Source organism: Cnephaeus nilssonii (assembly GCF_951640355.1).
Source record: "Cnephaeus nilssonii genome assembly, chromosome: X".
Taxonomy (NCBI): Eukaryota; Metazoa; Chordata; class Mammalia; order Chiroptera; family Vespertilionidae; genus Cnephaeus; species Cnephaeus nilssonii.
In genome coordinates, this window is record NC_137071.1 from 90,178,118 (window position 1) to 90,422,374 (window position 244,257).

Genomic DNA, 244,257 nt, shown 5'->3' on the forward strand with positions numbered 1-244,257 from the left:
GCTGTCTCAGGGATTGTACAGGGAAGGCCAATGCATGGGTTCAGAGGCCACACAGCCTTGCAGTTGACCAACCAACAATAGGAAGTCTAAAGAGGATGGGACAGTGGCTTATACTCACCTGAGCACTAGTACTCAAAGTAACCCCAGGAGTAACCAGGCCAATGAATTTCACAGAGGAGGAAAATGAGATCCAAAGTGGGTAAGTGACTTGATCACGGTCACACCAATGGCCAAGTCCAGACTGCCAGCTCAGCACTCTTTTCATTTCTTCACATATACTAGTACATATCCCAAAAGGACTCACCTAGGACATACACATGCCTCTCCACAGTGTGGGGACTGGCTTGCAAATGGCCAAGGTGATTCATGGCAGTCACTCTATAGTATTTCCCATCAGCATCACCATCATCATGGCTGGTCCAGCAGAAAGAAGCCAGGAAGTACCTAGAAAACATCCATGTGACACGGCAGTGTTGCAGCCACCCATTCCTTCCTTTCTTGGGCACTCCAGAGCAGCACTGAGGCCAAAGGCTATATGTAGGAGGGGAGTGAAAGCGGTGGGCAGGGAGGTATAAACAGGGCCCTACCTGGAATTTCACCCCTATGCACCTCTTCCACCCCACAGCTGACACCAGGCTTCCTGAGGCTGAAACAGGCAACTCCTCCCTGCCACTACCTACCCCCACCACATTCTCCCCTCCCCTCTCCCCCTAAGAAAGACTGAAGACTAAGGTCCAGCCTCTTCCTCTAACTGGGCAGGGCCAGGAGTAGAGAAGGGAAGGGAAGGAAAATAAAAAGAAATGGAGGGTATATATTTTTGTCTGTTTGCATTGTATAACTTTAACGAGTGAGTTTAAAATTATTTAATTTTCTTAGAAAAAAAATAGCACCATTCAGAAAATAACCTGGTGTTATGAAGAACGTAAATGCACTGTTTTTGTTTTTATTTTATATAATTTAAATCGACCTTCCCACTGTTTTTAAGTTGAAACTGTTAAGCTGAATAAACTTAAACTGAAAATTGATAACTTCGCTACTAGTACATAACAAGGAAAATATAAATGTTTACAAACGACTTGAAGATTTGCATGTGCAGTGTGCATTTATAACAAACTTCTGATTGCACAAAACTCATGCCAGCTCGAAGTTTAGGTGTACACATTTATACCCAGTTGAGCATCTTTAGAATAACTACTGCACAAATTGACAATAAGTCATTCTTTTTTTTTTTTTTTTTGCTCCCCCTTTCTTTTTCTCCCCTTCTTCCTTACCCGCTCTCCCTATCCCACCTCCCACCCCCTCCCCCGACTCATGAAAAGATTCTATGGACTGAAAAAGCCCCAGGCTGAAAGGTCTGGACTGCCTTGATTGACATGGGGAAGGGGGTTAGTAGACTATGTGGATCTCGGCAGAGGCTGCAGCCCAGCATGCAGTGTGGTGAGCAGCACACGGGGCAAGAGCATTTTGCACAGTGTTTGTTTTCCTGTCTTGCACTTAGAAATACGGTCTATGGGAGTAGCATGGAAAACGTTTTTTGTTTTTCCCCTTTTTAAAAATTGCTTTTGTTTAAAATTTTATCACCTTAACTACTGTAAACATAGTCTATTTTTTGTGCTTAAGATACTGAATGGAAAACGCCATTGTGTGTTGCTGGACTGTTTTGGAAATATTTGGTCAAATGTGTGTTAATTTGGCTGTAATGGCATTTAAAGCAATCAAGCAAACAAACAAACAAACAAACAAAAAAAGCTGTGAAAATGGCCTTGGAGCATTATCTTTAGTTACTAGAAGAGTTTCTACTTTTTTTTTTAAATACAGTTTATGTTAAAATAATTTTTTTTTAATTTAGAGAAGATAATGTCTGTAAGAAAACGGACTTGCTTTTGAATTTTCTTTTTGTGGTCATTGTGAGTGATTGCTGTTTCCTCTTACTTTCACATTCTCCCCTCTCCCCTCTCCCCTCTCCCCTCTCCTCTCTCCCCTCTCCCCTCTCCCCTCTCTCTTCTCCCCTCTTCTCTCTCTCTCTCTCTCTCTCTCTCTCTCTCTCTCCTTTTCATTCATTCCAGCACATTTGTTGAGTCCCAACCATTTGGGGCTTTCTTCCCCATAGAGACAGGGACCTGTCATTTCAATGGTGGTGATGGTTCCAGTGTCTTCTCTGGCTTCCCTAGAGCTGCTTCAGCCAGATTTTCTGCTGGCTGGCTCCAGACGGTTCCTCTTCCAACAAACTGTCAGGCCAGCAGGGCCTCTGGGCCCTCAGAACATGATCCAAACCCCCAACAATAATGGAGAGCACTGCCAGCACAGGAGCCAGCTCACATTACATCATGCAAGTCCCAGGGCCCTGACCAAAGCTCTCGCTTGAACCCCAAAATCCCATTCCCCCCACCACACCCATGACCACCCCCTCCCAGCTCAGCAGCTGTGTCTCCACTTCCTCAAACTCCTGCCACACCTCTATCCCCTGCCCACCCTCCCCCACCCCCCCATCTTACCCCACCCCTATCCTGGCCCTTAAGAAGCCCTGTAACCAGTTTTCCCCAGTCTTATGGCTCTGTCACTATCCTGCTAGGATGAGCACTGGCTGTATCCTGAAATCTAGCCTCTCAGGCTACTGGGACACTGTGCTGCCTTGGTTTTCCTCCTCTCTTCCCTGCCACTCCTCTTCGTTCTAATCAGATTGCTTCTCCTTAACCTGAACAATTATAAATTCACATCCAAATAACATGGGTGGGGCCCTAACCAGTTTGGCTCAGTAGATAGAGCATTGGCCAGCGGACTAAAGGGTTCCTGCTTTCAATTCGAGTCAAGGGCACGATCCAGGCCGGGTCAGGGAACGTGAAGGAGGCAACCAATTGATGTGTTTTTCTGACATTGATATTTCTCTGTCTTTCACTCTCTCTAAAAATTAATGGAAAAATATCCTCAAGTGAGGATAAAAAAAAACACACCCACAACACAGGTGGGCAAGGATGTGAAGAAATTGGGCCCCTCATTTACTGCTGATGGGAATGTAAAATGGTTCTGTCACTGTTGAAAAGTCTTACAGTTCCCCAACAATTTAAACATATGACCCAGCAACTTCACTCCCAGGCATAGACCCAAAGACCAGCAGTAACAGTGGAAGAAATGCAAATGTTCATGCCCCACCCCAGAACTTCGGACTCAGAAGCTTTAGGCTGGGTTCCAGGAATCTGTGTTGTAACAAGTCCTCCAGGGGCTGCCGATGTGCCATGGAGCTTGTTTATTTGTGTTTTCCTAGGACTATTGCTACCTGGTCACCCTGGTCAGGGGAGAGGTCTGTCCTCAGTGCACCCACAGAGCACCTCTGTCCCAGCACCCTTGGGCTATACTGTCATCCTCTGCTCATATGTCTTTCCACCAAACTGTGAATACAGTGTGCATTACAGGGGCTGTGTCTTTTTGTTCAAGGTTCTATTCTTTTTATTATTCTTTTTAAATTTTTTATTGATTTCAGAAAGGAAAGGAGAAATAGATAGAAATATCAATGATGAGAGAGAATTATTGATTGGCTACCTCATGCACGCCCCACACTGGGAATCGAGCTCCCAACTCTGGCATGTGCCCTGACCAGGAATCGAACCATGGCATCCTACTTTGTAGGTTGACACTCAACCATCTGAGCCATGCCAGCCGGGCTGTATTTTTGACATTTGGGTGTTTAGTAGGCGAGTATCTGACTGGCTGAATGACTGACTAAATGAATGTGCTCCTCTGATGCTTGAGACACATGGTGCCTACCCCCTGTATTTCCTGTCACCTGGCAGTGAGGTCTAGAGGCTTAGTGAAGGAATGTGTATTTTTTAAAATATATTTTGTTGGTTTTTTACAGAGAGGAAGAGAGAGGGATAGAGAGTTAGAAACATCAATGAGAGCAAAACACCGATCAGCTGCCTCCTGCACCCCCCCTCCCCCGCACTGGGGATGTGCCCACAACCAAGGTACGTGCCTCCCGACCGGAATCGAACCTGGGACCCTTCAGTCCACAGGCTGACGCTCTATCCACTGAGCCAAACCAGTTTCGGCAGGAACGTGTATTTTTGAAAAGCACTCCAGGTGTTCAAATAAAGTAAAAAGAACTCTTTCCTGTTTCCCTTTCAACTTAGGGACCAACCTTCCCTTTTCATGCCTATGTGAAAACCACACTCTACCCAGAGATCTATGAATCTGCTCGCTTCCTCAGCTCACAAAGACATACAGAGGGCCTGGCAAGGACTGCCATAAGTGACTGGAATAAGTGTATTGGAAGGTGTATGGCAGAATACGTGTGAGGGAGTACATGGAGGTGTGCGTGTATGCGGTTGTGAGCATGTGTGAGCAAGTGTGTGTGTGAGGGCATATGTATGAGAATGAGAGTCTGTAAGTGTGTGTAGTTGTGTGAGAGTGTGTGAGAATGAGAATGCGGCTGTGTGGGTGTATGTGGGTGTGTGTATATGGGGGATTTATGTGTGTGAGAGGTATGAATGTATGTGGGTTTGTATGTGCAGCATGAGTGTATGTATGTAAGGACACATGTATAAGTGTGAGAGTATGTTGGTGTAGGAGTGTGTGTATGTGAGTGAGGCGGTATACTGAGGGAGTGTGTGCATATGTGAGTGAGGGTGTGAGTGAGGTAAGTGCTGAGAGAGAAGGATTCATAGTGACAGCAGGTGTCCAGCCTCTGCTACGCAGTAGTATGACTTTCAAACACATGCAAAGTATGCCTGTGCCATACAGTGGACCTGTGAGCTTTAAGCCCCAGGTTGGGTGCCCTACTTGGCCCCTTGCAAACCTGAGCAAACTGAGGTCAGCAGCCAGAGCTGCTGCTTTACCTTGTATTCCCTCAATGCTTGCCCGGGGCCTCTCACAGGAGGCCAGCCAGGACATGTGGATTGAATTGAATTGGCAGTAATTATGACTGGCTTTAGGACAGGCACAGTGAGTGTTTGCTCTGTCTGCCCAGCCCCCTCCTGCTTCTTTCCCAAGGCCTAGGATCACTCTGAGCTCCACTCCTGTGGATCAATGAATGGACTGCCCTGAGTCAGCTAAGTGGAATATGGTATGGCTTTCGAAGTCAGCAACAAACAATAACTGACCGCTGACAGTCCATAAAGCACACACTTGTGTGGAAGCCAGATTACTCCAACAGGGCCTAAGGTAGCTTGTTGCTTACAGGAAGCCACACTGCAAGGCTGGCCTGTGAGCTCTGTTGGGTTGGTCACTTGCTGGGCGGGAAAGGCCTGTCACCTGCTTGCTGGAAGACATGTTTGTGTGCTTCTGATGAGTAATAGGAAACAGTTTCACACAAGTGGCAGCAAGAGAACTGGGCTCTGTGGTCCTCGCCCTCCAGCCTGCTCTCACCTCTGCTTCTCATGAGCAGCCCAGGGAAGTGACCTCTAAGTGAGTTTTGGACCTTTTTGGAGGGTGAAGATAGAGGAGGAGTTAGTGGTGGGCTCCAGGCTTTAGACAGGGCAAGAGATGGGTGGGAAGAATATACCAAGGTGCCAAGGAGTACCAGGCTGGGTCAGGGCCTATCACAGGGTATCACTTGTGCTACTGGGTGACATGACTTTGTTGTCCACTTTGTTGTCCATCTATACTATTACATCACTTTTGGGCTTGGCCTTGTCTCCTTGTCTCTGCCTGGGCAAGAATTAGGGCAAAGCAGTGTCATCGATAATCAATTCTAGGGAAAACTAGAGTATGCAAACAGTCACCACTAGGATTTTCCCCCCACAACAGGAGGATGTCAGCCGATCTGGCTCTGCCAGCAGCTCCATGGGGTAGTTCAGAGGTGCATGTAAAGAGACCATTTTTCTCCCCAACAAAGAGGCAGGAGATCAGAGAAGCTTAAAGCTAAGGTGTTGAGTGCTACTGGGGCCTGAGTGATGCTAAAGGAAGATAACCCCCTCTAAAACTGTCAATGAGGGAAATGGGTTTAAGACTGGATTTACATGCAAATCTTCAGGGATGTCTGAATCTTCAGATCCTCCTGCAAATCATGGTGGCCTGCCTGGAGGAGACGGAGCTTAAAAAAGTAGAATCCACAGGCTTGAATGTGGCCCATATGGAAGAGCCTTCCTTCAGGTAGGAGTGGGCAGGGATCTTCGTGCTGGACAGTCTCAAGGGTGATTAGAATGTTTGTTGGAGTTTAAGGACAAGGGCCACTCGAGAAGGACTCAGACAAACTCCTTCCTTCTTAGGAGATTTCTGGTCTGGGCTCCAACAGAGAATCCAGTTCAGCCATGGTGAGCCCCTGAATGACATATTCTCTCCTGTCTCCCCTCCTTCCCTACCCTGGTTTTCTTTGTTTGCCCCGTGCTCCTGCAATTCCAACCATCCCAATACTCAGGCCTTGGCCTTGGGCCCCATACTTCTCTGAAAGAGCTCACTCCTTATGTGGCCTTGAAGAGTTATCCTTGTAGAGTGCCTCCTCTGCCATCTCTGCCTTCATCTGCCTGGTACAGAGGCTTCACTTTGAGATCTCACTGTCCCCTCCCAATCAAAAGAAACCCTCCCTTCCCCTCCTCCTCCCTCTGCCTCCCTTCTCCTTCCTCAGCCTTCCCTCTCCTCCCTGAATCATTCCTTCCCAATCTCCCAGTCTTTGCTTGAGGCCTTTACCATTTAGATCACCAAGACAGAACAGAGAGGGTATCCTTAAACTTAGCCATCCCTATTGTTTGTCTCCTCTTGTGGCACTGGCACTGGCACTGCCACTGTGACTGCCTTCATTCCTACTTCCATTACCCCTCCCTGGCCTCCTGCAAGAGCTTCCTAACTGGTCTCTGCCTCCAATCTTATCCCGCTTCCTATCTGCTCAACGCTTCTCTCACCTACTCATAGGACAGCAAGAGCCTCTAAAGAAAATGCAAATTTGATCTGCTCACTCCAGCTCACACTTTTTATTGCCCCATGTAGGCCACAGGACCCAGTCCCCATCCAAGTTCCTTAATCCTACGGAGCTGTCCACCTTTCATTCCCTACTCCTGCCCCCTATGTATCCCCCAACCCTTACAGTCAGCAGCTGCCCCTGGGGTTCTTTGAGCCCCATTTTGAGAAGACCTGCCCCATGTCTCATGCCTCCAGCCTATTCTTAAGCTCTAGCTTCTCACAGTGCTCTGCACATTTCTCAAAGAGGCACAGATTTCTACCTGCCGCTCCAATTGCCTGAGTGAGAGGAAGAGAGTGAAGGGAGGAGGCAGGTTGGTTGCAGAGCAGGTGGATGTCAAGTTGAGCGGTAGTGTTGTAGTGTTGCGCAGTGCAGGGCACTGTACTTCCGCAGGTACAACAGGCAGGGTCAGTGGAGCCACAGCTGAGATGGTCTTTGTGACCAGAAGATTAGTACCACATGGGGGAATTGGGCAAATAAGTAAATATGTTGAGGGTAATAAAGACCAGTTTTCTTGCTATTGGAAGAAGGAAGTGCAAATATACTAGTAGCATAGTGGAGAGTAATAATAAACTCTGGGTTGTTGGATTTGAATGGCAGGAATTGGTGTATCACAGTTTTTGATACATAGACACAGATGTGTGTACTGGTACATGTGGGCATATGTGCATGTGATTATACACACATATATTCCCTTGCTCTGTCCACTGAGAGGGCCTAGAAGCAATGAAATCCAAGTAGCAATGAGCACACCTGGTCTCCAGACCTTGGTTTCTAAATAAATGAACCAGGGTTCCTTGGAGAAATGGTTAATTTCCTGGGACAGTGAAGTTGACAGATGAGTCTTGAACATTTTGTACTTCCAAGAGGGGAGGATGTGCTCAGAGAATGATGGGAACATGCTGAAAGGACCCAGAAGCCAGTTTGAAAGGACTCTCACACACCAAGTCTGGGACAATATGAGTATCAAAATAAAAAAATGATAGTAATGAATTATAGTAAGAATTCAACTGAGGCCTTGTAGGTGGAACATAATATTGTCTCCCAATGATGTTTGTGTCTTAATTCCAGAAACCTTTGGATATCTTATCTTACATGGAAACAGAAACTTAAGGATTCAGTGATTAAGTTAAGGATTTTAAAATATATATATATTTATCTATATAAGAGAGGAAGAGAGAGGGGGAGAGAGAGAGAAACATCAATAATGAGAGAGAATCATCAATTGGCTGCCTCCTGCACGCCCCTCACTGGGGATGGAGCCCGCAGCTCAGGCATGTACCCTAACAGGGAATTGAACGATGACTTCCTGGTTCATAGGCTGACACTCAACCACTGAGCCAAACTGGGGGGCAAGTTAAGGATCTTGAGATGGGAAAATTATCCTGGACAATTTCGGTGAGCCCAATGTAATGACAAGGGTCCTTACAAGAGGAAGGCAGGAAGGTCAGAATCAGAGAAGGAGATGTGAGGATTAAAGCAGAGGTTGGAGTGATGCAGCCATAAGACAAGGAATGAATGTGGGCATCTTTAGAGGCTGAAAAAGGCAAAGGTATGGATTCTCCTCTAGAGGTTCCAAAACGAATGCAGCCATACTGACACCTTGACTTTAGTCCAGTGAAATCCATTTTGGACATCTGACCTCCAGAACTGTAAGATACTAAACATGTTCTGTTTTAAGCCATTAGCCTGTGTCTATTGATTACAAAAGCCATAGAAAACATGTCTACCCCATCTCCTCTACTGTGGACAGTGTGGGGTTCTCCAAGGCCTGAATTATCTTGCTCACATCCACATCCCTGTAGGGTCTCATCACCTGAACCCTAGTAGATACTCAGGAAATATTTGTTTGAATTCACTCATCCAGGACAGTGTAGGCTGGAGGAGCATGCCAAATGTATGAGGCCTCCTGAGGGACCTTCTGAGGCAGTGATGACGAACCTATGACACACGTGTCAGCACTGACACGCATAGCCATTTCTGATGACACGCGGCCGCTGAGGCTGCCGCATGCCGAGGATGAAACATTTGCTGCTCCTGAGGATGAAACATTTGCGAAATAATGTTTTTTCCTCAAAGTGACACACTACCCGAGTTATGCTCAGTTTTTTGGCGAAGTTTGACACACCAAGCTCAAAAGGTTGCCCATCACTGTGAGGGAATCAGGGTACCTATGGATGTTTATATCCCATTCTGTTTGCTCAAGATTGGTCACAGTTCCAACTGCAGGGATGGTATACTTTCCTGAGGGGGCAGGGTGGGATGATTTTAATGCCTGAGAAAGGAGTCCCAGACCCAAGCACTTTGTCCAAGAAGCATCTGAAGCCTTCCACACCCCTGTTCCCACTTGTGCCGGTGCCAGCTGGTCCAGTGATAGGCTGTACACCTGCATGGTCTCAGAGCTCCCCATCCCGTGGATCTTCGCCATGCCCTCCTGCTAGGGTAGAGATACTCACACAGTGCCAGAGCTGGAAGGCCTCAACAAAACAGGTGGGTCCCCTCCCCAGTCCCAACTCTGGCACTTTACAGGAGAGAAAAGCATATCTGGAGAGGGGGAGAGCCTTGCTCAAGTTCTCATAACTGCACAGTGGCAGAGCTAGGCTGAGAACCCAGGTGGCTGGCCCTCAGGTCACAGAGCTTTCACTTCCCAGGGCCAGGAAGGGGAATAAAGGGACATTTTACAACTCTGAGTGCATCAGAATAGCGGGGGGGGGGGCAATGGACATTTTACAACTCTGAGTGCATCAGAATAGCGGGGGGGGGGGGCAATGCAGGGTTTAAAAGACATATGTAGTGATGGAAATGTTCTAAAAAGTGATTATGGTGATGTTTGCACAACTCTACAAATTTCCTAAAAATCACTGAATTGTACAGCTACAATTTATAGTATCTATATTAAACCTCGATACATCTGTAAAAAAATCCTCAAAGGCATTATACCATCTCTTCGTAAAACCCACAAAGAAAACTATATTTTCCCAGCACAGACTACTGGAATGAAGGCTTGCATTATTATTTTTGTCCACTGAGGAGTGTTGTTTTTTGTTTGTTTTTTCTGAGGAGTGGGTTTAAAAAGGTGGGGCCCCTGGCAGCCTACCAGGGCCTCCCTAGGCAGATGCTATGGTGGACCCCACAATTTGTCATTTGTCTAAAACTTCCCCCTCTCTGCCCATAAGGAGCTTGCAGTAGGGAGGAAGATAAGGTGCAAACAGAAGTGTCTGGGCTGCCAACCATATCTGGGGTGACAGGGATCAGTGTTGCCAGAAAGAATGGACCAGGTACCAGTGACTCCAGAGTGGGGAGAAGAATGAGCATGAGTCCCCAACCCCAACCAAGCACAGAGAGTGCCAGCCACCACATCAGCCCCCTCCAGCTAGCTGCCTTGGGTGCTGTGCGGCTGGGCCATCCCCCTGCAGCCTTCCCTCTATTCCTCCTTTAACTTGATCTATTACCTTATGTTTACAGCCTCTTCAGAGAGTATTCCTTGGCTTGATGCCAAGCCAATTTGATTTAATTTTCCAAGCATGACCCGGTGAGTCACTATATTAAATGCCTTCCAGATAGTTCTCATTGCTGCATACACACAGTGCATTTGGCCAGCCATCTGCAATCACAATGAGGTGCCCAGCCCAAAGATGCAGCACCCAGAACCAGTAACAATAGGTCCAATAATGATGCTGATACAGGCTGGGTGCAGACAGACCCACAGCACATGCTCTTCTGGCTTGTTTGTTTGTTTGTTTTTGGAAATTTAAAAGAGATAGGTCAGCTAAATGAAGGACTGCCCAATGATTGCCTTTATTAAAAAAAAACTTTGTTGACATATAAGTCACATACCATACAACTCACCCATTTAAGGTGTACAATTAAATGATGTAATATATATATATTATTGATTTTGGAGAGGAAGGGAGAGGGAGAGAGAGATAGAAACATCAATGATGAGAGAGAATCATTGATCAGCTGCTTCCTGCATTCCCCCTACTGGGGATTGAGCCTGCAACCTGGGGCATCAGTCCACAGGTCAACACTCTATCCACTGAGCCAAACCAGCTAGGGACAATTAAATGATTTTTTTTTTTTTGTATATTCACAAGGTTGCGCAACCATCACCACACTTATTTTTAGAACATTCTGTCACCCCAAAAAGAAACCCTGTACCCTTTAGCTATTGTTCCTATACCTCTTCAGCCAGCCAGCCCCTGGCAAGCACTCATCTACTTTTTGTCTTTATAGATTTCCCTAGTCTGAATTTTCATATGAATGAAATATGTGGGTTTTAATCATCAGCCTTTCAAAAGGAAAATTGCCCACGGGCTGAAGATCAGGATTTGAGGGTACGGAGAGGAGGGTTGCCAAAAAAGGAAGAGGTCATAACCCTATTGTTTTAGGAGCATTAAAAGATAGGGTGTGGAAAAAAAAAAGGTGCGGTGTGAAAGGGATTGCCCTCCTCCATTCAGTGTGGAATAGTCCCACACTCTCCCCCTGTCTCCATAGATACTCACCCTTCTTTGACACTTCATTCCCCCCACCCTTCTCACTCCCACCCCACTATCCTTCCCTGGGGCTGCTGCCCCAAAAAGAGAGAAGGAAGCTGGAGGGTGCCCTGTTTTGTTTGTACCCCAGAGAAGAGGTGCACTTGTATATTTGCTCATGCATAGCATCTATCTCCTTACAGAGCCCCTTTCTTTTTTTAAATTTCTTTATTGATTAAGGTGTTACATATGTGTTCTTATCTCCCCATTACCTCCCCATCCCCCCCACTCATGCCCTCACCCCCCTGTTGTCTGTGTCCATTGGTTAGGCCTATATGCATGCATACAAGTCCTTTGGTTGATCTCTCTCCCTTACCCCCACTGTTCCCTACCTTCCCTCTGAGGTTTGGCGGTCTGAAAGATGCTTCTAAGTCTCTGGATCTGTTTTTGTTCGTTAGTTTATGTTGTTCATTATATTCCACAAATGAGTGAGATCATGTGATATTTATCTTTCTCTGACTGGCTTATTTCACTTAGCATAATGCTCTCCAGTTCCATCCATGCTGTTGCAAATGGTAAGAACTCCTTTTTTACCACAGCATAGTATTCCATTGTGTAGAGGTACCACAGTTTTCTAATCCACTCATCTGCTGATGGGCACTTAGGCTGTTTCCAAATCTTAGCTATGGTGAATTGTGCTGCTATGAACATAATGGTGCATATATCCTTTCTAATTGGTGTTTCTAGTTTCTTGGGATATATTCCTAGAAGTGGGATCACTGGGTCAAATGCGAGTTCCATTTTTAGTTTTTTGAGGAAACTCCATACTGTTCTCCACAGTGGCTGCATCAGTCTGCATTCCCACCAGCAGTGCATGAGGGTTCCTTTTTCTCCGCATCCTCGCCAGCACTTGTTGTTTGTTGATTTGTTGATGATAGCCATTCTGACAGGTGTGAGATGGTACCGCATTGTCCTTTTGATTTGCATCTCTCGGATGATTAGTGACTTTGAGCATATTTTCATATGTCTCTTGGTCTTCCTTCTGTCTTCTTTGGAAAAGCATCTATTTAGGTCTGTTGCCCAGTTTTTGATTGGGTTGTTTATCTTCCTTTTGTTAAGTTGTATGAGTTCCCTGTACATATTGGAGATTAAACCCTTATTGGTGATAACATTGGCAAATATGTTTTCCCATGCAGTGGGCTTTCTTGTTGTTTTGTTGATGGTTTCTTTTGCTGTGCAGAAGCTTTTCATTTTGATGTAGTCCCATTTGTTTATTTTCTCTTTAGTTTCCATTGCCCTAGGAGCAGTATCAGTGAAGAAATTGCTTCAGCATATGTCTGAGATTTTGCTGCCTGTGGATTCCTCTAGTATTTTTTATGGTTTCCCGTCTTATGTTTAAGTCCTTGATCCATTTTGAGTTTATTTTTGTGTATGGTATAAGTTGGTGGTCTAGTTTCATTTTTTTTTTTTTTTGCATGTATCTGTCCAATTTTCCCAGCACCATTTGTTGAAGAGACTTTCTTGACTCCATTGTATGTTCATGCCTCCTTTGTCGAATATTAATTGAGCATAGTGGTTTGGGTCGATTTCTGGGTTCTCTATTATATTCCTTTGATCTATATGTCTGTTCTTGTGCCAGTACCAGGCTGTTTTGAGAACAGTGGCTTTGTAAATACAGCTTGATATCTGGTATTGAGATCCCACCTACTTTGTTCTTCTTTCTCAGGATTGTAGAGTCCCTTTATTGAAGGGACTGCCATTATGTTAATTTATTGCTAATTTCCTGCGTTCTCCTCCTTTCCAGAGCCAATTGGCCTTTCTCTAGCTCTGGAGAGTACCACGGAGGACGTTGGCAGCCTCCTCACAGTCATCACTTGACTCACTGGGTAATCTATAAAACCCAAGCTTCTCAAGGTTGGAGGCTTAGACCCCTGTGTGTGGCTCAAACTCTGTCAGAGACTCATCTGCTTACACACCTGTAGAGACCCTCTCCTCACTACCTACCAAAGCAGTCCTGGATAAAATCCTGTAGAAAATTCTTCCCAATATCTTCTTATGGCTCCTATTTTTACTGCTTATGTCTCAGGGAGAAAGTCTAACTCCTTTCTCCTTTATAGCCCTGAAGAGATTTGAAGACAGGTACCAGCTCCTCTTGAGTCTCTTCTTGTTCAGGATGAGAAAAAAGAATGACCACCACAACCACAATTAGAACAACAATACCTATATTTAAGTTATATCTGCAATCCTCACAACAGCCCAAGGAGGCTATGATCAGATTCACTTGACCAATAAGGTAACCAAGGTACAGAGAGGCTCAGCAAACAGCCAAAGAATGTTCAGCTAGGAAGGAAGGGATTTGAGACTTGAACCCAAGTCCCCCGACTCTAAAGCCCATGCTCTTGACCTCTTCACCCACCACACACATTCAGTGCTGCTTGTGCGATTTACTTTTACTGAGCTAGAATTCACATACCAAGACATTCACATGTCCCTTTTAAAGTGGACAATTCATTGTTTTTTAGTGTATTCATAGGGTTGTGCAACCATCACCAATTTGTAATTCCAGAACATTTTCATCACACCCAAATGGACTTCCATACCAGTAAGCAGTCACTCCTCATTTCCCACTTCCCCAGATACTGACAATCACTTATCTAATTTCTATTCTAAATCTGCTTATTCTGGACATTGTATATAAATAGAATCATGGAATACATGGTCTTTTGTGATTGGTTTCTTTCATTTAGCATGATATTTTCACAATTCATCTGTGCTGTAGCATTAATCACTACTTCATTCCTTTTGATGGCTGAAAAATATTTCATTGAATGGCTATAACACAATTTGTTTATTCATTCATCTGTTGGATGGATCTTTAAGTTGTTTCCATCTTTTGGCTATTGTGAATAGTGTTATAATGAACATTCATGTACAAGGTATTTGTTTGAACACCAGTTTTCAATTCTCTTAGATATAAAAAATGTAGAATTATTGGGTCATATGTTAATTACTTTTAATAAATATTTATTGATTTCAGACAGGAAGGGAGAGGAAGAGAAAGATAGAAACATCAGTGATGGGAGATAATCATTGATCAGCTGTCTCCTGCACGCCTCACACTGGGAATTGAACCCGCAACCCGGGCATGTGCCCTGACAGGGAATCAAACTGTGACCTCCTGGTTCATAGGTTGACGCTTAACCACTGAGCCACACCAGCCCAGCAGGTCATATGTTAATTCTATGTTTAATTATTTTTTAGAAAGTGCCAATCTGTTTTCCACCATGGCTGCATCATTCTACATTCCCATCAGCAACATAGGAGGGGTCCAATCTGTCAATTTCTTGATAGTGTCTTTAGAAGCACAATGATTTTAAATTTTGATTGAGTCCAATTTATCTACTTTTTCTTTGATCACTTGTGCTTCAGGTGTCATATCTAAGAAACCATTGCCTAATCCAAGGTCATACAGATTGACAAGTATGTCTTATTCTAAGAGTTTTCCATTTTGAGTTAATTTTCGTATATGCTGAGAAGTAGGAGTGCAAATTCAGTCTTTTGCATGTGAATATTCAGATTCCCCAGCACCATTTATTGAAAATACTATTCCTTGCCCGACTGAATTGTTGGGGCACAATTGTAGAAAGTCAATTTGTCATAAAGTGAGTTTATTTCTGAACTCTCAACTCTATTGCATTTATCTATTGTCGATTCTTATGCCAGTACCACACCCATGGATTTTTTTCTCTCTTTTTTTAAATCCTTACCCAAGGATATTTTTTCCATTTATTTTTTTTTAGAGAGAGTGGAAGGGAGGGAGAGATGGAGAGAGTTGGGGCAGGATCGAACCTGCAAGGTACATGCCCTTGACCGGGAATGGAACCCATGACCCTTCAGTGCACAGGCTGATGCTGTAATCATTGAGCAACCTGTTAGATGCCCATGCCATTTTTATTCAGGGGTATCAAAACAATATTACAGCAAGGAAGTATCCTCACCAGGATATATCCTTGCCAGGATGTATTTTTTGAAAAGAACTATTTAATTTTAATGCAGTTCCATTTACCTATTTTTTTCTTTGTTAGCTTGTGCTTTTGGTGTCATGTCTAGAAAACCATTGCCAAGGTCATGACAATTTACCTCTATGTTTTCTGCTAAAGATTTTATACTTTTATAGTTGTAGCTCTCATATTTAAGTCTTTTATCCATTTTAAGTTAATGGCAAAAATGACAGGTTTGATTTATATTCTGTCTGGCTCAAAGTCTCATTTGCTAAGGTTGCTATTTCATTTTTAGTTTCTGAAGGTGAAGTGCAGTCAATGCTTGTTCTGCTATAACTTGATCAAGAGGCTTTGCAGGGGAAAGAGTAAGACTCTTTCAGCAGGGTCTGGGGAGCCTGCCACCAGACCTCACCCTCTGGAGGGAGGAGCTGAGCACAGGAATTTTAAACCATCTCCCATTTACAAACAAAGAGACTTTCTCTGGAAGGGAGGTGGCTGGCTGAAGGTCACACAGTCAACAGGTCCACTCTATGAACTCCAGTTCATGTCTTTTGACTCAAATCCTATGTTATTTATATTCTGTCTTGATGCCTGCCTTAAAATGAAACAAATAAGAATCAGCAGAGGCCCTGGATAGTGTGGCTAAGTTGGTTGAATGTCTTCCCATGCACCAAGGGGTCGCCGGTTCGATTCCCAGTCAGGGCACATGTCCAGGTTTTGTGTCCCCAGTAGGTGTGCAGGAGGTAGGCAATCAATGATTCTCTCTCATCATTGATGTTTCTATCTCTCTCTCCCTCTCCCTTCCTTTCTCTGAAATCAATAAAACTATAATAAACAAACAAACAAATAATCTACATACCGGTATATAAAAGGCTAATGTGCTAAGTGTCCTACCTTCAGACTGGTTGCTATAATGCACACTGACCACCAGGGGGCAGATGCTCAACCTAGGAGCTGCTGAGCTGTAGTGACTTGGCAGCAGTGGTTCTCGGGTGATGACCCCCGAAACCAGAGAGGAGGGAGCCTGATTCCTCATGGGGCCACACAATTCCACCTTCCGCTGTGGGTTATGTTGTTGCTGGGACACTGTAGGCCCCGAATCTGGTGTACTGCACACTTGCGTTTGCATTCCACACCCTGTACGACAGCAACTTTACAGAATGCCCTCTTGCACTCCAGGACCCCTCGGGGGATGTCAGAGAGCTGGTTTTGGCCCAATCCCCACAGGCCAGGCCAAGGGACTCCACTCACTTTGCAGATGCCCATTGAGCCACAGCACCACCCCAGATGTGGCTGGCAGGCCCACCTCGCCATGTCCCACCCCACCAGCCACCTTTTAATTAATTTTCTTTCAATGTGCACGAATCTGTGCACTGGGTCACTAGTAAACAAATAAAAAAAGACTGAGAGGTAGACTGCCTTTAAAACTAAACGAATCAGCAGGGGACAGAAGACCAGTGGGGAGAGAAGGAAAGAAGGTGAGTTCACAGCAGATCACTCAATGGGTATCTTTTAGCAGTGACAGTTTGGACATAGGAGAATTTCTGGGTCTTGTAAAAAAGGTGGAATAAAGTTTATTGCAGTGTGGGTAATTCCTAAGAAAGATTAAAGGAGTTGAAATGATTTCACCTAATCAAAAGGCCTAAGTAAAGCAATGGTGCTTTTCTGGCCTATGAATGCTCTGTTTAGAAGCTATTGTACACTTACCCTGAGAACTGAACAAGAGCAAACAAAATGGGTTTCCATAATGGTAGGAAAGATTTAAAATAGCCCCAATGAAGAGCTCCTAGCAGTGGAGATGTTAATTGAGAAGAAGCCTTAGCAATGACCTTGAAATGGTCCAATCACGTGGAACCCCTTTACATTGACTTTCATGCTCTCTGGGGCAAAGACCCAGTCAGCCTTGAGCACCTAGCATGTGCAAAGCAGTATGCCTGGGACTGAAGGCACCAATCACTTTCGATACCATTGGTGGAGAGCCTGTACATAGGGAGGTAGGAGATTTTACCTCATGGCATTTCCAAGTGGGAGAGTCTTCTACAGAAGACACAGAATGACTAGGATACAAAATATCCTCCGTTTCTCTCTCACAGTAATCCTCTGAGAGAGACTGCATCAAATGATCAATCTAAAAAGGAACTTCATGGGGACAAACTGTAGTCTATTTTCGTACTTTTGCATGTAGCTTTCCAATTTTCCCAGCCTCTTTATTGAAGAGGCTTTCTTTTCTCCATTGTATGTTTTTGGCTCCTTTGTCAAAAATTATTTTTCCATATACATGTGGTTTTATTTCTGAGCTCTCAGTTGTTCCATTGGTCTGTGTGTCTGTTTTCTTGCCAATACCATGCTGTTTTGATTATCTTTGCTCTGTAGTAAGATTTGAATTCAGGTAGTGTGATATCTCTGATTTTGTTCTTTTTTTCTATATATTCAACCCAATGTTTATTGTGGCATTATTCACAGTGGCCAAGACATGGAAACAACCAAAGTGTTCTTGGATAGATAATTGGATAGAGAAGATGTGGTACATATATACAATGGAATACTATTCAGTCATAAGATGAAATACTTGCGACAACATGGATGGGCCATGATAAGCAAAATAAGTCAGTCAGAAAAAGCTAAGAACCATATGATTTCATTCACATGTGGGATACAAAACTGAAACTGGGAGACACAGACAACAGTATGGTAGTTACCAGAGGGAAGGGGTCAGGGGGGTAGTAAAGGGGAAAGGAGGCCAAATATATGGTGACAGAAGATGATTTGACTTTGGGTGGTGGACATACAATGCAATCCTATCTAATAAAAGAGTAATATGAAAATTAACCCTCACTCTGCTACACCCATAAGCCATGCTCACAAGCCATGCCCACAAGCCAATCAGGGTGAATATGCAAATAAACCCAACCAAGATGGCTACAGCCACAGAGAGCAGGAGGGAGGCTTGGGTTTCCCAGGCAATGGAGGAAGCCAAGCTTCCTGCCTGCTCTTACCGGCCTAAGCCTCCACTCAAGGCTACAAAGTTTCAATTATAGTAGGTAAACAAATCCAAACAGAAATGGCGGCAGCCACAGAGCTGAAAAGAGCAGGAGGCTAGGGTTGCCCCCGGCAATGGAGGAAGCCAAGCTTTCTGCACACCCTGGCTGGCCCAGGCCTCTGCTTAAGGCTACAAAGTTTCAATTATAGAAGATACATACCCCAACAGAAATGGCTGCTGCCACGGAGCAAGCAGAAGGCTTGGCTCCACTCCAGGCTACAAAGTTTCAATTGTAGAAGATAAATAAACCCCAGATACCAGGGCCTCCACTTGGGTGGCCGGGGGGCGTGGCCAACTTGCAAACCACCACAGGCCCCTCGCCCAGGCCGCCCCATGCCCCAAGGGAACCCCCATGCTAATCCGGGACACCCTTCAGGGCAAACCAGCTGGTCCCCACCCGTGCACCAGGCCTCTATCCTATCTAATAAGAGAATAATATGCAGATTGACCATCACTCCAACACACAAGATGGCTGTCCCCATGTGGTCAAAGATCCTGCCCCCATGTGGACACAAGATAGCCACCATCAGATGGCCATCAGGGGAGGGCAGTTAGGAGGGACCAGGCCGGCAGAGAAGGGAAGTTGGGGGTGACCGGGCATGCAGGGAAGGGCAGTTGCGGGGAGAACCAGGCCTGCAGTGGAGAGCAGTTGGGGGGCACCAGGCCTGCAGGGGAGGGCAGTTAGGGGTCACCAGGATGGCAGAGGAGGGAAGTTGGGGGTGACTGGGCCTGCAGGGAAGGGCAGTTGGGGGGGACCCAGGCCTGCAGTGGAGAGCAGTTATGGGGGACCAGGCCTGCAGGGGAGGGCAGTTAGGGGTGACCAGAGAAAGAGAGAGGAGATTGAAATATGCTATGTTTCTGGTATTGAAGATGGAGGAAGGGGGCATGAGCCAAGGAATGCAGGTGGTCTCTAAAAGTGAGAATAGGCAAGGGAACTGATTCTCCTCTAGAGCTTTCAGAAGAAATGCAGCCTGCCCACACTTTGATTGGAAAACTTCTGATACCCATAACTATAAGTTAACACATTTGTCTCATTTGAAATCACTAAGTTTGTAGTAAGGTGCTACAGTAGCAATAGGAAACTAAAACATTCACCAAGCTGCAGGCTAGCCTTAATACTATAGAACAGAACAGAGTGGGGGTAAACATCAATTATCTTCAAAAACTAAGTATAGGTTATTCAGCAAACATAGATTTCCTTGTTGCATGTCAACTGAACCCAAGTGATAATTTTAAAATGTGGGTGGGGTACAGCAGAGTAGTATTCCCTTGTATAAATGAGACATAACTTTTTTTAAATGGCCTGTCCAGTAGCCAGTGTCACCTGTGGCTTTTTATTTTATTTTATTTTTTTAAATCTTTATTGTTGAAAGTATTACAGTTGTCCCCCTTCTTTCCCCATTGACCCCTTCTAGGCCGCACCCACCTCCTGCCCCAGGCCTTCACTGTATTATTGTCTGTGTCCATGGTTATGAATATCCTATATAATAAAAGGCTAATATGCAAATTGTCCCCTTGGGAGTTCGACCAGGAGACCAGGAGTTCGATCGCTCGCTATGACATGCACTTACCACCAAGGGCAGCGCAGAACATGGCAGCCGACCAGCAGCTGTGGTGGCAGGGCGCTGAGGGAGTGAGGGAAGGAGGGGGCAGGGAGGCTGAGAGGCGGGGAACCTGATCAGCCCTGATCGCTGGCCAGCCTAGGGACCCTACCCATGCACGAATTTCATGCACCGAGCCTCTAGTATGCATACAAGTTCTTTGGTTAATCTCTTCCCACCCACCCACCCCTGCCTTCTGTCTGAGATTCAACAGTTTGTTCTATGCTTCTATGTCTCTGGATCTCTTTTGTTCATCAGTTTATTTTGTTCATTAGAATCCACATATGAATGAGATAATGTGATACTTGTCTTTCTGGCTTATTTCACTTAGCATAATGCTTTCCAAGTCCCTCCAGGCTGTCTCAAAGGGTAAGAGATCCTTCATTTTTACTGCTGCATGGTATTCCATGGTGTAAATGTACCACAGCTTTTTTATCCACTCATCTACTGATGGGCATTTGGGCTGTTTCCAGATCTTAGCTATTGCAAATAAGGCTGCAATTAATATAGAGGAACATATATTCTTTTGAATCAGTGTTTCGGGTCTCTGGATATATTCCCAGAAGTGGGATCACTGAGTCAAAAGGCAGTTTCATTTTTAATTTTTTTGAGGAAATTTTATATTATTTTTTACAGTGGCTGCACCAGTCTGCATTCCCACCAACAGTGCACCAGGGTTTCCTTTTCTCTGCATCCTCACCAGCACTTGTTTGTTGATTTATTGACGGTAGCCATTCTGACAGGTGTGAGGTGATATCACATTGTGGTTTTAATTTGTATCTCTCTGATGATAAGTGACATTGAGCATCTTTTCATTTGTCTATTGGCCATCTGTGTGTCCTCTTTGGAGAAGTGTCTATTGAGGTTCTTTGCCCATTTTTTATTTTTATTTTTAAAATATATTTTATTGATTTTTCACAGAGAGGAAGAGAGAGGGATAGAGAGTCAGAAACATCGATGAGAGAGAAACATCAATCAGCTGCCTCCCACACCCCCCCCCCCCCCACTGGGGATGTGCCTGCAACCAAGGTACATGCCCTTGACCGGAATCGAACCTGGGACCCTTCAGTCCGCAGGCCGATGCTCTATCCACTGAGCCAAACCGGTTTTGGCTCTTTGCCCATTTTTTAATGGGATTGTTTGTTTGGTGTTGAGTTTTATAATTTCTTTATAAAGTTTGGATATTAAGTTCTTATCAGATGAATCATTGGCAAGTATGTTCTCCTATCCAGTGGGTTGTCTTTTCATTTTGTTGATGGTTTCCTTTGCTGTGCAGAAACTCTTTAGTTTGATATAGTCCCATTTGTTTATTTTTCTTTTGTTTATATGCCTGTGGAGATATATCAGAAAAAAACATTGCTATGAGAAATGGCCAGAAAAAAAACACACCTCGTAGACACAGACAATAGTATGGTGATTGCCAGAGGGAAAGGGGAGGTAGGAAAGGTAGAAGAGGGTAAAAGGGGGGTGGTGAACACACAATACAATATACAGATGATGTACTATAGAACTGTACACTTGACACCTACATAATTTTATTAACAAATGTCACCCCCTAAATAAATCCAATAAAAATATAAAAATAAATAAAATAAATATATTTCTTAAAAATTATGGGTGGGGTAAACCCAAATTAATTAAATAAAACAACCATGTAATGCCAAGGTAGTTGAGTGTGAGACTTTAATATAAGCATAGCTGGATGGGAAATATATATATATATATATATATATATATATATATATATATCACACATACATAGGTAACAAGAAATTATAGCATGATTTTAAGTAGCTCTATGGGGATATAATTCACATATCACATAATTGACCTATTTAAAATGTAAACTGCAAAAGTTTTTAGTATATGCAATGATCACCATAGTTAATTTTAGAGCATTTTCATCAATTCAAAAAAGAAACCCTGTCTGTACCTTTTAGCTGTGACAGCCCTTTACCTCCACCCCACCTCCCCATCTCTAAGCACTGACTGATCTGCTTTCTGTCTCTATAGATTTTCCTGTTATGGACTTTCATATGAATAGCATCACACTATATGTATGTGGTCTTTTATGTCTGGCTTCTTTCACTTAGCATGAAGTTTTCAAGGTTCATTCATTTTATGGTATGTATCAGTACTTCATTCCTTTTTTTGCCAAATAATATTTCTACCATATGGATAGAACACAGTTTGCTTATCCATTCATCTGTTGATGAGCATTTAGGTTGTTTCTGCCTTCTGGCTATTATAAATAATACTGCTATAAACATTAGTGTACAGGTTTCACTTGATCCAAGTTTGGGGCAGAGGAATACCCACCATTGCTGATAGCCCCTCGCAGCTAGGCCAGATTGACTGAAGTGAGTCAGGAGAGTAATTATTCTATGATGTCTGGAACTATACGCATTTATTCATTGAGCCTGCTTGCTGATCTTGAATACCCAGGCCCTGGAGGTGGCTGCTTCTTATCCCAATGTTCTAGATAGCAGAAAAATAAAAAGGAACACGGTGGACACTGAATGGGAGGAACAGTCAGCTTTGCCTCAAAGTAGCAAGAAATTGCAAGACTAGAAGATATTATGGGTTGAATCATGTCCCCAAAAGGATATGTTGAAGTCCTAATCCCTGGTACCTGTGAATGTGACCTGATTTGGAAACAGGGTCTTTGCAGATGTAATCATGTTAAGATGAGTCCACACTGGATTAGGGTGGGGCTTAAATCCAACAACTGGTATCCTTGTAAGAAGGACATATGAAAACAGAGGCAGAGATTGGAGTGATGCTTCTATAAATCAAGGAACACTAGAAACTAGGAGAGAGGCCTGCTACAGATGCTTTCTGAAAGCACTCAGAGGGAGCATGGCCCCTGGTGAATGTTTGGTGAATGAATAAGCAAATATAGATCAGACTTTAAGCCAAACATAGTTGAAAGCACAACGTAGAAACTCATAAAAGTCTGATGATTGCTAAAATAAGCCAAGAGATCGTTTCTTGAAGTAGACCCTAAAGAGGAGGTTTGTTAAGACAGTGGAAGAATAATACTCCTGCCAAGCCAGCATGGCTCAGTGGTTGAACATCAACCTAGGAGCCAGGAGGTCACAGTTGGATTCCTGGTTAGGGCACAAGCCCAGGTTGCAGACTCAGTCCCCAGTAGGGGGCCTGCAGGAGGCAGCTGATCAATGATTCTCTATCATTGATGTTCTCTCTCTCTCTCTCTCTCTCTCTCTCTCTCTCTCTCTCTCTCCCTTCCTTCCTCTCTGAAATCAATAAAAAATACATTTTTAAAAAATTAAGAATAATACTTCTTTGACCACATTCTGCCCTGACAGGTAGGGCAGATGGCACTGTCAGATAGCTGGGCAGAGTTGGGCAGGAATGGCTTCACCCAGAATCCCTGGCTAAAGGAATCTGATCCTGTGCACTAGGAAGCTGCTCTGCTAAGATTGAAGAGTGTGGCCCTCCACTATGTCTCCTGTTATTCTATGGAATATGCCAGCAAGTGCCAGAACAGCTGGGGCAATACACATAAAGGAACTTAGTTAGGCCAGTTTAAACTGTCCTTGGCAAGGAGCAAATGCACACTGAATGCCCTGTTCTTGAGCCCAAACTTCTGTGACTACAGTAACTTCTCACAAGCATATCACATCAGGGGAGTTGTATCCATTTCCTTGGGCTGCTATAACAAGTTACCACCATATCGGAGGCTTCAAACAACATATCTTTATTCTCTTAATTTCTGCAAGTCAGAGATCCAAAATCAGTTTCACTGGGCTAAAGCCAACATGTGGGCTGGGCTACCCTCCCTGAGGAAGCTTTAGGAGAAAATTTGTTTGCTTGTCTTTTACAGCATCTATAACTGCATTCCTTGTGTTTCTTGGTTTATGGGCCCTACTTCCATCTTCAAAGCCAGCAGCAAAGCATCTTGATTCAGTGGTCACATTGCCTCTGTGGGCAATGATCCTCTGTCTCCCTCTTATGAGGACATTTGTGATTATATTTAGAGCTCAGCTGGATAATCCAAGATAATCTTCCCCCCAAAAAAAGAAAGAAAAGAAAAACAAGATAATCTCCCCATCTCAGGATCCTTAACTAAATCACATCTGCAACATCTGTTTTGCCATATAAGGTAACATTCACGGGTTCTCAGAATTAGGATTCAGATATCTTTGTAGGTCAGCCTCCCATAGGAATGGAGGTGGCAAATGTCTGCCTGTGGATTTGAAATTTCCATTGACCAACCCAAACCTTCCCCCTTAAATGGCAATGAGAAAGGCTCCAGATCCCCTAAGAGGTTCTCTTTCTGCTGGTCTGTGTCACAATGACCCCAATTCCCATGCTCTCAGGTGGAGGGGAAGCAGCCACCTGGTGGATCTAGAGTTGACTATAGATCCACATTCCCTGATTCTTGTTTGTAGACCACCTGCTTTTCTTTGTTGATATATCATGGCACTTTCCAGCCTTCATATATGCAATTGGTGTGGCTTAGTGGTTGAGCGTTGACCTATGAATTAGGAGGTCATGGTTCAATTCACGATCACAGCACATGTCCAGGTTGCAGGCTCAATCCCCTATGGGGGGTGTGCAGGAGGCAGCCAATAAATGATTCTCTCTCATCATTGATCTCTCTCTCTCTGAAATCAATAAAAAATATATTTTTTTAAATTTACAATTTGAATTTCAGCTCCCCTCCTGAACCATGAAATGACCTCCTAAACAGATTTCTGATGTATGTAGGGTTTTTTTTTTTAATCTTCTAATCATCACTTTAGACTAGAGGTTTTTGCCTTCAGAACTCTTAGGCCAAAATCTAAAATCAATGTGTGAAAGTGCTGCTCCATAGATGTCCTATATGGTGAGAATGTGTCCACATGTAATGCACGAACAGCTATTTTATTAATGCCTGGTCCTCAACTTAAATCCATTCAAGTGAATCTCTTTGAAGACATGCCACCTACAGGTCAGGGTAGTTCGACATCAGTTGAATTCTTTTCAAGTACACTCTGTGACAATTTTTTCATTTGTACAATATTTGCCTTTGAGACAGGCCTTGAGCTTATGCGTTTAAAGGGGGGAGTGGGATTGAGAGACTGTCAAGCAAGCTAAATGATTTGGGTTGGTTTGTTCTGTTCTGTGCCCATGAATAGCACTTGATTCATGGACTGCAAATGGAACACTGCACAGGATAGGCTCGTCAATGGGCACAGCAGAATTAGTCTCGGAACACTCTCCAAACCTCTCTTCTTCTCTTACCAGATGGCAAGCCAAACAGAAAACAAGCACAAATCCTCTAGTAAGGGTAATATTGTTTGCACTTCCAAAGAGCCCACAAGAAATGGCACTAAGAGAAGCAGCATCACCTGTAAATTAATGCTTGCAAATTACAAACATTAACTTACTAACATTTAAATCAACAATTATCACCCCTTCAAATGCTGGGCTCCATTGGAGAAAGTCAAGTTATCCCTGTGTTGGGTCAGTAGCTGGTCCCTCCTGCGGTTTACAAGTGAAAACCCTGCTGGTGGTTAAAAACCACTCTGCTTGATTCGAACTTGGCAGAAGAATCTGAGGCAAATGAAAGGCCTTCTTAGAGGACCAGGCAGCAGGAGTGGCCCCCAGGGAGCCACTAAACAGCCACGGTCTAGGAAACTGCACCAACAACAACTCCACAGAAAGGCAGGAGGCCTGTTTTACATAATTGATGCTGTGTGACCTTGGACAAGTGGCTTTCCCTCTTTGGGCCTTAGTTTCTTCATATTTATATTAGGGGCTGCTGAACCAGATAATATTGAAGGAAGGAGCCTTCTGCACTATTGGGCTGAGCTGGGAAAGCCTCCCATGTACCACCTTTCATCATCCATCTCAATGAAGAACTCTGTAAAGGCATGGATCACACTTAAACGTCAGAATTTCATTTTTAAGAGATGAAAGGGCATTGTGTACTTTAGAAAGGATGTGCTGGGCCCCAATTCAGCAGCTAGACCCTGGCCTTGATCTAGATAGAATCCCAAGACTTTTTTTCCCCAGTATGTTTGCTTTTCCTATTCATCCATTCATCTTGCTTCTAAATACAAAAGCTCCTGGCAGAAGCTCTCTCACAGCCTCACTTTCTCAGCTCAGCATCACAGGGTAAGAATGGAAAGGTAGGCAGAAAAATCTGTGTCCATTCAACTTGGCCACAGGCAGGATGTGGCAAAGCCTCAAAGGTGTGTCTCAAATTGAGCTTAGACTAAACAGAGGACCTGCCAAACCCTCTGTTTGCTTTGCTCTAACAGTTTTGGAAACCAGCCTTTCACTATTGTCCTGGCCAAAACCTGGGGGGGGGGGTCAGTGTGTCATAAGGTCTCCAAGATGAAAGGAACATCAAAGAAGGACTAGAGAACCAGGCCTAAGCATCCCTAAGAGACCAGCCAGCTCTTCCATCTTGAGGTTGTTCTGCCTCTTAGAAAGTTCCATCATCCCATAACTTGTCCCATTTATCTTTGTTTTCACAAATTGAGGCCACTCACAACAGTTCAAATCCCCCATAAATACCCTACAGGATTCTCCTTCATCACTCTTCCCCCTTTAACCCTTTAAAGTCATCTTTTTCTCTTGCCTAAACACTTCCCAAGATTATTCCTTGTATGAAAATCCTGAGTTCCCTTTGGCATCCTGATCGCTTGTTCCTAGAACAAGTCCAGCTTGTTAATTAATGCTTCTCAGAGAGGTTACTGGTAGCCAGAACAGAGTATGCATCCTGAAACTGTGGGCTGACCAGGAGACAGGAGGACTGTCACCTCCCTCCTTGTACAGCAGAACAAGGCTTTTTGAGAGGGTATAAGGAAAAAATATGTAAAAATATTTCTGTTGTGATTCAGGAAGTATACATAACCCAGATGATTTCCCTATTGTGCCTCCTTCCCTTCCCACCTACTATTTTGTGTACTTTCCATGTGTGTTAATGTATTTTTTAAAATATATATTTTTATTGATTTCAGAGAGGAAGGAAGAGGGAGAGAGAGATAGAACATCCATGATGAGAGAGAATCATGGATTGGCTGCCTCCTGCAAGTCCCCCACTGGGGATTGAGCCCACAACCTGGGCATGTGCCCTTGACTGGAATCTAACCTGGGACCTTTCAGTTCACAGGCCAATGCTCTATCCACTGAACCAAACCGGCTAGGGCATGTGTTAATGTATTTTTGCAAGCCACCCAGTCTATGGCACTGTTATAGCAGGTCGAACAAAGACAACGTTCCCAGCTGCAATCTTTGAGGGTTTAAATTCATCCATATCCCCACCAACACTTTATCTGCCTTTTTTATTATAGCCTCCCTAGTGGGAATGAAGTGGGATCTCATTGTGGCCTATTGCTTTCTTTAGAGACTATTTATTGGCTTCATATTGGGAAAAAGCTCCCAGATGGGAGGAGTGCTGAGGAGACAGTGCTTGCAGAGGAGGTGAATCTTTCAGGATTGGTTGTGAGTGTTCAGACATTCCAGGAAAGGGGATGGCCTGGACTGAACCCAGAGACATCCATATTCCCACTTCATTTTATAAATAAACAAAGTGTGCCAGTCCTAGCCAGTTTGGCTCAGTGGATAGAGTGTTGGCCTGTGGACTAAAAGGTCCTGGGTTTGATTCTAGTCAAGGGTATGTACCTCACTTGCAGGCTCCTCCCCAGCCTAGGTCCTGGTCGGGGCTCGTGCAGGAGGCAACCAATCAATGTGTTTCTCTCACATCAATGTTTCTTTCATTCTAAAAATCAATGGAAAAATACCCTTGGGTGAGGATTAAAAAACAAACAAAACAAAACAAAATGTGCCATAGTGCAGTATCAGAGTCATAGGAGTTATGACAGGGTCTGAGCCTCAGGGTCAGATGGTGGGGGTGCCTGGAATCCCACATTCAGGAGCTAGGAGACAAGTTGCCATTTGTAAGCTCAGAAGTCAAAGGAGGAAATCTGTTTCAGGAGAGCCACCCAACTGCCTATAGAGCATGGGTTCGTGGGTGCAGTGCTGGAGGCAATGGGACCAGGGAGCAGCTGGTCCAATTATCCTGATGTGAGATGGGGACAACTGGAACCAGGGAAAAGACAGTGGTGACAGCATGAAGAAAGTCTCAGAAGACACAGTGAGGAGATCCCTTAGTGAGGTACTTTAATTCAGTTCTTTTTAAAAAAAAACATTTTTATTGATTTCAGAGAGGAAGGGAGAGGGAGAGATAGAAACATCAGTGATGAGAGAGAATCATGGATTGGCTGCCTCCTGCACGCCCCTCACTGGGGATCGAGCCCACAACCCAGGCATGTGCCCTGACCAGGAATCTAACAGTGACCTCCTGGTTCAGAGGTCGCCGCACAACCACTGAGCCAGGTCGACCAGGCTCACTCAGTTCTTTCACAATTTTTCACCACAGAAAGATAGTCTCGGAAAAATTCAAAGGTCAAAGTTTCCAAAGGAAAATTCCCACAGATGACAAAGGGAAGGTTACTGACCTCCCTATACTCTATGCCCAATGCCGTCTCCCCTCTCCCTGAGAGTCTGACGGAAAGAACGAAGGTGCAGAGGAAGGAGGGACTCAATATTTAGATGTGCCCCTCCTTTTCACCCAACCAACTTGACCAAAATTCATTTCATATCCATTACATGCACTGTGGAGAGAAACACAAAGTAAGAGGTGTCCCTGGCTTCCAGAAACTTTCCATCTAGATAAAATCAACATCAGGGTATATGTGAAAAATAGTAAAAGATGGGAAATGCCCACCCAAGATAGTAACAGAGGATACCTCATTAAATAGATAAATAATATCTGACTTCCAAAGGTTTAGAGAAAGAGGTACATGTTGACCTTGGGCTTAGGGTCATTAGCATTTGGATACCAGGATACCCATTGTGCTAATGGGTAGCAGAAAGGAAAAGATATGTTCACACAAACACTTTTACATGCATGTTCATAGCAGCATTAATCATAATAGCCCCAAACTGGAAACAACCCAAATGTCCATCTATTAATGAATGGATAAAATGTGGTCTATCCATACAATGGAATATTATTTAGCCATAAAAAGCAACCAGGATCATGCTACAACATGGATAAGCCTTGAAAACATTATGCTAAGTGGAAGAAGCCAGACACAAAATGGCACATAGTATATGATTTATTTGTATGACATGTCTAGAATAGGCAAATCCATAGAGACATAAAGCAGATTTGTGGTTGCCAGGGGCTGGGGAGGAGAAATAGGGAGTGCCTACTAATGGATATGGGGTGATGGAAATAATCTGGAAGTAAGTAGAGGTGATGGTTATGTAATGCTGAATGTATTGAATACCACTAAATTGTACACTATATTTATTTATTTATTTATTTATTTATTTATTTATTTATTTATTTATTTATTTAAAACTAGGGGCCCACTGCACAAATTCATGCACCTTGAAAGGAACTGTGGCCTGCGAGTCTGCAGTAGGCACAAGGGCTGGTCTCAGCCCATCCTCTGTGCCCCCTCGGTCCCTAGTCCCCTGTCTGTCGGCAGCCCCGCTCCTGCCTGCTGCGCTGCTCCCACCCGCTGATGGTGTGGAGCGATTGGGGCCAGCGCCAGTAGTGGGTGTGAGAGGTGGCTGCCAGCTCCAATTGCCCCTCAGGAGCAGGGAGAGGTGGAGAAGCCCTGAGGGGCGATCGGCGCCAGCAGCAGGTGCGAGTGCCGGGGCGGACAGTGGAATATAGGAGCAAAGAATTTTCAGTAACCATCAGAGGCTCGCCCTGATGACAGCAACTGGCACCCCGCCTTGGTCTGGTGCCCCCGCTCACCTACTCCACCATCCTGCCGTGGCCGATGCCCACCATGTTCTGTCCTCTGCTGCCTGCTGCCAAAGCTGGCCATGTTCTACACGCACCCCCTGGTGGTCAGTGCACATCATAGCGACCAATTGTTCCACCGTTTGGTCTATTTGCATATTAGCCTTTTATTGTATAGGATTATAGTCTCAGTGGATAGGGCATCAGACTATGGACTGAAGGGTTGTGGGTTCAATTCTAGTCAAGGGCATGTATCTTGCCAACCAATCGATATGTCTCTCTCACATTGATGTTTTTCTCTCTCTGTCTCTCCCCTCCCTTCTACTCTCTCTGAAAAAAAAAGGGGGTGAGTTTTATGTTATGTGAATTTTACCTCAATTTATAACAATTAAAAAAAAAAAGCTTCTATCATGTCACCATGGCTGAGAACCAGGGGATCAGTGAGAGGAGACAACAATTTTCAAAGTAGCAGGCCCAGTTCTAAGGGAGAGTCAAGCACAGAGATCATAGGAGTAGAAAGAATGGGCCCCTCACCCTTCTGTGGCTGTGGGGGGCGGGATAGGGAGGGCAGTGTGTTCTAGTAAGGCCTGGGGGATAAAACAAAGCCAGCCAGGTGGAAAAGAGAAGGAAGGTCATTTAGTCAGGCATTTGGATTTGCTCTAAGTGAGATGAAGAGTCTTTAACATGAGATTTATGGATTTTAAGCAAGGGAACAACATGATCTGATTTATTTTTAAGAGGCTCCCTCTGGCTGCTGGGTGGAGAATGGGCTGGAGGCAGCGACACAGTTATTGAGGGCAGAGATGGGTGCCTATATCCAAGGCTGTTTAAAAATATGTTTTTATTGATGAGAGAGAGAGAGAGAGAGAGAGAGAGAGAGAGAAAAGAGAAACATTCATCAGCTGCCTCCCATATGTATCCCCAGACTGGGGGTGGATCGAGCCTGCAATCTGGGCATGTGCCCTGACCGGTCTCAGTCTTTCAGTGCACATGACAACACTCAACCAACTGAGCCAAACCAGCCAGAGCCATCCAAGGCTGTTTAGAAGGCAGAGTTTTTTGACTTGATAATGGAGTGGATTAGACCAGGAGAGGAGTCAAGGCTGTCTCCTAGGTTTGTGGCCCCAGCAACTGGGAAATCCGTGGTGCCATTTACTTGTGGGGACCATGTGGGGGAGTGGCAGAGTGACAAGGATGGATAGTTCTGTTTTGGACATTGCAATGCCTCTGAAAAATCCATTAGACAATGCAGAACATCCATTTGAATGTAGATATCTAGTTTCACAGAATAAGCATGGCTGGAGAGGTAAAGGTGGGTGTGATCTGCATGTGGGTATGAATGAGATGGCTCAGGGAGAGAGAGTGAGAAGAAAGAACCTGGCAGAAGGTACAGCGTGAGCAAAAACACAGTGAAAGCAAGAAGCACAGAGGTTTTTGGCCCAGCAAGTGCTCCAGTGAGGATGGATGCTGGGGCCAGGAGTGGTGGGAGGAAGATGGTTGAAGATGTCATCTGAGGCCAAGTCCTGCAAGGTCTTGGATGCTGAGCTCAGGAGTTTACACCAGGTCCCAGGAACAATGGGAAGAAGTTTGAGCAGGGCAAGGCTGTGATCTGACTGAACACTTTCAGATCCCTCTAGTGTGAAGAGTAGACAGAGAAAGGGAAGTAAGGATCCCAGTTAAGATGCTCCATTTTCTTGCAGTAGTCTCGGGTGGTCACTTGTGTTGGGGTGTCCTTAGTGGGGATGGAAAGAGGGGAGTGCTTTGAGAAGTCTTGAAGGAGTTGAATTGCTAAGTATTTAATACATGGTAATTAAGTTTTGTTCAAATTTACAAAATCAGTTAGTGGCAGATCCATACTGCTCCAATTTTTCTCTCCCTCAGGTTACCCATGCCTGGGGATAAAAGTCTGCAGTCAAACAGAGGTTTGACATTTGCATAGGAGTTAATGGAATAGATTGGTCTTGTTGGATGGACTGGTATTTGGCTACTATAATATCCAAATTCATGTCCACCAGTACCGTGTGTGTGTGTGTGTGTGTGTGTGTGCACACGTGCATGTGTCTGTCTGTGTGTAGAAGGGTGTTTGATGTATTTGGTGCCCCAAAGAAGTGGCAATGCCCATTGAAAAACAGCAGGAGATAATCTGAACACAATATTGTTACTATTAATCGGATGCTGCTTTCCACATTTGTGTCCTGTAACTTCTTCTGAGGGGTTTCTTGGACTGCTTCCATTATAGGAAAAGACATAAAGAGGCCAAATATTGGTTTCTGTGGGTTGTGTCTCCCAAGTGCTTCAGGTAGACTTCACTACGTAAGTTAAATAAGTTCCTACATCTTCACATTTGGTAGGCAAATGTTAAGTCCTGTTCCTGCAGAGGTCAGGATTCAGAGTGGAAAATGCTGCCTCGGAAGTATTACAGAGACATAAATTATTTCTTGCCAAGTGCTTATGCAAATTTCATATTAATTCGACTGAGCACTAGAAAGAAATGTACAGAACAGTCTCTTGCATTAGGAAAACATGCAGGTATGAGGTTTTGCCCTGCTTGACTTGGCACACAGGGTTCCAGAAGATGGGTGGGTGTTCTGCATTTAGATTTCCAGCGAAGAGGACTCCTCATGATAATGAGCCTTGAAACCAAGTCCTGACCCATTGGCATTTTGTACCCGTCTTCTTTTCCTCAGTATTCTTGTCACCATGACCACCATTGCCATTATCATCACTGTTGTATGGTCCTTGGTGTATTAAGAAAAAACTCATGGGGGGGCGGGAGCAGCTGGGGAGAGGTCAATGGGGGAAAAAAGGAGACATATGTAATACTTTCAACAATATAGAATTTAAATTAAAAAATAAAATAAAATGAAGAGAAAAGAACTGAAACCCCCAAACGGGAATTCTAACAGAATTAAAAAGGATGAGATGATTAGTATCTAATGGGAATCTGTGACACTGGATTACAAAATGCTCTGGTCAAAGGATCCCTTTGGGGGGGGGGGGCGGGCGTTGAGCAATTTTATGACATGAAGTTGCAACAGGTGTGATTGGGGAGGAAGGATTCTGAAGAGGTGACTTCCAGAGAGATCGAAGTCACCTCTTTCTGTGAAGCTTCAGCTCCTGACCAGCCACACTGGATTGTCTCCAGGCATCCAGCAGAGCCTGAGAGTCTACATCCCAGCTCCCTGCTCTGCCCAAGCCTGGCTAAGCACTCCTGGAACTCTTGTCCCAACCTCCTCACTCTTCTCCCTGCCTCTATGCCCCATCAAGATCCCCTCTCTACTTTCCCCAGCTTTTTATTCTTCAATGGCTCTGTCACCTAGAGCAGCATTTTCTAAGGGAGATGCTGGATTTTGTACAAGAGACCCTTGAGTCTCAGTAAAGAAATGGTCCATGAGCCCGGCTGGCGTGGCTCAGTGCTTGAGTGTTGATCTATGAACAAGGAGGTCATGGTTCGATTCCCAGTCAGGGCATATGCCCGGGTTGTGGGCTCGATCCCCAGTAAGGGATGTGCAGGAGGCAGCCAATCAATGATTCTCTCTCATCATTGATGTTTCTATCTCTCTCTCCCCTTCCCTTCCTCTCTGAAATCAATAAAAAAATATATTTTTAAAAAAGAAATGGATCCATGAAATATCAATCTGATCTTGTCACTCTGCAGTCTCACCCCGGCCCCACTGAAAACTCTTCGAGGTTCCCATTTGCCTTTGGATAGAGTCCAAACTTCACTTGCTCAGTGAGTCCTACAGGACCCGGATACAGCATACAGCTGACTCATATTCCATATGTTTTGAGCTTTCTCATTTCTGGGCCTTTGCTTCATGGGTTTTCCACCCCCCCCCCCCCCCGCCCCCGCCACACACACCTATCTGCATGGTGAATTATTACTTTTCCTTAAATCAGCTCAACCCTTGTCATCCAAATGGGATGGGCCCCACAGTGCCCTGTGCTCCCCTCTCTAATTGCCTGTATCACATGGATTATAATTGCTTGTCATCTGTCTTCTCCCCACAGGGCACCTGGGACTAGCTTTCCTCCCTGTCCTGAAAACTGGTCCAGACCCACATACCTATCCCCTTCTTTCATGGACACTGCTTCTCTACCACATATGTACTCTGAATCTAAATAAACTTTTCTCTTCAGCCCCACAGATCCCAGCCTCTCCCCGCTAGATGATGCCAGTAGCCACTCCTATAGCCACTCTGCTGTTTAATGGTTAAAACCCTGTAGTGGCTTCCCTTTGTTCTCAGAATCAAATCTTTGCTCATTAGCATGGCATTCAAGGCTCTGCCTGACCTTGCCTTATCATAAAATCCAAGAACTCTGTGGAGAGGCGTAGAAGACTGAGAGATAATTTGCTTACAATTAAAAACTATGAAAGGGAATATTGTTTTAGAATCCATTTTCAGGGCTTTTGTTTACATATGGGGTGTGGTGTGTTTAAAAAAAAAAAAGTCCTTTTTCAGGGTCCTGGGTGGGCTGAATATGCTGGTGATTCCCAGACTTGTGAATTTTACTAGCAAGTAGATCTTTCTTTTCTTTTCTTTTCTTTTCTTTTCTTTTCTTTTCTTTTCTTTTCTTTTCTTTTCTTTTCTTTTCTTTTCTTTTCTTTTCTTTTCTTTTCTTTTCTTTCTTTCTTTCTTTCTTTCTTTCTTTCTTTCTTTCTTTCTTTCTTTCCTTCTTTCTTTTTTAAATTTGGGGATGGGTAGGGTTGCCAACTTCCTATTTTGCAAAGTAAGCACATTAAACAAAACACTGCCATCTTTTCATGAAATAAAGGACTTTTGTATACTAAAAAGCCTATGATTTCAGAATAAAGGTCAGTACTCTAGCTTTATGGGGAAAAACTTGCAACAACAACCTCATTTTTCTTCTTTCGCCTGGGACTGGTAAAGACCTGATGTGTGATGTCAGGCATTTGGGGAACTGTTGTAGCCCTTGGTGCTCCTCCTCCCCTCTGCTAGCTGGCCTCTGTAATTCCCATTGAAATGCACGAAGTCTTTGTCTCTTAATTGGCCTGCACAGTGGGGAGTTCAGGGGGTAGGGGAGGTGTTGCTCCCTTTCCCACCCCTATGGTGCAGGGCCCCACAAACTAGTTTGGTTAAGAGGGATTAACTAAAGGCTGTGCCAGAAAAGAGGAAGCAGATGGAAGGGCTGTTGAAACCATGAGCACAAGCTGAGCTGCCTTGGGTCCCATCAGCCTTTGTCGCTGCCCTCCTTCTCCATTCTGGCCCCCCAAGGATCAATGGGAGTGGAGGTTAGCAGGAAATGGCACTCCTGTCACGGACAGTGGTGCTCTCTAGTGGCCCCTTCCACTCCACAGTGGTGGTGGCAGAGGCAGCGGTGGCAAGGCCTTTCCAGTGGCCTGGTGGGCAGATGCTACTAGTGATTTTGTTTTTATTTTACTTTTAAATCTTTATTATTGAAAGTATTACATATGTCCCCCCCCCTTTTTCCCCATCAACCCCCTCCACTCACCCCCATACCCCGCCCCAGGCCCTCACCACTGGTGGGAGTGATTTTGGCCATGGGTGAAGGAGGTCCCCTTGGGGGACTTTGCAAGGAAGGGTCTGTGGCACTTGTGATCGAGACTGGAACTCTGCACTAGTGATAGTGAGATATAGCTGTTTTGGAATTTAGAGCACTTTTCCCAAGACTATGGTGTGTAATAAGGGTGGGGGCAGAGGTTGGGAAATGGTGGAATACCAGGCTAGCCCTCAGAAGTCCTCCCAGCTCCATCTTTGCCTCTCTTGTACTCTCAGACTCAACTCCCCTGATGGCCATTTGTCTATTGCATACTTCTCTGTCAGCGCTGAGGAAAATAGGGCCTTTTAGGAGAGGAGCTTGTCAGACCAAATGGTTTTCCAATTGGTGACAATTTTCAGGATGTGAGAAGTTCAGGAAGGTGTAAGGAGTTACAAGAGGGTGGGGACAAGGCCGGCTGGGCCAGGAGTTGGCCTCAGTTCCCATGTTCAGGGGCAGTGGGGAGTGTGTGTGTGTGTGTGTGTGTGTGTGTGTGTGTCCAGAGGCAGGCACAGAATCAGAGTTTCTAAGTGTAGAATTTCCTGTTTGTAAATCAACTCCACGTTCTATTTCAATTCAGCAGGATAACCACTATCTGACTGACAGGATTACCAAGTTCTAGGCTGGTCCTCAGCCTGGCAGACTCAGGACCTAGATGTCATCAGCCTTTTCAGACTCACACTAACCTAATTTACGTGAGACTTAGAGACTAGCCTGGGCCCAGATGAGTCATTTTACTAAGTACATAGGGAGAGTTATCTGGTAGGATAACTGAACTCAGACATTTTCAATGTTTGAAAATTGATTAATTACAATAAATTGTAATCAATTTGTAATTGATTAATTACATTTTTTTTGAGTGGGTGTCTTTTGGCACATGGTAAACATTACCCTTTCCTTTTTTTAAAAAATATTTTTATTGACTTCAGAGAGGAGAGGAGAGGGAGAGAGATAGAAACATCAATGATAAGAGAGAATTATTGATTGGCTACCTCCTTCACACCTCACACTGGGGATTGAGCCTGCAATCCAGGCATGTGCCCCAAACCCGAATCGTGACCTCTGGTTCATAGGTCAACACTCAACTACTGACCTACGCCAGCTGGGCAACATTACCCTTTTCTGTTGGTTCTTATTTCTGTGTCATCCTGTGTTCTGGTGGAGCACACTGTTTAGGTCTAGCACCATCACCTGTTAATATTCATCCTTGTCACCCCTGGCTGGTGTGGCTAAATGGTTGGGCATTCTCCTTGTGCACCAGAAGGTTGCCGGTTTGATTCCCAGCCAGGGCACATGTCCGGGTTGTAGGCTTGATACCCTGCAGAGGGTGTGCAGGAGACAACCAATTGATCACATCCATGTTTCTCTTTTCCTCTCCTCTCCTCTCCCTCTAAAGCATTCAATAAAAAATATTTTAAAAATATTCATCCTTGTCAGAGTTCAAGCTGCTAGAACAGAGGCCAGCAAACTTCTCTGTAAAAGGCTAGGTAGTAACTATTTTAGGCTTTGTGGGCTCCATGATCCCCATCACAATAACTGAACTCTGCTGTGCCAGCACAGAGACAGCCATCAACAATACAGAAATTAATGGGTGTGGCTATGTGCCCACAAACTTCATGGGCCCTGACATTTGAATTTCATATAACTAACTCTCCCATGTCACAAAATAATCTTTTGATTTTTTTAAAGCATTTAAAAATACAAAAACACTCTTAGACTGCAGGCCATGCAGAGACAGGTGGGCTGGATTTGGCCAGTGGGCTAATTACCCCTGAGCTAGAAGACAGTTTTACTGTGTATTACACCATAACCAGTGTTCTGCTGGTGGGATTTAGGTGTCTGCATTACACATGTACCAGTTAGAGCTCCTGGTGGGTGTGACTGTCCAGGGCATGTTGACTGAGATGGCCTCAACTCAGAGGCTGCATTTTCCTCACCTCCTCAGTGTAGGCCACCGACTTTCCACTATGTCAATTAATCCTTAACACAACCTTACTGAGTCCAGCCAGGATTTCATCTCTGCCTGACTCTAAAGCACATGTTCTTAGCCATTCACCCACTGGGCTTCCTACTGATCCCCTTGTGCCTATGGACACTAAGGAACTGGAGTTGATTTACTCCTCAACCTCAAGGAACCTCCATTTTGCTTCTTTCCCCTCATTAATCATTGAGGTGTTACATGAAGTTGTGAGGAATAAAAAATAAGGGCAAAATACCTAGAATATACCATGCATGTAGTTTGTGTTCAATAACTAGCTATTTCTGCTGGTAGTGACACAGAATAAGTAAACACTGCCCTGAAAATCGAAACAGCCACTTACTCCTTACGTTTTATTTTTCAAGCCCCAGGATTCAGGGCAATGGATGGAAGTCACAGGCTCCATTTCAAGGAGACCCTTACCCGCCACCATGGCTCAGAGAGTGATTGATGGAAGACACTGGTGTGTGTGTGTGTGTGTGTGTGTGTGTGTGTGGAGGGTGTCTTTGGAGGGGTGGGCCCGGCGGTGTGGGGCACAGGAAGTCTGCGAAGGGACACTGGGTGGACGTGGTAGTAGCTGCCCTTTAAGGACGATGTGGCCAAACGCAGCCCATGTCGAATAATGGTAGGGACAGGCTCGACGCCCTACTCTGCCATTCAGGACAGCAGCGGTGCTTTCTCTTTGTCCTCGAAAGCTGGCTGCAGCTGGAGCCCTTCTTGAGGGCGTTCACGTCAAAGGCTGGAATGGGCATTTGGCTCTTCAGGGCAGTGCCAGAGTCTGATTTTGCCCGGTCCAGGACAAGGACTTCGTTTGCGGGGGTTCATGGGAAAGGACTGCAGCGCGTTTGTCTATTAGTGAGCACGTTTACAGAGCGACTCTGCAGATATGAACTTGCGCTTTCGGCGCATTCATCAAAGTCTCCGGAGAGCTAACCCTTTGCCTACCCCCTAGTCCCAGGGGCCCGCGGCGCTCCAGTTTAGTCCACTCCCACCCCTTCCCTCTGGCCTGCCCGGGCGCCCTGACCTCGGGCTAGTTTCCTCCAGACGTATCGCTGTTTGCCAACCGCCGCCAGACACGAAAACAGCCCTTTTTGTTAATCTCTGGACGGGGTTCCACTACAGTTTCCTGCAGGCATCAGCGAGTGGGCGGGCAGCCAGCGCCTCTGAAAAACTAAGGTCGGCCACAACGACTGAGGCAAAAGCGCGGGTGCCATCCTGGAGCAGCAGCCGGAGGGGCCTCTAGGGAAGAGCCTTTTACCCTGAGGACACCAAGGTCAGAAGGGGTAGAGCTCTGTCCAAGGGTCACCAGTCTAGCAGACCGCACCGGGCAAGTGCGCCGCCCTAGGTCCCGCTAGGGCCCGGAGTCTGGCGGCGCACTGCGTGTAATTCACCTCACACTCGACTCCCGCGCCTCTGGCTCCTTCACTACTGTTGACTCACTGCTCAGGGCCCGCAGGGTCCACCTTGGAGACTTCCATCTCCAGGACCCGGGTGGGAAGGGCCTGCAGGCAGCTCGCTGATGCTGGCCCCTCACCCAACCCAGACAACCTCACCGGCGGGGTGTCCTCTGGATCCGCCCCTGGCGCACCAGCCCCGCCCCCGAAACTGCAGGCTCCCCCAGCCGCTCGCGCCTCAGTCGCAAACCCTACCCCGCCCCCCGTCACCCAAGCAGGGCGCGCACCTGGCGTCAGCGCTCGTGCGCGCCCCTTTCGGCACTCCCGGAGCGCGCTGCACGCTCCGGCTCTGGGCGGGTCCTGCGGTGGTGGCAAGGCTCCTCCTCCCGCTGCTCCGCCCCTTTCCCCACTCCATCTGGACCTACTCCTCGGGTGCTCTCGCGCAAACTGTTCTCCTCTGGGTCCCCTCTGTCCGCTCCCAGCAATGGTGGCCTGGCGCTCGGCGTTCCTCATCTGCCTCGCTTTCTCCTTGGACACTCTGGTCCAGAGAGGTAAGGCGAGCGGGGTGCACGCGGGGACCACCCCCCTGGGGCCCGTGGGGCGGGGGCTCGACGCCCTTGAGGCCCAGTGGTGCGCATGAGCGGCCCGGTGCCCGCCCCTAGGGCCTGCGCCGGACACAGTTGGCGGGCGGTGGGGCGGGGGTGCGAGCCCCATGCCCACTGGGGGCTGACCCTGCTGCGATCCACGTGGCCGGAAAGGAGGCAGCGGGACCCCTTCTGGTGCTGGGCTGGAAACAGCAGGATAGTACTCCTTAAAATCCTGAACAAGGTGTCACCACCGGTGACAACAGCTGTCCCCAGGAGATTACCTTTGGGAAACCTTGAAGAGAGCACCCATTCCCTCCAGCGGGGCTTCCCGAAATGTGTTTCTAGGCCACCTGCGACAGAAACACCTGGCGAGCTTCTTGGGCGCATTCCTACCCCACTTTTCAGGATCTCTGCAGAGACTGGGACGTGTAGGTCTAACCAGCTCCCCAGGTGCCTCTGGTGACCTCCCCAGTTTTTGAACCATTAATGATATTTTGCCAAAGATGGGGAGAGAGAAATTCTGCCTAATCAAGGCAGTAAGTTTCTTAGATCCTGGCTATTCAAAGTGTGGTCCAGGGCCCGCGCTCCATCACCTGGGACTTGTTAGGAATGCAGTATCTGGAGACCCCTGCCTCTGATCTATGAGTCAGATTCTTTATTTTATCTGGGTCCCCGCGTAATTTGCACTCAAGTTTGAGAAGCATTTTAGAATAAGTTGTCTGTGGTTAAAAATAGGGTCTCACACTTGTACTGGCAGAATCTTCTCACAATTATTTATATCCCATCCCCACATCAAAAAAGGGGTTTTAAAAAAACACTGCAGTTGAGTACAGAATTGTGCTCTGAGCTTCCTGACAACCAAGGCAAATTCAACTAATGAAAAACAAATGAGCTGAGCAAAAATAAGTTTGTCCTAGTACTGACTTCTTGTGGGATTTATGTTACATACTAGAGGCCCGATGCACAAAATTTGTGCCAGGGGCTTGGCCCCCGGAGCCACCACAGCTGCCTCTGCCTCGGCCCTTGCAGCTCCCACTTCGTCCAAAAGGTTATCCTGTCTGGAAGGAACTCCCGTCTAATTAGCATATTATGCTTTTATTATATAGGATAAGGAGCACTGGAAAGCACTAGACAGTGCTAGACAAAATAATTTTGCAAAAGATGCAGAAATGTTTCTCATCTGGGCAATTCTCCTGGAGTTGGTACAACGTGGGACAAAGGTGCCAGATTCTGTTCTAGACACTGGTAGTGAGGTGAACAGAACTGGACTGTCCTCATGGAGCTGATACTCTGGTGGGGGGTGAAAACAAATACAAACATGACAGTCTATATCAGGGGTCCTCAAACTTTTTAAACAGGGGGCCAGTTCACTGTCCCTCAGACCATTGGAGGGCCGGACTATAGTTTAAAAAAAAAACTATGAACAAATTCCTGTGCACACTGCACATATCTTATTTTGAAGTAAAAAAACAAAATGGCAAAAACACCCGCATGTGGCCCGCGGGCGGTAGTTTGAGGACGCCTGGTCTATATGGCATATTGTTAGTGCCTTGAAGAAAAACAAAGTTACAGGGTTGTGGAGTTTTCTATTTCTTTTTGAGGTTAAAAATTTAATTTTGTGTATAATGCATTTGTGGGAAAAAGTATAATCATTTAATTGACTTACATCTAATGATGTGGAAAATTTGAGTGTGGACGCACAAAAAAGTTAGGAAAATGATACTCTTTAAAGGCTCTCTTCTGAAAGTTTTCAACAGACTATGTACATTGAGAAGGTGAGGAATGTAAATGATCAAGTCTCAGTTTTTCACCATCACGTGTTACACTAGGTGATTTAGGAGGTGGTGGAGGAAACTGCAAACTGGTAAAACCATTAAGAAAATTTTTTGTGGCCCAGCCAGCATGGCTCAGTGGTTGAGCATCAATCCATGAATCAGGAGGGAATTCGATTCCCAGTCAGGGCACATGCCCAGGTTGTGGACTCGATCCCCAATAAGGGATGTGCAGGAGGCAGACGATCAATGATTCTCATCATTGATGTTTCTATCTCTCTCCCTCTCCCTTCCTCTCTGAAATTAATAAAATTTTTAAAAAATTTTTAAATGAGCAAATATTTTTTGGTTTAATTCTCACTTGAGGATATATTTTTAAATAATTCTTTATTGTTGAAAGTATTACAACAATACTTTCAACAATAAAGTATGTCCCCCTCTCCCCCCCATTGACCCCCTCCAGCCCGCCCCTACCCCAGGCCTTCAGCACCCTATTGTCTGTGTCCATGGGATATATATATATATATATATATATATATATATATGGTCTTTGGTTGATTACCTCCCACCCACTCCCCCTCCCCCTTGTTCCCTCTGAGATTCTGCACTATGTTCCATGCTTCGAGTCTCTGGATCTACTCCGTTCAGCAGTCGAGGATATTTTTTCCATGTTTTTTTCAGAGAGAGTGGAAAGGAGGGAGGGAGGGGGAGAGAGAGGAGAGAGAGAGAGAGAGAAAGAAACATCGATGTGATGTTAGAGACACATCAGTTGGTTACCTCCTGCATGCTCCCTGACTGGGGCTGGGGATCGAACTTGCAACCCAGGTACGTATCCTTGACCAGTAATGAACCCGAGACACTTCAGTGCATGGGCCGACACTCTACTGGGCCACGCCAGCCAGGGCCGGTGAAACCATTTTACAGATAAGTAAATGGAGGTGAATAACTTCCCTCATGTGGCAAAGCTAAGATTTCATCCAGGCTTGTCTGATTCCTGATTCCACAGTCCTTGCTTTCAAGCACTATATACACTGAGTGGCCAGATTATTATGATCTCTGAATGCATAATAATCTGGCCTCTCTCTCTCTCTCTCTCTCTCTCTCTCTCTCTCTCTCTCTATATATATATATATATATATATAGATATAGATATAGATATAGATATAGATATAGATATAGATATAGATATAGATATAGATATATAGATATATCCCATGTCCCCTCCCCCTGGCCAGACTGCCAGACCCCACCCATGCATGAATTTGTGCATGGGTGGGGTCTGGCCAGTCTGGCCAGGGGGAGGGGACATGGGCGGTTGGCCAGCCTGCCTGCTGGTCGAACTCCTGGTCGAGGGGACAATTTGAATATTAGCCTTTTATTATATAGGATATACACTGAGTGGCCAGGTTATTATGCGTTCAGAGATCATAATAATCTGGCCACTCAGTGTATATGCCCTTACTCCTGGAGGCTGCCCTCCTTCTACAACTTACTGGCCAAGTGGCCTTGGTAAAGTACTCTGAACCTTGGCCAGTTTGCTTATCTGGATAGTGCCTAACAACTCAAAGATTTGTGGAGGGGACCAGGCATGTGTCACTCAGATCTGCAGCACTGTCACCAGCTGCCATCTCCAGGGTGCTTGCTGTGTGCTAGGCACTTCACGTTTATTGTTTTTAATTGCCCCAACAATTTTGCTGGTCCTTCCAATTGAGGGACACCTGGTCAAATAGCTTAAAAGAGAGAGAGCCAGGATACCATAAAGCTGCTACCCAGTGAGCTTTTAAAATTTTATTTATTTTTAAAATATATTTTAATTGATTTTTAGAGAGAGAGGAATGAGTGGAGAGACACAGAGAGAGAGAGAGACAAAGAGAGACAAAGAGAGACACAGAGAGAGATTGATTGGCTGCCTCCTGCACACCCCTTATCAGGGATTGAGCTGGTAATCTGGGCATGTGCCCTGACCGAGAATCGAACCTGCAACCTTTTTGTGCAAGGACCATGCCCAACCAACTGAGCCACACTGGCCAAGGCCCTTTTTATTTTAAGTAAGAAAGCTGAACCAGAAGAAGCTTTTTTTTTTTTTTTCAGAAGAAGCTTTTGCTTCAAGGTAGGGACCCAGGTTTCTGGATCTTTTGTGCAAAATACAGTGATAATTATGGGTTTTGCATTGTTGTTTTTTTTCGAGGTATGTGGGCAGTTACAGTTTTAGAGTGGCTGTGTCTCCTGGAGACCCAGAGTGGTAGATTGGGTGGGCCTGCCCAAGAGCCACTTTATTCTGGTCCTCATCTTCAGCAGTGAGGTATGACTGAGAAAGCCTGGTTGGCCTCAGAAAGCGCACACAATCTTGAAGCATGGTTTTTAAAAAATATATATTTTATTGACTTTTTACAGAGAGGAAGGGCGAGGGATAGAGAGCTAGAAACATCGATGAGAGAGAAACATCGATCAGCTGCCTCCTGCACGCCCCCCACTGGGGATGTGCCCACAACCAAGGTACAGGCCCTTGACCGGAATCGAACCTGGGACCTTTCAGTCTGCAGGCCGACGCTCTGTCCACTGAGCCAAACTGGCTAGGGCTTGAAGCATGATTTGTGAAATCCCTCCAGATGCTGGCAAGTTGAGACAGACTTTAGGATCCAAGGAGTTTAAAACAGTGGTTAAGAAATCATCCCTGTTCTAATTACAGATGGGTTTTTAGTGCACTGTGTATTTTACTAGTTCAGAGAGCTCTGAGGACAGGTCTGTAGCCTGTGTGCACCTACAGAAATGGGAAGCTGTTCTTTTGAGCAGTGGGGAGAAGCAGCTCAGTGGTACAGGTGGGTAGTAATCATAAGGAGGGCTCCGTTTCCCCAATGTCTTCCACACTCCAGGCCCTCAGTGCCTCACACACATCTCCTCATCATAACTGCCCAGAAAGGTTGGCATGGTGACTCCTCTTGTCTCCTGAGGTCTATAAGGAACGTTTGCTTATAGCCTTGAAAGTAACTGAGTGGTAACCCATATCTCAGATGAAAAATATGTGGTCCAGTGAGGTTTAGGACTTGAATGCAGATTTATCCTGAATAACCAAAGCAGTGGGCGTGAATGTAGACACTTCCAGGATTGAGGTAGGTCATAGAAATGTGAGAAATGGCTGAGAATAAGTGTGGTGAGAGAGCCTGCTCCTTTAAAGAGAGGTAGCCCAGCTGACAGGGAGAGTGCAGGCTTTGGAGCAATCCTGTCCAGTGCTACTACACCCTGGGGCAAGTCACTTAACTGCTCGGTACTTTGGTTTTCTCATCTGAAAAATGGGGATAACCACACCATCTATCTCATGGGATTGCTATTAGTATTACATGAGTGCAGTGCTTAGCAGAGCACCTGGCTCCAAGTGAACTTTATGTTAGTAATTATTTTCATTGCCTAACACCTTCCAAGCCACATTTGAAAAATACACAATGCCAACCTTGAAGTAATTATGCTAAGTGAAAGAAACCAGACACAAAACCCCACATATTGTATGATCCCACTTATATAAAACTAGAGGCCCAGTGCATAAAATTTGTGCATGGGTGCGGTCCCTAGGCCTGGCCGGTGATCGAAGTGTGAGCGTCTGGCATGGAATGGCAGGTCCCAGCTGACCTCTGGACCCTGGGCAGCACCTGGGCCACTGGGACCCTGTGTGCCCACCTCCGCCTGAGTCACAGCACCTGAGTCCCCACACAGAGATGTGGTGAGTGCGGCCAGACGCCACAGGCCAGGGCACAACGTGGGCCTCTGGGCTGCCCAGCAGCACTGCACAGAAGCCAGGCAGGCAGTGCTCTCTCCTGGCTGGCCTAGCAGACTGGCTCCTGCGCGAACCCACGGGGAGACTGACCGGCCCCGCGGTCCCAGCAGCTGTGGCCTGGCTCACGCAGAAGAGGCTGCGCGGGTGCAAGGTGGTCTCCTCACGGGCGCCTGGCACCTGAGTGATGGGGCTTCCCCGGCATACAAGCCCTGGCATCTGGGGGGGGCGGGGCGGGTAGCAGGAGGAGTGAGAGTGAGCAGCGGACACCCTGCATTCTCACCGCACCTCTGTCCCATCACCCCCGCCCCCACATAGCCGGTGAGAGGTCGCAGCGCATTGCCAATGCCTGCCATGCTCTGTGCCACTCCCTGGTGGTCAGTGCACGTCATAGCCAGTGGTCGAACTCCTGGTCTCCCAGTCGAATGACTACCTGAGGGGACAATTTGCATATTAGGCTCTTATTATATAGGACTAGAAGCCCGGTGCACGAAATTCGTGCACGGCGGGGGGTTGTCCCTCAGCCCAGCCTGTACCCTCTCCAATCTGGGACTCCTGGAGGGATGTCCGACTGCCCGTTTAGGCCCGATCCTGGTGGGATCGGGCCTAAACGGGCAGTCGGACATCCCTCTCACAATCCAGGACTGCTGGCTCCCAACTGCTTGCCTGCCTGCCTTCCTGATTGCCCCTAACCGCTTCTGCTGCTAGCCTGGTTGATGCTTAACTGCTCCCCTGCCTGCCTGTTTGCCCCCAACTTCCCTCCTCTGCCAGCCTGGTCACCCCTAACTGCCCTCTCCTGCAGGGTTGATCACCTCCAACTGCCCTCCTCTGCCGGCCTGGTCACCCCTAACTACCCTCTCCTGCAGGGTTGATCACCTCCAACTGCCCTCCCTTGCAAGCCTGGTCCCTCTCAACTGCCCTCCCTTGCAGGCCGGGTGCCTCCCATCTGCCCTCCCCTGCTGGCCATCTTGTAGTGGCCATCTTGTGTCCACATGGGGGCAGGATCTTTGACCACATGGGGGCAGCTATATTGTGTGTTGCAGTGATGATCAATCTGTATATTACTCTTTTATTAGATAAGATAGAGGCCTGGTGCACGGGTGGGGGCCAGCTGGTTTGCTCTGAAGGGTGTCCCGGATCAGGGTGGGGTTCCCTTGGGGCGTGGGGCGGCCTGAGCGAGGGGCCTGTGGTGGTTTGCAGGCTGGCCACGCCCCCTGGCAACCCAAGCGGAGGCACTGGTATCTGGAATTTATTTTCCTACTACAATTGAAACTTTGTAGCCTGGAGCGGAGCCAAGCCTCCTGCTGATCCCTCCGGGCAGCAGCCATTTCTGTGGCAGTTAATTCACCTTCTACAATTGAAACTTTGTAGCCTTAAGCGGGTGGGCCTGGCCAGGGTGTGCGGAAAGCTTTGCTTCCCCTGTTGCCGCCGGCAACCCTGGCCTGCTCTCTCAAGCTCCATTCTGCCGCCATTTGTTTGAATTTGTTTACCTTCTATAATTGAAACTTTGTAGCTTGAGTGGAGGCTTAGGCCTGCAACGGCTATGGAAAGCTTGGCTTGCTCTGTTACCTGGGAAACCTTGCTCTCTGTGGCTGTAGCCATCTTGGTTTGGGTTAATTTGCATACTCGCCCTGATTGGCTGGGGGCTTGGCTTGGCTGGTGGGCGTGGCTTATGTAGCGGAGTGATGGTTAATTTGCATATTACCATTTTATTAGAGAGGATGTCCAGAGTTGGCAAATCCATAGTGATAGAAAGTAGATCACTGGTTGGCAGGTACGGAGGGAAATGGGGAGTAACTGTTAACAGGTACAGGGTTTCCTGATGGAGTGATGGAAATATTCTGGAACTGGAAAGAGGTGATGGTTGCACAACCTCGTGAATGTACTAAGAACCACTGAATTATACACTTTGAAAGTGTGAGTTGTATGGAATGTGAATTACATTTCCATTAAAACATTAATTAATCCATTAGAACAAATGAAGGAGGTAGAGCATGTGACCCCTGAGTTTGAATTGGTCTTCAAGAGCCCTTGGATTTGGTTGGGCAGGGGAGAAAGCAGAGCAGAGTGGGCCCCAAGGGCCGGTTACATTGAGATGCCAGGCTAGAATTGAGGCAGAAACTCTCTGGGATGACTTGAGCTGTTGGGTACGAGCCATATGGGCCATAGGGTTGGAGAGAAATGCTTAACCCACTTGTCTGAGTTCTGGAATTGCCCCTGGAAAGGAACATCCTGGGCAGAGGAGGAGAACCTTCCCTTTTCTGGGTGGCTCAGCGTTACCATTATGCACCCCAGATAGTCATTGTATTAGACTGAAACGGTCTGGGGACTGTTTGCCTTGAAGTCTCATTTGTTTTGGTTTTTGGCTTCTTCCTCACTGTCACAGGTCACACCCCTATCCCCTCATCATTTTTTTAAAAATTTCTTTGTTGATTAAGGTCTTACATATGTGTCCTTATTCCCCCATTACCCCCCTACCCCCCTACTCATGCCCTCAACCCCTGTTATCTGTGTCTGTTGGTTAGGCCAGTGGTCAGCAAACTGCAGCTCGCAAGCCACATGCGGCTCTTTGGCCCCTTGAGTGTGGCTCTTCCACAAAATACCACGTGCGGGCGCGCACATACAGTGTGATTGAAACTTCATGGCCCATGTGCAGAAGTCGGTTTTTGGCTCTCAAAAGAAATTTCAATCATTGTACTGTTGATATTTGGCTCTGTTGACTAATGAGTTTGCCGACCACTGGGTTAGACTTATATGCATGCATACAAGTCCTTTGGTTGATCTCTCCCTCTTACCCCCACCCTCCCCTACCTTCCCTCTGAGGTTTGGCGGTCTGCAAGATGCTTCTCTGTCTCTGGATCTGTTTTTGTTCATCAGTTTATGTTGTTCATTATATTCCACAAATGAGTGAGATCATGTGATATTAATCTTTCTCTGACTGGCTTATTTCACTTAGCATAATGCTCTCCAGTTCCATCCATGCTGTTGCAAATGGTAAGAACTCCTTTTTTACCTCAGCGTAGTATTCCATTGTGTAGATATACCACAGTTTTTAATCCACTCATCTGCTGATGGGCACTTAGGCTGTTTCCAAATCTTAGCTATGGTGAATTGTGCTGCTATGAACATAGGGGTTCATATATCCTTTCTAATTGGTGTTTCTAGTTTCTTGGGATATATTTCCTCGCCAGCACTTGTCATTTGTTGATTTGTTGATGATAGCCATTCTGACAGGTGTGAGATGTACCGCATTGTCCTTTTGATTTACATCTCTCAGATGATTAGTGACTTTGAGCATGTTTTCATATGCCTCTTGGCCTTCCTTCTGTCTTCTTTCGAAAAGTATCTATTTAGATCCATTGCCCATTTTTTTGGTTGGGTTGTTTATCTTCTTTTTGTTAAGTTGTATGAGTTCCATGTACATATTGGAGATTAAACCCTTATTGGTGGTAACACTGGCAAATATGTTCTCCCATGCAGTGGGCTTCCTTGTTGTTTTGTTGATGGTTTCTTTTGCTGTGCAAAAGCTTTTTATTTTTTATGTAGTCCCATTTGTTTATTTTCTCTTTAGTTTCCATTGCCCTAGGAGCTGTATCGGTAAAGATATTGCTATGACATATGTCTGCTATTTTGCTGCCTATGGAATCTTCTAAGATTCTTATGATTTCCCATCTTACAAATTATTAAGTACTTGATCCATTTTGAGTTTATTTTTATGTATGGTGTAAGTTGGTGTTCTAGTTTCATTTTTTTTTACATGTACCTGTCCAATGTTCCCAACACCATTTATTGAAGAGACTGTCTTGACTCCATTGTATGTTCATACCTCCTTTGTCAAATATTAATTGAGCATAGTGGCTTGGGTCGATTTCTGGGTTCTCTATTCTATTCCATTGATGTATATGTCTGTTCTTGTACCAGTACCAGGCTGTTTTGAGAACAGTGGCTTTATAATACAGCTTGAAATCTGGTATTGAGATCCAACCTACTTTGTTCTTCTTTCTCAGGATTGTTGCAGCTATTCGGGGTCTTTTTTTATTCCAGATGAATTTTTACAGAGTTCATTCTAGGTCTGTGAAATATGCCGTTGGTATTTTAATGGGAAGTGCATTGAATCTATAGATTGCTTTGGGTGTATAGACATTTTGATGATGTTGATTCTACCAATCCATGAACACGGTATGTTCTTCCATCTGTTTATGTCTTCCTCTATCTCTTTTTTCAGTGTCCTGTAGTTTTTTGCGTATAGGTCTTTTACCTCCGTAGTTAAGTTTATTCCTAGGCATCTTAATTTTTTTGGTGCAATGGTAAATAGGATTGCTTTTTTAGTCTCTCTTTCTGTAAGTTCATTATTGGTGTATAGAAATGCCATAGATTTCTTGGCATTAATTTTGTATCCTGCTACATTGCTGAATTCATTTATTAAGTCTAATAATTTTTTGATGGAGTCTTTAGGGTTTTCTTTGTACAGTATCATGTCATCTGCGAATAAGGACAGTTTTACTTCTTCTTTCCCAATTTGGATGCCTTTTATTTCTTCTTCTTGTCTGATCACAATGGCTAGTACTTCCAGTACTATGTCGAACAGGAGTGGTGAGAGTGGGCATCCCTGTCTTGTTCCTGTTCTTAGGGGAAATGGTTTTAGTTTTTGCCCATTGAGTATGATGTTGGCTGTGGGTTTGTCATATATGGCATTTATTATGTTGAGGTATGATCCTTCTATTCCAACCATGCTGAGAGTTTTTATCAAGAAAGAGTGTTGGATTTTGTCAAATGCTTTTTCTGCATCAATTGATATGACTGTGATTTTTATCTCTGAATTTGTTTATGTGATGTATCACGTTTATTGATTTGCGGATATTGTACCATCCTTGCATCCCAGGGATAAATCCTACTTGGTCATGGTGTACGATCTTTCTGATGTACTGCTGTATCTGATTTGCTTGAATTTTGTTGAGGATTTTGGCATCTATGTTCATGAGGGATATTGGCCTACAATTCTCTTTCATTGTGTTGTCTTTATCTGGTTTTGGTATTAGGGTGATGTTGGCTTCATAGAATGAGCTTGGAAGTGTTCCTTCCTCTTGAATTTTTTGGAATAGTCTGAGGAGGATAGGTTTTAGTTCTTCCTTGACTGTTTGGTAAGACTCCCCTGTGAAGCCATCTGGGCCTGGGCTTTTGTTTGCTGGAAGCTTTTTGATGACTGCTTAAATTTCTTCCATAGTTATCAGCCTATTGAGCTGTTTAGATTCTTCTTGATTGAGTTTTGGAAGGTTGTATTTTTCTAGGAATACGTCCATTTTCTCCAGGTTTTCTAGTTTGTTGGAATAGAGTTGTTCATAGTATTTTTTTTAAACAATCCTTTGTATTTCTGTGGGGTCTGTTGTTATTTCTCCTCTTCATTTCTGATTTTGTTTATTTGGATCCTCTCTCTGTGCTTCTTGGTGAGCCTTGCTAGAGGTTCATCAATCTTGTTTATCCTTTCAAAGAACCAGCTCTTGGTTTCATTGATGTTTTTTTTTTTTTTGTCTCTATGTCATTTATTTCTGCTCTGATCTTTATTATCTCCTTCCTTCTACTCACTCTGGGCTTTGCTTGTTGCTCTCTTTCTAATTCTTCGAGTTGTAGAGTTAGATGATTTATTACCATTTTTTCTTGTTTTTTGAGGTAGGCCTGTAGAGCTATAAACTTCCCTCTCAGGACTGCTTTCATTGTGTCCCATAGATTTTGGATGGTTGTGTTTTTATTATCATTAGTTTCCAGGATGTTTATAATTTCTTCTTTGATCTCTTTGATAACCCAATCACTGTTTAATAGCATGCTATTCAGCTTCCAAGTGTTTGAATTTTCTGGGCTGTTTTCATTGTAGTTTATTTCTAATATTATGCCATTGTGGTCTGAGAAAATGCTTGATATGATTTCAATCTTCTTGAATTTGGAGAGACTTTGCTTGCAACCCAATATATTGTCTATTTTTGAAAATGTGCCATGTGCACTTGAGAAGAATGTATATTCCATGGCTTTGGGGTGAAATGTTCTGAAGATGTCAATTAAGTCCATCTGATCTAGTGAGTCATTTAGGATTGCTGTTTCTTTGCTGATTTTTTGTCTAGAGGATTTATCCAGTGATGTCAGTGGTGTATTAAAGTCCCCTACTATGATTGTATTGTTGTCGATCTCTCCTTTGATATCTTCCTGGAATTTTTTTTCCCCATATTTGGGTGCCCCTGCATTGGGTGCATATATGTTTATCAGGGTTATATCCTCTTGTTGTATCAATCCTTTTAGTATTATGAAATGGCCTTTCGTACCTCTTGTTATGGCCTTCACTTTGAGGTCTATTTTGTCAGATATAAGTATAGGTACCCCAGCTTTTTTTTCATTTCCATTTGCCTGAAAGATATATTTCCATCCCTTCCCTTTCAGTCTGTGTGAGTCCCTTGTTCTGAGATGGGTCTCTTGTAGGCAGCACATATATGGGTCATTTTTTTTTATCCATTCACTCACTCGATGTCTTTTGATTGGAGCATTTAGTCTGTTTACATTTAAAGTTATTACTGAAAGGTAATTGTTTGTGGCCATTTTTATTTTTTGTGCCTGCGTTCTTTCTTACCTTTTTATTTCTTTTTACACCAGTCCCTTTAGCATTTCTTGCATTGCTGGCTTGGTAGTGATAAATCCCCTTAGCCTTTTTTTTTGTCAGTGAAGCTCCTTATTTCCCCTTCAATTTTGAATGATATGCTTGCTGGATAGAGTATTCTTGTATTCAGTCCCTTGCTTTGCATCACTTTGTAAATTTTCTTCCATTCTTTTCTGGCCTGATGTGTTTCTGTTTGGAAATCATTTGATAATCTAATGGGAGCTCCCTTGTATGTAACTTTCTGTCTCTCTCTTGTAGCCTTTAAGATTCTGTCTTTTTCCTGAATATTTGCCATCATAATTATGATGTGTCTTGGTGTGGTTATTTTCGGGTTCATCTTGTTTGGGACTCTCTGTGCTTGTGTGACTTTTTTCTTCCCCACATCAGGGAAGTTTTCTGACATTATTTCTTCAAATAGGTTTTCTAACCCTTGTTCCTCTTCCTGTTGTTCTGGCACCCCTATTATTCGTGTGTTGCTTCGTTTCATGTTGTCCCATAGCTCCCTTGGGCTCTCCTCCTGTCTTTTATTTTTTTCTCCAATTGCAGTTCAGTTTGGGTGTGTTTTGCTTCCCTGTCTTCTAATTCGCTAATTCGGTCCTCCGCTTCTCCTAGTCTACTGTTGAAACTTTCCGTGGTGTTTTTTATTGCAGCTATATTACTCTTCATTTCTTCTTGATTCTTACATAAGTTATTGATTTTTTCATCCAATTCTTCCTGGTTCTTTCATAAATTTTGATTTTTCCCCCCATTCAGTTTATGACCTGTATGACTCTTTTTCTGACATATATCTTGCCTCTGTTTCACTTAGCTGCTTTTCTGGTGATTCCTCCTTTTCTTTTCTTTGGGGGTTTCTTTATCTACCCATTTTTGGTCTCACTGACTGATCTAGATGTCAAGTCGTGCAGGGGCTGCTCCTTGGATGGCAGTGGCTCCTCGGGCTGTGGTTGCTCCTCAGGCTGTCGCTGAAGTGGCTGCTCCTCAGTTGGCAGCTACTCCTCTGGTGGGTGCTGTTCGCAGCAGTGGTGTCTCCTCTGGCTGGTGGGGGAGGCTGCTTGCAGATATGCTGTTCCTTGACGGGGGTGGGCTACTCACGTGGCTGCTGCTCCTCAGACAGGAGCGGACTGCTCACGGGGATGCTGCTCCTTGGATTGGGGCTGGCTGCACACTGCTGCTGTTCCTCAGATGGGGCGGGCTGCTCGTGAGGCTGCTGCTTCTTGGACAGGGGCCGTTTGCTTGTAGGGATTCTGCTCCTAGTACAGGTGCGGGCTCCTCGTGCAGCTGCTGCTCCTTGGACAGGGGACGGGCTGCTTGTGTGGCTGCTGCTGCTCAGGCAGGAATGAGCTGCATGTGCGGCTACTGCTCCTCAGATGGGGGTGGGCCACTCACCCAGCTGCTGCTCGTTGGACAGGTGCAGGCTGCATGTGGCTGCTACTCTTCGGACCAGTGCAGGGAGCGCAGGACTATTGCTCCTCAGGCGTGGGCGGTTTGCTCGTGTGGCTGCTGCTCCTTGGTCCAGGGTGGGCTGCTTTGGTGGCTGCTGCTCCTCAAATGGGGGCAGACTGCTTGTGGCACTGCTATTCCTCGTACGGGGGCAGGCTGCTCCCACAGCTGCTGCTCCTCAGATGGGGGCAGGCTGCTCGTGCAGCTGCTGCTCCTCGGACGGGGGCAGGTTGCTTGCACATCTGCTGCTCCTTGGACTGGTGCAGGGTGCGAGCTGCATGCAGCTGCTGCTCCTCGGATGGGGGTGGGCTGCGCGGTGCTACCGTTCCTCAATCATTGGTGGGCTGCTCTTGCAGCTGCTCCTTCTCAGATGGGGCGGGCTGCTCACATTGTTGCTGCTCCTCGGACGAGGGAGTGGGCCACTTATACAGCGGCTGCTCCTTGGACAGAGGCAGGCCACGTGAGGCTGCTGCTCTTAGGCCTGGGCGGGCTTCTTACGGAGCTGCTGCTCTGGACAAGAGCGGGCTGCTCACGTGTCTGCTGCTCACGTGGTTGCAGTGCCCTGGACTAAAGTGTTGGGCCGATCAGAGGGGAGCGTGCTTCAGAACTCACAGGAGCCTGCGCACAGGGTGGCTGGATACTCGTTGACCGTGGGACTACAGCCGAGGTAGCAGGTCCCTGGCAGGGGTGGCTGTAGAGTCCCAGCCACCAGGGTTCTCTGAGGGCACCCTGGGTGGAGGTGAGGCTGGGCTCCCAGTTACAGCAGCTCTCCCCTTCAAAAAGGCTAGGCCTCTGAGGACAAGCTGGCCTCCCAGTTCTATTTGCAATGGTAGCAGAGGCTGCCTATTTAGGCGAGCCCAGTTAGCCTGCCCCCGAAGTCCTGTGGGATCTAAATGTCACACACACACACACACACACACACACACACACCCCACATGACCACACACTCCTCTTTTGCTCCCTCCATCACTCACACTCTCACCCTCACTGCCGTCTTCTTCCTGCCTCTGTAGTTGCATCTGGGGTGTTATTGACCCGTTCGTGAATGGAGTTTCCTCTCTAGATGTCTGGTTATGTGGCTCGCTCTCTAGCTCCTGGCCGGACAGGATAAAATTCACCTCGACAAGACCAAACACAAAGGGAACAAACACGAATATACTCACAACACCAATGACCCCACTATAAGTAACCACCTTTCTCCAGGGATCCTATGTCCTTCCCGGCTGCAAACTGTCTCACCCGCTGAGTCTCCTTTGCCAATTCGGGTTGGATGTTATTCGTTTCAGCTGTTCATTCTATCTGCTCCGGGACAAGGCTCGGGACACGTCTGTCTATTCTGCCGCCATTTTGTCTCCCGAGCTACTTTTCCCCTCATCATTTTGGACACCAGGTAACCAAAACATTTTTTAAAATCCTCTTCTGAGGATATGTTTATTGATTTTTATAGAGAGGGGAAGAGGGGGGAGAGAGAGAGAGAGTGAGAGAGAAAGAGAAAGGGAGGGAGGGAAAGAGAGAGAGAGAGAGAGAGAGAGAGAGAGAGAGAGAGAAACATTAATCAATGTGAGAGAAACATCCATCGGTTGCCTCATGTACACTCCCCGACTGGGGATCAAACCTGCAACCTAGGTATGTGCCCTGACCAGGAACGGAACTCTCAACCTTTTGGTATGCGAGATGACACTCCAACCAACTGACCCATATCGGCCAGGGCAAACGTGTTTTTTGAAACAGCAATGCAGAAATAATCCACGAGTCAGCACCAGCAGGCACTGAGGAAGGGCCTGAAGCTGCCTCCAGTAGAGATGACAGTAATGAGGACAATGAGGCTTTTTGGCCACTTAGAGGGTAGTGTGGAGACAGCTGGTTTTGGTTCTTGTGAGTTCCAGGAAAGGTACCTTCCAGGTGCACTGACTCTCCTGTTCTGGGTTCTTCCCCCACCTGCTGTTGGCGCTTCCCCTGCTGCAAGTCCACTTCTGCTCTGCCTTTGGCTTGTATTCCTTCGTTGCTCTTGATGTGCTTGGGAGGACTGGCTGCAGGGGTTCCAGTCCCCCCAGCCCAGATTTTGCCCTCCTTGAGGCTTGGTCACAAGTTCACTGACTAGCCAGTCTTGGTTTGCATGTAAAAGCTTAAAGTCATACTAAACACGTAACAAATGGGCAGGAAAACCTTTCTTGCAGGTGCCAATGGAGGCAGGTGGTAATAATAATAATAATGACCCCCAGAGATGTCCATGCCCTCATCTCTGGAACCTGTAACTATGTTAAGTTACATGGTAAAGGGGAATTAAGGTAGCAGATGGAATTAAGGTAGTTCATCCTGGGTTATCCTGGCCATTTAAAAAACAGGGTCCTTTAAATATGGAAGAGGGAGGAAGTAGAGTCAGGATCAGAGTGATGCTATGCAAGAAAGATTCAGCTGGCCTTTGCTGGCTCTGAAAATGGAAGAGTCCTTGTGGTAAGGAAATCACATACAGCCTCTAGAAGCTGGAAGAGGCAAGGGAACAGACTCCTAGAGCTTCCAGAAGAAATGCAGCCCTGCACACACCTTGAATTTAGCCCAGTGAGACCTTATTGGACTTCTGACCTCCAAAACTGTAAGATAAAAATGTGTTTCAAACCCCTAAGTGTGTTGTATTTTGTTATAGCAGCAAGAGGAAACTAACAGAGAAGCTGAGGGGTAGATATTAGTGTCCTCTTCATTCTTTGAAAAAAAAACAAAAAACAACCACTAGCTTGTGATGTTTCTTTATATTGTTTTAATTTTGCCAATTCGAATCCATCACCAATTCTCTCTGAGTTTAGGATTTTAAGATAAATGTGCATAAAATTGGGTGGCAGTGATTATTTTGGTGCAGCAATAAGCCTCAAAGGGCTCTGGAAGGCAGCCTGATTTCTTTAGCTTGGCTTTGATTTTTTAAAAAAAAATTTAAATTGATTTCAGAGAGGAAGGGGGAGAGAGAGAGAGAGAGAGAGAGAGAGAGAGAGAGAGAGAGAGAAACATCAATGATGAGAGAGAATCACTGATCAGCTGCCTCCTCACACCCTCCACTGGGGATCGAACCCAAAACCCGGGCATGTGCCCTGACTGGGAATTGAACCATGACCCCCTGGTTTATAGGTTGATGTTCAACCACTGAGCAACACCGGCTGCACAAGCTTGGCTTTGATTTTAAACTACTTCACAAGGAGATTGGGGCCTGCCCCTGTTTCAGAGTGCATCCCGTTTTGTAGGCCTGCAGTGGGGGCCACCGGCTGTCTTCCCAAGAGGCCCTTCTCCCATACCCAGTCCTCATGGCTGCTCATGAAGCAGGAAACAGTCTAGGGCCAGCAGACAGAGGGTGTTTTTGAACAATTTTGGGGAGGAACATTACTTGTAACCTTGGTGTATCAGGACAATGCTCTAACCCACTGAGCTGCCAACTGGCTAGGGCAGACAGGGTTTCTTATTTGTTGAGGCTAGGCCTGCCCCTTTGCTGCTAGATGACTGCTCTCTGGAGACAGGTTGGGGTAGAGGAACAGAGCAAGGGTCAATAGCCTGGACCTCCACTCCAGCTTCAACCAGTTTTGAGCTCTGTTTTTATTAGTTTTCTTCCTAGGGCTGCTCAGAAGATGTCAGAGGGTTCTTCAGCTTTAAAACAAACAGTTGCCCTAGCTGGTTTTTCTCAGTGGTTAGAGCATTGGCCCACGGACTGAAGGGTGTAAGGTTCTATTCCAGTCAAGGGCATGCACCACAGTTGGAGGCTTGATCCCTGGTAAGGGCATGTGTGGGAGGCAACCAATGGATGTCTTTCTCACATCGATGTTTCTCTCTATATATCTCCCCTGCCCCCTCTCTAAAAATCAAAGGAAAAAAATCTTCAGGTGAGGATCAATAACCACCACAAAAAAACACAAACCAAACAAAAATAAAATAAAACAAACAAAATCACTTTGAAAACTAAAGTAGAAGAATGCTTTAGTTGACTCCCAATGAGAGGAATGCCCCTGCTCAGTGAACATCTGTTTAAAGGAGAAGCTCGACATCTGGCTGGCATCATGAGGTGGCTTTATTTGGGATTATTCTATTTGGGATTATTTTCTAAATTAGAGGCGGTATCCTCAGCAGGAAGCATTGTTGCAGTGCAGAACTCATTACGACCGACCAAAACAGTGCCAAGGCACAGACGGGGCTCATTTTGGCATTCTTCTTTTTATTCATTTTTTGCTGCCTCAGCTAGCCTAGGGTGAGGGAATTAACACAGGGCCTGCATTCCAGTGTGGCCCCACCATTTGCTGTCAACAGTGGTCTTATCTGATCTCTGCTTTGTTGGCCTCACAGAATTGTCCAAGTAGGCAATTAATTACTAATGCAAACAGACTGTGTGTTGTCAAGGTATTACCCAAGTTAGGCTCCCTAGAGGGGACTGGAATGCAAAAGGGGCCACCTGCTTCTTTGGTTCTAATGAGAATCCAGGGGCTGATGTTTACAGCGTTTGCTTGGCCAGAACCAAAGTGCCAGCTAAATTAGTGAGCTGGGCTCAGAGTTTGAATGAGCTCAGGAGGAATTGCCCCAAGAGCAACTCTAATTGAGTGGCTTACATATCCTCTTGGCTTCCTGCAGAGTTTTTTACAGTTCATTTGGCTATCCAGCTAAAAAAAAAACAAAACAAAACAAAAAAAACAGCCAAGAATCCAAAGTAGTACATAAAAAGAAACCAACAAAAACCATGTTTTCATCTTTTATTTGTCAAATACAATATACCATGTGGAGTTGTAGTTTGGGGCTCTCATTAATTCCCACCCAACACTTTGCTTCCTACATCTCCCATGAAACTGCTCCTTGCCATGGTCAGTGATGTCTTCTGTGTTGCTAAATCAGGTCATCTGACACCTCTGATCACACCCTCCCCCTCGAAGCATTTTCTTTCTTTAGCTTCTGGGAAGCCACACTTTACTAGTCATTCTTGCCTTTCTTACCTCCCTGACCTCAGGACTGGTGGCAGTGCCTGGCGATTAGTTTTTGGTCAGCTTCTTCCTCAACAGGCTTCTTTCCCTGCACTTGCTTTCCAGATGGCTTCCACCAGCCTCATGGCTTTAAATGCCTGTGAGTCTTCAGTTTCTATCCCCAGGCCTGCTCTCTCTTGACCTCCAGGCACCTACACCCAACATCTCCACTTGGTTGTCTCATGCCCTGCTGGGGTAGGTTATTGAAATCCTTCAGGTTCACTTATTCCCACCCAACATCCGAATCCTGGCTCTTACCCCAGGGTCCCCGGACCTCCCCGAAGCCCAGCAACCAAAGGGTTCATGCCCTGCACGACATGCTAAATTATTTTGATTATTACTCCTGCTAATAGGCATCTCGAAAGGACTCTGTGCAAACCTGAGTTTCTGCTGGCTCCCTTCAAACCCCCTCCTCCCACCTGAGTAACTGGAAGCCCCATTCTGCTGGTGGTTCTGGCCACTCCTCCAGGGTTGCCTTTTCTTTTTGCCCCACAACTGATCTCTCACTAGATCACATGTGAGTACCCTCAGAATCATCCAAACTCCCACCTCTTTTCACCTCCTGTCTGGCTCCCTCCCTTATCTGGACCACCATTCCCTCTCATTGGAACCCTTGCAGTGTCCTCCCCACGAGTGTCTCAGAGTCCACTCCTGCCCCTACAGTTATCTCCATATAGCAGCCAGACAATCTTAGAGACATAAGTCACATTGTGTCCCTCTGCTTAGAACCCTCCAGTGGCTTCCAGCTGTAATGAAAATAAAACCCAAACCCTTACCATGGCCTACAAGTCCCAACAGAATGGACCTCTGCTGGTGCTCTGACCTCAGCTTCCACCCCTGCCCAGGGCTGGCTTGCCAGTCTTCCAATGTGCTAAGTGCTCCTCCACTTTGGGACCTTGTGTTTGCTCTCTCCTCTGGCTAGTTCTTCTCCTAGGGAAGTGTCTGTCCTTACTCTTACTTCTTCCCAAATACCCCCACCTTGGAGAGGCCATCCCTGAGCACTGTACCTGAAATTGTACTGTAAATACCCTTCTATCACCAGCTTGCCCTTATCTGCTGATATTATCTTCCCACCTGTTTGTTTACTGTCTGTCTCCAGCACTTGACTTTGGGCTCCATGAGGGCAGGGATTTTGTTTTTGTCTGCTTTGTTACCAGTATCTAGAACAAAACCTGGCGCAGTCAGGGACTCGACAGGAAATGGATGGCATCCTCAAACCTAGGCTATTTACAAGATATGGGCAGGGTTAAGGGAGACCAACAAGGGGTGGTGAAGCCCCTTGGGTGATGAAGAAGCATCTGGAGGGTTTACCACCCTGGGCTTTGTGGAGTAAATCAGATCATAGCCAGTCTTTGTGGATTGGTAGCAGCTCCCTTTGACTCTAGGACAGTGGTTCTCAACCTTTCTAATGCCGCGACTAGTCATTCTTGCCTTTCTTACCTCCCTGACCTCAGGACTGGTGAGGTCAGGGAGGTAAGAAATTTTGCTACTGTTAATGAATTGTAATGTAAATATCTGTGTTTTCCGATGGTCTTAGGCTCTACAGCAGGGTCACCTAAGACCATCGGAAAACACAGATATTTACATTACGATTCATAACAGTAGCAAAATTACAGTTATGAAGTAGCAACGAAAATAATTTTATGGTTGGGGGTCACCACAACATGAGTAACTGTATTAAAGGGTCGCGGCATTACAAAGGTTGAGAACCATTGCTCTAGGAGTATACCCTAGGCTCCTTGGTGAGCTTTGAGCTCATCCTAGTTAGATCAGGCACATCACTAATCTCTTTAGAGAGTTATGTTCTGCCTAAATTTCCAGAGATGGCTACCCCGTTTATTTTGTGTTGATCCTTATTAGTCTCAATTTTAGATGGTGGCCTTGTCTTTTTAAATATGTTTTATGATTTTCTGAGAACTGGTGGAAAAGAATAAACAGAAAACTGAGCCGAGGACTTGACCAGGCAATTCATACAAGAAGAAATCAAATTGGACAACAAACATGAAAAGATTCTCAGCTTCATTAGTAATTGGAGAGATTCAAATTAAACGATAAGATAAAATTACATACCCTCCAGTAGGCTATAATTATAATAAAATCTGACAGTACCATGTGTTTACATGGCCAGAAGAGTAATATGTGCTCTTGGTAGTAAACTTGCAAATATAGAAAAGTGTAGAGAAAATGCAAACCCCATAACCCAGGGTTAGCCATTGTTAACATATTGGAATACAGTATTTCAATACTTTATTTCTCTGCAGAAATATATATTTTACATTATTGGTATCAACCTGTATATATAGCTTTTCCCCTTTTTGTGAAATATAAATACAGAAAAGTGTGCAAGGCCTTTAATGAATAAGTGTAAAGTGAAAATCTGTGTTATCACCAATCAGGGTGCGAAATAGAATGTTGACAAAACACCCAAGTAGAACTAGTTTGCCCCTCCTTATCACAGCCTCCTATCCCCTCAGAGGTGACTACTAGTTTCACTTCTATGCAGTCATTTTCTTGCTTTACCACCTATAGTTTAGTGTGGCCTGTCTTAGAAATCAAATTACACTGTATACAGGCTTTTGTGTTTTGTCTCCTCCCCCATCCCGCCCCCCAAAAAACCCCATAAGATTATGATTTGTTGTGTGTGTTTGTGCTTCATTAATTTTGATTGCTATGCATTATTCCACTGTTGAAATAAACACACTTTTTTTTCTTAATTCATTCTTTTATTGATGGGCATTTGGGTAGTTTTCTCCTTTTGACTGTTTCAGGCAATGCTGCCATGAATATGGTTATACAGATATGCATAAGTTTCTCTAGGGTACTGGTTCTTAAACTGTGATTTGGGGACCCTTGAAGGGCCTCTGAGACTTCAAGGCTTAACTATTTTCATAATGACACTAAGATGTCAATTGCCTTTTGCAGTGTTCTCAAGAGTGTACAGTGTTTTCCAAAGTTGATGTGACATGTAATATCATTGTTCTGATGCCTAATAGAATGCGTACTGTGTCTTCCTGTCTTTAAAATTTTGTCGGTTTTAATTTCTTTTAAAAAATATTTTTATTGATTTCAGAGAGGAACAGAGAGGGAGAGAGAGAGAGAAACATTAATGATGAGAAAGAATCATTGATCTGCTGCTTCCTGCACACCTCCTACTGGGGATTGAGCCCACAATCTGGGCATGTGCCCTGACTGGGAATTGAACTGTGACCTCCTGGTTCATAGGTCGATGCTCAACCACTGAGCTATGCCAGCTGGGCCTCAGTTTTAATTTCTAATGTGAGAAATATAATGGATATAACCCACATAACAAAAGCTCTTTTGAGATTCTTAAATTTTTGAGTGATAGAGTCCTAATACCAAAAAGTTTGAAAATTGTGGTTCTATCTAGGGTTCTACCTAGGAGTGGAGTTTATGGATTATGTAGTTTGTAACTTCAATCTTGCCAGGTGATGCCACACTGTATTCTAAAGTGGCTGTACCACTTTATACTCCTATCAAGATTGTATAAAACTTTCTGTTGTGCCAAAGCCTCACCAACACTTGGTATTATTAGACTTTACTATAATTTTAGCTGTTGATAAGTGTGTAATTTTATATTATTACTAGAGGCCCAGTGCATGTGCACTTGGGGGGGTGCGTCCCTCAGTCCGGCCTGCGCCCTCTTGCAGTCCGGGACCCCTTGAGGGATGTCAGACTGACAGTTTAGGCTCACTCCCTGGGGGATTGGGCCTAAGCTGGCAGTCAGACATCCCTCTGGCAGCCTGGGAGCGGTCCTACGCCATTAGTTGGACATCCTTAGTGCTGCCGCAGAGCCAGGAGAGGCTCCCGCCACTGCCGCTGCGCTGGCCAACCATGAGCCAGCTTCTGGCTGAGTGGCACTCCCCCTGTGGAAGCTGACCACCGGGGGCAGCTCCGGCATTTAGCGTCTGCCCCCTGGTGGTCAGTGCACGTCATAGCAACCTGTCGTTCTGCCATTAGGGTCAATTTGCATATTACTCTTATTATATAGGATGGTTTCATTTGCATGTCTTTTGTTACTAATGAGGTTGAGCATCTTTCCATATGTTTATTTTCCAAATTGATTTCTTCATTTATGAATTGCCTGGTCAAGTTTTAGCTCATTTTCCTGTTATTTTTCTATGGTTCTCACTCTTGATGTTTTATTTCCTCTTGTGCTTGGTTATTTTTGGCTGTGTACTGCTCATTGTTCTTAAAATATACTTGTAGGGCTTCTTTGAAGTCTAGGGTATGTGTGCCTTCTTCCAGGGGAGATTTGTCTTTGATTTTTGTCAGGTGCCTTGGGATGTTATTAGCCTGGGACCATCTGAAATAAGTTCCCAACCTTTTCCCCTTGTTTCCCCAGCACTAAGAAGCCTTCCTTGATCTGCTCTGGAGGTTGAATTAGGGAGAAGCAAGTTTGTTTCTGAGTCACCGTTACATCATGGGTGTAGCCCTTTGGAGTCCCAGTTTAATATGGGAAGGCATTCTATTAAACTCTTCAATTTAGGTGGTCATAGGCCTAACTTCAGTCCCTTTGCCTGCCTTGGAAGGGGGCTGAAATGAAAGGCCAAGTTTGTCCAGCTTGGCAAATGCCTTCAGATTTGTTGGCTTCTACATTTGTAGACTTTATGCTGTCTCAGGTTTTGTTTTGTTTTTCCATGATCAGTTTTATACCATCTTGTCAGTTCTTCCATCCTTTTAATTGGATATTTTTAAAATCAAACATTTTAGTTGTTTTTAATTGGAAGGTTGGTCCATATAATCTATTCTGCCATTACTAGAAACACAAATTGATATATATCTTTATCCTATTTAGGTATTTAATCTTATTTGAGTATTTTCTTATATAATTAAGATGATTTTGAATATATGATTTTTGATGGATATTGTGTGGACTCCAGGTCTTTGCTGTTATAAAGTATATTTCAGTAAGTATCTTTGTACATAATATTTAGCTGAGGATAATGTTACCTAATTACAGAGTGGCTGGGAGAGGTGGGAGAGAGAAGTTCTGAATCTTACTTAATAGGTATTAGATGCATGCCAACTATTGTTACTGTTATTATCACATATGCACATGGAGTGGTCCTGTCTGATGGCCTCCGTCTTTTCTATGGATGGGGAGGCAGGTCTTGTGCTGAGAGTGCTGGGAGCTGGCTAGAGAGTTAAGGTTGGAAGGAGTAATGCCAGGGAACAAAGGGAGCTGATTATGGAAATGTGGATTGCCAAGGTACCCTGAAGGCCTGTCTCAAGTCAAACATTTTGAACTGGCAGTTGTTATAATGCTAGTCAGCACAGGGATGTGAGACCTGCTACTGCCAAGTGACGCCACCCCAGAATGCAGCAGGTCAGGTGGCGGGATCACTTGGCATAGTCAGTTTATTTCAAGCAGTAATTAAATGCTGCTTGAGTGCCAGGCACCCTGCATAGTGCTGAGCCAAAGGAAATGACTCAGACACTGGCCTTGTTTCAAAGAGCTCTCAGTCTAGTGTGGCTAGAGAGTGGGTTCTCCTGTCAAAGTTGGGGATTGGTGGGAGAGGGCAGAATGTTGTGACAGGGATTGTCGATGCTGGCTTGAGTCTCTGCCATGACTGACTAGGGACTGTTCCAGGTGGGAAAAGAGGAGGAGTCAGTTAAATATCCCTAAGGAAAATAGGAAGGGATGGCAAAGGGCTGTCTGGCAGGTTCTGCAGATTTGCTGGGGCAGGAGGTCTGGCCAGAATTGGGAAGATAGTGCCAGGCCAGAGAGTGAGATTTCCAACGTGGCACAGTTTCTTGTCCAGAGTGGGGATGGAGTTGCCTTTAGCTAAGTGAGGTGAGTGAAGGATGTCGGAGATGAGGAAGGAGGTGAAGGGTCCAAGGGCAGGATTTGAAGTAGATCCAGGCCATAGATGCCAGCATAGGACAGGCAGACTTAGGGTAGTGAGAGAGAGAGAGAGAACCCAGCCACTGCCAAGCATCTTTACCTCATTCCATGACTAGGAGGCATTGTGCTAGAAGTCATAAGATTATGGTCTCAAGGAAAGGGGCTGCAGCCTTAAAAGTGTAGGGAGGGTTCTTTGACAGTGAAGGTGAGTTGCTTAGAGGGCCCCAATATTTTCTCTAGAGGAGGAAAGGGACTTGCCCATGGTCACAGATGGGACCTTTATATCTGCTACCTCTGAACTACAGAAGCCTTTGTATAGCAGGTTGATTTCATTTCCCCTCCCATATGTCAAAAGAGTTCCATTTTCATAAGTTATACAATTCACCTACTTAAAGTGTACAATTCATTGGTTTTTAGTATATTCAGAGTTGAATGACCATTTCCTCCACTGAATTTTGGCACATTTTTTTCAACCCCAAAAGAAACCCTTTAACCCTTTAGCAGACCCCTCCCCCAGGAACAACTTTTCTGCTATTTATATAAATGGAGTCATAAAATATGTGGTCTTTTGTCCCTGGCATCTTTTAGTGGCATAATGTTTTCTTTGTTGTTTTTTAAATTAAAATTAAAAAAAATCTTTATTGTTGAAGGTATTACATGTGTCTCCTTTTCCCCCCAATTGACCCCATCTAGCCTGTCCTCCCTCCCCCTGCCCCAGGCCTTCAACACCCTTTTGTCTGTATCCATGGGTTATGCAAATATGCATACAAGTTCTTTGGTTGATCTCCCCCACCTTCCCTCTGAGGTTCCACAGTCTGTACCATGCTTCTATGTCTCTGGATCAGTTTATGTCTTGTTCATCAGTTTATTTTGTTCATTAGATTCCACATATGAGTGTGATCATGTGATACCTTTCTTTGACTGGCTTATTTTGCTTAGCATAATACTCTCCAAGTCCATCCATGCTGTTGTACATGATAAGATTTCATTTTTTACAGCTGTATAGTATTCCATTGTGTACATGTACCACAGCTTTTAAAAAAAATTTTATTGTTTAAAGTATTACAAATAATAGTACATATATCTCCTTTTCTTCCCCCATTGACCTTCCTCCGGCCTCCCCTACCCTACCCCCCGGCACATGCCCTCACCCCACCGCCCCAGTGTCTTGTGTCCATTGGTTATGCTTATATGCATGCATACAAGTCCTTCGGTTGATCTCTTAACCCCCACCCCCAACACTCCCCAGCCTTTCCACTGTAATTTGACAGTCTTTTTGATGCTTCTCTGCCTCTGTATCAATCTTTTTATTCATCAGGTTATAATGTTCTTTATTATCCATAAATGAATGAGATCATGTGGTATTTTCCTTTCACTGCCTGGCATATTTCACTTAGCATAATGCTGTCCAGGTCCATCCATGCTGCTGCAAATGGTAAGAATTCCTTCTTTTTTATAGCAGCATAGTATTCCATTGTGTAGATGTACCATAGTTTTCTAATCCATTCATCTGCTGATGGGCACTTAGGCTGTTTCCAAATCTTAGCTATTGTAAATTGTGTTGCTATGAACATAGGGGTGCATATATCCTTTCTGATTGGTGTTTCTGTTTTCTTGGGATATATTCCTTAGAAGTTGGATCACTGGGTCAAATGGCAGTTCCATTTTTAAATTTTTGAGGAAACGCCATACTTTTCTCCACAGTGGCTGCACCAGTCTGCATTCCCACCAGCAGTGAACGAGGGTTCCTTTTTCTCCGCATCCTCTCCAGCACTTGTCATTTGTTGATTTGTTGATGATAGCCATTCTGACAGGTGTGAGGTGGTACCTCATTGTTGTTTTGATTTGCATCTCTCGGATGATTAGTGACTTTGAGCATGTTTTCATGTCTCTTGACTTTCTGAATGTCCTCTTTCGCAAAGTGTCTATTTAGGTCCTTAGCCCATTTTTTGGTTGGGTTGTTTATCTTCCTTTTGTTAAGTTGTATGAGTTCCCTGTAAATGTTGGAGATTAAACCCTTATCGGAAATAACATTGGCAAATATATTCTCCCATGCAATGGGCTTTCTTATTGTTTTGTTGATGGATTCTTTTGCTGTGCAGAAGCTTTTTATTTTGATGTAGTCCCATTTGTTTATTTTCTCCTTAGTCTCTCTTGCCCTAGGATCTGTGTCTGTAAAGATATTGCTACGACATATGTCTGCAATTTTGCTGCCTATGGAGTATTGTAGGATTTTTATGGTTTCCCTTTACATTCAAGTCCTTTAGCCATTTTGAGTTTGTTTTTGTATATGGTGTAAGTTGGTGATCTAATTTCATTTTTTTGAATATAGTCTGACCAAATTTTCCAGCACCATTTATTAAAGAAGCTGTTTTGGCTCCATTGTATGCCCTTGTCCCCGTTGTCAAATATTACTTGAGTATAATGGCTTGGGTCAATTTCTGGGTCCTCTATTCTGTTTCATTGGTCTATATGTCTGTTCTTGTGCCAGTACCAGGCAGTTTTGAGAACCATGGCTTGGTAATATAGTTTGATGTCTGGTATTGTGATCCCTCCAACTTTGTTCTTCTTTCTCAGGATAGCTGTGGCAATTCGGGGTCTTTTTTTTTTATTCCAGATGAATTTTTGGAGAGTTTGTTCTAGATCTTTGAAATATGCCATTGGTATTTTAATAGGTATTGCATTGAATCTATAGGTTGCTTTAGATAGTATGGACATTTTAATCATGTTGATTCTACCAATCCATGAGCTTGGTATGTTCTTCCATTTGTTTGTGTCTTCCTCTATCTCTTTTTTCAATGTCCTGTAGTTTTCCGAGTACAGGTCTTTTACGATCTTGGTTAAGTTTATTCCGAGGTATCTGAACTTTTTTGGTGCAATGGTAAATGGGATTGTTTTTTTCATTTTTCTTTCTGTGAGTTCATTATTGGTGTATAAAAAGGCCATAGATTTCTGGGTGTTAATTTTATATCCTGCTAAATTGCCAAATTCATTTATTAGGTCTAGTAGTTTTTTGATGGAGTCTTTGGGGTTTTCTATGTATAGTATCATGTCATCTGTAAATAAGGACAGTTTTACTTCTTCTTTTCCAATTTGGATGCCTTTTATTTCTTCTTGTCTGATCGCTATGGCTAGTACTTCTAATATTATATCGAACAGGAGTGGTGAAAGTGGGCATCCTTGTCTTGTTCCTGTTCTTAGGGGAAATGGTTTAGTTTTTTCCCATTGAGTATGATGTTGGCTGTAGGTTTGTCATATAGGGCTTTTATTATGTTGAGGTATGATCCCTCTATTCCCACTTCGCTGAGTTTTTATCAAGAAAGTGTGTTGGATTTTGTCAAATGCTTTTTCTGCATTGATTGATATGATTATACGATTTTTGTCTCTCAGTTTATGTGATGTATCACATTTATTGATTTGTGGATATTGTACCAGCCTTGCATCCCCAGGATAAATTCTACTTGGTCATGGTGTATGATCTTTCTAATATAATGCTGAATCCCATTTGCTAGAATTTTGTTCAGGATTTTAGCATCTATGTTCATCAAGATTATTGGCCTATAGTTCTCTTTTTTTGTGGTGTCTTTATCTGGTTTTGGGATTAGGGTAATGCTGGCTTCATAGAAAGAGCTTGGAAATATGCCTTCCTCTTGAATTTTTTGTAATAGTCTGAGGAGGATAGGTTTTAGTTCTTCTTTGAATGCTTGGTAGAATTACCCTGTAAAGCCATCCGGACCAGGGCTTTTGTTTGCTGGAAGATTTTTGATGGCTGTTTCAATTTCTTCAGTAGTTATTGGCCTATTCAGGTTTTTTTTATTTTTATTGGTTGAGTTTTGGGAGCTTGTGTTTTTCTAGGAATATGCCCATTTCATCTAGGGTGTCCATTTTGTTGGAATAGAGTTGTTCATAGTATTTTTTTCATAATCGTTTGTATTTCTGTGGGATCTGTTGTTATCTCACCTCTTTCATTTCTGATTTTGTTTATTTGGATCCTCTCTCTTTGCTTCTTTGGTGAGCCTGGCAGGAGGTTCATCAATCTTGTTTATCCTTTCAAAGAACCAGCTCTTGGTTTTGTTGATGTTTTGTTTTTTTTGTCTCTATGTCATTGATCTCCAATCTGATCTTTATTATTTCCTTCCTTCTGCTTACACTGCGCTTTTCTTGTTGCTCTCTTTTTAACTCTTTGAGTTGTAGGGTTAGATAATTTATTACCATTGTTTCTTATTTTTTGAGGTAGGCTTGTAGAGCTATGAACTTCTCTCTCAAGACTGCTTTCACTGTGTCCCATAGATTTTGGATTGTTGTGTTTTCATTGTTTTGTTACCATGATGCGTTTTATTTCTTCTTTGATCTCTCTGGTAACCCAGTCATTGTTTAATATCATGCTATTTAGCCTCCAGATGTTTGATTTTTTTTATTGTTTTTATTGTAGTTGATTTCTAGTTTTATGCCATTGTGATCTGAGAAGATGCTTGCTATGATTTCTATCTTCTTGAATTTGAATAGACTTTGCCTGTGACCCAATATATGGTCTATCTTTGAAAATGACCCATGTGCACTTGAGAAGAATGCATATTCTGTAGCTTTTGGGTGAAATGTTCTGAAGATGTCAATTATTTCCATCTGGTCTAATGAGTCATTCAGGATTGATGTTTCTTTGCTGATTTTTTGTTTATAGGATTTGTCCAATGGTGATAGTGGGGTATTAAAGTCTCCTACTATGATTGTATTGCTGTCAATCTCTCCCTTGATATCCTCCAGGAGTTTTTTTTTAATGTATTTCGGTGCTCTTATATTGGTTGCGTATATGTTTACCAGAATTACATCTTCTTGTTGGATTGCTCCCTTTAGTATTATGAAGTGGCCTTCCTTATCTCTTTTTATGTCCTTCACTTTGAGACCTAATTTGTCAGATATAAGTATTGCTACCCCAGCTTTTTTTTCCATTTCCATTTGCCTGAAAATCCTTTTTCCATCCCTTCACCATGAGTCTGTGTGAGTCCTTTTTTCTGAGGTGGGTTTCCTGTAGACAGCAGATATATGAGTCATGTTTTCTTATCCACTCAGCTACCCTAAGTCTTTTGATTGGGGCATTTAATCCATTTACATTTAAAGTTATTATTGATAGGTATTTGTTTGTTGCCATTTTTATTCTTTATGCCTGTGTTCCTTCTTCGCTTCCTATTTCTTCTTTTTACAGCAGACCCTTTAGCATTTCTTGCATTGCTGGTTTGGTGGTAATAAACTCCCTTAGTCCTTTTTTGTCTGTGAAGCTCCTGATTTCACCCTCAATTTTGATTGATAGCCTTGCTAGGTACAGTATTCTTGGATTCAGACCCTTCCATTGCATGACTTTGTATATTTCATTCCATTCCCTTCTGGCCTGATGTGTTTCTGTTGAGCAATCAGTCGCTAGTCTGAGGGGGGATCCTTTGTAGGTAATTTTCTGTCTCTCTCTGGCCGCTTTTAAGATTCTTACTTTGCTGTTGGTGTTTGCCAATTTAATTATAATGTGCCTTGGTGTCGGTCTTTTGGGTTTCATTTTGTTTGGGACTCTGTGAGCTTCTTGGATTTGTGTGAGTTTTTTCTTTCCTATATGAGGGAAATTTTCTGTCACTATTTCTTCAAACAGGTTTTCTGTTTCTTGCTCAGTTACCTCTTCTTCTGGCATCCCTATTATGTGGCTTTTGTTTCATTTCCTCTTGTCCCAAAGTTCCCTTAGGCTCTCTTCCTGTTCTTTAAGTTTTTTTCTAGATGCTGCTCTGCTTGGGTATTTTTTCCTAACTTGTCTTCTAGCTCACTGATGTGGTCCTCTGCTTCTTCTAGTCTACTGTTGATGCTTCCTATTGAGTTCTTTATAGCAGCGATGTCATTTTTCATTTCTTCTTGGTTCTTCTTCATTTCCTCTTGGCTCTTACACATATTGTTGAATTTGTCTTCCATTCTTTTCAGCAACCTTATGACCATTTCTCTGAATTCTTTTTCTGACATCTTGCTTGCCTCCATTTAGTTTACTTCCTTTTCTTTCATATGCGGGCTGTTTCTTTGTCTCCCCATGATGTTTCTTCTCAGGTGTCTGGTTATGTAGCTCTCTCTCCTTTCCCTAGGCGAAATCTGACCTTTCGGTGAGAAGGTGCAGAGCTCGCCTGAGTCCGCGTATTTGCGCTGCTTGAGATCTGGTGTTCCTGGGTTCGCAACTGGTCCCTGGGTGTTGTGGTTGTAGCGTCCCGGGATGTATAGGCTTCTGATCACAGCCACTCTCCCCTTCAAGATGGCATGGTCTCCGTGGCAGAGCCAGTCGCCCTGGGAGAGATTTCAGCAGCAATAGAGGCTGCCCAGTCAGGGAAGCCCGGTCCAGCAGTCCCCAACAGTCCCTTGGAGTATAGCTGTCCCTCACCCACAAATATACACTCCCCGTACGTCCACACACTCTCCTTTCATTCTCTCACTCACGTTGGCAGCCATCTTCAGTCCTCCTGTACCACAGCTTTTTTTATCCACTCATCTGTTGATAGGCAATTGTGTTATTTCTAGTTCTTATCTATTGTAAATTGTGCTTCTATGAACATAGGGGTGCATATGTTCTGATTGGTGCTTCTGATTTCTTATGATATATCGGTATTTCTAGAAGTGGGATCACTGGGGCCCATGAAACATTTTTAATGCTTTATATGGTTTAAGGGAAGTAACTTTGGAAGCTTGTCAGGGGTGGGCCTGCAAAGGAGCAGAATGGAAGCAAAAAGACCAAGGCAGGAGTCAGTAAAACAGTGAACTGGGGGAAGAGCCAAAAGTCACCTTCTAGAATCATCTAGTTCAATCTAATTGGTGACCAATGGTTGCAGGAGGAGCAGGCAATTAGGCATTCCAGGAACATTATCAAATCATTCAAAAGCTCCATTCTGTTTCATTTAGCACCAAGGATGGGAAGGGAAATGGATAGACAAACACTATTTCAAACATTCCCAGATCCTGGCATAGAATGTCAGTGGTTACCAGATGATTCAGAGTGTGAGTGTTTCAGAGAAGAGGGAGGGATAAGCACACTTCCCATAGTAAGTTTACCAGGGAATTTGGGGTCTGTCCATGGAAAAACTATAAACAGCTTAAATAAGGAAGCTTTGCTGGATTTAGCAATAAAACTCCATTCTGTTCTGAGAGTCAGTTAGCAAGATTTGACCAGTTGGGCCAAAGTCAGACCATTACATCTAGCTGTAGCCTTCCTGTTATATTTATTACCTAAATTAGCTGCTGAAGGAAGAGCTTATGATTATATCAAGTTCTGAAAGAACCCAAATGATAGAGGTTGAATTTCATCCTCAAATTTTCTTGAAGAGGATCCCTGATGTCCATTTCACCTGGACTAAAATTTAGTAGCAAAGCAAACAATATTAATATTGATTGAGCACTTACTATGTGCCAAGTACTTAGCTAAATGCTGGACTTAAATTTACTTATTATTTACTTATTTAATCCACATAGCATCCCTCCAAGGATGGTTAAATATCACTCTCACATCCATTCACACTTTATCCTGTTTACACTATTATTATCATCTCCATTTTACCAATGAGGAAACTAAACTGGTGTGCAGGGAATTTCAGTAACTTATCCAGAGTCACCCAGTTAAGAAGTGGCAGAACCAGGATTTGACCCAGGCAGTCTGTTTTTGGAGCTGTCACTACCAACCACCCCATTGTCCTGCCTCATATCTATATTGTGCTGCTCTGGGGTGTAAAGCAGAATAGAGACACTCCCAGAATTGCTTGAATGTGCCTCTTGCCTTTTTTATTACTACACTGATAGATGTCTGTTGGGGTTTGTTCACAGTTGCCTTATTCACTTGGGATTTCAGACATTGTGTAGTAAAAGCCTTGCTAATTTCCCAGTAATGAATTGTAGGCGAACCAACTTAAGGGAGAGGACTGAATTAAATAGTGATTCCATAAATTCCATGTGGTGGCATGTTTCTTTCCCTCTGTTTTCAGATCTGTGATTTCCCTGTAATACTCAAGGGTGGTGGAGGTGAAGCAGATATGGTTATCTTCATTTCTCAGATGAGAAAATTGATGTTCAGATTTGAAATGACTAGGCAAAGTCACACACCTGTTATTGCACAGGAATTAAGGGATGACATAATATTCCTAGGTAGATGATTTATCTCTTCTGGTGATCATTTTTAAAAATATATTTTTGTTAATTTCAGAGAGGAAGGGAGAGGGAGAGAGATATAGAAACATCAAGGATGGGAGAGAATCATTGATCAGCTGCCTCCTGCACAACCCCCACTGGGGGTCGAGCCTGCAACCCAGGCATGTGCCCTGACAGTGAATCGAACTATGACCTCCTGGTTCGATGCTCAACCACTGAGTCACACCGGCTGGGCTGGTGCTCATTTTTTTAAAGAAGTCTAGGCAGAAGGATCAAATCACTTATCAGAGGAAAAGAAGCTATGTTTACTTCACCCTTTTTCATGACAGGAGTTGATGTCAGAAGCCACCAGGGCCATACCTCTACATAGCTTTCAGGGTAGGTAACACAAAGGCACTCTGAAAAATGTAAGGCTTCCTATCTCAAAATGTTGATGGCAGCTTTATTTCTAATTACCAAACACCAGAATCAGCCCACATGTCCTTTGATGGGTGAATGGATAAACAACCTATACATCCGCCCCATGGAACTACTCAGCAATAAAAAGGAGCAAACTGTTGATACAATAAGCTGGATGAATCTCAGATACATTATGTTGTGTGAAAGAAGCCAGACTCAAAAGAATACATACTGCATGGTTCCATTTCTATGACATTTTTGAAATAACATCATTATAGAGATGGAGAGCAGATTAGTGGTTGTCAGGTGTTAGGGGCATGTAATATAGGAGACAGGTAGGTATGCTTATAGAAAGGCAGCATGAGGGATCCTTGTGCCAATGGAACTGTTCTTTATCTTGACTGTGGTGCTGGTCACATAAATCTACACATGTCATAAAATTGTATAGTACTTAATAAATGCACACAAATGAATGCAAGTAAAACTGGGGAAATCTGAATGAGATGGGTAGATTGTATCAATGTCAATATCTTGATTGTGATCGTACACTATAATTTTGCATAATATGACCTCTGCAGGAAATTGGGTAGGTATAAAAAGGATCTCCTTGTATTATTTCTTTCCACTCTATGTGAATCTATAATTATCTTGATAAAAATTTCAATTTAAAATTGTAATGCTTTGGAAGCTGTGTGTCACTCAGGAACCCTGCTGGAGACATCTTATCTAATAAAAGAGTAATATGCAAATTAATCATCACTCTGCTACACCCACAAGCCATGCCCACCAGCCAATCAGGAACAAGTATGCAAATTAACCCAAGATGACTGCGGCCATGGAGCAAGCAGGAGGCTTGGCTCCGCTCAAGGCTACAAAGTTTCAATTATAGAAGATAAATAAATCCCAGATACCAGGGCCTCCACTTGGGTCACTGGGGGCGTGGCCAGCCTGCAAATCACCACAGGCCCCACACCCAGGTTGCACCACGCCCCAAGGGACCCCCCCACCTTGATCCGGACACCCTTCAGGGCAAACCAGCTGGCCCCCACCCATGTACCAGGCCTCTATCCTATCTAATAAAAGAGTAATATGCAAATTGACCATCACTCCAATACACAAGATGGCTGCCCCATGTGGACACAAGATGGCTGCCACAAGATGGCCAGCAGGGGAGGGACCAGGCCTGCAAGGGAGGGAAGTTGGGTGTGATCAAGCCTGCAGGGGAGGGCAGTTAGGGGTGACCAGGCCAGCAGAGGAGGGAAGTTGGGGGCAACCGGGCCTGCAGGGAAGGGCTGTTGGGGGGTCCCAGGCCTGTAGGGGAAGGCAGTTAGGAGTGACCAGGCCTGCAGGGGAGGGCAGTTAGGGGCAATCAGGCTGGCAGGGGAGCAGTTAGGCATCAATCAGGCTGGCAGGGGAGTGGATAGGGGTGATCAGGCTGGCAGGCAGAAGTGGTTAAGAGCAATCAGGAAGCGGTTAGGGGCGATCCCAGTAGGATCAGGCCTAAACGGACAGTCGGACATCCCTCGAGGGGTCCCAGATTGGAGAGGGTGCAGGCTGGGCTGAGGGACACACACCCCCGTGCACAAATTTTGTGCACCGGGCCTCTAGTCTAGTTAATATTACAAAAGAGCCAAGCAAGGGGTGATTCAAAATAATGATTCAGAAAAGGGGAAGCCAAGGGAAGGAAGAGCTGGCAGTAAACACTGAAGCATTTCAACAGATCTCAGGCTGATAGATCAGAGAGGTGTGTGACAGGAGGCCCTGGGTCCAGAGCTCAGAGCCACTTTGTGTTGAGGATTTAGATTTGGGAGGGGCAATAATAACTGAAATTATGGGCCCTAGCAGGTTTGGCTCAGTGGATAGAATGTCGGCCTGTGGACAGAAGGGTCCCAGGATTGATTCTGGTCAAGGGTACATGCCCAGGTTGCGGACTTGATCCCCAGTAGGGGGCGTGCAGGAGGCAGCTGATCAATGATTCTCATCATTGATGTTTCTATCTCTCTCTCCCTTCCGTTCTCAAATATATTTAAAAAAAAAACACCTGAAATTATGGGAACAGGTAGGATCACTCTGGGAGACGGTGAACATGAGTTATCTGGGGAACACCAAAATTGAATGGGAGGAGAGAGTCAGAGTAGGATCAGTGAAGGAGAATGAGAAGTAAGAGGACAAGAACCTGAGGAGGAAGTGTCGCCCAGATTCAAGATAAAGTGTTTAAAGGAAGGTGTCACATGCTGTGGAGGGGGCAGAAAGATGAGTCCTATTGTAAATCATGCTGTAGTGATCTAGGGGTGAATATATCCTTTCAAATTAGTGTTTTTTATTTCTTTGGATAAATACCCAGAAGTGGGATTGCTGGGTCCTATGGTAGTTTTATTTTTAATTTTTTGAGGAAACTCCATACTGCTTTCCACAGTGGCTGTACCAATTTATAATCTCATCAACAGTGCATGAGGGCTTCCTTTTCTCCACATCGTTGCCAACACTTGTTTGTTGTTTATTGATGATAGCCATTCTCACCTGTGTGAGGTGGTATCTCATTGAGGTTTTGATTTGCATTTCTCTGATGATTAGTGAAGTTGAGCATCTTTTCATATGTGTATTGGCCATCTGGAGGTTCTTTGAAGAAATGTCTATTCAGGTCCCCTGTCCATTTTTTATTCAAATATTTTAAAATTAATTATTTACTTTAATATTTTTATTGATCTCAGAGAGGAAGGGAGAGGTAGAGAGAGATAAAAACATCAATGATGAGCCCTAACTGGTTTGGCTCAGTGGATAGAGTGTTGGCCTGCGACTGAAGGGTCCCAGGTTCGATTCCAGTCAAGGGCATGTACCTTGGTTGCGGGCACATCCCCAGTAGGTGGTGTGCAGGAGGCAGCTGATCGATGTTTCTCTCTCATCAATGTTTATAACTCTCTCTATCTCTCTCCCTTCCTCTCTGTAAAAAAAAAATCAATAAAATATATATTTTTTAAAAACATCAATGATGGGAGAAAATCATTAATTAGCTGCCTCCTGCATGCCCCATATTGGGGACTGAGCCCACAACCTGAGCATGTGCCCTGACAGGGAATTGAACCATGACCTCCTGGTTTAGGGGTCAACACTCCACCATTGAGCCACACCTGCCAGGCCAGGTGTTGTTTTTTTAATGTTGGATTGTATGAGTTGCTTATATAGTTTGGATATTAACTCCTTATTGGATGTATCATTTGCAAATATCTTCTTCCATTCATTTTATTTCACTGTGCAGATTTTTTTTAGTTTGATGTCTCAGTTATCTATTTTTGCTTTTATTACCTTTGTCAGAGGAGACATCCAAAAATATATCACTATGACCTCTGTCAAAGAGTTTATTGCTTTTATTTTCTTCTAGGACTTTTATGGCAAGGCAACTGATGGTTACTAGACTGGTGGTGATGACATCATAGCTATATAAATATCAAATCAAATCACTATGTCGTACACCTGAATACCAACTATCCTATATAATAAAAGGCTAATATTCGACCGGGAGACTGGGAGTTTGATCACTTGCTATGACGTGTGCTGACCACCAGGGGGTCGAACATGGCGCGTGACCAGCAGTGGTGGCAGGGCACTGAGGGAGCAAGGGAAGGAGGAGGTGGGGAGGTAGGGAGGCGGGGATCCTGATCAGCCCTGATCATCGGCCAGGCCTAGGGATCCTACTCATGCATGAATTTCATGCACCAGGCCTCTAGTACTCAATAAAAGGCTATTTTTAAAAACTCATAAGGATGAGTCTTCAAGTCTGCCTGGACATGGCATTTCTCCCCAAAGCTGGCCTCTTCTTTTATGCTCCCCAGCTTGGTGGGTGGTATCACCATTCTAGCCCACATGCCAAGGGACATGTGTAGGTCATCCTCATATTCCTCTCACACCTGCATCTCTTCTTAACTATCCTCACTACCGTTACCCAATATGGCCTTTCTCATCTACCTTCTCTGGCAATTCCCTGCCACATACTTGGTTCTAGCCCTCCTAATTTCTCCCTCCTCATGGTACCTCCTTGCTCTCTGAGAATGGCGGATGGGCTACTGTATCTCTAAGGCAGAGGTGGGGAACCTTTTTTCTGCCAAGGGCCGTTTGGATATTGATAATATCATTCACGGGCCATACAAAATTATCCACTTAAAAATTAGCCTGCTATATTTGGTCAAACATTTAATTAACTCATCCCTAATGCCTTGGCAGGGCCAGGCCAAATGATTTCAAGGGCCTTGGGCTGGACGTTCCCCACCCCTGCTCTAAGGCTTGACTCAGGAGGTTTCCTTTGTGCCAAGGTCCTCTCCCCTTGCTCCCAGAGTATGTCACCCACTCCTTAAAGCCTGCCAGGCAGAGCTAGTGATGGGCTACCAAGATGCACAGCATCTGGCACATGAAGCTATCATTACCCCAATTGTTTAAATGTCTCTGCCACTGGACTGAGGTTAAGAACTGTGTCTTTTGTTGTTGTTGTTGTTTGTTAGTTTATTTTCATCTTTCTCTCTTCCCCGGTCGCAGCATTAGGAAGGTTGAGAACCACTGGGCTAGGTCCGTGGTCAGCAAACTGTGGCTCGTGAGCCACATGCAGCTCTTTGGCCCTCTTGGATGGAGACCTACAAGTGGAATAGCTAATTCATGGGGTATGGATAGGTTTAACTTTTGTTGTTATTGTTAATCCTCACTGGAGGATATTTTTTCCATTGGCTTTTAGAGAGAGTGGGAGGGAGGGGAGAGAGTCTATTTTGAAGAAGTGGGTTAAAAGAAGTTTAAGTTTAAAAAATTTGGCTCTCAAAAGAAATTTCAATTGTTGTACTGTTGATATTTGGCTCTGTTGACTAATGAGTTTGCCGACCACTGTCTAGGTCTTCAGTGTTTGGTGACTAAATAATTCTGTGTGAACTCTTTTCATAAGCCTATGAAAAGCATTCACTAAGGATTTCCTTTAAATGAAAGCTCCTAGAGTCACTGAAAATAAGATTGGATTTGCAGAAATTTGAATCACATGTAGCAGGGTCAGAACACTTTAGTTGTGTTTAAGCAAATCATACCAGGCCCTGGAAGTACACCCTGTTTTATATTTGGACAGTCAGGCTCAGACCCTGGTTAGGAGCCAGGTATATTTATAGTGGGTAAAGACATCTGCCCTATCTCTCCTCCTCTTCACACCCGGGCACTGCTTACTTCCCATTCTCCCTCCCACTTCCTATTATGCAAGCCAGCCCTGGTTCTAGATGGGAGTAGGAGCTGGGGCAGCCAGAATCCAGCCCAGCTCCCTGTAGTCTCTGACTCAGATCACCTTTACACTGGCTTCCCTGTGAATATATCCTCTTGAAATGTAGTTTCCTTTTTCTGTGGCTTAAAATTTTTGAGATAAAATTCACAATAACATAAAATTCACTCTCTTAAAGAGTGGCATGGAAGACATTCACAAAGTTGTGTGACCATCACCTCTGTCTAGTTCTAATACATTTCATCACCCCAAAAGGAAACCTCGTACCAATTAAGTATTCAGCCTACATTCTCCTCTTCCTTCCAGTCTTTGGCAACCGCTAATCAGCTTTCTGTCTCTGTGCACTTACCTATTCTTGATGTATCATATAGTATAAGGAATCATGCAGTATGTGCTCTTTTGTGTAAGACTTCTTTCAGCAAAAGGTTTTCAAGGCTCATTCAGATTGTATGTAGCATCTGTCAGAACATCATTCCTTTTTATGGCCAAATACTCTTTCGTTGTATGGATAGACCACCACCACTAGAATGCTGCTCTGTGAGGGCATCACTTGGAGCTGCCTTGTTCATGGATGTTTCCTAGGGCTGAAATCAGAAATGGGCACCTTGCCATGCTGATCAGTAGCTATTTGTTGGATGAATGAATGGAGGTTGCTGGTTTCCCTGTGTCTGGTGATTCTCTGTGTCTGCTTGTATGCTTGAGTGGAAACCCAGCTGGAATTTCCTCTTCCTGGGCTGGGAGGCTGGCTGCAATCTGGGAGGATGGGAAGGCTGCATATTGGGGCTGTGGATGGTGAGAGAGCTAGTGAACAGGCTAGGGCTGGCCTGAATGTATCCCCTTCTAGGTCCCAGGACTGCTCAGCTGCCAGCTCCTCCTTGCCAGCTTGCTCAGTTTCTTTAGAGCAGCGGTTCTCAACCTGTGGGTCGCAACCCCTTTGGGAGTCGAACGACCCTTTCACAGGGGTCGCCTAAGACCATCGGAAAACACAGATATTTACATTACGATTCATAACAGTAGCAAAATTACAGTTATGAAGTAGCAACGAAAATAATTTTATGGTTGGGGGTCACCACAACATGAAGAACTGTATTAAAGGGTCGCGGTATTAGGAAGGTTGAGAACCACTGGGCTAGAGAGATTTCCATCTTCCCTGCAGTGAGGGAGCTGTGCAGCAGGCCAAGGGGAGCACCAGGTCTGCACACAGTTCCTAGGCTCCTCCTCCTTCCATCTCCCACCATCTGCCTCCCCTGACACTGAGTAGAGGAAGGGGTAGGGGTTCTCCCACCTAGCCTGCACACCTCCTTCTGGACAGATGATGTGCTCCTGAGTTTGGTTCCTTTCCACATTTTTTCTTGTTAGTTTCTTTTTTATGGGAAATATGTCATATTTAGAAATTAGGGAGAATTGAAATCTTTATGATATTGTAACTTCTTATCCCCAACTTAGTATTCAATTGTTCAGGTCTTCTTTTAGGTTCTTTAGTATCATTTAAAATTTTTTTTATTTACTTAATTCTAGTACATTTGCTAAATATCTTTTTAAATTTACATACAGGTAAATGCTAACTTGAATGCATATCAAAACAGACCATTTTTATCACCACAGAAATTTTCCTTATATCACCTCTCAGTCTCCCTCTCCCCCGTGCAACCACTGATCTGATTTTTACAATATAAGATAGTTTTATCTCTTCTAGAATTTCATAAAAATAAACCATATCATGTTTACTCTTGTGTGTCTGGCTTTTTCATGCAGTATGATGCCTTCAAGGTACATCCATGTTACAGCTTATATCAGCAGTTCCTTTAAATTGCTGAGCAATTCTCCATTATATGGATATATCACAGTTTATCCATTCTCCTGTTCACTGACATTTGGGTTGTTTTCAGTTTTGCACTATTAAAAATCAAGCTGCTATGAACATTTGTGTATAAGATTATTTGTGAACATATGTTTTCATTTCTCTTGGATGGAGACCTACAAGTGGAATAGCTAATTCATGGGGTATGGATAGGTTTAACTTTTGTTGTTATTGTTAATCCTCACTGGAGGATATTTTTTCCATTGGCTTTTAGAGAGAGTGGGAGGGAGGGGAGAGAAACATGGATGTGAGAGAGACACATCGATTGGTTGCCTCCTGCACGTGCCCCAACCAGAGCCAGGGATCGAGCCTGCAACTGAGGTACTTGCCCTTGACTGAAATCGAACCCGGACTCTTCAGTCCACAAGCTGATGTTCTATCCACTGAGCCAAACCAGCTAGGACAAACCGGCTAGGACAGGATATGTTTAACTTTTTAAGAAACTGGTAGAGTTTTCCAAAATCATTGTACCATTTTCCACTTTCACCAACAGTGTGAGAGGTCCAGTTCTCCCACATCTTCTCCAATATTTGGTGACATTCAGCTTCTCTGACTTTGATTTATCTGTTATTCTGATGTCATCCACCTTTGTTTTTCTGAAGTTCATCTCTTCCCCACCCCTTCCTGCTCCCAGTGCTATTTTGAATGCACTCATGCGCGCTCCTTTTCTTATATCTCCCAGTGGTTTTCAGAGACAGGGGGTGTAAATATGCTTGGTCCACCATCTGGAACAGGAAGCCAGGGAAGATTTTTAGTTATCTGAGTAGTCTCTAGTGTGACATTTTATCTTGAAGGTCTCTGTAAAAAAAAGAAAAGCAAAAACAAAAACAAAACAAAAAAAACCAACTGTTCTGTCTTGTTTTCTTCCTCTTTTCTGCACTTGTTTTCAAAGCAGCAAAGAACAAAATCAGTGACTTCTGTTTTCTCCACACTTTCCAATAAAGGAATATTAACATTTCGGCCTAAACTTGATTACATGTTCAAGAATAACTTATTTAAAGGGAAATGGGACTATTGACATTTTACATAATTTTAAATGTTAAAAATTTTTTCATGGGTGGGATTGAATAGAAAAGGTCTGTATGAGACGGAGGTGGAAGATGAGTGGTAGGAATTGTTTCACTCACTCCGGGGAATACTCAGCCCCTAGCCTGCATGTCATGTGCAACTGGTACCCTCACTTCTTGCATTTCTCCTTCTCTGGAGTATGTGTTTGCATGGTCTCGCTTGTCACATCTTCAGGAAAATAACTGCCTGAAGCTTTTCCTTCTCCCTGGAGCAATACAGTCTCTCCCCAGAGGGTTAGGGACTCTAAGGCTGGTAGGAAGGGGGTGAAGTGGGGAGAGACAGTGGTTCTGGCTGTCCTTGCCTCAGTTAGAGGAGTGTAGTAGGTGGGTCTTTCTGCTGGCAGCAGTGCCTGGGCTGGGTGAATATATGACAAGGACATCCATTGTGACCAGGCATTAAAATGTTTCATACACATAACCTATACTTTGGGGGTTTGATGTATTGCTTAGGTCAGTGGTCGGCAAACTCATAAGTCAACAGAACCAAATATCAACAGTACAACAATTGAAATTTCTTTTGAGAGCTGAAAACCGACTTCTGCGCATGGGCCATGAAGTTTAAATCACACTGTATGTGCGCGCCCACACATGGTATTTTGTGGAAGAGCCACACTCAAGGGGCCAAAGAGCCGCATGTGGCTCACGAGCCGCAGTTTGCCAACCACTGGCTTAGGTTATCTTTTTGAGAATAGAATATGATATATCTGCAGAGCAGGGTGGACAAATTTGCATGGTGCTAAACTGCCAGGAAGCAAATTCTAGAATGCATTGCTGCTGCTCCTTTGCTGCTGCCTCTGAAAGTACTAGTATGGCTCAGAATCTCTGTACTCTGCAATGTGTCCACTTTTTCTCCTCCCTAACAGTCTTTGACTGTCTGTTAGTCTATCAGGGATGTTTTGAAGAAACATAAACATGCTTTCAGCAAGGAATATTCTGCCTGGGAGGGAAGCACAGGGTGTCAGCCCAGGTTGTAGTCCTGCCGATTTGAAACATCTCCTTTCAACAGAATGTCTCATAGCCAGCGAAGCTGGGAGTGGGGGGTGGGTAGAGTAAGGAAGAAACCTAATTATGCAAATTTTGATCTTAAACCTTTATTCATATGTTTCCTGGCAGGCTGTTCTTTAATCTCAAGAGCAAGATTGCTCAGAGTTACCATGTATTCCAGTTAATTGCGATAAAATTATAGCAAAGGTTGTTTTTGCTATAATCAAGAGTGATTTTGATTAATACTTATGAAATCAAATGCCTCACCAGCACTGGGAATGAGAACAACCTTTTCAGTCAGCCTTCTCTTCTTTTCCGTGCCCCTCCGCCCCTTTTCCCAAAGGCCAAGATAGAAATATATTTGAAAGGTTTTTCTTTTTTAAATCTACTTACTTATATGGATAGTCATTTTTAAATAAATTTTTTCAAAGAGGGAGTCTGATTATTTCCCTCGGTCTTTAGTGCAAAGTTATAAAATAGCTCTTTATTGAGGAAAGCAAAGAGGACCTCAGCAGAGGTCTAGGCTAGTGACAGTGACAAGAGCACATGCCATGTCCTGATTGGCTGTCCCGGTACTGGTAGAAATTCAGGGCACTCTAAAGGGTATTTTCTATTGGATCATTAGAGCACCTTGGGAAGATCCAGAAGAAACCTGCTGGAGAAGAGATGACAACACACATGAAGAAGACAATAGAATTAATATAGGTATCAGATAACAAAGTGGAAATTAACTATAGAGCAAGGTGTGTACACTTAGTTAAAGGACTAGGGTGGTGAAAGTGGGCATGAAAGAAATGGCTGGACTTGTGTGGCTCAGTTGGTTGAGCGTCATCCCATGCACCAAAGGGTTGCGGGTTCGATTCGCTGTTAGGGCACATGCCTGGGTTTCGGGCTCAATCCCCAGTAGGGGGTGTGCAGGAGCCAGCTGGTAGATTTTTTTTCTTATAGATGTTTCTATCTCTTCCCTCTCCCTTCCTCTGAAATCAATAGAAAAAATATTTTTAAAAAGAAATGGTTGGACTTAATATTTTTCAGTTGAATTGACTGCCTTCATTGATGAGTTGGATGTGGGTGGTGAGGAGAAGGAAAACTCAAGGGCAACATAATGTCCAAATTTTCAGCCTGAGTGGCAGTAACTGGTAGTTCCACTTACTCAGATGATGATGATGATGGGTGATGATTTGGGGAAACCTAGTCTGGAGAAGGAAAGGAGAATGCTTGCTTTTAGCTCTGATAGAAGCAGTAGGCAGTGGGTGAGACAGCAAGAGCCTCTAGAGTCATTCTAGGGTGTACCCTTTCACCTCAGGGTTGCAAATCTACCTCTCTCAGTCTGATCACTCCCCAGTAAGGACCAGAATAAGTCCCACTTGGCAGAGGTATTCATGAGAGCATTCTGGGGGATGATGTAGAACACCTAGTACAGTGCCTGGTACCAGCTTCTTCCTGAGCCTTCTGGGTATAGTAACAAACTACAAACGGAAGACTGCTTATCTTCCCCATCAGCAGAGAGGTTGAGAGTTGGACTTGGCAAGGATGCACAGTGTTAGGCCAGTGGAATCACCTGCCAGTATGGATGGAATGATACAATTTGAACATACTTTGTGTGTCAGAGACCCTTTACTTTTCAAGTACTTCTGCATATGCTGTCTAACTTTTATATCCAAACGTATACTCTGTGCGGACAGTAGAGCTATTGTCCTGACTTAAGAGATGGTGAAATAGAGGGATAGAGAAGTTAAACTGCAGATGGCCACATAGCACATTATGTAATGAGCTTTGGAGTCAAGAGACACCAACCAAAACTAAGCACCTACTGTGTGCCAAGTACTGGGCCGCTTCAGTAACTCTGAGATATGTAGGGATTGTCAGCTCCAATAAATCAAAGAGGAAATGAGTCTTGGGTGTAGCTATGCTCACAGGAGAGATCATGGAATGGCCTAGGTTAGGGCTGGAGACATAACTTGGGAGGTCTCAACATGAGATGAAAACCAAGTCATGGTCCTAGACCACATCACCCAGGAAAGGGGGTCAGGAAGGAAGAGAGGGAGGGAAAAAGGAAGGGGTAACAGCATAGTTTAAGGTTGAGGAAGAGATGTCATCAGGAGCCAGAGAGGAGATGGCCAGAGAGGTGGAAAAAAAAAATCAGAAGAATGAAGCCAGGGTGGAACAACTCAAAAAACAGGGAGCCCTTTCCTGTGTTCTAGCTCATGTTCCTGAGAAAAGTTTCTGGTAGTGCTGGTTGGTGGAGTGAGGCCTGGAGTCCCTTTTTGTCTTGCATAGGGAGTGAGGGAGGGATAGAGAGGGCAGTGGCTGAGGGACAGCAGGGGCTAGGGAGACTTGACTATTTCCCAGGCTGTTCAGGAAAGGAGACAATAGAGGTGGGGGAGGATACCATTACTGGAACGAATGCCTCTACACACATGCACATCCAGGATCTCATCAGGAATTGTTTCACTCACTCCGGGGAATACTCAGCCCCTAGCCTGCATGTCACATAGCACATTATGTAATGACCTATAGGAATTATAATGGAGAAAACAGAGGTTCTGGGAGAGGTACAAATCTGTCCAAGGTCACATAGCTAGTGAATGGCATAGCTGAGTTTGGATGTAGTTGGCCCAGCAATTTTGCCTTTCAACGGGTTGCCAGCAGGCCCTATGGCTGGAGCTCTCAGTATTATGTTCCTGAGTAGGAAGTGTGATTTTCAGATCAGCTCCCCACTGACTTGGTTGGGCTGCCTTCCCCTTGTTGATCTAGTTGTGTGTCATCTCCATGATTAGCCATACCTCTGTGGTCAATGTTAGATACAAAGATGAGGGAATCTCAGGGCTGGACTTTGGGACTGGGTGATCACTGTAGGAAGTGGGAGCTGGTACCTCCCTGGCTACTTCTGAGGGCCTTTGTGTCAAAGACAGTGCAGCTCCAAAGATGGGTCTGTAGACAAGCAGAGGCTGGAGATGAGGCCAGGAGTCCAGGTGAGTTATCTGTGTAGTGGAGGCAGAGTCTAAAATGTCTACAAGGGCTTAGATCCTACTTGACACAAAACACTTCCATGGGCTCTATTCAAAGGAATGAAGTCTCCAAAGGAAGCCACCACCTCTTTGAGTCTCTTAAACCCAGGCTGAGAAGTAGGATGAAGTAGGTTCAGGGACCTGTCTGAACTTTTAAAAAAAACAAAACCTTTAAATTTTAGACCAGTCTTATATTTACAGAAAATGTTCAAAATAGTGCAGTTCCCATATGCCCCATACCCAGTTCCCCTGTTATTAACATCTTAAGTTAGTATGGTACATGTCACAATTAATGAACCAATGTCGAACTAGGGTCCCAGCTTTATTCAGATTTCCTTAGTTTTCCCTAATGTCTCTCTTCTGTCCCAGGAACCCATCCCCTACCTGGCATTTTGCATCTGACAATTACTGGGCTGAATGGTCAAGAATTCCAAGATTGTAGTTCCCAATGCCTTTGGGTTTTCCATGGCCTGAATTGTAGAAAGTTTCCTAAATTGGGTTTTTAAAAACACTACTACCCAAACTTCAGTATAGCTTTCATCTTCTTTTTTCCTGTTGCAATGAAAGCTGATGGAGTTCAAAGTTACCCCATGAATCTGTTTCCAAGTATGCCCATGGAAAAGCATGTTAATGCTGGGGAGGGGAGAGTTTCCTGTGAGAGGACTTCCTGTGCACCAGCCACTGTGATGGGCTGAGGTCTTCTTTGCCTGGTTAGTCTTTCTCTCTTAGCTCCCTAGTGTGGATAATGGAGTTCATCTCACTTCCTGGTACCGGCCCACTGTCACCATGGTGGCCTTACAAGGCCTCTCTTTCATTTTGTTTTATATTAGTTTTTATTCCCCTTCATCCCCCTTCCCACCTTCTTTCACCCCCCTTCATTAAGCACTTGTTCTTTTTTAAAAAATATTATTTTATTGATTTCAGAGAGGAAGGAAGAGGGAGAGAGATAGAAACATCAATGATGAGAGAGAATCATTGATCGGCTGCCTCCTGCACACCCCCTACTGGGGATGGAGCCCACAACTCGGGCATGTGCCCTGACTGGGAATCGAACCATGACCTCCTGGTTCATAGGTTGATGCTCAACCACTGAGCCACACCAGCCGGGGTAAACACTTGTACTTGATACATGTTATTAAATACGTACATTTCTGTGAAATGTGTGGAGTGTGTGATTTGCATAAATCATACAGTGCCTGTCTGTTTCTTGTTTGCATTCAGTACCATGTTTTCAATATCTCCCCATGTTATCACATTGGATTTGTTGCTTCCAGCCGCCCTATGGTATGAATATTTTTTTGTAAGCATTCACCATGTTGTACTTTGATTCTCTGCTAGCCGTGGACACCCTCTGGAGTTGTCTCCAGTTCTCCACCTTGCTCCCTTGCTCCCTCTTAGACTATGGATAGAATCCTTGCCTCTTCCTAGCTTCTGGTGGTAGCTGCAATCCTTGGCGTTCTTTGGCTTGCATCTGTAACGCTTTAATCTCTGCCTCTATCTAAATATGGAGTTCTTCCCTGGGTCTGTGTTCAAATTTCTCTTAATAAGAATACCAGTCATTGGATTAGGGGCTACTCTAACCCAGTATGGCCTCATTTTAATTTCATTACATCTGCATAGGCCCTATTTCCAACCAAGGTCAAATTCACATGTTCTGGTTGAACATGCATTTTGTATTCTGGATTTGAATGACCAAAATATGCTTTTCTCAGGTAAATAAAGGCTCTGGTAGTTAGACCACCATCATTTGTCACCTTGCCCTGCAAGTACAATAATTGGAGAAAACTGCACAAATGACAGAACAATGGTGTAACGTTCACAAATGCCAACTTATAGCAAAGGTCTAATAATATACTAGGTGTGAATTATGGACCATAATTAAAGCCTTTGTCAGTCATATTACCCAATTAGAAAATCCATAATTGTAAGTAGGACTCTTCTTTTTAAAAAAAGAGTAATTGCTTGTTGAGAGGGTGACATTACAGGTTTAGCAGAATAGGATCTGGAAAGATTTCTAAATGAATACTGCCAACCTGTTAAAAGCAAAGGTGGGCACTTAGCCTCTTTCAAACAGTAGCATTTCTGGTGACTTCTCCAGGGCAAGGAATGCATTGTTCTTGCAGTTCTCCAGGTCTGGGATAATGTGTTGCTCAGCAAAGTTTTGTTGACAGAACAGATGAACACTTACATGGAAGAAAGGAAGGTAGGTCTATTGCTGCTGTAACAAATTATCACAAACTTAGAGGCCTAAAGCAACACAAATATATTTTCTTACATTATGGAGGTTGGGAGTCTGACACAGATCTCACTGGGATAAAATCAAGGTGTTAACAGGGTTGCATGTTTGTTTGTTTTGTTTTTGCATGTGTTCTTTCTGGAGGCTCTAGGGGAGAATCTGTTTCCTTGCCTTTTCCAGCATCTGGAGGTTGTTTACATTCCTTGGCCCATGGCCCCTTTTTCCAATCACATTGACTTGTGTACCCTCCCTTTTCCCTCTTTTACTTATAGGGACCCTTGTGATTAGCTTGAGTTCACTCAGATAATCCAAGATCATCTTCCCATCTCAATAGCCTTAACTTAAGCATATCTGCCAAGTCCCTTTTGCCATATAAGGTGACATATTCACAGGTTTCCAGGTTAGGGTGGGGACTTCTTGAGGGATTCTGCCTACCACAGCAGATATTGGTTACTTTGTGTTACATTACATTGTTTGTTTGTTTTAAAATAGTTTTGTTTTTTTAATATGAAATTAATAGAATCCGAGAAAGAAGAAAACAGGCATCTCCTCTGGACAACTACTGTTAATATTTTGTTATATATTATTCCAGACTTTATGAAAACACCTCGAGGAGGTTGGTGAGGTGGGCGGTAGATCTGTGGGCCCTCAGAGGCTATTGTAAGGATTTTGGCATTTACGTTCCCCCCCCCAATGGGTGTATAATTTATTAGCTTTATTGAAGTATAATGCACATACAATAAAGTGCATGCATTCAAAGTGTATGGTTTGATCAGTTCTGTCATATGTATACACCTGTGAAACCATCACTAGAATCAAGATAATGACTCTTCATCAGCCCTAGATGTTTCCTTGTGCCCCTAAGAAATACCTCTCTGCCCTTATCCCCATCCACAGGCAGCACTGATCTTTCTCTCACTATAGATTAGTTTACATTTTCCAGCATTTTTAAGAAATGGTATTATGCAGCATATACTCTTTCATTTTCGCCTGGCTTCTGTCACTCAACATACTAGTAATTATCCTTAGATTTATTGATGTTGTGTGTGTATTAGTCATTCATTCCTTTTCCTCCCACAAATGAGAAAAGTCTCCTTTTTGTAGGTTTTCGTGTTACTAAAAAATACTGGGCTAGGTGACTTCATTTAACAAATGTGCTAAGTGCCCAGTGGATCCATGCCACACCTGGCCTTGCTTCAGGTGCCATGGAGGAGAAGAGGCACAAATCTCAGCCTGAGATCTCCTAGACCAGCAGTTGCCAACCTTTCGGACCTCACAGACCACCAGTGGTCCGCAGACCACCGGTTGGCGACCGCTGCTCCAAAGGTTTCCTCCTAGACACCTTTCTGTGAATAAGGTAGTTATGAAGAGAAGTTAGAATTCAGCTTGCTGAATTTGTTTCTGTGTTTGTCAAAGGTGCCAAGACAATTCAATGAATAGCCTTTGTTGCATCATTTGTTGCTAGGTGCATGTCTAGGGATGCAAACTATGTTTCTACTAACTCTGGGATCCATGTCAGCAACAACTGGGAGATACATATGGTCTGATGAGTTGCTGAGGTTCTTAATGTTGAGCGTGTCCACTGCTGAACCTGGCTTGGTTCATGTTTTAAGGGACACCTTTGGGCTGAAAAGAAGCTTAACAAATAGACAAGTTGGATTCTGCTCCATGACACACAGGAAGCTTTCTTGGGGCCCTTCCAGCTTCCCTCTCCAAACTGAGCAGGAATGTTCAACAAGGGAGACTTACAGGATGCTTGTCATTTCTAATGGATTTTTAAAAATTGTCATTGTATCCTTAGCATCACCCCCCATTGGCTTGTGTACAGAGACACAAGTAGAGTGGTGAAAAGGGGAAAGGTCAGCTGAACAGCTATGATTTCATTTTGTATAGTATTAAATACATTATTTGATTTATATTCCCTCAAAGAACTGGCTGATTTAAGGACTTATTTGACTAAATCAAGCAGACACAGGCCTGGATATGTTCCTTAAAGTTGCTATATAGCCTAAGACACCAATCTTCCCTTTTCTACAGAGGTGAAAACTGAGGAGGAGGTCTCACTCCTTTTGAGAATTTGTGTTAAAGGATGAGTTAGATTGATGGCCTACTTCAATGATAAGCTAGCCCTAGAAGGAGGTTATGGAGCAGAGTGTATTTATACCCACAGACTGGCTTTTTCTGTTTTACACACAGCTTCAAGGTTGCTTACTCAGTGTTTACAGAGTGCCATGCAAGTGCCAAGGGATGTCTGTCATTGGATATATCAGGAAAGAGAATTGGAGGAAGGTATTTCTTGCAGATATGACACACATGGACAGGTTCATGGAGAAAAGTCGTTCAAGTCAAAGGGAGGAAGGGGTTGAAGAAATGAGGCATGTGGCAGGGAGATGAGATCTGGTGCTGGTGACTGGTGACCCTCACCACAGAATTCAGGTGTCTGTCATGGGCAACCGGGGATGGACTTATTCGTTGTAGTGCCAGAGGATCAGGGTCAGTTTGGGGTCAATACAAAAAAAGAAGTTTCCAACAACCTGCTTCTTCCAATGAATGACTTTCAAAAGCACCTGCTAGGGCCCCCAACTCAATTGATTCTGAGAGAAGAGGTTCCTAAGTTTGGTCAGCCAGTCCTTCCTGGCTGAAAATCTCTGAGTTATACATTTTGAGTTTGCTGTATTCTGAGGAATGGTTGATTAGCTTACATTTAAGGTTCTGCCCAAAGTTAATAAGTCCTGAGAAAGTTGACCTTGCCTTTGTGAAGTTTGTTTTTAAGAATCATAGCTTGTCCCAGCCGGTTTGGCTCAGTGGATAGAGCATTGGCCTGCGGACCCAAGGGTCCCGGGTTTGATTCCAGTCAAGGGCACATACCTCGGTCGCAGGCTCCTCCCTGGGCAGGTGGCTAGGTCGGGGCTCCTGCAGGAGGCAACCAATTGATGTGTTTCTCTCACATCGATGTTTCTCTCTGTCTTTCCCTCTCTCTTCCACTCTCTCTAAAAAAAAGAAAAAAGCAATGGAAAAATATTCCTGGGTGAGGATTATAAATAAATAGTGTTTTTTTTAAAAAAGAATCATAGCTTGCTGTGGTTTGTTAAATTTTTAATTGTGGAATTAAAAAAAAGCAAAAAAAATTGTGGTAGAAAGCACAAAACCTAATGTTTACCATTTTATACATTTATGAGTGTACAGTTCAGAAATTAAGTATATTCACATTGTTGTGCAACCATATTCACATTGTTGTGCAACCAATTTCCAGAAGTTTTTCATCTTGCAAAACTGGAACTCTGTACCCATTAAACACTAACTCCCCACAATCCCTCTCCCCTCAGCTCTTGAAAACAACAATTTTACTTTCTGTCTCTATGAATTTGATTAATCTAGACTTCACATAAATGGATTCATACAATATTTGTTTTTTTGTGATTGGCTTATTTCACTTAGCATAATGTCCTCAAGATTCATCTATATGATAATCACTTGCTAATATTTTAATTCTTATTTTTTCACATCTTGTAAGATTCCCAGGGTGGACATACCTTATTTGAAAACAAATTTAAAAATGTACATAACACATTGAGAGGCATAGTACAAGAGAGACTTAGAGAGAGAGGTAGGCAGGGGCCAGGTTAGGCTGGGCTTTGCAGGCTATAGTTTGGCATGTGGAGTTTATATTCAGTGTAGTGAGGAGGTCTTTGAGCAGGGAAATGATGTGCTGTGATGTTTGTTTAAAAAAGAAAAAGGGTATCTCCCTGCCTACTGTGTGAAGAATAGGTTATGGTGGGGAGAAGACTTAGAACGCCCAGGTGGATGGGTCTTATAGTTGTCCAGGCAAGAGATGATGGCTGCAGCGGAGATGTGGATAAGTGGGTGGACCAAGGGCATGTTGTGGAGGTAGACTGGACAGTTCTTGATGGTGATGTGGCTATGGAGTGTGGGAGAGATATCTAGGATGATGTGCAGTTTTCTGACTTGGACAATGGGTGGGAGTGAAACAGATGAGCCCAGGACAGGGTCTAGTTTGGTGGGGCAAGTGCAGGTATTTGGTTTTGGACATGCTGAGTATGAGGTGGCTTTGAGGCATTAAGGAGTGATTGGAAGGGGTGAGAGTGAAGGCATCGAGTAAAAACAGCCGTTTTATAAGTTTGGTTATGAAGAGGAGGAGAGAGAAGGCAGTGTCCATTTGTACAGTAAAAAATCAACTTTCTAGTTTAAAGTGGGAGAGATTTTAGCATGTTTAAAAATAGATGGGATAATACTTCCCAAATTGACCTACAGATTTAAGGCAATCTCAGTCAAAATCCCAGCTGTTGCTTTTGCAAAAATTGACAGGCAGATCCTAAAATTTATATGGAGATTCAAGGGACCCATAATAGCTAAGTTTTGAAAAACAAGAATGAAATTGGTGGACTCACACTCCCCAATTTGAAAACTTATTACAATACAGCAGAATTCAGGACTGGCTAGTACTCGCACAAGGATAATCCTATAGATCAATGGAATTGAATTGAGAGTCAAGAAATAAACCCTCAAATTTATGATCAGCCAAATTTTGACAAAGGTGCTAAGATAGTTCAATGAGGGAAAGAACAGTCTTTTCAACAAATAGTTCAGGGACAACTGGATTTCTATATATATATATATATATATATATATATATATATATATATATATATAAAAGAATTTGGATCCCTACCTCATACCATACACAAAATTACTCAAAATTGATCATAGATTTTTAATGTAAGAACTAAAACTATAAAACTCTTCTGAGCACCTTTGGGATTTTCTCTGAACAGCTGTGTGGAAAGAAAGAATAAAACTGTTCTTTTAGTTAGTGAGGTGACTTACGCAATTTATAATTTTTTTTAAATCCTCCTCCCACCTTTAAAATCCAGCTACTTTCCATGTATGTAGGACACATAGATACTTCCTAGGAATATGTAAAAATGCTTTTAGCAATGGCACCTGAATCTAAATCCTTCTCTTGTTTACCAAGTTTTCCTTTAAGTAGCAGGTAACTGGAGTGCAGCGTGTCCTGTGAATACCTGTAATCAAGCGCCTGGGTCGGACACTGCAGGTGTATTAATGGTGGTGGCTGTTTTGGACTGAAATGCTGATCCCTGGCTTCTGGCCTTTGCATCATTATTGTCCTCTCTGGGAGTGCTTTAAATTTATTCATGAAACTAGTGGGAGCTCAGGTGGCAATAGCTATATCCATTTAGTAATCAGAATAAGAGGAAAGCCATTTTCATGTTCCCTTACAATGCTGCAGTGCTTAGCTAACCTAGAGGATATTAATTACTCAGCATGCTTTGAGGTGTAAAAGTATACATTTAGCAAGACAAATGTGTTCAAATCTAGATTTAAACAACAAGAGTTAATTTAAAACAGTGCAAACTTTCAGGGAAATCAGGGACTAGCATAATTTAGCGTTTTTGGTTTGCTCCCACCCTCTCTAGCACCAGGTGGGAGACCTACTTGTTTGTGTTAAGGGAGAAAAGTTATTTTTACCAGAGACATTTGTAAAATTGACCATGCATGCCAATGAGTTTGTTGCATCTGCAGTGTTCAGGAATGTTTCCATGGCAGGCAGAGGCTTCCTGCAGCACAGAGGTTTGAAGTTGTTTTTCTGACCTGCAGGTTTTCCTTTTATTACTCACTAGAGGCCCGGTGCACGAATCCGTGCATGGGTGGGGCCCTGCAGGCCTGCCCCGATGGGGGCCCATCAGGCTGGGCCAGTGCGGGGAGGGGCTGCGGGCAGTTGGTGGCCGGCCCCACCCGTGATTGGGGTGTTGGGGGCTGATGGGGAGGTCAATCAGGGCCTGGATCAGGCTGGTTGGCTGCTGCAGTGCATGTCATAGCAAATGGTCGTTCTGGTCATTCTGCTGTTCCGGTTGCTGGGCTTTTATATATATAGATGGCCTTAGTGGCCCCCTGCTAGAGGGCAGGGGAAACACATGGCTTTTACAAGCTGCCCCATCAGGTGAGGTCTTTATTGTATTAAGGTGGAGCATCTTTCTTCTATAGCTTATTTCAGGTTAAATCAAGTTGTCCCCCTCACCCCTCCTTCTTTAGGTTCAATCTTTTAGGGCTGATTTTAGTCTTATTTTTTTAAAATATATTTTTATTGATTTCAGAGAGGAAGGGAGAGGGAGAGAGAGAGAGAAAGAAACATCCATGATGAGAGAGAATCATTGATCTGCTGCATCGTGCACGCCCCCTAATGGGGATTGAGCCCACAACCCGGGCATGTGCCCTGACCGGGAATCGAACCATAACCTCCTGGTTTGTAGGTCACTGCTCAGCCACTGAGCCACACCAGCCGGGCTAGTCTTATTTTCTGAACACAAGTGATTATGGGTGTACACCAGAGTCCTGTTAAATGTATTATGTTTTGACCCCTCAGGTAGGAATTTGATTCTTGCCCACCTTCTAGTGGGTCCTCCCTGCATTGGACAAATTTAAGTATAACATAGATGTTTATGGAAGCTCCATTTAGACAGACAAATGGAAAATCCGGAGATGTCATATCAATGATTTACCAGTCTCAGGTGTCCCTTGCATTCTTATTCATCCACAGAAAATGGCCAAGATTTTAAAATTTGAAAACAAAAGCAGTTTATGTGAGTTTTTATTCATTGAGGATTTGTACTGGACCCTTTCCAAAAAGAAAAAAAAATAGTAAGTTTCTCAGATGTACAAAGGAAAAAGGGAGATGAGAAACCATCCTTAGAGAGCAGGGGAATAGATGTAATTGGACACTTGAGAGGCACCCATCTCCATGGCTGAGTTGTGACTATAACTCCGAAATCTTCAGCAGCCAGAGGTCCATATCTCTGCAGTTCTTAATCCATCAGCAGAGAGCAGACATGTTCCTCTGCAGAGATGAGTTTGCTCTTGGCATGAAACCCAAATGGATTTGTCACAAAGTAATATCATGTACTATCTACTGGTGAGTTTGTGGGGAAAAGATCGAAGGTATTCTCACAGTATGGAGACACCCTTTGGATAATCACAATGAACAGAGAGTACCTCCTTGCTTCTAGGCCTGTGCATAGGCATAGAGATGACCAAGTCCTAGTCTCTGCTTCAAGCAGCTCACTGTCTAGAGCAGCACACTCCAATGGAACTTTCCATGATGATGGAAATATTCTCTGTCGGTGCCTTCGAACACAGTAGCCACCAGCCCCATGTGGCTATGGAGCACTTGGAATGTGGCTAGTGTGACTAAGGAACTGAAACTTAACATTTTTATTGGATTTTCATTAGTTTTAATTTAAACAGCCACATGTGGCTAGTGGTTCCCATGATGGACAGGACAGGGCTAGAGAGAATGAACATAGACACATACCTGCAAGGGTCAAGCTTTCAGGAAAAACTAAGTGGAGCAGGCAGGAGAACAGATGAGAGAGTGGCTAATTAAATAAAATCCAAATGAAAGACTACTTAAGGGGCACATCATGTGGGTGCTCTCATGGATCAGAGATTTCAATAAAGACAGGTGCTGGATCCTGCCAGTTCCTGGTGGAATTCTCTAGCAATTGCCTGCTGTGCCTTGTTTTACAGCTCTTGTAAAAGTTCACCCTTAGCTTTAGACCCCAGTCACGGTGGGTCAGGTTGCAATATGAGATCAAGTTTGTGTTCCCTCCCCAAGGGACAAAATCTACTTTAGGACAGACACAGGCTGCTGGGCTATCTGTGGGTAGAAGCAGCATTTTCCTTACTAAATGGATCTTCTCAAGGACATACACAAGGCTTTGTGTAATATTTCCAAAAGTTCTGCTCTATGAAAGGATGTTTTCATACAGGTGTGACCAGTTCACTACATGCTTTTTCCATTAAAACAAATTTTTGTGACCCTCTGCAGTGGAATGAGGTAACTTTTTCTTTTAGAAAAGCAAGCAAGAGTTTATTGACGGCAGCAAAAATATCATGAGGTCCCTTAGAGGTTGGGGAATATGTGCCTGCGGGGGGTCAGGGGGGCGAGAATGGCATGAGTGTGCTACCTGGAGGGAGAGTGGGCTGAATGAGGTAAATTTTCTGCCCAATACTTGAACACTGGTCCCCCAGATACACAGTGATTTGGGGCTTGTAAATTGAGCCTATGATGAATAAGCTGATTTCTAATGTGTGCCTGGTGCCAAAGGGTGAATCGGTGTTGTTAAAGTGGGGGAATCCTTGTCTGCCTGCACCCAAACTGAGTTGTTTAGTTACAGATTGTATAGAAGAGGTATGGAATACAACCCTACTTTAGACCATTTGAGATGTGGTATTTCTCATAAAAATATTTGTTCCCATCTTGATTTTAGCAGCTATGCTTGGTCGTACGCTCTGAAGTAGCCTTAAGAGCTCAGGATGTATAGATTGAGATAGAATGGTTTTGTCCACAGATGGTTTGGGTCTATTGAATCCAAGGTCAATGAGGGATTAAGAAATACTGCAAAACTGTGTTATATTGTTCCTAACTCTTTACTTGATGATATATAACAGAATGTGTCAGCAAACAGTAGTGGGATGGCTGAGGCTAAAAATATTACCCATGCAAGATGTTATTTGGAAGAACCGATTCTTCCAATTCTTGAGTTAGAAAGTAAGAATAGAGTTTTAAAGGAAGACCCAGTAGGATGATAGGCTTATGATTTTGGAGGGTTGATACAGAGCTTTTAAATTATCATTATCATAATCACAATAAGAGAAATACATGTACATATTAAAAACAAAAAAGGCAGAGAAGGGTTTAAATTAATAGTAAAATGTTCCTTCTTCCTGACCTCTATTTTTTCATTCTCTAGACATAACTACTGTTACCAAATTTTCTAGAAAATTTTTATGGATATGCATATAGATAAATGGAAAAACTCTCTGCACCTTGCTTTATTTATTTAATACTCTATCTTGGAGCCCTCTCCTACGTCATTATATAGGCTTTTGTCATCCTTTTTTCAATAGATTTTATTTTTTATAGCAGTTTTAGGTTCACAGCAATATTGAGCAGAAGGCATGGGGTTTTCTCATATACCTTCCGCCCTCATACGTGCACAGTCTCCTCCATTTTTTTTTTCATTTTTCATAAAGGTCTATTTTATTATTGGTGGGTAATGCATTTAACAGTTAAATACATTAAATAATGTATGGGTGACTGCATCCTCCATTATTAACAACCCCCACCAGAGTGGTACATTAATTATAATTGATTAATCTATATTGACACATCATTATCACCCAGAGTCTATAATTTACATTAGGGTTCACTCTTGGTGTTATATATTCTATGGTCTTGGACAAATATGTTTCTCACTTCTTTTTTCTGTTTAGTGACTTTTTTGGATTGATTTTAGTTATTGTTGTTGAACTTACATGTTTATTTATTTATTTATTTATTTATTTATTAAATATATATTTTATTGATTTTTTTACAGAGAGGAAGGGAGAGGGATAGAGAGTTAGAAACATCAATGAGAGAGAAACATCAATCAGCTGCCTCCTGCATGCCCCCTACTGGGATGTGCCTGCAACCAAGGTACATGCCCTTGACCAGAATCGAACCTGGGACCCCTCAGTCCGCAGGCCGATGCTCTATCCACTGAGCCAAACCGGTTAGGGCTTACATGTTTATTTTTTGAAAGAGTTGAGGTTACAGATCATACATCTCTTAGTGGTTACCCTTAATTTTTGCTATAGGAAATGGATATTAAAATACACTTTATTTTTATAACAGTTTTAGATTTAGAATGCAAAGCTAGTGCAGAAAGTTCCCATATGCTCCACACCTAGTTTCCCCTATTATTAATATAGTACATTTGAGCCCTTGCCAGTGTGGCTCAGTTGGTTGAGCATTGCTCCATGCACCAAAAGGTTGCCAGTTCGATTCCCTGTCAGGGCACATACCAAGGTTGCAGGTTTGATCCCCAGTCGGGATGCGTGTAGGAGGCAACTGATCTATGTTTCTCCCTCACATTGATGTTTCTCTTTCTTTGTGTGTGTCTCTCTCCCCCTCCTTCCCTACCCTCCCTCTTTTCCTTTCTGTCTCTCTAAAATAAACAAAAACATATAAAAATATGGCACATTTGTCACAATTAATGAACCAATATTGATACACTATTATAAACTAAAATTCATATTCCATTCAGATTTCCTTAGTTTTTATCTAAAGTCCTTTTTCTGTTCCAGAATCCAATCTAGGGTACTACTTGACTTTCCATAACTATATCTCCTTAGACTCTTCAGGCTGTTCCAGTTTCTTAGACTTTCTTTGTTTTTGATGATCTTGATAGTTTTGAGGAGTACTAGTCAAGTATTTTGTAGGATGCCTTCAATTGGAATTTGTCTGATGTTTTTCTCATGATTATACTTAGGTCATGTGTTTTTGAGAGGAAGGCTACACACATACTATAACGCCCTTCTCATCATATCATATCCAGGGTATATACACTATCAATATTACTCATCACTGTCCGTGTTAATCTTGATTATCTGACTCTCCAACAGTGAGAAACCTAGCTTCTACAATCCACCATTCATTTACTTATTCAGTTCCAGTGGGAATGCATAGCTGTTTGCTTGAGACTTGATAATGTATATACCCTCATGGGAAACTAGTACATGCTGATCTCAAGGGAATGATAGCTGTCAAATTCCAAAACAAGCAGCATTGGGCAGATGGAGTGGAAGATTCTTTGTGGAAAGCTTTTCCCCAGAGTCTTTTCAGTTATGTGTGATTGGTTAGAGCTACTATGCTAGGTGTAGTTGCTAGGGCCGTGGGGTACCCTAAGTTGACAAAATGCAGAGTAGCCTTTGTGAAACCTGGGGTGAGGTGAAAGATCTTAGCCCATTTTCAATGGAGCTTTGGGCTCCAATATTCCCTGTTGCAAAAGTCATACATAACATGTAGTAATATTTTTGTAAGATGGTACTTTATGTTCTATACAGTTGAGCCTTCCAACTTCTAATGGACTGAAGATTTTTTTTTTTTTTTGGTGGTGATAAGTTGTTTGTGGAAGGATATCAATTCATTATATCTTTGGGAGGCTTCAACTGATCTTCTTTTGTGGCATTACCTTCATGACACTAAAGAGAAATGACCATTACAAGAGAGTATTTTAGTATTATTTTGTTTCATGCAAAGATAGTTAAAATTAAAAATTTTTATTTTTATTTTTTAGGATCCGCAGACTTTGATTTCAATCTGAGTGATGCATTGAAAGAAACTTCCTCAGTAAAGCGTGAGTAGTAAATTAAATAATATTTTAAAAGCAAACAATAGCAATTAATATGTACCATCCACTCAGAAAACATACTCAAGGAAAACGGGTGGCTTGTATTGCACTTGATCGGATAAAATATGGGTATCATAAATTATATTATTCAAAAGAAAATCTGAATATTTAAAATTCTTTGTTTCTTTTGTGGAGAGTACCAAGCAATATGTTATAATTGATATAGCATTTTCTCCAGCTCTAGTCATAGCCTGTACTGGTATAACATGCCATCAGGCAGTGGCCTCCAAGCTCAGAATATAGTACTTCCCTAGCTCAGAATAAGGTACTTTGAAGTGAATAAGGGATTTGTTTCTCCTTTTAGATTTTAAAAAAAATAATGGCTTTACTTAAGATGGTGTCTGCATGTAATCTCTCAAATGGGAAGCTTTGTCATCAGCTTGTCTTTACATTTAAAAACATGTGTGAATGCTTAGAAAGTAAAGCTGAGATTTCCCTTGACCCCTCCCCATCCTACTAAAACCCACTCCCATCTCAAGAAGGAACTGATGATTAGTGTTCTATGTCGTTATGCACATCTATACACATAGTTGTTGTTTTTTGTTTGTTTGTTTTACATGTGTAGGGCTTTTTAATTTAGTTATATGCATATTCTTTCATAACTTGTTTTTTTAGTTAATATGTATCAAAAGACCTGAGTGAATATATTTATTTGTATTAGTTTCCTAGGGCTGCCATAACAAAGTACTACAAACTGGGTGGCTTAAAACCACAGAAATTCATTCTCTCAGAGTTCTGGAGGCCAGACATCCAAAATCAAGGTATTGGCAGGACCATGCTCCTTCCTAAGGCTCAAGGGGAGGTTCTTGCCTCTTCCCGATTCTGGTGGTGGTAGCAATCCTTGGTGTTCCTTGGTTTGCCGCTGTGGCATTCCAATCACTGCCTCCATCTTCACACAGCCTTCTCATTTGTGTGTGTCTTTTCCTCTTCTGTTTCTTATAAGTACAGTTTTTGTTGGATTCAGAACTCACCTGGGTGATCCTGAGTGGTATCATTTCCAGAACTTTAACTTAATTACATCTGCAAAGATCCTTTCTACAAATAAGGTCCTATTCCTGGGTTCTGTGGATTAGGTCTTGGCTATATAGTTTGGGGGCCACCATTCAACCTACTGCATTATTCATATACCTATATCTCAGACACAAACCTGTGCTTCATGGAACTAGCATTCCAGTGATGTGGCTATGGCCGTGGCCATTTTGTTACTGATGGACATGTGGTTTGTTTCTGTTCTGCACAATTACAAATAGGACTTCAGTGAACATTTCTTGTCCATATCCTTTGTGCCCAAGTACAGTGGAACTACAAGGCCAAAAGGTATATTTATTTTATATTTTAACAGATTTTGCCAAATTATTTCCAAAATGAATTTACCATTATGTACTCCCATTGATACTGTTATGATAGTACCTTTTATCTCAGCCTCACACCACCACCAGATTTTACCAATCAAAAACATTTTACCAATATGATGGACAAAATACCTTATTGCTTATTATGCATTTACCTGATTATACTAAGATGGAGTATTATCTACACTAATAAAAGAGAAACATGCAAATAACCATCACTCTGCTATGCTCACAAGCCACGCCCACCAGCCAATCAGGAGTGAGTATACAAATTAACCCAACCAAGATGGCGGCCGGCCACGGAGCTGGAACAAGCAGGAGGCTTGGGTTGTCCTGGCAATGGAGGAAGCCAAGCTTCTCACCCGTGCTGGCTGGCCCTGGCCTCCGCTCAAGGCTACAACGTTTTAATTATAGAAGATAAATAAATCCTAGATACTTGCATCCAGCCGGCCCTGGCCTCTGCTCAAGGAGGCGCTGAAAAAAAAAAAAGAAAAAGAAGAAAAGGAGGGTCTGGGACCTTGGGTCGCCGGGGTGGGGGGTGATCAGGCCAGGATGGGATGGCAGGGGCCATTGGGGGTAAGCAGACCAGCAGGGGGGCCAGTTGGGGGTGAGCAGGCCATCAGTAGGGGTCAGTTGGAGGTGATGAGGACAGCGGGGGGGCAGTTTGGAGTGAGCAGGCCAGTGGGGAGGGAAGGTGGGGGCGAGCAGGCCAGCAGGGGGGGCAGTTGGGGGTGATCAGGCTGGTGAGGGGGCATTTGGGGGCGAGCAGGCTGGTGGCAGGGGGCAGTTGGGGGCAAGCAGGCCAGCAGGCAGAGTGGTTAGGGGCAATCAGGAAGGCAGGCAGGCAGGTGAGCAGCTGGAGCCAGCAGTCCTGGATTGTGAGAGGGATGTCCGACTGCCGGTTTAGGCCCGATCCCTGTAAACTAGCAGTAGGACATCCTTCAAGGTGTGTCCTCGAAGCAAGGAACACCCCCCCGCCCCCCCCCCCCCCCCCCCCGTGCATGAATTTCGTGCATCGGGCACTAGTCCTATATAATAAAAGGCTAATATGCAAATCTACTGAATGGCAGAATGACTGGTCGCTATGATGAGCACTGACCACCAGGGGGCAGATGCTCAATGAAGGAGCTACCCCTGGTGGTCAGTGTGCTCCCACAGGGGAAGCACCGCTCAGCCAGAAGCCCTGAGCTGGCTTAGGCCGTCAGTCAGACATTCTCCGAGGGCTCCTGGACTGGGAGAGGGTGCAGGCTGGGCTGAGGGATGCCCGCCCCGCCCGCCCCGCCCGCCCCCCCCCCCAGTGCACAAATTTCATGCACCGGGTCTCTAGTTTTATATATTTACTAGAGGCCCAGTGCATGAAAATTCATGCACTGGAGGGGGGCAGTCCTCAGCCCGGCCTGCCCCCTCTCACAATCCAGGAGCCCTCAGGGGCAGGAGATGACCTGGCGATCACACCTCTGCTGCTGCCACTGCCAGCAGTGCAAACCTCGGCCGGCCCTGAGCCTCGGGCGGCCCCGGGAGGCTAGGCAGCCGCCATCTGAGGCTTGCCTGCGCCTCACCCTGGGTGGCTGAGCAGCCGACATCAGAGGCTTGCCTGCACCTCGGGCTGGCCCTGGGCATCTGGGCAGCCGCCATCCGAGGCTTGCCTGTGCCTCGGGCCAGCCCTGGGTGCCTAGGGGGCTGAGGGGATTGGGCGCCACCATCTTGTGGCTGTGGGTGCCACCATCTTTGAGGGCATGACAATCAATTAGCATATTCCATCCTTATTGGCTGTGGGTGCCACCACCTTTGTGAGGGAGTGATGGTCAATTAGCACATTCCTACTTTATTAGATAGGATTGACCATTTGCATTTTTCTCTTTGGTGAATTATCTCTTCATATTCTTTCCTCATTTTTCAACTGGGTTATTGGTCTTTTTTTATGGGTTTGTGGGATCCCTTTGTATATTGTGGATTGAGAAAGGCAGGAGCTCTGGGGTCAGATTTCCTGTATCTGTATCCTGCCTCTGCACTAATTAATTATCACCTTGGGCGAGTCACCTGACTTTTCTGCTCCTCAGTTTTCTCATGTGTTACATGAGGCTAATAATAAGCACTACCTCCTAGGATTATGGTAAGGATTAGATGAGCTGGCCCATGTGAAGAACTATGCACAGGACTTGATATAAGGTGAGTGTTCAGTAAGTGTGTATCATTATTGTTGTTCTTCGACTGATTTGATTGGAAGGATTGGGTCTCCAGTGTAAGAGTAAGGCATACATAAGAAATGCTCACCTGCTTACATTGATCAACAGACTAAATGCAATTTCCCGTCAAAATCCCAGCTAGAGTTTTGCAGAAATAGACAAGCTGATCCTAATTTCAAAGGACCCAGAATAACTAAAAAAAAAAAATCTTGCTAAAGAAGAAAAAGTTGGAGGACTCACACTTCTCAATTTCAGAACTTACTACAAATCTGCAATAATCAAGTAGTATGGTACTGGCATAAAGATAGACATAGAGGTCAATGGAATAGCATTGAAAGTCTAGAAATAAACCCTTGTATCTATGACCATTTTATTTATTTCTTTATTTGTTGTTGTTGTTGTTAATCCTCACCCAAGGATATTTTTCGATTGATTTTTAGGGAGAGTGAAAGTGAGAGGGAAGGACAAAGAGAAACATCGATGTGAGAGAAACACATTGATTGGCTGCCTCCCGCATGAGAGGAGCCTACAACCAAGGCACATGCCCCTGACCAGAATCGAACCCAGGACCCTTTGGTCTGCAGGCTGAGCTCTATCCACAGAGCCAAACCAGCCAGGGTGACCATTTGATTTTTAAAATTTTTTTCTATTTCAGAGAGGAAGGGAAAATGAGATAGAAACATCAGTGATGAGAGATAATCATTGATGGGCTGTCTCCTGCCTCCTGCCTCCCACAACCTGGAAATGTGCAAGGAGGTCACAGTCCACAGGCCAATGCTCTATCCACTTAGCCAAACTGGCTAGGGCTATTTACTATTATATTGTAGCACATATTATAAAGAATCACTCCTGGTAGGAATGCCATATTGCTGATAGTGTTTGCTGAACAGCAAAGAATCCTTTCTAAGTTTTATTTTGAGAAAGGCTTCATAGAAATAGGTTTCTTTACTTTAGGAACTCATTGCTTTAGCGAAGTTAACTACTCTTCTAATTCCTTTATAAGTAACTAGAGTTTCCTCATCTCACTTATCCTATTTAAAGGCTAACAACAAGATCTGTTGTTAATATTATCATAAAAAGTGCACAGATCCAAGCTCATGTTCTATATCACCACAGGCTCAGGCTCTGACAGAGCAACTGGTTCCACATGCAGGTAAGGAATGCCCTTTCTTGAAATGGCACCTGAAGATCTTCAGAGAAACCAGACTTTTCCAGAAACTGCATAGTAGGGCAGAACTCCCCAAAGCTGTAGTAATCAAGACTTGTGTGATATTGGCATAAGGATAGACATGTGCAGCAATCAAACAGAAATGAGAGTTCAAAAATAAACTTTTACATCTACTATGAGTTGATTTTTTTTTAAACTGGGAAAACAACTATTTTTATGCCAGAGCTGTTCAAGTCATACAGATTTTAAGCTAATATTATATAATAATGGTTTTAGTAATATAATTTCTTTTTCCTATTTATACATATCATCATAATATAAATATACATAAAGAGCCTCATTTAGACAGGTAAGCGGTACTTCCTCATTTTACAGGTGCAAAGTCAAATGGAAATTATAGGCATAAAATCATCTCTAAACTGATGAGCTAGATTAAAGAAATATATATGATGACAGCAGGTTATCATATGTGGTTCTCTTATTATAAAAATTTGTCCAGTCCAGCTGGTGTTGCTCAGTGGTTGATCATCAACCATTGAGCCAGGAGGTCATGACCCATGAACCAGGAGGTCACGGTTCAATTCCTGGTCAGGGCACATGCCTAGATTGTGGGCGCGATCCCCAGTGTGGGGCATGCAGGAGATAGCTGATCAATTATTCTCATCATTGAGATGTTTCTATCTTTCACCCCTTACTTCCTCTCTCTGAAATCAATAAAAAACATTTTTTTTAAATCCATCCACTGGTGTGATCTTCATATTGAGCTATACATTAGTGTGCACAAAGCCTTCTCAAAAAGTAAACATGATCATTTTAAAGGAAAGACTTTCCATGTTCTCAACTTCCATATATATTTTGCTAAAACTGAACTGTGGTAGAATGCACATGGAGTTGTGGTGATGGTCTCCTTTCCTACCCTTCCCTCGTTATAAAAAAACTATTTACTGAAGTAAAATTCACATAACAAAATTAGCTATTTTAAAGTGAACAATTCAATAGCATTTAAAGAAATTCACAGTGTTGTGCCCCTCCATCCAGTTCCAAATCATTTTTGTCACTAAAAGTAATATCCCTTACTCATTGAACAGCTTCTCCTCATTTGCCCCTCTCCTATCCCTAGACAATCAGTCTACATTCTATATCAATTGATTTTTCTGTTCTGGATATTTCCAGTAGATATTATCTTACAATATGTGGACCTTTTGTCTCTGGCTTCTTTCACATGGTATAATGTTTTGGAGGTATGTCTACCTTGTAGCATAAATCAGTGCTTCACTCCTTTTATGCCTGTTTATTATTTCATTATATGAATACACCACAATTTGTTCATCCATTCATTATTCGATGGCCATTTGGCTGTTTCTTTCTTTTGGCTATTGTGAATAGTACTGTTATGAACATGCATGCACATGTTCTTATTTGAATACCTGTTTTTAATTCTTTTGGGTATATATCTAGGAGTGGAATTGTAAGGTTGTATGGTCATTCTATGTTTAACTTTTTGAGGAACTGCCAAACTGTAAGGTTGGTGGTCAGTCATTCCTGAATTTAGTAATTTAGGTCTTTCTTTTTATCTTGGTCAGACTGCTGACAGGTTGTCAATTTTGTTGAAAGAATCAACTTTTTGGTTTTGTTTACTTTCTCTATTATTTTATATTCTCTGATTCATTTATACTATAATAATTTCTTTTTCTGCTTGGTTTAGGTTTAGTTTCTTCTTTTTCTAGTTTGATAATGTGAAAGAATTAGACTTTTGATTTGAGATATATTTTTTTTAATGTAGTTGTTTACAATTACAAATTTTCCTCTTAGCACTACTTTTACAGCAACACATAAGTTTTGGTATATTGTGTTTTCATTTTCATTCATCTCAAAGTGTTTTATAATTTCCATTGTGGTTTTTCTTTGACCCATTGGCTACTAAGAGTGTGTTGTTAAATTTCCATATACTTGTGAATTTTCCAAATGATCTTCTGTTAATGATGACTATTTTCATCCTATTGTGGTTGGGGAATACAATTTGTATTATTTCAGTCTTTTTAAAAATGTTGAGATTTATTTTGTAGCCTAGCATATTGTCTATCCTGGAGAATATTTCATGTGTTCTTGAGTAGAATGTATTTTCTTTTATTGGGTGGTATATTCTATATATGTCTGGTGGTCTAGTGTTGCTCAAGTGACATCTTTCCTTTCTGATTTTTTGTTTTATGATGGAAAGGACGGTATTGAAATCTCCAACTATTTCTGACAGGTTGTCTGTTTTCCCCCTCAATTTTGTCATTTTTGCCTCATGTATTTGGGGGCTTTGTTGTTAGATACATATATGCTTTTTGGTTGTTTTTTTTGTTGTTAATCTTCACCTGAGGATATTTTTCCATTGATTTTTGGGGAGAGAGAGGGAAAGACAGAAACATCGATGTGAGAAAAATAAATTGGTTGGTTGTCTCCTGCACGAACCCCGACCAGAGCCCAGGACAGGGAGGAGCCTGCTGCCAAGGTATGTGCCCTTGAACAGAATGGAACCCGGGACCCTTTGGTCCACAGGCTGATGCTCTATCCACTGAGAAAAACTGGCTAGGGCCATATATGGGTTTTTTTTAATCTTTATTGTTCAGATTATTACAGTTGTTCCTCTTTCCCCCCCATAGCTCCCCCCCACCCAGTTCCCACCCCACCCCATGCCCTTACCCCCCCACTGTCCTCATCCATAGGTGTATGATTTTTGTCCAGTCTCTTCCCGCACCCGCCACACCCCTTTCCCCCCAAGGATTGTCAGTCCACTCCCTTTCTATGCCCCTGATTCTGTTATATTCACCAGATTATTCTGTTCATCAGATTTTTTATTCACTTGATTTTTAGATTCACTTGTTGATAGATATGTATTTGTTGTTTACCTTTTTCTTCTTCTTCCTCTTCCTAAGAATACCTTTCAGCATTTCATATAATACTGGTTTGGCGGTGATGAACTCCTTTAGCTTTTTCTTATCTGTGAAGCTCTTTATCTGACCTTCCATTCTGAATGATAGCTTTGCTGGGTAGAGTAATCTTGGTTGTAGGTTCTTGCTATTCATGACTTTGAATATTTCTTGCCACTCCCATCTGGCCTGCATAGTTTCTGTTGAGAAATCAGCTGACAGTCGTATGGGTGCTCCCTTGTAGGTAACTAACTGTTTTTCTCTTGCTGCTTTTAATATTCTCTCTTTATCTTTTGCTATTGGCATTTTAATTATGATGTGTCTTGGTGTGGTCCTCTTGGGATTCCTTTTGTTTAGGGTTCTGTGTGCTTCCTGGACTTGCAAGTCTATTTCTTTCACCAGGTGGGGGAAGTTTTCTGTCATTATTTCTTCAAATAGGTTTTCAGTATCTTGCTCTCTCTCTTCTTCTGGCACCCCCATAATTCGGATGTTGGTATGCTTGAAGTTGTCCCAGAGGCTCCTTACACTATCTTCATATTTTTGGATTCTTTTTGCTTTTTGCTTTTCTGGTTGGGTGTTTTTTGCTTCTTTGTATTTCAAATCTTTGACTTGATTCTTGCAATCCTCTAGTCTGCTGTTGGATCTCTGTATATTATGTTTAATTTCAGTCAGTGTATGCTTAATTTCTAGTTGGTCCTTTTTCATATCCTCAAGGGTCTCACTAAATTTATCAGCCTTTACTAGAAAATTCTTGAAAAACCTTATAACCGTGGTTTTGAACTCTATATCCAGTAGTTTGCTTTCCTCCATTTCTTTCATTTGTGACCTGTTTCTTTGTCTCCGCATTTTGGCTGCTTCCCTGAGTTGATAGAGTGGCTTTGTGTGCTAGGTGTCCTATAGGGCCCAGTGGCTCAGCCTCCCCAGTTACCTGAGGTGGACACTCTTGGTGCACCCCTTTGTGGGCTGTATGCAAAGTCTTGTTGTAGTTAAGCCTTGATTGTTGTTGGTATCATTGGGAGGAATTGACTTCCAGGCCAATTGGCTGTGAGGATTAGCTGTGTCTATGATGGGAGAACTTCTGTGCTGGAGACACCCTTATGGGGCAAGACTTGCTTCAGTGGGGCTTTGGTGCTCACTGAGTCTGCCCCCTGAGTGTGTTCCTTATGTATCTGAGGAGTTGTAATCTGGATGGTCCTACTCTGACCCCTGGGTACACTGGCTCTTGGATCTACAAGGAGGTGCTAATTTATCCTCTGCCTGAGGCCACCCAGCAGGAACTATGGAGAGATCTACAGATTCCTCTTCTTTGTTTGGATTTTGGAGGTGCCCAGATGAGGCCCAGCTGTGAAGCAATGCAAGCTGCTGTGGGGCCTTGGGCCTTCTTTTGGATGTTCTGGGTCTTTCTGACTCAGCTGCAGTTTGTTAGGTAAGTTTAGATTTCAAAGGACCAGGCCATTCATATGCAAAAGCCTCTGCGCACAGCTTGGATGGGGCGGAATCTCAGGGCGGAGCAAACAGCAATGGCTTCCTGTCAGCCCTGACCTAAGAGGCCCCCGGGTCTCAGTGTCCCTTGGTAATCACTGCAAGCACCTCTGAGAGAAAGCCACCCTGGAGTTCCGCCCACTGCCAGACAGTCCAGTTTCTCCCCGTATGATTCTGGGTCCCCAGAGTCTCGCCCGGAACTGGAGTTCAGAGCAGACAGGAGCTTGTGTCTCCCTGTGGATTGAAAAAGCCAGCCACGTACTCAGTTGCCAGCCCTCTCCACGTGTGCGCCTCCATACCTCTGGACTTGACTTCCACAGCTCCTCTGAGACTCAGTGTGCTTTTCTCTTCCCTTCTAGTTGTAGAATTTCTACTTAGCCAGCCTTCCTGTGGTTCTGGATGATGTCCGTTTTGTCTTTTAGTTGTAGTTTTGAAGTGGTTGTGCACGGCAGCAAGTTCAGGTGTTTACCTATGCCGCCATCTTGGTTTCTCTTGGTCGGGCCATATATGTTTTAAATTGTATTTCTTCCTGCTGGCTTCATCCTTTCATCATTATAAAATGTCACTCATTGACTCCTGTAATAATGTTTGTCTTAAAGTCTCTTTTATCTGATGTCATTACTCCAGCTCTCTTATGATTGCTATTTGCATTCTATAGCTGTATCTATCCTTTTACTTTAAATTAATTTCTATTTTGTGTGTTTTTTCCCTGAGTAGTCAATAATTATTGAGTGATTGCTGTATATAAACCTAAACCTGTTTCATCTCTTCTTTCCCATTACTCAAATTTTCTTTCTCCATACTACTTCCAATAGTTGTAACAGTTACAGTATAGTCTTGATGTTTAAGAAAAGAAACTATTGGAAAACTTATACATGGCATGCCTTGTAATTAATGTGAAAGAATTCCACAAATTTAAGGAATATGGTTAAGCCCACAGACCTAATATTGGCAGTAGTTGCCACACTGATATAAAATATTTCCTTGGTGCTATAACCACTTTAAGTTTATAAGACACTCCCATACTCTACGGGGAACATAACTTCCATCCACCCATTGGCGGTAGTGTCTGTGGTTATGCTGCCAGGTTGATAGTGGTTTAAACCAAGGCTTGAAGCTCACAAGGGTCATGGTCCAACTCTGGAATTCACTGGACCATGTAGCCACCTCTAGCAGATCTGGGAGGAAGCCCCAGCTCCATTAGTCACAAGTTGCATGTGGGACAACATCCACCTCACCACCCATCCTCTGAAGAAATGTGAGCAAAACTTGTCTCATTTAAACCTCCTACATCTCCTTGTCATCCTTCTCTAAGTGATTCTCAGAGGCCTACGAGGAGCCTCAAGGACCAAGACCAGAGTACACTACTCATGATGTGACTTCTCTGAGCCATGAAGTGGCTGCTGTATTTTGTTACTAAATGTGCTTCTCTTGCTGTCCCCCTCCCTCTTTTAGAGAGATGGGACCATGTCACTACCACAACCAAGAGGCCTGGAACGACCAGAGCTCCGGCAAAGCCTGCAGGTAACATGCTACTCTAATGAGGGCAATGAGGAAAGACCCCGTGGACCTCCCTCTGGGGTAGTATAGTCTCCAGGTGAATTACCCATAGTTTTAAGCCCTGTATATGCAATGCCAACCAAGACCTTTATCTGAACATTGGATTTTACTTAATAGAGGATATAGCTGCCAAATCACTGTGACTTTTTTTTTTATGAAAAGTTTTGCTTGGGAAAATTTCAAGAGAAAAACCCATTTGGATTTTCTTCCCCTTTCAACCATTTCACATTCTAAAATCAGGGCAGGTGTAATTGTATAGGTTTATCACCCCCCCCACCCCCCCACCCCCGTCAAATGCTTTCTTAGGCAGTTGGAACATTTTGGATTACATTTATTTTACAGTGTAATTTTCAGTAAAGGATTTTGGAACTTGAGTCTTCTTTGTGACTTTTTCCTGAAGTTGTTTTAACCTTTGTCCAGATGGGCCATCTTACTATTTGGACATCTTCACTGATATAAAGACAAACTTAGCATTGTGGTGGGAGGTACAATCATTGCTTCCATCAGGCAACTTGTTACTAGTATTTAGGAGCATGCTACCATGTTCCTTGAAGTAGGGTTACCTTTATTCTAAAGAGACAGTCTTGAATCAAGAGAGATTTACTGCTGCTTTATGATTTGCCCTTGTGTCTTCACATTTCCACCTTCAAAAGGGTGGTTTGTGTGTGTGTGTGTGTATGACTATGAAGACTCCCTCTTGATTGTCCAGTTTATGCCCTCTATGAAGCTGGTTTTGAATATTGGGTTAATATCTGTAATCAGTGAGTATGCTGTGGTCTGACTGCTGGCCTAAGGAAAGCATATATAGAAATATAAAAAGTAGAAAGTCCTCCTATATAGTAAAAGCCTAATATGCTAAGTGTCTGGTCGTCTGGTCAACTGGTCGGCCGTTCAACCAATCAAGGCGTAATATACTAATGATATGCTAAGGCCCCTCAACCGCTTGCTATGATATGCACTGACCACCAGGGGTCAGCCAGTCAACTGGTCAGCCAGTCGCTATGACATGCACTGACCATGAGGGGTCAGATGATCCGACTGGTAGGTTAATTTGCTGCTGGGGTTTGGCCAATCAGGACTGAGCAAGATGGACTGGACATGCCCTGGAGCCCTCCCACAGTCCCTTCCCGGCTGGCCAACCTCCTGCATCTCTCCCTGGCCCTGATTGTGTACTGGTGGGGTCCCTCGGCTTGGCCTGTGCCCTCTCGCAATCTGGGACCTCTCGGGATGTTGGAGAGCCAGTTTCGGCCCAATCCCACAGGCCAGGCCGAGGTACCCCACTGGTGCATGAGTTCGTGCACTGGGCCTCTAGTGGTAATATAATGCAAAGGCAGAAAACAGTAACTTGCTCCATCCTGCTGGTGTTTTCGTTATTGATATCTGTAGAAGGAGTTAGAACCCAATTTAAGGTTGTTTTTTTTTTTTTGTCTTAATCCATTGATTAACTGAGCTCATGGGTGTAGTTTTGTCTTTTGGGAATCTTGCACCCAGTTGTTAATCGGTTGGCTGTTTCTTTATGTTTTGGTGCCCATTGAAGGTGATGATTTTGACTTGGCTGATGCTTTGGGTGATCGAGATGATGGCCGCAGGAAGCCAAGTGCGGGAGGAGGAGGTAAGTTGTAGCTGGTTGAAAGCACTGGCCAGCACTGTAGCTCACTGGTTGAGTTGTAGCTCATTCACTACTACAGCCCACAGAGCCACTCCTGGCCTGGCAGAGCTGGGGGCACTTCAAGGCACAGGAGAACCCTAAAACAGTGTTCTCAAACTTTTTGGACCCCCCCAAATTATTGAGGATCTCAAGGGTTTTTGGTTTTGTGGGTTACATCTGTCAATATATATCATCTTCACCCTAGCCCAAGCATGTAGGAGGTAGCCAATTGATGTTGATGTTTCTCTCTCATCGATATTTCCATCTCTCCCTCTCCCTTCGTATCACTCTAAAATCAATAAAAACAGCCCTGTCCAGTTTGGCTCCGTGGATAGAGTGTTGGCCTTCAGACTAAAGGGTCACAGGTTCTATTCTGGTCAAGGGCACGTACCTCGGTTGCAGGCTCCGTCCCTGGCATGGTGCATGCAGGAGACAACCAATCGATGTGTCTCTCTCACACCTATGCTTCTCTCTCTGTGTCTCTCCCCCTCCCTTCCACTCTAAAAATCAATGGAAAAAACATCCTCAGGTGAGAATTAAACAAAAACAAAAAAAAGTGAAGTCAAATGAATAAAAGCATATTTTTAAAAAACACACACATTTAGTATCTTACAGCTCTAGAGATCAGAAATATGATCTGGGTTCCACTGGGATAAAATGAAGGTACTGACAGGTCTGCATTCCTTTTGGGGGTTCTAGGGGAAAATCTGTTTCCTTGTCTTTTCCTGACTCTAGATGCCACCTACATTTCTTGGTTTGTGGCTGCTTCCTCCATCTTTAAAGCCAGCAGTATAGCACCTTTAAATTTCTCTCTCACTCCCATCCCTGCTTCCATCATCACATCTACTTCTCTGACTCTTTTGCCTCCATCTCTTTCCCTTATACGTGCTTTTATAATTACATTGGTTCTACTTGGAGAATCCAGGATAATCTCCCCATCTCAAGGTCCTTAGCTTAATCACATCAGCAAAGTTCCTTTCCCCAAGTAAGGTAATACAGTTACACGTTCAGTATTGTTGGCAGAATTCATTTCTGTGCAGTTATAGAACTTGTATCTACTTCTTTAAGGTTAGCAAGAGAATCAGAGTCTGTTTCCTCTAATGTCAGCCCAGGGAAGGCCTAAACTCTCTTTTCAAGGGCTCACCTGATTAAATCATACACAATATTCTCCATTTTGAGTAATTTAGTCATACTGATTGGGCATCTTAATTCAGCCTGCAAAATCCCTTCACCTCTGCCATATGTCATTACCTGATTATGGGAGTGAAATGGTCCCTCTCATACTCAAAGGGCTGGGATTAAATGGGGTATGTATACCAGCAGGGCAGGAGTCTTGGCAACTATGTTAGAGTTCTACTTACCCTATTTATCTAGGACATTAAGTGAAACTGGCATTCTCTTTCAACTGCTATTGTATAGTGAAGAATCTAATGGCTCCTTGTACTGTTTGGTGTTACTGCCTTGGTTCATTCTAGGGCCAGGTTTACTCGCCCTTGCTTTTACATCATAGTGCAAATATCAACCCTGTTAAAAGGGCAAAGAATATCTGAGGCTGGTTATGAAAATAGTTATGACCTCATGGACCCCAGAGGTCCATGGAACAAACTTTAAGAACTTTCTGAGAAGATGACTACATATTTATGTAGCATTCGTATGTTTCCCTTCAAATCACTGAGCTCTTCAATATTAATGTGCAATGCGCATATATTTGTGGAGTTGGGGCAGGAAGGTCATTTTTATATGTCTTCTGTGTATTAAGTTACACTTTTATAATTTCACTTTTGTGATAATCATATAAATTAGTTAAACCTTTTAGGAGAGCAATTTGACAAAGTCTTTGAATGAGCAGTTCTACTTCAAAGCATTTTCCCTCTAGGTGCACTTAAGTATGTGTGCAGAGATACAGTTGGAATAGCTTTTGCAGCTTTCTTGTGTTTTGTATCCATCTAAAATTACTCTCACCAGGCCGGTGTTACTCAGTGGTTGAGCATCAACCCAGGAACCAAGAGGTCACCATGCCCGGGTTGCTGGCTCAATCTCCAGTAGGGCACCTGCAGGAGGCAACTGATCTCATCGATGTTTTTATCTCTCTATCCCTCTCCCTTCCTCTCTCTCTACAAATCAATTCAAATATTTAAAAAATTAAATACTCTCAAATCTCAGGGTTAAATTCATAAATTCTAAACCATTCATACTCTGCAGCCATTACAAAAAATATGGTAGATCTCTAGAACTGACATGAAAAAAGCAAGTCACAGAACAGGATATATGTAGTATGACTCAAGTTCTTATCAAATATAAGTGTATGTGAACATGCAGACATGCACACGGGCATGCATGCAGGTCTGAAAAGATTCATGGTAACCACTTCTGGAGAGAGATTTGTGACTGACCATTATATTTTCTCTCTTGCCATTCTATACCATTGGATTATTTTTTTTATTGAGCATATATTCCCTTTTTAATAAATTTCAACTTTAAAAAAATTAAAGCCATCTTTATTAATGAGGAAGAACTCTAGATGACATAACCCCGGAACACCTTAATGAATATGTCCTCCCGTCATTGTTCAGATGAGAGGAACTTGTCCAACATCCTGCTGCAAGCTAACAATGCAGCTGGACTGGAGCCCAGAGATTCTGGCTTTACCTTGAGGACTTTTTCCTCTGCTGCATGCTGCCATTGGAAGTGCTTGCACAGGCAGGGTAATGATGACCCCAAAGGTGAGTTTAAGGTCACTTGATGCACCCTGGCTGAAGAAGCCCTGGCAAAGGCCTCTACTTAGCCACAGGTCAGCCTGCCCCCAGAAAGTTGTTGCAGCACCTCAAAGCCAAAAATATCAGCTTTGACTTGTAGTATGTTACTGGTCTGCTCTGCAGTTTTCCTAGCCCTGGAAGGTTAGATCCAACAATCTAGGAAGCTGAAAAAGGGACTAGTCTTTATGAAGTAAGCACAGTGTGATCACAGAAAAAAGTGACCCCAGGCTCTCTAGAAAGGTTGTGTTTCATATACTCATTTCAAATAGAGAATTGTGTTACTTGCTCTAGAAAGATACCCTCTCTAGAAGAGTTTCAGTATTGTACAAACCATTGGGATTAGGAAGGAAGAAGCTTCAGTTGTCTGAAAACTTTCCTTGTGTATACCACCTCATTTCTAGATGTTCTTACTGCTATGTTCCCCTAAGTCAGGACTACATGATTTGCTCCTTAGTTTTTCAGATTGATAATAGACATTCCTGGGCCCCTGGAGACCAGTCATTTATGCATCAGAATTTTTATTGGGGGTATAAAAATGACCTTGATGCTCAAATCAATCTATTTTTTATATGTTTTTATTGATTTCAGAAAGGAAGGGAGAGATAGAAACATCAGTAATGAGAGAATCACTGATTGGCTACCTCCTGCACTCCCCCTACTGGGGATAGGGCACATGCCTGGGTTGTATGCTCAAACTGGGAATAGAACTGTGACCTCCTGGTTCATAGGTTGATACTCAACCACTGAGCCATGTCAACTGGGCTAAATCTTTAGTTTTAAATTGACTTTTTCTTTTGAGGTAATTGTAAATTCACATGGAAGTGTAAGAAATACTACAGAGGGATCCTGTACATCCTATACCCAGTTTCCCAATGGTAATATCCTGTAAAATTATAATGTCACAGCCAGGAGATTGACATTGATATAGTCTAGTGATCTTATTCAGGTTTTTCCAATTTTACTTGTATTCATCTGGATGTGTGGATGTTTTCCCTCTTATGCAATTTAAAAAAAAAATTTTTATTGATTTTAGAGAGGAAGGGTAAGGGAGAGAGAGATAGAAACATCAATGATGAGAGCAAATCATTGATTGGTTGCCTCCTGCACAACCCCCACTAGGGATTGAGCCTGCCACCCAGGCATGTGCCCTGACCAGGAATCGAACTGTGACCTCCTGATTCATAGATTGAGGCTAAACCACTGAGCCACGCCGGCTGGGTCCTCTTATACAATTTTATTACCTGTGTAGGTTCATGTATCCACCTTGATAGTCCAAACAAAGAACAGTTCCCTGATTACAAAGAACTCCCTTGCTGTCCTTTTTATAAACAGAACCCCTCCCTCCTGCTACCCTCCCACCATTTCCCTCACCTTACCACTAATTTGTTATCTACCCATAGAACTTGGCAATTTAGAACAAGTTATGTAAATGGAATCATCTAGTATGTAATGTGTGGGGATTTTTTACTCAGCATAATTGCCTTGAGATCCATCCAAGTTATTGCATGTATCAATAGTTTGTTGGTTTTTTTCTTGCTGAATAATATTCCATGATTTATCAGTTTATGAAGGTCATCTGGGTTGTTTCTAATATTTGGCGATAAGTACTTATATACAGGTTTTATTTTTATTTATTTTTATTTTTTTTTATATACAGGTTTTTGTATGAACATGAATTTTCATTTCTTTGGGGAAAATGCCCAGGAGTATAATTGCTGAGTCATATGATAGTTGTAGATTTAGATTTTTTAAATAATATTTCAAAACTGTTTCCTAGAGTTGTTTTACCATTTTATACTCCCACTGGCAATATATGTGATCCAGTTTCTCTGCATTGTCAGCACTTAGTGTTATTACTGGGGGTTTTTATTATAGTCATTCTGATAGGTGTGTAATGGTAAAGCGTTGTGTTTTAATTTGCATTTCCCTAATTCCATATGCTTTCTGGCCATTTGTATAAACTCTTCAGTGAAATTTCTCTTCATGGCTTTGCCCATTTTCTAGTCAGATTTTTTTTTTACTGTTGAATTTTGAGAGTTCCTCATATATTCTAGACACTAGTCCTTAGTCAGATATGTTTTGAAATATTTTCTTCTACTCTGTAGCTTGTCGTTTCATCTTTTTAACAAGGTCTTTTGCAAAAGGAAATGTTTTAAATTTGATGAGATCTGATTTAACTTTTTTTTTCTTTTATGGATCATGGTTTTGCTTTCAGGCCTATGAACTCTTCACCCAGATCTTAGACTTGAAGATTTTGATAGGGCTTATGTTAAAGACATAATAAGGTCAATTGGAGGAGAGTTGACATCTAACTGAGTCTTCAAATCTATGAACACAGTATGCCTCTTTGCTTATTAAGGTAGTCTCTGATTTCTCAGATTAGCATATTATTTTCAGCATGCTCTTTTTCTGTTTGTTATCAGGTTCATAAAATGAGTTGGGAATTAGTCTTCCTCTGTTTTCTGGAAGAGATTGTGTGAAATTGGTGTTAATTCCTCTTTAAATATTTGGTAGAATTCAGCAGTGAAACCATAAAAACCTGGAAATTAAGTTTTGGGAAGTTTTACATTTAAAAATTCAGTTTCATTAATGGTTATAGGAATATTCAGATTATGTGTTTCACCTAGGTTGAATTGTGGTGTTTTTGTGTGTATTTTTTTAATGTATTTTTATTGATTTCAGAGAGGTAGGGAGAGGGAGATAGAAACATCAATGATGAGAGAGAATCATTGATTGGCCGCCTCCTACATGCCCTCCACTGGGGATCAAGCCCGAAACCCAGGCTTGTGCCCTTGACCAGAATTGAACCCAGGACTCTTCAGTCTGCAGGCTGATGCTCTATCCATTGAGCCAAACCAACTAGGGCATTGAATTGTGTTTTTATTGTAGTAAACATACTTAACAAAATTTACCATTTTAACCATTTGTGTATGATTCATTGGCATTAAGTACATTCCCAGTATTTTTTAAACATCACCAATGTTTAACCTTTTGAGGAACCACCAAACTCTTTTCCACAACAGCAGCACCATTTTACATTCCCACCAGCAATGTACCAGGGTTTCAATTTATTCACATCCTCTCCAACACTTGCTGTTTTTTTCTTTTGATAATTGTTATCCTAATGAGTGTAAAGTCGTATCTCATTATGGATTTAATTTGCATTTTCCTAGTTTCTAGCAATGCTGAACATGTTTACATGTGTTTATTGGTCATTTGTGTATCTTCTTTGAAGACATGTCTATTCAAGCCCTTTGCCCATTTTAAAATATCACTGGTTTTTTAATGCTGAGTTGTAGGATTCTTTTATATAGTCTGGATTTTAATGTCTTACTGGATATGTGATTTACAAATATATTCTCTTATTCTATGGATTGTCTTTTCACTCTCTTGATAGTGTCTTTTGTACAAAAGTTTTCAAATGTTGATCCAGGCAAATTTATCTATCAGTTTACCTGTGCTTTTGGTGTCATATCCAAGAAATTATCACCAAATCCAATATCATGGTTTTCCCCTATATTTTTTCTAAGAGTTATATACTTTTAGCTCTTGTGTTTAGGTCTTTGATCAATTTCAAATTAATTTTTATATATGGTGTAAGGTAAGGTTCCAACTTCATTTTTGCATATTCGGTTTCTTGGAACCTTTGTCAAGAATCTATTGACCATATATGTGAGAGTTTATTTCTGGGTACTCCATTCTATTCCATTGGTCTATATGTCTGTTCTTATGCCAGTACCACACTGTTTTGATTATTATAGATTTGTAGTAAGTTTTGAAATTAAGAAAGTGTGAATCCTTCAACTTATGTTGTTTTTCAAGTTTGTTTTGGCTATTTGGGGTCTTTTTAGATTCCATATGAATTTTAGGGTGGTTTTTAATATCTCTGCAAAAAAAATGTGAAAACTATTGGAGGTCTGTAGGTCACATGTGGGACAACATCCACCTCACCACCCATCCTCTGAAGAAATGTGAGCAGAACTTCTCATTTAAACCTCCTACATCTCCTTGTCATCCTTCTCTAAGTGATTCTCAGAGGCCTACGAGGAGCCTCAAGCACCAAGACCAGGGTACGCTACTCATGATGTGACTTCCCTGAGCCATGAAGTGGCTGCTATATTTTGTTACTAAATGTGCTCCTCTCGCTGTTCCCCTCCCTCTTTTAGAGAGATGGGACCATGTCACTACCACAACCAAGAGGCCTGGAACGACCAGAGCTCCGGCAAAGCCTGCAGGTAACATGCTACTCTAATGAGGGCAATGAGGAAAGACCCCATGGAGCTCTCTCTGGGGTAGTGTCCAAGTGAGCTGTCATTTAACCAACTGATTTTCTCTTTTATAAAGTTGATGATTTTGACTTGGCTGATGCCTTGGATGATCGAAATGATCGAGATGATGGCCGTAGGAAGCCGAGTGCGGGAGGAGGAGGTAAGTTGTAGCTGGTTGAAAGCACTGGCCAGCACTGTAGCTCACTGGTCGAGTTGTAGCTCATTCACTACTACAGCCCACAGAGCCACTCCTGGCCTGGCAGAGCTGGGGGCACTTCAAGGCACAGGAGAACCCTAAAACAGTGTTCTCAAACTTTTTGGACCCCCCAAATTATTGAGGATCTCAAGGATTTTTGGTTATGTGGGTCACATCTGTCAATATCTATCATCTTCTAACTTAAAACTGAAAAAAAAATTATTTATTAATGAAAAATAAACAGCAATAAACCCATGCATAATAACATAAATAGCATAGTATCATGTGAAATAACAATGCTTGGCAAGACAAAAGAGGACTTTAATGAGAAGAATTTTTGCAAATTGATATAATGGCTATCTTAGTGGGAGTGCTAGAGTCTCACTGCTGGTTCCGGATTCAGTTGTAACATGTTATAATGGTTGAAGTATATGGAGGGAATCTGGCCTCATATAGATATGCAGCTGGGAAAGGGAGGAATATTTTAATAGACTTTTCAGATCACTGTGGACATTCTTGGATAAGACACTAAAAACTTAAAACTCGCCGAAACTGGTTTGGCTGAGTGGATAGAGCGTCGGCCTGCGAACTGAAAGGTCCCAGGTTCGATTCCGGTCAAAGGCACGTACCTTGGTTGTGGGCACATCCCCGATGGGGGGTGTGCAGGAGGCAGCTGATCGATGTTTCTCTCGCATCGATGTTTCTAACTCTCTATCTCTCTCCCTTACTCTCTGTAAAAAATCAATAAAATATATTTTAAAAAATAATAAAAACTTAAAACTCAACCAGTAGTTACTTCTTTCAGGCTAAGTGCAATCTCTACATATAAAAGGCTAATATGCAAAGTGTCCCCTCAGGAGTTCAACTGGGAGACTGGGTGTTTGATTGCTTGCCATGATGTGTGCTGACCACCAGGGGGCAGCGTGGAATGAAGGAAGGCTCTGGTTGGCCCTGATCCCTGGGCAGGCCTAGGGACCCTACCCATGCACGAATTTCATGGTGTGGAATATAAAATTGTATCAATGAACTTCCCATAGTTGAGTTAAACACCATTCTTGATTATGTACATTGTGATTTGGTCATTTGGAAAATATTGTTGCCCCGAGGTCCTTTGATCTTCCAAATAATGCCAAGTTTCATTATGCAATTCCCTAAATTCACTTAAAAAATATATATTTTATTGATTTTTTACAGAGAGGAAGGGAGAGGGATAGAGACTTAGAAACATCACTGAGAGAGAAGCATCGATCAGCTGCCTCCTGCACATCCCCTACTGGAGATGTGCCCGCAACCAAGGTACATGCCCTTGATCGGAATTGAACCTGGGACCCTTCAGTCCGCAGGTCGATGCTCTATCCACTGAGCCAAACTGGTTAGGGCTAAATTCACTTTTGTTGATATTACCACCCATCTCATCAGAAAAAGTCTTTTTAAAAAAAATATTTTTACTGATTTCAGAGATGAAGGGAGAGGGGAGAAAGAGATAGAAATATCAAAGATGAGAGAGGATCATTGATTGGCTGCCTCCTACATGTCCCCTACTGGGGATCGAGCCCATAACCCAGGCATGTGCCCTTGATTAGAATCGAACCTGGGACCCTTCAGTCCACAGGCTGATGCTCTATCTACTAAGCCAAACCAGCTAAGGCAGAAAAAATCTTTATGTAAGGGGAAGCTATTATGTTCACAGTGGTAGATAAAGATTTTTGAAATTTTAATTCTTATTTGAAATCTTATCATTGACAACAAATACCTCCAGGGGTTTTAAGTGACAGCCTATTTTATTCATTTTTAAGAAATCATCAGCCATATATTTAAGCTGCCACAATCATAGTTTGCCCATCATTCAATCTTCTTTCCTGTGAAAGTTGTCTTACATGACACAAAGCAGCTAAAACAACTCATGACTGAACCAATCACGCAGGTGCTTTTATGAATCAACTATAATGTTTTGGAGTGCAACAGAACTGCTTTAAGCATACTTTCACTTCATTACATAGAATATTAAAACAATATGTACTTAGTGGTTGAGCTACAATAAAATTAATTACTCTGTTTCCTAGTATTAGTTTTCTATTGCTGCATAACAATTGATCCCAAACTTAGTGAATTAAGACAACACCCATTTATTATCTCAATTTCTTTTGTTGGGGAGTTCAGGAACAGCTAAGCTAAGTTTTCTGTTTAGGGCTTCACACAGCTTCAGTCAAGATGTTGACCAAATCTGTGGTCTCATCTGGGATTGGGTTCTCTTCCAAGGTCATGTAGTTGTTGACTGAGTACATTTCCTTGCAATTGTAGAACTAATGGACCTTTGCTTCTCCAGGACGAGTAGGAGAAAGACAGTACAGATACAGAGAGGGGTAGAGTGGAAGAGGACGACTAACTGTCGTGTTTCTAGTATCTGAGTTCAGAGAAGGTCTCAACACTGTTTTAAAGGTCTCATCTGATTAAGTCAGGCCTTTCCAGGATAATCTCCTGTTTGATGAATACAAAGCCATACTCATTTGGTGCCTTAATTACATCTGCTAAATCCCTTCACTTTCGTAATGTAATATAACCTAATAACTGGGGCAATAGCCATCCTATTCATGGTCCTGCTGGCACTCAAAGTAATGGGATATTATACAGGATGGGTATACTAGTGGGAGGGAATCTTGGGGGCCATCTTAGAATTTTGCCTACCACATTGATCAAGAACATTCTTAAGGGGCAATCATTGTCTGGGGTTGTTGGGCAACATTAACCTATACAAGTTTCTTGTCACTGAAAAATGTATTTTTGGCACTGAAGTATATATATTTTTTTTCTCCAGGTTTTTCAGACAAGGATCTCGAAGACGTATTAGGGGGTGGTGACTACAAACCCGACAAGGGTAGAGGTAGGGACATTGATCTGTCCAAACACCTTATTCTCATTTACAATGTGATTACATGATTAACCTCTGGGAAGTCAGAGTTAGTTCCCAGACATCTGCGCTTGCAACTTGGGGCTCACTTGGAATGATGTGAGCTTTGCAGCTCAAGGAGGAGAGTTTATAAGCCAATTTGGAAAAGTCACACATTTTCTCTGATGTTCCTAAAGCCAGGGTGCTGCATGGGTTATCGTCTCTACATTAGAAGAAGCCATTTGCCAAGGCAGCACCAGTTACAGTAACTGAGGGTTACAGGACTCATTGGGAAGTCCCCAACCTGGGAAGCCTGTCACTTTTGGGATGGGAGAAGAAAAATCACTGTGACAAGCATTTTTTAAAGAGACCCATAGCAAGCCAAACATCTTTTAAAAAATAAAATAAAATAAATATATTTATTAATTTTAGAGAGATAAAAACATCGAGGAGAGAGAAACATTAATCAGTTGCCTTCTGCTTGCCCCTACTGGGGATTGAGCCTGCAACTTGGGCATGTGCCCTGACTGGGAATCAAACCAATGACCACTTGGTGTATGGGTTGATGCTCAACCACTGAGCAACATTGGCCAGACAAGCCAAACAGCTTTTAAAATGTCTTTTTATTTTGACATAGTCTAATGCCCACAAGAAGTAAAAGCTGTGTATCTATCACCTACTTTCCCTATCTTACATAACCATAGTACATTGTCAAAACCAGGAAGCTGATATTGGTATAATACTGTTATTAAGTCAAGCATCAGCCTTGTTTAAATTTTATTAGATTTTATATGCACTCATGTGTGTGTTTATGTGTGTGCACATGTGTGCATGTAGGTCTATCACATTTTATCACAAGTGTAGATTTTAGTAACCATGCGCACAATCTGTATTCAAAATGCATAACTCTTCCATCACAAGGGAACGCCCTCATGCTAAACCTTCACAGTCACATCCTCCCCCAAAGCCAGTTATTTTTAATTGCCCAAAACACCAATGATGCAAAACTTTTATCATAATACTAGAGGCCCACTGCACGGGATTTGTGCACTGGTGGGGGGCATGGCCTGCGGGGATCAGCCCACTGTGGGAGCGCCGCTCATCCCGGTCAGCTGAGTGGCTGTGGACCCACCCTCTGAGTGGCTGCTCCCTGGTCTGGCATCTTCTGTGGAGCCAGAGCACTCACCCCTCCAGGGGACCTGGTCGGGGCCGGGCCCAGGGACAATAGCACTGAGAGGCGGCAGAGTTGGCCTCAGTCCTGCAGCGGCCATGAACCTGCCTCCCAGCCTCTGGGGTCAGCTCTGCGAGCCTGGTGGCGATGCTGCATGGCCTGTGGGCATCTGGAGGAGGCAGCAGTGAGCAAGGAGGAGAAGCCTGGGGCGAGGAGGCGACGGCCTGTTGGCTTGGGGTTTGCAGCGGGACCAGCCACTCATCCCGGTTAGCCAAGTGGCACTCCCACCATGGTAGTGCACTGACCGCCAGGGGGGAGCCCCTGGTGATCAGTATGCGTCATAGCGACTGGTCCACTGGTCGTTCTGCCGTTCACTCGCTGGGCTTTTATTATATAGGGTATGTCAAGATTTGATCCTAATATGGAGAGAATGTTAGCCAAATTTGATATGACACAACAGGTTATGGTTGTAATTTGTGATTGTTACATATGGTTGTAACCTGTTCTGATGGTAAGCTATGGTTGTAGCAGTTTGTGGTTGTAACTTGCTGTGATGGTACATTGTTGCGGTTATGCATGTAAGAAGTTATGAGTGTATTTGGTTGTAACCCTGTGACACTCCATGCAGTCCTGGCAGTGGTACTAGCATTTGCTCCTTTCTTGCAGGAACTGTGTACTTTTCATATGGAAAGAGTGTTTTCTTCTGATCAAAGGATACTGTAGTCAAATTTGTCCTTCAAAACACATTTCCAGACAGTGTCATCTTGAGTAAAAAGCTCTAAAGGCCTCTAAATGAAACTTGCAGGTGTCAGGAGAACATGGAACATTTAAAGGGCAAACCCAGCAAATGAGCCAATTACTCCTGGGTGACAAATGGTATTTCCAGATGGGGAGATGAGGGCAGTAGTAGTGTACGTACCAATGCACATGAATAAAAGTCTGAATGATTTTATTCCTTATTAAAAGTACATGCTTTAGCAATGAGGAAGTGTTAGGAAATTCTTTAATTAGGCTCATATTTGAACTTGTCTTATAAAGAATAATCAGTTGTTAGCTCAAGTTTTACCCTCTGTCATTATGGATGTCCGTAAAGGGAGATAAAAGGGGTCCTAGCAAAAAATACAAGTGTGAAACTGAAACATTTTGATAAGCACATGATGCATTTCTCAGACACTCTCCTCTGTGCCAACATGCTAATGCCATGAATGAAGATAAAACATCACATTTAAATAAATGATGATCTTCAGCCTAAAAACAATTATAATTCATGCAACCTTGGTTCTTAGGCACATAGACTCAACTATAGTTTTGGAGTGTAATTCTGAAGTGTTATTTGTTATATATTTTTTCTCGAGAAAACATTTCGGCTGGCCTTATCGGAGCCCCCTTGCCTGTAGGTGACAGTGACAGTCTTGTCAACAGGTTACATCTGTCATCTCACCTCCCACCTTCCTATGAAATCCCTGGTTGGTGGCTTGCTCAGGCTAAAGGAGCTGCTGGCTCTCCCTATTCTCTTGCTACTAAGATTGCCACATTAACTGACAATGCTGCAAGTCACGTGGGTCTCCTTTAGCAGCTGCAGTGCAGTTGCAGGTTTTTATGGCCTGTGCACTCCACCTCAGTTGAACTAGTCTGGGGGAAGGGGAAATGCGAGTAAGCCTGGGCAAAAAGGCCACAGACTCCAGCTGTTCTCACTGTTCCCTAAAATGGCTGTCTTTGATTGTCCACGGTTAGAGGTGCTTTTTGAGGAGATGATCTGTTCATTCCCTCATGCCAGAAATCCTCCCCTTTAGTATCTTTTGAAACTGGAATATTCTTTCTCTTTGCCTCCCCTCAAGCCCAGACCCACGTCATCTCTGCTTGGGTCATTACCTTAACCTCTTAACTGGTCTCCTGGATATAGTTTTTCCTCCATGCGTGGCCAGAGAGAACCATCAGGAACATGAAAGTGATCTTGTCAGACCTTTGCTTAAAACTATTGTATAGCCCTGACCAGTTTGGCTCAGTGGATAGAGCGTCAGCCTGTGGACTGAAAGGTCCCAGGTTTGATTCTGGTCAAGGGCATGTACCTTGGTTGTGGGCAAATCCCCAGTGGGGGGTGTGCAGGAGGCAGCTGATCGATGTTTCTCTCTCATCGATGTTTCTAACTCTCTATCCCTCTCCCTTCCTCTCTGTAAAAAAATCAATAAAAACAAACAAAACTATTGTATAATAATGAAAAGATAGCCCAGCTAAAAAATGAGCATATGGTTTGAGCAGAACTTCACAAAGGAAGTTATATGAAGATGTTCAAAGTCATTTTTCATTAAGGAAATGCAAATTAAAACCACAAGAGATATCACAACACACCAACAAGAATGGCTAAAATTAGACAAACAATACCAAATGTCAGTCTGGATGTGGAGCAACTGAAACTCATACATTGTTGGTGGGAATGTAAAGTTTCTTATAAAACTGAACATAGACTATGCATTGACCCTACAATTTCACGTATATTCAAGAGAAATATGAGCTTATGTCTAAAAAAATACTTGTAAAAAATGTTCACGGCAGCTTTATTTATAATAGCCAAATAAAAGCAAAAAACTGGGAGCAGCCCAAGTATCAATAGGAGAATCAGTGGATAGATAATTTATAATACACACTCATATGATGGAATAAATTACTGGTACACATAAAAACATGGATAAATGTCAAAACATTATGCTAAGTGAAAGAAGCCAAAGGGGGAAAAAGAGTACATACTAAATGAGCCCAAACATATGAAGTAATAATACTTGCAAACTAATGTGTTATGTTAGAGATGAGATTCATGGCCGCTAGGGCTGGGATACAGATAGGGAGTAATTGAACAGGGACATGAGAGAACTTTCTGGGGGTGATGGTAACATTGTGTATTTTAGTGGGGATATGGATTTTGCAAGTGTATTCATCTACCAAGACTTATCAAATGGTACATGTAAGATTTGTGTATGTAAACTTTACCTTCAAAAGGAATCATAAGCAAATGTGGAACTCTAAATATGTTTAGAGGTCAGTGAATTGATATCTGCAACTCTGAAATGCATCACAAAAATAAGAAAGGGGTAGATGGACAATGATAAAGCAAATAATGCAAAGTGTTCATTATAGAATCCAGATATTGGATATATGAATGTTCTCTCTACAGTGCTTTCAGCTCTTTTGAATGTTATAAAACTTTTTTAAAGCAGCAAACAAAATTCTCTTTAATGACTCCCCTGCCTACAAGATACATTGAAGCCCCTTAGCCTGCTGCCCTATCTTTCAGCCCTGGACCACCAGGTTCCTTTTATTTCCAAACATACATATGAACAAGTAGTGCATATCTTTGGGCCTTCACATTCTGTTTCTCTATCTTAAAAGCCTTTCTTCCACCCGATGAATTCCCACTCATTCCCCAGAGAGTGCTAAGCCATCCATCCTTCAAGAGAGACCTTAGATTGCTTTTTCTCTGTTTTCCATAGCAATTAGACAATTTTACATTCCCATCAATAATATCTGAGGGTCCCAATTTCTTCACATCCTAACCAACACTTAGCTACTTTTTTTTTATTATAGGCATCCTAATGTGTGTAAATCAATATCTCATTGTGGGTTTAATTTGCATTTCCCTAATGACTAATGATGTTGAATGTATTTTCATGTGCTTATTGGCTATTTGTGTGTCTCTGAAGAAATGTCTATTTGCATCCTTTGTATATTTTAAAATCTAGTTATTTGCCTTTTTATTATCAGGTTGTAGAAGTTCTTCATATATTGTCAGTACTAGTTCCTTATTAGATACACAATTTGCAAATATTTTCTCCAATTTGTGGGTTTGTCTTTCCATTGTTTTGGTGATATCCTTTAAAGCACAGAAGGTTTTGATTTTGATGAAATCCAATTTATCCCTTTTTTTTATTTTGTTGCTTGTGCTTTTAGTACTAAAGTTTTTACTTTTGATATATTTTCCTTTTTAAGTTTCTGGATTTAGGGTCATGTTTGGAAACTCATTCCTTGCCCCAAGACAATATAAATGTTGTCCTACATTTTCTTGTAGTGCTTTTATGGCTTCATCTGTTTTATGTTTATTGGGAATTTCCGTGGAAGGTATTGGATTAGATAAATTTATTTTATGTCGGTGGTTCATCAGTTGTCCCAATACTATCTTTTGTACAGCATGCATTTCATAAAGGAACTCGGTTCATTCTGTGCTCAGAGGAAATAGAGTTCTGTTGCCAAATGAGGATCAAAGCCATGACATTGGCTTGGCTAACTGCAATGGCAGGTCTGTGTGGCTGACTTTAATTCAGGTTCATGCAACTAGAAGGGATGGAAGGATCTTAAATGCCTATTTTTTTCTAATTGTTTGTTTAACCTCATAGTGTTTCTAGCTCACATGCCCATCTGAGTAATGAGTCTCCCACAGGATGGGATCACTTTTTTTTGAGGTAGGGGGGAATAACATTTTTTTTTTTTTGGTAATCTTAGGATAACACTTCCATACAGTCACAGGTTGTCAGATAGTGAGGAATTTGTAGAGATGTGTTGAAATTTTGAGTCTTTTTGACAGCCTGGGAGAGTACCAGGTCTCTCTGTCTGCATCTGGATGAACAATAGCCAGCGGCAGTCCTGTTTACATTTCATGTAACACCCTCTTAACTCAGCCATCATACAGACTGTGAGGTTCAAGTTGCTGTGAATCCGCATGACCGTATCATTAACAAGGAAGGAGAGACTTGTGAACACTCAGCTTCATTCCACTTCAAGGTGAAAGAAAGAATAGGTTGAATTGCTCAGATCTGTCTGGAAATCTGGTGACATGTCAGCAGAGGACACCTGTGAGGGGGCTCGCCTCTCCAGCACAGCAGAGGAAGGCCATTGATGAAGCCCTATTGTGGTTTTTAAAATGCCAGTGTTCCTTGTTTTGTAAATAGCCATTCAGATCCAATAATGGATCTTTATAAAATGCATTTAATCCAAGGGTTCAGCCCCAGGTGGGAACATAACAAACCTCATTTTCTCCCACAAGACTCTTTTAAACTTTATTTTTTAGAGCACTCTTAGGTTCACAGCAAAATTGAGCAGAATGTACAGAGAGTTCTCATATCAACCCTGCTCCCACACACCCACAGCCTCCCCCATTACCAACATCCCTTCCCAGAGGGTGGACATTTGTTACGATCCAGGAACCCACATTCCCCGATTCTTTGATTGGTGAGGGAAATGTCAGAGTTCATTGCCTCCAACATCCCAGGGCGATTTCCCCTAAGGACTCAGCTTTGTGAACAGTCTCCCTCCATTAATGAGTGTTATGCCCTGAGAAGAAGAGGACGACATGAAAGGAGTGCTCAAAGCTAATTAATGTCTTGAAATGGCACCGCTTGCTTGGCAGGGAGCTGCTTGATCTGGGGGAGTGTGTGTGTGTGTGTGTGTGTGTGTGTGTGTGTGTGTGTGTGTGTGTTTTATGAAACTTTATCACATGTACAGATTCCTGTGACTACCACCACAGTCAAGATAAAGGACAGCTGTGCCACCACAAGGATCCTGCCTGTTTTCCTTTTATAATCACAGACAGTACCCCCCCCCCTCCTTAACTCCTTTCAGCCACTAATCTCATCTCCATCTCTGTGATATTTCAGAACCTTTTGAATTTCAAAATCCTGGGTAAGGGATTGTCAACCTGCATTTGTGTATGTTCCAAGAACAACTCCAAATCTATGCCAAGCTGGACGTGGAAGCCCTTAAAAACTCTTATGATTTAATCCTGTAGCATCTCGTAAGGATGCTGTGTATGTACTTAAGTTACATGAACAGAAACATCTGGATTTGAAGAAAAGCAGATAAAGTACTAGGCACAGGAAGAAAGTAAATTGAAATATTAATCGTAAATCTCACTGGCTGGTGGGATTATGAATATTTATGCTAGCCTTTCATCTTTTTTAAAACAAAGTTTTATATAAGCTTCAGATAAAGAATAAATACTTCTTACCATAGTAGATACATGGGACACACATACTGTTGTCATTCAGAGTCAGGCTCACCTGACATGGGCCCAGCTCAGCCACCTGTTGGCAAGTCCTTAAGCTTCTGCTCTCTCTTCTGTAAGATGGGGGTGTTAGGTGATCTGCCCCACTCGATTGCAAGGAAATTCAGTGGAGTACTGTGCATTAGGATCTGGGATATAACAAATGCTCAATGCATAGTTGCTCTCATTTTGAAAATAAAAATCCCTACCTGGAATCCTGGGCTTTGCAAGTACTGCTTCATTTGGGAGGTTTACTGCCTGGAGCCTGTGCAGGGGGTAATCAGAAGGGTCAGGGAGTTGGAAAGGGGCTGTCTCTCCTAACCCCGAGCTGAATGGTCACAGACTCACAGCGGACACTATGTGCTTTCATCCTTTCTCCAGGTGATGGTCGGTATGGCAACAATGACGACTCTGAAGCCGGTGAGTTTGAGTCCCAAGATTTCTGTTAGAAACCACAAGGAGACATAGTGCTGGCCCACTCTCCTCACAGAGTTGGCCTACCAGACCTTCCCCTGAATGTTTCCGCTAAAGAACGGTGAGGCCAACAGCAGAGGGACAAAGTCATTTAAAGGAATGAATCATGAAAATATGGATCCCCAGGGAGGTCGTCCCATGGGAAGCTCGCTGGCGTGAGACCCAGAGACCTAACTGGAACTGAATTAAATAGGGACTGCACCATTTCCATGTCCACCTTTTAGGCTTCTCAAAATGGAAATCCTTACAGAAAATGAGAAGCATTTGGCAAGTCCAAGGGGGCACTATGTCATTTGAACCCTTCTGATACAAATGGCTGGGTCTCTCAACACTGGCTCGGAAGTCCTGAGCATTAGAACAAAATTAGGTCAGTGTCTGAGCTAATCCTTGTGTTAACTGTTAGCTTGACCTCTCGAGTCTTCTCATTTCTCCCAACCTCACCTTTACCCAGGAATGTCACCAGAGACTGGCACCATTGCCGGTGTGGCCAGTGCCCTGGCCATGGCCTTGATTGGCGCCGTGACCAGCTACATCTCCTACCAGCAGAAGAAGTTCTGCTTCCGCATCCAGCGTAAGTGGATCTGCCTTGCAGCCACTTGTGGCTGTGCCCGCAGCAATTGCATTCCCCTCACTCTTAGACGTGAACGAATGGTTAAGGCCTTTCAAGGGAAAGGGGCAGAAACATGAGCAAGTTGAGATTCTGGTCTATTCCACAGTCTGCCTGAGAGCAACTCCAGAGAAGACTTCCTGGGGGGGGGGGGAGTTGCAGTTTTGGAAATCCTTGAGGACAGATCTAGGCCAAACTGAAGTGTAAACCAGCCTAGAAGAGAGGATGGGGCTGGACACATTGACCTCGGTCTTCCAGGTTTCCAGTTTCTAGAAGCCAGATTTCTGTGGGGGCAGAGCCCAGTGGCCATTATGATGTTTCCTTGTCATAGAACAGGAGAGACCCTGGGATTTCTGTATGGCCTCAGATTTCACCCAAAGGAATTTGGGAGCTTCAGAGGCTCTAGGGTCAACAGCTCCCTCTCATGCTGTCATTTTTCTCCAGAGCAGAAGACAGCAGTCTCTGGGGACCACTCATTCTGGCAACCTTTCCCTTCCTTTCAGATCCCAAGAAGTCACTGCCCTGGTGTCCCTGCTCCTTCCCTTGTGAGCCAGAACATCTTAAAATACATGGAATTGTGAATTGTTTTAAAGTAGGAATGCAAGAGAGAAACTAGATGTAGTTTTGCCCCTTCCTTTACATGCTAGATTTGTGAAAGCTAGGATGCATCTGTTTTAGGGCATGGTTTTCTATAAGATGTGGTACAAATGGAATTCTATCTTGGAAGCTGTCAGGTACCCCATACCAGAAGCCCTGTGGGAATGCTGTTGGGGCGGGAGGCAGTAAAACCACACTTGTTGGTTTTATAAGCACAGCATTGGTGTGTCACTGTTTGCTGAGAGTATGTCTCTAAGACTGGTGATTTTTAGTTCAAGGGACAGTATCTGACTCAGCAGTAGATTTCCTCTTTCCTGAAGCTTAGGATTATCCCCTATGAGGCTTCTCTTACTCTTCCTCTAGGACTCTGCCCTTAATTCTAGTTGGGAGCTGAGCTCCCCAGAAAATTAACCCGAGTACCAGAATGATTTCCATGAGGATATTGCTGAAATCTCCAACTACTTTTTCATCTGGCCATCATATTTGCTTCTTTTACACAACATTCTTGACCAGGGCCACCACATACAGCTACACAGACTACGCACAGTACTCTGGGGGCACTATTCACATCCCAGTGCACAACCTGCGCAACTGTTCATGGTCTCCCTGCTTGAGATACTGTCAACTCACCAGGGATTGCGAAGCTTGGCTGTAGAGTGGTGTGAACAAGGAATAGTCAGAAGGAGTGCAGACCTGGAGACTGGATTGTCCTTAGAGCTTTCCTTTGTCCCAGCGCAAAATAAAAGAAACAGACTGGCTTAAAACAACAGAAATCTATTCTCTGTCAGTTCTGGAGGCCAGAAGTCCAAGATCAAGGTGTCAGCAGGGTTGGTTCCTTCTGGGAGCTCTAGGAAAGGATCCTTTCTTGCCTCTTCCAGTTTCTGATGGCCCTAGATGTCCCTGATAGAAGGCTGCATCACTTCAGTCTCTGCCTCTGTCTTCACATGGCCTTTCCCTCTGTGTCTGTCTCTCCTATTTTGTCTCTTATATGGACACTTGTCATTAAATGTAGAGTCCACCTGAATAATCCAGCATGATCTCATTTCGAGGTCCTTAACTTGATCACTTCTGCAAAGACTCTTTTCCAAATAAGGTCACATTTACAGGTTCCAGGACATAACTTTTTGGGGGCCACCATTCACTCCAGTACAGCATCATTACCCGAATAGTAAGACCTCCCACAGCCCCATTGGGTAGAAATGATGTACACCCTCATCTCATAGTTGAAACAAAGGCACAGACAGTCCTTGAGGAACTTACTCCAGATGGGAAGCCATGAATCCAGAAGGGGAGCGAGTAGGTAGAAACAGGGAAGAGAAAAAAGGTTGATTTCCAAACCAAAAAAGAGATGTCTGGGTTGTATCTGTTTCTCTGTGGGGGTACTGAGGTGAAATGAGAATACATTATTTTCACATAAAACAGAGAGATCTGAGGTTTTGCAAATTGGATTATCAGGGAAGACAAATAAAACGTGAACACATGAAGGACTTGGTATGTAGAACTGAGCAATTTCTATACTAGAGGCCCAGTGCATGAAAATTCATGCACTAGGGGGGACCCTCAGCCCGGCCTGCCCCCTCTCACAGTCTGGGAACCCTCAGGGGATGTCCGTGGGGAGCAGGCCTAAGCTGCAGTCTGGCCTCCCTCTGTGGGAGGCGACCAGACTGATCAGGGGAAGGCACCACCCCCATCACCCCACTGCTGCTGCCACTGCTGGCCGTGGCATCTTCGAGGCCTGAGCCCCAGGCCTCACAGCCACTGGGGCTCAAGGCTGCTGTGAACCCTGGGCCTCGCAGCCACTGTGGCTTTGTCTGGATGGACATCCACCCTAATTAGCATATTACCCTTTTATTCGTATAGATTTGGGAAAGAATAAACCCAAAAGAGGGAGTGTTAATGACAGCTGAAAGTTTCGTGGCAACAAAGCTGGAAGACATGGATGTAATCTTCCTGGGGGGCAGCCTCGAGGTGAGGGTATTGCTGGGCCAGGTAGTGGGGGTGAGCCTGCTGGTAGGGTGGCATAGGCGAGGGAAGCAAGTGGGTTTTTAGAGCTAATGATGGCTCTGAAGAAGTTCATGGAACCCACTGGCCTCACAGATCCCTGTGTGGGAGCCAATAGGCCTCTCCCCAGCCCCCCATTCAGTCTAAGGGAAGGCTTCCCTCCCTGCTACAGGCTTCAGATCACACCCACTGGCTCCTGTATGAGTGGACCCTCCACCTGTGTCTTTGGCCCCATTTCCCCCCCTTCAGTCTGTTAATGATGTCATTATCATTGTTTAACCTACACTGTCCTGAATCCCTTTACTGGACACTTGTGCAAGTGCTAACATCACTCCCAATTTACACAGAAGGGAATCAAGTATGAAGTATCCCCCAGTTTTGAAAAGGACCTCTTTTGCTTCTGTATCCACTCCCTGTACTACCAAATTTCTCTTCAGTGTTTTTAAGTTGTGTCCATCCTGTCCCTGTGGCCCCCCTCACAGATTCCACCAGTTCTCCTGGATCCTCCTGTCTCCTCATGCCACATCTGTGGCTTACCAATCCTGGGGCTTGTGTCCCCTGCTCTAGGGTCACACCACCACCATGGCCCATGCCTTTCCAGGGCCAGGTCTCCTAGTCCTCTATCTGGATGGTTCCATCAGCCTCCTGCCTGTCCCTATGTTCCCCACACTTCACACTGTGCGGAGCAGCTGAGGGTCCTGCTTAAAAATGCACAGGACCAGCTCTGCCAGGACCTCCCATGTTCCCCACTGCTCCCAGGTCATGGCTGAGCCCCTGAACTTGTCATTCTGTAGTTGGTTCCACTCAAACCACAACCCTCCCCCTTTCGTTCCCCTCCCCACCCTCGCAGCCCTGGCCCCATAAGATTTTCACCGTAGCCATATTCACTTCCTTGAGTGTGCCCTGGGGCCTCCAGCATCCTCTCTTGCTGTCCCCTCTCCTCACTTAGCTTCTCTCATTCTTTGGGCCTGGGCTACCTTCCCAGGAAGCCTTCCTACCCTCCCAGCCTGAGGGCCCTGACCAGATGCCTCTCCTGAATGTGCCCACAGTGCCCCCTGCTGACTGGTATGGAGATCATGGGGCAGGATTGGGCTTGGTTTGTTTCTGCATCTGTGACTGCTGCCCCATTCACTCTCTGAACTGTCAGCCTGTGGGAAGACTGTGTGTGCGTCTTGTGATATGTACCTGGTACCTACGCCGGGTGGGAATCAGGAGGAATCCCATGGATGTGGGGGTGGCTAAGCCCACTGTGAAGCTGGGGGCTGGGAATTCCTGCCCAGGGTGGCCTCAGCTACCACTGCATGGAGGTCAGGAAAGGAAGAACAGAAACCACTCTGCACTGGGTGCACCACGAAGCCCCCCAAGGGGTGGTGCGTGGCTACTAGGAGGGTCTCTTCCCACTGTGGCCCTCAGGGGCTTCCAGCCTTTTCTGCCATCAAAGGGGCTCAGGTTTGGGGAACCCTTTGCTTCCCGTCTCTGTCTTCAGTGCCAAGGGCCAGCGTGTTTCACCGAAAGCCCGTGTGCTTTGTTACCGGGGGCTGAGTTCTTGCTCCAGGGTCCTAAGTTTTGTGTCTTGCCTTCAGATGCAGCAGAAGGTCAAGGTAATAATGTACTTTGACTTATTTTTCTCTTCTGCTTTGGCCTCAATGCCTCATTGTCTCCCCTCCTCCTCCGCCCTCCCCCCATCCCGCTGCTCTTGCTTCTTCTCACCGCTCTCCAGCCCATCCTCTTCCTTGGCACTCTCCAACTTGGCTGCAACCACACCATCTTTAGCTTTCCCTGATACACGTGGGAGGGTGCCACCTGCCAGACTTTCTGTCCCTAGGCTGGGTTCAGGGATGTGTGGGTGGGGGTGAAGGTCCTGTGTGGGATTCAGATGCCCCCTGGCGGTCATCCCTGAGGAGCAACCAGATGACTGCCCACAGATAAAAACCAGTCCAGTGCATGCCACGATGGCAGCTGGACAGTGATCAGAGGTCAAGGCGTCTCCCATCCCCTGCCCATTATCTGGGGATAGCTTCCCCCAGCTGCATCACCTAACCTCTGTCCCACATCGGGGCCAGCTACACCTGCTGACAGATGCCCACATTTTTACTGGACCCATCTGGTGTCGCCTTGAGCCCAGCAAGCATCAGAGCATAAAGACATTCTTTTCTAGGCAAAGAGCCTGAATGTAGCCCAGGAGGGTGGAATGACTTACACTGGTGCCTACTCATTTGGTTGGTTGGTTGTAACCATGACCCAGTGTTCCCACAGACCCAGAGCTCTGATGAGATTTCCAGTTTCTTGCCCATCTAAGGATAAGGCAGGGGCTCTTGACTCTCCCCAAGCAGCAGCAGGGGTGGGGTCCACTCTGAGTCCTGAGTGTCCAGCATGGTGCTGCTCAGTGGCCAGAGCGCTAGCATGCAGAGGATGCTTTGTAGAGTCCCCAAGTCCCTCTCGGAAGTAGGTGGGAGAAAGCCCAAATAACTAGACCAGAGCAGCTGTTACTGGGCCCTAGCTCCTGCATGCGCTAAGGCAGGGACAGTGCCATTCCCACTGCCTAGAGGAGGTGGTTGGCCTCTCCATGCCGGTGTTGCCGGGAAGGCTTTGCAGGCATCTCCAAAGTGAGCTCCACTCAACTATCTGCCCCTCTCTACTCAGCATCCATCAGTTACTCATGCAATGCTTGGCTCCCTCTCTGTCTCCCTGGCCCAACATATGGACCCACGAGTGACACTGAGCCCTGCTTTGGGTGCCCCCTCTGCTGAGCAGAGCTGCTGTCTGGCCCACAATCTACATGCAGTGCCACCTGCCCTATGCGGATGGGGTTTGTTAGAGGCCTTTGCCATGTGATATCATTTCTGAGGATGATGATGAGAATTGGGCAGGCAGCACACTCCCAGCCAGCCACTCTGCCCAAACAAGGACATTTAGGTGGCTCAGGGTGCAGGGTCTGAGTCTGAAGGGAGTTGGAGGACTTGGTTGGGAGTGCTTGATCATGGTGGGAGACCCTTTGGTTCAGTCATTAACTCTGCCCTTTGCCCTTTGCAGAGGGTCTCAATGCAGACTACGTGAAGGGAGAGAACCTGGAAGCTGTTGTGTGTGAAGAACCTCAAGGTAAAGACTTTTTGGTCAGTGTCCCTTGCCAAAGGTCCCCTAGTTGGTGAACCCAGCACTGTGCTAGGGAAGCAGGAAGTGCAGAGGTGTTTGTTTCTAGAATATCCAGGCGGAACAAGGGCTGCAGTGGCCCAGAGGTCCCTGCACTCAGCCCCTGATCAGATGGCCACCACGGAGAGTGGAACCACAGCGAGGGACAGCTGGTGTTGTGTTAAGGACTTCAGTGCGCTATTGGAGCTTGGGCTGTGCTCCTGAGTTATCTGAGCATGAGCCCCTGGCCCATGTACTCGCTGCAATGAAAATAGATGACTCCAGACAAATTCTGATAGAGCCCTGGGGGATATTTTACCCTAGACACATAAACTTTTAATTTGAAAATTGCCAAAGGCAAGAGGGAACTTGGTTAAAACATGGACCCTATTATTGGAACCCGCCTCCCTCCCTCCCTCCCTTATTTCCTCCACCCTCCCTTCCCCCCTCTCCCTCCCTCCCTTTCTCCTTCCTTTCCTCCCTTCCTCCCTCCACCCTCCCTTCCCCCCCCTCCCTCCCTCCCTGTCTCTTTCATGGTCATGAAGTCCGCTCTGGGTGCAGGAGCCATCAGCAATGGAGGCTGCATAAGGTCTGCTGGCCTGGAGGGGCCAATTTCTCAGGGTAGATACCACCTGTGGCTCCAGAATTCGAGTGGGGTGGTCAGGAAAGGCTGTTTTCCTCAGTAGAGGCTGGGTAGGCATCTTGTGGCTGTATTAGAGGGCAGCAGCAGTGGGGGTGCACAGGGTGCCCCATGCCCTTGCTTAGGATGGGTACTTGACAACACTGCACTGAATGAATTAAAGAGCCCTGAATTAAAACATGGGAAAACTGGCTCTACAGTAGCATTCACTATAAGCATTTTTGAAACTGTTAGCCAACATTGTGTGAGCATGTTCTGTGGACCAGATACTGTGTCGAGTGCTTTATTTAAAATCTGCCCAGCAACCCCATCAGAAGCACTCCCATGTTATAGATGAGGAAAGGGGTTGCCCTGACAGGGGACAGAGTGGGCACTAGAGGGGAGTTTGGCCAGGCGGGGCTGTGCTGCCCCAGCCCCTGGACAGGACAGACAGGGAACCAGCTCGCTGTCCCCAGCAGGGGCTGACTTGTGTATTTGTGCCTTCTGTGCAGCATGGAAATGAATCCCTTCTAATGGGCGTCTTCTCTTCCCAGTGAAATACTTAGAACTGCCACCACAGTCCGCGGAGCCACCGCAGCCCCAGCCGCCTCGGATCTGAGGGTCCCTTGCAGCAGCCGCTCACAGTGGTCCTGCCACTGAGGACCAAGATCCTTATTTCATTAGGACCTGCAGCTGCTGTACTGTTCCTTTGATATCATTGGCTTCTCGTTGTTCTAAGTTTTTTGGATGAGCTCTTGGTGTTTGTGAGTTTGGTTTCTGTGCCCTGCAGACAGGGTGGGGTGCCCTCCCTGCCAAAGGTACCCTGAAATCCAGCCTTGGGAGCTGCTGGGTCACCCACTCCCCAAAACTAGACAGTCCCAGGCCTTAATGAGCTGGGGGAGGGGGACCAAGCTGAGGGAGGCCAAGAGGACACTTATGCTTAGGGGACAAAAGATTGGCCACAGGGTAGTGTGATTCCTGAGGTATTACACTGACTCACTGGCAGGTTTCTGCCAAAAGGCATCCCTGGTGTGACCTCAGAGAACTAACACAGCTAACACACGGTGCTTGGAGCCCCTGCAAGGAACGAACCAGTGAACACCAGGTAACACTGGGCACATGACACCTAGGGTGGAGGTGGGGGGTCATTTCTGTCCTTTCCAATTCCAGTTTGACACTTGCTGCTGGGCTTCCAGAGAGCTGGTCAATGTGGAGACTTTACATTTTACATTTATTTAATTGCAAAAATGCATGCCATGCTAGTCCTGCCCTCAGAGTTTAGGAATTTTCTAGACAAGTAGAAGCTGTGACTCTCAGGGCTAATTCCCATCTGATTCCATAGGGGACTGGATGTGGTCTCCAGGCTGGCATGATTAGTTTTTAGGAATCATTAATGTACTAGAAATGCATTTATCCCCCCCCCCCTCTTGTGTTCTTATTTGGTAGCAAAAGCTACAGACATCAAGAATGAGTATCAAAGCCAGAAGCATGCTTGTTGTTTGCTTAGAAATATATTTGAGGGGAAAGGGAGAGGAAGGGAAGGGAGGGAAGGGGAGGGGAGGGGAGGGGAGGGGAGGAGAGGGGAGGAGAGGGGAGGGGAAGGGAGAGGAGAGAAGGGAAGGGGAGAAGAGGGAAAGGATATTTGCTTGGTTTAGCGACATATGCCTGCCTTGGCAAGTTTATAGATATACTGCCTGGCCTGTTGATGATGAGCACTGGGGGCCTGCTCACTGTGGGAAACACCGGAACCTGGGGACTGGCTCCTCACTTGACCTGGCACTATCTTGTTTGGGCTGGAGCAGAGCTGACTTCCTGGAATGTTCTCTTTGGCCCATATGTAGTCCTGTTTCTGGGAGCTCTGCTGTCAGAAGCTGAGCTAGAGTGTGGAGTCACCGTCTATTGATTATAAGTTTGGAGTGTCAAAAGTCAGTCCCTGAAAGCATAATGAAGGTCAGCAGGAAGGTAGGCTCCTATTTACACAAGTTCATGTGCCTCTGCCCTGCACGGGAGGCCCCACCAGTCTCCCAGGCTCTATGTTAGCTCCTTGTCTGCTGAGCTGAGAGAGCCAACTCCAACTTAAGGAAATAGTTGAAATCTGAACAGACCCCATAGGTTATCTAATGCATGCCTCATGTGTTCATTGGCGCACTTGTTTTAAAAATATACTCTGTTGTATGATGGTAATCAGTTCAGTTGGATTGTGTGGCTCAGTGCTGCCCTTCAGATCCATTCCCAATGCAGGCCTGCGGGTCCTAAAATGTCTTCTGTGTGGGGGTACCTCCCATTCAGGCCAGGAGTGTGTGTCTTTGAGGGGGCGTGGAGCACAGGACACTGGAAGAAGGAAAATGTGGCCTCCCCATATTCCAAGAGATTGAGCAGGGGAGGCATTGCTTGCAAGGTATGCCTGTTTCTAACACCTCCCAGCCCTCACTAGCCAGATTGTTGTCAACTTTGCTTGGCTTCTCCATCCCAATGATGACAAGAGCTAATGGCCTGAACCCTGGCCAGTGCTGGGCTGGAGGCAGCTATGAAGGATTTTTGCATCTGTGGCTTGTTGCTACGTAGATAGGTTGACCTCAGGACCCAGGGGCAGCCAGTGTCCTAAGGACAGGAGTCAGAGAGGGATTGTGTTAGGATGTCTGGGCACCAAGGCCCTCCTGAGGCCTTTAAAGGGGAAAAATAGGGCCAGCATTTGCGTGTGATTAAATACTTCTCTACCTGCCACCGGGAACTGTGGACATTTATAGGGAAGTCAGCCACAGCAGCGAGTAGGATGAGGAGTGATGTAGCTTGTGTGGCCCCTGGCATGGTGAGGATTGGCACTGGAATTAGTGCTGTTGGGTTTCTCCCCTTAGCTTTAACCTGAGGCTTGCGGTGGCAAAGAGCCTGCACTCCTCCATCTGGGATGAGAAGTCAACACATTCTGTAAAGCCACATTCTGAGCAGCACTGACTTCAGTTGCCAAACCCATTTTGTTCCTCCCTAGCTCTCTGGGTGCCTTTTGCAGAATGAGTGCTCAGACTTGCTGCTAGTGGCTGGCCAAGCCTGGAAAGTCACTCAGCCACCCATTTGCTGAGCTGTCATCCCAGGTGGAGTACTGATACCTGCAGAAGCCTACAGGGCTTTTGTAACTATGTGATTATCTGAAAGTTGCATTGGCTGGTGTGGGCCTCTCTCAGGTGATAAGGGAGATAAAGTGAGTGAATTAGAAGGGCCAGTTGAAAAGAGCCAATCCGTATTAGCTTAACGTGGTGGGCAGGTTGGGGGGAGCGGGGGAGGAGAGCTGGCTCAGTGTTAATAACTGAGCACGTGGAGGAAGGAGACATGGCAGTTTTGTGGGGTGGAATACCCTCTCAGGTCAGACCCATAGAACAGTGCCAGTCCACTGCCTTGGCTACATGGGTTGGGAGTTAGTACCAGTTCTCTGAGGAAGAAGAAATAGAGACTGAACGAGTCCCTAGTACTTTTTATGTGCTTGTATTTAAGTGTGAATTGTAAACTGTCTCGTCTTTGCATTAAACAAAATGGAACCTAAGAGATTATTGCATTGTGATGGTGTCTAAGGCACTTCCTTTGTCAGGTGATGCTGTTTTTTCCTTAATTATGATATGGAGCTGACCTCCTCCACACCCTCCCCGCCAAAGGTATTTCTCTGGAAGGAGAGAGGTAGGTTAGGGCTTCCAGGGGGTGGCCCCCCTCAGGGTATAAGGAGCTAAAGCCTAGAGCTATACAGTGACGTGCCTGATGTTCCAGGGTGCGTAGGGGGTAAGGGGTGGGTGGGAGAGCAGAGGCAGGCCCCAGACTCTTGACTCCCAAGCCCACTGCTTTGCCTTCTTCAATGAATGGCAGTAGCAAGGGTGGCTGTGAGGTCTGTGCAGTGGTTTCAGCCAGACAAACTGAGCAGGGAGGGGGGCCCTGCACACCATCACTCATTGCTGCTCTGTGTGGAATGGCCTGTTTGGGATAAAGTGTGCTCTTGTCATGACCCCACAGCTTGGCTTACAAACTGAAAAGACAGCCTGACATTTCAGCGTGAGCAAGATGCGGTGGACACTAGGAGGGCTTCCACATTGAGGTGGGTGACATTTTTGTTGTAGTAGTAAAACAGCACTAAGTCTTCAAACCCAAACCCACCGAGTGACTTTTCAGTGCAGAGGTTCTGCATGGCCAACTGGGGTCTCACACAGTGGCCCTCCTAGCCTTGCTACTCAGCTGTCACTGCTGAGGACTACAGCTCCAGTGACTGCTCCATGGAAAGGGACAGGAACCCAGGACTTTTTAAGAAGGGTGAGCCTCAAGGGTACCATGGTTTCATCCAAGCCCTACAGCCCCCTCAGAAGGCCAGCATTCCTTATGTGGGCTTCTTAGAAGTGCACCCAGTTTTAGGCTGCAGGACTCGTGGCCTGGAAAGACAGCCCTGCCTCCTCAGAGCTGCACCTGGTTCTCAGGTGTCTCCAGTCCTTTCCTGTGTCATTAACATTTTTTCAAGGTTAAGGTCAAGGGGCATTTCAGATTTTTAAATCACAGTACTTACCCATTTCAGCCAAAACACTGAGGACTTAAGATAAATTGCATTTATGATTTAGTAAATGAATTCAATTATTTAAAGGCACATAATAAAATAACATGGATTGAATGTTTATCATTACTAATTTTCCCCAAGGGGAAAAATCTACCAAAACACTTTAAAAAAGAAACCACAGAGCAAAGATATTATCATTTTAATTACAGATTGTAATATAGTGCATCAGGTGAGGCAAATACGATACTGTACCAGTTTTTAAAAATCTGCACTGTAAAGGTTTTACATTCTAATACACTTAAATAAAACCGAAAAAAAGAACTGCTTAGGTAACAAAACTATACTTCAAATTATTTTAGAAATAGTTTTGTGCTAGGAACATATAAAGGAGAATGATCTCGATTGCTGCTTTCAAATCCAATGGGAGTTTCTAGGGCTCCTCCTAGGGCCCCGCATGCAGAGGAGGGTGCGACAGCCCAGGCTAGGCCCCCACACTGCCCAGCACCAAGCTAGCTGACCTGGGCAAGAATAAGCCCACTCTGTTGCTCTGGTTCTGTCAGAAGCCTCATCCAGTCCCCACCAAGTTTAATAGTCTTAGTGCAGCTGGGGATTAAAGGATATTTCTAGGGAACAAAAAAAGGGAATGTCTCCATTTAGAAAAAAAAATCAGTGTATCAATGAATAATCCAGTTTATCCATTTGTAAATAAGCTTTCAGATATGTTGGAAGCATAAATCAAAAGCTAATATAAATTGAACTGTGATTTAGAAACAAATCCCCAGCTGATAAAAATGGAGAATTCATTTTAGGTAATCAAATCACTTTGAAGAAGTACTTCTGATACCTTATGAGTACCAGATAATTTTCTTTAAGAATCAGAAAGTTCCAAGTTGAAAAAACATCTATCCTCATAACTATTTGTAAAAAAATCTTTTTTTAAGAATATATTTTCAAAAATAAGGTCAATATGTAAGACTGTGCATGGCGTCCACTAATTAAACAAACTAGATATTCCAATGCAGTTGTACTCAGCTCTAACCCTATGGGCTTCTGAGGCCTCCTGACTCCAAAGGCAAGCTTAATTCCTGCAGTGATGGGGGTCCCAGTGACTGGCGAAAATGGGCAGGGCAGGGGGAGGGTGTGACCTGCTGGGGAGGGTGCAAGATTCTGTGACATCACACAGAGGAACTCAGCTCTAGCGCTAGTGGATGGACCAGCTGATGGTAAATTAGTTCCTACCTACACTGACAGAGTCCCAGAACCCAAAGTCAGGAGGGAAGGCTCAAAACTGGGAGGAGAGGCCTAGCCAGAGAAGGTTGTCTCTGAGATGAGAAAACCCAGGGAAGTGCGTGTTATGCTTTTGGCAACTGAAGCCACAGGTCAGTGGTTGCTTTAAAATACTGACATGAAGTCATATGAATAAACTGAATTAAAGTGATCTTCAGACAGGCAGGTAACAGGTGAGAGTGGACTCAGAAGCAGGAGGCTGCAAGGTCAGACAGGCCAGGAACTGTGGACAGCTCTGTGAAGGAGCCCACAGGGAGGCCAGCGCAGAGCTGCCAGAGTCCTCTCCCTCTGCAAAGCCATCCCAAGGGAAACTGCTGCTATTGCCATCAGTGGCCTAGGCTACCTCAGGAGGCAAGTACCAAAGTTGGATGAGGCTAGAACACAGTGCCTTTTAAACAAATGTATTCAAGTCACGTTTCAAATGTACCACATAAAAGTTATCATGAGCTGTTTTTGAAAAGAATTTCTCACACAGTCCAGTTAGCAGATACCTCCTGGGGTGACTAGTATAAACATAAAAAAGGACATAGGAAAATAAATGCATATTTATCTTTTTAAAAAATACCTTACATGTACACAACAGTAATTGGTACAGGGGCCCCCTTGCAAGAACTCTAGAACAGAGGGCAATGGTCTGTTTCCCCCCCAAAATAGTTAACTTTAAAACAGTCAAGTTGTAGCAAGGAGCTGAAAGAAGCCCAGGGCTAGCAACATGGTCTCTAAGTAAATGGTGTTTGTTTTAATGAAGGAAAGAAAGGGTATGAGACTTTCTTGAACCTAAGCACTATGTTCCATTCACTATGGCTTCTCCCAAGCGCCTGGGCCGGTCACAGGGTCAATGGGACAGACAGCCACCCCGAGAAACCCAACAGGAGGGAAATGGGATGTTCAGAAAACAAAAAAGTATAGATGACAGTGGGAGCTGGCACCTAGCCACACACAGGGTTGCTGGTTGGAAGTGCCGTCCAGATGTGGAGGACACTGGGCCTAATCCTAAAAGACAAGATCACAATCTATAGCCGGAACAGGTCGCAGGACCCTTGCCTGAGTCACCGGGGAGAGCAGTGGAGCTGCAGGATGGCCTTGATGGCTGGACTCACCGGAACCGCCATCTCTGCAGCATCAGACTGAGGTGTGGACGGGTGTGACTGAGTGGGAAGGCGAGGAACCCCGCTCAGATGGGGATGAGGCTCGAGTGGCCACCTCCCGCTGCAGGTCCTCCACCCTCTTCTGCAGCTCCGCCCTCACAGCCAGCAGCTCCTTGAGATTTTGGTGAATTGGCATCTGGAGGCAAGCAGGACATAGCTGCGTTAGCCACTCATGGGCACTTTCAGCATGCAGATGCTTCTAACTGCAGGATGAGTTCACAACCAAGATGCCCATGTGTCCTCATGCCAAGCTACAGGGACTCCCTACCCAGGAGCCGGAGGCTCCAGCTAACCCTGTAGGGATGCTTTTGTCACCCTGTGCTCCCCTGCCAGCTTGGCCAAATTCCCAGAGAACACAAGTGGGCTCAGTTGAAACCTCAACCTGCGCATCAGGCAAGGCCACAGGTACCGACTGGGAGAAGGACACTCAATCTTTTCAGACTGGTCGTAAAATGCTACTGGCTTGTGCCCCTTGCACGCACACATACCTCCATTAGCTCTGAATTTTTACAATTTTATAAATAGCTCTACTGACTAAAAATGCTTCTGTTAAACCAGCACTTGCTACAACTTGAAGTTTTATTCATTTTCATCTATTGGAACAGGAGCTAGCAGAAGCCCCTGCAGAGGGCAGTGCCAGCAGAGGGGAGTCCCCTGGGGACATTGGCTCTTCCCTCCCTCCTTCCTTCCATACAGCTAGGCACAACCTAACACCCTCTAATGGCTTCTTCCTGCCACCCTAAGGGTAACAGCCTGGCCTTGTCCTCAAGGCCCTGTGTGTTCTGACCCCAGCCTGCCTCTCCTGCTCACCTCTCACCAGTTCCTGCTGCCACTCCCCTCCAGCATTCCAGAACCTTCCAAGTATTGGAAGCATGTGCTGTCCCTTCTGCCTGGAGCACTCTTCCCCCACCCTTTTCACACACATGCTTGCTTCATCCCACAGGGACCAGTGTAAAGAGCACATGCTCTGGGGGTGGGGGGCGCTTTTGGACTCTCCACTCCTACCGGGCCTGTTTATTTCATCATTTATCTCCACCAAAGAGTGAACTGTCCCATCATGGAAGCCAATGATGACAAGCCTGACTGGAAGGAAGAAGGGAGGTGGAAGACAGGTGAGGGGGTCAGAGATCAGAGAAGGGGGAAACAGATGAGAGGGAGGGACAGAGAAATGAGTGAAAGAAGAAGAGATAAAGAGACAAGGGGGTGACAGAGATGAGAGGGAAAGAGAGGGACAGGCAGAAAACGAGAGCTGGATGGAGATGTGAGTGAGCGAGCAAGAGAAAAGAGGAAGTGAGATGAAAAAGAGGGCAGCCAGGTGCCCCCATCATAGCAGGGTGGCTTGGTGACCAGCACGGAAGAGGCCAAGAACAAACTGACTTTGGCAGGTCAGAGGAAGAAGGGAGGGAACACCAACATGAGAGTCTGACAGCAAAGGCCCCCATAATAAGAGAAACTTACCTGATTTGGTGCTGATGCCAAAGCCACTGTGAGGTGGGCAACAGCACCCCTCTTGGCCTTAGGACCTATTTGGCATTTTCCTGTTTGCAGGATCATTTGGTTCCAATCAGATGATGGATTATTTTGCAATCAGGGTCCCATTACTAATACACATGCACACGGCCGCAGAGAGAGCAGACCATGCAGGGAATATGCAAGTTCACACACACCCAGGGCCTAAGAGGAGCATCATGTATCTCCATGCAGCCTTTCGGGTCTTTTCTTATCTGTCATCTTCATTAAAAAACGAAGACAAAGTCATGCTTGCTCAAGAAAATGCCCACTTAAGGGCCAGTGGGTACTAGCATGTATGAAACATAAGCCAAGAGGATCCCAAAGAATATAAGACATGTGCTAGGCCCTCCCCTCCCACCTGGCCATCCTTTGATGGATTCCCAGGAGCCCCTCTCAAGGCAACTAATCTAGGCAGTCCTTCACAGGGGAAAGAAGCCCAACAAGCTTGTGTCCCATGTATCCTCCCTGTTCCTCCTACTCTCTGCTCAGCCTGGCTCACTGTCCAGTGTCATGGACACCCACATCAGGCATCAAAGACAGCCGTGTTGCTGATCCCTTTGCTACAGGCTTCACTTCCCCCTCCCCATTTCTGTCCACCTTAGTGTTACCAGAGTGAGCTTTCTAGAACATACACCAAGTGTTGCCTAAAAACCCTGGCAGGGTGATGGGGGGATCCCATAGCCCCTGGGATAAAGTGCAAACTCCTACGGATGCTTCACAAGGCCCTCTGCAGCCTGGGCCTGCCAAGCTCTGGCCTCTGATGTCAGTCACCAAGGCCCAGCCTACTCCCCAACATGCTCTGTGTGCCCAGCACCTAGAAAGTCTCCAAAGCATGCCTGTTGTGTTGAGGATAAAAAGCCATGGCCCATGGACTGCCTTCCAGTTTTCCCTTCTATGTAGCACAGTGCAGGGAGAACACAGAAAGTTGGATGACCTGCCTATCACCCTTAAAGGTAGGAATTCATTTGACACTTGTACCCCCACAAGGTCTCAGCGATCCTAAGGGCCCTGCCCCACATCAGGCATCAGAGACAGAATCACCGCCAGAAAGGATTTGGCCCTGGCTGCTTGGGGGCAGCCTTCCCTTCCTTAACTAACTGCACCAGGAGGCCCTGTGTGACTGATTTTGGCCACTAGGGGATGAGTCGTCCAAGGAGTAGGCCACTCCAAAGAGGAAAGGAGAACAGATTTTGGAACTGTGCTTGTGAAGAAGCTTTCTGGAGGCCACAGATGATTGCTAACTGATATCATGGCACTCTGCGCAGATGCCACAGAGCTACTAATGGCTTACTGGCCACAAGTGAAATTTTTAAAAATCTGTATTTAAAGCATTGACCACTGACCAATGTATACTAAATGTATACTATTTGTTTTCATGGAGTAAAGAGTTGTGACGGTGTCTCTCCAGCTTCATATGTTCTTCAATAAAGAAAATATTTTACAACTCTTAGAAGTTAGCATTTTTGCTACTCAAAGCACACACTAAACCCAGAACCCGTTTGGTATTTAGAAATGTGCTCTGGCTGCCTTAGTGCTAAGATCCCCTCACACCAGTGTGGACATGTGTGCTTCCCTTGCTACTCCGTGCTGTCGTAACATAGGAAGCTGCTAGTAGTCCCTTGCACCACGTTAGAAATCTGCATGAGACATGCTAACAGCAGCTGGGCCCTCATATAGTAAATGGAGGTGAGTTTCAAGTAAGGGAAGGCTCCTAAAGAAGGTTCTGAGACCACCAGCTATTGCGACCATGAGAGGCAGAGTAGGGGGTGATTTAGCAGCAGCCTGTGAGGCATGGAGTCCATCAGCCTGGGAGGAGGGGGTGGCAAGGGAACCCGAGGCCTGGTTCTAGGACCTGCTTGGACAGAAGGACAAGTACTGGGCTGAGCTGACCCTGATCACGGTGTTCTGGAAAACAGGCCTCAGGTCTAGAGGGTGGCATGGCTGACTCAGAGGTTTCAGAGGAGGAAAGGCCTTTTGTAGCTAAAGCTTCGTGGAACAAATGGAATGAACCAGACACAGGGAAAGAAGAAGCAAGTGATGAGCACCTTGGGCTGTGGTGTGAGAGAGAAAGGGAGCCAGTTAGGAGATGAAAAGGAGTGCCTTGGGCAACAATTTGCACCTGTCAAACAGAACCTGGAGCTAAGTCTACAGTGAGTGAACTTTCCAGTAGGGTGGGAAGGTTAGTGAGGTGACAGTACCTTCGAAGTTCAAGTGCCAAGCCAACTGAAAAGGGAAATGAACAGTTTGGTCTTCCCCAAGGTTAGTGGGGCTTGGGATTGTTATAGGTGGAATCGTATCCTATCCCCTCATTCATATGTTGAAGTTCTAACCCCCATACCACAGATTGTAACTATATTTGGAGAAGAGTTTTTTACAGAGTTGATCAAGTCAAAGTGAAATCATTAGAGTTGGCCCTAATCCAATATGACTGGTGTTCTTATAAAAAGGGGAAGTTTGGACACAGAAACACACATAAAGGGAAGATGATGGCCATCTACAAGACAAGGAGAGAGGCCTGGAGCAGATAATTAATTCTCTCATGGGCCTCAGAAAGAACCAACCCGGCTGACACCTTTCATCTTGCCCTTCTAGCCTACAGATCTGGAAGACAACACATTTTTATTGTGTGAGGCATCCAGCCTGTGGTACTTTGCTATGGCAACTCCAGCAGATTAAGACAGAGATGAAACGTGCCTGGAGAGACTGAATACACTGAATGAGAGGGAAGAATTGAGAAGGAAGAGGGCAGAGAGGAAAGGTAGATTTGTGTATCTGTGGCCAACAGAAGTGATGATGTTAAGCAAGGCCCTGGAAACATACTCCAGGTGGACTGCCAGGAAATCCTAACAACATTTAACTTTAAAAAAACAACTTTGGCTGCCTCTCATCAGTGTGTTCCCCACCTAGCACCAACCATGTCCTGGCCACCCATGTGGAGGAGATTGAGGGTGGGGCATGACTGTGTAGAGCAGAGGTTTGGAGGAGCACCTTGGGGACCCTAACTGGTAGTGTCTGAACCATAGCTCAAGCTCAGCCCCTGAACACCAACGGTGACCAAAGCCAGGCTGCCTGGCCTTGATGTGCACTGTTCTCTAATTATTTTTTCAATCTCAGAAAATATCAGAGTGAAAAAGTGTGGCAGGAGGGGGAAACTTTACCCTTTCTTCAAGGGGCACTGCTCTGCGGCTCAGCACAGGCCCCCTTTCTGCTGTGCTACTAGAATCTAGAAACGAACCACGATGCATTTTTCAAATACCCTTCCACTGACTCCACATGTGGTACCCTGCATAATTGGTACTGCTACCCCCATTACACCTCTGAGTCAAGTTCCTGGAAAAGCTGGGTTAAACTTGGTAGCTAGTAATACTTCATCTATGTACCATCAGCAGAAGACAGAGGTGCTAAAATTTTTAACTCTAACCCAGCAAATGGCATCTGGGTTGGTGTGTGGAAGGAACCTGCTGGAACATGACTGCAAAGGGTTGAACCCTGAGAGTCAAGGGCAGAGGGTCTTCAGTATAATGTGCTTACACCTAGCATGCACCCATTTCTGAAACACCATCTTTACTTGAACAGAAAGACATGCTCTTGAAAAGAAGAAAAACAAAAAGATACCTGAGGCCTCATTCGTGGATTCCATCGCACGTAATAGTTTACCCATAATTCCAAATGACTCATACTAGCAACAGGATATAAGACGTGGTTTTCATAATTCACAAAGAAGGGGTTAGAAAATTCATCGAGCTGACTATTGATATAAGACCATAAGGATATAGTCTTCGTATGTATATCCTGAAAAACAAAAAAGGAATACATTGAGATAAATTCAGCTTTTCTTTACATCCTCAAGAATTTGTATTACATAAAGAAAAGGACTTGCATAACAAATGAATTGAATTCAAATTTTTATTTGAATTCAATTTACTAAGCCCCACACCCATTCCTCTGTCATGCATCACCTCATGCTAGGGATGACACGAAAACACACACTGATTACTGTCCTGGAAAAATGGATTGCTGAGTTAGTTAACATCTGGCAATTGCATCTGTGTGAAGGCGGAATGAGAACTTTCTAACAACCATGGAATGATGGGGCTCATCCATAGCAAATACATTTTTAATTCTGGTTTGCAGTTTGTTTTTTGACTCTTAATATTAATGACTGGGTAGAATTTACAGATAAGATTCTTTTCATTGGAAAACCATGGCTATCTTGTACAAAACACGCCAGGGTTGCAGGCTGGAGAAGCCTTATATAGAGAAGTCAATATATCATTAAATTATATCTCCCCACCACCTGATTTTGCGGTACATGGTTTAGAAATGTTATAACCATTTACACTGTTCATGTTTAGAAATGCTATCATCATTTAAATTGCTCATCTGAATGAGAATATCCTGGTGGAACAGGTAAACATTAAACATGGATCAAGCACAGTGACAAAATCAAAACAAGAAAATGATGAGGCCAAGAGTATTTTCTACCATTTTGCTCTTCCCAAGACAGCTGACTTTCTCACAAGCTATCCAGACTAAGAAAATTTAATTAGGACCTTGAGAAACACCAGCATAATTCAAGGGACTCCGAATAGCCAAAACAATTTTGAAAAAGAACAAATTTGGAGGTCTCACATTTGCCAATTTCAAAACTTATTACAGAGCTATAGTAATCAATACAGGTGGTGGTGGCATAGGATGGATATAAATGTGGATCAGTAGAATAGAAAAGAATACAGAAACAAACCCTCACATTTACAGTCAACTGATTTTCAATAAGAGTGCCAAGAAAATGGGGGGATGATGGTCTTCTCAAAAAATGGTGATGGGATAACTAGATAATCACATGTAAAAAAATGAAATTGGACCCTTACTACACACTGATGGGAAGTGATTGCTAATGAGTATAGGATTTCTTTTAAGGTGACGAAAATTTTATGAAAAATGGTGATGGTTGCACACTCGTTATACTAAAAACCACTGAACTGTACACTTAAAAGGTGAATCTGTATCTCAAGAGAGCTGTTTTTTTTTAGAGTACATTTTGGCAAAAAAAGGGGGGGGCTAGACCTACGTCTATCTCCATTCAGTCCCCCTTTTACAGTGGTACTTAATGGGAAAGGCATTTGAGCAACTTGGAAAGCAATGGACAGGATATAATGCACTTACCTCTTTGAACCGCTGCTGTTCACAATTGCATAAGAAAGTCCCAAAGAGACAGCTATAAAGGTGATCCAAGATTGTAATCAAGAATAGCTCATTAAATTCGAACGCTGAAGGAAACTTAAATGGAGAGGGAAATGAGGTTAAAGTTCAATGTCTAAGACAGAGTGGTACCAATATTTTTGTGAAAAGACAGCTGACACAAGTCCAAGCTTATAGATCTGGCTGAACTGGAAGCAACAAAAATTGTACCTTCAATGCCTAAAAAGCTTATGGAGCCCTGGCTGGTGTTGCTCAGTTGGTTGGGCATCCTCCCATGCACCAATGGGTTGCTGGTTCAATTCCTGGTCAGAGCACATGCCTGAGTTGTGGGCTCAATCCCCGGGGTGGGCAGGGGGCGTGCAGGAGGTAGCTGATTGATATTGCATTCTCACATCCATGATTCTCTCCCCCATCCCTTCCCCACTCTCTAAAAATCAATTAAAAATCTAAAAAAAAAAAAAAAAGCTCATGGAGCTCCCATTTCTCCATGATGGTAGAAGTTCATATTCATCCTTCTGCCAGAAACAACTAGAAAGCTGGACAAGACATATGAAACATCTGTTTTCAGAAATTAGCAACAGATAGCATGGGACTGTATCCCCCAAGAGAAAGGAAACAGGGAGGTGAGCCCTACTATTGTCCCAGGTTTCTACATGGAGGTACATTCTGGGCCATGGAGAAGAGTATGTGTGTGTGTGTGTGGGGGGGGGGGGGATTACAGGCACAGCATATATGAGAAGTGACTCAAGGAAAAATGGAAAGTCTATTTGTATTAAAGAAACAACTCATAATTTAAAACCTTCCCATAGAGAAAACTCCTTGAACACCTCCCCCCCAAATACTTACCAATATATAAGCAAACTAGAAGCCCGGTGCACGAAATTCGTGCACGGCGGGGGGTTGTCCCTCAGCCCAGCCTGTACCCTCTCCAATCTGGGACTCCTGGAGGGATGTCCGACTGCCCGTTTAGGCCCGATCCCACATCGGGCCTAAACGGGCAGTCGGACATCCCTCTCACAATCCAGGACTGCTGGCTCCCAACTGCTTGTCTGCCTGCCTTCCTGATTGCCCCTAACCGCTTCTGCCTGCCAGCCTGATCACCCCCTAACCACTCTGCTGCCAGCCTGGTTGATGCTTAACTGCTCCCCTGCCTGCCTGTTTGCCCCCAACTTCTCTCCTCTGCCAGCCTGGTCACCCCTAACTGCCCTCTCCTGCAGGGTTGATCACCTCCAACTGCCCTCCCTTGCAGGCTTGGTCCCTCTCAACTGCCCTCCCTTGCAGGCCGGGTGCCTCCCAACTGCCCTCTCCTGCTGGCCATCTTGTGGTGGCCATCTTGTGTCCACATGGGGGCAGGATCTTTGACCACATGGGGGCAGCTATATTGTGTGTTGCAGTGATGATCAATCTGCATATTACTCTTTTATTAGATAGGATAGAGGCCTGGTGCACGGGTGGGGGCCAGCTGGTTTGCCCTGAAGGGTGTCACAGATAAGGGTGGGGGTTCCCTTGGGGTGTGGGGCGGCCTGAGCGAGGGGCCTGTGGTGGTTTGCAGGCCAGCCACGCCCCCGGCAACCCAAGGGGAGGCCCTGGTATCTGGGATTTATTTTCCTTCTACAATTGAAACTGTAGCCTGGGGCGGAGCCAAGCCTGCTGCTCCCTCCGGGGTGGCAGCCATTTCTGTGGCAGTTAATTCACCTTCTACAATTGAAACTTTGTAGCCTCAAGCGGGTGAGCCCTGCCAGGGTGTGCGGAAAGCTTTGCTTCCCCTGTTGCCACCAGCAACCCTGGCCTGCTCTCTCAAGCTCCATTATGCCGCCATTTGTTTGAATTTATTTACCTTCTATAATTGAAACTTTGTAGCTTGAGTGGAGGCTTAGGCCTGCAACGGCTATGGAAAGCTTGGCTTACTCTGTTACCTGGGAAACCTTGCTCTCTGTGGCTGTAGCCATCTTGGATTGGGGTTAATTTGCATACTCGCCCTGATTGGCTGGTGGGCGTGGCTTATGTAGCAGAGTGATGGTTAATTTGCATATTACCATTTTATTAGAGAGGATTGAACCTGGCAATACATAAAAAGGGTAGCAATACATGTGGGGTTGATCTCAGGAAGGAAAGGTTGGTTTAACATTTGAAAATCAATAATGTTACCAAAAATCAGTTAGTGAAATTCACCATATTAACAGAGTGAGGAAGAAAATTACCTCAACTGTTGTTTTAGCTAATTCTTTTTTTTAAAAAATATATTTTTATTGATTTTAGAGAGAAAGGGAGAGGGAAAGAGAGAGAGAAACATCAAGGTTGAGAGAGAATCATTGATTGGCTGCCTCCTGCACGCCCCCAACTGGGGATCAAGCCCGCAACCCAACCTGGGCATGTGCCCTCAACCAGAATTGAACCTGGACCCTTTAGTCTCCAGGCCGACGCTCTATCCACTGAGCCAAACCGGCTAGGGCTGTTTTAGCTAATTCTTAATGGGATTTTGGAGAATTCTAACAAAGACTTTGCCTTTGCTAGGAGGTTCTAGCCAGTAGCTGGCATTTAGTAGCCATGAGAAGGCAAACTGGAAATGATGATAATGATTCTAGTAACAGGCATGTACTGGGGGGGGGGGGGTACTACCCTGTGCCAGAATTCTAATTTTAAAACAAAGTGCCCTATGATAGAGGACTGGATAAAGAAGATGTGGTATATATACACAATGGAGTACTACACGGCCATAAGAAAGGATGAAATAGTGTCATTTACAACAACATGGATGGACCTTGAGAACATTATGCAAAGTGAAATAAGTCAAACAGAAAGAGAGAGAGAGAGAGAGGGGCCCAGTGCATGAATTCGTGCGTGGGTGGGGTCCGGCCAGTCTGGCCAGGGGGAGGGGACATGGGCGGTTGGCCGGCCTGCCTGCTGGTTGAACTCCTGGTCGAGGGGACAATTTGCATATTAGCCTTTTATTGTATACAGAATTTGTAAATTAGTAATCCACACATGTAACCTATATGTTTATGTTGACTAATGTCACCCCAATAAAAATTTAAAAAAGAACAAAAACACACACAAAAAACATAGTAAAATATTAATCATCTACTGAATGAAACAAAGCCAATTAGAGCAAAATCAAATAGAACTACCCAGCATGTTTTGTCAGTTTAAAGACTATTCCCCACTCAGAGTGATGTTGGCACACTATCATGACTAATCCTGTCATCTCTAGAGTGACAACCAGGGTCACTGATAGACAAGTTTATTTTTTAGCTTAGTCAGGACTATCCAAACTCCAACTGAAATTATTTTCCTCACCAGGATATTCCATTCTCCAATTTAACCAGTTCTGCTCATCTACCTTGGATTAAGGTCAGCTTCTCGCCATATTAAGGATTGCTCTTATAGAAACACACAATTCTGTTCTAAGAAGCCCCATGAGAATACCATTTATTCAGAAACTTCTGGGAGCTGTGGTGGTTGTTCCTTTTAGCATTCTTGCTCTCAGATTAACTAAATTAATGATCAACTAAATCTGGCTGACATGTTAAAAATAGCTATTGGTTAATCTCCTCTCAGAGTCTTTAAGATTGCCCCTTACAACTCTGACAATGGCCTCACATTCCAAATGGCTTTTAAAAGGCCAAGTGTATTATATGTCCACTTTCTCAGTCTTTTACTATGCATCTTAGTTATGCCCTATTCACAAATTATTAGAACCATGAAGTTTAATTTTAAGCAAATATATAACATTTGTGTATATTGAAGCGTTATTAAATCAAGGACAGGAATGGAAAAATCGATTTTCTTTTCAAACATTTAAAAATATGTTTACTAACAGGACAGCATACTAGAGGCTCAGTGCATGAAATTTGTGCGGGGCGGGGGGGTCCCTCAGCCCGCCTGCACCCTCTAGCAGTCCGTGACCCCTCGCTCCTTACCACCTGCCTGCAGCGGAGGCGGGAGAGGCTCCTGCCACCGCCACTGCGTTTGCCAGCCGTGAGCCTGGCTTCTGGCTGAGCAGTGCTCCCCCTGTGGGAGCACACTGACCTCCAGGGGGCAGCTCCTGCATTGAGCATCTGCCCCCTGGTGGTCAGAGCCCATCATAGCGACCAGTCATTCTGCCGTTTGGTTGATTTGCATATTATGCTTTTATTATATAGGATTTTTGAATCTTATGAGTCTTCATTGGATCTGGGAGCTCAGTTAGGTGCATTCTAAAACCACTGACTCTGAGCCTTATTCTGGCCTAGTGGGCACCAGTTATGGAAGGTGACGATGGGGCGGCACTCAGACCAAGTCTGTCATCACTCAAGGCACTAGAATGCAAAGGCTCCATCTACTCACCTCAACTGCTGTTCTCATTCAAAGGGCATTGTGGCATTAAATTCAACTCAGAAAACATTTCATTAGGGTAAGTAGCAATAATTTGTTTTGGCCTCTTCTCCTGGAAACTATGCCATTTACCTAAAAAGTGTGGTCTTAAACACTCCACTGAAATCCATAATAAAATTCTGCACTCCTTGAGGGACAAAAATAACAACAACTTAAACTTATCCAAAAAAGTAGAGTCTGTTAAAGTCTGGATGTTGTAGAATGTCTTTGAGACTCTTTTCTAAAGAATCCCTCAATTACTTTTCCCCTTAGTTCATTTTATATCAATTTGTGCACAGAGGTTAGTTCATTTTATTCTGAGTTTTCTGACAGCTTTATACTGCATTAACTTACTTGATTTAGCAGTAGACAATCTAAAAATAAGTTAATCTTATTAACACATCTTTTCTAACAATCTACATCCATTCACTTGTGACTTAATTGATAAAGACTAATCATTCATGTTTCTACATCTAATGCACTAACAATATCATTTAAAAATAATTATGCACATTTCATGGACAGAGTCTTAGAGCTGTGAAAGGCATCTGAAATTTTCTAATCCAAACCCCTTATTTTCTTTCTTAAAAACAAGCAGTACAAAAATGATGCAGATTAGACATAAAAATAGGCACTAATCAACATGACAAGTGGTAGTCAGATTGAAGATGTTAATAACAGATGCACATTTACTTAGATATTTGGGAGGAATAAGCTACTTCACATCCACAAATTGGTGCTTATCCCTTCAGAAACATCAGAATTATTTTTTGTATTCAGTTTTTTAAAATATACTTTTATTGATTTTAGAGAGGAAGGGAGAAGGAGAGAGATAGAAACATCAATGATGAGAGAACATCATTGATCAGCTGCATCCTGCACACCCCCTACTGGGGATCAAGCCCACAACCCAGGCATGTGCCTTGACCGGAATTGAACCATGACCTCCTTGTTCATAGGTCAACGCTCAACCACTGAGCCATGCCGGCTGGGCTGTGTTCAACCTTTTTATACATTTTTTCTATGATGGATTTCATACTTCCTTTTCTTAACCTGAATGTAACCAACATTTAATTTTTGTACTGGCTTGGTATCAACATGAACAGCGAGAAGTGCATGGCACACAAAACAGTGAGACTTCTGGCCAGCCTTGTGAGTATGTGTTTGCTGTTACCTGTCTGTCATGCATACCAGGGTGCCTGCCTGTGAGAACACCCCTTTTACCACAACAATCTTCTAATTGACTGCTTTCAGTCAGCGGTGACCTGGCACTCAGATGACTGTTGAGCCCAATCAGCTCCCTGGTCTAAAAGTAAAACTGAGTTCCAAGAGAGGCCCAAGGACTCTGGGAATTTACTTTGGTTGCTCTGATCTGCTGCCCCTTTTTTACTTATTTCTGAAGGTATGTCTATGCTCTCTAGATCCTTGCTACTCCAAGTGTGATCTGTGGACCAGCAGCACAACTTGTTAGGTGCTTGTTAGAAATGCAGATTCTCAGGCTCACCCCCAGACTCACAAATCAGAATCTATATCATCATTTATAATAAAAGGGTAATATGCCAATAGACCGAACAGCAGAACAACCAAACAACCAATCAAAGCATAATATGCTAATGATATACTAAGGTTGCTCAACCACTCGCTATGACATGCACTAATCACCAGGGGGCAGACAGTCACTGGTCAACCAGTCGCTATGATGTGCACTGACCACCAGGGGGCAGATGCTCCAACTGTTAGATTAGCTTGCTGGTGGGGTCCTGCCGATTGGGACTGAGTGAGATGGGCTGGACATGCCCTGGAGCCCTCCCCTGCCCGATCGTGCTCCAGTGGAATCCCTCAGCCTGGCCTGTGCCCTCTCACAATCCGGGACCCCTTGGGGGATGTCGGAGAGCCGGTTTCAGCCCTATCCCGCAGGCCACTCCCCATGGGAGGGCGCCAGACACAGGGCTCATGGCGATAGGGACTGATTGGGCGCGAGCCTACAGCGGGCACAGTGGGGCCAGGATGAGTGGGAGTGGCAGGTAGGAGCTGCAGGTGGCACTGAACTGCAGGTTTTGGCCCGATCCTTGCAGGCCACCCAGAGGGACCCCACCCATGCATGAATTCATGCACCAAGCCTCTAGTTTTACTATAAGCCTGAGGGGATTTCTGTGCTCCCATTAAGTTTGAGCTGCACTGGTCTAGGGAAGAATCCTCTGCCTGCTCCCAACCTCTCTCCTTGCCTCTCCCCCTCTCCCCACCTCTTCTCCCTACCTCTGATTCTCTTTCTCTAACCCTGCCCCCTCCCTCTCTCTTTACATCTCCCCTCTAGCTCTCTGCCTCTCTATCTCCCTGCCCCCTTCTGCTTCCCTCTCTACTCCCCTCCCAGCCCCTCACCCCAGGCTCTGCTTCCTTCTTTCTTTGCCCCCTTTCCCTATCTACTCTCTTTGCCATCTCTTGTGTCCCCTCTCTCCCCTGCCCCCTCTCTCTGCCCCTTCTTTCTCACCCCCCCCCTCTCTTTCCTACACTCCTCTCTGTGGCCTCTCCTACACCACTCTGTCTCCTGCTCCTTTTCCTGCCCTCTTTCTGCCCCCCTCCTTGTATCCTTGCACCCCTCTCTGCCTCTCTTTCTCTGCCCTTCCCTAACCCCTCTGGCACTTTCTGCCACTCTCTGCCTATTTCTGCCTGTCTCTCCCTGCCCCTCTGGCTCTTTCTACCACTCTCTACCTCTCTTTCCCCTTTCTCTCTGCTTCCCTCTCTCTGTCCTTGCCCCTCTCTGCCTTTCTCTGTCCCTGTCCCTGCTCCTGTTATGTCCCCCTCTCTCTCCTGACCTTTCCTCTCTGCCCCTCTCTTTCCTATACTCCTCACTCTACCACCCCTCTCTCCTACCTGTCCTGTCCCCTCTCCTACCCCATTCTCTGCCTCCCTCACTACCTCTTTCTGTAGCTCTCCACCCCCATGTCTGCCTTTCTGCCCCTCTGTCCCCCCTCTCTACCTCTTTCTGCCTCTCTCTGGCCCCGTCAGTCTCTGCACCTCCCCCATACCTCCCTTACTCCACCTCTTTCTGGCCCTCTCTCTCCTTGCCCCTTTCTCTGCTTCTCTCTACCACACTGTCTCTCTGGCTCTTCTTTTCCCCTGCCCCTCTCTTTCTCTGTCCCTGTCTCTCTCTGCCCCCTTCTCTCTCTGCCCCTCTGCCCCCCTCTCTCTGCCATCCTCTCTCTGTCTCTCACTGTGTCTCTGTCTTTCTCTCTCTGACTGGCTCTGGCTCTGTCTCTCTCTGATTCCAGGTCCATTTCCATGGCACAATCTCCCATCATGATGGTAAATCCTCAAACTCGGGTTTGGATGTTGGAGATGAGGGGAAAAACAGTACATACCTCATGGTCTGCTTTGAATTAAAGCCTCCCCGGGCCCAACTGGCTTAGGGAAAGGTGGTCCATGTATGGGCTTCTTGCTTACCAGGGCCCTGTGTATTGGGGTTTTGCAACTAAGCACCAGGAGATGACAAAATAATCTGCAGCTTTCTATCTGCCATTGGTTCTTGAATAGTCATTTCCCTCAGTGACCTTGGGGTTAGAGGGGCTGTGGCCTGGGGGCAGGGTATGGAGACTCCTGGATTCCTTGGTCAATCCCCTTTGCTGGCCTTTGGTCCCATCCCCATTTCTAACACATTACATTTCCGACCCAGCAGGGGACTGTGTTTCCTTGCACTGACAGAAAGGGAGCAAGAGTAGTAGAATGGCTGAGGAGTAGGGCCTTGGCTTGCAAGGCTGGGGGACAGGATGTTGACAAAAAACACTTGCACAAGAAAAGTAACTTTTGGTGAGAAGTTGTTTCTAATTTTCTGCTTATATTTCTAAATCTAAGTGAATAGAATCAAAATGAATTAAATAACAGAAGGGATATTTTACATACATCTTCATTTTGAATGAACATGAAAGTTTACTCTTCAACTCTAAGGAATGTTTGAAACAGACTGTGTAGGTCAAAAATGTATTTTAAATCTCTCACCTGTCTTGTCATTTGCCAAACACAATCAATAAACTGAAGAAATATTGGAGACCGGTCGGCATCTGCATGGTTGTCATTGCCATGGCCCACTCGCTGTAAAGAAACAAGAGGTTAAATGTTTTAATGTACGCATGGTCCTCTCAAAATTGCCTGCTGACAAGAATAATGTCTCTTCAGAGGGAAGGCAGGGGAGGGTGAATGGGAAGAGATCAATCAATGAACTTGTATGCATATATGCATAACCCGTGGAAACAAACAATGGGGTAGAGCAGGCTAGAAGAGATTAATGGGGGCGGGGGGAGGAGGAACTATATAATACTTCCAACAATAAAGATTAAAAGAAAGAAAAAAAAGAATCATGTCTCACTCGTATGTCTCAAGACCTAACAGAATTACTGGTACATAATAGGTACTCAAAAATGTTCATTGAATTGAACTCACTTTCATTAGTCTTAGGGAAAAAAAATTCAGTGTACTATATTTTTATATGTTGATTGTTTTATACTGTTTCTTTCATATAGTTGGGATCAAGAGTTATAAGCAAAGAGCCAGCATTTTTTCAGTCCCAATGATGGGGTCACTCACAGCCACCACACCAAGTGCACAGTGTCACCCTGGGACTACCAATTAGCAGCTCATAAAGCACATTATGATTGCCATTTTCTCCACAAGTGAGAAAAAAACATTTTTTCCATTGTTCAGAAATGTCAGGAAAGTCTGAGAATGAAAATAATCATTAACAATATACAACTTTTAAGCAATTCTCTATGACTCAGAGAACCCCAAAAATCTCACTCTTGAAATAGTAATGGCTAAGGTCCTCGTTCTAGGAGTCCAATGTTGTATTAATTTTTTTCCAGTTGAGATATAATTGATAGCTATAATTGTCTTTCATAGTGTTTGATATTATAGAAGACTAGAAGCCCGGTGCACAAAATTCGTGCACGGCGGGGGGTTGTCCCTCAACCCAGCCTGTACCCTCTCCAATCTGGAACTCCTGGAGGGATGTCCGACTGCCCGTTTAGGCCCGATCCTGGTGGGATCAGGCCTAAACGGGCAGTCGGACATCCCTCTCACAATCCAGGACTGCTGGCTCCCAACTGCTTGCCTGCCTGCCTTCCTGATTGCCCCTAACCGCTTCTGCCTGCCAGGCTGATCACCCCCTAACCACTCCGCTGCCAGCCTGGTTGATGCTTAACTGCTCCCCTGCCAGCCTGTTTGCCCCCAACTTCCCTCCTCTGCCAGCCTGGTCACCCCTAACTGCCCTCTCCTGCAGGGTTGATAACCTCCAATTGCCCTCCCTTGCAAGCCTGGTCCCTCTCAACTGCCCTTCCTTGCAGGCCTGGTCCCTCACAACTGCCCTCCCTTGCAGGCCGGGTGCCTCCCAACTGCCCTCCCCTGCTGGCCATCTTGTAGTGGCCATCTTGTGTCCACATGGGGGCAGGATCTTTGACCACATGGGGGCAGCTATATTGTGTGTTGCAGTGATGATCAATCTGTATATTACTCTTTTATTAGATAAGATAGAGGCCTGGTGCACGGGTGGGGGCCAGCTGGTTTGCCCTGACGGGTGTCCCAGATCAGGGTGGGGTTCCCTTGGGGTGTGGGGTGGCCTGAGCGAGGGGCCTGTGGTGGTTTGCAGGCGGGCCACGCCCCCTGGCAACCTAAGAGGAGGCCCTGGTATCTGGGATTTATTTTCCTTCTACAATTGAAACTTTGTAGCCTGGAGCAGAGCCAAGCCTGCTGTTCCCTCCGGGCGGCAGCCATCTCTGTGGCAGTTAATTCACCTTCTACAGTTGAAACTTTGTTGCCTTAAGCGGGTGGGCCCGGCCAGGGTGTGCTTTAAAGCTTTGCTTCCCCTGTTGCCGCTGGCAACCCTGGCCTGCTCTCTCAAGCTCCATTCTGTTGCCATTTGTTTGAATTTGTTTACCTTCTATAATTGAAACTTTGTAGCTTGAGTGGAGGCTTAGGCCTGCAACGGCTATGGAAAGCTTGGCTTGCTCTGTTACCTGGGAAACCTTGCTCTCTGTGGCTGTAGCCATCTTGGTTTGGGTTAATTTGCATACTCGCCCTGATTGGCTGGTGGGCGTGGCTTGGCTGGTGGGCGTGGTTTATGCGGCAGAGTGATGGTTAATTTGCATATTACCATTTTATTAGAGAAGATATTAATAGATTCATACAAAAATTAAAAGATAATTTCAATCACATAAATAGGACTGATAAAAACCATTGAAAATAAGTCAGATCAAAACTGAGATTCTTTCTTTTAATAGACATTCACTGTACTCCTATGGTGTCTGTAACACATCTTGCCTGGCCCTCGGGATTTCAGGCATTTTCATGGTGTCTGGTAGAGTCCAGGACCTTGGTTAGGCATCTGGGGTACAAAGACAAATGAGACAGAGCACCCATGCTTGATGATTAATTCATTTATGGTCTAGTCATGGGAGAAAGACCTATAAATAACAAGGGCAATAAAGTGTTCCAAGGGCCACAAAGGAGCAAGTGGCCATCTTAATATGGGGTAGATGCGGGAATGAGGAGGAAAAGTCATATAAGTCAGTCATGGAGGAGGTCTCATTTGAGATAAACCTTGTAGGACAGGGAGATGCCTGCTACCTGGCGGGCCAGGGGGACAATATATCAGAAGCAATGGGGGCGCCAGGGTGCGATTATTAGCTGGGCACAACTGAGGTTCAGAGGATGAAGCACAGGAAGAGAGGCAAAATGAGGCTGGAAAGGTGGACTAAGGCCAGATCACCAAGTGCCTTGAATGCTGCACTGAGGAGTTTGCCCACAATCCCACAGGCCATAGGAAGACTCTGAGGTATTCACGCTGGGGAGTGGCCAGGGCCTAAACTCTACACATTAAATGGTTAATTCTATGTTATATGAGTTTTACCTCAACTTTTATTTATTTTTTAAATATATTTTTATTGGTTTCAGAGAGGAAGGGAGAAGGAGAGAGAAATAGAAACATCAGTGATGAGAGAGAATCATTGATTGGCTGCCTCCTTGCATGCCCCACACTGGGGATAAGCCCACAACCCGGGCATGTGCCCTGACTGGGAATCAAACCGTGACCTCCTAGTTCATAGCCTGATGTTCAACCACTGAACCATGCCAGCCAGGCTCAACTTTTATTTTAAAAAGCCATACTGCCCTAGCCAGTTTGGCTCAGTGGATAGAGCGTTGGCTCACGGACTGAAGGGCTGCAGGTTCAATTCCCAGTCAAGGGCACATACCTCAGTTGCAGGCTTGATCCCTGGCCCTGGTCAGGGTGTGTATGGGAGGCAACCAATCAATGTGTCTCTCTCACATGGATGTTTCTCTGTCTTCCCCCCTCCCTTTCACTCTCTCTAAAAATCAAAGGGAAAATATCCTTAGGTGAGGATTGACAAAAAAAAAAAGAAAAGAAAGAAAGGTCATACCTATGTTAAAAAAAAGAATGCCCTACAGGAATATACAATGCTGAGGGTCCACAGTATTATATTATGGCAATTCAGGTATAATACAGAGCAGAAAGCCTATGCACATGTACATGTGTGTGCGTACATATTCTGTGATACACACATGCAAATAATGGAGCAAAACAGTTGAAGCACGAACCTATCTCAACTTACCAGTGCAAATCTATGTCCAAAACTTATCCACTCCTTTTCTATGAGAATCTCAAATCCTTTAATGGTGCGGTAATAACTGTCCAGCATCAGCATAGCCAGAGATGTCAGCTGGGCTGTTCTGTCCCAACCATCACTGCAACGCACCACCACTGAGGTTTTCCCAGATTCTATTTTATCAGCAATTCTCACTGCCCCGGCAAGAAGCATCTTCAGAAAAGAAGGCACATTAGAACAAGCAACATATAATTTCTATTATAACAAAAATAATTCTGGGGAGAACATTGTAAGTTCAGATCAATAAGCCAAACAAGAATGCAAGGAATTGAAAATCACTAGAAAACATTAGTAGTATCATGGGAGGGGGAAATTTATACTAAGAAAAACTATAGCAGTAACTAGGGCCCTTTACTGTAACAGCCAACATGTACTTAAAAGACCTGATGTAAGGTAAGCACTATCTCTTTTTATTATATCACAGAAGCCCCCCAAAGAAGACCAAAGTCTGGATGTTTCTCATAGAAACTAAGGAAGCCCAAGCACACAGCAAAGATGTGCTAATTTGCAATGTTGAGAAACCACTTGGATACAGATTTATGGCACCAACACAGAGAAATCCTATCCAGAAAGCATGTAAGGGACTGGCCCTCTTTACCCTGATATACTCTAGCCAATGTGTCCCATCCACGTTTGATAGCCACCGTGTCTCATCAATCGAAGGGTACACAATCTCTTTTAATTTACGTAGTGACTCTCTCATCACATGAATGTTGTGGATCTCCAAGAAGACGAGTTCCGCATTTGGGTAAGCACTTTCACTTTCATATCCTCCACCCTTTGCCTGTGAAAGACAAAAGAAAGACATCACTTCATCTGAGTTAACGTTTGTCCTCTGTAGTATTACCAAGTAGAGACCATTTAAAGAAGCAACAAACTCATCTGTTTATTATAAACTTGCTACATCTTTCTATGACTTTTCTGTGGCCACTGGAACAAAGCACCACAAACTGAGTGGCTCAAAACAACAGAAATGTCTTCTCTCACAGTGCTGGAGGTGGGGAAGTCCAAAATCAAGATATTGGCAGGGACATGCTCCCTCAGAACCCTCTTGGGGGGATCCTTCTTTGCCTCTTCCAGCTTCTGGCAGTCCCAGGTATTCTTAGTTTATAGACACATTACTCCAATCTCTGTCTCATCATCACAAGTCCTTTTCCTGTGTCTATGTCCCTTCTCTTAAGGACACCAGTCAGATTGGATCAGGGATCACCCTAATCCAAAATAACCTCATCATAACTTGATTACATTTGCAAAGACCCTCTTTTGAAATAAGGCCACATTCACAGGCACCAGGGGTTAGGACTTTGACTTTTTAAAAATATATATTTAATTGATTTTTTACAGAGAGGAAGGGAAAGGGATAGTTAGAAACATCGATGAGAGAGAAACATCGATCAGCTACCTCCTGCACACCCCCCAACTGGGGATGTGCCTGCAACCAAGGTACGTGCCCTTGACCGGAATCGAACCTGGGACCCTTCAGTCCATAGGCTCACACTCTATCCACTGAGCCAAACCGGTTGTTAGGGCGACTTTTTTTTTTTTTTAATGGAGATACAACTCACCCAAAATAATCCTCTTATCACCCATTGTAAGTTTTTAACCCATTAAGAAATGGATCTTACTCAAGGCAAATTAGGTTTAAAAAGTTCTGTTAATGCTATCTATCTGAACACAAAAAGTTATACAACCACAAGATTAATAAAAATAAAATCGTTTGTAAATCTCTAACAATGATATTTATTTAAGCAATTTTAGTAAACTAAAATTGTAACAAAAAAGGGGAATATGGTTCACCCCTTGGTAATCTCATAACAAAATATGATCGAGCTTATATTTTGTAGAGATCAACATTTAAAACACATCTTTGATGAGAATGTAGAGAAGTTGAAACTCTAATACACTGCTGTTGGGAATTAAAATGACACAGTTTGTGGGTGGAAATTTTGGTGGTTCCTCAAAAAGTTAAAAATGGAATCACCATATGACACAGCAATCCCAGGCCCACAGGATTGGAAACAGGTATTCAAACAAAAACTTGTACACAAATGATCACATCAGCACTATTCACAATAGCCAAAGGTGAAAACAACCCAAATGCCCATCAATGGATGAAGGGATAAACAAATTGTTGTCTAACTATGTAATGGAACATTTTTCAACTATACAAAGGAATTAAGTACTGTTCCATGCTACAACATGAATGAATCTTGAAAACATTATATTCTAAGTTAAAGATGCCAGGCATGAAAGACCACATATTGTATGATCCCACTTATATGCAATGTCCAGAACAAGGAAATCTATATAGCAAGTAAATTAGTGGTTGCCAGGAGTTGAGGGGGAATGGGAGAGAATGGGCAGTGACTGCCAATGGGCACAGGGTTCCCATTTGGGGCTATGAAAGCATTCTGGAATTAGACAGTGGTAATTGTTGCAGAACACTGTGAATATACTGGAAGTCACTGAACTGTAAAACTTTGGAATGGTTAAATGGCAAGTTTTGCTATGTGAATTTTATATTAATAAAAGCAATAAATGCATCTGTCAACCCAAAGACCACACTCATCATTTAGTCTCCAACCATTTACCCAGTGGGTACGAATGCTCAACCCTGAGCTAAATAATGGAGCAACAATTATGAACAACTGTAGAATATAATCCTTAAGGTCTTCAACATCTAGTGGGGTAATCAGGTGAGTAAAAGGGCACATGAAGAACAGGGGGTAAGACCTTTCCTGTAGAAGAGCGTGAGGCTCCCAGGGTGGGCAGAAGAGATGTCTACAATGAGAAGATAACACAAGTTAGGAAAGCTTTGCTGTGGGGAGGAAGGTCAAAAACACTCAAGGTAGAGGGGCCAATCATGTTTACATGACCAGAAGATGGGTGAAGATGTGGTTTCCTGACAGGCAGGCAAGAAGTTCAGCAGAGAACACTAGGGCAGTGATGAGAGCAGGAAGAGAGGAGGCCAGAGTGGTCAGGTCCTGGTTCAGACTTGCACTGTAGAATCATCACTGGCTACATAGGGACAGAAGGGACTGGACAAGGGGGGACCTTGTGCAGGTGGACCAGCTCAGAGACAGGCGATCACCCGGCTGAAGGAATCATGATAGAGGCACCAGGACAGAGACATGCACCTGAGTTGATATATTTAAGAAGCAGGACATGGTGCTGATTGGGACAATGGAACTGGGTAGCACAGGAGGTGACACTGATGCCTATAATTTTGGACTGGGTAACCTGAGAGATGGTGGTATTATTTACTGGGATACACCAGTGGTCGGCAAACTCATTAGCCAACAGAGTCAAATATCAATAGTACAACGATTTAAATTTCTTTTGAGAATCAAATTCTTTAAACTTAAACTTCTTCTAACGCCACTTCTTCAAAATAGACTTGCCCAGGCTGTGGTATTTTGTGGAAGAGCCACACTCAAGGGGCCAAAGAGCTGCATGTGGCTCGCGAGCCGCAGTTTGCCGACCACTGGGATACACTATTAGAGAAGAAACAGTGTTTGGCTTTGAGTATAGTGAATACAAAATGCCTGTGAGGAATTCAAGTGGAGAGGCCTACAGGATTCGGGATACACAGGTCTGAAGTTGAGAAGAGAGGTCTGAGCTGTGCATATCAATATGAAGTCGAGGACATGTGGATGATACTGGAGGACAAAGGTCTGGCACATGGTGCTCAAGGACAGCGTGTAATGTGAAGAGAGAAGTAAAAACCAGGAACTTGAATAAGGCCAACATTTAAGGAATATAAAGCAAGAGAAGATCAGCCAGAGATTGAAGGAAAAGAGAAAAAAGGGAAAAGTATTTTGAAAAGGAGAAAGTACTTAATCATGTCAAAAGCTCACGAAAACAAGGAAAAGAACTAAAAAAAAAATAAACATTGGATTTTGTGACAAGAAAACACTTGGGGACTTTACCAAGAACAGCCTGGGTAGAGATGAGGATGGGAGCTAGTTTCACATAGCTTAAGGGGTGAGTGAATGGCAGTGAGCACTGAGGGGTATCAAGGAGGCAGCTCCTCCAAGAAGTCTTGTAAAGGGCAGGAGGAGTTAGCTGGAAAGAGACAGTGATGATGATTCCAGGGAGGGCTTATCTATGTAAATGAAAATGATTTCACGGGAAGGAGTCAGTGGAGGGGAAAGGTCAAAGATCCCAGAGCAAGAAAAGGGATGATTGAGCAGGTGGAGAGGTTGGGGGATAATGGCAGGGCACAAGGAAGAGGCCACCCCTTCCTCAATAACAGGAGGCAAGAGGCTGCCACAGGCAGCAATTCAAGCTAGTTTCCAGGTGTGGTGGCAGGAGCAGTTGGAGTTCCTGTCTGAGGATTGGTTTGCCCTCTGTGGAGAAGGAAGGCCAGCTGTTGAGGATGAAGGGGATAGAGCTGGGTCCTGCATTAGACAAGAGTCATTAAGAGGCTGAAACAGCTCCTGGGGAGTCTATAGGGTGATTGAGGGTGAAAAACTTCCCAGCAGTGATGAGGGCCCAGTCTGGAGAGTATAAATCTGGAGTGGCTCCAACCTGCACATTGTGAGCCTCTTATCCTCCTGGAACACTCAGCAGCCCAGGTTGTGGGCATGAGAAAGGCAGGCAGGAGAAGTGAACTGGGTCAGGCAGGAGTGCTGGAGGGCGAATGAGCCAAGATTCGGGCCAGGAGACGTTGGACTAGACAGCCTAAGGAGCCCAGGCTGGGCAAGATCACGTGGATATTCCCAGAGCCGAGAGAAACAGGAGGAAGTGCGGGGTCTGGGGGTCCGTGCATTGAGGACAAGCTGTGGAGTGGCCTGTGAGCACTGGCACAAGAGGCTAAGGACTGAGAGGGGAGTTTGCATCTGAGAATTCAGAAGGAAAGATGTTCTGGGGAAGACCAGAGGCTGTGTGTGAGGCTGAAAGCCCGGTCTCCTGGATGTAGGAACAGTTGCTGAATATCTGATAAAGTCTGTAAGTGGCAAACATGACTGACAGTAAAACAACAGAATTTTTGTACATTTGGATGCCAGCTTATACTTCAAGTTATTCTATAGAATTATATGGGACACTTAAACTTCATTAGAACACTTTTTGAACACCAACTATGGACAAAGCAGTTTAGAGCCCAGTCCTGCTTCCGTGGCATAATTATGTTTTTCATAAAAAATATAAACCTAAGACCAGGCTCTCTTGGACAAGGAGAGACTACCACCCCTGCGGGTACTCCCCAGACTAGGGGACTCGGGCATGGAGCCCATGCCATCTTGAAGGGGAGAACGGCCTTTTCTAGGAGCTCATCAGCACCACCACCCAGACAGGCCTTGGAACTGCCCACGGCCCAGCAGCCACTCCAGCCAAAATCCTGCTGCCCCACCCGCAGACCCGCGGACCCTGGGACCTCCACCTCCAAAGGTGCACCGCTTGGCAGCAGTAAGTGCAACTTCCCCCTCCCCAGCGGCAGAACTCCGGACACCACATTCTTGCGTTTCCATCGCGCAGGCATCCAGGGCACACCACTCCATAGGCAGCGCCTGGGAGCCACTGGGAGCCCCCGCTGGGTGTGATTTTGTACAGACAAGGGCGCGCTGCCCTGCAGTAGAAATTCTGAACTCCCTCTTCCTGAATAACTGCCCGCAGACACCCCAGTTGTGCAACTTCAGTGCCAGGGCCCCTCAGAGTGCGTCAGAGCTCTGCACAAACGCACCTCCACAGTCACGCATTTCCAACAGGCAGGCACCCTGAGCCCATCTATCCACAGGGCGCTCCTGGGAGCCGCTGTGAGCTCTCACTGGGTGTGATATTGGACAAAAAGGGACGCACCCCCCCCCCCCACCCCATACACACACAACCCCACCCCCTGGGCAGTAGAAATTCTGAATTCACTCATCCTGGATACCTGCCCACAGACGCCTCAATTACGCGGCTTCAGTGCCAGGGCCCTTCAGAATGCTTCAGTGTGCCTCGCTGGCAAACGCACCGCAGGTGCCCCTGTAAGCTGCCTCTGGGAGCGTGCGCCTATCCACCACAGGTGCAGCAGCAAAAGCTGAGTCTGCCCACCTGACAACTACAGAACTCTGAACATCACAGTCACACCTTTCCAGAGCACAGGCCCCCTGAGCCCCATCACCCCAATAGACAGTCCCTGGGTGCCTCTGTGGGCTTGTAATCCCAGCTCTGCCACCCAAATGCCACCTCAGCTTTCTTACCTGTAAAAATCTCAAAGGGTCACTGTGGGGATTAACTGCTAAGTAAATCCTATCTAATAAAGAGGGAATATGCTAATTGACCCTCACACTGTCGAAAAGATGGCAGCACCACAGCCAATAAGGAGGGAATATGCTAATTGACTGCCCAGCCCTCAGCCCCCCAGCTGCCCAGGGCCAGCTTGAGGCACAGGCAAGCCTCAGATGGCGGCTGCCCAGGCGCCCAGGGCCGCCCGAGGCTCAGGTAACCAGTGCCGGCCAAGGCCTGCGCTGCCGGCAGTGGCAGCAGCAGAGGTGTGATTGGGGTGTCACCTTCCCCTGATCGCCGGGTTGCCTCCCACCCTTGAGGGTTCCTGGACTGTGAGAGGGGGCAGGCCGGGCTGAGGGACCCCCCCTCCAGTGCATGGGTGTCTAGTTAATAAAATAAAATAAATTATCTTAAAGCTAATCCATGCAAAGCTTGGTGCCTGTCCAACATCCCCCAAAGTTACTCAAGCACTAATATAGTATTGCCTCACCAGCACCTACCATGTATAAAGCCACGAGCCAGGTAGAGCCCTTCCCTGAGGGAGCGCTGAGGAAGAGGCTCTAGGAAGGGTTGGGTGGGGCCTCGTGCTTATCAAGCACGTCATCACGGAGCCCTTGTCAAAAGCTAGTTTTAAACAGGAGGATGTATAGCAAGGCAGTTTGTTGCCTGGAAGCTAATTACTAAAGATCCAAATGAGGCAAATGACAATCAGAAAATGGGGTTATAGCCAAAACCTAGCGGGTTTGGCTCAGTGGAAAGAGTGTTGGCCTGGAGACTGAAGGGTCCCAGGTTCAATTCCCATCAAGGGCACATTCCTGGGTTGTGGCCTCCATCCCCAGTTGGGGGCATGCAGGAGGCAGCTGATCAATGATTCTCTCTCATCATTGATATTTCTATCTCTCTCTCCTCCCTTCCTCTCTGAAATCAATAAACATATATTTAAAATAAAAAATAAAAAATGGGGTTATAAAAGAAAAATAGTGTGATTACCCATTCCAAGCCAGGACACAGAGAACAGACAGCTGGAGGTCTTGAGACAGAAGAAGAGGAAGGAGGGTGAGAAGCGCCCCTGCCTATACTCCCAGCCGGGACAGGGAGAGAGTTTCAGAGAGTTCTGGAAGACAAGAACTTGCTGGCCAGACCTCTTTCTATGGGGGCAAGCAGGGCTCTGAATAGGAGCTAGTGACACTGGGGCACTGTTACAGACCAGCCCCCAATTCTGCAAGAATAAGCTGATAGCAGCGGAGATAGGGCCATACCAACACTTTTGGGAATAGGAAACCTGAATACCAGCAGACAGCTGAAGGATGTACTCAGATTTCCTCGATTTCAAACAGCTATTCAGTGCTTGTTGAAGGTGTGCCACACTCTCCACCCATCAGCATGCCAATCCTCAGTAGCAGGGAGGGCTCCCAGGTGAGAACACTGAAGCCTCAGAGAGGGCAGGCAACTCCTAAAGGCCAAAGGGATAAACTGCCAGGGCAGGATTCCCATATCCCCAGACTCAGAAATCCACACTATTCATTATGGACTGCATGATTCTGTCTCTGAAAAATTCTTATGTTGAAATCCTACCCCACAAAGTGATGGTATTAGGAGGTGGGGCCTTTGGGAGGGGATTAGGTGTTGAGGGTAGAACCCTTATAGGAGACACCAGAGAGCTGGCCTCTTTCTGCTCTTAGATGTGTGAGGACACAGCAAGAAGGTGGCTATCTAGAAGCCAGGAAATAGGTCTTCACCATACACAGGATCTGCTGGCACCCTGATTTTGGAATTCCAGCCTCCAGAATTGTGAGAAGTAAATGTTTATTGTTTACTAGAGGCCTGGTGCATGGATTTGTGCACCAGTGGGATCCCTCAACCTGGCCTTCGCCCTCTCGCAATCCAGGACCCCTCGGGGGATGTCAGATAGCTGGTTTCAGCCCAATCCCTGCAGGCCCGATCCAGACAAGAAGGAGCCCAATCCCCGCAGGCCTGATCCAGACAGGAGGGAGCCCGATCCTGTGCATTGAGCATCTGTCTCCTGGTGGTCAGTGAGCATCATAGTGACTGGTCAACCGGTCGTTCAGTCGCTTAGGCTTTTATATATATAGATAACTCACCCAGTCTTCAGTGTTTTGTTATATCAGCCAGAGCTGAAACACCCCCTTCCATGGTGTCCTGATTCTATCTTTTCCACACTGGATGAAGCACAATGAACTGCCCTTGCTCTGTGGATGTTTAGAAGATCGCCTCTGTGAATATAGCTTTCATCTTGTGTTTTATTTCTTTGGGATAGTATTACAGTGGTGACAGGAAGTATGCAGAGACATAGGAAGACTGACAAGGGTTAATGATCCATCAGATGTGGGTAGCAAGAGAAACTAAGGTATCCACATTAAATCCCTGGCAACTGTGAGCATGACCTTTTTTTGAAAAGGGGGTATTTGCAGATGTGATTAAGTTAAGGATCTTGGGATGAGGAGAAATCCTGGATTATCTTGGGTGGGCCGTAAATGCCATCACAAGTATCCTTAGAAGAAAGGAGGAGATGACATAGACACAGGGCAGAAGGCCATGTGAAGACACAGAGGCAGAGATTGGTGTGTTGTGGCTACATGCACAGAACAGCCAGTAGGATCTGCAAGAGGCAAAGAAAGATTCTCCCCTGAAGCCCTTTTAAGGGAGCACAACCCTGCCAGATTTCAGACTTCTGGCCTCCAAAACCATGAGGGAATAAATTTGTGTTAAGGTGCCAAGTGTGTGGTAATTTGTACAGCTGCCTCAGGAAACTCATGTACTGCTCATCTCCATCCCCACCCTGTTCCTCTTCCAGTCTTTCCCATCTCAGTAGCCAACACCACCCATCACTCCCCAGGCCAGACACCTGAGTCAGTGAGCTTATCAATATATTTACTGAGTTCTGAGGATGTACCCAGCATGGTGCTGAGTCCTTTACGTGCATTCTTCTCACTTAATTTTAATCCTTACACAGCCCTCTACACGAGGTACTGTTACCTCCCATTTCATAGAAGAGGAACCTGAGGCTTATGAAGAGGTGAGGTAAATGGCTCAGGTCTCCACATAGCATCAAGTGGCAGAACCTGGAGAAAAACTCAGGTGTAAGTGATTGCCAAGCCAAGGGTTCTTACACCCTGCCTCTCAGTTTGGATATGCTGAAGTTGTTACCTGGGAGACAGCCAAGTGGAGATGGCAACCAGACGACAGATGGAAATTTTGTCTAGACCTCAGGAGGAATGAAAGTGGGATATAAACTTGGGTGTGAAACTCAGCATATAGAGTGTTTAAATTCATGGCATAGGAGGAGATTGCACAAAGTTGAAAAGAGGATCCCAGATTGAGTTCAAGGAGCACTGCCATTTTCAGGTTGGGAAGAGGAAGAGGAACCAGTGAAGGAGACCAAGCCAGGCAGGCTGGAGACAGACATCCAGGGTGTGAATGTCATAAAAGTCAAGAGAATGGAGCAGTACACGCTGAGGTCAGTAACAATGACAGCTAACTTGAACCGAATGCTTTCTCACAGGGACAGGTAGTGTCCCAAGCTCTTTACAGTTGTCTCATATCCACTCCAGGAAGTAGGTTTACTGTCACTGCCACTTTAGAGACTAGGCAATCATGGTGCAGAAAGATGAAGTCATATAGCAAATAACCAGTTTCCTTCAATGCTCTCTCGGAGCATATTTCATGTTCCTCCATACCTCAGAGGATAACCATGTGGCAGTTGCTGCAACTACTTGTTCAGCGTGTCTCTCCCGATACCTAGCAAATGCCTGGCCCATAGAAGGCACTCAAGTACTGAAGGAAAATGGAGTATCTGATGGCTCATTTGCTCCTTGAAGTAGAAGGTAATGGCTTCTCTCCAGAGTGAGATGGGAGGGTGGTTTTTTGGAGATTGTGGCCAACAAAATAATCACTGAGAAAATAAGAGGTTCAAGTTGCCCAAAGAAACAAAGACCTCCCTAAGCACTGCTGAGGAGAACATGAGGGGTCATGACCATGCTCTCAGACATCTTCCTTCTTGCCACTCTTGTGAATGACGTGCTCTGGCACACTGTTGAGTAGGTACATGTGTTCTCTAGAATGCCCTGCTTGTCTCCTCCCGCTAACCACCCAAAGCCAGCTCAAATGGTGCCTTCTTCAGGAAGCCTTGCCCAGCTTCACAATCAGGCCTGGCCAGTCCCTTTCCTGGCTCCGCCAGCATACTGAGTTGATACCTGTAAACAGCACCTCGCCTGGTCTGTTGTGGTATTTCCTCCTAGTAGGTGCTTATTACATGTTTGTTGCCAAAATGACATGAGATGGTAAGGGCTGTCACCACCTTCCTGATACCTGAAATTACTTGTGGAAGGGGCCAAGCCCTCTGACTGCCAAATACCTACCTGTAGTAACACATTGCTGGAAAGTCAATCATGGGAAGTAGAAATGACTCAGTTCTAGAGCCTTTTCTATTTGGATAGTGGGTACTGGAGGCTTGATGTCATAGCTATTGAAGGATCCTGTCCCCTTCAGCTACTGGGAATCAAATGGAGTGGTCTGCAGATGCTACTGCTCCATGTGATATATGGAAACCTTTATACACTGAGTGGCCAGATTATTATGATCTCTGAACACATAATAATCTGGCCACTCAGTGTTTGTGTGTGTGTGTGTGTGTGTGTGTGTGTGTGTGTATGTATGTGTGTGTGTATATATATATATATATATATATATATATATATATATATATATATATATATTAGAGGCCCGGTGCATGAATTCATGCATGGGTGGGGTCCGGCCAGCCAGCCTGCCTGCTGGTCGAACTCCTGGTCGAGGGGACAATTTGTATATTAGCCTTTTATTATATAGGATATACACTGAGTGGCCAGATTATTATGCATTCAGAAATCATAATAATCTGGCCACTCAGTGTATTTCCCTAGTTTCACATATTTGACTCCATTCTAACAGGCCTTCAGACCAAATATGAATTAGTCAAGCAATTACCATATTTCCAAGGTTAAAGGGACTTCCAAGGGCCTTACGATCATTTCATTAAGATACTTACTTGTTTCTTTAGGTGATAATTCTCTTTCTGGGTCTTTGCTTAATTAACTCAGCAGACAGGATTGTGGGGGAACAATAAGAGAGACAAGATCCCAACTCACATGAGACATCCACAGGGAGGAATAGCTATGGGCTATTTGAAAAGATTCTACCTTCAGGTGGGGAGGAAGTCAACAGCTATTTGAACTGCATAACAATTTACAGACAGTACATGAGACAAGACCTACTGGTTCTGCAATGTCATCAAGAATGTACCTTGTTGGTATCCGCGACACTGATTTGTCGGGCATCAAAGATGATAAGTTTGTGAGACTGTGCATTAGCATCCATTATTGTCTGCAAGTATTTTTCATCTTCTTTGCAGCGTTTATCACTGGGACCCACAAGTGGCTGGCTGCACCGAGTGATTGTTGCCTGACTTTCTGGATGAATCCATGACAACACCTAGTGTGTGTAAGTAACAAATATGAGTACAGTTCCTAAAACAGTATGTGCTCTAAATACCACGTAGTAAAAGCAAGTTCTCTTCTCAAGCACAGCTTCTTCTGTATATTTTCCTCAAAGTGGAGGGGTCAGGCCAATCACAGCAACAATAGTGGCTATGAGATGCAATGTCTGGGTCAGGATGAAAGAAGTCTGACTAGATGAGCTCTAAAAAATCCCCTTCCACATCTAAACTTCTATGATTCTAAGAAAAGCAGAAACTAAGTGAAAAGGTTACTAACATCAAGCCCCATTCCTAATTGATTGACTAGTTTTATTTTGTCTCCTAATTGAAAAACATCTTTGTATTTCAACAATGATATATGTGGCAAGATAAGGACAAAGTGAATATACAGTCTCTCATAAAATCTAAAGCTATATCCCCAAACCTTCTTTTTTCCTCCTGTGGCCAAGAGAATCAGGATTGTACCAGACTGCAAATTCTAGGCTCAAAAACGTTCACTCCCTCCTGGGTTGTGGTGACAGTATCATGGGGGTATGCCTATGTCCAAACTCATCACATTTTATCCATTAAACATGTGCCATGTTTTTGTATATCAATTAATCCTCAATAAAGCTATTTAAAAAACCCATCCCCTGCTGGCTCCTATGTTTCTTTTCATAATGGTATCCTTCCCATGCAGCTGCAGCCTTGCACTCAGCATCCAAGAAAGAGTGTCTTTCTCTGAGATGAGTCGATGAAACCAGAGACACAAACCATTAAAGCATTAACATGCTAACTCTTTCTTGCTGTCTTTTGTTATACGTACTACATTTTGAGAGCTAAACTGAAATTACCCTTGTACTTAGTAATGTGAAGTCATATGAGGCAGTCAGCAAACATAATGTTTACATAATTAGGTAGTTCCTGAGAATCAAAGATATGTTCAGGTTTTTAGACTTCTTTTTCTACTTTTCATTTTGTTCACTAGATTTTTTTCTATTCTCTTCCCATATTAGATCTAATACAATATGTTTATACCTAAATGACAATGTTTATTACTTACAGGGACTCTGCCTTTCGCTCGAAAGGCTGCTACTTTTGCAAGGTCATCATCTTTTACATTAGTTGGCACAACAATGATGGCAGGGTAAGTGTCACAGAGCTCATAATTACTGTTTACTTTGGCTATTTTCCAACTCTCATTTGGCAAGCCCTGTAGGGTGTTAGAGAAGAAAGAAGAGGGGAAAAGCATACTTTTACACTTTTGAAAAGTACTAAGCATGAACCATATCCATTTCTTATTTTGTGCTAAAATCCTACCTAATAAAACAGTAATATGCAAATTGACCGCACCTTCGCCACGCCAAGCCACGCCCACCACCCAAAGCCACCCAATCAGAGCGAGCATGCAAATAAACCCGACCAAGATGGCTGTTAATTTGCATACATAGGCGCCCTGAGCTGACCCCCTGTGACAGATTGCAGGGAGCTGGGGTCCACTCTGGCACCAGACCAAAAGCCTCCGGAGGCTTTTGGTCTGGTGCATGAGCGGACCCCCTGCCATCGATTGCAGGGTGCTGGGGGTCCGCTCCTGCCCAAGAGGCTTTTGGTCTGGGCAGGCCTGGGCAGGGGCTGAGCCGGTGATCAGAGGGAGCTGGAGAGGCCTGCCCAGGCCTAAAGCTTCGGCTAGAGGCTTTAGGCCTGGGCAGGGCCCAGCCCTCCATTGGTGTGAACTGTAGAGGAAACACCTTTTCTGACTGCACATTGGCTAAGCTTCCTGTATGCCACTGGTAATATTCTTAGTAACTTGGGTAATAAGAATCCAAAAAGGTGATCTATGGTTTTTCCACCACACTTCTGGAGAAAAAAATGAAGGTCTGCTGCTGGAAGGCTAAGAAATGTCATATCCTGCCCTAGCTGGTTTGACTCAGTGGATAATGCCTCAGCCTGCAGACAGCAGGGTCTGGGTTTGATTCTGATCAAAGGCAGCATGTACCTAGGTTGCAGGCTCCTCCCTGGCTGGGGCCCAGATCAGGGCTCATGCAGGAGGCAACCAATCAAAGTGTTTCTCTCTGTCTTTCCCTTTCTCTTCCACATTCTCTAAAAGTCAATGGAAACATACCCTCAGGTGAGGATAAAAAATAAAGAAAGAAATCCATATCCTATGAAAGACACATCTTGAAAATGCCTAAAGAAAGTTGTCATTTTTTCTTGGTGAAGGGACTGGAGTCTGTGTTGATGAAAACACCTTGGTGGCTGTGGTGACTGATAGTGGCTGCAGCAGTGGGGTGATGGGGCTGGTGCCTTCCCCTGACCAGCCCGGTTGCCTCCCACAAAGGGAGGCCAGACTGCGGCTTAGGCCCACGCTCCCTGTGGGGCGCGGGCCTAAGCCATCAGTAGGACATCCCCTGAGGGCTCCCAGTATGTGAGAGGGGGCAGGTTGGGCTGAGGGACCCCTGACCCCCAGTGCACGAATTTCATGCACCGGGCCCCTAGTCTGTTCATAATTTGTTCAGTGCTAATTAAAAGTTTAAATATATATTTATCTAATATGACCCATTGCCTACCCATTTAAAATTTAATGAAGCATAAGAATTTCTAAACATACTAAAAAAAATGAAGATTATATACTAGAATCCCAGTCCTATACATTTCTTGTAGTGTTTTTATAAAGAATGAGCATAGTGTTGTCTTCAAAAATACTCATGAAAGTCCTTTGGAGACAGAAATTTCTTACCAATGTCTAAAATAAATAATACATATCACTATACCAAATATAAGGTGGAGACAAAGATTAAATATCATGAAATAATCTTCTTGGAACATCTTGAAACTGACAATGCACTAGTTTCTGGTAGGGAAATACCATAACAGAGTGATATAATCATGTCATATATTTAAAATATAATTTAAACCATTGGTTTTAATCCTTACTCATCAACTCATTATGAGAATCTATAATAATAAAAGTATAATATGCTAATTAGACCAGACAGCCAAACGATCTTCCAGACATCATTCTGGACGTCCTTCCAGACGAAGCCATGGCAGCAGGGGCTGAGGCAGAGGCGATTAGGGGTGATCAGGCAGGCAGGCGAGTGGTTAGGGGTGATCAGGAAGGCAGGCGAGTGGTTAGGGGCGATCAGGCAATCAGGCGAGTGGTTAGGGGCGATCAGGCAGGCAAGCAGAGTGGTTAGGAATGGTCAGGCAGGCAGGCGAGTGGTTAGGGGTGATCAGGCAGGCAGGCAGAGTGGTTAGAGGTGATCAGGCAGGCAGGCAGGCGAGTAGTTAGGGGCAATAAGGCAGGCAGGCAAAGCAGTTAGGGGTGATCAGGCAGGCAAGTGGTTAGGGGTGATCAGGCAGGCAGGCGAGTGGTTAGGGACGATCAGGCAGGCAGGCAGAGTGGTTAGGAGTGGTCAGGCAGGCAGGAGAGTAGTTAGGGGCAATCAGGCAGGCAGGTGAGTGGTTAGGGGCGATCAGGCAGGCAGGCAAGTGGTTAGGGGCGATCAGGCAGGCAGGCAGGTGAGCAGTTAGGAGCCAGCAGTCCCGGATTGTGAGAGGGATGTCCGACTGCCTGTTTAGGCCTGATCCCACAGGGAAGTTGGACATCCCCAAGGGGTCCCTGATTGTGAGAGGGTGCAGGCCAGGCTGAGGGGGTCCTCCCCACCCTATGCATGAATTTTCTGCACCTATTTCATGCACTAGGCCTCTAGTATCTAATAAAAACCATCTAGTCAATTTTCTTTTTAAACCCCAGTTCTTGTACTCCACTTGTCTCTGGAAAAGGGATGTGGCATAGTCAAAGGTATGCCACAGGGGGAACAGGGCATCCCAAAGATGAAGAACCTACAAGCTAGGTAAATTATGTCTATGTACAGTTTGTTTCAAAAGGTTTCTTTTCTACAACATTTCTAACCTTTTAGAAGAGAAAAAGATGCTCAACCTATTTTTAGTTTTGATAAGCAACATACTTTACCTGTCTTTTATATTCAGCTACTGGATCATAAACTTTCCATCCATTAATTGGAAATTTTTCTTTATAGTTGAATGCAAAGAGTGTCTGGATATAAAAAAACACAAAATACATGTCAGCATTTCTTTGCTATGTCATATATCCAATATTAAAACTTTTCATTCAGTTATAAGCTGAATGTATTAAGATTCCCCTTTCAATTTGTAAATGTTGAAGCTCCAAATATACAGTTTTCTTAATCATTACATAGAACTACTGAATTTTAAATATTCTAATACTAGTTTCCAACAGAGAGAAAACAGATAAAGGCAACCTCTGAAAAAGGGAATAATTAAGCATGAAATTTTGGACCCCCACAAAGGAATGCAAAATAGGTTATTTTGGTGTATTTACCTGCCCATTGGAAAGAGGAAATGCATGTTTACTGAGGTTTTCAAATATTCCCAGTTTACTCTGTTCTTCTTGTTTATAAGCAAGTCGCAAGTTTCTCATATCCTGTTAAACAATTAGAAAAGCTCATTTATTCAGTGTGTATTGAGTACCTATTAGAACCATGCTGTAAGAGATCAATAAAATATTTTTGTTCATTTCTCATGTTATACTTTATCTTGCTCCAACTAACAAAAGGCAATTAACAAAAACACCTCCAACAAGATTTTTTCCCTTTTTTAAAATATGTTTTTATTGACTTCAGAGAGAGGAAGGGAGAGAGAGAGATAGAAACATCAATGATGAGAGAGAACCATCCATCGGCTGCCTCCTGCATGCCTCCTACTGGGGATCGAGCCCGAAACCTGGGCATGTGCCCTGAGTGGGAATCAAACTGTGATCGCCTGGTTCATGGGGCAACACTCAACCACTGAGCCACACAGGCCAGGCCAGTGTGAAAATTAAGTGAGAAAACTGGAACAGAGGACATGTGTTGGGGGAAAAAACTCTTCAGATGGAATCAAGAATAAAGTTAGTACATCAAGACCTGTGCATTTACTTCCTAAAGATATGAGACACACAATCAATGGTGAGCTTTAAACTATTGAAAGAATCAATTACAGATCTTGCACCCTCCATAAAATAGAAATGTGACAGAGGTTCCTTCCCAGGACTCAGAGCAAGGACTCTGTCATAGAGAGACATCGCCCTCAGTGACTTCCTTACAAAAATGATAATGCTCTTCCTAAAGATCAGTTTCTTAAAATGCCCCACCATGCAAGCTGCTGTCCAAAAGCTCAAGTGAAGGTGGGGAGGAACAATTCCTGTGAGGTGGCTCAGCTGGGGCAATTTCTTCCAGGACTGGTTTGAGTAGTTCCCCCCCACCCCCGAACCTTCTAAAACCACTGCTGGTAAACACAAAAATATCACTATTCTTTAACATTATTTGAAATTCAAAAATAATTATGGCCACAAACAAATTTAAGGTAGAGTAATTTGGAAATGAGGAAGTTGGTAAATGTCTGTCAATAGAGGCTGACTACAATATAATGGAATACAAGAGAGCTGTTAAAAACAAGACACAGCTCACTATGTATTGATGTCAAGGAGCTCCGAGATACATTGTTAAGGAGGAATGAGAAGGGCAGAAGGTTTTCAAAGATTATACATACATCTTATGTGCAGAGGGTATCTGTGGAAACTGATAACAGTGGGTGCCTGCAGGTACTGCAACAGGGTGGCTGGGATGTTGGGTGAAGAGAGACTTACTGTCTGGCCAGCCTGGCTCAGTGGTTGAGTGTCAACCTATGAACCAGGAGGTCACGGTTCGATTCCGTCAGGGCACATGCCTGGGTTGCAGGCTCCATTCCCAGTAGGGGGTGTGAAGGAAGCAGCCAATAGATGATTCTCATCATTGATGTTTCTATCTCTCTCACCCTCTCCCTTCCTCTCTCTCTAAAAATAAATAAAAACATATATTTTTTAAAGTTATATGGGGATTTTCGACTGCGCAGGCAGTTGGTGCCCCTAAGCCCCACATTGCTTGGTGGTCACTGTACTGTTGCCCCTTTAAGAAGTCTTTGACCATCCATTGTTCTGAAGATTAGTCTTAAAACAACAAACTGGGAAAATATGGATCTCTGCTTTCCACTTGATTTCTCTGAAATGTAACAAATAATATCAGCATGTAGATAATAGGTCCATGCTAATTAGAATACTTCAGTAGGAAAGAAGAGGTTTACTTCAATGGCTTACATAATGGTATGAATTGGTTGATACAAGATTTAAAGAGGTTTCTGTCCTAAAACATTTAAGTTACTAACAGTACAAATTACTGTGACTGTCCAAAGAACAGGAAAATTGTGTCAGAAAAAGTTCCCAGCTGACTGCCTCTTGCAGTCTTACTAGTGTTGGTACCATACCTTGCACACTATCTCTATACCACAAGAATTGTCCCCATGGCTCTGTGCTCCAATCTTCTCAACTCTGCTGATCACTCCCAGGGGAACATCCAGGATAAAATGTGGGTCCTGAGTTTACAAATTAAGATGGATGCCTATTAGTGTCAGCCAACAGAGTTTTCATATTTTAAGTCTTCCCTGGCTTAAAACTTGTTTACTTCACATTTCCTCTTTGTCCCAGCTAAGAAACTGAAGTCAGATTTATAACATGTTTTCTGAAGATGTTGAGATGATAAACTTCCCCTCCAGGTATAAGTGCTACTTTAACAGTTTTTTTTCTCAAGATACAAAATCTGGTTGTCAATGTGCACATCTTAAAACTCACTTGGTTCTCTCAGGGTGATGGGATTTCAGGGCACTTCTTCCTTTCTTCTTTATTGTTTACTTGCTTCTGAAGTGTTTTTTAAAATAAAACACACTTTTAAAAACTCACCCTCTCTACATTTTTGAAGTACATCTTAAAGTCCGTCACAGTCAGCGTTCCACTCACAGCTCCCATAAATGGGCAGATATACATGACATCTTTCACTGAAAGGAAAAACTCAAAGTAGCAACTACTGCCATAGACTTGTGCTTCAATAAATTATGAATTTTTTATTACTTTAAATAGACATTGATAGTCTTCTAATAAAATTCCTTTTTATCAAACAAAATTCTATTTTGGTACATAATGAGGTTTTAAGTGAAGAGCTTCATAATAAGCTATATTTTGTCACTTTTTCCAGGTGGTTAACTTTTTTCTCTGAGTGATAAATTAATCACATCAAAACATATTAATTAAACTCTGAAGACAGTGGGCTACCAGTTAATAAATTACTGCTAATGAAAACTAAAGCTAAAAACTAGCCGCTAATGCACCTCCTAAAAGCAACTGCTTTACAGATGACAAAAAACAAACGACATCAATGGACTGGAAAAATAATTCTTTGCTTCAAATTCCTTATCAGCTTCCATATAGACTTCTATTTTCGTATTTGGAATATCAATATCAGCATGTTTAATATGGTATCAACAGCATATTGATTCCTATGTGTGTTAAGAACCTCATGCCTATCACAAAGATACCACACCTACACGATCTTCCCAAAGCATCATTCCACTGGAATGACAAGAATGTACATAGCTACAGATGAGTCCAACTGGATCAATTAAAGGTACAAAAGTTGTCATCCAGACAAACACTTCCATTAAAGTTTTCTATAACTTATTATGTACTGAGTGGTTTCTATTGTTGGGGTTCTAGTTCCTGCCCACAAGCAGCCCATGGCCTCTGAGCGACACTACACATAAAATGACCATTACACTATAGCCTGATAAATGCTATCATAATCATGTGGACACGATGTGATAAGAGCTCAGAAAAGGATCAACTTAACTTGGCAAGGAAGCGGGGGTGAGGTGGCGGGAGAAGGGGGAAGGAGAAAAGAAAGAGCAGCCAGTTGCTGGATCAAAGAGTACATGAGGATGATAGGACATGAGGTCAGAGAAGACTTGTTTGTAAATGTTCAGAGCAGCTTTATTGGTAATAGCCAACCAGTAGAAACAACCCAAATGTCCATCAATAGATAAAGGGATAAGCAAACTGTGGTGCATCCATATAATGGAATACTATTCAGCAATAAAAAGGAATGACTGTTAACCCATATCACAGTATGAATAAATATCAACATAATGATGCTGAGTAGAAGCTAGACAAGAAAGAGAATATACTCAATAATTATATTTCTAGAAAGCTCTAGAAAATATAATTTAGTCCAGTGATGGGCAACCTTTTGAGCTTGGTGTGTCAAACTTCGCCAAAAAACTGAGCATAACTCGGGTAGTGTGTCACTTTGAGGAAAAAAACTAACTCCAAGACTCTAGTCACAAATGTTTCATCGTCAGGAGCAGCAAATGTTTCATCCTCGGCATGCGGCCGCGTGTCATCAGAAATGGCTACGCGTGTCAGTGCTGACACACGTGTCATAGGTTCGCCATCACTGATTTAGTCTATAGTGCTTGGGAATGGGGAGAAGCCATGGGAGTGAAGATTTATAAGGAAGCCTAAGGAAACTGCTGGGAGATGAAGGATATGTTCATTATCTTGAATGTGATGATGGTTTCCCAGGTGTATAATGTGTCAAAACTCTTCATGTTCACTTTAAATCTGTGTAGTTTGCTGTCAGGAAAAGAAGCAGAGGCATGACATAATTAGCTCTGCATTTTTTTTTCAATTTTTTTTATTAAGGTATTATATGTGTACATATCTCTGAATTTTAAACAGATCATTCCCAAAGCAGCTTGAAGGCAGGGCTAGAAGAATTCTCAGAGAAATAGCAGCCAGAGAGACCAGAGGACTACCACGAGTGAATGAAGTACCAGAAGCCAAAGAGAGAAAGAATGCCAAAACCAAGGACAGGATTGGCAGGGTCCAGAGCCACAGAAGAGGATATTTAGTGGGGTGGCTGTTTGCAGGTCGTGGTACGAGAGTCCATTTACTCAGAACTTGTTGACACAAGATGACCATACTCTGAGACTGAGCACACATCTTCGGAAGGGAGCCATGAGGGAAGAAGGCAATACTCAGCCTAGCAAAGCAGACTGTCCTATCCAAATCCAGCAATTACGTGGTGAAAAGGTCGCACCCAGCTGTCCTCTCATCCACCCATGGTGCAGTGGACTAGCTGCTGAAATGCCTGCTAGTCCACAGTGGGGGGATGTGATAGCCTTAGGCCATTGCCCTTACAATCCAGAATGGCAACACATCTCCTTTTCTTGCACTAAAATTGTATTTTCTTGATACATTTTCTTTATAGTGAAGGATTCCAACAAAGCAATGAACTGACATAGCAAGTCTAATCAGCCTTCAGTTCATCAGGAAAAGGTGGGGTCCTCTTCTGTTAGTAATGCCAACTAATACTGAATCAGAGTTTAAAGTGATTCTCTATAGTCTTCTATCTCTTAAGGTCATAAGGACATTAATAAGATTGAAAAGACCTAGTCCATTTGTCCTCTAAAGAAAGTGGTCTGACGGATCTTGAGCATTTACATCACCTGTGCTCCCAAGGAAAGTGCCATGTCATTTTATGGATCACTATAAGCGAAGTGTACACATTAAACTTACCAATGGCCTTGATGGATTCTCCTGGAAAAAGCGGTGCTTCTTCCATCTGTGCCAACTTATTCCCATCCCTTAGAGCCTGGCAAAAAAAAAAAGCAAACAGGAGTAAATCTCACTTCCCATCTGTATATGTGGGAATAATTGTGGTGTTCTGTGCTCTCGCTACAAAGCTACAGAAGCGTGCAAAATGTATGCTCCCTCCCCTTACAAGACAGTTTCAAAGCTCAGCATCACAGGACACCATGCTGCATAGTCTAGCAAATTATTACACATAAAGTTCACAGAAAGCATTAATACAGAAATGGCTTGACATAACAGATACATACTGTAATCACTACAGACAGCTATTATAAGGTGCCTCCAAAATTTAATAAAGTTAAAAAAAAAGTTATCTTCTGAGCATGAAACTAATTCAAATAAAATCAAAATTAAATGTAGGTGCTTAGCTAGTTGTAGAAATGGCCCAGCTTATGAGATAATGTGGGAAACCCTGAAGTCTAAAGTAGTCAGGGAGGTGTCTCAGGGCAGTGATATTACTAAGGAAAACTCTCGGCTTTTGTACTGCAGCCAGCTATCCATGTCTATATACACTGAGTGGCCAGATTATTATAATCTCTGAATGCATAATAATCTGGCCATTCAGTATATATATATGTGTGTGTGTGTGTGTGTGTGACACACACACACACACACACACACACACACACACACACACACATTAGAGGCCCGGTGCATTAATTCGTGCATGGGTGGGGTCTGGCCAGCCTGGCTAGGGGGAGGGGACATGGGCGGTTGGCCAGCCTGCCTGCTGGTCGAACTCCTGGTTGAGGGGAAAATTTGCATATTAGCATCCTATCTAATAATAGAGTAACATGTAAATTACCATCACTCCTCTACGCCCACGATTGGGTGGCGGGAGGCTGGGGGGCGGGACTCAGGGTGGCCTATCCGGCTATTGAGAGGCACGGATCCGCTGCCACTGAGGGGGGCTACGCTGCTGTTGAGAGGCGCAGGGGGCGGGACTCCCGCCCCCGGTGCCTCTCAACGGCCAGATCCGCAGCCGCTGAGGGGGCCTGCCGCAGACACCCAGCTGCGCCTCTCAACGGCAGGGTAGCCAGGTGTCCGAGGAAGCCCCCCTCAGCGGCCGTTGAGAGGCTCAGGGGGCGGGAGTCCTGCCCCCTGCGCCTCTCAATGGCAGGGTAGCCAGGTGTCTGCGGCAGCCCCCCTCAGCGGCCACGGACCATCAAAAGCGTGGGAGCTGGGTGCCTGTCTGCTCTGGCACCAGGCCTTTCAGAAGCCTTCGCTTCTGAAAGGCCTGGTGCACCAGCGGACAGGCACCCAGGTCCACCGCGAAAAGCGAAAGCGTGTAGGGGACCCTACACGTGCATGATTCAATCATGCACTGGGCCTCTAGTTTTATTATATAGGATATACACTGAGTGGCCAGATTATTATGTGCTCAGAGATCATAATAATCTGGCCACTCAGTGTACAAAGTTCAGCAACTTGTTAGTGTATATACCATCCAGACCACGAGAAAGCATGCCCTCATATGGCAGACAAGAGTATGTAAATCAAGACTGTGGAGCAGAGTAATCAGGCTTCGTCAAAGTCAATTCACCCTTGTGCTGATTCCATGCTCACCAAGCAAATTGCTAATGAGGTACTGGGTTTCCTGGCTACAATGATACTAGGAAAAGGATGTCTTGGATAGATGATTATTACAAGGTGCCTGGGTATAAATATGGGTACATGCCCACAGTTCTCCAGATTGTCACAGAAGTCCAGTAGTCAGTCTCTTGTGAGTTTGGTGCCAGGGAACTCAGGGAACTTGAGAAAATGGTGCTCTCAAACTACAAAGCTGGGGACCAGAACCTGAACTCTGGGCCTATTCCAAGGTACTGCCACCCCCTGCAATGCTGCCAAGGAAACTGGTTATTTTCTCCTTGGCATCTCTGACACAATGTATCACGAATAAGAATAAGATGTTCAAAACCCTAGAAACCCTCAAGCTGTGTTTCACAGAGCATTAAATTCCCAAGAGATGTGAATAGGTCTTTTTTTGTATGAAAAGTTTAGGAAATGCAGGATTAAAAAAAAAAACAAGTTAAACTTTGTGTGTGAGAGAGACCAGTATTTAGCATGTTAATGTATGCCAAATCAGCAAGAGGGCGCTAGAGTATGCTGCATTTCCCATACCTATTTGGTCATGAGCTGCTTTCTCCAAAAAACTATTAACATCAGGAGGCCACTAGTGTTCAGAGGAAAACAGATTGGACAGTACCAAGTTTTCAGCATAATTTTGTGAAGTAAAACATTAAAACTTGATAACTTTTTAATTCTAATAAAAATTATTGAAAGTTAAAAGTAACTACTTTTCATAGTTATGAGTATTTCATTGTGATTTATTAAAGGGACTCAATTTAAAAACTCTATACATAGTAGTTTCATCACAATTTTGAAATTAAAGAAAAGGAAAAGGTGAAGACATAAAGAGCAAATTCAATGCTAAATGTTGGTCTGGATATGTCCGCTCTATGGGGAGGGCACAAAATAACAAAGTCCATCCTCCTCCTTATCAAGAACATGATTAAAACAATATAGATGACCTCCAAACAACTTTATTTCATTTGAATTTTTAGTCCAGATTGGTTTTTAAGACACTTTTCAGCCCAAAATTTTAGGGACTTAGAGAACTACTAAAGAGGAAATGAGAAAGTGTTTTTGAATTCATTTTAATATCCACACCTGATTTGGAAATATATCTTTTACACACTAATGCATACACCAATACTTATATTTTTAAATGTCTAGTTTTATAAACAATAAGAAATCACAAATCCTTAATAGAAGCCTTAATTTGAAAGTCACCTTCTTTAATTTATTGCTTGAACTAGAGGGTAATTTTATAATATAGTTACAATGTGAGAAAGCCATTTTAATCAATATTCAAGTTTTGTATTACTTCAAATATTACATTGTTAAAGCTTATTTTAACGGCTAAATATTATCTTATATATTATATAGACTTTAATTCCTTAACTTATATTTTTAAAATAAATGAGGATAGGTTATTTTGAAATATATTTACTAAAGCAAGCTGTTCTAATTAACTATATCTAACTATATCTGGAAAGGATGGGGGAAATGTGGCTCACTTTAAGCCTTATGTGGAGCCACATCAAACACTTTAAAATCCTCAACCCAGAACTACCTAGCAAAATGTTATGGATGGGAGACAGCAGTGATTGGGACCATTTTGAGAAATACAAAACTCTCAAGATAGAGGTTAAAGATCAAACATTTCCCTTTTCTTCTGAAAGCCATGTTGAATTTGGCTTAAAACACCTGTGCATTTATATGAAGCATAACTGTGTTGGTGAGACAAACCTCTCACTAATAATAATTAAATTTGGGACATGCTCTTTAAGTAATGAGAAAGCAACTGTCAGAACAAAACAAATTATCCTGTTCCTTCAGATTTCCCCATAAAATGTTTATTTTGTACAGGAAACACATTTCACTTTAGCATAGGAATTCAAGAGGAGAATAGTTTTTAAAGGCTCATTGTTTGGTGAGTACAGTTTACCAAGCTGGTGTTAGGAAATGGGACTCACACTTGTGCTACATTAAGCTTTTGTTGCAACTACTAAGTTGCACAAGACATAATTTGACCCTTGATTTATCCAACCCATGTACAGCATAATCAAAGAACAGATTATTGTGAACAAAATTTGATCCCATGAACACACCCGTTCCTCTTGGTGCCTTTACTCCAAGTGTTGCTCAGTTGAGGAATTTCCTCTGATGATCTCACCCAAATCCTGTTCCGGAGACCCTGAAGGTCCAGCTGAAGGCCCACCAGCTCCCTGGTACAAGGTACCATGCTGGGCACGGACCATGCACATTTGAAGAAAGCAAAGTCCGCACCCTCAAGGAGCATGCTTAGCATATGCATCTGTCCCCTCTAAGTCTCTGTAAAGGCCCATCAGAATCCTATTATGACTGAGGTTCATTAGCACATCAATAACCCTATGTGGGAAAGCCAAGAAGTAAGGATGAACAAGTTTCTCGTTGACAAAATGTTGGATAAACCAATTTTTGCAAATAATGTCATCATGGAATCTATCAAACTTGGGCAGGTGGGCACTATTGTAGTGGTAAAAACATTTGCTTATCGTCTAAAAATCTAGTATGAAATGGCTTCTAAATACACACTCTGTAGCTACAAACAGATGAACATGTAGAACTTGCCACCTGATCAGCTTCAGCTTCAGAAGGGTAGCCATTGTGTTCTTCCTGAATCTCCTGCACAGCACCAGGTGCATGGACAAGAAAAAGCAAAGAGGAGAAAGAGAAACACGTGCAAACAGACAGGTGAAAGCACAGAACTTCTTTTTTAAAGAGACAGTAAGCATGTAAAAGTCGACACACCTTTCATGGCTTTGCAAATCACAACATTTCACCCCTTGGAGGTAAGAAAATAACGTGTAGGCCATCTATAGAATCCTCAGCCTAAATGGAGTATCTATTCTGTATTTGTGTTGGGGTGGAAAAATGAAAAGCAAACAAACATCATGGATTTCAAGGAATGTACTGTCTTTTTAAAATCAAGCAATATGCACTATAGCATACAGTCAAAGAACAAAACAGCAGAGAGGTAATATGCTCATGGAAAATAAAGAACACCACAGAAACCAGGTAAAGGGCAAAATCCAGCCAAAATACAAAGGCAGTTCATAGACATGTATTTTAAACACAGTAAGTATTCATATATTCTCAAGAATTATTATATTGTCCAGCAATCAACTCCACTGGTATTACCAAAATTTCCACAAACATGCTCATGCACGTATCACATGCTAGAAATATACATATACATGTAAGTATATGTATACATATAATCTGGTACTTATTGCTTATTACTAAATATTTTGAATTATAAATCAATGCCATATTAAATATTTCTAATTACAGTATCAACATGCTTCAAAGAAACAGCTGAGAGATCACATATCTTTATTTAAATTTTTTCCAATCCCTTTAAGTATACTGTTCTTAATTTAATTTCTTCATAGAATCAGTTTTAGAAACTTTAAAAATTGGACATTTAGTTCAGCAGATGGTATAAAAAATATGAATACTTAAGATGACAAAATTATAATACCTTTTATTGTATCAAGTCTCTAAGGCTGAAAATATTAAAATTTAGCATAGATATATATTTTTCCTTCATGAAACTGGTTGCAATGACTATATTTCTTTGAAAGGCAATCAGTGAAGAAGTAACAGAGATTTAAAAGAATTTACTATTTCCCATCTTTCATTTTTGTCAATAAAGTGGAATTGTCACTTAATACATTTCTATACGTCATATCAAACTGAATTTAGTAGACAATTGGTACTGCTACCCTTCAAAGAAGGGTGATTTTTTAAATGCAGCCAGTTTTTTTTAACTTTCCATTTTTAAATACAAAGAGAATTGAATCATTCTTTGACAAAAATTTTAAAAACGGAAAAATGAATGGCTAAACAACAACAAAAATCACACAGCATTTCAAAGTCCATGCAAGTGTAAAGCCAAGCACTAATATTTAACAATGTGAATCAGTGAAAGACAGTGATTCTCACGAGTGAAAGAAAACATGGTGAAAACAAGATTAAACAAAGATAAACCAACTAGAATCATAAGAATTTGATGTAACCTGCTTATTTTTGTACTACTTATTGGCTTCAATAAGATTAAGAATTTTAAACTGAAGTCCCTAAATTATTCTATCAAAATCCACATTGTTTTCGTTTAATGGAAATAGGTTAATTTTCAACATCTAATACTCAGGCTTAAATGCATGCACATTACCAATCTTTGTCTTGCTTTATGAATACTCTGAAATAAAGGGAAGGAAAATCATGAAGAAATATAAGCTATAACCCATTAGATGTAATAGTTATAACTGTGTTTTAAGAAATACTAAATGGGACTGATTTTGCTAAACTTATCTTTAGGATTAGCACTTCTGCTTTTGGGATTCAGCATGCAGACATGAAAGTAACTTAAAATCTTACTTAGATAGGGTGGACAACAACTAACAATTTTGTTGTTGTTGCTAAATTCTTTAGCATGAATTACATGCTAAACAAGGTTAAAAGAGGACTCTGCCTTATAAGCCCCTGCCACAAAGATCCATTTGGTCAGAATTCATGTAACACAACAAAAGTCAGTATTTCACACTGGCAACAATTTTAGCATCCTGCCCTCATACACATTGGTTATTATTACACATAAAACCATTTTAACAAATAAAGCGTTTCCAGAGAACACTTAAAGCTATGACACAGCAGAGCAAATTGATTTGAGTGACTCATAAAAACCAGTGAGAAGGTAAAGAACACTAAATAGACTGTTCAATAAAGCACAGAGACACACAAGTAGGAGGCCCATCTGCCAAACATCCTTACCCTTATATCAGGCCTCCTGAAAACCTGTTAGTTAAAATACAGAACATCATCATCACAAACACATTACTATTGACCTGTACAAAATGTCATTAAGTTCACCAGCCCATTCCCTAATAAATATCATAATCCTGTACATAAAACCAACCAGATCAATCCTAACACATTTGCCCTTTAAAGTTTCGTTCAACATCAAATCAATCTTAACACATTTGTCCTATAATTTTCAGGCAAGTCTATGGTTTGAAGAAACTTATTGCCCTTAGGCTAAGACAAACAACATTATTTTAAACACAAACCCCTTCTGTCAAGTGCTATTACAAGCCATTGTGAACAGGCAGTGTTTGAAAAGTTCATTTGTGTGTCTGTTTGGAATACTGAATACATTCACCGCATAGAAACAATTATGTAAAAAGGCAGTTCTAATCCCAAACCAGCCCACAGAAACCAAACCAAACCCAAAACCCACAAAAGTTCCCACATTTGACCCAGAGCATAGCTCAGCTACAGTGTTAATGGTATCATGAAACTTAGATAACCACAAATCATAACCTGGTTTCTGTAGAAATTATATTTCCAACTCGCACTTGGGACTCCAGAATTTGACTCCTGGATGTGGCTGCCCCACCAAGAGAAAAATGCCTCTCTTGACCCCCAGGCCCCACTGCCTGGATAAGGACAGTTCCAGGTGGGAAGAGGTAGCTAGCTGGTCTGGGACGGCCAGAGAACGGGAGGGGAGGCCCAGGCTGCTGCCCCTGCAAGCGGAAGCCAAGCTTTATTGAATAAGGACACTAATTTCAGCAATGTTCTTCCTGCACCAGTAGCCTATGAATACTACTTGAACATGCAGCATATGCATTCAGGAAGCCTAGGACAGAGGAAACAATCCAGAGAATGAAAGAAACTTTTGAAAAGTGAATAGTGGTAATTGTCTGAGGAAGACCTGAATCATGTGTTCCCCATTCCAAGTCTGATTTCTGATCATCTAACCCAGTGGTCGGCAAACTCATTAGTCAACAGAGCCAAATATCAACAGTACAACAATTGAAATTTCTTTTGAGAGGCAAATTTTTTAAACTTAAACTTCTTCTAACACCACTTCTTCAAAATAGACTCGCCCAGGCCGTGGTATTTTGGGGAAGAGCCACACTCAAAGGGCCAAAGAACTGCATGTGGCTCGTGAGCCGCAGTTTGCCGACCACGGATCTAACCACTGGATATTCTATGGAAAACAGATAATTTTAAAAAATCACCAGAGGTTCTTATTAGCTGTATAGATTTTCCTCAGGATAGATAAGCACATGAAGATTTCATCTCTGTATCATCATTAAATGAAAATACACTTGAAGTAAAAAAAAGTTTTCTGAATTACGTGATGTTGTAGCACAAAGAGATTATTTAAGCCCATAAGTTCCTAAACTTAGACTATTTAGACTAAGAAGCTTAAACCTGGCTTTTTTTTTTAAGGGGGCAGGGGGTTATATATATGTTTATCATCTTAATTGTGGTAACCGTTTCTTAAGTGTATACCTATTTAAACTTATTAAATTGTATGTGCTAAATATGAAAAGTTTATCATTTGTTAATGACAACGCAATAAAGTTAGTATAAATATGCATACTTGTGTTAATAAAAACTCAAAATGGGACATATATGGCAATAAAACTCAAAATAGAAAGTCTCCACTCCCTGAGCTTCATTCCTCAGTGATAACCATGTTTAACTGGACCTATTTTTAATTCTCAGGATCGCCTCCATAACCATAAATATGGTCACACCTCAACTTCTTGATTTGTCTACCTTAAACAGTAGCTAGTTTTATCCCATTTTAAAAGATGAGGAAATAAGCTTTCTCAAACTACTACCTCCCTCTTCCTAATCTCTGATTATTGAAAATTTGATTTTTAGTTCTTTTATTGTCTTCCTTATGCAAAGCTGCATCATAAAAAAACTCATGGTGGTGGGGAGAGTTTGAAGAGACTCATGGGGTAATAGGAGGATAAATAATGGTGAGGGAAGGAGACTTGACTTAGGGTGGTGAAAACACAATACAGTATACAGATGATGTATTATATAATTGTACACTTTAAACCTATATACTTTTATTAACCAATACCACTCCAAAAATTCAATAAAAATTTAAAATACTCATGATATGATTTTTAGGTGCCAGACACTCTTCTAAGCACTTTGTATGTATTATCTTATTTTATTCTCAGAACAAACTTGTGAGATAAAAACTATTGGCTCCAGTTTTGATGAGAAAACCAAGTCAAGGTTAAATAATTGGCCAAGTTCAAGGTGGCAGAGCAAGTACTTAAACCCAGATGGTCTGCTACACTGCCTTAGGATGGCGTCACTATAATTAACACATTTAAACTATAGTCTTCAAGCATACAATCAACCTTTTAGGGTTCATGTAAAAATCAACACCACTATCACTTCCCTCACTTCCCCTTTCTACCTCCAAACCTCTGCTCTAGCAAGCCATTATTTTCACATTTATTCTGTAACTACAATATTTCTGACACTTTCTCTATAACGTGATACCAACAACTAAAAATAACAAAGCAGCATTCACAAGTAGTGTAACTGAGCCTTCCTTCCTTATATGTAGGACATATACCATTATCAATAAGTCTTTCGTATTGGAAGGAGAGACTAACTCAAAAGCCTGGAAAGGGATAGGATGATACGTGCTTTTACACTCACATAATTCTTTTCTTTTAAATATATGTTTTTATTGATCTCAGAGAGAAAGGGAGAGGGAGAGATAGATACATCAATTATGAGAGAGAATCATTGATTGGCTGCCTAATGCACACCCCACACTGGGGATCAAGGCCCCAATCCCGGCATGTGCCCCGACTGGGAATCGAACCGTGACCTCCTGATTCCTAAGTTCATACTCAACCACTGAGCCACATCTGCCGGGCCTACACTCACATAATTCTTTACCGACTCTAATGAAATCCTTGGTATTCTTGGTAGAAGACCAAGAAGGTCCCCCGAAAGTCTATAAGTTAATACCCAAGTGTTTCTCTCTGGTTTAGTTTACATTTCTTCTGAAATAAGCCATTTCAGGTACACAGAGAGATTAATTCTTTTTTTCTTGAACTGGATTCTGACCGAAGCTGGAGAAGAGAGCAGTGGTTTTAAGTTAGGAGGCCTGGTTCCTATTCATGGCCTCTTAATGTCTGTACTTGGTCCCAGTCTCTACACATACAAAAGGAGTCTCCAGAATGACTGCAAGGTCCTGACCAGCTCTAAAACCACAGGAGTTATGTGTCTAATCCTCATGGAAATACTTCAGAAAACATCTTCCCAACCAAGGCTTCTGGATGCAAACCAGCATAGTGGTTAGAAGAATGAACTCTGGAGTCAAATCTTGCGTTACTGCCCGACAGACCCCTGATGAGCAACACAAGCCCTGGGAGTTTTAGTCTCTTTCTTCTCTAAATCAGTGATGCTGGGCACATTTCCCTTGCAGGTTGTTGGGAGGGTTAAATTGGGTAACACAATTGTACCTGGGTGGATAAGTACTCAGGAAGCAGTTGTTAGCATAAGTACTATTTAGGCAACCTTTTATAGTTGATTAGAGGCCTGGTGCACGAATTCCTGCATGGGTGGGGTCCCTTGGCTGGCCGGCCGGGGGAGGGACCATGGGAGGTTGGCCAGCCACAGGAGGTTGGCTGTGGGAACCCACTGACCACCAGGGGGCAGCTCCTGCACTGAGCATCTGCCCCACTGGTGGTCAGTACGCATCATAGCTACCGGCTGGTTGGCCGGTCATCCAGTCATTTGGTCGTATTGGTTGCTTAGGCTTTTATATATATAGATGGGTCTCAGCCTACCCAGCTTGCACCACAACTATCTTGACCTGCCTCACATCCCCTCTCTCACCTCCTACACATGCCAAGAACTTATGAGGTGCAAAAAAGTTAATGATCTTAGTCTATTTAACAAAGCAAGCAGACTACCTGGAAGTTAAGTATGGAATTCAGAGTGCTTCTGGATTGAACACATGCTGGGAGGGTGGTTCAACTGCCCCTAACTCCAGAGGGGCAGAAACTCCTGCACTTGGGACCCTCCTAGACCTCGTCATTGTATCTCTTCATCTGGCTGTTTATCTGTGTTCTTTATCATACCCTTTAAGAAACTGGTAAATGTTCAGTGTTTCCCTGAATTCTGTGAGCTGGTCTAGCAAATTATCAAATTCAACAGGGGGTCGTGGGAGCCCCTAACTTGTAGCCAAGTCTGGCAGAAGTTTTGGGGAAACTGGACACCCACTATTTACTTTGGCATCTGAAATGGGGGACAGTCTCATGAGACTGAGCCTTTAACCTCTGGGTTCTGCATTAACTCCAGTTAGTGTCAGAATTTAATTGAATTGGAGGACTCCCAGCTGGTGTTGGAGAATTGGTTGGTGTGGGGGAAAAACGCACATCTGGTGTCAGAAGTTTTCTAGGTATGCAATGTGAGTAGCTGGGAGGGAAACAGTGAATTATTTCCCAGAGAATCCCCCAAATTTAAATTTGTATGAAAGTTTGTTTGGGGCATAAAACTCTCTTCCTCTGCCCTCAGGTTCCATTCAAGTCTTTCTTTGGGGCACTCCCCACTAGAGAGGCAAGGGCTCAGGATGATCACTTGCTCTGGGTGGATTTGGGGAAAAGAGCTACTGTGCTCCCCTTTGCCTCTCTGGGATTTGTGTGCCAGCCTGCCTATAGGGTACAGCCTGGTCTCCTGGTCCCATGAAGAATTTTCCCACGTGGGCTCTGCCCCAAAGGAAAGGTCAAAGTTGTTCAGGGCTGCCTTTGGGAGAGTGTGTATTATCCAGGGCCCACTGTGGCCTCAACACCTGAGCCAGGCCCTTCAAGTCAGCTTTGAGCAATTATTATGGTCTATATCAGTTCAGCTTCTGTTTGAATTCTTCTTTAGGTAGTTGACACCCCTAAATCCTCAACAGCGTGAAAGTTATTTCAGAAAGTTTTCAAACCCAGCCAGTACCAGTAATACAAATATCAACAAGATCCACTCAATTCCAGCTGCTGTGGTAAATGTTTTAGGTATTATCTGAACCCTCCCAGACACTGGGAAAGGAGATTCTACTATTATTCCGATATGACAAATGAGGAAACCAAGGCAGCAAGAGGTGAAGTAACTTACCCAAGGTGATAGAGCCAGCAAAGCAGAGTGGGTAATTCAAACCCAAGCTGGCTGGTTTTAGCATCCATGCTCTTAACCTGGAAAAGGCCCCACCTAAACCTGTTCCCCTTCTGGAGGAGGCTGATAAAGGCCCTCAGGCTTAATGCCCAGAATGCCATGCTCTGCCCCCTCCTCTCCTCCCACCACACCTTGTTTATTTGTCCTTTTAATGCTCACCACAGTCCAATTTGTACTATGTTTTCTGGTGTCTCTTTCCCCTACTATGAATTCCATGCAGCCCAGCCCTTGAAAATAACAGGTGCCTTACATCACATTTATAGAAGTGATTTGGCTCCGCAATTAAATACACTTCTCTTGTATTTGTTTTTACATAGCATAACTATACGTTTCATTTAAATCATACTTTTGATATATCATGAGTTTTTAGAAATATTAATCAAAATATATTTTACATGCAATACAGAGAGATTCCATGTACTATGTACTATGTCATCTGATTACCCCAATGGGAGTATATGACAAAACTATACTGCCATATCAGAACCAGAATACTGACACTAACACAGTCAAGACACAGAACAATTTAATCACTACAAGACCCCAAATTTGTTCTTTTATAGCCACATCCACTTTTTCCCTGCCCTTCCCTTTCTTTGCCCCTGTTAACCACTAATCTATTCTCCATTCCTATAATTTTGTCATTTCAGGACTGCTATATAAATGAAAACATACAGTATATAAATGAAAACATACAGTCCATGACCTTTTGGGAGTGCTGGTTTTTTTTGTTTTGTTTTGTTTTGTTTTGTTTTGTTTGTGTGTGTGTGTGTGTGTGTGTGTGTGTGTGTGGTTTTGGCTTTTTTATTGTGTTTGTTTTTTTAATCCTCACTTGAAGATATTTTTTTCCATTGATTTTTAGAGAGAGAGGAAGGGAGAGGGAGAGACAGAGAGAAACACAGATGTGAGAGACACATGGAATGGTTGCCTCCTGCATGCTCCGACCAGGGTCGGGAGCCTGCGACCGAAGTACATGCCCTTGACCAGAATCAAATCTGAGACCCTTCAGTCTGCCAGCTGATGCTCTAGCTAGGGCAGGAGTGCTATTTGTTTGTTTGTTTGTTTGTTTATTCAGTGTAATTCCCTTCTCTCTGTCCTCTCTATTCTGCTATTGAACCCATCCATTGAGTTTTTTTTTTTTAAATTTCAGTTATCCTATTTTTCAGTTTTAAAATTTCTATTTGGTTGTCCTTTATCTCATATTTCTTTGTTTAAACTTTTCTATTTCTTGTCTGTGACATTCTATTTTCATGATTTCAAGTATATTTGTAATTGCTTATTGAAACAATTTTATGATGGCTTCTTTCAAACCTTTTTTACATCATTCTAATATCTGTCATCTCAGTTTTGGCATCTATTCTCTTTTTTTCATTCAGTTTAAGATCTTTCTGATTCTTGGCATAATGAATAATTTTCTTTTTTAATCCTCACCCAAGGATATTTTTCCATTGATTTTTAGAGTAAAAGGAAGGGAGGAGGAGGCAGAAGAGGGAGGAAGTAAGGAAGGAAGGAAGGAAGGAAGGAAGGAAGGAAGGAAGGGAGGGAGGGAGGGAGGGAGGGAGGGAGGGAGGGAGGGAGGGAGGGAGGGAGGGAGGAACATCTATGTGAGAGAGACATATCAACTGGTTGCCTCCCACATGTGCCCCGACCTAGGCCAGGGATCAAACCTGCAACTGAGGTATGTGCCCTTGACCTGGAATAGAACTTGCGACCTCCCCTAGCTGGTTTGGCTCAGTGGATAGAGCACTGGCCTGCAGACTGAAGGGTCCTGGGTTCAATTCTGGTCAAGTGCTCGATCCCCAGTAGGGGGTGTGCAGGAGGCAGCCGATCAATGATTCTCTCTCATCATTGATGTTTCTATCTCTCCCCCTCTGAAATCAATAAAAATATATTTAAAAAAGAACCTGTGACCCTTTGGTCTGAGGACCAACACTCTAACCACTGAAGCAAACTGGCCAGGGCTCATGAGTGATTTTTTAAATAAAAATCTAGACGTTTTGAGTATTATAAGATCTTATTTAAACCTGCTGTTTGAGCTGGCTTTCTCTGACACTGCTCCAGCAGAAGGGGAGGTTGGGCACTGCCTCATTACAGCCTAGCAAGGGTTGAATTTAGGCTCTCCATTTGGCCTTGCTGGAGGGTGGGTGTGGGGCCTAAACTTTTTCTGTAGTGTTTGGCTGGAGTACAGTAGTTAGTGTCTAAGAGTTTTCTTTTTGTTAGGCTGCCCCTTTCATGGTCCTTTGGTTACAGAGTAGGCTTTTGTTGTCTGTGCCTGTTGGCATTTTGGGGTTGCTGGCTTCTTCAGCAATAAGTCTGGGACATAACAGTATGTGGCAAAAATTTCACCACCCTATCGTTCCTTGGGTCCTGAGGTGCCTGACCAGTTTGCCTCTTCTCTCTCCCTTTCATAGAATTCTTATGTTTATTTTACAGATTTATGTCCAGGGTTTCTAGTTGTCCTTAGCATGAAGAATAAGAAAAAGTTTTTTAAAAAAAGAATAAGAAAAAGCACATCTGCTCCATCTTTCTAGAAGCAAAAGCCCAAATCCTGATATTTCTAAGCAAAAATTCTTCCCCACGTGTAACCCTGGGAGACAGGACAGCACTTTTCTATTAGAGTGGTTACAAATTAGATGCCTGCTGCTCAAATAGGCAGCAGGGTTTTTTTCTAATTTAATTATTCTAGGGGGAGTTGCTGTACTCTCCAGTTCTCCACAGACCCCTCCTATATCTGCCCAGCTTGTTAACTATCTCATGTAGACATTTGCGTTTCCAAACTCAGATTTAATAAATAGATCATGAGGTCAAGCTATCAACAACGGATTACAGCCATGGATTCTGGAAGATCATGCTAAAGCCTCCCTTTTCATAGATAGTACTCCATTTAAGAAATATTAACTAAGATTTAGTTCAAGCATAATTAAGCCTTCCCCATACACTGCATTCCACTTCTCTCCAAAGCCCTTCAGGAAATTTTTGTTGAGCATCCAGAACTTAATCGCTGTACTAATTTGTTAAAGGATTAAATTTAGTACAGGACCCTCTCCATTATCTTCTTCAGAATGTTTAAAGATAAGATCTAGCTACTGTGTGTTTATGGATGAGGAGAGGAAAACAGGAGAAGTACATAGATTTGATGATGATAATGACGATGATGGAACCAGAGGAAGGAGGATGATAACATTAAAATTATAATGTCCTAATTTCCAGAAGGCCAGCCAGAATCAAATCCTTTTTGGACAAAACAGAATTGAAGAATGTTCTACAAAGAAAGGAGTTTAGAGACTTACAATCTAATCCAAACTCTTTTATCCTTACAGATAAGGAAACTGACAGTCATGGGTTATACAAGTTCACAAAGCCAACCAGTACTGTTTGTACTATTCCATCATGTTCCCTCTTCCTGGCCTAGTTTTACTTTCCCAGCAATGGAAACTGATCAACTGTGTCACTTTTAATAGTTCTTAAACAATTCTTAACTATATTATTTTATCTAATCTATGGAACATTACATTCTGATCTTGTTCTTAAATTTATTGACAAATTCAAGAGAGAATTTTACTCTTTTAGCCCAGTAAAAATGAAAGCAATTGAGTAGTAGAGGGAAAGAGCAAACAAAACAAAACATTTTATTATATTTCTTCTAGGAGTGTTAATTATTAGTCAAATATTCAGGATGACTTGGCATTAAAGGAAACATTTATTAATTTAGTTGATTTACAAATCAACATAAAGGCTATCTACTCTTTCATCTGCGACAATGTTTCTCAAACTTCTGTCATTAGTTATATTGCCTCTATAAGATGGTTTGCTGTATCTGTATAGCGCCTGTACTAATATTAGTATTTACCTTTATATGGCCTTTAAATCTACTCCTTTTTCATACTTTGCCTAGCTCTAAGAAATAACATCCATTAAACTACAAGTTTGATGTGCTCGTTTTACTAAACTCATTAAAATAATTGTGTAACTGTTAAAAATGTCCATGGACATACCATCTAAACTCATCTCATGTGAAACCAGTGACTTTCTTATCACACTTTGGGTGACCTGATCCTGAGCTGTCAATTTATGATATGAGTAAATAATAAAACAATCATCTCCAAAATCTATCATGTGTTGCTAATTATTCAGATTTGTGGACATGTACCAAAAATGTATGGTCCCATCACTAATTTCAACAGATATTAACCTCGGGAACCTAGCTTTTCAGATTTTATTGTATGTAAGAAATACATGAAGCACTGGGTTGCCTGCCTTCAGAGATTCTGATTCACAGAGTAGGATGGGGTCCAAGGAAGGTACATTTTTGCAGGCACCCCATTGAGTGCTGATGTGAGAAGACCCAAGGGCCACATTTTGAAAAACAGTGGGCAGAGGGGTGGGACAAATTTTAAAACTCATTCTAGCTCTTCAATAGAATGATTTGGGTTCAAATCCTAGTTTGTTTGTTTTTTTTTGTCAAGTTGTACTAGCAAAACATTAGATAGAGCTTTAATACCATCTTGAGTTCAAATCTCAGTTCTGACTGTGTGATACTAAGCAAGTCAAGTGACTTCTCCGACGCTTGGTTTCCTCATATGTTAAATGATGATTAAAATAAAAGTGACCTTACTGGGTTAAGGCTTAAATGGGTGATATGTCAAAACCACAGAACCCTGTACATGCTAGGACAGTGATGGCGAACCTATGACATGCGTGTCAGCACTGACACGCATAGCCATTTCTGATGACACGCAGCCGCTGAGGCGGCCGCATGCCGAGGATGAAACATTTGCTGCTCCTGACGATGAAACATTTGCGAAATAATGTTTTTTCCTCAAAGTGACACACTACCCGAGTTATGCTCAGTTTTTTGGTGAAGTTTGACACACCAAGCTCAAAAGGTTGCCCATCACTGTGCTAGGAGGTTGATGAGGATGTGGAACCACTCTCAGCAGCCTACCACTCAGAAGACAATCAGCATCCTATATAATAAAAGACTAATATGCAAATCGACCGGATGGTGGAACGACCAGTCACTATGACACACACTGACCACCAGGGGACAGACGCCCAATGCAGGAGCTGCCCCCTGGTGGTCAGTGCACTCCCACAAGGGGAGCTCCGCTCAGCCAGAAGCCAAGCTCACGGCTGGGGAGCACAGCGGCGGTGGTGGGAGCTTCTCCCGCCTCCACAGCAGCGCTAAGGATGTCCGACTGATGGCTTAGGCCCACTCCCGGACTTTGAAAGGGCACAGGCCGGGCTGAGGGACCCCCCCCTCAAGTGCACAAATTTCGTGTGCTGGGCCTCTAGTTTCAAATAAAGATACAAGTGCTCTGTTCCATACAAACACCTGCTCCCATTTAATTACAAACCTTGAATTTTACCTATAATAAATTAACCTCCAAATTGAGTGTGTATTTTATTTTTTTTATTAAATTGATTGGGGTGACATTGGTCAACATGAACATATAGTTTTCATGTGTGGATTTCTACGTTACATGTATATTGCACTGTGTGCCCACGACCCAAAGTTTGAGTGTGTATTTTAAATAAGATATTTGTACAATAGACAATTTCAAATATTACTGATTGATGACTACAAATTAAATTATCAAAGAATTGTATCTGGCCCTATCTGGTTTGGCACAGTGGGTAGTGTTGGCCCTTGGACTGAAGGGTCTTGGGTTCCATTCCGGTCAAGGGTATGTACCTCTGTTGCAGGGTCCGGCATCCCAGGGGCACATGCGGGAGGCAATCGATGTGCCTCTCTCACATTGACATTTCTCACTCTCTCTCCCTTCCACTCTCTCTAAAAATTCAATGAAAAAATATGCTCAAGTTAGGATTTTTTAAAAAAGAGTTCTATCTGGACCTTTAGGGAAAACCCCAAACAATGGCTCCCAGGCCAGAGGTGTCTCAAAGGTAGCCTATCTTGGTTACTCTGATTTTAAGAACTACTTTATAAGTAGCATGTAAAATTATCCTTGTGGTTTAGAATAAAAAATATGTATTATTAAAAAAAGAAACACTTGCTCCTTGAAAAAATATAACTCCCGAATGATAACTTTAACAGCAACTTTGTAGATTTGACTACAGGGCAAATATAACAAAGACAATGATAAGACATACTGTTTTATAATAATTCATCAAAGACTTTAGCCATGATCTGATGTAGATAGTTAAAATTCAATTTACAAAATATAGAAAAGCCTTAGTTTTTTCTGAATACCATCTGTTAAACCATTCTGATATGAGCCAATTCTGCTACACAAAATTTGTTAATAGACTAAAATTTAAAAAAACCAGTTGCTTTATGTTAAAGTACAGACTCACTCTGATCTATTAATAAAGAGGTTAGAAAGCTATGCACACAATCAACATTCAATCTTTTATAGAACCCACACAGCACTAACAAATATTCAACCAAATGAAAACATTACAGTTAATTCATTGTCAGTACAGAAAATCACTCCAAGGACTAAGAGCTAGCTATTCTCTGCTAACATGGGTCCTTGAGCCTCTCCACTCAGCAGGGCACTTACTCAGTTAAAGTGGAGGCAATAGGGCGACCAGTAACTGCTCAGTGACCAGCCACTCAAGCATCAGTGATACAGCAGATGTTTCTCCCACCTAGAGATGGCATATTTGCCCAGCCGGGTTTGTTTTTTTAAAAAATATATATTTTTTATTGATTTCAGAGAGGAAGGGAGAGGGGAAGAGAGATAGAAACATCAATGATGAGAGAGAATCATTGATCCACTGCCTCCTGCATTCCCCACACTGGGGATAGAGCCTGCAACCCAGGCATGTGCCCTTGACCGGAATTGAACCTGGGACCTTTCAGTCCACAGGCCGATGCTCTATCCACTGAGCCAAACCAGCTAGGGTGCCCAGCCAGGTTTTGAGGACCAGGAGTCCCAGCTGCTACTAGGTGGGTAAACACAAAATTCAAATAGCAGGGAAACTTATTAAGGAATACACTGTCACCCTTCTTGTTAGGCAGATTATCCAATTTCTACTAATCCACAAACACTGCTTTCCTTTGGTAGGTGTCATCAAAAGCATTTGACAGCTTGTATGAAGCAAGTACAGCATGACAGCCAAATTTCAATTACATGGCCTCTTGAGCCAGTCTTTGCACTTATGTTATGAGCTAAAGAGGAACTGAGTCCAGTGTCCTTAAACAAGGAGCGGCTATTAGGAATGAATTAGAGTCTTTATTGTAGTTCTTGAATTGTTTGTAAGATTTGATCCCTGGCAAGGACCATGATTTTGAGAGACTGTTGATTGAGGGTAGTCTGGAAAAATGTAATTTGCAAATACTTATAAAAATCAATTATCTCTTACTACCAGGCAAAATTACTATAATAAACAGAAATCTCAAATCAAGCAAACATTACAACCTGAAACGTAAACACAGTTTCATTTAATGTACCTGTTAATAGTTTATTTACATTAAGACAAAGTTAATCTTCAACCTAAAAGATGGAATACTCAAGTGTTTTATTTGTTAATTGATTCAACAAATATTTATTGAGCATCTGCTAAATTCCAAGATCATGCTAGGGAAGCAGTGTTGAGTAAAAGAACCCCAGCCCCTCTCTACTGACAAGGAGCTTATCACTGTTAACTTTAGAATAAGCAGGAAATCCAACTTTAAAAATAAACAAGAAGATATTTCTTAATTTAATAAGAACTAAAATATCAGGCTGCCCATAAAAATATTCTTGAGATTTTACAAATTTTTTACATTATATTATCACATGTTAATGCTGAATACCCACTGGTAGTATACAGAAACAAATTGTAGGAAAATACTGTACATCAGACATTTTCTGAAATTTAGAATATTAACAAAGAAGATACAGGTATTTATTATAATAAGGTCAAAAGTAATATATAATATAATGTATATTAAATCATAAAATGTAACTGGAGTTTTAAAAGAATTATACCATAAAGACATCTTTTCCTCTCAATTACAAAATTATTACCACATATACTAGATCCTGGTAAAGTTTCTCTTCTAAAGTTCACATCTAACAACAGAGAACCTTTCAGCCTTGTTCCCAAGCAAATAGCCATCCAACAACAAGGAACCAAAGTCTCACTAGATTTAAAATTGCAAAGCTTCTTGGCTACTTAGCATATTGGAAATGAATTAAGAACTCAATGCTGCTTACCTTATAATCTCTGGATACATTTTCTGATGTCACTGAACCTGAAATCTGACTAGAAATTGTAGCAGCAATAAGCTGTTTACACCATTCAACATGTGATCCTGTGGGACTAAAAGAAATAGTGTGATTAAAATATTTTAAGACATAAGTTCTTGGTGAGAAAAATGAGCACTGACTGGGGATATACACTGAGTGTCCAGATTATTATGAGCTCTGAACGCCTAGTAATCTGGCCACTCAGTGTGTGTGTGTGTGTGTGTGTGTGTGTGTGTGTGTGTGTGTGTGTGTATTAGAGTCCTGGTGCATGAATTCGTTCATGGGTGGGGTCCGGCCAGCCTGGCCAGGGGGCAGGGACATGGGCGGTTGGCCAGCCTGCCTGCTGGTCAAACTCCTGGTCTAGGGGACAATTTGCATATTAGACTTTTATTATATAGGATGTACACTGAGTGGCCAGATTGCTATGCGTTCAGAGATCATAATAATCTGGCCACTCAGTGTATATATATATACATTTCTTTTTTTCAGATGAACTTTTATTATACTACTAGAAGCCCTTTGCACGAAGTTTCGTGCAATAGACTTTCTTTCACCTGGCTGCCGGCACCAGTTTTCCGCCAGCACCAGTTTTCTTCTGGCCACCCGCCGATCGGAGTGCCTCCCGAAGGCTGAGGGCGGGACTCGGGAGGCGCTCTGATCGGTGGGTGGCCAGAGGAAAACTGGTGCTGGCGGAAAACTGGTGCCGGCAGTTCCGCCACCGGCATCTTCCTTCTGCTGGCCCCATGGGTCCTCCCATAGCACCAGCCAGCGGGAGGAGCGGGCGGCGGGGACTCGCGAGTCCCCGCCCCCCCGCTCCTACCGCCAGCCAATCCGCCACCCTGAGTCCCGCCCCCCACGCCTCCAGCCAGCCCAATCGTGGGCATAGCGGAGTGATGCAATTTGCATATTACCTTTTTATTATGTAGGATTTGGTTACCTTTACATTTACTATAAGAATTGAAATACGAGGAAAAGATGGCGACCGGCAGGAAGGTAGGGAGAGAGAGAGTGTGAGTGAGAAACCCATAGAGGAGAGTGTAGACGTGTGTGGTGTGTGTGTGTGTATGAGCTAGGGTCAGTTAGATTCTGCAGTCTTCCAAGGGGCTGCCTAACCGGGCAGTCCTAGACGGCGGAGCCCCGTGCACAAAGCGGACACTTCTCGGCGGCTGGTGCAGACGCGGAGACCACGCCATCTTGAGAAACAGAGCTGCCTGAGACTTGGATCCTGGCTTCTGACACAAACCAGGACCCTGCAGCCACTGGGGACAGAGAACTGCTATCACAGCTTCAGACCAGCAAACAACAAGAATCCAGATTTCCCGGCAGATTTCCGTGAGTCAAAGAGCCTATCCCCCTCCAGCAGGAGCTCGGATAGCGCCATAGTAACTGATAGACCCGCCCCTCGCCCAAGCTGCAGAGCGCCCTCAACCTCGCCATAGCGCCAAAGTAACTGATAGACCCGCCCCTCGCCCAAGCTGCAGAGCTTTGCGCAGGGACGCACTCCCCCTTAGGGAATTTGGCGCGCGGGACAGAAGCAGCTCCCATTCGGGGAAATCTGTCAGTGCGCACAGAGGGCTCCCCTTCGGGGAATTTGGCTTGCGGGTCACAGCTCCCCTTCGGGGAATCTTAGAGCGTGCACAGAGGGGCTTCCCTTTGGGGAATTTGGCGCGCAGGACAAACTCCGCCCCCCTTCGGGGAATCTGGGAGAGTGCACGGAGCCAGCTCACCTTCAGGAATTTGAGAGTGTGCGCCCTAGCCGGTTTGGCTCAGTAGAGAGAGCACACACAGGACGCAGCTCCACCTCAGGGAATTTGGCACGCCAGACACAGCTGCCTGGGATCCCTGACTCAAGCGCATTCACACTAAGAGCCAGCGATCCCAATTGTTGGTGCATGCACACACAGGGACCGTGATTCTCAACGAGAAACCTCACAAGGCAACAGAGACTCTGACACTTGATTCTTGGTGCAGACACAGGGAAACTCTGACTCCTGGCACATGCTAAGGATCTCATTTTCGGCACATACCAACAGTGTGGTGCAGACAGGGCCCCTGATTCTAAATGTGCACACGAGACCACACGGAACACTGGGGACACTGACCCTGGGCAAATCTGGTTCCCACCAACCAAAGGCAGCCACACGTCCTAGTGTCAGAGCACTTCAGTGAAACTCGGGTGGAGCGAAGTCCCCACAGCACACAGCCCAGGTCCACGCAAACGGAAGCTTGAGCTTTCTGGTGATAGCCAGAATGGGGAAACGAAATAACTCACAGAGGAAAGAAAATGTGGAGTCGCCAAGAAAGGAAATTAGTGAAACTGAAGCTTGCAACATGACCAAAAAGGAGTTCAGAGTAATGGTCATGGAATTTATACATCGGATGGATGAGAAGATCAACAACCTATGCAAGAATCAGGAAGAAATGAAAAGTGATATAGCTACAATCAAAAACACCATGGAAAGTTTCAACAGTAGACTACAAGAAGCAGAGGACCGAATTAGTGAGTTAGAAGATCAGGTACAGAAACAAGCTCAATCTGAACAGCAATTGGAGAAAAAAATTAAAAAGCAGGAGGAAAGCCTAAGGGAGCTTCAGGACAACATGAAACGAAGTAACATGCGTATAATAGGGCTGCCAGAAGGACAAGAAGAGGAGCAGGGATTAGAAAATCCATTTGAAGAAATAATGACAGAAAACTGCCCAGATGTGGGAAAGATAAAAGTTACGCAAGTACAGAGAGTCCCAAGCAGGATCAACCCCAAAAGACCCACACCAAGACATGTCATAATTTCAATGGCAAATATAAATGATAAAGAGAGAATCTTAAAGGCGGCAAGAGAGAGACAGAGAGTTACCTACAAAGGAACACCCATCAGATTGTCAAATGATTACTCAACAGAAACACAACAAGCTAGAAGTGAATGGAAGGAGGTATACAAAGTGTTGCAAAGCAAAGGACTGAATCCAAGAATACTATATCCAGCAAGACTATCAATCAAAATTGAAGGGGAAATCAGGAGCTTCGCAGACAAAAAAAGCCTCAGGGAGTTTATCACCACCAAACCAGCAATGCAAGAATTGCTAAAGGGAATACTGTAAAAAGAAGAAATAAACAGGTAAGAAGGAATACAGACACAAAAATAGATATGACTACAAAGAAATACCTTTCAGTAATAACTTTAAATGTAAACGGACTAAATGCTCCAATCAAAAGACATCGAGTGGCTGAATGGATAACAAAACATGACCCATATATATGCTGTCTACAAGAGACCCACCTCAGAACAAGAGACTCACACAGATTGAAAGTGAAGGGATGGAAAAATATCTTTCAGGCAAATGGAAATGAAAAATAAAGCTGGGGTAGCAATGCTTATATCTGACAAAATAGACCTCAATGTAAATGCCATAACAAGAGATAAGGAAGGCCACTTCATAATACTAAAGGGAGAAATCCAACAAGAAGAAATAATTCTGGTAAACATATACGCTCCCAATATAGGAGCACCCAAATACATAAAAAAAACTCCTGGAGGATATCAAGGGAGAGATTAATAGCAATACAATCATAGTAGGAGACTTTAATACCCCACTATCACCATTGGATAAATCCTCTAAACAAAAAATCAGCAAAGAAACATCAATCCTAAATGACTCACTAGACCAGATGGAATTAATTGACATCTTCAGAACATTTCACCCCAAAGCCACAGAATATACATTCTTCTCAAGTGCACATGGGTCATTTTCAAAGATAAACCATATGCTCGGTCACAGACAAAGTCTCTTCAAATTCAAGAAGATAGAAATTATATCAAGCATCTTCTCAGATCACAGTGGCATAAAACTGGAAATCAACTACAATAAATACAATCCAAAGAATTCAAACACATGGAGACTAAACAGCATGCTATGAAACAAGGACTGGGTCACCAGAGAGATAAAGGAAGAAATAAAAAACATCATGGCAACAAATGACAATGAAAACACAACAATTCAAAACCTATGGGACACAGCGAAAGCAGTCTTCAGAGGGAAGTTCATAGCTCTACAAGCCTATTGCAAAAAACAAGAAACAATGGTACTAAATTACCTAACCCTACAACTCAAAGAGCTAGAAAAAGAGCAGCAAGAAAAGCCCAGTGTAAGCAGAAGGATGGAAATAACAAAGATCAGAGCGGAGATAAATGACATAGAGACCAAAGAAACAATACAAAAAATCAACAAAACCAAGAGCTGGTTCTTTGAAAGGATAAACAAGATTGATGGACCTCTAGCCAGGCTCACCAAGAAGCAAAGAGAGAACCCAAATAAACAAAATCAGAAATGAAAGAGGTGAAATAACAACAGACCCCGCTGAGATACAAAGGATTGTTACAAAATACTATGAACAACTCTATTCCAACAAACTGGACAACCTGGAGGAAATGGACATATTCCTAGAAAAATACAACCTTCCAAAAATCAATCAGGAAGAATCTAAACAGCTCAATAGGCCAATAACTATGGACGAAATTGAAGCAGTCATCAAAAAGCTTCCGGCAAACAAAAGCCCGGGGCCTGACGGCTTCACAGGAGAGTTTTACCAAACATTCAAGGAAGAACTAAAACCTATCCTCCTCAGACTATTCCAAAAAATTCAAGAGGAAGGAACACTTCCAAGCTCTTTCTATGAAGCCAGCATCACCCTAATACCAAAACCAGATAAAGACAACACAATGAAAGAGAATTACAGACCAATATCCCTAATGAACATAGATGCCAAAATCCTCAACAAAATTCTAGCAAATCGGCTCCAGCAGTACATCAGAAAGATCATACACCATGACCAAGTAGGATTTATCCCAGGAATGCAAGGATGATACAATATCCGCAAATCAATAAACGTGATACATCACATAAACAAATTGAGAGATAAAAATCACATAGTCATATCAATTGATGCAGAAAAATCATTTGACAAAATCCAACACCCTTTCTTGATAAAAACTCTCAACAAGGTGGGAATAGAAGGCTCATACCTCAACATAATAAAAGCTATATATGATAAACCCACAGCAAACATCATACTCAATGGACAAAAACTAAAAACATTTCCCCTAAGAACAGGAACAAGACAGGGATGCCCACTCTCACCACTCCTGTTTGACATAGTACTGAAAGTATTAGCCATTGCAATTAGACAAGAAGAAGAAATAAAAGGCATCCAAATTGGAAAAGAACAAGTAAAGCTGTCTTTATTTGCAGACGACATGATATTGTACATAAAAAATCCAAAAGACTCCGTCAAAAAACTAATAGACTTAATAAATGAATTCGGCAATGTAGCAGGATACAAAATTAACGCCAAGAAATCTATGGCCTTTCTATACACCAATAGTGAACTTACAGACAGAGAGACCAAAAAGGCAATCCCATTTACCATCGCACCAAAAAAATTAAGATACCTAGGAATAAACTTAACTAAGGAGGTAAAAGACCTATACACGGAAAACTACAGGACACTGAAAAAAGAGATAGAGGAAGACGTAAACAGATGGAAGAACATACCATGTTCATGGATTGGTAGAATCAACATCATTAAAATGTCCATACTACCCAAAGCAATCTATAGATTCAATGCACTCCCCATTAAAATACCAACGGCATATTTCACAGACCTTGAAAGAACTCTCCAAAAATTCATCTGGAATAAAAAAAGACCCCGAATAGCCACAGCAATCCTGAGAAAGAAGAATAAAGTAGGAGGGATCTCAATACCAGATTTCAAACTGTATTACAAAGCCACTATTCTCAAAACAGCCTGGTACTGGCACAAGAACAGACATATAGATCAATGGAACAGAATAGAGAATCCAGATATTGACCCAAACCACTATGCTCAATTAATATTTGACAAAGGAGGCATGAACATACAATGGAATAAAGACAGTCTCTTCAATAAATGGTGTTTGGAAAATTGGACAGATACATGCAAAAAAATGAAGCTAGATCACCAACTTACACCATACACAAAAATAAACTCAAAATGGATACAGGACTTAAACATAAGACGAGAAACCATAAAAATACTAGAGGAATCCACAGGCAGCAAAATCTCAGACATATGCCAAAAGAACTTCTTCACCGATACTGCCCCTAGGGCAATGGAAGCTAAAGAGAAAATAAACAAATGGGACTACCTCAAAATAAAAAGCTTTTTTACAGCAAAAGAAACTATCAACAAAACAACAAGAAAGCCCACTGCATGGGAGAACATATTTGCAAATGGCATCACTGATAAAGGTTTAATCTCCAACATCTACAGGCAGCTTATACAACTTAATAAAAGGAAGATAAATGATCCAATAAAAAAATGGGCAACGGACCTAAATAGAATCTTCTCCAAAGAAGACAGAAGGAAGGCCAAGAGACACATGAAAACATGCTCAACGTCACTAATTATCCGAGAGATGCAAATCAAAACAACAATGTGGTACCGTCTCACACCTGTCAGAATGGCTATCATCAACAAATCAACAAATGACAAGTGTTGGCGAGGATGCGGAGAAAAAGGAACCCTCGTGCACTGCTGGTGGGAATGCAGACTGGTGCAGCCACTGTGGAGAACAGTATGGAGTTTCCTCAAAAAACTGAAAATGGAACTCCCATTTGACCCAGTAATCCCACTCCTAGGAATATATCCTAAGAAACTGGGAACACCAATAAGAAAGGATATATGCACCCCTATGTTCATAGCAGCACAATTTACAATAGCTAAGATCTGGAAACTGCCTAGGTGCCCATCAGCAGATGACTGGATCAAAAAACTATGGTACATCTACACAATGGAATATTATGCTGCCATAAAAAAGAAGGAATTCTTACCATTTGCAGCAACCTGGATGGAATTGGAGAACATTATGTTAAGTGAAATAAGCCAGTCAATGAAAGAAAAATACCACATGATCTCACTCATTTATGGATAATAAAGAACATTAAAAACTTGAACAAAAAGATAGATACAGAGGCAGTAAAGCATTAAACAGTCTGTCTAATTACAGCAGGAAGGTTAGGGAGAGGTGGGGAAGATAAGAGATCAATCAAAGGACTTGTATGCATGCATATAAGCATAACCAATGGACGCAAAACTCTGGGGGGTGAGGGCATATATGGGAGTGGGGTGGGGGGGCAATGGTAAGATATGTACACATATAATACCTTAATTTAAAAAATTGGAGAAAAAAAAAGAACTGAAATACTGACTAATAACTAGGAAGTAAGTTAGCTTTCAGGTTGATTTTAAATGAATTGAAAATTTATTTTTAAGATTCTAAGAAAGTTATTCCCTATCATTTAATGGAATTTTACTCTTACAATTACAGTGGTGGGCAAACATAGGTTTATAGTTGTAAATATGCAAAAGTTTATTCTTGTATTTTTACTGATTAATTATTGTATTATTTTGCCAAACCCTGTATATAGAATGGATATTCTTAATGTGATGTATACAGGAAATTAATTCTAAAGTGAAATATTTATCTTAAAGCATATGCTTTTAAAACATTCAATCGATTTCATGTTGGTAGTTTCAAATCTAGAAAATGTAATTTTGAATAAATCAAAATAACTCTTAATGTAGCAATTTTGATTATGTGATTTTTAAAAGAACAAAATAGAAAAATGATGTCTGTGTCTAGTAATAATGCTTTCTTATACTTCTGTAAGGGCTTTGATGACTTACAAAAGGCTTTTATAGTCCTTATTATATCAGAGCCTCACAACCATGGAATAAGAAGACAGAACAGAAAATAGCCAACTTGTTTCTGAGATGAGATAATTGAGTCACAGAGGGGACATGCCTGGTAAGAAGGTGGCAGGCCTGCCTTCAGTTCCATTAGGGCTGTTCTGCCAGAATATGGCAAAACCAATAGTGGCCAACTCACTGAGCTGGAGGGCAAAACAGAGGCCAGTACCACAGATGCCAGCCACTGCCTACATGAGAGCACCACATTGCAATGAAAATGGCACCATCCACTTGTATGGTGCTCTAAAATATTCAACACATTTCTACTCACAGCCTCACCCCAGCCTCACAGTGACTCATCTTACAGATGAGAAAACTGAGGTTCCAGTGTTTGACCAAGGTCACATGGCTGGTAAGTGTTCAGGGCTGTGCACTCCTGACCTCAAGGACCTCATAAGCAAACTAAGCAGAGAGGGAATTAAAAACTGCCCCTAGGGGACAGATTTTTCTCTCAACTGGTCAAAGCACTGAAGAAATCAAGCAAAAGGGCAAAACATTTACCTTGCAGGTCGTTTTCATGTAAACAATGTTCAAGACCTTTAAAAATCTCATCTCTAACTAAATACACATTCATGTATGGAAGACTAGAAGAACCTGGATTACCTAGGCAGTATTTAAAATAACCTAAGTAGTAAAATAAAGATATTTGGTGTTCTCTACTAGTGATCTAAATTGTAGTCTGACAAAGGTGCTCAGTGGTTATCTGTGGGACTGAAAATATAAGTAAAAACATGCGCTAAATGGGCAGACATTCCTATATGTTAAGAATTCATTTACCACAATGTCTAAGAGGAAGAAGGAAGGAAAGGGGAGGGATTTTAGTTTCCTTTTTAAAAGCTAAGTCACCTTTATTGCCCAGTTATAGCATACTTTTCTTATCATGTAGCCCCTTTTCCTGTCAGCATCTACCCCTGATTGCAAATCTAACAGAAATCTGCCTGTGTACCCACCATGGGTGATCTGTTGTTACCATCTACCCAGCATTCTTTCCCCCTTCTTCTGATAAGGACACTTCTCTCTACTGTGGGGAACAACCCCTCAACTTCATCGGCTTCTGTGGGGGAGGGAGAAGAAGAGTGACTGACCTCTTGTTCTTCCTGCCCCCACTTGTAGGGAAGTGACCCAGGCTGGGCTAATTGAAGCTTTTCTCTTAGACCCTGGGTTGAATCCACCCCAGCCCACTGAAGGCCACTCCCCACCCTCACCACTTTGAGGAACCCACAGAGATAAAGAGTAAGACAAGAAAAATTCAACAGATGGAGGGGGGTGGGTGCTGACAACACTATTTGCAACTCTGGTGCCAAATGTGCTATGGCCATTTATCTGCAGCAGTGATGTGCACCAAGACAGTTTGTTCTTTGGCTTAAGCTAGAATGATTTGTATTTTTTGTCACCTGCATCCAAAAGTGTCCTGGCCAACAAAGTTACAAACAGTGTGGTTTAGTGGGAGGGTAGAGAGGAGGTCTGGATCCAAGTCCTGTTTCTGTCATCTGCTAGCTCCGTGACCTTGAACAAGCCACATCCTCTTGCAGGACCACAGATTTGACATCATTAAGAGAAGTACAGTATTCAGAAGACAGAAGAGGGTCCCACAGTCCACGGAGTGGGGCTGAACCATGGCTGGAGAGCCAGGTTTCACTCTCATGGTCCCTCTTAAGAGTGTGAATCAGAACTGTGAATGACAAACCTGAGAAGGGAAGCCATATCTCCTCTCCCCAACCTCTTCCCTTTAGTCTGTGAAATTTCCCTCCACATGCCTGGTATCAACAATCACTTGGCGCCTGCCTCCCAGCCTTGTTTCTCCAACCTGGGTGTGGATGCCCATAATCCTAGGAGACATCACTAATTGGTCTCAGAGACCCTGCCAACTCAAACTTTCTGAACCATCATCAGGCCCATGTTTTCTAAATTAGAGGAAAGCACAGCCAGTTACCCAGGCCCCTAAGGCCTAAAAGCTGGGGTTTACATTGGAGTCCACCCCTCACTTCACTCTCACACCTGATATCACAATGCACCTTGCTTGATTGCTATTCTAGTTTCCCTTTTCAGACACCCATCATTCTTCTGTATTCTCCTCCTGCCTCATTTATTTAGGCCCAGTCTCTATGCTTAAACTCCCAAATTGAGGTCTGCAGCCCAGACACCACCTCTGAACTCCAGGATCATATAAACCAACTGCCTCCAGGACAACTGGCATCTCATAACTGATAATACAGAGCTAGAGCCTGCCAGTCTCCTAAAACTGTTTCACTTAGAGGCTTCTCCATCTCAGCAACACCACTTCCTACAAGCCAGAAACCTCAGGATTGTCCTGGATTCTTCCTCTATCTTACCCAACAACCAATAATCAGCAAACCCTATTGGCTCTACCCTGGACATTTTCTTCAAATTATATCCAGAATCTGATCACTTCTCCTCCATCCTCCACCCCTCACTGTTCCAGTCTAAGCCATCATCCTCTCTCACTTGGATGACTGTAGTAGCCTCCTACTTGCTAGTCTCTCTGCTTCAACCCTTACCCCTTTTGATCTGTTGTCCACACTGCAGTCATGGAGATCTTACTGAAATCTAAATAGATTATATCATTCCTCTGCTCCAAGACCTGCAATGGCTCCCCATGACTCCCTACCATCTGCCCCTGTGACCTCTCTGCCCCTCGTCCCCTATTGCTCTCTCCCTAGCTCCCTACTGGCTAGTGAAACTGGTCTCCTTGCTGACCCTTGAACACTTTGATCACAGTCCCATACAAGGGTGCACAGGCTTCTGCCTAGAATGCAGTCGTCCCAGATATCTGTATGACTGGATCCCTCACCTCTTTAGGAACATTATTCAAATGTCACTTTCTCAGGTAGGCTTTCTGTGACCACCCTAAATAAAATTCCAACCACTTCCCAAGTGCATATCCCCAACAATTCCCATCCCTTTCCCAACTTACTTTTCTCCTCTAGCACTAATCATCATCTAGCAGAGAACACATTTCACTTGTATTTTTGTCTTTCTCCCATGAAACATACACTCCTCAAGGGCAGGTATTTGTGTCTATTTCCTGCTATACCCTCAGCCCAACATAATGCCTGACACAGAGAAGGCACGTGTATTTGCAGAAGAAATGAATGAATGATTAGTATTTCCATAATCTGATAAATAAGACTACCTGCTTCCAGTCCATTCTCAAATGCCAGTCCCATCCTGTAGTTCACTTGATGGAAATCCTTTTGTGGTCCCTGCAGTAGGGTGACCATATATTTTCCCCTTCCAAACCAAATCACTACTGTGAGTTATAGGAGAACACTATTAATAATTACACTGGCCCAACTAGTAAACCAGTACCATACTGGGCAAAAGAGATCATGTGGTCCACCCTACATGTAGTGCCAAGTGGCTGTTAAAAATGCAGAATTCCAGACTCCACCCCAGAGGTGGATGGACCAGATTTAGGGTGAGACCCAAGAATATGCATTTAAATCAAGCAATGGAGGTGATTCTGTGGCAGGTTATACAGAACCATGCCCTGAGAAGCATTGGCCCAGAGGATAAAGGCAAAATGCCCTGGGAAGGCACACAGGTCCCTTCAAAATCTGGCCCCTGCCATCCCACCAGTCTTTTCCCTTACCAGTTCCCCACATCCAGTACCACCTACATGACTACACATTCCACTCCAATGGCTCAAAGCCCTTCCCACCCTGTCCCCTGGCTAACTTCTCATTCTTTACCACTCAGTTCAAATCTCAGCTTCCTCAGAGGGCCCTTGCTTACTGCCCATACTTGCCAATCCCCCCACCACTAACAAATAAATCAATTAACCACTTCCGTGTACCCACAATGTAGTAGATCACAGCTTAGGCTGTGACCTTTTAGAAACTACTAACTTCTGGGCCTCCCCCAAACACCCTGAATCAGAAGCCTCAGGAGGGGGGCCTTGCCCCATGGATTTCTTTAAAAGCTTCTCAAATGATCACCATCTAGAATGTTTGCATGTTCACCCTACCTTAGCACTCACATTCAACTTAAACTGCTGGTTTGCCTTCTCCACTGGTAAGAGAGCAAATATTCTCTGACTCTCCAAGCCCTCAGACATTACAGTGTCCACAATGAGGGAAAAATTCTGAGCATTCCAAGTACTGTCTTAGCTGTGTTTAGTTTTCAGTGAAGCTGACCACTTGGGTGATTAACTTACTAAAATACACTGTAATTACACTGGGGTAGAAACAAAGGGAGTGTTCCTTGTTGTTCCCATGTTTTTGGAAATTTCCCAAAGTTCAGCTCAGTAGTGTGACTAAGCCAGGCAAGAATAAACATTTGAACCTGATGGAGCTGTCTCTCTTGCCTAACTGCACTCTGGTGTCAAGTGAAATGGCCAAGATGTGGGAATACTGGATATTCTGGAGGTGGCATAACCCACCCCTTGCATTGGGGGCATTAGGATGGCCCTCCCAGTTGGACATGGTCAGTTTATGCTTATAACTGATGGATCTTAGTTCTGAGACTGGGTAATAAGCAGTAGGTTCATGTGTTCAGGAAAACATGCAACCGGTTCCTACCAAGGGTAGAGAACTGAAAGTAAACGATTGCGTGTTCTGCATCAGGAGCAGTTTGGACGTTTTCCATCCCAATTTTTCAAATCAGGGTATCTTTGCCCCCATGTGAACCAGCTCCACACCTGTGGGGTTCCACCCCCTGGCTCCCACTCTCAATCCCAACATCAAAGACCCCAAGCATGGTGCGGCTGATATATGGTGATCTTCAAACCACAGGAGGCAAGGTCACTCTATGAGAGGAGAGCCCGGTGAAATATCCTCCCCAGTGATTTGTGGCTGGGGCAAGGCCAGCCCAGGCACAGTAAGAGGTGGCACTGGAAATGGTTTGACAGCTGCAAAGCCCCTCAGGGGAACTCCCGCGTGCAAGGCGGAAGTGGGCCAGGTGAGGGGGTCCAGGATGTTGAGATGGGGTTCGGAGCCTCGGAGTGGGCAGAGTAGGGAGCCCAGGAGGGGGACGCCGCACTCCGACCTCCGACCCCCGACCCACGCGCACGGAGCGGATGGCTGGGGCTCATGAGGGACCCTAGGGAATCAGGGTGCGGAGGCCTCGGCGGGCCAGGCCCCGCTTACCTGTCCAGGGTCTCCACGCTGGGCTGCCGGGAGCCGGAGGGCGGGGCCCCCGCGACCCGAGGGGGTCTCCAGCCCGCAGCCGGCCCCGGGCCCGGCCCCCCGGCGCCCTCGCTGCCCGCTGCCGCCGCCGCCTGCCGGTCCATGGCGCGCCGAGACCGCTGCCACCGCGGGGAAGCCGCGATCAGGATCAGAGAAGCAAGCGGAATGTTCTGCCGCGCTCCCGAGGCCCTAACTGCCGCCTGCCGGCTTAGGCGGTCGCCGCCATTAGCTGTCACCTGGCGGCTCCGCGTTACCCACAAGTCCGCGCGCGCGGGAGTGGGGGTGGGGGGTTCCGAGGGGGCGCGGCGCTGGCGGCTAGAAGGCCTGGCGTCCGGTCGCCCCTCACACCCGCCCACCTATGCTCCCGTCAGGGAAACCGGAACAGGGGGCAGAGGCTGGAGAAACTTGGACACGACCCAAGCCATTTGGGGTCGCAGTCTACAAACAGATGGTACAGAACGTGCTTTGCTCAGGGAACTACCAGATTGATTATTGAGATACAGCGTTTTTTTTTAAAAAAAAAAGTTCAGAGGAATTAAAGGATTAAAAGTCATTTATTTTCTTTTAATTTTTCTTTCCACTTTTAGCCAAGCACTTTGTTAAAAGGAAAGTTTTGGGGTGTGGAAGCTCAGGCCCCTGGGCGTCCCTAGTCATGACATCTCCAAGCGGGAGTAATTCCATACATTTTAGCAATTTCATCCCACCCCTTTTCTCCCTCCCTCCCACAAAACCCACCTCCTGCCATCTGTAGGGCAACCAAGTGTTCTAATGCCGCCCCCGGAATTTCTGCCCTTGGTTTATATTAAGAATAACATTTAACTAATGTTGGTTAAATCAGTGCAAGAAAGCAAGCCAATATCTGATCCTGGACTAGACTTATGTCCCTGCTCATTTCCGCTAGGGTTCACATATCCAACTTCTCACCCCTCGTCAACTCACCTCTGGTTTTGTTGGAAATCATGGCTATGCCCCATCGCCTATGATTGCCCTCGGCATGGACAGCAGACTTATGACCCTGGTAAAAGGCAGACCTAGAGACATGAAGTTCCCGCTTCCCATCCCAGACCCATCCTGCCCTACCAACTTAATAACTTCAAACTGAACCTTAACATGTGATTGCTGGATCCCCAGCAGCCATATTACTCACAAGAGGAGATAAGCCTGGGGTGAAAGGGCAACAGGAGGAGGAAGCATGCAAGGAAGGAAGGAGAGATCTCTAGGCACACTGTAGACCTACCTTCTGCAAGGTTCTGTTTTTCCAAAATTGTAAGTCAAATGTTTACCCCACTATTATAGACCGAATGTTTGTATTTCTCCTCCTCAAATTCATATGTTGAAGCTCTAACCCTCAATTGATGATAATTGGAGATGAGGCCTTTAGCTGATGATTAGTTCATTAGGAGGGGGGCCCTTGGTCTGATGGGATAAGTGCCTTTATAAAAAGAGACACCGGAGAGATTGGTTTCACCCTCTCCATGTGCAGGCATGGAGGAAAGACCATGTGAGGACACAGTGAGAAGGAAGCTGTCTGCAAGCCAGGAAGAAGGCTCTCACCAGGGCTCTCATAAAACCTTGCCAGAGCCGAAACCGGTTTGGCTCAGTGGATAGAGCATCGGTCTGCGGACTGAAGGATCCCGGGTTCGATTCCGGTCAAGGGCATGTACATTGGTTGCGGGCACATCCCCGGTAGGGGGTGTGCAGGAGGCAGCTGGTCGATGTTGCTCTCTCATCGATGTTTCTAGCTCTCTATCCCTCTCCCTTCCTCTCTGTAAAAAAATCAATAAAAAATATTTTTTAAAAAAACACCTTGCCAGAACCTTGACCTTGGACCTTCTATCTGTGAATGTCTCCTTATACCAACATTCTTAACTTGGCTATAAATTCATTCACTCAGAGGTTCAGGAACATTCAGAAACCTGAGGTAGTCATGGAGAATTGCCTTTCAACACACAAGTGCCCCAACCCATATCAGGATTGTTGGGTTGACCACACTGCCTTCCCAGGAATCACTTAAGGGGACATATATTCATCTGTGTGGTAGGAGGCAAGGTGAGGAATGAATTGTCAGGCCTGCACTAGTGAGATACTAGGACACTAGCACTTAAGAGGCAGGTGAGAGGAGAGGAGCCTTGGAAGAGCCTGAGGCAATGCCAGAGACAAGTACAAGAGCCAGGGTAGAGGGGACGTGAGGGCCAAAAAAGTAGAGAGTTTTAAAAAGGAATGGTTTAGTGTCAGGTGGTGCTGAGACATATGGTAAGGTAGGGCAGAGAAGTGGGCCCTGGAATCAGCAACGTGGAGGTGGTGTGGACATTGATAAGAACACTTTCAGGGGACAATTTGAGCTGGAGGTAAGGGTTAAGAAATGTCTGGGAGGGTGTATTAACTTCTCCAGAGAAACAGAATCTATCGCTCTATCTCTAATTTCTATCTCTATATCTGACTCTATAGTCATGCGCCACTCAAGGATGGGTGTAGGTTCTGAGAAGTGCATAGCTAGGCGATTTCTTTGCTGTGAAAAACATCATAGAGTACACTTACACAAACCCAGATGATATAGCCTCTACACACCTAGGCTATATGGTCTTGCTCCTAGGTACAAACCTGTACAGCATGTTACTTGTACAAAACAACATGAGATCAAATCAAACACAAGAAAAAAAGATGCAATCAAGTGAGGAAGTAAGCCCGAGATGTATGAGGCTGCTGCTGGTGTAACATTACATACTGTTTCACAACAAACTTATAAGTAGAAAGAGCACACTCTAAAATGATGATAAAAAGTATAGCACAGTAAATACATAAACCAGCACCATAGTCATTTATTTTTATTATGAAGTATTATGTACTGCATATAATTGTATGTGCTATACTTTTATGTGAATAGCAGCACAGTAGGTGTGTTTACACCAATATCACCACAAACACATGAAGAATGCATTGCACTGTGGTGTTACAATGGCTATGATATCACTAGGTGATAGGAATTTCTCAGCTCCATTTTAATGTTATGTGTCCACCTTTGTATAGGCAGTCCATTATTTACTGAAACGTCATTATGCAAAGCATGACTGTAATGAGATTTATTATACGAAATTGGCTCACTTGATTATGGAGGCCAAGCAGTCCCATGATATGCTATCTGCAAGCTGGAGACTCAGCAAAGCCAGTGCTGTATTTTGAAGGTAGACCCTTAGTCTGGGTCTGAAGGCCTGAGAACAAGGAGCACTAAGTGCAGAAGATGGATGTCTGGGCTCAACAGTCAGGCAGAAAGAGAATTCCACCTTCCTCTACCTTTGTGTTTTATTCAGGACTTCAATGGATTGGATAAGGCCCCTCACTTTGGGGAGGGACATTGACTTTACTCAGTCTACAGATTCACTGATTCAAATGCTAATCTCTTGCAAAAGTCCTCACCGCCACACCCAGAATTAATATTTTAACAAGACATCTGGACATCCCATGGCCCAGTCAAGTTGATACATGTAATTAGCCATTACACAGGGGAAGAAAGGAGACACTGAGTTCAAACCAGTTATTCCCAGACTTTTGAATTGCATGGACCAATAAAATGAAAACAAAAACAAAACAGCTCTAGCCAGTTTGGTTCAGTGGATAGAGTGTCAGCTTGTAGACTGAAGGGTCTGGGTTTGATTCTGGTCAAGGGCACATACCTTGGTTGCAGGCTCAATCCCTTGGTCCTGGTCTCGGGGTACATGCGGGAGACTACCAATTGATGTGTCTCTCTCACATTGATGTTTCTCTCTCTATCTCTCCCTTCCACTCTCTCTAAAAATATCAATGGAAAAATATCCTCCGACAAGGATTAACAGACAAAACAAAAAACCCAACAACAACAACAAAAAAACCCGCACAAGATTCTGCACCCACCCTCACCCCCACCAGGGGAGTAACATAGTTGCCAAGCAACAACTTTATACATCTACTTCCAGCTTTCTGAGCAAATGTTTAAGCATTCCATTGACCTGTTTATTGTGCAGAATTTGGGGGAATTTTTTTCATTCTGAACACTATCCCATGGGGCTCAACCAAGTGGGGAAAAAAGCATGCAATTTCTTTGCCACCTATGGCAGCCAGGTGCTAGCACAGTTAGGTGCTAGGCCGAGATGGTTTCCAGCCCTAAGGGTGCCAAAGGTGAACTGCTTTTGCAAGACCTTCAGTGGAGGGTTTTAGCAATCTGTTTTGAGTGTTACGAATTTTTTGAATGCTAAAGGTGTCTATATTCAAATATAAGTTAAAATACCAACTGTTATATAAGTTTTACCCATTTCTGTTCCCAACTCTGAAACAGCATGGATAATTGGCTTGATGTAATCAGGGGCTGAAATTTATAGACAGTAAACACTGAGGAGTGGAGATATGTTTATTTAAATACAAGAAAGATATTATAAAACGCTTTAACAGGATTCCAAGTCCTTTGATGAGGCACCAGAGTAAAGTACACCAGAACACAGACTCCCAGCCACAGTAGTTTGGGTTGAAACTGGATCCTCTACCCAGCACCTGAATAACTTTGGGCAAGTGAATTCTCAGTGCTTAGTTTCCTCCTTTGCAAAGGGGATGATGATGATGATGATGATACAGCTAATCATAGGCTTGTTGTGGCAATTAGATTAATTTTAATATATATAAAGTACTTAGTACAATGCCTGGTATGTGTAAGCATGATGCAAACGTAGGCTATTAGTAAATGGCAACTATAAAAATTTGTCTCCCTCTTGACAACATAGACGAAGTAGTTTTAATGTTGACATGGACAATGTTGGGACTGTGAGTGGTTCCTCTCTGGCAGCTTTATCACCATCTGCCAGCTGCTGAGAAAGTTGGATGCTAAGGACTCCCAGGCACCCCCTTCTGTGGAGGATTGCCTTCAGGTATGGGACCATCATACATTCTCTCCTCCCTACCCTGGGGCAGCTCACAGCCAATGATTGGCACAGGAGAACAGCAGTCTGCCCCCTTGTATAAAAATGAAACAACTGGTGAGGTACAATTGTCACTCCAGAGCTGCTCATGAGATCAGGCTGAAGTCAGAGTCTAGCTGCCACCACATCCTTGGGCAGCCCCTTTCTCTGCCCTTCCCTGCTTCCTCACCCCCTTCTCCTGAGAGCTTGTACATCAGGTGCCCCCACATCCCTGTACCTCTGCTTCTAAGGATCCTAACCTAAGACAAATGTTAATGTGTTATTGGGGAGAACATCAGATTTTAGAGCTGGAATGCATCTTGGAAGTTAAACTGAAAAAATAAATTCAAGTTCCAAGATTTGATCACTTCATAAATTATATAAATGTCTAACCACTATGCTGTACACTTGAAACTAATATAATATTGAATGTCAACTGGAATTAAATTTTTTTAATAATAAAAATTGCCAAGATCTCTTTGTTTTTTGTTTTTTAAAGGAAGCAAAGAGCCAATTTTCTTTTTTTTTAAATATATTTTATTGATTTTTTACAGAGAGGAAGAGAGAGGGATAGAGAGTTAGAAACATCGATGAGAGAGAAACATCGATCAGCTGCCTCTTGCACACCCCCCACTGGGGATGTGCCCGCAACCAAGGTACATGCCCTTGACCGGAATCGAACCTGGGACCCTTGAGTCCGCAGGCCGACGCTCTATCCACTGAGCCAAACCGGTTTCGGCACCAAGATCTCTTTGAATTTCTTACCATGCTTACAGTATTATTCTATAAGAATGTTATCATTTTTTTGGTTCCATATAAAATTTTGGAATATTTGTTCTAGATCTGTGAAATATGCCATTGATATTTTAATAGGAATTGTATTGAATGTACAGATTGCTTTGGGTAGTATGGACATTTTAATGATGTTAATGCCAATCTATGAACATGGTATATGCTTCCATTTATTTGTATTTTCCTTAATTTCTTTCTTCAATATCCTATAATTTTCTGAGCACAAGTCTTTTACCTCTTTGGATAAATTTATTCCTATGTACCTTATTTTTTGTTGCAATAGTAAATGCCTTATGACCCAGCAATCCACTTCTGGGAATATTTCCTAAGAATCCCAAAACACCAATTCAAAAGAGTATATGCACCACTATGTTCATAGCAGCATTATTTACAACTAGTGGCCTGGTGCATGAAATTTGTGCACATTAAAAGGGAATTAATTAGAGGAAATATTTTAATATTGCTATTTGCCCTTTATCTATAATAGAAGTGTTAGAGATGAAAGAAAATTAGTAAAATGTATATGGAAATCTCCCTCCTGTCAGAATCTGGGCTGTGTCGTGGGACCCATGGTCAAGTCCCCACCCACCCGCACATGCCTCGAAATTGTGCAAGACCCACCCCGTCAAGCCCCACTGGGCGGGGGGTGCAGACTCAGGTCCTCCGGCCCCGGTGCAAGGACTAGAGGGTGGGAGGGTGTGATGACCATTTGCATATTAGCTCTTTATTATATAGGATAGCCAAGATCTGGCTCTGACCAATGTGGCTCAGTTGGTTGGAGCATAATACCATACACCAAAAGGTCGCGGGTTCTGTTTCCATTCAGGGCACATACCTAGGTTGCAGGTTTGGTCCCAGATCTGGGCTTGTAGAAGAGGAAACCAATCGATGTTTCTCTCTCTTTCTCTTCTTGCCTCTCTCTAAATCAATAAACATATACTCTAGTGAGGATTAAAAAAAAAAGATACAATAGCCAAGATCTGGAAACAGCCCAGTGCGCATCAGTAGATGAGTGGATAAAATAATTGTGGTACATTTACATGACATAATACTATGCCGCCGTAAAAAAGAAGAAAATCTTACCTTTTCAACAGCATGAATGAACCTGGAGATTATTATGCTAAGCAAAATAAGCTAGTCAGAGAAACACAAATACTATATGATTTTACTTACATGTGGAATCTAATGAACATAATAAACCAAAGTACAAAATAGAAACAGAAACATAGATACATGGAACAGACTGACAGAGGTCAGAGGGGTGGGGGTTGGGAGACACTGGATGAAAGAAGGTGAAGGGATTAGTCAAAAAACATGTATACATAACATACAGACACAGACAACACTGTGATGATAGCCAGAGGGAAAGGGGGTTGGGGGTTGGTGGAAATGGGCAAAGGGGTGATAAATGGGGACAGAAAGAGACTTTGCTTGGGGTGATGGGCACACAATGCACTGTGCAGATGATGTTCTGAGTTGTACACTTAAAATCTGTATGGTTTTGTGAGCCAATGTCTTCCCAATAAATTCAGTTAATAAAAATAAATTTTAAAAAAGAACCTTGTCATTGTGACATTATTCTTCTTAATAGAAATAGGTAGAAAGTTATACATTTGTTCACTTAAACATTATTGAATGCTTAATATGTGCTAGATATTGTACTAGACCTGGTGGCCATACATAGATGACATGCTTTCAACTGGGTAGAAATGGAACTTCAGGATATCCAGTGGATTGGGTTCAAGCTTCACAAGACCCTGAACAATCATAGAAAGCCACCTGGTTTGAGTACCAGGAATAGTTGTTCTTGAAACATTTTATTTAATTTTTATATTATTTATATATATATACTTGTTATTGATTTCAGAGAGGAAGAGAGAGGGAGAGAGAGATAGAAACATCAATGATAGGAGAGAATCATTGATAAGTTGCCTCCTGCAGGCCCCCAACTGGGGATTGCACTCAAAACCTGGGCATGTGCCCTGACCAGGAATCAAACCCAGGACCCTTCAGCCCGAAAGCGGAGGCTCTATCTACTGAGACAAACCAACTGGGGCTTAATTTTTCTTTTGTTATTTAAAATATTGCATATGTCTCCCTTTTCCCTGATTGACGCCCCCCCCCCCCCCCGCTCCACTCCACCCCCAGGACCAGCCCCCACTGCCCCAGTGTCCGTGTCCATTGGTTATGCTAATATGCATGCATACAAGTCTTTTTGTTGAACTCTCCCCCCACTCCCCTGCCTTCTCTCTGAGGTTGGATGGTCTGTTCAGTGTTTCTTTGTCTCTGGATCTACTTTTGTTCAACAGTTTATGTTGTTCATTATATCCCATATATGAGTGAGATCATGTGATATTTATCGTTCTCCGACTGGCTTATTTCACTTAGCATAATGCTCTCCAGTTCCATCCATGCTGTGGCAAACAGTAAGAGTTCCTTCTTTTTTAAAGTAGTGTAGTATTCCATAGTGTAGATGTACCACAGTTCTTAATCCACTCATATGCTGATGGGCACCTAGGCTGTTTCCAAACGTAGCTATGAACATAGGGGAGCATGTGTCCTTTCTGATTGGTGTTTTGATTTCTTGGGATATATTCCTAGAAGTGGGATTACTGGGTCAGATGGGAGTTCCATTTTTAGTTTTTTGAGGAAACGCCATACTGTTTTTCCACAATGGCTGCACCAGTCTGCATTCCCACCAGCAGTGAAGGAGGGTTCCTTTTTCTCCGCATCCTCACCAGCACTTGTCGTTTGTTGATTTGTTGATGATAGCCATTCTGACAGGTTTGAGATGGTACCTCATTGTTGTTTTGATTTGCATCTCTTGGATAATTAGTGACTTTGAGCATGTTTTCTTACGTCTCTCGGCCTTCTTTATTTCCTCTTTCAAAAAGTGTCTATTTAGAGAAGAAAGAGAAAGGCAAGAAGAATCACAAATATTAAGGAAAAATAAGACAACAAACATGTACTTATCAATAATAACATTAAACGTAAATGGATTAAATGCACCAATCAAAAGACATAGAGTAACTGAATGGATAAAAAAACATGAACCATATATTTGCTGTCTGCAAGAGACCCACCTCAGAACAAAGGATTCACACAGACTGAGACTGAAGGGATGGAAAAACATTTTTCAGGCAAATGGAAATGAGAAAAAAGCTGGGGTTGTGATACTTATATCTGACAAAACGGACCTCAAAGTAAAGGCCATAACAAGAGATAAGGAAGGCCACTACATAATACTAAAGAGAGCAATTCAACAAGAAGATATAACTCTGGTAAACATATATGCACCCAATACAGGAGCACCCAAATACATAAAAAAAACTTCTGGAAGATATCAAGGGAGAGACTGATAGCAATACAGCCAGAGTAGGGGACTTTAATACCCCACAGACACCACTGGATAAATCATCTAAACAAAAAATCAGCAAAGAAACAGCAATCCTAAATGAAACACTAGATCAGATGGACTTAATTGACATCTTTAGAACATTTCACCCCAAAGCTACAGAATATACATTCTTCTCCAGTGCACACGGAACATTTTCAAGGATAGACCACATATTAGGACACAGGCAAAGTCTCTTCAAATTCAAGAAGACAGAAATCATATCAAGCATCTTCTCAGATCACAATGGCATAAAACTGGAAATCAACTACAATAAAAACAATAAAATTATCAAACATCTGGAGACTAAATAGCATGCTATTAAACAATGACTGAGTTGCCAGAGAGATCAAAGAACAAATAAAAAACATCATGGCAACAAATGACAATGAAAAACACAACAATCCAAAATCTATGGGACACAACGAAAGCAGTCTTGAGAGGAAAGTTCATAGCTCTACAAGCCTACTGCAAAAAACAAGAAACAATGGTAATAAATTACCTAACCCTACAACTCAAAGAGTTAGAGAGCAACAAGAAAAGCCCAGTGTAAGCAGAAGGAAGGAAATAATAAAGATCAGAGTGGAAATAAATGACATAGAGACCAAAAAAAAAAAAAACAAAAACCAAACAAACAAACAAACAAACAAAAAAAAACAATACAAAAGATCAACAAAACCAAGAGCTGGTTCTTTGAAAGGATAAGCAAGATTGATGAACCTCTAGCCAGGCTCACCAAGAAGGAAAGAGAGAGGACCCAAATAAACAAAATCAGAAATGAAAGAGGTGAAGTAACAACCGATCCCACAGAAATACAAAGGATTGTTAAAAAATATTATGAACAACTCTACTCCAACAAACTGGACAACCTGGAGGAAATGGACATATTCCTAGAAAAATACAACCTTCCAAAACTCAATCAGGAAGAATCTAAACATCTCAATAGGCCAATAACTATGGAAGAAATTGAAACAGTCATCAAAAAGCTTCCAGCAAACAAAAGCCCGGGGCCAGACGGCTTCACAGGGGAGTTTTACCAAACATTCAAGGAAGAACTAAAACCTATCCTCCTCAGACTATTCCAAAAAATTCAAGAGGAAGGCACACTTCCAAGCTCTTTCTATGAAGCCAGCATTACCCTAATCCCAAAACCAGATAAAGACACCAGAAAAAAAGAGAACTACAGGCCAATATTCTTGATGAACGTAGATGCTAAAATCCTCAACAAAATTCTAGCAAATCGGATTCAGCATTACATTAGAAAGATCATACACCATGACCAAGTAGGATTTATCCTGGGGATGCAAGACTGGTACAATATCCGCAAATCAATAAAATGATACATCACATAAACTGAGAGACAAAATCACATAATCATATCAATCAATGCAGAAAAAGCATTTGACAAAATCTAACACCCTTTCTTGATAAAAACTCTCAGCAAGATGGGAATAGAAGGATCATACCTCAACATAATAAAAGCCATATATGACAAACTCACAGCCAACATCATACTCAATGGGCAAAAACTAAAACCATTTCCCCTAAGAACAGGAACAAGACAGGGATGCCTGATTTCACCACTCCTGTTCAACATGGTACTGGAAGTGATAGCCACAGCAATCAGACAAGAAGAAGAAATAAAGGGCATCCAGAGGAAAAAGATGGCGACCGGCAGGAAGGTAGGGAGAGAGAGAGTGTGAGTGAGGAACCCATAGAGGAGAGTGTAGATGTGTGTGGTGTGTGTGTGTATATGAGATAGGGTCAGTTAGATTCTGCAGGTCTTCCAAGGGGCTCCCGAAGAGGGCAGCCCTAGACGGCGGAGCCCCGCGCACAAAGCGGACACTTCTCGGCGGCTGGTGCGGACGCAGAGACCACGCCATCTTGAGAAACAGAGCTGCCTGAGACTCGGATCCTGGCTTCTGACACAAACCAGGACCCTGCAGCCACTGGGGACAGAGAACTGCTATCACAGCTTCAGACAAACAAACAACAAGAATCCAGACTTCCAGGCAGATTTCCGTGAGTCAAAGAGCCTATCCCCCTCCTCGCAGGCGCTGATAGCGCCATAGTAACTGATAGACCCGCCCCTCCCCCAAGCTGCTGAGCGCCCACAGGCGCGCGGAAAGCGCCATAGTAACTGATAGACGCGCCCAAGCTGCTCACAGGCGCGCGCACAAACAGCGCCATAGTAACTGATAGACCCGCCCCTGGCCCAAGCTGCCGAGCTCTGCGCAGGGACACGCTCCCCCTTAGGGAATTTGGCGCACGCTCGCGCACGGGACAGAAGCAGCTCCCCGTCGGGGAAATCTGTCAGTGCGCACAGAGGGCTCCCCTTCGGGGAATTTGGGGGAATTTGGCTCGCGGGTCACAGCTCCCCCTTCGGAGATTCTTAAGAGCGTGAACAGAGGGGCTTCCCTTTGGGGAATTTGGCGCGCAGGACGGACTCCGCCCCCCTTCTGGGACTTTGGGAGAGTGCACTGAGCCGGCTCACCTTCAGGTTTTTAAGAATGTGCGCTCTAGCCGGTTTGGCTCAGTAGAGAGAGCACACACAGGACGCAGCTCCACTTCAGGGAATTTGGCACGCCGGACACAGCTGCCTGGGATCCCTGACTCACAGCGCATTCACACTAAGAGCCAGCGACCCCAATTGTTGGTGCATGCACACACAGGGACCCTGATTCTCAATGAGAAACCGCACAAGGCAACAGAGACTTTGACACTCGAGTCTTGGTGCAGACACAGGGAAACTCTGACTCCTGGCACATGCTAAGGATCTCATTCTCGGCACATACCAACAGTGTGGGGCAGACAGGGCCCCTGATTCTAAATGTGCACACGAGACCACACGGAACACTGGGGACACTGATCCTGGGCAAGTCTGGTTCCCACCAACCAAAGACAGCCACACGTCCTAGTGTCAGAGCACTTCAGTGAAACTAGGGTGGAGCGAAGTCCCCACAGCACACGGCCCAGGTCCACGCAAACAGAAGCTTGAGCTTTCTGGTAATAGCCAGAATGGGGAAACGAAATAACTCACAGAGGAAAGAAAATGTGGAGTCGCCAAGAAAGGAAATTAGTGAAAATGAAGCTTGCAACATGACCGAAAAGGAGTTCAGAGTAATGGTCATGGAATTTATACATCGGATGGATGAGAAAATCAACAACTTATGCAAGAATCAGGAAGAAATGAAAAGTGATATAGCTACAATCAAAAACACCATGGAAAGTTTCAACAGTAGATTACAAGAAGCAGAGGACCGAATTAGTGAGTTAGAAGATCAGGTACAGAAATAAGCTCAAGCTGAACAGCAATTGGAGAAAAAAATTAAAAAGCAGGAGGAAAGCCTAAGGGAGCTTCGGGACAACATGAAACAAAGTAACATGCGTATAATAGGGCTGCCAGAAGGACAAGAAGAGCAGCAGGGATTAGAAAATCTATTTGAAGAAATAATGACAGAAAACTTCCCGGATATGGGAAAGATAAAAGTTACGCAAGTAAAGAGAGTCCCAAGCAGGATCAACCCCAAAAGACCCACACCAAGACATGTCATAATTTCAATGGCAAATATAAATGATAAAGAGAGAATCCTAAAGGCGGCAAGAGAGAGACAGAGAGTTACCTACAAAGGAACACCCATCAGATTGTCAAATGATTACTCATCAGAAACACAACAAGCTAGAAGTGAATGGAAGGAGGTATACAAAGTGTTGCAAAGCAAAGGACTGAATCCAAGAATACTATATCCAGCAAGACTATCAATCAAAATTGAAGGGGAAATCAGGAGCTTTGCAGACAAAAAAAGCCTCAGGGAGTTTATCACCACCAAACCAGCAATGCAAGAATTGCTAAAGGGAATACTGTAAAAAGAAGAAATAAACAGGTAAGAAGGAATACAGACACAAAAATAGATATGACTGCAAACAAATACCTTTCAGTAATAACTTTAAATGTAAACGGACTAAATGCTCCAATCAAAAGACATCGAGTAGCTGAATGGATAAAAAAAACACGACCCATATATATGCTGTCTACAAGAGACCCACCTCAGAACAAGAGACTCACACAGATTGAAAGTGAAGGGATGGAAAAATATCTTTCAGGCAAATGGAAATGAAAAAAAAAGCTGGGGTAGCAATACTTATATCTGACAAAATAGACCTCAAAGTAAATGCCATAACAAGAGATAAGGAAGGCCACTTCATAATACTAAAGGGAGAAATCCAACAAGAAGAAATAATTCTGGTAAACATATACGCTCCCAATATAGGAGCACCCAAATACATAAAAAAACTCCTGGAGGATATCAAGGGAGAGATTAATAGCAACACAATCATAGTAGGAGACTTTAATACCCCACTATCACCACTGGACAAATCCTCTAAACAAAAAATCAGCAAAGAAACAGCAATCCTAAATGACTCACTAGACCAGATGGAATTAATTGACATCTTCAGAACATTTCACCCCAAAGCCACAGAATATACATTCTTCTCAAGTGCACATGGGTCATTTTCAAAGATAGACCATATGCTGGGTCACAGGCAAAGTCTCTTCAAATTCAAGAAGATAGAAATTATATCAAGCATCTTCTCAGATCACAGTGGCATAAAAATGGAAATCAACTACAATAAATACAATCCAAAGAAATCAAACACTTGGAGACTAAACAGCATGCTATTAAACAAGGACTGGGTCACCAGAGAGATAAAGGAAGAAATAAAAAACATCATGGCAACAAATGACAATGAAAACACAACAATCCAAAATCTATGGGACACAGCGAAAGCAGTCTTGAGAGGGAAGTTCATAGCTCTACAGGCCTATTACAAAAAACAAGAAACAATGGTAATAAATTACTTAACCCTACAACTCAAAGAGCTAGAAAAAGAGCAGCAAGAAAAGCCCAGTGTAACCAGAAGGAAGGAAATAACAAAGATCAGAGCGGAGATAAATGACATAGAGACCAAAGAAACAATACATAAGATCAACAAAACCAAGAGCTGGTTCTTTGAAAGGATAAACAAGATTGATGGACCTCTAGCCAGGCTCACCAAGAAGCAAAGAGAGAGGACCCAAATAAACAAAATCAGAAATGAAAGAGGTGAAATAACAACAGACCCTGCTGAGATACAAAGGATTGTTACAAAATACTACGAACAACTCTATTCCAACAAACTGGACAATCTGGAGGAAATGGACATATTCCTAGAAAAATATAACCTTCCAAAAATCAATCAGGAAGAATCTAAACAGCTCAATAGGCCAATAACTATGGACGAAATTGAAGCAGTCATCAAAAAGCTTCCGGCAAACAAAAGCCCGGGGCCTGATGGCTTCACAGGAGAGTTTTACCAAACATTCAAGGAAGAACTAAAACCTATCCTCCTCAGACTATTCCAAAAAATTCAAGTGGAAGGAACACTTCCAAGCTCCTTCTATGAAGCCAGCATCACCCTAATACCAAAACCAGATAAAGACAACACAATGAAAGAGAATTACAGACCAATATCCCTCATGAACATAGATGCCAAAATCCTCAACAAAATTCTAGCAAATCGGCTCCAGCAGTACATCAGAAAGATCATACACCATGACCAAGTAGGATTTATCCCAGGAATGCAAGGATGGTACAATATCCGCAAATCAATAAACGTGATACATCACATAAACAAATTGAAAGATAAAAATCACATAGTCATATCAATTGATGCAGAAAAAGCATTTGACAAAATCCAACACCCTTTCTTGATAAAAACTCTCAACAAGGTGGGAATAGATGGCTCATACCTCAACATAATAAAAGCTATATATGATAAACCCACAGCAAACATCATACTCAATGGACAAAAACTAAAAACATTTCCCCTAAGAACAAGAACAAGACAGGGATGCCCACTCTCACCACTCCTGTTTGACATAGTACTGGAAGTATTAGCCATTGCAATTAGACAAGAAGAAGAAATAAAAGGCATCCAAATTGGAAAAGAACAAGTAAAGCTGTCTTTATTTGCAGACGACATGATATTGTACATAAAAAATCTGAAAGACTCCGTCAAAAAACTAATAGACTTAATAAATGAATTCGGCAATGTAGCAGGATACAAAATTAACGCCAAGAAATCTATGGCCTTTCTATACACCAATAGTGAACTTACAGACAGAGAGACTAAAAAGGCAATCCCATTTACCATCGCACCAAAAAAATTAAGATACCTAGGAATAAACTTAACTAAGGAGGTAAAAGACCTATACACGGAAAACTACAGGACACTGAAAAAAGAGATAGAGGAAGACGTAAACAGATGGAAGAACATACCATGTTCATGGATTGGTAGAATCAACATCATTAAAATGTCCATACTACCCAAAGCAATCTATAGATTCAATGCACTCCCCATTAAAATACCAACGGCATATTTCACAGACCTTGAAAGAACTCTCCAAAAATTCATCTGGAATAAAAAAAGACCCCGAATAACCACAGCAATCCTGAGAAAGAAGAATAAAGTAGGAGGGATCTCAATACCAGATTTCAAGCTGTATTACAAAGCCACTGTTCTCAAAACAGCCTGGTACTGGCACAAGAACAGACATATAGATCAATGGAACAGAATAGAGAATCCAGATATTGACCCAAACCACTATGCTCAATTAATATTTGACAAAGGAGGCATGAACATATAATGGAATAAAGACAGTCTCTTCAATAAATGGTGTTGGGAAAATTGGACAGATACATGCAAAAAAATGAAGCTTGATCACCAACTTACGCCATACACAAAAATAAACTCAAAATCGATACAGGACTTAAACATAAGACGGGAAACCATAAAAATACTAGAACAATCCACAGGCAGCAAAATGTCAGACATATGCCAAAAGAAATTCTTCACTGACACTGCCCCTAGGGCAATGGAAGCTAAAGAGAAAATTAACAAATGGGACTACATCAAAATAAAAAGCTTTTTCACAGCAAAAGAAACCATCAACAAAACAACAAGAAGGCCCACTGCATGGGAGAACATATTTGCAAATGGCATCACTGATAAAGGTTTAATCTCCAACATCTACAGGCAGCTTATACAACTTAATAAAAGGAAGATAAATGATCCAATAAAAAAATGGGCAACGAACCTAAATAGAATCTCCTCCAAAGAAGACAGAAGGAAGGCCAAGAGACACATGAAAACATGCTCAACGTCACTAATTATCCGAGAGATGCAAATCAAAACAACAATGTGGTACCGTCTCACACCTGTCAGAATGGCTATCATCAACAAATCAACAAATGACAAGTGTTGGCGAGGATGCGGAGAAAAAGGAACCCTCGTGCACTGCTGGTGGGAATGCAGACTGGTGCAGCCACTGTGGAGAACAGTATGGAGTTTCCTCAAAAAACTGAAAATGGAACTCCCATTTGACCCAGTAATCCCACTCCTGGGAATACATCCGAAGAAACTAGAAACACCAATTAGAAAGGATATATACACCCCTATGTTCATAGCAGCGCAATTCACCATAGCTAAGATTTGGAAACAGCCTAGGTGCCCGTCAGCAGATGACTGGATCAGAAAACTGTGGTACATCTACACAATGGAATACTATGCTGCCATAAAAAAGATGGAATTCTCATCATTTACAGCAACCTGGGAGGAATTGGAGAACATTATGTTAAGTGAAATAAGTCAGTCAATGAAAGAAAAATACCTCATGATCTCACTCATTTATGGATAATAAAGAACATTATAAACTTGAACAAAAAGATAGATACAGAGACAGTAAAGCATCAAAAAGACTGTCAAATTACAAGGGGAAGGTTAGGGAGAGGTGGGGGAGATAAGAGATCAATCAAAGGACTTGTATGCATGCATATAAGCATAACCAATGGATGCAAAACTCTGGGGGGTGGGGGCATATATGGGAGTGGGGTGTGGGGAGGGCAATGGTAAGATATGTACACATATAATACCTTAATAAAAAAATTGAAAAAAAAAGAAAAGAAATAAAGGGCATCCAAATTGGAAAAGAAGTAGTAAAATTGTCATTATTCACAGATGACATGATACTGTACATAGAAAACCCTAAAAACTCCATCAAAAAATTATTAGACTTAATAAATGAATTCGGTAATGTAGCAGGATACAAAAATTAATGCCAATACATCTATGGCATTTCTATATGCCAACAGTGAACTTACAGAAAGAGAGACTAAGAAAACAATTCCATTTACCATCGCAACAAAAAAATTAAGAAACCTAGGAATAAACTTAACTAAGGAGGTAAAAGACCTCTACTCAGAAAACTATAGGACATTGAAAAAAGAGATAGAGGAAGACATAAATAGATGGAGGATCATACTGTGTTCATGGTTTGGTAGAATCAACATCATTAAAATGCCCATACTACCCAAAGCAATCTATAGATTCAGTGCACTCCCCATTAAAATACCAACGGCATATTTCACAGACCTAGAAAGAACTCTCCAAAAATTCATCTGGAATAAAAAAAGACCCCGAATAACCACAGCAATCCTGAGAAAGAAGAACAAAGTAGGTGGGATCTCAATACCATATTTGAAGGTGTATTACAAAGCCACTGTTCTCAAAACAGCCTGGTACTGGCACAAGAACAGGCATATAGACCAATGGAATAGAATAGAGAACCCAGATATCAACCCTAACCACTATTCTCAATTAATATTTGACAAAGGAGGCATGAACATACAATGGCGTCAAGACAGTCTCTTCAATAAATGGTGTTGGGAAAATTGGACAGATACATGCAAAAAAATGAAACTAGACTACCAACTTACACCATACACAAAAATAAACTCAAAATGGATAAAGCACTTAAACATAAGACAGGAAACCATAAAAATACTAGAGGAATCCACAGGCAGTGAAATCTCAGACATATGCTGAAGCAATTTCTTCACTGATACTGCTCCTAGGGCAATGGAAGCTAAAGAGAAACTAAACAAATGGGACTACATCAAAATAAAAAGCTTTTGCACAGCAAAAGAAACCATCAACAAAACCACAAGAAAGCCAACTGTATGGGAAAACATATTTGCAAATGTTATCACTAATAAAGGTTTAATCTCCAACATTTACAAGGAACTCATACAACTTAACCCTTTGCACTCGCTTGCTTTTTTCTCGATTCCTTTATTCTAATGCTAACCGTGTCGAGTCACACTCGACATCTGAGTGCAAAAGGTTAATAAAAGGAAGATAAATGATCCAATAAAAAAATGGGCAACGAACCTAAATAGATACTTTTTGAAAGAATACAGAAGGAAGGCCAAGAGACATATGAAAACATGCTCAAAGTCACTAATTATCTGAGAGATGCAAATCAAAACAACAATGCGGTACCATCTCACACCTGTCAGAATGGCAATCATCAACAAATCCCATCTGCTGGCAAGGATGCGGAGAAAAAGGAACCCTCGTGCACTGCTGGTGGGAATGCAGACTGGTGCAGCCACTGTAGAGAACAGTATGAAGTTTCCTCAAAAAACTAAAAATGGAACTCCCATTTGACCCAGTAATCCCACTTCTAGGAATATATCCCAAGGAACTAGAAACACCAATCAGAAAGGATATATGCACCCCTATATTCATAGCAGCACAATTTACAATAGTCAAGATTTGGAAACAGCCTAAGTGCCCGTCAGCAGATAACTGGATCAGAAAACTATAGTACATCTACACAATGGAATATTACGCTGCTATAAAAAAGAAGGTATTCTTATCATTTGCAGCAGCATGGATGGAACTGGAGAGCATTATGCTAAGTGAAATAAGCCAGTCAATGAAAGAAAAATACCACATGACCTCACTCATTTATGGATAATAAAGAACATTATAACCTGAGGAACAAAAAGATAGAGACACAGGTGAGGTCGTGCCCCCGGGTCCGGGTGAGGCTGGATACGGGTCCGGGTGAGGCCACATGCTCCCAGGTCCGGGTGAGGCCATGCACCCCTGGGTCCGGGAGAGGCCACGCGCCCCTGGGTCTGGGTGAGGCTGGGACCCGGGTCCGGGTGAGGCCGCATGCCCCCAGGTCCGGGTGAGGCCACGCACTCCTAGGTCTGGGTGAGGCCGCGTGCCCCCGAGTCCGGGTGAGGCCGCGCGCCCCTGGGTCTGGGTGAGGCCACGCGCCCTGGAGCCCGGGTGATGCTGGGTCCTGGGTCCGGGTGAGGCCGTGCCCCTGGGTCTGGGTGAGACCAAACCAGAGGGAGTCGGACCTGCATTACCATCATTAGTCCACCATCCAGAACTGAAAAGTTAGTGTTGACATGTACACACTAGAGGCCCGGTGCACGAAATTCATGCACGGAGGGGGGTTGTCCCTCAGCCCAGCCTGTACCCTCGCCAATATGGGACCCCTCAAGGGATGTCTGACTGCCCGTTTGGGCCCGATCCCGGACATCCCTCTCACAATCCAGGACTGCTGGCTCCCAACTGCTTGCCTGCCTGCCTTCCTGATTGCCCCTAACTGCTTCTGCCTGCCAGCCTGATCACCCCCTAACCAGCCTGTTTGCCCCCAACTTCCCTCCTCTGCTGGCCTGGTCACCCCTAACTGCCCTCTCCTGCAGGGTTGATCACCTCCAACTGCCCTCCCTTGCAGGCTTGGTCCCTCCCAACTGCCCTCTCCTGCTGGCCATCTTGTGGTGGCCATCTTGTGTCCACATGGGGGCAGGATCTTTGACCACATGGGGGCAGCAATATTGTGTGTTGCAGTGATGATCAATCTGCAGATTACTCTTTTATTAGATAGGATAGAGGCCTGGTACAGGGGTGGGGGCCACCTGGTTTGCCCTGAAGGGTGTCCCTGATCAGGTGGGGGTTCCCTTGGGGCGTGGGGCAGCCTGAGCGAGGGGCCTGTGGTGGTTTGCAGGCCGGCCACGCCCCTTGGCAACCCAAGCAGAGGCCCTGGTATCTGGAATTTATTTACATTCTACAATTGAAACTTTGTAGCCTGGAGTGGAGCCAAGCCTGGGGCTCCCTCCGAGGCCGGCAGCTGTTTGTGTTGGGGTTATAATTGAAACTTTGTTGCCTTAAGCGGGTGGGCCCGGCCAGGGTGTGCGGAAAGCTTTGCTTCCCCTGTTGCCGGCGGCAACCCTGGCCTGCTCTCTCAAGCTCCATTCTGCTGCCATTTGTTTGAATTTGTTTACCTTCTATAATTGAAACTTTGTAGCTTGAGTGGAGGCTTAGGCCTGGCCAGGGCAGGCGGAAAGCTTGGCTTCCTCTGTTACCTAGGAAACCTTGCTCTCTGTGGCTGTAGCCATCTTGGTTTGGGTTAATTTGCATGCTCGCTCTGATTGGATGGTGGGCGTGTCGGAGGTATGGTCAATTTGCATATTTTTCTATTATTAGATAGGATAAGGAACTAGTGCACATTGAAATTGGGTCTCAAAAGAACTGTTGGTCCAGAAAGAAGCTCACTACAGACTGATTCATTTGCCTGTCAGCATAACTATTATTGCTCGTCTCACATTCGGTTCTTATAAGTATATTTCTAGTAACACATGATCTCACTCATCTGGGGGAAATGATGAACAACATAGACTGATGAACAAGAACAGACCCAGAAACAAGGAGGCATTGATTGGACTTTCGGGCCTCAGAGGGAGGGTAGGGGAGGGTGGGGGTAGGGGGGAGAGATCAACCAAAGGACTTGTGTGCATGCATACGAGCCTAACCAATGGTTAAGGACAACAGGGGGGTGGGGGCATCCATGGGGAGGGGTGTGGGATGGGAATGGGGGGATGAGGACAAATGTGTGACACCTTAATCAATAAAGAAATTTAAGAAAAAAAGATAGAGACAGAGGCAGTAAAGCATCAAACAGATTGTCAAATTACAGCGGGAAAGTTGGGGAAGGGGGCAAGATAAGAGATCAACCGAAGGACTTGTATGCATGCATATAAGCATAACCAATGGATGCAAGACACTGGGGGGTGAGGGCATGTATGGGAGTGGGATGGGGGGCAATGGGAAGATATGTACACATGTAATACCTTAATCAATAAAAAAATAAAAAAGTGTCTATTTAGGTCCTTTGCCCATTTTTTGATTGGATTGTTTATCTTCCTTTTGTTAAGTTGTATGAGTTTCCTGTAAATTTTGGAGATTAAACCCTTATCGGAGATAACATTGGCAGATATGTTCTCCCATGAATTGGGCTTTCTTGTTGTTTTGTTGATGGTTTCTTTTGCTGTGAAAAAGCTTTTTATTTTGATGTAGTCCCATTTGTTTATTTTCTCTTTAGTTTCCATTGCCCTAGGAGCAGTATCAGTAAAGATATTGCTACAACACATGTCTGATATTTTGCTGTCTATGGAGTCTTCTAAGATTTTTATGGTTTCCCATCTTACATTTAAGTACTTTAACAATTTTAAGTTTATTTTTGTGTATGGTATAAGTTGGTCATCTAGTTTCATTTTTTTTGTATGTATCTGACCAATTTTCCCAGCTCCATTTATTGAGAGACTGTCTTGACTTCACTGTATGCTCTTGCCTCCTTTATCAAATATTAGGGCTTAATCTTTATCTTAAAGATACAACGAATTAGAAACCAATCATGTCATCTTGTGCTTTACTGAATACTTCAGAGACAAATATGTGTCAAACTTCTGGTGAGTGTATAGAATCTTGAAGCATAAATTCTAATAAGCTCATCTATTGTCCCTACTTTTGTCTTCCGGTTTCCCTGATTAACTAGTTTATTTTATCTTGTTTTAATTTTTGTAATTTGCTTGAAATTCTTTTTTAAAAAATGATTTTGGATATCTATAATAATAAAAGCATAAATGCTAATTAGACCAGACAGCCGAACAACCTTCCGGATGTCCTTCTGGATGACCTTCTGGGGCTGCAAGGGCCGAGGCAAGCTGCCACAGCTGTGAGGGCCAAGCCCCTTGCACAAATTTCGTGCATCGGGCCTCCAGTTATATATAAAAGAGTAAAACTTAAAGCTACAGACTTGTTTTTTCTCATGGAGGTAATAATTCTCTAAACTGCTCAAACTCACTTCTAGGACAGAGATATATCATGGTTTGTAATCAGTTTGGGAAGGTTTCTAATTTAAGTTCTATACTTTTGTTCAGCTCCTTTTTGCTTTGTGTGACATTCCGGAAATAGACCCTTGGTCTATATTGTAAAGCATTGATGAAAACCACAACTTCCCCCTCTCAAACACTCCCTGAAGAAAAGATGATAAAAAATGATTATGGGACTTAGTAGACTATCAGTCAGAGTCCAATGAAAAGACAGAAACCACACGGTCGTTTGGATAGGGGAATAGTAATAAGAGGAACACTAATGGGATTGGAGTAACAAGAGTTTGACTAGTAAGTAAAGAGGCAATTACTACTGAAAAGGTAGTTGGTTAAACTGACAGATTCCCAAGAGGGGACATGCCATAGCATTGAGGGCCAAATGTAAAAGTACCAGGGTCAGGGGAGGGAACTGTGGGCTCTTGGTATATTAGTAGAACTGGTACATTAGTGTTCATTCTTTGTTTTGTACATTCTATGGTTTTTTTAAAAATTTCTTTATTGATTAAGGTGTTACATATGTGTCCTTATTCCCCCAGTACCCTCCCCATCCCCCCCCCACGCATGCCCTCACCCCCCTGTTGTATGGGTTTTAACAAATGTATAATGACATGTTTTGTTTTTTAATATATTTTATTGATTTTTTACAGAGAGGAAGGGAGAGGGATAGAGAGTTAGAAACATCGATGAGAGAGAAACATCGATCAGCTGCCTCCTGCACACCCCCTACTGGGGATGTGCCTGCAACCAAGGCACATGCCCTTGACCGGAATCGAACCTGGGATCTTTCAGTCCGCAGGCCGACGCTCTATCCACTGAGCCAAACCGGTTTCGGCTATAATGACATGTTTTTACCATTGTTATATCATAGAGTATTTTCACTGCCCTAAACATGTATTGCGGTTTCTGAGGAAAAGGATGGGCGAAGTTGGGCTAGCAAGTTTAGGATTAGCTAGTTTGAGTAATTTCAGCAGGGTGTGTGTGTGTGTGTGTGTGTGTGTGTGTGTGTGTGTGTGTGTGTGTGTCGGGGTGCATATGAGCTGTCCCTAGCTGCCTTGCCCTAAGGTGATTAGGACAGGTGAAGAGTGGCCTGGAGTGTGAAAGCCAATAAAAGAGGTGGCTGGGGCTAAGGGCCCTGGATTGTTTGGTTTGCATTTGTAAAGAGTGCTCACTGGCAAGTTATTTACTATTGCTAGGAACTGGCTTACCCTGGGAGGGGCTGTCCTCCAGAGTCAGCAAGGCATCAGATATCAAAGCATCAGAATACAGAAAGTAAAAGACATAGTGAATGCAGTTAGGAGCCAAGCTCAGAAGACTCCTCCAGCTCCTGAGCCAAACACTGGAGAAAGCTGTGCTTTGCAGGCTAGCAAGCAAGACGTACCAGCCCGGGAAGGAAATCCCTTTCTCTTCCAGTATCTCTCTAGCACTCTCTGCTGACAAGGATTAACAGTTTGTAAGGGTGAAATATTTACAAAGCCCACCTCCCTCATCACAGAACAGTTAAAGACGGGTGGATTTGGAGCTGAAAAGCAATCAATGGAAAACCAATGCAGAGACTCATGAACTTGCTATGTTGGAAGAAACACTAAGGTACTCAAATTTCTCCTATTTCCAATCTACATACCATTTCATGATTGAATTCCTCCTACAAGATCCCGTCAGGCTCTGCTCCTACAGGTGTAGAGGCAAAGAAAGAAAGCCCTATATTTTAAGCATGCAGTTGTCCAAATTCTCAATACAACAACAACACCTTCTAAGGGAAGCAGACTTTATAGTCAGTGATGAATCGTTTCAATGGCATCTATTTAAGGATGTATTTTGACCAAAATGCATGTATTGCTTAAAACAGTAGTTTCTAAACACTTGGTGCTGGACTAGCTGAACAACATTACCTGGGATGCCTTTAAAAAAATTAATATAATTTCTTTGTTATTGTTGTTTTTGGAGCAGTTTTAGGTTTTTAGAAAAATCAAGTGGAAAATATAAAGTTCCTATATACCCTCTCACAGTCCTTCAGTTTCCCTTATCATCAACATCTTGTATTAGTGCAGTAAACCAGTTACAATAGATGCGCCTATAGTGACACATTATTAAGTAAAATACATCATTTACTGGTATGTTATTGTTCATTCTTTGTTTTGTACATTCTATGGGTTTTAACAAATGTGTAATGACATGTATTTACCATTGTTATATCATAGAGTATTTTCACTGCCCTAAAACTCCTCTGTGCTCTGCCTATTCATCCCTCCCTCCCCACAACCCCTGGCAACTACAGATCTTTTTACTGTCTCATGACATATAATTGCAATCATATAGTCTATAGCATATCACTTTGGCTTCTTTCACTTGGTAATGTGCATTTAAGGTCCCTCCATGTATTTTCATGGCTTGATAGCTCATTTCTTTTTATCACTGAAGAATACTCCATTCTCTGGATAGGCCACAGTTTATTTATTCATTCACTTACTGAAGGACATCATGGTTGCTCCCAAGTTGTGGAAATTATGAATAAAGCTGCTATAAACATCCATGTGCAGGTTTTAGTGTGGACATAACTTTTTAATTCCTTTGGGAAAATACCAAGGAGCACTTTCGCTCCTTGGTATTTTCCCAATATGTTTGTTTAGTTTTGGGGACTGCCAAACTGTCTTTCAAATGCTATACCATTCTGTATTTCCACCAACAATGAATGAGAATTCCTATTGTTCCACATCCTCATTACTGTTTTGTGTTGTCTGGATTTTAGCCACACTAATAGGTGTGTAGTGTTGTCTCATTTTAATTTGCAATTCCCTAACCACATATAATGTTGAACATCTTTTTATATGCTTACTTGCCATCCATATATGTTCCTTAGCATCACATCTTTTGTCCACTTTTTAATTGGTGCTTTGCTTTGTTATTGTTGAGTTTTGACTTCTTTGTATATTTTGGACAACAGTCCTTCATCAGCTATGTGTTTTCCAAATATTTTCTCCCAATGTTTGGCTTGTCTTTTCCTTCTGTTAGCAGTGTGTTTCACAGAGCAGAAGTTTTTAGCTTTTATGTGGTCCTTTTTGTCAATTTCTTTCTTTCATGGGTAATGCTTTTGGTGTTGTATATGAAACTTCATTGCTAAACCCAAGGCCTCCTAAATTTTATTTCTTTAAAGATAATATGAATGATAATTTTACAACCTACATCCAGTGGTGTGCTGGTAAAGTTTTAATCATCAGCTCTCTGAAGAAAAACAGCCCTGATTTATAAAATTTTCTGATTTCTGTGGTATAAAAACTCCCACCTTGGCCAATTTTAAACTACTATCTTGGTATCACTGATAAATATGAAGTTGTAGAGAGATGCTTGGCTTTCTTGAGTCTGTATGAGTCAACTCAGCATGTATCCGATAATCTCAATAATTTGAAGTCTTACAAATCTTTCCCTGCTGTCTGTTTGGTTTTCACTGAGGGCTTTCTGTCTTTGCTGTTTATTACCATGAGCAAAATTATTTGTGAGAAACCGTAGAGCTCTAGAATGAAAGTATGTTACTCTAGAGCATTTGAATTTGTTTCAAGCAAGCACCTGGGGGCGCCACAAGACTGGTGCCTGAGGATTTTTTGACCTGCTGAGGTGAAATGAATTTGAACTATACACCAGAGAGCTCGCTATTAATTACCACTTCTCAGGGTTGTTTTCATCTTCTTCCCTCTCCTCTGCTTCAGGCTAATTTGAAATATCTTACAGTCCTCTGATATTGGGTGTGTGTGTGTGTGTAAGAAAATTGGGTTAATCAGGCATGGACTCCCTCAAATTATCTGTCCCCAGTGCATTAGTTTCCTATTGCTGATATAACAAATTACCACAAACTCAGTGGCTTAAACAACATAAAGTTATTCTATAACATTCTGTAGGTCAAATGTCTAACACATGTCTCACTGGGCTGAAATCAAGAAGTCAGATGGCTGTGTTCTTTCTGGAGATTTTAGAGGGGGAGCCATTTCTTTGCCTTTTCCAGCTTCTGGAAGCCACAACATTCCTTGGCCCACAGCTCCTTTTTTCATCTTTAAAGTCAGCAATGGCATGGTGAATCCTTCTCACAGGGTACTGCTCTGACACTGATTCTTCTGCCTCTCTCTTCTACTTTTAAAGACCCTTGTGATCACATTGTCAATTCAAGGTGATCTCCCCATATCAAGGTCACCTGATTAATATCCTTAATTCTATCTGCAAGATTACCCTTTGCTATATAACATCACATATTCCCAGGGTCTGCAGACTAGGATGTGGACCTCATTGGGGAGCCATTATTCTGTTACCACACCTCTCCATGAAATGTTTCTTCATCTGCACCCACCATCCTCTTCTCCACTGTTGAGGAAGAGAAGTCCCTTGTGTTGTTCAAGGCCAATCCTTATCAGCCTATATCCCTGGGCTCATACCCACTGAGATCTTGTTTTTTCTGGCAACAGCTCTCTTCCTCTATTGTGAATCTCTATCCTCTGGCTCCTTCCTCCCCATATGCTCATACTTAAGTCTATTCCTTCAAAAAGCCAATTTTCTTGGTCTTCTCTCCAAATATCCATCATGCAATCTCCCTCTTTTTTTTTTTTTAATAGTCAACCCGCTAGAACAGGGATGGGGAATCTTTTTTCTGCCAAGGGCCATTTAGATATTTATAACATCATTCGCTTAATATAATTCACTTAATATAAATTTATGTTGCTATGAAAAAAGCTTCTAGATTTATTGAATTTCAAGTCCCATCTGCGGTTGCCCTGGGAGTGTCAGACTAAATGATTTTTTGGGGCCTAATATGGCCCATGGGCCAGATGTTCCCCACCCCTGCGCTAGAAAGAGCAGCATACACTTGTCTACATATTCATTCTTTCATTTAGTCATTCATGCATTTCAATAAATACCTATCATATTCCATGTACCCTGTTGGGCAATACAGCCAAGAATAAGACAGAAGTGGTCACTTTCACACAGGTTATAGTGTAATGAGAAAGAAAAACATTCAACACATAATTTCAACAAATTATGGCAAATGGAATGATAGGGGATATATAGAGTGCCAGGGGAGCTTAGGACAGTGAGACCAAAGATGGTATTGAGGGGAGGGTCATGGGGGAAGACTTCCATAATTGAGTGACATTTAGGCTGATAGAGCTCTATAGATATTTGTCGAATGAATGACAGCAAGAGGTGGGGCTATTCCTCCTGTTTCTTTTTCTCTCTTCATTGTAACATGGCCCTTTATCCTGGGATCTGGAACAAGCCATAGCACTTCCTTGCTCCTTGGTGGTGCTAACAAAGGCCTGGTGTCAAAGTCAGTTTCTCAAAACTGAGCTTGTGTGCCCAGCTGGTGTGGCTCAGTGGATGAGCATTGACCCATGAACCAGGAGGTCACAGTTCCATTCCCAGTCAGGGCACATGCCTGGGTTTCAGGCTTGATCACTAGTAGAGGGTGTGCAGGAGGCAGCCAATCAATGATTCTCTCTCATCATTGATGTTTCTATCTTTCCTTCTCCCTTCCTCTCTGAAATCAATAAAAAACATATATTTAAAAAAAAAACACCCTGAATTTGTGCTTCCTTGTAGCTGTCTGAACTAGAGTCCAGGCCAGTGTCCTTTTTTTTTCGGGGGGGGGGGGGACCGCGGCTTTTAACTCATTGTTATTTGGCTTCTGCCCCATGAAATAGCTCTCATATATGTCCCCCAGGGACCTCCTACTGTCCAAATTAAATGGACATTTTTCACTAGCTCTCTTAGGCTAAGCACTTGCTCACTCTTTCTATTACCTCTCTTAGTACAACTGTTTGCTTCTACATTTCTTGGACCTTCCTTCTTCATCTCATTCCAGGTCTCCTTTTCCTCAATCTGCCCCTTAAAATCTGGAGTTGAGGCTTGTCACCTTTTTTCACTCATTTGCATGGGCAATATCATCCACTCCATGGTTTTATCTCCAAATTTGTTTTTATCCCTGACTTATTTATTGAGCTTCAGGTCTTTATCCTCAACTACATCTTGGATGCCTGTCCTCTTACATTCAGCATGTCCCAAACTGTCTTCAGCACTGCCCCCATTGGCTCCTCCATTGATATCCCCTTTCTGGAAATACCGCTTGCCACCCAATTACCTTAACCAAAACTTCCTTATCATCTTTGACTTCTTCCTCACCTCTTCCTTCCAATAACTTACCAACTCTTAATTACTATTTTCAATCTGCATCTTTACTTGTCTGTACTCCAGGCTGTCTTCCACATCTAGTCATCTAGTCTAGCCTCGAACTGGCCTGTCCCGTTTTATCACCCTGTTATGCACCCTCCAAATGGCTGCCAGAGTGACTCATATATTATCCTATCCCTTATGCACACAACCCTCCAATGGCTCCTAGGATACAGAGAAGAAAATAAAAGTTCTTTAACATGGCCCCTATGGAGCTCCATGACTGGTTCCTGCCTACCTCTCAGTCATGTTTCGACCTCCAGAACTGTATAATACTAAACGTGTTTTAATAAATCACCACTAAGTTTGTGATGATTTCTTACAGCAGAAACAGAAAACTAATATACAAAGCAAATGCCATCTTGTGCCATAAATATCGTATGTGCACAAGTGATTAAAATGCATTTCTGAGAAGGGTTGTTTTTGGGGTGTAAGAACCTTCCAGAATGTGCATCGCATACCCTTGCTGAACAGATGGACACTTAGGCCCCTCCCAGGCCTCACACCTTCCATCCAAGAAGTAATTCAGAGCCCAGACAGGAATCCAGGTCTCCACACATCTCAACCAGGGCTCCTTCTAGTGCATTTAAAGCTCTTGAAATGAGGTGAACAACTTTCTTTTATAATTTATGTGGAATGCACTGTGAAACACAATTTTAGAAGCACATACGTATTAAACACTGTAAATGAATAAGTCATGTTCTCCAAATCTACTAGAAAAATTAACTGTTAGGCCTTCACAGTCATATGAACCTTTAGCTATCCTACGTGGATACATTATTGCTTTGCTTTTAAAGGACAAATAATTGAAAATAAGGAATAAGCCATATCTAAATCTAAGCTTCATAAGGAAATGAGAATACTGTTTTGCTGATCTTTCCTCTTCCAAATATGTTTAATACAAAAGTAATTTGTTGATAATTATTTAAAAGTTATAAATCTACCAATAGATGTTGGTATTTCAGCATCGTGCATTTAGTGATTCTGTGAACCTATAAAATTCAGCTGCAATCTACAACCATGTAAATTTTTTCTGCAAGTGTGCTAATCCTTGTTCTTGTTGGTGGACTACATGCTGTATACAGTTCTTATTTCCTTTGGGTATCCCCTGCTTTTGCTTTATGGTCACCAATAGCTATGTTCATGAAATTTCAGTCATAGGTGTGTAGACTCTTTAAGAATGTTCACTTTAGCCAAAACCGGTTTGGCTCAGTGGATAGAG

At 43.5% G+C, this 244,257-nt stretch overlaps 2 protein-coding genes across 4 annotated transcripts; one reads left to right on the forward strand and one right to left on the reverse strand.

The window, feature by feature from the left end:
- Positions 1-39,089: 39,089 nt before the first annotated feature.
- CD99L2 (CD99 molecule like 2) lies at positions 39,090-139,260 on the forward strand. Its single transcript, XM_079764271.1, has 11 exons — positions 39,090-39,230; positions 97,837-97,896; positions 108,509-108,577; positions 110,151-110,225; positions 117,184-117,252; positions 117,362-117,445; positions 120,297-120,362; positions 127,949-127,987; positions 128,493-128,612; positions 134,280-134,345; positions 135,549-139,260. The coding sequence occupies exons 1-11, from the start codon at positions 39,164-39,166 to the stop codon at positions 135,611-135,613; spliced, it is 780 nt and encodes a 259-aa protein (XP_079620397.1). The 5' UTR covers positions 39,090-39,163; the 3' UTR covers positions 135,614-139,260.
- Positions 139,261-139,362: 102 nt separating this feature from the next.
- Positions 139,363-214,899, reverse strand: MTMR1 (myotubularin related protein 1). 3 transcript variants are annotated; one of them, XM_079764268.1, is made up of 16 exons: positions 214,609-214,899; positions 201,682-201,787; positions 188,294-188,317; positions 181,838-181,913; positions 179,168-179,262; positions 178,696-178,803; positions 176,738-176,839; positions 176,348-176,431; positions 173,435-173,584; positions 172,200-172,388; positions 161,287-161,472; positions 160,635-160,841; positions 157,012-157,104; positions 148,630-148,743; positions 147,079-147,255; positions 139,363-142,087 (listed from the first exon to the last, which is right to left on the reverse strand). In XM_079764268.1, the coding sequence occupies exons 1-16, from the start codon at positions 214,749-214,751 to the stop codon at positions 141,926-141,928; spliced, it is 2,016 nt and encodes a 671-aa protein (XP_079620394.1). In that variant the 5' UTR covers positions 214,752-214,899; the 3' UTR covers positions 139,363-141,925. The 3 variants fall into 3 exon arrangements, with proteins under 3 accessions (XP_079620394.1, XP_079620395.1, XP_079620396.1); XM_079764269.1 differs by lacking the exon at positions 188,294-188,317; XM_079764270.1 differs by lacking the exons at positions 188,294-188,317; positions 201,682-201,787 and having other exon boundaries at positions 214,609-214,827.
- Between the last annotated feature and the right edge of the window lie 29,358 nt (positions 214,900-244,257).

Bases quoted from the DNA above. Each gene is read 5' to 3' on its own strand.
- CD99L2 (XM_079764271.1), top strand. From the start codon at position 39,164: ATGGTGGCCTGGCGCTCGGCGTTCCTCATCTGCCTCGCTTTCTCCTTG. The intron at 110,226-117,183 runs GTAAGTTGTAGC...TCCCTCTTTTAG, and splicing joins GCCAAGTGCGGGAGGAGGAG to AGAGATGGGACCATGTCACT. The intron at 127,988-128,492 runs GTGAGTTTGAGT...ACCTTTACCCAG, and splicing joins CAATGACGACTCTGAAGCCG to GAATGTCACCAGAGACTGGC.
- MTMR1 (XM_079764268.1), bottom strand. From the start codon at position 214,751: ATGGACCGGCAGGCGGCGGCGGCAGCGGGCAGCGAGGGCGCCGGGGGG. The intron at 188,318-201,681 runs GTAAGCAGCATT...TTTAACTAACAG, and splicing joins ATGTATCCAGAGATTATAAG to GTTTTCAGGAGGCCTGATAT. The intron at 161,473-172,199 runs GTACATTCTTGA...TGTCTTTCACAG, and splicing joins GTGTCGCGGATACCAACAAG to GCAAAGGGTGGAGGATATGA.